This window comes from Podarcis raffonei, chromosome 2 (genome assembly GCF_027172205.1).
Source record: "Podarcis raffonei isolate rPodRaf1 chromosome 2, rPodRaf1.pri, whole genome shotgun sequence".
NCBI lineage: Eukaryota > Metazoa > Chordata > Lepidosauria > Squamata > Lacertidae > Podarcis > Podarcis raffonei.
Window position 1 is genome coordinate 19,033,565 of NC_070603.1, and position 245,899 is coordinate 19,279,463.

General features: G+C 44.8%; 3 protein-coding genes across 7 annotated transcripts; 2 read left to right on the plus strand and 1 right to left on the minus strand.

The window, feature by feature from the left end:
- The first annotated feature begins 7,333 nt into the window (after nucleotides 1-7,333).
- Nucleotides 7,334-64,674, plus strand: TOM1L1 (target of myb1 like 1 membrane trafficking protein). Of its 2 annotated transcripts, none has more exons than XM_053375142.1 (15): nucleotides 7,334-7,898; nucleotides 15,103-15,187; nucleotides 19,648-19,726; nucleotides 37,109-37,258; nucleotides 42,502-42,621; nucleotides 44,042-44,143; nucleotides 45,163-45,279; nucleotides 53,363-53,496; nucleotides 54,633-54,693; nucleotides 55,632-55,752; nucleotides 57,340-57,442; nucleotides 57,761-57,821; nucleotides 61,857-61,935; nucleotides 62,890-62,971; nucleotides 64,345-64,674. In XM_053375142.1, exons 1-15 carry the CDS (start codon nucleotides 7,841-7,843, stop codon nucleotides 64,409-64,411), a joined length of 1,419 nt encoding a protein of 472 aa, XP_053231117.1. In that variant the 5' UTR covers nucleotides 7,334-7,840; the 3' UTR covers nucleotides 64,412-64,674. The 2 variants fall into 2 exon arrangements, with proteins under 2 accessions (XP_053231117.1, XP_053231118.1); XM_053375143.1 differs by lacking the exon at nucleotides 7,334-7,898 and adding an exon at nucleotides 7,959-8,255.
- On the minus strand, nucleotides 40,958-72,158 carry LOC128407138 (cytochrome c oxidase assembly protein COX11, mitochondrial). Of its 2 annotated transcripts, XM_053375147.1 has the most exons (5): nucleotides 71,798-72,144; nucleotides 70,091-70,246; nucleotides 68,063-68,188; nucleotides 67,165-67,348; nucleotides 40,958-40,967 (listed from the first exon to the last, which is right to left on the minus strand). In XM_053375147.1, exons 1-4 carry the CDS (start codon nucleotides 72,080-72,082, stop codon nucleotides 67,166-67,168), a joined length of 750 nt encoding a protein of 249 aa, XP_053231122.1. In that variant the 5' UTR covers nucleotides 72,083-72,144; the 3' UTR covers nucleotides 40,958-40,967; nucleotide 67,165. The 2 variants fall into 2 exon arrangements, with proteins under 2 accessions (XP_053231122.1, XP_053231123.1); XM_053375148.1 differs by lacking the exon at nucleotides 68,063-68,188 and having other exon boundaries at nucleotides 71,798-72,158.
- Nucleotides 72,159-72,194: 36 nt separating this feature from the next.
- STXBP4 (syntaxin binding protein 4) lies at nucleotides 72,195-220,944 on the plus strand. 3 transcript variants are annotated; one of them, XM_053375139.1, is made up of 18 exons: nucleotides 72,195-72,311; nucleotides 83,432-83,517; nucleotides 85,844-85,976; nucleotides 87,073-87,205; nucleotides 102,878-102,984; nucleotides 103,517-103,688; nucleotides 109,107-109,185; nucleotides 112,115-112,209; nucleotides 116,842-116,938; nucleotides 118,658-118,770; nucleotides 119,536-119,625; nucleotides 130,955-131,020; nucleotides 133,619-133,795; nucleotides 142,892-143,008; nucleotides 144,000-144,049; nucleotides 146,782-146,915; nucleotides 192,869-192,926; nucleotides 220,467-220,944. In XM_053375139.1, the coding sequence occupies exons 2-18, from the start codon at nucleotides 83,451-83,453 to the stop codon at nucleotides 220,585-220,587; spliced, it is 1,809 nt and encodes a 602-aa protein (XP_053231114.1). In that variant the 5' UTR covers nucleotides 72,195-72,311; nucleotides 83,432-83,450; the 3' UTR covers nucleotides 220,588-220,944. The 3 variants fall into 3 exon arrangements, with proteins under 3 accessions (XP_053231114.1, XP_053231115.1, XP_053231116.1); XM_053375140.1 differs by lacking the exon at nucleotides 146,782-146,915 and having other exon boundaries at nucleotides 72,216-72,311; XM_053375141.1 differs by lacking the exon at nucleotides 192,869-192,926 and having other exon boundaries at nucleotides 72,216-72,311; nucleotides 220,467-220,558.
- The last annotated feature ends 24,955 nt before the right edge of the window (nucleotides 220,945-245,899 follow it).

Here is a 245,899-nt window from a genome sequence, read left to right on the forward strand (position 1 = left end):
CCTGTTTTGATATATTCTTTATTTTTTCTGATAGACTGTCTAGTTCGGCATATTCTGTCAGCTTTTGGATCCAATCTTGTATAGAGGGGATTTCATTACTCTTCCACTTTGCCGCGATCAGAACTCTTGCGGCTGCCGTCGCATATAAAAAGATACCCTTCCTCTTTTGCGGAATATCCAGATCTGTTATTCCCAGGAGGTAGGCCTCTGGTTTTTTATTAAAAGAGATCTTTAGCATTTTTTGCAGTTCTGCATGAATACTCTCCCAGAATACCTACATATCCACCACATATGATAGAAAGTTCCTGAGTTATCTCTGCATCTCCAACAATTACTTGACACATTTTCAAAAGTTTCCATGGTGTTAGGTACCATCGGTGTTGCATTTTTTGAAAGTTCTCTTTAATCATATAACAATTTGTGAATTTCCAATTGATTTTCCATAAGTTTTCCCATTGGCCCATGGTTATTGAATGGCCAAAATCCTGTGACCACCTCACCATTGCCACTGTTACCACCTCCTCCTCCCTGACAGTCCAGTCAAGGAGGAGTCACTAAGTTTTGGAAAGAGTTTTTCTTTTAGAATTTACAAGATCAGATTCCCGCCCCCCACTCTCAATTTATGTATTGCCCAGCTGCTCCCTCCCTTCTGGTTGCTTAGCTACTATCTAATAGCTGGGTAGCTCCTCTCTCAAATGTGCAGCTTCTGTGTCTGCCTATCTCTCTGCTTCTGGAAACAGTGGAAGCAGGGGGGAGGCAAATATTCCCCTTCCTCTTCTGTTAGGAGCTGATCTCCCTGTGATTGCATTCCCCAATCTTCCAATCCAGACCAGCCTCTGACAGTCCCACACCATGGGGGTAGAGAAGCACCCACATCATGGGGAAACAGAAGCAGCCAGCAGCTTAAGATGCTTTCAACAGAGGTGGCTGGTGCCTATTGGAACTGGTATGGCAGAAAGCAAGGAAGCTAACAGCAGATGAAGCTGGAGTCAATGACCAATGAAGCCATCTACCATATTTTTCGCTCTATAAGACACACTTTTCCCCTCCTAAAAAGTAAGGGGAAATGTGTGTACATCTTACGGAGCAAATGCAGGCGGGAGGCTCTGCTCAGCGCTCCCTTTAAAGAGCCGCACACACACTCTGTGCGCTCTTTAAAGGGAGTGCGGCTCTTGGGGGAGCCTTAGCCATGCGCAGCCTCTCCGGGGCAGGGGATGAAGGCTCCCCTTGCCCGGGAGAGGCTGCGTGCGGCTAAACAAGAAGCCAGGACAGCGAGCGGGATCGATCCTGCTGGCTGCCTTGGCTTATGCCATAGCCGCACGCAGCCTCTCCCGGCTGGGGAGGCTGCGCGCGGCTAAACAAGAAGCCAGGACAGCCAGCATGATCACTGTGCTGCAATCCTGCTGGCTGTTCTAGCTTCTGGCTTAGCCGTGCGAAGCCTCCGCAGGGCAGCGGGGAGCCTTCATCCCACTGCCCTGCGGAGATATCGTGCGGCTATCCCTGGCTTTTGCAGGAGGTGGGGGAAGGGACAGAGCACGTGGCTCTGTCCCTTCCCCCACCTCCCAGAAAAGTCCCCAAGAGCCGCGCTCCCTTTAAAGAGTGCGTGGCTCTTGCGGGAGGAAAGCCAGTAGGCTTGCTTTCGCTGAAGCCAGGAGGGCAAGAGGGATTGGTGCGCACCGATCCCGCTTGCTCTCCTGGCTTCAGGGATAGCCCCGCAAAGCCTCCTGAGTGAAGATGGAGGAGCACTCCCTCTTAGCTCAGGATGCTTTGCATTGCCTTCTTATTTCTTGTTTTCTTCCCCTAAAAACTAGGTGCGTCCTATCGTCCGGTGCGTCTAATAGAGCAAAAAAATACGGGAATTCACGTTTTGACCCTATCCTTCTGCTAAATTCTACAGGGACAAAGCTGAGACCAAGCTGATAGCCATAGCTGCCCCCTGGACAGCAATGCAGGCAGGTGGAGGCGGCTGATGGCAAACTGGGGTTGCAGGGAGGAGGCAGTGTCCCATTTGCCCTAATGGAGCATCCTCCGTTGACTTTCAACGATCAGCAAGCTCTTGGCCCAACTCTGTGGTCTTCCTCTCTTCCTCAAAACTGCAGTCTTTTGCTCCCAACCCTGCACCTCAGATCAATGGTAGGGCAATGCAGTGCTGTCCACATGACAACTCTGAACATCTCTGACCATTGGCCCTGCTGGCTGGGGCAGAAGTTGTAGCCCACAACCCACTGGCTCCCCTGGCTTAGATCAGCCATCACCATTAGCTGGTACTGATGGATGTGGGGAGGGTGAGTCACCTTCCCAAAGGCCATGGCTTTCACATACCAAGCTTTCCGGAATGATTTTCTGCATCATCGGGGAATCATCTCTTAATAATTGGCCTCATAAAGAGAGGTTTCCTGAGCGTCCTGTGTCATTACTGTTGCACTGCCGCCCCCCAAAAGGATGTGGCTGGCACAGCTTGGTCAGCTTTCAGAACAATGGGGAGGTTTAAGTAGTACAAAAAATTCATATGCAAGGCTTGCTTCAGGTTCTGGAACTTCTTTTCCGCTCAGCTTCACCATATCTCAGGGCTGACCCAAGACATTTGGCTCCTGAGGTTAACCACGAAACACCTCCCTGCCATGCCAGGGAAGAAGAGAGAATATATTCATTAGAAACACATGCCCTCCAACATTTCTCATAATAATAATAATAATAATAATAATAATAATAATAATAATAATAATAATTATTATTATTATTATTATTATTATTATTATTTTATACCCCGTCCATCTGGCTGGGTTTCCCCAGCCACTCTGGGCAGCTTCCAACAAAATATTAAAAATACAAATAAACATCAGACATAAAAAAAACTTCCCTAAACAGGGCTGCCTTCAGATGTCTTCTAAAAGTTGTTTATTTCCTTGACATCTGATGGGAGGGCATTCCACAGGGCAGGTGCCACTGCCGAGAAGTTCCTCTGCCTAGTTCCCTGTAACTTCACTTCTCGCAGTGAGGGAACCACCAGAAGGACCTTGGAGCCAGACCTCAGTGTCTGGGCTGAACAATGGGGGGGGGGAGGCGCTCCTTCACGTATAATGGACCGTGGCCGTTCAGAGCTTTAAAGGTCAGCACCAACATTTTGAATTGTGCTTCTTGCAGTGAGGGAGCTGCCAGAAGGTGCTATTTATACCCCACCCATCTGTCTGGGTTGCCCTGCCACTCTGGGCGGCTTCCAACACATATAAAAACATAATAAGACATCAAACATTAAAAATTTCCCAAACAGGATTGCCTTCAGATGTCTTCTAAAGGCTGTATAGCTACTTATCTCCTTGGGCTGGGGGGTCACGTAACTCTATACTCTCCAACATTTCGCCAATGAAAATAGGGACATCCAAAAGAAAAGCGGGACATTCTGGGATCAAATCAGAAACCTGGACGGCTTCTGTAAATCCAGGACTGTCCCTGGAATATAGGGGCACTTGGAGGGTCTGGAAACAGGAGGTGGGAGAAGATCAGCAGCCTCTGTGGAGGCACATTGGGCAGGGGGTACTTCCAAGAAGGTAGCAGATCAGGTTTCCAAGGAATGTGCTGCAGCTGCTGTTCGCACTGTGGCAGAAATGGTGGGCAATACATTCTTTGTAGGCTGGATCTGCTGCCCCTGTGGATTATGCCGCCTGAGGCAGTCGCCTCAGCTTGCCTCATGGGTGGGCTGGCCCTGCCATACAGTATATATATATTGTGGGTGGTGGAGCGTTGAAGCAAACAAGCTTGCACTGCTTTCCTACACAGTAATTACAAAGCGTGGGAGGTTGTGATTTTTCATTTAGTAGTTACTCGTGTGCTGGTGTTATTGGGTTCAGACCCCAAAACTGATTTAAAATTTTCAGCATGTTGTACGCTGAAAGAAGATTGTATGAAGATGATGTATTGGTGGTATTTGACTCCTAGTAAGTTAGCAAAAATGTACCGTGGTACCTTGGGTTACAGACGCTTCAGGTTACAGACTCCACTAACCCAGAAAAAGTACCTCGGGTTAAGAACTTTGCTTCAGGATGAGAACAGAAATCTTGTGGGGGTGACAGAAGGCCCCATTAGCTAAAGTGGTACCTCAGGTTAAGAACAGTTTCAGGTTAAGAACGGATCTCCAGAATGAATTAAGTTCTTAACCCGAGGTACCACTGTATAAGACAAGTACAAGTATTTGTTGGAAATGTAAAGAAGAAGAAGGTACCTTCTATCACAGGGGTCAGCAAACTTTTTCAGCAGGTGGCCGGTCCACTGTCCCTCAGACCTTGTGGGGGGGCCAGACTATATATTGAAAAAAAATAATGAACAAATTCCTATGCCCCACAAATAACCCAGAGATGCATTTTAAATAAAAGCACACATTCTACTCATGTAAAAACACGCTGATTCCTGGAGAAAGGCTTTGCATGTACGCAATGACTGCCGTACGAATGCTACTAGCCCAGAGATGGAAAGAAGATAAAGTCCCTATCACAGAAGAATGGCAAATTAAACTGTTGGACTATGCTGAAATGGCAAAACTGACAGGAAAGCTCAGGAACCAAGAAGGCAAATAATTTAAGAAAGAATGGGAAAGATTTATCATTTATTTAGGAGACCACTGTAAACGAATGAAAACATGAGCAGGATTCTAATCACACTTGGAATGTAACAAACACTATATGGAGAGATTTAAAATATGGAAGATGAAATAATGTGCGGTTGAAAATGTTGACAATAGAGGGGATAGTGGGAAGTCTAGAGATTCAGAGAAATCTCTAAATAAGAGTATGTATTTGGTATTGTTATAAATGGACTTCCAGAACGGATTCCGTTTGACTTCTGAAGTACCACTGTAATAGTAGTAGTAGTAGTAGTAGTAATAATAATAATAATAATAATAATAATAATAATAATAATTATTTTATACCCCTGGGTTGCCCCAGCCACTCTGGGCAGCTTCCAACACATATAAAGGTAAAGGACCCCTGACCATTAGGTCCAGTCGTGGCCGACTCTGGGGTTGCGGTGCTCATCTCACTTTATTGGCCGAGGGAGCCGGCGTACAGCTTCCGGGTCATGTGGCCAGCATGACTAAGCTGCTTCTGGCGAACCAGAGCAGCGCACAGAAACGCCATTTACCTTCCTGCTGGAACTATAGTGTGTAAAGGGAGCTAGGAATTGCAGGTTTTTGAGAGTTCTCCTAACAACTGTCAGGAAGGTTAGCAAACTGCAGTTCCCAGAATTCTTTTGGGGGAAGCCATGGTTGTTCAAAGTAGTGCAAGAATGCTTTAAAGTAACACTGTGGTTGTGACCTAAGATGATATAGAACTGACATAGGTTTGTAACATAGATATAGGTTTGTAACATAGAGGTTTGTAACATAGACATGGGTGGTGCTGTGGTCTAACCACTGAGCTTCTTGGGCTTGCCGATCAGAAGGTCGGCAATTCGAATCCCCGCGACGGGGTGAGCTCCCATTGCTCTGTCCCAGCTCCTGCCAACCTAGCAGTTCAAAAGCACGCCAGTGCAAGTAGATAAATAGGTACCACTCTAGTGGGAAGGTAAACAACATTTCCATGCCCTCTGGTTTCCATCATGGCGCCCCGTTGCGCCAAAAGCGGTTTAGTCATGCTGGCCACATCACCCGGATAACTGTCTGTGGACAAACGCCGGCTCCCTTGGCCTGAAAGTGAGAGGAGCGCCGCAACCCCGTAGTCTCCTTTGACTGGACTGAACCGTCCAGGGGTCCTTTACCTTTACCTATTATGCCTTTTGTCATATCTTAGGCTGTTTTATCTGATTGTGTTGATGTGATTTGATCATCATAGGTCCAACGTTTGGGTTGCGTGTGCTTAAATCAATATTTTTATGGAGCTTTTAAAAATAAAACCACTATATTAAATCACAGAAGTCTCATATTTTCCATTGCCTTCCTCCCCCTGGTTCCCCAGCATTTGTGGTTCAGATGGAAGCATTCCTGTTGTGCAAACAGCCAAGAATGTGACTAGCAAAAACCGCAACCTCTTAACACACACACACACCACAGAGAAGGGAAGGGCAGAGGAAGTGTCAACAAAGGAGTGACAGTCAACAAGGAAGAACGAGATGTTTTCCTCATTCATCTCAAATGCATCTCTCTCCTAAAAACCTCACGCTTGGATGAGATCAAGATTCAATAGTCTGCAAGCCTGTGTTTTCTTGACAAGACAGGATGCTTCAACAGTGTGTCACAGTGACAGTGTGGTTGTAAGATCACCTTACTGGAGATATTGAAATATCCAGTTCACCCTTCGGCTGTTCGGACAGGGCTATTCATTCCCCCATCCCCTTGACCTTGACCTTGACACAATATTGTGTGTAACACTCCCCTACAGAGCCAGCAGAAAAACAGTTCTAAGCAACTCGCGTGAGCAGAGTTCTACAAGCTTCAAGGGAAGGCCAAGACACATGCTGTTGCCATCTGGAAAGTCTTCTAAAAGTGGATTTCATTAGGAGGAAGTGAATATGCGCAGCTTGCAGACTTAATATACAGAATAAGAGAACAAGAAGAACATACATTTAGAGAAGATTGGAAAATGTTTATTGAATAGATGGGGGAGGGAACTTGTGTACACTTGAAAACGTTGGCAGAATTAAGATAAATTCAACAGTGTAAATAAGTTGTGATGGATGTAATAATGGAATACTGAACGGTTTAGTTTATGTAAAATATGCAGGGATTTATGATATGCAAAATGAACCATGGAAAGAGAAGGGAAGTCATTGATATTCTAAGGATGTTTAAATGGGTATTTTAAATAGTAAAACAGAAAATTTAATTAAAAATTATATATTTTTTAAAAAGGTGAAACCCAGAGGAGGGAAGAAATCAGAGATTTTCCCCAAAGCTGAATTCACCCCATCCTAACCTGTGAATTATCACATTCCCAAGATGTGTTTTTGATGTTGGATGATTACCGAGATATAACATCATGAGCGTAGCCAGGAGTTATGTTGCCAGTAACCACGGTTTATTTTGGGGGGAGGGGGGCAGGACACGTCTAAAAGATTCGGAATGAAATGTCTCCACAACAGTTGTTTAAAATTACTTTCTTTTGACCCCAAGTGCTCGGAAAAATCTGTCAACACCCTTTCTACAATTTCTACTTTTAGTTACGTATTTTTATTTATTTACTTGATTTGGGGTGGGGGACAACTGCTCCCCCCCGCCCGCTACACCAATGTTAAACCATAACATACGTGATGCGCTTCCAACATGCAAGCTCAAGCCTGCCCCGTACGGCGCCGTGAGTTCAAATGCCAGGAATCCATCAAACCAGAGCTAACTTGGAAGCCGTCCGGGAAACTTTGGCCGCCGCTTGGAAAGCATGCAGCGGCACTCCTTTCCCGGAAAATTGCGTTAAAAGAGGGGTGGGAGCCGCAGGAAGTCCCACCCCTGCCCCTAGACGAATCCCCTCCGAAAAGCTTGGCGCATTTGCGCGGAGGTTTGCTCCGGATCCGAGGGCGCCTTCGGGAAAGGACTGGAGATGCGCGTCTGAAGGAGACTCCGCCCAAGAGGAGCGCAGGCTGGCGACCTTCCCCTTTGCGCCTTTGCGCGGCTGCACTTTCGCTTCCAAGGCTATTCCCTCCCCGCGCGGCGCGTCATCCCCGACGAGGAGCCCGTGGGACGGCGCGGGGCGAGCACCTGGAGGCTGCCGGGCCCCTCCTCCCCTGGCCGGGGAAGGGCGTCCCTCCGGCGTGCTGGCTGGCTGGAGCGCCACAAAGCGGGGAGCTCGCCAGCCGGCTGGTGGAGAGAGCGAGCGCGGATTCTTGCTTGGCGCGCCTGGAGACCCGGGACTCGAGCATGGCTTTTGGCAAGAGTCAGAAGGATCCCTTTGGCACAGCCGTGGGGCATCTGATCGGTAAGAAGCGGCATCTCTTGCCTCCCCTTCCTGCCAGCCTGTGGGTGGCTGCCCCTGAACTGAACGGAGCGCCAAACTTTCCCAAGGCACCGTCCCATTTTCAGACGGGGAGGGCGGGCAGCCGCGCGGTAGCGGAGGCAGCCTTTGCGCTCCGAAGGGCTCAGGTGGCGTCTCCAGGTCTGGAGCCGTTGGGGAGACGCTACCTGCCAGTGCCTGCAGTACTAAGCTAGCCTTGCCAGTGGTGTGGCTCGGGGCGAGACAGCGTTCCCATATGGATGTAGGCGGAGAGGGAAAGGATAGTTTCTGTTGCCCTTCCGAGTTCTGGAAACCTAACAGGCATCTGGGTCAGCGGGGCAGGTAAGGGGATATTCAGCTCTGTGTTTAATGTTTTTGCACCCCCTCCTAGTGGGCTTAACCAGGATTTATGTTGGGGGGCAGGCTTTATTTTAGAGGTTCCGGACCTCAGTTAAGTATTTTTATTGATGGGGGGGGGCAATTGCCCCCCTTGGCTACACCCATGCCCCCCTCCTGTAGATGGAATTGTGTATTACCTGCCTGGCTAGATGGCTTTTGGCGTTTCCTTCGGATTCTGCTTCAAATCTGATAGGCCAACTTTGTTTTATTTTTTTATTGGGTGGTGATGTCTTCTGCTCATTTTGCTGAGCTGGTCTCCTGGACTCCTGCCTCAAAGTCCTACTTTAATGGCACTGCTGTACTGGGTGATACACTCGGTTAAACTACAGTACTGTGGTTTTTCAGCTCCTCCAGGCCCATAGAAACCCAAGAGCTACACTAGCTACTCTTGCCCCTCTAGGGGGTTCCAATTCCAGGTCCCTAACCAATTTGTTTGCTGTTGCCGTGCTAACTAGTCTCCTCCCACCCACTGTGGGAGCTGTCCCATGAGCAAATATCAACCAGCTGCATTTTATTTATTGCTATTATTTTTCCGAAAATTTATATGCCGCTCAATTGTAAAGGAAAAACAAGAGTAACCCACCTTAAAGTGATTTACAGAAAAGAACAGAACCATGACATTGTCAGCAAAAACTGATATTTGAAACATTCAAACATAAAAAACGTAAAAAATACTGATTAAAATGCATGTGTTGTTATTGATGAACACTGTATCTTGATGCCAAGATAAGATTCGCCTGCTGAAATTTTGATCACGGAAGGCAGAAAAGCCTCACCAGGAAAGAAAGAGAAATCTTTGATAGCCTTATCTCTGTTTTGGAGGTCAGACATCACTAAGCTTTAGTCAGCCATAGAGGATCAGAAGGTCTCCTTGTTTGGCTCCAGTGAAACAAAACACCACCCAGGTTGCTGTTTGTTCAGAATATTTCTTAACAATCCATCATCAATAGAAGCCAAGCTGGTGTGTGCACTGCATTCACACAACCTATAAATGCTGTGTAAAGTTGACAGGCGAGCTTTACTGCATCAGAACACAATAAAGCGAAAAGCAGAATGGGACCCGATCCCAACAACCCCCTACAATCTGAAGTGCCGGGGCAAGTAGTAAAGTGTTTCAGCTTTTTTGATACCTGCGGACTGCAGTCCCAAGCCATGGGGCGCTTTTTACTCATGCTTTTCTTAGGCACTCTGTGTGACAAGTGTGGAGGCTGGAAAATGTGGCGGATTCCCTGCCATTGTTAGACATGTGTGCCTTTCCTTTGAACCAGTGTTCAAAATTAGCCGGGCACCAGGCGCATTTTGTGACTGGCGCGGGTCCATTTGCTACCATATTAAGTTGGTGACAGACATCCCTATCTGGCTGGCCCCTCCTCAGTTAACCTCTACAACAACCCTGTGAGGTAGGTGAATCGATTGTGACTGGCCCAAGGTCATCCAGTGAGCTTCGTGATGGAGTGTAGATTTGGACCCTGATCTCCCAGGTCTTAGTCCAACACTCAAACCACTGTAACCTGCCTTCCTTGAGTCTGTAACCTGCCTTCCTTGAGTTCTTCTGCTGTAGGGCAGCTATACAGTGGTACCTCAGGTTAAGTACTTAATTCGTTCCGGAGGTCCGTACTTAACCTGAAACTGTTCTTAACCTGAAGTACCACTTTAGCTAATGGGGTCTCCTGCTGCCGCCGCGCTGCCGGAGCACAATTTCTGTTCTCATCCTGAAGCAAAGTTCTTAACCTGAAGCACTATTTCTGGGTTAGCGGAGTCTGTAACCTGAATTGTATGTAACCTGAAGCGTATGTAACCTGAGGTACCACTGTATCAATTAAGTAGGCAGATAAATATGGGGAAAGCAAAATGTCACTTAGAGAAGGATCTGAAATATTTTCCTTGAAGCTTGAGTTTGTCTTATTCTGGATTACTTTATTTGATGTTTTGGTGTGTTGTGAACCGCTTTGAGATTTTTTTCTTTACTATATAAAGTGGTATACTGTAGAAATGAATGAACAACATCAATAATAACAATAATAGCTCTCATTAGGGAGGGGGGATGGCACCTAGACTGTTGTGGCGACCATAACCTAAGGTTTAAGGTGCCATTTGGCAATTAGCTTATACAGTGGTACCTCGAGTTACAAACACTTCGGGTTACAGACTCTGCTAACCCGGAAGTACCGTATTTTTCGCTCTATAGGACGCACTTTTTCCCCTTCAAAAATGAAGGGGAAATCTGTGTGCGTCCTATGGAGCGAAGACGCCATAGCCCTGCGACCCTCTCCCGGCTGGAGAGGTGACGCGCGGCTATGGCAGGAGCCTCTATAGCCGTGCGTCACCTCTCCAGCCAGGAGAGCGCTTGCGGGGCTAAAGAAGCCATAGCCCCGCGACCCTCTCCCAGCTGGAGAAGTGACGTGTGACTATGGCAGCAGCCTCTCTGCTGCGCCTTTCCACTGCTCCCTGACCTGCTCTTTGGGGCTGGTGGTGGGCTTCCCCCCACCAGCCCCAAAGAGCAGGTCGAAAGGAACCTTCCAAGGTAGCCGCCTGAAGGCACCTTAAACGGCACCTTGTTTTAGAGCGGGAAAACAAGAGGGGGAAAATTCTCCCACTCTCTGCGCAGCGCCTCCTGCCACTTCGCTGAAGGGGCGCTGGGCAGAGAGCGGAAGAATTTTTTCCCCTTGTTCTCCCCCCTCTCAAACAAGGTGCGTCCTATTGTCCGGTGCGTCCTACGGTGCGAAAAATACGGTAATACAGTGGTACCTCTGGTTGCGAATGGGATCCGTCCCGGAGGTCCGTTCGCAACATGATAAGCCCGCAACCTGAAGCGCCATATCTGTGCAGGTGCGCGGCATGATTTGACGCGTATGCACATGCATGAAGCGTGATTTAGTGCTTCTGCGCATGCGTGAGCTGCGAAACCCGGAAGTAACCCTTTCCAGTATTTCCAGGTCGCCACGGGACACAACCTGAAAAAAGTAACATGAAGCAAACGTAACATGAGGTATGACTGTTACTGTACCTTGGGTTAAGAACTTTACCTCAGGATTAGAACAGAAATCGTGCAGCGGCAGTGGGAGGCCCCATTAGCTAAAGTGGTACCTCAGGTTAAGAACAGTTTCAGGTTAAGAACGGACCTCTGGAACAGATTAAGTTCATAACCAGAGGTACCACTGTATATCTGAGTTCCTAACACTGCTTAGGAACCCCTCTCATTTTCTCTCCCTCAGGAACAAGGGAGGAATAAAAGTTCTACATCAGGAATGCCTCTCCAAGAGGCTGCTTGAGAGGCGGTGTTGCGGGGGCTGCCCCCAGGAGACATCAACTCCAGCCTCCAAGGAGCACACCGCTGCAGCAGCGGGTCAGCGGGTGATGCATTCTTTAGAGGCCAGATCTGGTGCCCCTGTGGATTCTGCCTCCCAAGGCAGCAACCCCACCTTGCCTTACGGGTGGGCCGGCTGTGCTTCCTTAACACTCTTGACTTCCAGTTAAGAGCTCGGAATCCATCTGTCAATTCCCCCTTTCCCAAGCCTGTGAGCCTCTCTTCCCTTCATTTGGAATGACTGCAGCCCACGTTCCCTTCTGCCGTGCTCAAAATAATGAATGCTTTGCATGTTGGAATTCCCCGCTTCACTCAGACACATGTGTCGAGTTGGGGGTGGAGGGAAATGCATTCCTTTAGCTGCTCTGGATTTTGAGGATGACGGGAGTGGTTGGAGACTCGCTAACGGAGTGACTCATCAAGGTTTAAGTGATGCTAGTCAGTTTCAGTCCATTCTCCCCAGAAAAAAAGAGTGAGTTTTCCCCTTGTACAGTGGTACCTCGGGTTACAGATGCTTCAGGTTATAGACACTTCAGGTTACAGACTCCGCTAACCTAGAAATAGTACCTCGGGTTAAGAACTTTGCTTCAGGATGAGAACAGAAATGATGCAGCGGCGGCGCAGCGGCAGCAGGAGGCAGCGGGAGGCCCCATTAGCTAAAGTGGTACCTCAGGTTAAGAACGGTTTCAGGTTAAGAACGGACCTCCAGAACGAATTAAGTTCTTAACCCGAGGTAAGGTAAAGGTAAAGGGACCCCTGACCATTAGGTCCAGTCGTGACCGACTCTGGGGTTGCGGTGCTCATCTCGCTTTATTGGCCGAGGGAGCCAGCGTACAGCTTCCGGGTCATGTGGCCAGCATGACTAATCCGCTTCTGGCGAACCAGAGCAGCGCACGGAAACGCCGTTTACCTTCCCGCTGGAGCGGTACCTATTTATCTACTTGCACTCTGATGTGCTTTCAAACTGCTAGGTTGGCAGGAGCAGGGACTGAGCAACGGGAGCTCACCCCGTCGCAGGGATTCGAACCGCTGACCTTCTGATCGGCAAGGTAACCCGAGGTACCACAGTATTATATAAGGGATGTGCAAGCTGGAGCGGTATTGGTGCTCGCTTAGCTGAGGAGTGAGAGGCCTTCCGTCTCCCAGCTGAGCAGTCTGAGCAGTTCAACGAAGCCCCAGTGCCCCTCCAGCCTACGGGCTTGCTTGTAGGGCTGGGCAATGTATCTCGGCTGCTTCTAAGGTGGGGAGGAAGAAGCTGGCGAGATATAGACATTGTGAAACATCAGCATGTTGTGGTACAGTTGTATCTTGGATCCTGAACACCTTGCAGCTCGAATGTTATGGCTCCTGAATGCTGCAAACCCGGAAGTGAGTGTTCCAGTTTGCAAATGTTCTTTAGAACCCGAAGGTCCGATGCAGCTTCCGTGGCTTCCGATTGGCTGCAGGAGCTACCTGCAGCCAATCGCAAGCTGCACCTTGGTTTCCGAACCTTTTGGAAGTCGAATGGACTTCTGGAACAGATTCCGTTTGACTTCCGAGGTACCACTGTATTTAGCTGTTGATATAAAAGGTAACTCCTGCCAACCTAGCAGTTCGAAAGCACGTCAAAGTGCAAGTAGATAAATAGGTACCGCTCCGGCGGGAAGGTAAACGGCATTACCGTGCGCTGCTCTGGTTCGCCAGAAGCGGCTTAGTCATGCTGGCCACATGACCCGGAAGCTGTATGCTGGCTCCCTCGGCCAATAAAGCGAGATGAGCACCACAACCCCAGAGTCGGCCACGACCCGACCTAATGGTCAGGGGTCTCTTTACCTTTACCTTTATAAAAGGTAAAGACTGATGTATCACAATCTCTGGCATACGAAGGGGGGCGGGGGAGCACAGCGCCCCAGGTACCATTTGGGGAAAGGGTGGCATCGCGGCCACCCCCTCGGGACGCGCAACCCCGGGACACTTGCCACACCCCCACAGGTGACGCGCCACACCCCTGGGATGCGCGTCAGCCACGCCCACGCCTGTTCTCCACTCCGGGGGCTGCAGCCTGTTCCTCCACCACTGATCAAATGCTGAAAAACAGATCTCGCCCAGCCCTAGTTAAGGCTGTTGAGTGTTGAAGTCCAGTGACTTTTAGAGGTCATCTGTGACTGGTTCCCCATCCCTGTATTAACAGAGGCAAAGGTGGACAGAGTTTCAGTGCCCTTAGGCAGAGGAGGAAGTTTCAGCGAGGGCAGCTAATGTCACCTTTGCAGGATAAACATCACTTGCTAACATTCCTACTTTGCCTAAGAGTTATTAATAAAGTTGCAGAAGTCTGGTCCTCCGTTGCAACAGGTCAGCTCAGCCTTCCACAAACTGATGCCTTCTACAGTAGTACGTCTGGTTAAGAACTTAATTTGTTCCGGAGGTCCGTTCTTAACCTGAAACTGTTCTTAACCTGAGGTACCACTTTAGCTAATGGGGCCTCCCACTGCCGCTGCGCGATTTCTGTTCTCATCCCAAGGCAAAGTTCTTAACCCGAGGAACTACTTCCAGGTTAGCAGAGTCTGTAACCTGAAGCGTTTGTAACCTGAAGTGTTTGTAACCCGAGGTACCACTGTAGATGTTTTTGACTACCACAACCCCTGTCAGCCGCAGCCAGTAAGCTGAGTGGTAGCCAAAATACCTGGAGGGCGCCAGGTTGAGGGAAGATTGTTCTACCCCTAAGTCTTTGCTTGCTGATATCTAGTAAGCCACTTTCAAAGCATTTCATAGACTCAGAATGCTGGGAGCTGGATATCCTAGGTGTTTCCTGACATTGGCTAACCGGTTTCTTTTTTCTTTTCTTTTTTTATAAAGGAAGGAGATTTAAGACTCGGGGTACTTCAGAGGGAATGACCATTTTAAATCAAAACTCTTTATGCCAGTCATTTGAAACAACCAAAGTTATATTTCCTGTTTGTTAGGTGTCTGTATACAGTGGTACCTCAGGTTAAGTACTTAATTCGTTCCAGAGGTCTGTACTTAACCTGAAACTGTTCTTAACCTGAAGCACCACTTTAGCTAATGGGGCCTCCTGCTGCTGCATTTTAAATCAAAACTCTTTATGCCAGTCATTTGAAACAACCAAAGTTATATTTCCTGTTTGTTAGGTGTCTGTATACAGTGGTACCTCAGGTTAAGTACTTAATTCGTTCCAGAGGTCTGTACTTAACCTGAAACTGTTCTTAACCTGAAGCACCACTTTAGCTAATGGGGCCTCCTGCTGCTGCTGCGCCGCCGGAGCACGATTTCTGTTCTCATCCTGAAGCAAAGTTCTTAACCCGAGGTACTATTTCTGGGTTAGCGGAGTCTACTGTAACCTGAAGCGTATGTAACCTGAAGTGTATGTAACCTGGGGTACCACTGTAGTGTCTGCATAGCTATTTTGGATGGGAAGAGGTATAAATAATAAAATTATTATTATTATTATTACTCTTTACTGGAAGTAAATCTTTGTCTTTGCAGAAAAGGCTACTTTTGGAGCACTGCAGACAGAAGAGTGGGGTCAGTTCATGCACATCTGTGATATTATCAACACAACTGAGGAAGGGTAAGCTGGTTCATGTTCTGCAGAATTCTCATGGAATTTGGTCTTGCTGATAAGACATATTGGCCTTCCGTGTTAAAAGTCTAATCCTGTTTGTATGATGATAAAGGCATTCCCTACCCTGGTATAAACCCTTTGTCCTCTGTTGTGCATGTGTAATTTTACAATTTGATCATCAATAAATCCACATGTGAAGGCAGTAGGGAATCTGATTTCAATACGTATTTGTTGATACTTTTACATCTCAAGTTCATGTTTACCGATGCATGTTTGTTTATTTAACGAAATTTATATGCTGTTTCAGTGTAGCGGTTTTTAGAGTTGCTGACTTTCAAACAGTCCCTATAGCTGTGCCTTTAACTGAAGCGTGAGCAACAGCAGTTACACAGGGGGCGTATTTATCGCCATGCTGTCAAAAGCTTTGCCTGTAAATTCCAGTTAAAGACATAGCTGCAGAGGCTGGTTTAAAAGTTGGCAACTGTACTGCATATGCATCTTTAAAACATGACCCATGAAGCGACCCCAGAATGTCTGGTTCATGACTGTGTGCAGTAGGTAATGTTAGGACCTTGGTTGAAAGCGAGATGAGCTCCACAACCCCATAGAGTTGCCTTTGACTGGACTTAACCGTCCAGGGGTCCTTTACATTTTACGTTTACCTTTGTTTCTCTCACCTGAATGGGTCTATCTGCCAGCAACTTCTAACGTCAAATTGGTAGGTGCTTTTGAAATTTAATGTAACGAAGTAGAGAAACTACAGAATTTAGAGGTGGGATCAAGACTGCAATAATTGGAGGCCCATTGGTTCTGCTAAAATCCATGGGATCCTTATTCTGAAAAGGAAGCATGTAAGTGCCTTTTTTAAAAAGAAAACAAAAGAAAGAATTCTAAAAGTTCAGTGTGTTTGCCTGGGGGTAGAGAGGAGGACTGTGTTTTTTTCTACTGTATTTTTTGCTCTATAAGACTCACTTTTTCCCTCCTAAAAAGTAAGGGGAAATGTGTGTGCGTCTTATGGAGCGAATGCAGGCTGTGCAGCTATCCCAGAAGCCAGAACAGCAAGAGGGATTGCTGCTTTCACTGCGCAGCGATCCCTCTTGCTGTTCTGGCTTCTGAGATTCAGTTTTTTTTTCTTGTTTTCCTCCTCCAAAAACTAGGTGCATCTTGTGGTCTGGTGCGTCTTATAGAGCGAAAAATACGGTAATTCCTATTCTCCCCCCCCCCAGCTTTCACATCTCTATGAGCAGCTGTGCTGCGTGATAAAGGAAGGAATCATCACAGTTGCAATATTCACATGGGGCAAGCCGGTGGAAGCAGAGAAAGGGTTAATCAGCCCTTTGCTTGTGACTCACATCATGAATGATCCAACACCTTGAGCCCTCCAGCTCTTCCCCAGTTCCAGATAGGACCTTATTCAAATTAGTCACTGACCGTATCTTCAGAAACAATATTCAGACATGGATAGGTGATCTCCACTTAAGCTTATTGGTTGCAAGCGAAGTGCTGTGCTGTTTTCTCGGAACAGCAGAAAGCATCTCGCTACTGGAATGAAGAAACGACGTAGCCAAAGGCTGGTCACTTACAGTGTAATGATGATGATGATTGTGTGCGTTCCTTGATCCTAACATTTAATTTGGATGAGCAACAAAGACATCCACTGTAAAGAGAAGAGTCATCGGTGACAGTCGGTTGTGCTCAGTTAGCATGAGCTAAAAGCAACAGGCTTTCTTCCTAGAGAAAACTCAGCCCTTGTAACATCTTAAGACAGGGATGGGGTGCCTGGAGCCATCAAGGTGTCGCTGGACTACAACTTTCATAATTTCTGAGCAGTGGCCACGTTGGCAGTGCACTCCTTTGACCCAATATTTGCTCCTGTGACGCAACATAGTGGAAAAAACTAAGAGCACTGCTAGTGTTAGAAATGCACGTATTGTGTTCATCTGTGTGGAAAATGTATCCCCTGTGTTTATTGTAAAATTCTCATGAGGGAGGAGCAAAGGTTTCTCCTTACTTTTCCTCCTTCGCCTCACTCCCATAGCATGGATTTATAAATAAGGTAAAGGTAAAGGACCCCTGGACGGTTAAGTCCAGTCAAAGGTGACTATGGGGTTGTGGCGCTCATCTTGCTTTTCAGGCCGAGGGAGCTGGCATTTGTCCGCAGACAGCTTTCCGGGTCATGTGGCCAGCATGATGAAACAGCTTCTGGTGCAACGGGACACTGTGACAAAAGCCAAGTGCATGGAAATGCCATTTACCTTCCCACTACAGTGGTACCTATTTATCTGCTTGCATTGGTGTGCTTTCGAACTGCTAGGTTGGCAGGAGCTGGGACCGAGCAACGGGAGCTCACTCTGTCACGGGGATTCAAACTGCTGACCTTCCGATCAACAAGCACAAAAGGCTCAGTGATTTAGACCACAGCGCCACTCGCTCCCATGGATTTATAAATATGGTGGAAAGCAATACCCCACCCCATCACTCAATAGTGCATCCACCTATGAGGTGGAGTGTACTTGTTTATCTGCTAGCATGTGAGGGAAAAAAATATCTAGATTGTTTTGAAGCCTCCTATAATTAGACTGGAAGAGAGCCAAGAAGCTGATGTGAACACCCTTAGTCTTGCACAATTTGCCACAGGATTTTTGATAGGGTAATCTAGTGCTATTAGTGTTTGGGCTCAGGTGAGACTATTTAGGCAGTGGCCTCATCTTCTCCGTTTAAGAAAAGGTTTGAGGATCTGACGTGAAAACAGAGGCGGCGGCAATAAAACAATCTCCTTTGAGTTTTTGGCTGCACTGTCCAATATTTAAATACTAAGCTGTTGCTGCTGCTGCTAAATTTTGCTTATAAATGGAGCACATTGAAGTGCTAGATGGGGAAGAAAGAGAGGAATGTTTGGGGGGAATTCAGTTCGGGGTCGGGGGAAGCTTCGCATTGGACGATACAAAGAGAATTCTTGTTTGAAAGTTTTGTAACCCGTTCTGAGATCTGTGGATGGCGGGCAGGCTAAAAATGCTTTTAAATAAATGAACAAATCTCTGCGGTTGGTTTATCAGCTGCAGAAATAGTATGGGCTGCTGCTTTGTGTGTTTGGGGCCGCATGAAAGGTGAGATTGTTGCTTTCAGGATTCAGTGACTGTAATTTGTTTTTACTGATTTTAATACCAAATTTAAACTTCTTGTAATTTGCCTTGGGACCTGCTGGTGAAGAGTGGACAATAAACTGAATAATAATAATAGTATCTCCCCAGGTTCCAGCATTCGGTCATACTCAAGCATGACCAAGAGATAGCATGACCATTGATTATGCAGTTGAAGCAGTCAGGGTATGAGGATAGGAGCAGAATCCATTGACCAAGACTGGGGGACACTGGAAGCCATGTGGAACAGAGGGAGTTCCCACTGAAATGTGTCTCCCATATAAGTGGGGGTTTACTTTCTCCCATATAAGTGGGATGAAGTTAATTAATTAATTACAGCGGAACCTCGGGTTGTGAATGTGATCCGTGCAGGAGGCACGTTAACAACCCGCAGCGCCGCATCTGCGCATGTGCGGGTTGCGATTTGGTGCTTCTGCGCATGTGCAAAGCATGATTTAGTGCTTATGCACATGCGCGAGTGCCGAAACCTGGAAGTAACCCGTTCTGGTACTTTTGGGTTCAGCGCGGTGCGCAACCAGAAAACACGTAACCTGAAGCGTCCGTAACCTGAGGTACCACTGTACTTGGTTTTATGTCTACCCTGCCCATAATCTAACCAGACCCCATGGTGGTTTTTCGTGTTTCTAGAAAAAAATAAAGCATTGCAATTGGGTACCCTCTAGGGACGCGGGTGGTGCTGTGGGTTAATCCACAGAACCTAGGACTTGCCGATCAGAAGGTCGGCGGTTTGAATCCCCGCGACGGGGTGAGCTCCCATTGCTCGGTCCCTGCTCCTGCCAACCTAGCAGTTCGAAAGCACGTCAAAGTGCAAGTAAATAGGTATCGCTCCAGTGAGAAGGTAAATGGCGTTTCTGTGCACTGCTCTGGTTCGCCAGAAGCAACTTAGTCATGCTGGCCACATGACCCAGAAACTGTATGCCGGCTCCCTCAGCCAACAAAGCGAGATGAGCGCCGCAACCCCAGAGTCGGCCACGACTAGACCTAATGGTCAGGGGTCCCTTTACCTTTACCTTTTTACCCTCTAGGAAATGTGAGAAAAACCTGCCTACCGCCCTAGATCCTGGGTGACCAAGGATTCTGAACATCCATCTGTTCACAGGGTTCGCAGGGTATCTCTGCACACAGCCCGCCTGTCACAAAGACAGTAATCTTGCCGCTGCTGAAATACAGTGCATTATTTCAGTTTTATCTGGATTTTCTTCCACGCAAACAGTGGCTGCAGTCTTTATCTCTCTGGTTGGTGTCGCAGGGCAAACGGCGTGTTAAGTCATTGCTTTTATCTGGTTTCCTTTCTTTTAATTGCAGACCCAAGAATGCGATCAGAGCACTAAGGAAAAAGCTTTCCAAAAACTGCAACCATGTTGAGATTCGTCTGACGCTCTCTGTAAGTATGATACTCTTGATCCTCATAAAAAAGAGTCTGATAAACACAGAAGGGGACACATTGGATTTCGCTGGATCACAGCCCAGGGAGGAACCTGTTTGAGCAGAACATTTTACTAAACAACAGCAACAATTTTCCTGACACACCAAACATGAACTTCGGGGGAAGGCGGTGCTCATTTTCTGGGTCATGTTTAGGTGAATGTCATCTGGATCCTTGTCTGGGGTTTCTGAGCACTATTCTTTATGGACAGAGGTCAATTGTTCTTCACCGTTGGAGATTGTCCAACAGATTAACCTCTGCTTTCCACCTTCAGGGCTTGCCGGGGGGGGGGGGGAAGGATTGAGCCAATATTATGAAGACAAGCAATGGCATCTGGACATAAGTTTTTGCTCATCTTCTGTGCCCCACTTGGGTTCTACCAGGGGCCGCCTCCTCCTCCTCCTTCTTCTTCCTTGGTGATCACTCATAGCCAAGTAAGTTTGTCTTCCATGAACATGGTCTTAACAGTGAGTCTGTAAGCGACTCTGGAGGCCAATTCTGGATCCACACGTCCTTCCACAGTGGGGACATAGGTTTCCGGGCAGGAGTTGATCACGGTCAGGGTTTGCCAAGTGTCCCTTCCTCTTGGCACATTTCTCCCTTGCGCCTGAGTTTGAGCATCTTCAAAGCCCATGACACCATTGGTAAAGGCTGTTCTCCAATTGGAGCGCTTGCAGGCCAGTGTTTCCCAGTGGTTGGTGTTTATGCTACATTTTTTTTAGATTTGCCTTGAGAGAGCCTTTAAACCTCTTTTGTTGACCACCAGCATTACACTTTCCTTTTAAGTTTGGAATAGAGTAGTTGTTTTGGAAGAGGATGATCAGGCATCTGCACAACATCACCAGTCCAACGAAGTTGATGTTGAAGAATCATTGCTTCGACGCTGGTGATCTTTGCTTCTTCCAGTACACTGGCATTAGTTTGCCTGTCTTCCCAAGTGATGTGTAAAAATTTTCGGAGATGTAGTTGATGGAATCTTTTGAAGAGTTGGAGATGGCGTTTATAAGTTTATAAACCAGGGACCACCACCATCCCTTCTAAGGTGTGAGCACTGCTTCATTGTAACCTGGGCAGGTGGTGTTGGGTCTAGAAACATGTTTGGGACCTGAATCTCCCACACCACATGGTTGCTGGACAGGGGAAGGCCTCTTGGCCATGGGCAGTCCTCATAACTGTCGCATCATCACCCACAAGCACCTCATAATACGGTATTTAGCATGTTACTCAGAAAATTGCTTCTTGGTTTTCCTTTTTGAATTACACACTCCGGTTAAAGACTGGTTAAGAAGGGAAAGAGTAGCATCTTGTTCAGTGTTGTGTTATTCCAACGGCATTTTCCACTTTTACAAAGTGGAATATGCGATTCAGTATTCATTAGTGCAAAATAAAGTCCGTTATGGCATGTGTTCTTAACCATACACAAACACTGATGGCTTCTAGCCAGAGGTAGGGGGAGAGATATTGAAATAACAGAAGAAAGGTCACTCGATCAGAGCAAGCAAGATACTGTCTTTTATTTTGATCGACAAACTTTGGAGTTGCATAGATCTCAGTTTGTGGTTTGCCACTCAAGAGAGGCTTTGGAAACAACAGCAAAGAGTCTTGTGGTGAAATAAAGGTTCACAAATGTATCATGGAATAAGCTTTTGGAGTGAGCGAGAGAGAGAGAGCATGTTTGAGCCAAGTCACGATGTGTACTTGCTTATCTGCCGTCTTGTGTTGAAGAAAAATGAGTTGTGACAGAGGCTTAATGAGAAGGGGATTAAAATGAAACAGCAGACATCGTAAATGCTATCACATGAACAATTGTGTGTCTTCCTGCTTGCCCCACCTCAAAAAGGAATGAAAGGGCAACTAAAAAAAATCAAGGATAGCATTTTTTCAGAAATAAAAGGATTAGGCAGAGAGAGGACTTGGTTAACTAATGTAAAAGAGAATGGAGACAGTTGGCATGGAAAGAATGAGTAGGAAACAGTATCTCCCTTTCAAAATACAACTCAGGATTATTTATTGAAGCAGTTAGAGCATTTTATGATGAGCTAAAGGATAAGCTTAGTTATACAATTGGTAGTTAACTTACACCATCGATTGCCCCCAGGGTGTTATAAGGAAATGGCATGGGATTTCAAAAGGATTAATGGAATGTTTTGGAGAAACAGGATTACAGTCATACCTCATGTTACGTTTGCTTCATGATACGTTTTTTCAGGTTGTGTCCCGTGGCGACCTGGAAGAACTGGAAAGTGTTACTTCCGGGTTTTGCCGCTTGCTCATGCGCAGACGTGTAAAATGACGTCACACGCATGTGCAGAAGCGGCGAATCGCAACCCGCGCGTGTGCAGACGCGCTGCTGTGGGTTGCGTTCTGTTCATGTTGTGAACAGTCCTCTGGAATGGATCCTGTTTGCAACCAGAGGTACCACTGTATTGAGAGGTGCAAACTAACACTGCAACCTGTGTGTTACCAGCCACGGGCAACAAATAACAGGAGATGGCTGTCCCTGTCAGATGTTGGTTATGACTTCTTGGATGGTCAGAAGCACTTCCAGTTTAGATGGATCATTGTTCTGACCCAGAATCACATTGCTTGTGGGTATGTTGACCTCCCATTTCTGCCCAGGATCTAATCTAGGTCAGTGATGTCAAATGGTGATATGGGTTAGACTGTTTGGTGCCATAGGAAGCAGTCCATTGGTTTAAACTTACATAACTTAATATTTCCAGGGCTTGTAATAAGCAGAAATGTGTGACTCCTTTTTGTTTTTGTTTTGTTTCCAAACGTCAGCCAGTGCAAAAGTGACTTGGCAGTTCTTGTACACAGAGTTACCTTGTTGGTCATGGTGTATTATGCTGCTGCTGTGGAATTTGTGGAATTCGTTTTGCAAAAACATTATTAACATAAGCTAGGAAGTCATTAGGGCAAACAGGTGATTCACAGTGCTCTGTTACGAGTTAAGCTGCATAAATATGAATCGCCCCAAAGTTTTGGTGTTCAGGTTCTTTATCCAGAAGTGGCAGAACGTCAGAGATGGGATGAATTGAGTATGGTTCTGAATGAATGCCTCTCCCCTTATTTTGCAGCCATGTTCCTATTTAACTTGAAAACATTCTGAAAGCATGTAAAGGTTTGCTGGAAAAGGTTCTGGGCTGGGTCTCATTCTAGTTCCACAGAGCTTTTTATCCTGTTTTCCCTCTGTGTTGATATTGTGGCTCTGAGTGATAGAGGGTGTATGTTTCAGCAGAGCTCAGTTGCTTAGAGCATGGTGCTAATAACATCAAGGTCGCAGGTTCAATACCTGTTTGGGGCAGCTGCATATTCCTGTGTAGCAGGGGGTTGGACTAAATGACCCTCAGGGTCCCTTTCAATGCTATGATTCTATGATTTAATTCAGTCTGTTGAAGTAAAAAGGTAAAGGACCCTGGATGGTTAAGCCCACTCAAAGGCGACTATAGGGTACGGCGCTCATCTTGCTTTCAGGCTGAGGGAGCCGGCATTTGTCCACAGACAGCTTTCCGGGTCATGTGGCCAGCATGACTAAACCGCTTCTGGTGCAGCGGGACACCGTGATGGAAACCAGAGCACACAGAAATGCCGTTTGCCTTCCTGCCACAGTGGTACCTATTTATCTACTTGCACTGGTGTGCTTTTGAACTGCTAGGCTGGCAGGAGCTGGGACAGAGCAACGGGAGCTCACCCCGTCGCAGGGATTCTAACTGCCGACCTTTCAATTGGCAAGCCCAAGAGGCTCAGGGGTTTAGACCACAGCGCCACCTGCGTCCCTCGTCTGTTGAAGTAGCCAGGATCTGTCCTTTGTGTTAAAGTCAACAGAGGTCTGTTAAGATGTTTTATCTGATGAGAAAATGTAGAGAAAACTGCATCGGCAATTTTTTTGACTCCATGGTAGCTGGCACCTTAAAATTAAGTGGAGACATTGGAGCCAACTCCCAGCAGCCTTGGGGGCTTCAGCCCCCACAATAAAATATTTGAGGGGTCGAGTCCAAACAAAGTTGGTGGGCATTTCCATTCAAATGGGGTGTGTGCACTGCATCATGTGATTGATTATGAGGGGCGGGGCTTACCTGGGCCCCCACAATGTTTTATTCAAGTTGCACCCCTGTGTGGAGATGTTACTACCCTGCTAAAACTCTCCCATCAGTGCAGTCCAGCATGGTCAATCATAAAATATGTGATGTCCTATCATCATCCCCAAATAATATTCTGCTATTGTAAAGACTAGTAGATTTATTGTATCCTAAGCTGTTGTGGAGTGGAGCCTTCAAGGCATGAAGAGTCCATATGAACTGGATCATGCTCATTCACTGTCTTGACAGCTCTGTGGAGTAAAAAATGGGTGCAGACTAGGGAATGGTCTGCAGGCACATGAGATCAACACCCTGCTGAAGCTAAGCAGGTCTGGATCTGGTCAGGACCTGGATGGGAGACTGCATGGAAACATGTAATAGCACCACTCGATTCTGCCTCGGTCTGACCACACTTGGAATACTGTGTCCAGTTCTGGGCACCACAATTTAAGAAGGATGTTAAGCTGGAACGTGTACAGAGGAGGGCGACCAAGATGTTCAGGGGTCTGGAAACCAAGCCTTATGAGGAACGCTTGAAGGAGATGGGTATATTTAGCCTGGAAAAGAGGAGATACTATAACCATCTCCAGATATCTAAAGGGCTATCACATGGAAGAGGGAACAAGCTTGTTTTCTCCTGCTCTGGAGGGTAGGTCTCGAACCAAGGCCTTCAAGTTACAAGAAAGGACATTCTGACTGAACATATATGGAAAAGCTTTTTGACAGCAAGAGCTGTTTGATGGTGGAACAGTCTCCCTCAGGAGGTTCTGGACTTTCCTTTCTTGGAGTTTTAAAGCAGAGGTTGGACGGCCATATGTCATGGATGCTTTTGCTGAGATTCCTGCATTGCAAGGGGTTGGACTAGATGACCCTTGGGTCCCTTCCAACTCTTACAATTCTATGTTGCCTTCGGTTCCATGATAAAAAAAGGGCAGGATTCTGCCTGGACACTGAGATCCAGTGCCAAGGGCCTTCTGGCGGTTCCCTCGCTGCAAGAAGCCAAGTTACAGGGAACCAGGCAGAGGGCCTTCTCGGTAGTGGCACCCACCCCGTGGAACGCCCTCCCACCAGATGTCAAAGAGAAAAACAACTACAGTAGTACCTCGGGTTAAGAACTTAATTTGTTCTGGAGGTCTGTTCTTAACCTGAAACTGTTCTTAAACTGAGGTACCACTTTAGCTAATGGGGCTTCCCGCTGCTGGCATGCTGCCGCCGCGCGATTTCTGTTCTCATCCTGAAGCAAAGTTCTTAACCTGAGGTACTATTTCTGCATTAGCGGAGTCTGTAACCTGAAGCGTCAGTAACCTGAAGTGTCTGTAACCCGAGGTACCACTGCACCAAACTTTTAGAATACATCTGAAGGCAGCCCTGTTTAGGGAAGCTTTTAATGTTTAATAGACTATTGCATTTTATTATTTTGTTGGAAGCCGCCCAGAGTGGCTGAGGAAACCCAGCCAGAAGGGCGGGGTATAAATAATAAATAATAACGTATTATTATTATTATTATTATTTTGTTTATATAAAATACAAAGAAAGAAGAAGAAACAAGTTCAGAAAGTCTGATGCTGTGCCCTAGCCCAGAATCCACATTATCACCTAAGCTTTCGGTTATGTGGAATATAAAAACCAATATAGGTGTAAACAGGATATGTCTGTTAGCCTTCCGGGAGAGTAGACAGTTCCCCTGTGTATTCTGTGCTTAAGCACCTTCTACAGCATAGGCGGATTGTCATGCATGCATGACTGCGATAGCTGTTTGCATATTCTGAGTTGCTTCCTGTATCTTGTTGCGCAAGGCCATTAGCAGCAGAGGTGAGCAGATAAATTAGGTTGATAGGTGACCGACTTTGGTCAGGCATCAGCTAGGTTGCCCCGGGGCTGACACCCTGTGTTGGGGATACATCTAAAGTTGCCGGAATACTTGTTTCCGGCATGCCCCCCCCCCGCCTGCTCCTTTGCAACCCTGAGTCACACAGTATTGCATACTTTGGTTCCTTGGTGTGCGTGTTTGCCTAGCAGAAACAGCTCGGGTTTCCACTTGGCATGCAGGTTTCGTGTCAGATTTCTCATTTCATTTCTGTTTACCATTCCTGGGAGCTGAGCATTCACTGTTCCAGTCAGTCGGAAAAGCTGTGATAACAGGACACTGGCCTTTGAGGTGTTTTATCTAATAATTCGTTCTGCAAACTTAAGGTTTCTCCGCCGTTCAAGGTTTTTTGTTGCTGTTGTGGGGAGAGGCGACGCCATGCATATGTTCCGGTTGTTACAGGAGTTGCAGATAACATCCCTGACCTACTGCAAATGGATTCTGTTTGCTTATGGTAAAGAATAGTGGCAGCTAACACAAAACAGCTAGAAGCATTTTCTTCTCCCGCTCTGCTCCAAGCTTTTTTATTTGTGGATCTGTCAAAGCCAGGAATCTGGAGGCCAGCTGAAAACAGAGGATGAAGTCTGAGGAGATACCGTATTTTTCCCTCTATAAGACGCACTTTTTCCCCTCCAAAAAAATGAAGGGGAAATGTGTGTGCGTCCTATGGAGCGAATGCAGGCTTTCGCTGAACCCTGGAGAGCGAGAGGGGTCAGTGTACACCGACCCCTCTCGCTCTCCAGGCTTCAGGCAGCTATCCGCAAGCCTTCGGAGCGCGGCAGGAGTTCCTGCCAGGCTCCGAAGGCTTGCGGATAGCAGCCTGTTCTGGGGGCTGGGGTCGGGGGAAGCTTGGGCTTCCCCCGCCCCCAGCCCCCAAGCTCCGGGAGCAGCGGCGAGGTTGCGCGCAATCTTGCCGCCGCTCCCGGACCTGTTCTGGGGGCTGGGGTGGGGGAAAGCTTGGGCTTCCCCAGCCCCGTGGCTAAAAACGAAGCCAAGACAGCGAGCGGGATCCTATTTTTTTTTCTTTATTCACCCCCCCCCTAAAAACTAGGTGCGCCCTATGGTCCAGTGCGCCCTATGGAGCGAAAAATACGGTAGTTCTGTGGTGGAGCAAAGCCCAGCAAAGGCAAACTGAGGAAGGAAAGTGCAGAGCGATTTGCCAACCAAATGTTTCAGTGCTCACCTGACCTGGAGGGGTTCCAGCCAGGTTGGGGGAAGGTTAGGCTGCAAGCCAGATGAGGGTGCCCTTGGGAGAGAAAACGTAAAATGCTCAGTATTTTACAGGCCTCCCAAGCTGTCTGACGGGTTGCAGCCTCTATGCCCAGAAGTATAGAATGGAAGTTTTATAGCCCTGTAGGGTCTGATCTGCCTTTAGGCAAGGCTGTTGGTGGTGAAACTTGATGTGAAACTGTAATCCACATCCCTTCCTACACTGCACGATGTGTGCAAGAAAAGCAGATCGGTGTCAGAATCCATGTGGAAATTCTGTTCCTGTATGAATATAAAATAATGATAATTAATAACAATAATAATAATCATATTTCATTTATACGCCGCCCATCTGGCTGGGTTTCCCAAGCCACTCTGGGCTGCTTCCAAGACATAAAATCATAATAAAACTTCAAACATTAATTGTAACAATCTGATCCAATGTAAAAGTCACAATAACTTTAAAATAAACCATTTATATCAAACAAAGCAACATTCAACAATCCATCAGAATCTAATAGTAAATGGTAAAATTAAACAGCAGATAATAATTAAACAGTTCAACCGAGTAACAGAAAATCACAATGCATAAAATAACACAAAAGATACAAAACCATGTAAAAGGATCAAACTGAGAAACAAAGAAGCACAACTTATAAAATATATACAGTGGAACCTTGGTTCTCAAACGCCTTGGTACTCAAACATTTCGGCTCCTGAATGCTGAAAACTCAGAAGTAAGTGTTCCTGTTTCCGAACATTTTTCGGAAGCTGAACATCTGATGCGGCTGTCGGCTGTTGCTTCCGGGGTGCCTGCGCCAATCGGAAGCCACACCTTGGTTTTCGAACGTTTTGAAAGTCGAGCGGACTTCCGGAACGGATTATGTTTGAGAACCAAGGTACCACTGCATATATATCCCTGAACTGCTCTATTCTCTGCTGCTGCTCTCAAAGTCATAGTCTGGGAAAGGCTAGTTGGGGCAAGGCAGGTGGAAAAGCCATTGCCTTATGAGGAACAGAAAGTCTTTCTCCACTGCCCAGTGGTTAAAACAATGAAAGGGTCTTCTCTGTGGTGGTTCCTGGCACCTACTGGAACCACCGTGGTCTTTTTCCTTGAAATAAAAGGCAGTGTAACTGTAACAAAAATGAATAAGTACAGTGGTACCTCTGGTTAAGAACTTAATTCATTCTGGAGGTCCGTTCTTAACCTGAAACTGTTCTTAACCTGAAGCACCACTTTAGCTTGTGCCGCCGCCGCACAATTTCTGTTCTCATCCTGAAGCAAAGTTCTTAACCTGAGGTAATATTTCTGGGTTAGCAGAGTCTGTAACCTGAAGCGTATGTAACCCGAGGTACCACTGTAGTAGTTTTAGGCTGTGTTAGAAACTCAGATATGTAAGTTAGGTGCCAAATGCCACCTTAAATCTGGGTTACGGTCGCCACAATGGAATATCTATTCACCAGGGGGTTGTTGTAGATGACCCTCAGGGTCCAGTCCAATGCCAGGGGCGGAGGAAGGGGAGTGCTGTGGGGGCGGGCTGCCACTGGTATATACCTTATTTATATACCTTGTATATAGCAAAGGGAAGTCTATAGCAATTAGGTATATTTTAATCTAGTCCATTATGTAATAGGTTTATGTTACAAAATGAATATGGATTTTGAATTTGATGTTTGTAATTCTTTTTCGGTTTTGGAATAAAGTTAAAAAAAAGGAAATGGTATTAACTATGCACAAAGGCAGAGGTTTTTAAACTGTGGGACCAACCTGACACCCAAAAATCTCCGTGTAGTTGGACCCGTGCCAGTAGCAAAATTAGCCGAGCACCTGGAGAACTTCAAACACTGGATGTATGTGAAGATAGCTTAATATGTATACATTTAGGAAACCGCTTCTTGGATGGGGTTTTACAGTTCCCAAGGTCCAGGATCTGTTTTATACAGTATAGATGCAAGAGCTACTCAGTCGAGAAATATCTCTTTTAGACAACGTAAGAAGGAATACAGCTTTTAGGCCACAAGGCAGCTGCTTAATAGTTAACCTCGTTTCATATTAATCAACTCTGGGTGTGTCAAACCTGTTTTTATGAGAAGCTCCTGGTTTCGTGTGTCGATAAAACAACCTGCCAGGTTTACAGGAGCCTTAATAGTTCCCTGGACTTTGGCCAGCGGGGTTTGTTTGACATCTGCATGGTGGAAATGCAAGAGCTAATTGAAGGGTCAGGGTACTGCTGGGCTTCATGAAGAAGATCTGCAGGAGTTCATCATCTGCCCACACAGATCTGATTTCAGAGATCCGGGTATCAGTACTGTTGCTACTTTCCCAAGAGAGGTTGTACAATCTCCATAATTACTGAGTAGTAGGCCCGGCAGAATTACCAGGGTTTTCTGTTGTAGGATATGGGTGGGATTGCAGGTTAAGTCACCTTGTAAATCCCACAAATGCATTCCACTCTGGGGAACAGCTGCATATAAAGTGGGGCCCATAACTGCAAGTCTAGGTGTGGGGAAAACACCTTCCAGTTAGCCACACACACTACCCTCTTTTTAATGAGCAGAAGTTTATAGACTCTAAGCCTGCTTCGTTTTCCCCAGATTGAAATGGATGGGGTTTAAGTTTTTAACCTTTAGAAGACATCTGAAGCTTTTGAAGGTTTCATATACAGTGGAACCTTGGTTTTTGATCGTTTCGGAAGTCAAACATTCCGGCTTTTGAATGCCAAAAACCCAGAAGTAACTGCTTCGGTTTTTGAACGATTTTCGGAAGCCAAATATGCCACTCGGCTGCCATTTTGAGTTTTTGGTTTTCTAACTTTTTGGAAGGGATTATTTTCAAAAACTGAGGTTCCACTGTATTAGTATGTTTCTATATATGTTGGAAGCCACCCAGAGTAGCTGGGTCAATGCAGTCAGATGAGCAGGGTACAAATAATAATAATAATAATAATAATAATAATAATAATAATAATAATAATAATTTTTGCTTGATTTGTTAAGCTTAGCCCTACTCTTAGTCCATTAGGCAGGAATGGGATAGGTCATATGACTGAAACCTTGTTCTCTCTCATCTTTATATGTGTTTATGTGTTCATTTAAAAACTCCCCGCACATCAGCTCTGTATATTGTCTTTTCCGTACGCTGGACCTCCTGTATTTTCTGTGAAATACTAATTAGAAAAGGGGATGGCACAGTACAGTTGGCCAATAGAAGAGCATATCCCTAGGAAGCTGTAGAATTGACTCCTTTGGTGAAACCTTTAAACAGACCTCAGGGTTCAGGGTCTACCAGAGTTGTGCAGATCCTTTTCGCTCCTGCCTTAGTGCAGATTGTTAGACCGCGGTAGCCCAGGAGGCTGCTTCTAGCGCCTGCAAATCTTGATGGTGCAACCTTAATTTCCTTTTGCAATTTGACCTGCGGGCAAAATGCTCTTTGCTGAATGTTTGCCGTGTTTCCCAAGGTTTCAGCAACTGGGTTGCACATTTAAAGACTCTGCTTCCTTCCCATAAGCTCCATCCCTCTAAAACCCTGCCTTGCCTGGGGCACAGAAACTGCACCATTTTATAAAAAAAGAACTGTGCAAGGTGTTGCTGAAAGAACCTTTATGGTGCTAAAGAAAATAGGGGTTTATTTATTTATTTATTTTAAAGACTGGTGGTTGCAACCCAGCAAACAAGTGCTGTAACTTTGGAATAAATGACTCAGTTTGCTATTCGGTCATCAGTGGCAGGAGTGGGGGGACGGACTAGTGGGCCTCTGCCGAATGTTCTTGGATTCGAACTCACAACACCACTGATCATCGGCCATGATGGCAGTTGAATCTCACTTTGACGCTGGTCTTCTGTTGCACCTGGCAACAGCAAACTAGCTTAGGGGAGTGCACAGCAGTCTGTGTGGCACACACAGCTCTGACTGCTCCCCTCCCCTCAGTATTTGCCACCCGAGGCGCCTGCCCCCTTGCTCAGGGGACTTTTTTTCCACAAAGCCATTCAGCGTGTAGGACAGTACAGTAACGTGAATGTGTAATTCACATTATACCTGATAGAGCGTCTCCACCCCCATCATTCCGCCTGGACACTGAAGTCCAGCTCCGAGGGCCTTCTGACGATTCCCTCACTGCGAGAAGTGAGGCTACAGAGAACCAGGCAGAGGGCCTTCTCGGTAGTGGCGCCCGCCTTGTGGAACGCCCTCCCATCAGATGTCAAGGAAATAAACAACTATCTGACTTTTAGAAGACATCTGAAGGCAGTCCTGTTTAGGGAAGTTTTTAATGTGTGATGTTTTGTTGTGTTTTTAATATTCTGCTGGGAGCCGCTCAGAGTGGCTGGGGAAACCCAGCCAGTTGGGTGAGGTATAATTAATTAATTAATTAATTAATTATTGCCATGCTTTCATCCTCACATCAAAATGATCTATCCGAAGACCAGGTTCATGGTGCTGGTGTGACCTCTGAAGCCCTTCTCTGAGGAACTAGCTCTTCATCCGTATCCCATGGCAGCCTCCATACACACTTGAAAATAGCTTCTTGTTTATTGTACATCTGGGGATGATGATTGCTGAGAGCCTTCTGATCCCTGTTCGAAATTAGCCAGGCACCAGGTGCATTGTGCAAGTAGATAAATAGGTACCTCTCCGGCGGGAAGGTAAACGGCGTTTCCATGCACTGCTCTGGTTCGCCAGAAACAGCTTAGTCATGCTGGCCACATGACCCAGCTCCCTCGGCCAATAAAGCTGTACGCCGGCTCCCTTGGCCAATAAAGCGAGATGAGCGCCGCAACCCCAGAGTCAGTCACAACTGGACCTAATGGTCAGGGGTCCCTTTACCTTTTTATCAGCCACTTGAGACCAAGTGGAGGTGCCTGAGTGTCAGGATGGTGCCTGACATCTCCACCATCTGGGGATCATTGAATCTTGACTGTTTTCACACACTAATACCACATCCTGTAGAATTCTGTTATATTTTATCTGCACAATCAAAATGAATTTCAGGAACCAAATTGCTTTTTTTCCCGTGCAGCCTGAGCAGGAGCAGTGAACAACGTTATAGTTAATTGTTGTCGCTTGTTTTCACTTCCCCCATCCAACTGCCCTGTTCACAGTTGTGAATAATATTCTCACATTATGAATGATCCATCTCACCATTAAGAAAAAGAGGTTGGAATAGGCCAATATATATGCGGACTGTCCCTGGATCAAGCGACTTTTCTTCTTTAAGTCCTCAAAGTTCTTAACCGAGCTCAAGCTTGTCATCTGAACTAGCCAGATGTTTAATAGAGAATCAGTCACAGTCAACCCATCATTTGAAAAATAAGACTTTAGAGCCGTCTTGCCCCAAAATGGCAACTAGACATTCTGTTTTGATGACTGTAATCTTGGAATGAGGAGTCATTTGGCAGCTAGCTTATATACCTGAGTTTCTAGAGGAGAGGTAAAGGTAAAGGGACCCCTGACGGTTAAGTCCAGTCGCAGACGACTCTGGGGTTGCGGCGCTCATCTAACTTTATTGGCCGAGGGAGCCAGTGTACAGCTTCCGGGTCATGTGGCCAGCATGACTAAGCCACTTCTGGCGAACCAGTGCAGCACACGGAAACGCCGTTTACCTTCCCGCCAGAGTGGTACCTATTTATCTACTTGCACTTTGACGTGCTTTTGAACTGCTAGGTTGGCAGGAGCTGGGACCGAGCAACGGGAGCTCACCCCGTTCCGGGGATTCCAATTGCCGACCTTCCGAGCGGCAAGCCCAAGGCTCAGTGGTTTAGACCACAGCGCCACCCGCGTCCCCCAGAGGAGGGGTAGCCAATATGAAGCTGTCTAGATGTTGTTGGACTATAGTGCTGTTATCCTTGTCATGCTGGTTGGGGCTGAGGAGACCTGTGGTCCAACAAGTGGAGGTCTTTACATAGAAATGAGCTGTCGGATAATTACGCTTGTGGGGTCCCCACATTTTGGATCCATCCTGCAGCTTTCTCTGCATGATGGGCATACCAATCTTGGCTTTAAAAATGCAAACGAGTGTAGTTAGCTTTCAGTAGGCTTCTTCCACAGCATGCTGCTGATCTGCTCACTCCTTATAAAAGAGCTTCTATTCCAGGAAGAAGGCCTCTGCCATTAGGCAGCCAGCCAGCTTCCGAAAACGTCGTTGAATGTGCCCGATGAACGTTTACATTTTCCGTGAATTTAACAGTGGCTCCAACTCGGTTGAAGACCTAATTGCAGTCCTGTTCTGTAATCAAAATAATTGTTCCTGTTGGAAGTAACTTTCACCAGTTAGTTCACAAATGGGACACACGGACACACACACACACACACACCTCCATTCAGATGCTTTGCCTAGTTGATATACCTCATTGAAATCAATGACAGGGTTGCACCGATCTAATTGAGTTCAAGATTTGGCCCATTAACTGCATTAGCTCTCCTCAAAATCATAGCTTAGCTGTTTAGCCCTCGCTTGTCTAGGGAAAAGGCACTAATCGGAGTTTTGTTCTTAATTCCTTCGCATAATTTAAATAAGACTGTCTTAAGTGCGCAAGATCTCTTTGAAGCGCTCTCTGCAGGCAATGGGGTGAGCTGATTAACATGTCTTTCATGCACTTTGGTTTTTAAAAGGCCCCATTCAAGCCAAGGCTTTTTGGCAGATGTGGGTTGCTTGGTTTCTCAAATGGCAGTATACCCCGCCCCCCATTCCCCCCCTCTTTTTTTTAAAAAAGTGGAAGTTTTATATCCTGTGAGTGGTGTTTTCTCCTGCCATCCTTGCACATTTCTTCTCCCAAGAGCCTGCGTACACTGAGGGGAAGCTGCTTTTTAAAACAGTTTTAAAAATGCTGTTTTCAGTTAAGCCTAGGTTAACTTAGTTAGCAGTTAACTTAGAAAAGAAGACTCCCTGGAAAAGACCCTGATGTTGGGAAAGATGGAGGGCCCAAGGAGAAGGGGACGGCAGAAGATGAGATAGTTGGACAGTGTTCTCGAAGCTACAAACATGAATTTGACCAAACTGTGGGAGGCAGTGGAAGACAGGAGTGCCTGGCGTGCTCTGGTCCATGGGGTCACAAAGAGTCGGACATGACTAAACGACTAAACAACAACAAAAATAGTTGTTTAAATTCTGTTTTCAGTTAAGCCTAAGTGGTTGGCATGTGCCCAATGTTCCTATAGCTCAAGCTTTTGCTATAGTGAATCCACTTTGAAATATTTATTGGCACTTCAGTGTAGATGTAGATCACTCTCTTTGTGTTTCTGTTTGTCCTAGCTTTGTGTTATTGTAATATTCGTAATACAGTGGTGCCTCGCAAGACAAAATTAATTTGTTCCGCAAGTTTTTTCTTCTTGCAAGTTTTTCGTCTTGCGAAGCACGGTTTCCCATAGGAATGCATTGAAAATCAATTAATGCGTTCCTATGGCGACCGCTTGCCAGGCTGGCGGTGCAGAGAAGGGCTTTTCTCCCCACCGCAAGCCTTCAGGACAGGTATGGGAACAGAGGGGAAGGCGCGCAGCGCTTCTCCTCTGTTCCCGGGGCTTGCGGTGGGAGGAGGGTTTTTCCTCCCCACCGCCAACATTCAGAACAGCATTCTGAATGTTGGCGGTGGGAAGGAAAACCCTCCTCCCACCGCAAGTCTTCAGGACAGCCATCCGAAGGCTGGCGCGGGGAGAAGATCTCTCCGCCCCACCGCCAGCCTTCGGAGGAGCCTTCCGAAGGCTGGCAGCGGGAGGAGGTCTCTCTGCCCCACCGCCAGCCTTCGGAGGAGCCTTCCGAAGCCTGGCGGCGGGAGGAGGTCTCTCCACCCCACTGCCAGCCTTCGGAGCAGCCTTCCGAAGGCTGCCGGTGGGGCGGAGAGACCTCTTCCCGCCGCCAGCCTTCGGAGCAGCCTTCTGAAGGCTGGCGGCGGGAGGAGGTCTCTCCGCCCCACTGCTAGCCTTCGGAGGAGGTCCGAGGACAGTGGGGAAGACGCGCTGCACTTCCCCGCTGTCCCGGATATTTCCCTATGGGCTTTCGTCTTGCGAAGGAAGCCCATAGGGAAATTCGTTTTGCGAAGCGTCTCCAAAACGGAAAACCCTTTCGTCTAGTGGGTTTTCCGTCTTGCGAGGCGTTCGTCTTGCGGGGCACCACTGTATTGGTACTAGTTTTGGGCAACTGCCATAAGTGAAGAATCGGAATAATCACTATTTAGCTAGGCTGCTAAATTTGACAGCTCTCAGGCCCCTTGCACCACACTGTATATTTAAAGCCACATCCAGCGACATTGAACAGTAATGGCTTCGCCCCGAGAATCCTGGGGGAAGAATCTTTGTTAAGGGTACTGAGGGGTGTTAGGAGACCCCCCTATTCCCCTCACACAGTGTTAGAAACTCAGGTGTATAAGTTAGGTGTCAAATGGCTCCTTAAACCAGGGTTACAGTCACCAAAATGGAATGCCTAGTTGCCATTTTGGGGCCAGGTGGCTCAAAAGTTTTATTTTTCAATACGGATTTTTGGTTCCTGAAATTCTTTCCCACCCTCTATATTTTATTAAATTTCAACATTTTTAACATACACAATAAAAACGTAATTACTTCTTTTTTCTTTTTGGGGTAGACTTCCCACCCCATTTTCCGTGGAGTTGTCGTTTCTCCCCTTTTGCTGCACCTTTTTAAGTTCCTGAAATTCATTCTGATTATGCAGATCAAATACAGTCCTTGGAAAAAGGAAGTGCAGCCTCTTTGAATTCACATATGTAAAACCTTCTGTGGTTTTGCATATGAGGACATAATAACAATAATTTGTCCCTTAGCAGGTCTTAAAATTATATAAATACAACCCTGGATGAACAGCAACACAAGACATATTACATCGTGTCATGATCTGTTTAACAGAAATAAAGCCAAAATGGAGAACAGGAGGTGTTGCTAGTTTGTGAAAACAGACAAAATTCAGGGATCCACAGGCGTGCATCTCCAGATGGTAGGGACATCAGGCGCCATGCTGGTGCCTAGGCATCTTCACTTGGTCACAAGTGGCTTATAACCAGGTGCAAAATGCGCCTGACACCTGGCAAATTGAGAATGCTGCCCTCACAGAACTACAATTCCCAGAATTCCCTGGGAAAGGGGATTGGCTGTTAAAGCACCCTGGGTACTGTAAGTCTGTGACAGGACTAGGGTGTCTGCTCTCTCAGCACCCTTAACGAAAGGACAGCTCCTATGAGTCTTCGGGTAGAGTCATTACCATTGAAAGTGGTGTGAAACAGCTTTAAATGTGTGGTACAGATGGGACCAGGATGAGAGTGCTTAGAGGCCTGATGTGTAATAATAATAATAATAATAATAATAATAATAATAATAATAATAATAATAATAATATATTATTTATACCTGCCCATCTGGATGGATTTCCCCAGCCACTCTGGATGGCTCCCAACAGAATATTAATAATAATACAGTGGTACCTCGGGATGCGAACGGGATCCGTTCCAGATCCCGTTTGCATCCTGAAGCGAACGCAACCCATGTCCACGCGAGTCGTGTTTCGCTGCTTCCGCGCATGCGCATGACATCATTTTTACTGTCTGCACATGCACATGCGCACGCGGCGAAACCCAGAAGTAACGCGCTCCGTTACCTCCGGGTCGCCGCAGAGCGCAACCCGAAAATATTTAATTTGAAGCACATTTATCCCTGGGTATGACTGTAATTTAAAAGCGATAAATCATCAAACATTAAAAACTTCCCTAAACAGGGCCTCCTTCAGATGTCTTCTAAAAGTCAGATAGTTGTTCATCTCCTTGACATCTGATGGGAGGGCGTTCCACAGGGCAGGCACCACTACTGAGAAGGCCCTCTGCCTGGTTCCCTGTAACCTCACTTCTCGCAGTAAGGGTACCGCCAGAAGGCCCTCAGAGCTGGACCTCAGCTTCCGGGCTGAATGATGTGGGGTGGAGATGCTCCTTCAGGTATACTGGGCCGAGGCTGTTTAGAGCTTTAAAGGTCAGCACCAACACTTCGAACTGTGCTCGGAAACATACTGGGAGCCAATGTATGTCTTTCAGGACTGGTGTTATGTGGTCTCGGCAGCCACTCGCTGACACCAGTCTAGCTGCCGTTTTCTGGATTAGTTGTAGTTTCCGGGTCACCTTCAAAGATAGCCTCACGTAGAGCACATTGCAGCAATGGTCCTGATGGGGAGAATCTCTCTCTCTTTCTCTTTGCAGCTCCTTGACATGTGCATGCAGAACTGTGGCCCGAGCTTCCAGGCTCTGGTTGTGAGAAGGGATTTCTGCAAAGACAGACTCGTGAAGCTGCTGAACCCAAGGTTCAACCTCCCTGTTGATATGCAGGAGAAAATCCTGACCTTTATCATGGTAAGTACTTCTTTTCTATCTTTCCCATTTTTCCAGTGTTGCCAGGGTAGTAAATGGTTCATGAGATCTGTACTGTGAAGCGAAGTCTCTGCTAGTTTGCCTTCCTTTTTATCTTAAGCCATGGTTGGAAAGCAGCAAAGCTATAGGGAGAGTAAGAGAAAGTTGGGCCAGAAGATAGCTGGCTATTGGCCTTGCTTTTAAGCCATTCCTTTGTTGTCCTGTCAAGTTCCTTGGCTCCTGCTATTGAGAAAAAGAAGGGCTTTTGCATAGTGTTAGCTCTGTTCTCAATGTCTCTATTAAAAATGCAAACAAAAGAATTGCCATTCTGCCAGTCAACCAACAAAAAGTTGAGTGTCTTTGCTTTGTGTGGGTGGGAAAGCGAGAGTTTGTTTACACCACCAGCTAGCTTGAAATCACAAACCGGTGAACTCGTTTCTGCCCTCGACTTGATCAGCTTCAAACCTGTTTGCATTGTGTAGCGGGGCAGCCAGCCTGACTTATCTCCCAGGAATTATTCCTTTTCCCAGGGATGTTTCCTTTTCCTTTTTTAAAATTAGTTTTATTCAATTTTGAAAACTTAAAACACTAACTACAAATTCAATTCAGTGATACCATGGTTCTCAAACTTAATCTGTTCCGGAAGTCTGTTCCAAAACCAAGGCACACTTTCCCATAGAAAATAATGGAAAACAAATTAATCCATTCCAGACTTTTAAAAGGAACCCCTAAAACAGCAATCCAACATGAATTTTACCATCTAACGAGATCGTTAATGCATAAAATCAAAGCAATAATCAATGTACTATAAAATAAATAAGACAGTATTGTAGATGATGAAAATTAGAATTAAAATTATTATTTTTTCTGACCCACACTGATGATAGTCATTGATTGAATGGGGGGAGGTCACTTTTATCCATTTCCGCAGTCACACAATCAATCAATCAGTCGTCGAACTGGGTTCCACACAGTCACAAAAACAGATTAACCAAAAAAGCCTCAAAAACAAAACCTCAAAAAGCACCAAACTTAATCCGTTCTGGAAGTCTGTTTGACTTCCGAATTGTTCGAAAATCAAGGCGCAGCTTCTGATTGGTGCAGGTGTCCCAGAAACAATAGCTGACAGCCACATCAGACATTCGGATTCCGAGAAACGTTCGAAAACCGGAACACTCACTTCCGGGTTTTCGGTATTTTGCAACCAAGGCGTTTGAGAACTCAAGGTACCACTATACGTTTCTCTTACAAAATGAACAAGGTGATTTTCCATCCTTACCTCTGTGGTGTTTTTATTTCCACCAATATTCTGCTGTATTACATGTCAAAGTACAGTCGTACCTCGGCTCCCAAACGCCTTGGGAGTCGAACATTCCGGCTCCCGAACGATTGGAAACTGGAAGTGAGTTTTCCGGTTTTCGAACATTCTTTTGGAAGCCAAATGTCTGATGGTGTTCCCGCAGCTTCCAGTTTGCTGCAGGAACTTCCTGCAGCCAATCTGAAGCTGCGCTTTGTTTTTTGAATGTTTTGGAAGTTGAACGGACTTCTGGAACAGATTCCTTTCGACTTCTGAGGTACAACTGTATATCTAATATAAAGGTAAATGTAAAGGGACCCCTTACCATTAGATCCAGTTGTGACTGACTCTGGGGTTGCGGCGCTCATCTCGCTTTATTGGCCGAGGGAGCTGGCGTACGGCTTCCGGTTCATGTGGCCAGCATGACTAAGCCGCTTCTAAACTACAGGCCAACGAAATTGCGGGCAGGATATGAATTATGATCAGTGGATTGAGAATGAAAATAAATGCAATAGAGGAAATCTATATTAGATATAAACCACAGAGCCTAGGACTTGCTGATCAGAAGGTCGGCGGTTCGAATAGCCGCGACGGGGTGAGCTCCCGTTGCTCGATCCCTGCTCCTGCCAACCTAGCAGTTCGAAAGCACGTCAAAGTGCAAGTAGATAAATAGGTACCGCTCTGGCGGGAAGGTAAACGGCGTTTCCGTGCGCTGCTCTGGTTTGCCAGAAGCGGCTTAGTCATGCTGGCCACATGACCCGGAAGCTGTACGCCAGCTCCCTCGGCCAATAAAGTGAGATGAGCGCTGCAACCCCAGAGTCGGCCATGACTGGACCTAATGGTCAGGGGTCCCTTTACCTTTCCAACCGCAACCTTACAAGTTGTGACAATTTGCTACGCAGTACAGTGGTACCTCGGGTTACATACGCTTCAGGTTACATACGCTTCAGGTTACAGACTCCGCTAAGCCAGAAATAGTGCTTCAGGTTAAGAACATTGCTTCAGGATGAGAACAGAAATCGTGCTCTGGCGGCGCAGCAGCAGCAGGAGGCCCCATTAGCTAAAGTGGTGCTTCGAATTAAGAACAGTTTCAGGTTAAGTACGGACCTCCGGAACGAATTAAGTACTTTACCTGAGGTACCACTGTAGGCAAAAAACCAAATGGCACCAGCCAATCAGCCAAATGGTAAAAATTCCTACCAGGTCCCTGCTCCAAAGCAGACAACCCCATGACAGGCCTAGCAAAGTCAGCACAAACAAACCCTAAATATAGGGAGGGTAGGTGGCATAATCCGATGTGAGCAGCGAAAAGAGGAAGCTCAACGCTGCGCACAGGGAATAAATAGCAACCCCACCAATCAAACAATTTTGCAACATCTCTCCAGCAACAATTGGAGGTGCCCTATCAAATTCGTGTCCATTCATACTAAACCTGCCCAGCAACAGGGGATGTCATGGTTGCCCCCACCGCAACACGTGCTCCCCATGAAGGAGAACCCTGCTTTGTTCAAACAAGACCTGAGAGGCACACACTCTTCAGTTTCAACCCTCCTCTAGCTGCTACGGTTTCTTGGCCTGCCATCCACCTACCCAAAGTCATACCCACCTGAGATCCTGTCAAACTAGACAGGCAAATGAGGAATGAGGAAGAGATATGAGAGTTGCAGAGTAGCAGAGTTGCGCTTTAATGCGTTGTGTCACCTTTTGAAAAACACCGAGAATGGGGTGAGTCGAGACAGCACCTGTGAATGGATGGGACCAGGTTGTGATATTGGGGGGGGGCGGAGAGCTGAAAGAAATGACATCATTTTCTTCTTTGTAGGGTCGCTGTGCAATGCATCTCTCACTGTGCATTCCTACCATTGCTATGCCAACTTTGAAACTATTTATTTCATCAGGTTTCAAACAGGGTGCATTTGATTTAAATCAATTTAAATCACTAGTCAGCAAGACTTGATTTAAATCTCTTTTTTTGACAGAAAGACTCATTCTTGCTGGTATAATCTTAATATTTACAACCAAATGAAGGTTTCATTTTTGGAATAATAAATTTTCAGAGTAGTTTTTACAGTTCTATCTAAAATTACTGATTTAGTTATACTGTTAGAAATACAGTGGTACCTCTGGTTATGTACTTAATTCGTTCCAGAGGTCCGTTCTTAACCTGAAACTATTGTTAACCTGAAGCACCACTTTAGCTAATGGGGCCTCCCGCTGCCGGCGCGCCGCTGGAGCACGATTTCTGTTCTCATCCTGAAGCAAAGTTCTTAACCCGAGGTACTATTTCTGGGTTAGCAGAGTCTGTAACCTGAAGCGTCTGTAACCCGAGGTACCACTGTACATAGACAGATAATTATGAAATGGCGAGGTTTAATAAGTTAACTGTTTATAGTTGGACAACCTTTCTGCTGTACTTTATTGGAAGGAGAAAAATAAACATGTCCTTAATAACATTTCAAACAATTTATTTAACTAAAACAATAAAATTATAGCATATGCATCCATGTTTGTTAACTGAAAAAACACAACTTAGACTGAGTTTTAGCACACATGAAAAACTTAAAACAAATCCTTATTTCCTGATGAAATATAGCCTTTGGATTATAATGTAATTTAAATAGAAAGCTACCTTTCAAAAGACTTTTCCTCCAAAAGCATTTTATTTTAAAAATCCAATTTAAATTTTAAAAAAAACCCTGATTTAAATTTTAAAGATCTGATTTTTAAAAAATCTGATTTTTTAAAAATCATTGATTTTTATCCACCCCGGTTTCAAATCACATTTTGTGCAGAATTGCCTCCCAGATTGCTTCACAGCCGTATGCAAAAATGCAACTATAAAACTATTTTTAAAAGGGGGAGGAAAACCCCGCTTAATTTTTTTTTTTTTTTGTCTTATACCCATTCTGTGAAAGAGAAACTGTCGAACCTTTGGCCAATCATATCTGTTTCACTGGATCTGTGACAGACCTTGGCGAATGGATCGCTGGACCACAATATGCTTTTGTAAATACAGTTGTACCTTGGAAGTCGAACGGAATCCATTCCGGAAGTCCAATTGACTTCCAACAGTTTTGCAAACCAAAGCGCGGCTTCTGATTGGCTGCAGGAAGGACCTGCAGCCAATTGGAAGCTGCGGAACCCAGGTCAGATGTTTGGGTTCCAAAGAACATTTGCAAACTGGGACACTCATTTCCGGGTTTGCAGCGTTCGGGAGCCAAAATGTCCAAGTACCAAGGCGTTGGGGATCCAAGGTATGACTGTACAGTGGTACCTCGGGTTACATATGCTTCAGGTTACATACGCTTCAGGTTACAGACTCCGCTAACCCAGAAATATTACCTTGGGTTAAGAACTTTGCTTTAGGGTGAGAACAGAAATTGTGCTCCGGCGGTGCGGCGGCAGCAGGAGGCCCCATTAGCTAAAGTGGTGCTTCGGGTTAAGAACAGTTTCAGGTTAATAACGGACCTCCGGAATGAATTAAGTACTTAGGGACGCGGGTGGCACTGTGGGTTAAACCACAGAGCCTCAGACTTGTCAATCAGAAGGTCGGTGGTTCGAATCCTCATGACGGGGTGAGCTCCCATTGCTCGGTCCCAGCTCCTGCCAACCTAGCAGTTCGAAAGCACATCAAAGTGCAAGTAGATAAATAGGTACCGCTCTGGCGGGAAGGTAAACGGCGTTTCCGTGCGCTGCTCTGGTTCGCCAGAAGCGGCTTGGTCATGCTGGCCACATGACCTGGAAGCTGTACGCCGGCTCCCTCGGCCAATAAAGCGAGATGAGCGTTGCAACCCCAGAGTCAGTCACGAATGGACCTAATGGTCAGGGGTCCCTTTACATTTACCTTTACCACTGTATTGGCAGTTGTGGGGGTATGTGTGTATGTGTGGAAACCTTAATTCTGTTTCAACAGCTTTTCTCTTTCCTTTTTTTTTTTACTTTTAAAAAGACTTGGGCCCGAGGATTTCAAGGAGTTGTGGATGTCAGTGATGTCAAGGAGGTGTACTTGGAGCTGCTTAAGAAAGGAGTTGAGTTTCCATCCTTGGGAAGCAACAATGGGACCAAGAAGGTAGGAATGCTCTTGTGGCACTTCCCCTGATTGGAAACAGGATATTATCCTTGCAAAATCTGCATGTGTGGCAGAATCGTGCCGGTTAATTAAGAAACAATAATGCACATTTGACAGAGTGATTTCCATGCTTAGGAAACCAGTCATACGTTTCTGCCTTGGAGCATTTAAAAATCCGAGAGTGGGAGGAATTGTTTTTTTGAAACAGGAAATGTCGAGGTTGAGGTGCTTTAAACTGCCCACGAGATCCAGAATCCCAGTTTCATCTCTGTGGGTTAATGCAAATGTAGGCATCCGGATTGCCTTCCGGGCTTTGTAAATTTCCGCCAAAATAAAAACAAATCTCGACACGTGCAGGCAAAGCACAAGGCATATTTGAAAGGTGAGGTAGGAAGGAGGGAGGAGTGTAAAATTGGATATAAAGCACATTATGGACTTAAAAAAAGAAAGTAAGGAGCCTTTTACTTTAAAATGAGGCTGCATTTTAATGTTTTAGTGTTGTAGCTCAATCTTGTTTTTTAAGTTGTATTTCAATCAACTTGTTTTTATTATTGGTTGTTAGCCGCCCTTGGGGGGACGCGGGTGGCGCTGTGGGTAAAACCTCAGCGCCTAGGGCTTGCCGATCTAATGGTCGGCGGTTCGAATCCCCGCAACTGGGTAAGCTCCCGTCGTTCGGTCCCAGCTCCTGCCCACCTAGCAGTTCGAAAGCACGTCAAAGTGCAAGTAGATAAATAGGTACCACTTTCTAGCGGGAAGGTAAACGGCGTTTCCGTGTGCTGCGCTGGCTCGCCAGATGCAGCTTCGTCATGCTGGCCACGTGACCCGGAAGTGTCTCCGGACAGCGCTGGCCCCCGGCCTCTTAAGTGAGATGGGCGCACAACCCTAGAGTCGGACACAACTGGCCCGTACACCTTTAGCTGCCCTGAGCCCGGTCTTGGCTGGGAAGGGCGGGGTATAAATAAATAATAATAATAATTATTATTATTATTATTATTATTATTATTTTCCAGGCTTCATGGTGAATGGGAAATAACCTCACACTTTCACCTGATTAATTTAGGCAAGAATAGAATGCAGAATAATATTTATTTGAGAAGTGTAGTACTAATTTCTCATTTTAAGTATTGTAGAGTGTGGAGTTATGTGAGCCCCTGAGCCAAGGCAGCCCTGTATAGGGAAGTTTTTTAAAAAAAATGTTTAATGTTTCATTATGTTTTTATATATGTTGGAAGCTGCTCAGGCAGCAGCCCAGCCAGATGGGTGGAGCATAAATAATAAAATAGGAGTAGTAGTAATAAGAATTATTGTTGTTGTTAAATAGGGCGTCCCTGTTTTCATTGGAGGGTATGAAACAATACAACGGGTTTATCGTTCCCCAAACAACAACACCCTAATATCTTATTGCATTGTATATCCACAGCCTTTGCCTCCGTTCTCCACAAAAGCATCATACGGTAGTCCCAGGAGGGGCATTTTAGGATCCCTCCCCCCATCTACAGTCATAACACTGATTCCTGAACAGGTAAAGCACCACTATTCTTTTTAATATTTTGCAACTCAAAGAGTTCATTGTCATAACCCTTGCTTGACACTGGAGCTTCTAAATCTTTTATTTACTTACAGTAGCTGCATGTTGTCCAATAACAGTGTTTGCCTGGAAAGCTTAGAACAATAACCCACCGAAAATGTGATGGCAATCAGCAGAACAATAAAAAAGCTACATAAATATATTAATGGCAGCAAGGAAAACAGTATAAAAAATACCTTTATCTGGCACCGAAAGGAGTATAGGGCAGGCACCAGGCGGTTCTATAAGAGAGCATTCTATAAGAGAGTAAAAAGGTAAAGGTAAAGGACCCCTGACAGTTAAGTCCAGTCACAGATGACTCTGGGGTTGTGGCGCTCATCTCGCTTTACAGGCCGAGGGAGCCGGCTTTGTCTGCAGACAGTTTTTCCGGGTCATGTGACCAGCATGACTAAGCCACTTCTGGCGAACCAGAGCAGTGCACGGAAATGCTGTTTACCTTCCCGCCAGAGCGGTACCTATTTATCTACTTGCACTGGTGTGCTTTCGAACTGCTGCCCAGAGTGGCTGGAGCAACCCAGTCAGATGGGTGGGGTATAAATAGTAAAATTATTACTATTATTATGTAATAGGAAGTCCCTATTTTCACCAGGGAAATGTTGGAGGGTATGCAATGTTTATGCATGCTCACAGAGAATCTGTGTGTCACTTAAACCCTGGTACGTGCATTTAGGATTGCAGCCTTAGTTCAGCATTGAATTTTCTAATAGGGGTAGCCAAAGGCCCCAAAGAAACTTACAGCCAGGTATAATAATAATAGTAATAATTTTATTATTTATTCCCCATGCATCTGGCTTGGTAGGCCAGCCCAGCAATAAATATGTCTCTGCTGCAAAGCTGGCTTGGTAAACCAGCCCTGCAATAAATATGTCTCTGCTGCAAAGCTGGCAGAGCCCAAACCACGACATGCAAAATAATTTTCCCCTTGTGTTTTGCTCCATTATGGTCCTGAGCAGATTGGAAAGCTGTACAGTGAGCTGGATATGGTAAAGATGAACGTGAGGGTCATGTCAGCCATCCTGAAGGAAAACGTACCTGGATCAGAAAATCCAGATGATATGGAGCTTCTCCAGGTACAGTAGGCCCTTTTGCTGGGATAGTTAATGAAAAGCAAAGGTGTGTGTGGGTGTATAACAAGATTGTTATTGTACTTCACCAGATCTTAACCTATTACAGTATTTGTACGAATGGATTCCAAATATCATTGAAAGTCTGTGTTTATATGCAAGTTGTTCATATGTTGCAAGTTTGTATAAGTCTTCAATACAGTCGTAGAAGGGAGCTGTGGTTTTATTTTTGCAATTCATCAGTATCAGTCTTTTTGCTGTGATAAGGGCATTGAGAATCCACTTGCGTTTTACTTTTGTAAGGTTCCATGTTCTGGGTATATAATTCAAGAGGATATTTTGCTCTGTAAATGTAAGGTTGTCCCACACGGTTCTGTTGATGGTTTCAGTTACCTTTTGCCAAAAATCTTTCAATATAGCACAATGGAAAAACACATGTTTTAGAGGAGCATTATACCATTGCATCTCTAACAGTTAGATACAGTGGTACCTCGGGTTAAGTACTTAATTCGTTCCGGAGGTCCGTTCTTAACCTGAAACTGTTCTTAACCTGAAGCACCACTTTAGCTAATGGGGCCTCCTGTTGCTGCCGCGCCACTGGAGCACGATTTCTGTTCTCATCCTGAAGCAAAGTTCTTAACCCGAGGTAATATTTCTGGGTTAGTGGAATCTGTAACCTGAAGCGTATGTAACCTGAAGCGTATGTAACCCGAGGTACCACTGTATCTTAAAGGGTAAAGGGACCCCTGACCATTAGGTCCAGTCGTGGCCGACTTTGGGGTTGCGGCGCTCATCTCGTTTTATTGGCCGAAGGAGCTGGCGTACAGCTTTCTGGGTCATGTGGCCAGCATGACTAAGCCGCTTCTGGCGAACCAGAGCACCACACAGAAACGCCGTTTACCTTCCCGCTGGAGCGGTACCTATTTATCTACTTGCACTTTGACATGCTTTCGAACTGCTAGGTTGGCAGGAGCAGGGACCGAGCAACTGGAGCTCACCCTGTTGCAGGGATTCGAACGCCAACCTTCTGATCGGCAAGTCCTAGGCTCTGTGGTTTAACCCACAGTGCCACCCGCGTCCTGTTAGATACCTTAGCTAGCCCTTTTTAAAAAACAAATGTAATAGCGTCCAATGTATTCTAAATATTATTTTTTGTTGTATGAGCCTCAGTTTAAGCTCCAGAGGCACCCTTGCTATAGCAGTTAAAACAGTAGTTAATGAAAAGCAAAGGTGATGGAATATGTGGAATCTCAAGGCATTAATTTGCACTCTGGATTATCAAGGAGTGGGACCCAGCACCAGTGTCTAGTGTCCCTGTCCATTTCCACCTGATGCCCTTCTTCCCCAACAAGTATACTGGGGTGGAACACTGGGTGCTGCCACCATGGGCAGCTGTGCAGACAGGCAGGGGCAGCCAGCCTAGGACTGTGAGAAAAACCCCCAGGCAAAGTAACTACAGCTACCATCTTGATTTCCCCAGAGTTCTATAATGGGGTCCAGAGATATTCTAGGGAAATTAAGATGTCAGTGTCTGTAGCCCCTTGGCCCATTACCGTTCCTCTTAATCTGTGCCAGCTCTAAAATGTAAAAAGAGAAGAAGAAAAGGTTTAAAACAGGGGCCAGATTTGATGAAGTGAACATGTGTGAAGACCAACCACAGTTGTTGACCTTTTTTTTTAGAATTGGAGTTATTGAGGTTTTTTGGGATTCCCCCCCCCAAATTGTTGAGGTTTTTTTAGGATTGAAGTTGTTGAACTGCCCCAAATCAACCAGCGGGCTGGACTTTGGACTTTGGGCATTCCTGGTTTAAAAGAACCGAAGAGATCCCAGCATCAGAGAATTATTTCTCTCAGAATCAAAATGGGTAATCGGGTTTAAAAACAAAGCACAAGCCCATTTTAAAACAAAACAAATCACAAACTCTTTTTTTTTTAAAGCAAATTACATGCCCATTTTAAAACCAACTTTTTGGTTAATAGTTGTATACCCAGACTCCTTTTGCACCCGTCTACCACAGATGGAATCCATAATGAAGAAAACCACGCTCCCTGAAGTGGCTTTAAATGTAAACAAATTACAGTATTTGGGAGATTTCCTGCAGAACTGATTTCTGTTTTGTAACACAACCTAATCCTTAATAAAAACTTTTTTTAAAAAAGTGAAATTCTGGGAGGTAGTCTTGCAAAAGGAAGGGGAAAAGGGAAATTTCCTTAATAATATGTTTCCTTGTCAAGAGAAAATCCCGTCCAAGTCTTTTTCTTTGAGTACTTCAGTAATGGGAAAATGTTTTTGCCAAACCCAGTGGCTCTAGATAGTATAATGTGGATTTCCATAAACAGACCAAGCCTTCATACTATTCTCTCCTAATGCCAAGTGCATGTAAAAAAAGTAATTGTTTTCTCAAGAACACTGCATATACGACTAGATTCCACCAATACTGTCTGACTTGGCTTCTTTTTAATAGCTGCCCTTCCTACTTGTTTTATTAAGCATTTACAACACGGCACCCCATAAAGATTTGGCCATGTATGGAAATCTAAGAAGCTGTTTTGGGCAATACAAAATATCCATTTCAGAGAAGAAAAACGGACACTTCTCTAAAACACCCCCTCAAGCAAAACACCTAAGACATATATTACCAAGTTGATGGACTATGCTGAAATGGCAAAATTAACTGGGAAGCTCAGAAACCAAGAGGACAAGAACTTTAAAAAAGAATGGGAGAAAATTATAATTTATTTAGGAGACCATTGTAAAGAGATGAAAACATTAGCAGGATTTTAACCGTGCTTGTAAAGTAACAAGAACTATGGACAATTTAGATGGGTAAAAAATTTGGATAACTGATTGATATGCAGTTGTAAATATTGTCACTAGGACACTCTTTATATGGTTTCTTAATTGACTTTGTTAGCTGTTTATATTCTTTAAAATTAAATTAAAAATATTAACAAAAAAGAGAAAACCTTAATACACACATGCAAACACACAGGGGTTGGGCTATTGACATTCACTGACAAAACCATGGTGAGGAATCCAGATTTACAGCATGAGTCCCTTTTCCCTCCAGCGCCTTTTGATACTTTTTAATGGGATGAATTTTCCACTTTTGTGTGGCTTTTGCTGTGCCCTCATGTGGCAAGATCTGGTACTTGTGGCATGAGGGCATGAGTTTCACTCTCGTAGTAAAATGCCGGATTTCTCTCACCACATGAAGGTGCATTTGGAGGAATTAAACCACCACACAAAATCATTGTGGTAAGCCAACTCATAACATAAACAGTAGTTGCTCCAGAAAGCCACGTGAGACATGAGACTGAAGAAATGATCTGTGGGAGAGCTGTGTGGCATAAATGCCGTCTCAAGAACCCAAAGATAACATCATTGGGTTGGATGCAGTCTTAGTCAGAGGGAACCCACTGGAATCAATAGGAGGAACCTGAATAGTATCCATTTCAATGGATGATCTCTAAGTCTGACAAAGGCTAAATCAAACTCATCGTTTCCTCTTTTTTTTTTTTTTTGTCTGCTATTTTCAGTTTCCTTTGTACTTATTTATTTAAAGAATTTGTTTATCGTCTCATCGATATCCAGGAGGCAAGTAGTTAATTTGAAGGTGCTCCTTTATACTGTAGACATGAACTGTGTACAACTGAGATGTCTAGAGATCTCACATCTTAGGGATTTAAAACTCTGAGAAGATACACTTCACTACTTTGTAAATCTGGGGGAGGTTCTGGGATTCTGGGATCATTCACATGGATAAGTTTAGAATCAGCCTTGTTTCTCAAAAGAGGTTGAGTTTTTTTTGCTCTTAGTCAGAGATGGGTGTGTACGTGGTGGTTTTTTTATATTATAATTTATTTTGTGAACTGCCCTGAGATTTGCAGGTATAGGGTGGTCTACAAATTTAATAAACAACAACATTACTTAGTGTGTTAGGTCAACAACAACGATAACATTAATTAGTGTGTTGGCTCCCAATATCTGGAAGGCCATCTCCATCCCTAGTGACCTTCTCTGGCATTAAGATGTGCAGAGGGGAATATTTTGGTAGCGCCATCACTCTCAGATGTGCGGAGAATGGTGTCCTGGGAAAGAATTTTCTTTGTCAGCCCCTGAATTGTGGAATTATCTCCCCACAGAGGTGCATCCCAAATCTTTATTGTACAGATTTCACCATGTGCCGAAGACGCAACCTCTGTATCCTGACCTGCAGCCTGAAAGGGCGGCATCCAATTAAGTCCTACTCACGAGTAGACCCACTGGAATTAACAAACCGAACTTGGTTGTGACCATTAACCTCAATAGGGCTCAGGTGTGCCAACTTCATGGGACTGAGGCCTCTACAGCCCCCCAAATGTCTGCTGGGACAGGGCAGCTAGACTGGGAATGCGGCAGCTAGAATGGTGACTGGGGGCGGCCGCTGAGACCACATAACACCAGTCTTGAAAGACCTACATTGGCTCCCAGTATGTTTCCGAGCACAATTCAAAGTGTTGGTGCTGACCTTTAAAGCCCTAAAGGGCCTCGGTCCAGTATACCTGAAGGAGCGTCTCCACCCCCATCATTCTGCCCGGACGCTGAGGTCCAGCGCCGAGGGCCTTCTGGCAGTTCCCTCATTGCGAGAAGCAAAGCTACAGGGAAGCAGGCAGAGGGCCTTCTCGGTAGTGGTGCCCACCCTGTGGAACGCCCTTCCAGCAGATGTCAAAGAGATAAACAACTACCTGACATTCAGAAGACATCTTAAGGCAGCCCTGTTCAGGGAAGTTTTTAGTGTGTGACATTTTAGTGTATTTTTGGTCTCTGTGGAAGCCGCCCAGAGTGGCTGGGGAGGCCCAGCCAGATGGGCAGGGTACAAATAATAAATTATTATTATTATTATTATTATTATTATTATTATTATTATTCCCCAATCTTTAGGGGACACAGGAGGCCGCACGACATTGGGAGACACTGAGCAAACCTAGTAAGCCTCTCCCAATGTGACAGTTGTCACGCATGCATGATGTCACACAATGCACGATGCACATGACGTCAGCCCCCCAATGTTGGGCGCAACTCAGTGCTTGTGGTAGGGCTACTCTTGAGTGGGATTAGCATTTGATATAGCCCAAGGTATTTTGCCAGATTCATACTGTTCTGTTCGATTTAGAATAGCTCTGCTTGTTTTATAATGGTCATGTTTTCATAACTGTATATTTTGTTGTTGTAACCTGGCCTTGTACCTTATGGTGAAGGGCAGGTTAGCAAACCTTATAAACCAATAAACAGGGAAGGTCTGCAATCTGGTGAATGGCGATGCTGCCATACGAGTTTTGCAAATGGCCAGAAATGCAAACTGCTCACTTTTTTTGGGACACACAGTGGTGACAGCTTAATTTCTCCTGCATTTTGGGGCGTTCCTGGTTTTGATCTGGGGCTATCGTTTCTTCCCCACCATGCAGTTTTAAAATGATATAGAGCAGTGCAATTAACAACATAATGGCGCACACAGCCACCTCGTAAAAACAACAGTAAAAAAGAGCAAGCCAATTATATGCACTGATTTATTGTAGTTTATCTGTAGAAACTCCGTTTCCTCCCACGCATGCATCTTTTATAGGTTGGCTTTTGTTTGTTTGTTCCTTCCGCCAAAGCTGAAGGATTCTTTCTCGGATATGAATTGCCTGCAGTTTTGTTTTGTTTTTATAAAAACAACCCATACAACCTTTTCTAAAGCATCTCCAAGCTTCTGGCCTTTAGTGATTTGGAGCTATTTTCTAACCTTGAGGCACACCTCAAGGCTGTCACAGCATCAGGTTGACACCAGGTGTTGTGATGTGATGTCATGTTGTGTTTTGTTTTTAACTATGAGACTCATTAATGGAGGACATGATGGCTAAACACGAGAACACCATTAATGGTTACCAGATGCTATGCCATAGCTGTCAACTTTTCCCTTTTCTTGCGAGGAATCCTATTCAGAATAAGGGAATTTCCCTTTAAAAAGGGAAAATGTTTATGCTATGCATAAGCAATAATCAGGGATGGGGGTACTGTGACCCTCTCAGATGTTAGGTAAAGGGTAAAGGGACCCCTGACCATTAGGTCCATTCGTGGCCGACTCTGGGGTTGCAGCGCTCATCTCGCTTTATTGGCCGAGGGAGCCGGCGTACAGCTTCCGGGTCATGTGGCCAGCATGACTATGCCGCTTCTGGCGAACCAGAGCAGCGCATGGAAAAGCCGTTTACCTTCCCGCCAGAGAAGGTATTTATCTACTTGCACTTTGACGTGCTTTCAAACTGCTAGGTTGGCAGGAGCAAGGACTGAGCAACGGGAACTCACCCCGTCGCGGGGATTCGAACTGCTGACCTTCTGATCGGCAAATCCTAGGCTCTGTGGTTTAACCCACAGCGCCACCCGCGTCCCTCTCAGATGTTACTGGGCTACAATTTCCACCGCCCTCCTGACCACTGGCCCTGTTTGTTGGGGCTGATGGGAGTTGGGACTCCAACATCATTTAGGGGGCCACAGGCTCCTTGCTCCTGTGATGAAGGATGGCTGTCCTCATCATGCTGTACTTGTTACTTTTCCAAGAAGATGATGATAGATGAGAGACAGACAGAGAGAGAGAGAGAAGAGAGAGAGAGAGAGAGAGAGAGAGAGAGAGATCTGCTGGACATAGAGTGGACATCTCCATGTTCAGAGACTGTATAAGTCGCAGTACTAAATCCTGTTTACTTCTTGTGCTGGGGCTCCTCAGAAGGATGTGGTTGGGCTCCGTAGGGAACAGGATGGTGGTGTAAATGGTCTGGCTGACAAGCTTCCTCTGTTTAGAATGGCCAACATATAATGTCTTACAGTGGTACCTTGGTTTACAGACGCTTCAGGTTACAGATGCTTCAGGTTACAGACTCCACTAACCGATTAATAGTACCTCAGGTTAAGAACTTTGCTTCAGGATGAGAACAGAAATCGTGCTGCAGCGGCAGCGGGAAGCCCCATTAGCTAAAGTGGTTTCTCGGGTTCAGAACTGTTTCAGGTTAAGAACGGACCTCCAGAACGAATTAAGTTCTTAACCAGAGGTACCACTGTATTGAGAAACAAAGTAGGCCTGTGGCAACTCAACTCCAGATAACCCAAGCAGTTGAGCCAATCTGCAGGACACAGTAGCAGAAAACAGATTTGACCAATTGGCCCCAGGCAACTGCTTCAGAAAAAGAAGACTCTGGGAAGACTCACTGAAATCAATGGATACGTTAGTCAGTTGCTGGTTTTACTTCTCTGAGTAGGAGAATCCCTTGCACACACAATGGCCTGATTCAGACAGCCCCGGTACAATGAAGAAACTCATCTAAAGGATTTGGACTCGATGGCCCTTGTGGTCTCTTCCAACTCTATGATTCTATGATTCTATGATTTCCAGGGCAGATTGTGGAGAGGGCAAACACTTCTTCCTTGTGTATTGTCCTTCTTTATGGTAGTCTCCGGTATCCAAAAAGAAACCCAAGGAAGAGGATATAGCAGATATAGCCTTCCTTTTTTATTGCATCTGCTTTCAGGGCAGATCAGTGCAGGACCAAGACATTTTGGTGCCCAGGCAAAGACTACACACTGGGAGCCAGTGTGGTGTAGTGGTTAAGAGCGGTAGTCTCGTAATCTGGGGAACCGGGTTCGCGTCTCCGCTCCTCCACATGCAGCTGCTGGGTGACCTTGGGCTAGTCACACTTCTTTGAAGTCTCTCAGCCCCACTCACCTCATAGAGTGTTTGTTGTGGGGGAGGAAGGGAAAGGAGATTGTTAGCGGCTTTGAGACTCCTTCGGGTAGTGATAAAGCAGGATATCAAATCCAAACTCCTCCTCCTCCTCCTCCTCCTCCTCCTCCTCCTCTTCTTCTTCTTCTGTATTTGCTTTCCCCTTCCTTTCTAAGTCCCAATGAAGGAACCTGCTTCACCTTGCTACATGGAAGGGCTAGCCCTGATGTGGTCACCAGAAGAGTGAAGAGCCTCTGATTGTGTGCCTTGGATACAAACAATGAGTATTTGACGCCTGTTGTTTTTGCCCTTCAAATGCTGATAGCGAATGTCTTTCCTTTCATCCCTTGGCAGAAGCTCTATAAGACGTGTCGGGTGATGCAAGAGAGAATTATGGAGCTGTTAGCGACTGTGCAGAATGAAGACGTGATCACAGAACTGATACAAGTGAATGAAAATCTGAATAATGTCCTACTGGGACATGAAAGGTAAAGCTGTTCTATATATGCTGGGGACTCGTTGCTGATATATACACAGGTTATGCCAGTTTCAGGGGTGGGGAAACTGGCCCTTCCAACCCCCATCAGCCCCAGCCAACATTGGCTCAACGGTCATGGATGATGGGAGTTGTAGTCCAAACAATATTTGAAGGGCTTACAGGTTGCCTGCTCCTGCAATAAAAAAGTTGTGATTGAGCTAACAAAGAGCTTTGTCCCCTTGCAGTGTTCCTTGGGAGTAGGCCTCATGTACACTTTCCCCTTCCCCTTTGGAGAGAAGTGAATGTCTGAACCAGTGGAACCTATGCTTGGCTGGTGAGCATAGGATCTCATCCTGACCATGCAATATTTGCCTCTCAGCGACTGCAGAGTCTGGCATTCCCATTGTTCAGTTCACTTCCCACCCCACAGCAAGGAGCAGGGGAGAAAGCCTCTGGCCTACTTCTGATCCCACCCTTGGGAGAGGTCCTTAAGGAGATAATCTCTGAATAGACTAAGTTACAAGTCTCTGTTGTGATGCTTACGTTATTTTCCGTGTCCGTTTAGGTTACTTTTGAGACACAATACTCTGGAGAGAAGCGAACATTGTTGCTTGCCTGTTAATCTGAGTGGCACAATGCAATTCTTTCCCTTGGCACATGTATGCTGTCCAAATGTAATGTTTTCGTTATAGAATAAATAAATAAGTAATCAAAAGATAAAATAAAAGATAAATAGAAATTGGTCCCATTACTCAAGCGCCCTAGAATAATGGGACCAATTTCTTTCTTACTGTTTTCTCTTCGGCTTGTTTATTTATTTTGAAACAAGCAAGCACCCATTCTTGAGTGATGGGGCTAATTTCTCTTCCCCCTGGGTGGGTTTTCTTGTAAGAAGAAACATTGGCAAAAGCTGGAAGCAGGCAAGCTTAAAAAAAGCCATAACCATCTTCCATCTGAGGTTATAAAAAGGAGGAAAAGATAATATCCCCTCAAGGTCTGCTCAGAGACTGTGATCTTTGCCTCCTTGGTGATTCTCAATTGACTGGCCATCTCTGGAATATGGTAAACATTGCATACACATCTTTCCATTGTTCATCATAACTGCATGGCTTGAAACGCAGGTACTGACCGTACCATTTCATATAGGTTCTCTCGAAACAGAGTACGCTTCTTGGAGAATCAAAGGATTCAGAACGAAAGTGCAGGGGTAAGTAATTAACAGCCCGTCCTCTAGCCTGGAAAGAGCCTTCTTTTGTTAGGACAAGAATTCTGGAACCTCTGATGCTGTTAGATTCTTGGGTCTCTTGAGTCATTTTGCAATGTTTATAGTTCATGCCTTCTAAGTCTAGGCATGTTGACTCAGAAGCAAGTCAGAAGCTAAGTTTGGTGGTGCTTACTCCTATGTAAGTGTGCGTAAGATTGCAGTGCGTAAGGTTCAGTGTTCCAAAGAGGACAATGCATAAATTGCTAGTTCACCCATTACAGAGCAAGTAGCCAAATATGTCTGGGTGGTGGATGGGGGAGGAATCATTTTCTATATATATATATATATATATATATATAGTCCACTGAAAAGCTGCTGCAAAAGGGAAGCGGGGAGGAGGAAACCACAATACCATCCCTAGTGCTTCTTCAAATGACAGCTGTTAAGCTTCAGTTACAGATAGGTAGCCGTGTTGGTCTGCCATAGTCAAAACAAAAAATTTTTTTTCCTTCCAGTAGCACCTTAAAGACCAACTAAGTTAGTTCTTGGTATGAGCTTTCGTGTGCATGCACACTTCTTCAGATACCAACTGTCATCTTACACAATTCTTGCAGAAAATAATTCTCTTAATGAATTTTGGCTGCACTTATCTTGAACTGTGAAGTGTTCTTTGGGATCAATGCAAAATTATATCCTGCTCATTCTATTACTAAATCTCAGATTACTAAAATCTGAGAACCTTCAGATTTTACAGATATAGCCGGTGAATCATAGATGGTCACACTGGTGACTTGAGGAGACCCTTACCCCCAGCCAAGATCTGCTTCCATAAGAGAGCAAAAAAGACCTTGTTAGCAATTGCTTGTCACACACTGAATGTTCAACCCACACCTAAGAGGGAACACTAGGTATAACCTCTGATCTCCTCCTTTCCTCTCAAGGTCAATGGCAACCAGCCATCTGCTCCTTCGTGTGATTTGCTTGACCTGGCTTCAAGCTTTTCCACTACTGTGCCAAAGCCTGGGGAAGTTGGCCCTGCACCTCCTCAGTTTTCAGAATTGAGTGAGTATGTATGTATGTTTTAATGGAATGCTATGAACCTTGTGGGAAAATATGGAAACCGACTTATCCTTGTACAGGTCCTATGGATTTGGACTGGAGAGCTGCAATATGGAAGATCTCCAAGGTGTCGCACAGGAGAGATTATTATATTATTATGGTTATTGTTATTATATTTGTACAGTGGTACCTCGGGTTACATATGCTTCAGGTTACATAACACTTCAGGTTACATACGCTTCAGGTTACAGACTCCGCTAACCCAGAAATAGTACCTCGGGTTAAGAACTTTGCTTCAGGATGAGAACAGAAATCGTCTGGCGGCGTGGCAGCAGCAGGAGGCCCCATTAGCTAAAGTGGTGCTTCAGGTTAAGAACAGTTTCAGGTTAAGGACAGACCTCCGGAACAAATTAAGTACTTAACCCGAGGTACCACTGTATACTGTCCTATACCTGTAGCTCTCAGGGTGATTCACAACATAAAATAGCATTATAAAAACCACAAAATATATGGTAAAAACAAATACAATAATCCCCATTCCACAACTTTTTTAAAAGGGCATTGGGTGTCAATCAGCCAAAGGCCTGGTTGAAGAGGAACGTCTTTGTCTGGTGTATAATGAAGGCGTCAGCCAAACCTCCCTGGGGAGAACATTCCACAAATGGGGAGCCACTGCAGAGAAGGCCCTTTCTCGTGTGGCCACCCTACGGACCTCTTGTGGAGGAGGCACATGAAGAAGGGCCTCAGAAGATCTCAGAGTCTGGGAAGGTTCATAGAGAGGCAGTCCTTGATGTCTTGTGGTCTTGAGCCGTTTAAGGCTTTATAGGTCAAAATCACCACTTCCCTCCTATTATTGTTAGGGAAGTGCTGTAGCTCAGTGTTAGAAAGCCTCTGCTTTGAAATCAAGCTCAATTTCCAGCAACTTCATGCAGGGCCAGGAATATCTCCTGTGTGAAACCTTGGAGGTCTGCCTCCAGTATAGATGGAGCTAGATGGACCAAGTGGTCTGACTCTACCTGTTTTCTTCTCAGATGCATTTCAGACACCATACTTAAGAGATGCAGACTGTGACCTAGAAGCCAGAGGCCATGGAGGGAAAGTACAGGCAGTTCCACCTTTGGGTGTTTTGGATCACTAGCATTGTTCCTTTACGCATCAGTAGCCAAAATTCTCCACTTTGCTTGGGGAACTCTGGCTTAATCGAAACCATAATCTTTGCGCCAGAGCTGGCATATGAAGGGAGGAAGCGAGGGAGGAGTGCTCAGTCCCAACACGCATTACCAGCTTGGTGAACCATGGCTTATAAAGCCAGGAATGATCATCTGAAGAAGGCTGTTGTGAACTGAACTTCACATGAACTCCCAAATGGTGACTGGATAATAGAAGACACACATCCCCACCTTGAGTTTATTTGAAATAATGTGTTGCTGAATTCTGCTTATTGATCTATATCCTGGGCCAATGTCTTGATCAGAGTTCACCACAGTGATATAATGCCTTAGAACATTACATTGCCTATATTTTATTTTTTGTGTTTTAAAGGTCTGCAGAAAAATCACAATCATGCCTGTTTTTCTTTCTTTTTTTTAGATTGCCAGCCACAAAGCGTTGCTGTTCCAAGTCCCTATCCCACTCAGCCACCACTTTACCCTCAATTGAATTCACTCGCAACTACAAATGCTGCACACACTCCGTAAGTAGCAGTTTTTGAAGCTACTTAAACCTTTTAAATGGGGTTTAAAGGATGACAGGCAAAGTTGAAAACCAGGACATGGTCACGCAAACGTCCCATCTCTGGAAGCTGGCAAAAATTAAAAAGACAGGCAAACATTTGTCAGATTCTGTCCTTCATTTTGTAAGGTAATTTGTGGAAGGTCAGTACGGACTTTTGTGAACCGAGACAAATTGAGAACGCAGGGATTTAACAATGCGGCCAGAAGCTTGGATGCTGGAGTTGGAAATTTCATGTATGGTTCCTTGATGGCTTCCCATTCATTCTTTCCTCTCCTAGGTTCACATCAGAAGCACAAAGTACATGCCAAAGCTTTCCAGGTAGCTCCACATACATCAATGTAAGTAGCAAATTGTTTCTCAGTCCTTCTTCAGTAGCAAGTATCACAGAGAGATAGCTTTGCACATGTTTTCTGTTTGTGTAAGTGATGTTGGACTCTGGATCCCATCAGCCTCAGCCAGCATGGCCAATGGCAATGGTCAAGGATGATGGGAGTTGTAGTCCCGCAACTGCTGGAGGGCCACAAGTTCCCCATCCCTGTTGGTCCAGCCGCACAGTCTTTGTGGTGTTAGTTATAGGGGTTATTCATCTTAACACTCTTACCAGTGCCAAACTTAGAACCTGAGTTCTTATGCAGATGAAGCAATGTCATCCATGAACAAGAGGGAAGGATCTTGCAGGCTCAGGAGAACAAACCAAAAAAGATATTTAGGAAATATTTAAAGAAGGGGGAGGTTCCCCAAAAGGCCCAGGGAGTACTGAGCAATGGGTGGCCATGGAATTAAATTGGCTGGAAGAGAATTCCACTGAAGAGGAAGGTGTGGCCAAAGAAGAAGAAGAAGAAGAAAAGAAGAGTTTGGATTTGATATCCCGCTTTATCACTCCCCTTCAGGAGTCTCAAAGCGGCTAACATTCTCCTTTCCCTTCCTCCCCCAAAACAAACACTCTGTGAGGTGAGTGAGGCTGAGAGACTTCAGAGAAGTGTGACTAGCCCAAGGTCACCCAGCAGCTGCATGTGGAGGAGCGGAGACGCGAACCCGGTTCCCCAAATTACAAGTCTACCGCTCTTAACCACACTGGCTCTCAGAGCCAGAACATGACACTTCAAAATGCCCACTGATCTGCCGGGAAGCAGGAGAGGTTAGCTAGGAGAGAAGGGAAGGAGCCACAGAGCAGGACTGAGGAGAGTGGGAGTTGAGGATTTGTAGCTCTGTCTCAAATTCTTTTCCTTCTCTGGAGGTTATGGGCTCTTCTACCTTGGAAGTTTTAAGGCAGAGGTTGGATAGCCATTTGTCATGGATGTTTTAGCTGAGATTCCTGCATTGCAGGGAATAGATGATCCTTGGGGTCCCTTCCAACTGTACAATTCAATTACAGTGGTACCTCGGGTTAAGTACTTAATTCGTTCCGGAGGTCTGTTCTTAACCTGAAACTGTTCTTAACCTGAAGCACCCCTTTAGCTAATGGGGCCTCCTGCTGCCACTGCGCCACCGGAGCACCATTTCTGTTCTCATCCTGAAGCAAAGTTCTCAACCTGAGGTACTATTTCTGGGTTAGCGGAGTGTGTAACCTGAAGCGTATGTAACCTGAAGCGTATGTAACCCGAGGTGCCACTGTATATTGCCCTTTGCTTCATTTCTCCTCTTCCTTCTATACTGCCCTGCATCTGCAGATCTCAGGACGACTCACAACATAAACATACAAAGTACAGAACGCATGATGAAAGCAAGAACAACAAACAACAAACCAATACCTCCCTCCCACAAACACATTTAAAAGGGGTATAGGACGTTAGTTCTCATCCCGGGTTACTCCAGCTGACTCCTCTTCTCTTTCCTCCTCTGAGAGGAAGGAACAAAAAAGGGGTCACTGGGGGAGCGGTGCAGGAAAAACAACTTACTCCTTAACTTAAAGAAAACAAAAGAGATTATTGTGGACTTCAGGAAATGTAAACTGACTATTCAGCCACTCATGATTGAGGGGAAATGCGTGGAACAGGTCTCGGTGTTTTGATTTCTGGGAATGGAGTTGAGAGATGACCTAACCTGGGGAGAAAACAGCAAAGACCTGATGAAAAGAGCACAGCAGAGGTTATATTTTCTGAGAATCCTCCGGAAAAAAATAATCTCTCAAAGGACCTGTTGCTGGCATTTTACCATTGTACTGTTGAGAGTGTATTAACTTATGGTCTGTGTGTGTGGTTTGGGAGCTGCACGGTCAGGGGGAAAACAAAGCTGTCCAGGGTTGTAAAGACTGCGGAGAGAATAATTGGGTGCACTCTTCCCACCTTGGATCAAATCTATGCTTCCAGGTGTCATAAGAAAGCTGCAGAGATAGTGCAGGATAGTGCACACCCCAGAAATGATCTCTTTCAGCTTCTGCCTTCTGGAAGAAGGTACAGAGTTATAAAGACTAGGACTAGCCGCCTGAGAAACAGTTTCTATCCAAATGCGATTTTGGTTTTAAACGCAATGTAAGGTAGTCTCTATGAGAGTATATTGTATTTAATTATGGGGTATCAGAGTTTTTAGGGGGCTAACCAGGCTGGGATAGCAGGCTTGTTGGTTTTTGAATGTCTGATGTAGATTTTTTTCAATTTCTTTGTTCTGTATGGGACAATGACAATAAAGATTACCGTATCGTATTGTATGTGAATATAAAAAGGATAAGGGGAACCACCTTGTTCCCTGGAGAGGTCATCTCCTGGTTCATGCCAATCAACCTGTTTTTAAATGTTCCAGAAGTGGGTTATGATGCAAGATTGACTATAGGAATTGAGTATGAGCTGCCCATAGAGATTTATGTAGCTGGTATTCGGCATCCATGTTTCCATCCCCACCCCTCAAAAAACCAAAATGTAAGAGCAAAGAGTAGAGTAGAGAGTAAAAGGTAAAGGTAAAGGTACCCCTGCCCGTACGGGCCAGTCTTGACAGACTCTGGGGTTGTGCGCCCATCTCACTTAAGAGGCCGGGGCCAGCGCTGTCCGGAGACACTTCCGGGTCACGTGGCCAGCGTGACAAAGCTGCATCTGGCGAGCCAGCGCCGCACGCGGAAACGCCATTTACCTTCCCGCCAGTAAGCGGTCCCTATTTATCTACTTGCACCTGGGGGTGCTTTCGAACTGCTAGGTTGGCAGGCGCTGGGACCGAGCAACGGGAGCACACCCCGCCGCGGGGATTCGAACCGCCGACCTTTCGATCGGCAAGCCCTAGGCGCTGAGGCTTTTACCCACAGCGCCACCCGCGTCCCAAGAGTAGAGAGTAGCTTACAACAAACCTCTAGCGTCATCAGTTGTTTTCATACACTGCATTGAAGGTTGAACTGAGTGTGGTTTACAACAACCTTGCAGTGTAGCTAAAACAGGCGAAGGGAGGCTGGGTAAACAGGATATCCGCATTCTACAGTAATCCTCAAAAATGTATTGTCTAGAGGCCAGTGAACCAACAGGTTTGCTCCACGAGTCCGAGAGGAAATGAGATTCCACACACACCCCTCTTTAAACAATACTCTCGTGGCTGTTGCAAGGGAGATTGGGAAGCAGCCTGTGTTACGACTTGTGATCCAGCAATTATTAAAAACTCTCCCCCCCCCCAAAGAAATAACCCAAAGGTTAGTGCATGTCTAAGTAGCTCTTTGGAGCCCAGCTGAACCACTACAGTGGTACCTTGGTTCTCAAACTTAATCCATTCCGGAAGTCCGTTCCAAAGCCAAAGCGTTCCAAAACCAAGGCGCGCTTTCCCATAGAAAGTATTGCAAAATGGATTAATCTGTTCCAGACCTTTTAAAAACAACCCTTAACACAGCAATTTAACATGAATTTTATTATCTAACGAGACCATTGATCCATAAAATGAAAGCAATAAACAATGTACTGCAGTCACAGAATCAATCAGTAGCTGAACTGCGTTCCACACAGCCACAAAAAAAGAAACAAAAAAGAGCCACAAAAATGCAAAATAAATAGCAAAAACAGACAGACCTCAGCGTAACACTCAAAACAGAAATGCGGCACTCAAATCGGAAGTGTGGCACTCAAATTGGAAGCATAACACTCAAAACAGAGCACGCTCGACTTCCAAAAAAAGTTCTCAAACTGGAACACTTACTTCCGGGTTTGCAGTGTTTGGGTTCCAAGTTGTTTGAGTACCAAGGCGTTTGAGAACCAAGGTACCCCTGTAAACGCTTTCTGAATCACAGAGAGAATTGTATTGCAAGCAGCAACAGGGTTAAAGGATTTCTGTCTCTGCTGATACTAACTTTAATCCTCACATTAAGACGTAAACAATGCAAGAATAAACCAGCATGTGAGGCTAAACCAGTTTTTTCACAAAGCTATCTTCCTACATACTTGATTTAATTCATTTCATTCCCTTAGGTGAACACCTATTTAAATCCAGTACCTGTGCATCCCGTAAGCCTTCAGAGTAATGGCTCGAGAGAGGTGCCCCCAGCAGGTAGGTCTAACCAACTACAGTTGACATTACCTAAGTTGCGACTGCTTTCTTATATGTCAGCAGGATTATGTCCAACTTGGACTATGACCTGTTTTGGATAGGCTTCAAGGCCAAGGTGTGAAAGTGAGACTGTGCTTTCCCAAGGGAACCAACTGCATAATGCAAGCCTGAACATGTTGGTTTTAGATAAATTATTCATTAATTTTATTTCTGGAGAGGCCGTTCATGCTGGCCCGGGCCTTCCCAGCCCTAAATGACTTGAATTGAGCCGGAAAGGGGGATTTTAAGTAAGCTCAGCTTAATGCGTTTTCCAGACTTCAGGGAAGAAATAAGTGAGTTCCCTTCCAGCCTTTCTCAACCTATGGGTCCCCAGATGTTGTTGAACTACAACTCCCATCACCCCTAGCTAGCAAGGCCAGAGCTCAGGGATGATGGGAGTTGTAGTCCAACAACATCTGGGGACCCACAGGTTGAGAACCGCTGCAAATTCAGACCATCCTGCACAATGTTGGGCGATGCGAAGGCCTGGGAAATTTAAGTGCAGCTACAGTTCTGTGTTCTAGTAATACATTTTACTAGGGAAGGACCATTGCTCAGTGGAACATGCAAAAGGCATTCAATCTTCAGGAAAAGCTGGGAGCATATTCCCTGTCTGAAATCCTGGAGAGTTAGCCTACCAGTTAATGCAGAGAATACCAAGTTATGGACCATTGGTCCAATAAGGCAACTTCCTATGTGGTTAAATATATTTGAGTCCATAAAACCTTTTCATGCTTGTATTGTGCTCTTTCCTATTGCTATGATCCACTTGTATAATTTTGCCTTACCCGAGAATTACAGAAGAAGGTGGTATTAAGGATAGCTGGGACTTTGGTTGGTTATAATTTTACATTAGCAAAGTAAACTGATGCTAACTATTTTTTTTTAACATCTCTGGGTTTCCTTCTTCCACAGACGTATCAAAAAGCAGTCCGCCTCCTCCCAATTATTACGAGCTAATGGAATTCGACCCCTTGGCTCCCAGTGACAAAACAGAGTAAGTAATTTTGAGAATGACGAATTTACTGCTTGTCGATACACCAGATTTATAATACAATTCAGGGTGTTGGCAACTGAAGGTAAATGAGTGATTTGATTAAATTTGGCCAAAAAACCATTCTTGGAGGCACATTTGTTGTTTAATCAGGACTATTTGAAAAATATATTGTCGTTAGTAAAAATACATATTTAAGTAAATCCCCAGGGTTGGATCCAGAGTATCATTTCTGCTTGGTGAAAGGGACAGAGATCCAGCAGATTTCTGCAGGACGAGGTGGCAATTTTTTCAGGAAGCTGCAGGGGAAAGAATTGGCAGATATTGCCTCCCCCTCTTGCCTCTGCTGGGAGTTTCTTGTGATGGAAGTCTTACTAATAGGAACTCTGGATCCGAGCCATGGAAAAGTAATTACAAAGCTGAGAGCATGGATTCAAATCTGGCTAAGCAGTGAGGGCCTCACAGATCTGAATTATGTGAAGTAAAACACTGAAAAAGCATTACATACAAAATCCAAAAGAGAAGATAAACACGATGAGCAAAATCCACCATTGGGTGAGCGACCCTCCTAATCAGATTTTGCATGTGTGCAGGGGAGCGGATGGTGCATTCCCACTGCACAAATGGAAGTCTGCTCCGCTCACACATTTTGAGCATGGGAAACAACCCAATTATCTCCCTCGCACATTGAAATTATTTGTGTTACTAGGGAACTTGTGGGCAGACTCATTGACCATTCATTTTTGCAGACTTTCATTGAAGCTACTGTATTTTTCGCCCTATAGGACGCACCTTTTTCCCCTCAAAAAATGAAGGGGAAATGTGTGTGCGTCCTATGGGGCGAATGCAGGCTTTCGCTGAAGCCTGGAGAGCGAGAGGGGTTGAGAGGGAGTTCCCGCCGGGCTCCCAAGGCTTGCGGACAGCAGCCTGCAGCACGAAACCCAAGGCTTGCGGAAAGCAAGGCTTGTGGATAGCTCCCAAGGCTTGCGGATAGCAGCCTGTTCTGGGGGCTGGGGTCGGGGGAAGCTTGGGCTTCCCCCGCCCCAGCCCTGCACCTGGGGGGGAAATAAATAAAAATTTCTTTATCCCCCCCCAAAAAAAACCCTAGGTGCACCCTATGGGCCGGTGCGCCCTATAGGGCGAAAAATACGGTAAGTCCATTGGGGTCAAAGAAAATTGTCTGAAAGGCTGGATGTGGGCTGCAGACCACGAGCTGGCCATTTTTGCTATGAGGAATTGGATACCATGGATAATGAAGCAAAATGAGTTTTCTGCTATGTGGGGCTCAGCCCCTAGCTCTCCTGTAATTGTTTTGTTGACTAATCCTTGTTATTCATGTCACAAAAGAGTGTTTTATCTTGTGCTTTTGATTTCAGACCTGTATATGAAGAAATTGATGCACACCTATTCAAAGCAAGTGTTAGAAACAACACCAGTTGTTAAAAGCAGAGGTCCAAGAGAACCAGTACTTTACCAGTACTAGAGACTATTTTGATCACTCAAAACCTGTCAGTTCTGTGACAAAGAATAGGAGGACAATTTTTGGAAGATGATTTGGATACGTCACACCGTTCATATGAAGAGATTCAAAACCTATCCTCCCTTAAGTGCATTACATTAAGTTCAGTTGATCGCTAAGAATGCAAGGTTCTACTTGTGCGTATACTTTGGACCAAAGTCTACAAATTCTATACAGCATGAACCCCCCCCTAAAAAAACCATTCTTTCTAGGGAGCAAAATACCCAAGACTGTAATTATAAAAGAAACTTTGCACTTAGAAAAATAAGGTACTTTTATTTCATGGTACATTCTGCTTAGTTATAAAAGCAAACAACTTTTTCCATAGGTAGAACTACATAATGGAACTTGATTTAAGTTGATGTGCATCATTCTGCTAGAGGTCCAGGACCTCTACATTTTGTGGGGGTGGACCTTACCCATCTATCCTCTCAGTATAATCTTCCTGTAAAACTGTTTGCTAACCAGGCACATAGTTTTGAAATCAGATGTTTCATAGCAAGTTTCTTGGTCTTCCGATGACTAGTCACTATAGCACTTTTCTCTAAATAGTTTATGTAATCCACTCATTGCATCAGACTTGCACAAGCTATTCCAAAGCAGAGGGGGACGTGAAAACAGTTTGACCTTGGTTTTTGAACAGCTTAGTTCTCTAACATTTTGGCTCCCGAATGCTGCAAATCCGGAAGTGAGTGTTCCAGTTTGCAAACTATTTTTGGAAGTCAAGTGTCTGACTGACAAGGCTTCCGTGGCTTCCAATTGGCTGCAGGGGCTTCTGCAGCCAATCAGAAGTTGCGCTTTGGTTTCCGAACATTTTGGAAGTCGAATAGATTTCTGGAACTGATTCCGTTTGACTTCTGAGGTACGACTGTAGTCTCATGAGGGTTTGCTGTAGTAGAAGTCTTGCTCCATTTCTGTCCTAACATTCTTTAAAGAGCTGCACGTGTGATGGGAAGCCACAAATGCTCTAGTTTTCATGGGCTTCATTGGGAGCAGCTAAACAAGGCACTAAGCAGATGGATGGGGGACAGCAAGGACATAAGCACACTCCTCTTTAAGGTATTTTGGAGCAACTCTGCCATTGTTTGTTACTGTAGCTGTTTTCCACATTAAGCAGGTACTATTAGCAACTAAAGTTATCTTTAAGCAGGTAAGGACAGTCACTTGGGTCATAGGATCATACAATGTAAAAGGGTGATGGGAGGAAGTGCCTTCTTTCTGATTTAAAGTAAAATATTTACTGCTGAGACTGTGACTGCCAAACCTATTTATAATGAATGTCATTACAATCAGCTGTTCAAATCAATGCTTGCTAACTGCAGATGGTACATTTTAAGTCTGATTGCTGTGTAGTATTTAATTATGTTTTACAATTCCTATGCTGTTTTTATACAATCCAAATAAAATGCGGTCAGAAACTAGCTAATGGGTGGTTTCAGTAGCTGCACAACTCTCCAGTTTAACACAGCTCTTTCCTATTTGGTTTTATAGCTTGCCTCCTGCATTTTATGTCAAATGTTTGCATGCCAGTGTTAAGTAAGGCATCACACCATTGCTGCTTTATCAGTTTATTTGCTCTGCAGCTATCTAGCTTTGAGCTGAAGTTTCTGTTGAGTCTTCAATACATTTTGGAATCATACATTTAACATCACTGCCACTTGTAGTGTAGATATTTTGAAACTAGCCGATGTTTCTGTTGTCCGCCATGACCAATACCTCTTGTCTTCTCCTCCCTGCCCCAAGGTACATCTATCTTTATTGGGAGTTCTATTCACATTGGCTAGGAATTTCACCCAACAAAATATACAGGGCACAGAAAATTCAGGTAAAACTGTTATCAACCCAAAGTGCCAGAATCCCTAGAAATATTCTGTCATTTGATCTTTATTTTTTAAAAGGTGTTTTCTTGTACTTCAAAGCATAGCTGAAATACATGCAGGAAAAGTCCCTCTGCACCCTGATATGTAAACTATATTCAGAATAAATGTCCAAAACAGTCATGGTTTTTTAAAAAAAGGCAGAATAAATTTATTTATTTTAACTTTGGTACTAACCTTAGAGCTGCATTGGTACCCAGATGGTGAAAAGCAAAGTTTAATATGCTAACCTTCAATGTCACTTTAACAGAAGGGAATAGTAGGAGGAAAGAGTTACAGCTAGGAGGAAGAAAAAAAATAGGTCTAAAAATAATAATCAGGGAACTTATAAGAGGTGAATTCCTTTGATTCTGGGTTGGTTACAGATTCTTTTGAGTTCAGTATATGAGAATAAGAACATAGATGGCAAAGAACAGCTGAGTTACAGCATAACATTTCATATGGCATCTGCACTTTGGTTACAAACCTTCACACAATTTATGGAAGAGTGCTACCTCTGATATATTGCAAACAGCTAAAGGAGCTTTAGCGGTGTCTAAAATTAAATTAGATTTGAAAATACCACCCGCCACATGCATTTTATAATTATTATTCATAATCATGGTTCCTGTGTGCAAAATTAAACGTCACATCTTCAAATCTATACGATTCAATATCTAAAACACAACTTTTACAGTTTTTAAGTATCTTCCTACTGAGTTAAGCAATGTGCTTTTGCAGTCTGTAGATCACAATTATTGAATAGCAGAGGAATCTCCACTGCAGTGTCCATCTGTTATAACCATCTGTTATAACTGTCCATTAGTTATAACCCGGGAGTGGCAGTTTCTGTCCTTCTTTTGCTTCAAAAAATGTGTAAGAAAGAGTGATCAAGTCAACATTGGCCATCCTTGGGTCTTCTGCAAATTCAGGATCAATGAAGAAGAATACTGGCATGTCCACTTCTTCGTGGGGATTAAGTCGTTGTTCTTCAAAACAAAAACACTGTAAATGTGGGGGAAAGAGGATTTAGAATTGTTTCTGAAGTTTATATTAAGCCAACAATATATCCACAATCTAGTTTAAGGGGGGGGGGACCTCTGTGCCTAGTTCAATTAAATGTGGCAAAATGCTATTTGTGATATATTCCACCAAAGGACATGAAAAATCCATATACTATTCACTTTGCCACTGTCTTGTGAAAACTGTAATACCCGCTTTAATGCAAAGGGTAATATCCAGGATTAGTCATACTCGTAGTACAGCAACTGAAATTAATGGACTAAACTCCCATGAATTTCAATGAGTCTATGCTGACTAGAAGTTAAATGGAGCTCACCCCAAGGATTTAACATGAAGCGCTAACACCATTGACAGCGAATTAAACCATATTATATCCAAACTTTGTTTGTGTGTGTGTTATATTTTGAACTATTCAAAATCACACAGGTTTACTTTGTCTTAGAAGATACGGCAGATATTAAAGAAAAAAACTTTTTCTTTAATAGCTTTTTCAGAGCAAAGGGTGGCGCTAGATTCTGAGTATGGAGGGTAAGTTTTCCTTGCACCAATGACAAGGAAAGTGGAGGGCATATACCTACATCTTGGATATTGCTGCTAACATGGATTAAAACAGAATCAGGCTTCAAAAGTAGGAGAGTTCCGTTAGCAGCAGCAGCAGCAGTCCACTCTTAGAGCATCATATAGTACTACACTTACTTGTATCTTGTTGAAATACTGCCCAGCTTCAAAAGGTACCACATTGTAGGTAGAGATTCCAATTATTGGTTTATCAGTGGGATTCTTTGCTTTATAAAATGCCAGTGCGGTCTCTCCTGGAACCACCTGTAAGAAGAAGTTGCTCTAGTGATCTTTCTTGCTTTCCCCTATGTCACTGCCAGCCAAATTGCATTATGGTGGGTAAGTTTATAAATGGCTAGTAGTCACAGTATTGCCTCTGAACCCAAGTTGCAGGTTGGGAGAATGCTGTTGCACTCAGGTTTTGCTTGCGGGCTTCCCATGGGCATTTGGGGGGGGGGGCGGACTATGATAACACAGTGCTGGACTAGACAGTCCCTTTGCTCGATCCAGCAGGGCTTTTCTTCAGTGTTTAGGTTTTTATATTGCTAAATTTGTACAGCTGATTCAAATTATGCTAATGCTGGGGTCGCCAACCTGATGCCTGCAAAGGGATTTACTGATGCCCCAGTTTTCTTCCTTTTTAAAAAGTAAGTATCCAGCCCTCCTATGCAAGTTAAGGGGAAAATGTGCAGGTCCCCTTTAAGCAATTTCTGTGAAATGAAAGTGTGGTGTAGCCACCTTGTAGATTTTTCCTGGGACTGGGGAATGCTCCCTGTTGCTACTAGACAGCAACAACATCAGTGTGCATGCTTGTACTTGTGTAAAGTCAATCTCCACAATCAGGCATGTTAAACATAAGGTTGTTGGGGATATCTCTCTAATTCTGTGTTATGCCACATCCCCCACAGCTATTTTGTGACTGGTGCCCCTAGTACACTCTCAAAATTCAAAACATGCCCAGTGGTCCTAAAAGGTTGTCAACCCTTGCGCTAACTCACCTGAAGTAGACAACACCGGTACATTCATCAGCATTCTGTGTTGGAATGCTAACAATGTTCCCGTCTAAAGTAGGTCTAAATCAAGAAACTGCCGAAAGCTCATAGGAAAGCGAGTTTATTTCTCATGCAGATGTGGCATGGAGGGCAGATTTACATAAAAGTAAGGTCTCCAGCAAAGAGGGCGTGTCTCTACAGCATGCTGCTGCGCTCTTCCAACCAGGAACTCAGAGAAGTGCACTATGGCTCACTCAACGCCTCTGACTGATTCAATATGGCATAGCAGTTAGGGTCAAACCGAGATTGGGGAGACCCAGATTCAAACTCCCACTTGGCAAAGAAGCTCACTGGGTGACTTTTGGGGCAGTGTTGTTGTTTGGGGGTGGGGTGGGGCAAGGACAGAACACACACAGTGCCTTTTGCTTGGTGGAGAAAGGCAAACTAAATGTAGTAACTAAATAATAACTTGAGTCCACAAGCTGATTCGGTAGCAGCAGCAGCAAGATGTTGCATTTCCCTACGCGTGGAAACACAAAAGGATAACTGTATCTGTGCTCAGAGCAAATAGGCAGCCTGGGGTTGTGAGCCTGTTTGCCAGGAGGTAATCTTTACCCATCACTGGCAACAGACTAATTGCATGCTTACCCTGTATAAGTGCCAATCAGAATTCAGCCTTTGATTTGTGCTGTTTAATATTATTGTTTAATTTTGTTTTAGACTGCGTTTATTTCCCGCCTGGGACCTTTGGGTGAGGATTATAAATATTTCCAACAAAATGAGTAAATCCAAAGCAGAGTATTTTCAAACATTAGCAATAACAGGGATATCACACCAACAGCAGCATTTGTGCAAACAGTATATCCTTTCCCCTTCTACTTTGCCCCATTTCAAATTAATTTTACTTTGGGATGCGGATAGGTTCAGAATGGTAGGTTCAGAATTCTATGCAGATGAAAAACCGCACCAACTTCTGACTCTTACAGGTGAACAACTGCTATACTGCAGTCTGTAGACCTTAATGCCCGACAGAGCAGATTATAAAACAAGCAGCCTCTCATTATTACTGTAATTTAGCATGGCTAGTTACAACCCTTGCCCATCTGTCTATCAATAAACCACGACACCCCCAGACAAATATGAAACCCATCTCTACAAATTTTTAATAACGTACATATACTTCAGTCTGCTGAGGTCTGAAATTCCACTGAAGGCTTGCATGTACATCTGCATTGAAGGTAACCTTAATGATGCGATCTTTAACAGGTACCATTGTCTCAATCTCTCCTGAACCATGGCCTGCCACCGCTGACCCTCCAAGTCCAGTAGCCTTAAAGGAAAAGAAGCTGTAATTAACAATAGCCTGATTAAAAACAAGAAATGGTATCTGAGGCAAGAATTAAACAGAAACAATCTCTTTCAAGAAAGCTTTCACAAGACAACCAACATAAAAGCTGCTACTTCTGTGTACAAAAGCTAGACGGGCAACAAACATGGCAAGAGTCCATTGCACCCAATTAAACTATCTGAAAAGACTTACTTCCTTGCCCTTCAAGTGATTTCTAGGCATGTGCCACATGGTACAGTTACTTGTCTAAATGCTTGCATGTTCAACTAAGATTTGCTTTAAGATCTGCTTCAACTAAGTGCTGTTTTCAAGTAATACCCTCAACAGTGCTGGATAGGTGTTATAACAAGATCCCATATGTAGGTGTACTCTGTAAATATGAGCAGTGTTTGAAACTCCCATTGTTCTAGGCACATTATATGACAGGGCATTTCATTAGTGCGAGCAATATATGAGCTCTGGGCGCAGTACTTTTACCTAAGATTTAAGATTAAACTGCAGGGTGGAAGGAAAGAAGAAGCTTTTTCTGCCTCCTCACTTCCAGCCACTCTCTGAAGACCAGAGAAGAGAACCTCTTAAGACTATTGGGGGGGCAGGGGAAGGACTAGACAATGTGAAAAACGAACATATGATTTTAGCTGCAGTTCATTTTCAGCTCTGTATTCTTGTTATTAAAAAGGACGCCTAGACATTCCATTGTTGCACACATCACCTAGTTTAAGGTGGCCATTTAGCTCCTAGCTTTCATATGTCAGTTTCTAACACTACGTGGGCAATGACTGGTAGAATGCATTCTTCTTTATTTGTTATATGCTGTCTCACAGGCCCCTCCCCCAGGCTTGGCTCCCCACAACAGAAATGGTGAAGTTTACCTGAAGAATAAGAAATCAAGATTACAAACTTTTTATAAAAGAAAGGAAATGGATTATTGAATATTTACAGACAAATTGTAAACAGATAAAAACATTAGCAGGATCATTGCCATAACCTGCAGTTTTATAATAGTATATACTTACAGTGGATAATTAAACGAGCAAGTTAAAACAAATTTGGATATGCAGAAGATATTGAAAAATAAATGTAAGGTACCCCAAAAAGAGGGGGGGAAGGAAATCCAATTTTGAAGTGTCAAATTGATTGTAAAACTAATGAAAATGTATGAATTCGAAAAGTATAAATAAAAAACTAAAATAAAATAGACAGGTGGCAGCCCCTGCTCATCCAACTTGGGGGAGAGATCCAGCACACACAATCTTCAAACAAAGGGACATCCAGGGACCCTACTCATGCAAACAGTTGGATTTTGCAGATTTGCGAGTCAGGTAGAAAGCAGCAGCAGGTTGCACGCAGCTTGGCAAAGGAAGCAGCCCCGTCGCTCCCCTGACTCTGCAGCAGTCGCTTCCTTCTTTCCCTGCATTTGGGAAACGCTGTCTCGCAGCCCCCCCGCCCCCTTTTCCCATGCTTGGCTTCCCACAACAACAACCCTGCGAGGCAGGCCCCCTCCGAGAAGCGAGCCCCGAGGCGACCTCTCACCTGGCAGTAGAGGCGGTAAAGGGGCACGGCCGCGTAGGACATGCCCGCCACGCCCACGACGCCGGCCGCCAGGTACGTCAGCACCGTCTTGTTGCGGTGCCTCCAGTCCTCCTGCTGCCGCCGCCGGGCCCCCGCGAAGGGGTCTCCGCCGCTGCCCTTGGCGCGCCGCCCGCAGCAGGCCGCCGCCTCGCCGTTGCCATGGAGACGGAGCCAGGCCCGCCAGGGCCCCCATCCTCGCGCCGCGGGAGCCGCGAGGCAAGCCCAGCCCCGCGCGCAGCCGCCCATGCCTTTCCTCTTTTACTGCCCCGCCCCGTCCTGTCACGTGGACGCGTTCGGCATTTCTCTCTTCGCCGATACCGCCGCCGCCTCTCTTCGCGCGCGCGAGGTCGTCAGGTTATCGCGAGAGCTCGGTCCCCAAGGTGGCGAACCCACAGCCGGGCGGCGCGCGCGCGACACTGTCGCTTGGAACGCCGCCTCCTCCGCTTGCGGGAATCGACTACGGCGGCCGCGGGGGGTAAGTCCGCGTTCTCGTTTACCTGCTCCCTCGGAGTCGCCCCGCCTCCTCGCAGGGCAGGGTCTAGCTCCGTTGATACGGCGTGAGGCTCTTGATCGCTGGGTCGTAGGTTCGAGACCCGCGTCGGGCAAAAGGTTCCTGCATTGCAAAGGGTTGGGCTAGATGACCCTGGTGCTCCCTTCCCACTCTACAATGCTGTGGATCCTGTGATTCTACGGACGGAGTAGTGAGAGAGCCTCAGGCTGTGGTTACGTGATACAAGCAAGCACACACATGTTATAAATATAATATACATACATATATATATATGTAAACAAGCACCTCTTAGTTTAGCTCAGTTGGTAGAGGGCGGGGCTGTTAGTACTTGCTGTAGAGATTCAGATAAGGTGTGCGAAAGGTTTTGAATTGCTATATGTAGACTTCTTAAGGAAAATCAGTCCTGAGTGCTCACTGGAAGGACAGATCCTGAAGCTGAGACTCCAATACTTTGGCCACCTCATGAGAAGAGAAGACTCCCTGGAAAAGACCCTGACGTTGGGAAAGATGGAGGGCACAAGGAGAAGGGGATGACAGAGGACGAGATGGTTGGATAGTGTTCTCGAAGCTACCAGCATGAGTGACCAAAGTGCGGGAGGCAGTGGAAGACAGGAGTGTCTGGCGTGCTCTGGTCTATGGGGTCACAAAGAGTCGGACACGACTAAACGACTAAACAACAACTAGACTTCTTAAGCAGGGTACTGTTACAGTGGTACCTCTGGATGTGAACGTAATCTGTTCCGGAGCCCTGTTAGCATCCTGAGCAGAACACAACCCGCATGTGCACGGGTCGCGATTCACCGCTTCTGTGTATGCGCGTGACGTCATTTTGAGTGTCTGTGCATGTATGAGCGGCGAAACCCAGAACGAACCCGTTTCGTTACTTCCGGGTTGCCGCGGAACGCAACCTGAAAACGCTCAACCTGAAGCATCTTTAACCTGAGGTATGACTGTATAAGAATTTGGAGGTCTCAAATATAGAATAAATATTCATAAATGCACACATATCTAAATATATGAACCATGTGTCTGAAATAGAATGGGAAAGCAATCCTGAAGCCATTTTGACTCTCCCAATGACCTCAGATATTCCCCTGCAGTAAGGGAGGCAAATGGGGAAAGTCTTCCCATTGTCGTTTCACTTACAAATCCTGTCTTAAGGGCGTCTTTGTGTATGAATAGGGTGAGCCTGTGACCTCCATTCAGGAACTAAAGTATTAACCATCACAAAAGAATGGCCAGGCTGCCCAGGTAATGCAATCAGTGACCATTATCGGGTATCCTGGCAGGCAGGATTTCTGCTGGAGACCACCTCCTTCTGTGGAGTATGTCTGATGTTTCAGGGGGGTGTCTTGGGCTACAGGGTGGGCAATTCCAAAAGCCTGTATAAGGGCTTGTGCACCATTGTTCAGGGTTCTCCTCCCTCCTGCATGTGGTGAGTGGGGACCCTGTTGCAACAGTTCCTTTAATAAAGATCAGGTTTACTAGCCGCTTTGCTTCTCAATATACTCTGGCTGGCCTCTGTTATTTTCTTCTGCCGATAGGGAACCTTCTTCAGGACTCTATACGGGCTCCGGAATACCCCATAAGGGAAAGGGAGCAGTTATAAGAAAAACAGTTCCAAATAAATTCTAAGCTCTTTGGGCCACAACTTATGAAACAATGATTCTGGAGGAGGCTGATAAAGGGTGTTTTATATGATAACTGAGCAGCAAATGCAGGTCTCCTACCACCTGGATATTCAGGGTGATATTCAGGCTATCCACTCCTGCAAAGCACTTCTCCTGCAGGCAAGATTTCCTCTTTGCTGCCTCCCAGTTGAAAACACATCATCTTTAAAAGGACTGAGATGCACTGTAGGACTAGACCTCAAGTGAGAATTTGGGAAAGGGTGCGGCAGTGGCAGACAGTGAAAGTTAACTGGGTAGATATAGCCACTTGACAGGGGAAGCATCACTTTGCCCCAGCCAAACATAGAGAGCAAATTTGTAAAAGGGAAACAAACAAATTACATCCAGTAACTATTTTTTTGTCAACGTTTGCAAAACGCTCAGAATGCATCCTTATTCTGTTTATCCTGTGGGTAACATAATATCTTCTAAAGTAGGTTGGATAATAATATTGAAAGTTTTGACATAAATCTATTTTTTAGAGGGGGAAAAACAAGCTAAGTTGCTGCATTGTGAATAGAGGTACAAAGCCCCTGTACAAATTGCATATTGCAACTGTTCGTAAATTTGCCATTGCTTTGCTCTCCCCCCCACTCCCCACTTCCAAAGGACTATTATGGGTCCTCATGAAATCAGTCGAACTATATACATCACATTGCATTTCCAGACTGCCCAAACAGATTAGGTAATTAGCTTATGTGTACAGTTTGCACTAACAAGCCAGGAGTGCTTCTTTTGGGCCCCTTCTGGGCTCTTGCAGTCTACTCCGAACCAGACGGGAGTTGAGATCTTCATAAAAAGTATTTAGCAATTACCTCGGTATATTTACTGGAACAGAGGAAATGGACCTGTTTATCTCTTGCTGCATTTGCTTGCTCAACAGGCACTGAACTTATCGGAGGCTATCGAAAGCAATCTGAAGAAGCCTATGGAATTTTCATAAAGAGGATATTACCTTGGGGTGGGGAGAATGGCTGCAGTAGATAGTAAATAACTGCTTTTCATGCTATTGTGGTTGCCAGTACGGCTGCTAAAAACAACTTTATGTATTTGTATCGTCCCCACCACTTTTCATTATAGTTCCATGAATGCACATTAGGCAGAGTAAAGGGAGATCAGGCACGAAGCACACTTGCCTTTTATCTGAATTGCAATCCCTATGGCTCATACGCAGTAATGTTTTGTGAAAGAGCTCAAATGACAAAGAGCTCTTTTCCTGGTCACACCGCTAGTTGAGCAAGTGGGAAAAGCTTATCAACTTTCTTCCTGAACAGCTGATCGTTGATGGCCATTTCACATAATAGTTGTAGTTACTGGTATATCCCAGCATGAACATTGTGGCAGAAGACAAAATGTCAGCTTGCATTACGATGTTCTCAGGGTGTCCTATTATAACATAAATGATGTGGCTGTATTCATTCAGAACTCAGCCATAAGGGAGCAAATCCGAAAGCTGCGATTTATATATTGCTGGAAGTCTCTCTGGAATCGTTGTTGTTGTTGTTGTTTAGTCGTGTCCAACTCTTCGTGGCCCCATGGACCAGAGCATGCCAGGCACTCCTGTCTTCCATTGCCTCCTGCAGTTTGATCAAACTCATGCTGGTAGCTTTGAGAACACTATCCAACCATCTCGTCCTCTGTCGTCCCCTTCTCCTTGTGCCCTCAATCTTTTCCAACATCAGGGTCTTTTCCAGGGAGTCTTCTCTTCTCATGAGGTGGCCAAAGTATTGGAGCCTCAGCTTCACAATCTTTCCTTCAGGGCTGATTTCCTTAAGAATGGATAGGTTTGATCTTCTTGCAGTCCATGGGACTCTCAAGAGTCTCCTCCAGCACCATAATTCAAAAGCATCAATTATTCAGTGATCAGCCTTCTTTATGGTCCAGCTCTCACTTCCATACATTACTACTGAGAAAACCATAGCTTTAACTATACGGACCTTTGTCGGCAAGGTGATGTCTCTACTTTTTAAGATGCTATCTAGGTTTGTCATTGCTTTTCTCCCAAGAAGCAGGCATCTTTAGTTTTGTGACTGCTGTCACCATCTGCAGTGATCATGGAACCCAAGAAAGTAAAAACTCTCACTGCCTCTATTTCTTCCCCTTCTATTTGCCAGGAGGTGATGGGACCAGTGGCCATGATCTTCGTTTTTTTGACGTTGAGCGTCAGACCATATTTTGCACTCTCCTCTTTCACCCTCATTAAAAGGTTCTTTAATTCCTCCTCACTTTCTGCCATCAAGCTTGTGTCTTCTGCATATCTGAAGTTGTTAATATTTCTTCCTGGCATTATTTTATGGTAAAACTGATAGCAAAATATTTTGCGTTTCATGTGCTTAGTGTTTGTTTCTACCTGCTAACTCATACAATCAAATTGCCATTCATTATTGACCTCTTTCTTTCTTAATGTTGATTGCTTATTGGAGACTTGATTTTAGAAGTCAGTGGCGAAGACTTGGTTGTTGTAGCTAATGAAAGTTTGGCTTTAGACATTTAACTTTAAGCATGGATCATAATGGCTGCAGGTTGAACCACATGAGAAATTTCCCCTCGCAATAACCCTGTGATGTGCACCTCTATGTTGTTCCCATTTTACAGACTCACACCCATGTTTAAACATCTACAGGATACATTGGCTCCCTAATGCTAGCATGTTATTGAAGTGCCATGCTAATTAATTAATTACATATTCCACTTTTTAAAGCTAAAACTTGACACCTTTAATCTGAAAATTACAGGATTTTCGGTTGGGCATTCTTCCAGCAAGGATTCTTAGAATTGTGGGCTTACTGTGAGAGTCATATTAAAGCTATTCATTGCTAGGCATGCATTGCCTTTCAGCTCATAGAGACAATTTCCTGTTGCATAATAGCAGAGTCCTTGCAGCAGCTTAATGGAGAAAATCTGTATATTTTAACCCCTACATTTTCTGTTTAGCCCCACAGAGCTGTTGACATAATTGCAAAAAGCATCAGCAACCAGCCGCGTGTCTTTACTCATTGCCAGAGCTGAAGAAGCAGAAAGTAAGAAAACATTTTAAAAAAAATTATTCAAGCCTATAAGGGAGCAAAATGGCCATAGACATTGGCATGATGCCACTGCAACTCTTCACCCCTCCATTTTCTCTCACCTTGCCTTGGCCTTTCCATCACCGTTTAGCTATCAGAGAATGGCTTACAGCAAAAGCCATTTGTTGTTGTTTTTTCAGAAGAACTTTTCTGAAACAGCTTATTGCCGGGAGGGGTGGGTGCTTAAAGAAAGCAAACTGAATTTGTTCCTGCTGAATTTGTTCCTGCTGTAATAATAAAATCTCTCCCCTCACCCATTGAAATCAAAAGAGAAGTAGAAGTGTGACAAGCTCATCAGTTTATTATCTTTTCCTGAAAAGTGGATAATTAGCTGCTGTCTTTCTCATTTGTGAATTGTAGTGTTGTATTGCATCAGATAGTAGGACACGAGTGGCGCTGTGGTCTAAACCACAGAGCCTAGGGCTTGCCTATCAGAAGGTCGGCGGTTTGAATCCCTGCAACAGGGTGAGCTCCTGTTGTTCGGTCGCTGCTCCTGCCAACCTAGGAGTTTGAAAGCATGTCAAAGTGCAAGTTGATAAATAGGTACCGCTCCGGCGGGAAGGTAAACGGCGTTTCCGTGCGCTGGTCTGGTTCGCCAGAAGAAGCTTAGTCATGCTGGTCACATGACCCGGAAGCTGTCTGCGGACAAACGCCAGCGCCCTTGGCAAGGGAGCGCCTCAACCCCAGAGTTGTCCACAACTGGACTTAACAGTCAGGGGTCCCTTTACCCTTTTTATTGCATCAGATACGGTGGTATCTCAGGTTTGATTTCCTCCCCTTCTTTTATCAGCATTACACTTATGCTAATGCAGACAAGTATCTCAGATCCTCTTGTCTCCAGATTCACACAAGGCACTAGGAATTGGTGGCAGCCATCTGTGTCCAAAGGAAGCTCTGTTAATTTCCCTCAATTTTTGACCTAGCATTGTCCATACAGTGGTACCTCGGGTTACAGACGCTTCAGGTTACAGACTCCGCTAACCCAGAAATAGTACCTTGGGTTAAGAACTTTGCTTCAGGATGAGAAAAGAAATCGTGCAGCAGCGGCGCGGCAGCAGCAGGAGGCCCTATTAGCTAAAGTGGTACTTCAGGTTAAGAACAGTTTCAGGTTAAGAACAGACCTCTGGAACGAATTACTGTGTTTTTTGCTCTATAAGACTCACTTTTCCCCTCCTAAAAAGTAAGGGGAAATGTGTGTGCGTCTTATGGAGCGAATGCAGGCTGTACAGCTATCCCAGAAGCCAGAACAGCAAGAGGGATTGCTGCTTTCACTGCGCAGCGATCCCTCTTGCTGTTCTGGCTTCTGAGATTCAGAATATTTTTTTTCTTGTTTTCCTCCTCCAAAAACTAGGTGTGTCTTGTGGTCTGGTGTGTCTTATAGAGCGAAAAATACGGTAAGTTCTTAACCCGAGGTACCACTGTACATCTTTTCACTGTGCAATTGCCAGCTGTATACATACGGCTTTCTCTGTCTCCTTGTCCTGTCTCTTCCTATTGTACAGATTTGAGGTGTTTTCTTAATCCCCTTTCAGCCAAGGAATGCTGACCTAGTTTTCTCTATCCTTCTTGAATAATTAAAATCCACAAGCAGTTTGATCATTCCGGTAGACAGAATTAAACTCCTTGTTGTACGCTTGCTGTCACTGTTGTATAAATAGCAGTGGGGAATTTTTTTTCTTCCTCTTGCAGTAGCGAGGCTGTTCTGTGATTTCCAGTACCTTTTCATCAAGGCCAGCCTAACACATTGTGCTGCCTTAGTTGAAGTGCAAGATTCCACCCCCCCTTCAATTCTATGTACAAAAGCTGTTCGGATTGGCAGTATAACCTTTTCTTCAGCTCTGGCGATGGGACATCCTCCGCAGCCTTTGAAATTAGCCAGGGGCCAGGCGCATTTTGCTCCTGGCTATCGGCCACTTGTGACCAAGTGAAGATGCCCGGGCACCAGTATGGCACCTGATGTATCCACCACCTGGAGGTGCATACCTGGGGAATCCTTGTGTTAAGTTGTGGGTGAATATATCAGACGACACAGTGATTCTTCAAACAGCTCTTCTTTATTCAGAGGCCAGAACAGAACTGAACTGAAAGGCTCAGTCAGCCTGCTTATATAGAGCTCCAGTACAACATTACTGTAGCAACTTTCTAAAACTATCCAATCACTGAACGTCACTTTCGATCCTTCATTTGCATACAAACTATCCAATCACTGAACGTCACTTTCGATCCTTCATTTGCATAACTATCTACAGTATCCCCCTGCTGGCCCAGGGTGAGAACTTCAGTACATGTTTTCACCCCCTAGCAACACATCCTGTAGAATTCTATCCTTAATATTTTATCTGCACAGTCAGAATGAATTTCAGGAACCAAGAAGTTGTATTGTCAAATGCGGCTTTCGAGCCGTCTAACCCCCAAATGGCAATTAGGCGTTTCATTTTGGTGACTCTTACCCTGGTTTAAGGAGCCATTTCGCACCTAGTTTATATATCTTGAGTTTATAACACTGGTCCTTCTCTATGTACTACACCTGAAGGCATCTAGCTAGCTCAGGGAGGTGCTGGGCAGGCTCTATAGCAGACATAGCTCTTTCCACCCATATCTTGCTGATGTTCTCCACTCCAGCCCCAGCCCCCTGAGCCATCCGCCTCAGTCCGTCTGATGGTAGGGCTGGCCCTGCCTTTAATCCACACCTGCAAAGCTTTATATGACCTAGGTACAGCATGTCTTGGAGGCCTCCACTCTCTTGCCCTCCCTGAGTTCTGCTCAGTTTCCTTTTATACCAGGGGTCAGCAAACTTTTTAAGGAGGGGGCCAGTTCACTGCCCCTCAGACCTTGTGGCGGGCCGGACTGCGCACATGCGTGCACACACACGTGGCGGAGAGGGGCTTCTCTCTCCCCCCCTCTCCCCCGCCCCCTCCCCTCCCCCTGGTTTCCTACATCCTCTGCCTGCGGTTGGGAGCTGGCGGTGGTGGCGGCGCCTCTCCTTTCCGGGCCAGCTTTCCTGGGCACCAGGCGCAGGGCCAGCAGGCAGGCCAAGCTCCACCCGTCATGATGCCCACAGTGCCGCCATGGACGGAGAGGCCAGTGGGCAGGTGGCGAGTCTGGGCCACGCCTCAGCATGCATGCGGCGAGGCTTTGGGTTGGCTGGCACCAATCAAAGCCGAGCTCCCTTCCTCCGTAGGGTGGGGAGAAGCCAGGAGGGAGGAGGCGCCACTGTGTGTGTGGGGGGGAATGGTGCCTGAATTTTTTTTGCAAAAAAAATGGTGCAGCCCGAACGATCAAGCCAGTTCAAGCAGCGATTCCAGGACCATCTGCAGGCCGGATCCAGAGGGCAATTGGACCTGATCCGGACTGCATACCTTAGTTTGCTGACCCATGTTTTATACTCATGAAAGTCAGGTGCAAGAACAGGGCAGAGACTTAATGGTAGTGGCTCCAGTATTATGGAAACGGCTTCCCAGTCAAGACTGCCAGTTCCCAAAGAAGTAGGCATTTAGGAAAGATTGTGTAAGACAGGTGTGAGGGACTGGATTTGACTTGTGGGCCATGTCCTGACATCCGCTCCCCCAGTCCACCCCAATGGGTGGAATTCAAGCCTGTTTGCAAAAGAAAAACGTTCCTGTTATACAGATGCGCTCCCAATTGGAACTAGGCCCAGCAGGTCACATTAAAAAGTCTTGGTGTTTTTCCCCCTTATGTACATCATTTTCACCTTATTGATGTCCCTATCTAAGTGCAGTGTTTTGTTTTAATTGCAAAACACTTACAATACACATCCTTTAAACTTCACGTAAGATGAGCTCCAGGCTATGCTCATGATTTTCGGATTTGAGGGGTATCTGACATTGCAGCTCTATCTGTAGATTATATTTTTTCTTCTTGTTTGAGTTCATACAAGGATGTGCAAACATTACTGATATCCTGGTCTTTCCAATGAGTGGCTCTTGTCCAGGTTTGTTTATTGTCTTACTTTAAATGTTGTGAGGATCCTATGCCCTTTTAAAATGTGTTTTGTGGGGGTGGGAGGGTTATGGGTTGTTTTTACTTTTATTATATATTTTATGGTTTTATATTTTGATTTTTATTCTATGAACCGCCCTGAGACCTCTGGGTATAGGGCAGTATATAAATTCTACTACTACTACTACTACTACTACTACTACTACTAATAAATGTGTTCAGTTGTACTTTTGCAAGTGGTGCATCTTAACCATATTTGAAATTGAACTCCAGCTTGAACTGGGGCCATTGATTCTTGTATCATTTGTTCTTGAATTTAAAGAATCGTAGAATTGTAGATGGGTAGCCGCGTTGGTCTGACGCAGTAGAAATAGATTAAATAAATAAATAAATAAATAAATTGTCCAGTAGCACCTTAGAGACCAACTAAGTTTGTTCTTGGTATGAGCTTTCGTTTTCATGTGTATCTGAAGAAGTGTGCATGCACACGAAAGCTCATACCAAGAACAAACTTAGTTGGTCTCTAAGGTGCTACTGGACAATTATTATTTTATTTTTAAAATATATTTCTAGTAGAATTGTAGAGTTGGAAGGGACCACGAGAGTCACTAATTCTGCCCCCCCGCAATGGAGGAAACCTTGGCCCAGCATGGGGCTCTGTGATTAAGAGTTTCATGCTCTGCTGTCTGAGCATTTTTCTTCCAGCATTCTCCTTTTGGAGTGGGACTAAGTCTTTTTTCTTTTTCTTTTTTTAAGATTTTTTATTGATTTTCCAACATAAATTATAACACATTACAACTGACAATACAAAAACAAACAAACATATAAACATGTATAATTTCATAACCTTTTTTTCCTTAAACCCAATTTCAACGACTTCCCCATGCCTCCCTTTTCTGCATCCCTGTTTTAGACTTTTTCAGCAACCCCTGATCTCAATTGCTTATAATTCACTTTCTTTAACCTTTTTCTCTTACCCAATCATTTATCGCTGCAAATCTGCTTTGCCTTACCCATGACATTTTAACACTCAATAATTTTACAACAGTTCTTAAGATAAAGTTTAAATTTCTTCCAATCTTCTTCCACCGTCTCTTTCCCTTGGTCACGGATTCTGCCCGTCATCTCAGCCAATCCCATATAGTCAATCACCTTCGTCTGCCACTCTTCCAGCGTGGGTAGTTCTTGTGTCTTCCAATACTTTGCTAAAAGAACTCTTGCTGCTGTTGTAGCGTACATTAAAAACGTCCTATCTTTCCTTGACACCAATTGGCCTACCATGCCCAGGAGAATGGAGTGGGACTAAGTCAAGCACTGCTGCAGGAATTCACTGCCATGTAAGAGGCTGAATGAAAGCAAAGTTTTCGTCCAGCATTTGGTAAGGGTTGTATGCAACCAAGGACTTCTGCCTGAACAATGGAAACTGATTTAGAGGGGGTGCGAGAAGTGGGAGAGGAAGTCCTGTTGCACAAGCCGTTGTCATGCTATACGTATTCTCCCTAGCAGAGAGCACGTGTCGCGGTGGGAGATACAAGCCACCCCAGTGTTGCTGGGCAGATTTGCGGAGTGACCCAGGCAGTGAATTGGTTGATTGGGTCGCTGGGGAGAATTGCTTGTTGCCAATTTTGAAGGAGGGGTCAGAGGTTTTAAATATTGGTCGCCCAACTTTGGGCGTCCTCTTGGCTGCTTGCACCAGATCACCCCCCCACCCTCCCTGTATTGGGGGGGGTTGTTCGCTTGACCTTGCTATGCCTGTCATGGGGTCGTCTGCTTTGAGGCAGGGGCCTGGTAGGAATTTTGTCCATTTGGCTCATTGTCTGGTGCCATTTGGTTTTTGCCTACTGCATAGCAAATCGTCACAACTTGTAAGGTTGGCGGTTAGGCATTGGTTCAAATTGGTTGGTGGAGGGGTAAGTGCCTACCCCTCCAATGTTGGTGCAGAAAGGGAATTCCGTTAAAGGAATCCAGGGGCTTCCATTCTTTTCATCCTTGTCCCTGGCATCGGACTTGGGCCACCAGGAGCATGAGGGTGAGAAGTGAGGGACTGAGGCTCAGCTTCATTTTCTCCCCAAAATTGTTTCCCTCACTGGCTTCCACTGGAATCCAGAAGTCAGTTCTGTCCCTGGGCAAAGACAGATAGTCGGAACCAATGCCTAAGCAACCACTCACTTGTGTGTATTTAAATAAAGTTGTGGCCAAAATTGTGCCAAAAACCCAAACCAAAATTGATGTGTGATGTGTGAATTATTGGGGGGTGGCTTGGGGACCTCGAAACGCAACAACTTTGTTGGATGCAATCCTCGGTGCCATTTCCTTGAAAAGCCTTGGAACGAGACGTTCAGAAGTGACATCGATATATAAAACATCTCTTCATCCTCTTTGTTCCCAGGGTAGAATTTCTGAACCTGATGGAGAAGTTCAGCTCGCATAGCAACACAGACTCTGTGAGGAATTCCCCGACACAACTCCTAGCTAGTGAGCTGCTGGTTATATATATTTTCTTTGTGCAGCGTAGAATATGTTTGGTGGCCTGGTGGCCTCCATTAATATTTCAGGTTGGTAGGAATGCTTGCATGAATTGGACGGTAGACCCTTAACCCAGATTTTACGTGTGGCTTGATGTTTGATGGACAGAAAAGACACCTCTGTTCAATTGATCCTTCCTTGAAAATCAGTTGAGCAAGAGAGAAGTGTGGCAATGCCCCCTAGGGGCTCATTTCACACATTACAAAGCAGTGTCTTGGTCCTCATTGGTTTGTAACAGCATAAAGTCCCTTGCTTGTACAGTGGTACCTCGGGTTAAGTACTTAATTCGTTCTGGAGGTCCGTTCTTAACCTGAAACTGTTCTTAACCTGAAGCACCACTTTAGCTAATGGGGCCTCCTGCTGCCGCCGGAGCACGATTTCTGTTCTCATCCTGATCAAAGTTCTTAACCTGAACCACTATTTCTGGGTTAGCGGAGTCTGTAACGTGAAGCGTATGTAACCTGAAGCGTATGTAACCTGAGGTACCACTGTAATTTGGGAACACTCTGAGCTACATAAGTAGTTACTATACAAGGCAATTGCCACTAAATACAAGGTGTGACTGAAATGTTCGGCGAATGGTCACAGAAATCTGACAGCGAGAAATATTCAGACATGCAATCAGCATCGGAAACCCACAAAATGCGCACTGTTGTGTACGGAGATGAAGCCGTAACTCGAAAGACAGCGTATGAGTGGTTTAAGCATTTCCGAGAAGAAGGGTGGCAAGCCATCGAAGATGATCCTCAGTCTGGCAGGCCGTCGATGAGCAGAATGGCGGCAAATGTCGACAGAGTTTTATGAGTTATTGATGCAGAATTGGTGTTTGTCCGTCAGAATGATGGCAGAAGAATTGCATGTTCCCCGTGAAATCGTTACTGAGGTTACTGAGTTGTCCCACCCTCCATATTCTCCCAATCTGGTCCCACCGGATTTCTTCTTTTTCCCCAAACTGAAATCTGCAAAGAAAGGGCACAGATTTTCCAACATTTCACATGTCCAAGCTGCTGTGACGAGGGAACTGAAAGCAGTACGAAAAGAGGATTTCTCCAGAGGTTTACAACAGTTCTATGAACGTTGTCAATGGTGCATTGTATCAGAGGAGGCCTACTTTGATGGCCTGTAAAGCATGTGTATTTGAATATTTCTCACTGTCCGATTTCTGTGACCATTCACCGAACTTTCCGGTCACACCTTATGAATAGCAAATGGAGGTAAACACCAGCAAGCCAACTGCTCAGTATTAGTCTGGCCCCAAGAAACCTGTTTGGCTCCTCTTTCATCAGTTTTGATCACCTGTGTTGCAAATTGCAGATTCAAGGTTTCCAGAAGGTAACTGAGGATATACAGTGGTACCTTGGTTCTGAAACTTAATCCGTTACGGAAATCTGCTCCAAAACCAAAGCGTTCCAAAACCAAGGCGCGCTATTCCATAGACAGTAATGCAAAACAGATTAATCTGCTCCATACTTTTAAAAGCAACCTCTAAAACAGCAATTTAACATGAATTTTACTATCTAATGAGACCATGGATCCATAGAATGAAAGCAATAATGATGTACTGCACTATAAAACATATACAGGCATACCTCTTGTTACATCAGTCTCCAGTTGCATTTTTTCAGGATACGAACACGGCAAACCTGGAAGTGTACACTTCTGGGTTTCATCCCGCGCGCATGCACAGAAGCACTCTGCATGTCTTGCGCATGCGCAGAAGTGTTCTGTGCATCTTGCGCGTGTGTAGAATTGCTCTTTCGCACCGTGCGCATGCGCAGAAGCGGCACTCTAGTAGAAGACTTTTTGGGGTGCGAAGAGCACCCCGGAATGGATCAAGTCTGTAACTAGAGTATTGTAAGAGAGTGTAAGAGAGTGTAAGAGAGTATTGTAGATGATAAAAATTTAATTTAATTTTTTTTCTTACCTTCACCGATGATGGTCATTGTTTGGATAGGGGGCTTTTATCCGTTTCCGCAGCCACACAATCAATCAGTCAGTAGCTGAACAGGGTTCCGCACAGTCACAAAAACAAATTAACCGAAAAAGCCTCAAAAACAAAAACGCAAAATAAAAAGTAAAAACAAAAGCGCCAAACTTAATCCGTTCCGGAAGTCCGTTTGACTTCCGAAATGTTCGAAAACCAAGGCGCAGCTTCTGATTGGTGCAGGCGCTCTGGAAACAAAAGCCAACAACCACATTTGAGCATTTGAGAACCAAGGCGTTTGAGAACCAAGGTACCACTGCATGTCCTTTTGCCTTTCTCTCTCCTTCTAAGGTAAACCTGCTGACAGCCTCTCTTTGGAATCGTCTTCGAGGTCACTAAGCCCACAGCTGCTGTATCCAAGCGACATCATTGCAAACCACCACGGAAAGCCCCTGACAGCAACTTCTCTTCAAGCCACCACAAAGTAATGTTTGAAATCATTTGCAGATTGTTTCTCCGTCCCCCTGCTCCCAGAATTTGTGGGAAATACCTATTGAAAGCGTGACAGTGTTAGCATTCCAGAAGCCATCTTACTCACCCTAAGCTGCCAAAAGCGAATGGAAGCAATCAAAGCAGAATTTGTATGAATTCTGACGCATTCATTTATTTCATGTTCTGTTTCTCCTTGGAAAGTGAGTTGGCTGTGGATTTCATCAGGCTTGGGCATCCGTTTCGCCCAGTCTGGTCTAGCAGTGATGGTTTTTTCTGTAAATGTGAATACCTGCAGCAACCTTCTGCCATGTTTGTGTACTCCAGGTTCTGTGGACTCCAATTCCCATCAGCCCTTGCTAGCTTATTGGAAGGAGAAAAATAATCATCTCCTTAATAACAATTTAAACAATTTATTTAACTGAAACAATAACATTATAGCATATGTATCCATATTTGTTCACTGATGTGGTTACACTTTTAAAAAAAACCCCAACAACTTAGGCTGAGTTTTAGCACACATGAAAAACTTAAAACAGATCCTTATTTCCTGATAGCCTTTGGGCTATAATGTAACTTAAAACTATCTTTAGAAAGATTGTTCCTCCAAAACCATTTTGTTTTAAAAATCTAATTTAAATTTTTTAAAAATCCAATTTAAATAAAATCTAATTAAATGAAAAAATATCAATTTTTAAAATTATTTTTTAAAAATCATTGATTTTTATCCACCCTGCCAAGGTATCTTCCTTTGACTGCTTTGTTATCAAAGGCAGATTGTATAGGGATTCCTTCTGGGCCCACTGAAGCAGATTTGTCTTTTATGAGAGCAGGATTACATAAAGCTCTGCTCTGAAGGTTCCCGTCCGCACAGCAGTGCTTGATTCAACCTCTGGTTACACAAACAGCCCCCCGTAGCTGCATCTTTTACACTGAAGGCAGCTCCCCCAATTAAGATGTAAGCATCTTGGAGCAACCTTGATGCCATAGCATCCTTAGGCGAAAACAAAAGGAGATGTCTGCTTCAGGCTGATCCTGGTGTTCCAGCCGCTGACCTTTGAAAGCTAACTTTGTTTTCTCTTCTTGTCTAGTGACAGCGTGTTTCAGATCATCACTGTTTCCAAGGGAACAGGCCTTGGCTTGAACATTGCAGGAGGCATCAACAGGAACGAAGGGCCCTTGGTGCATATTCTGGAAGTTATTCCTGGAGGTGATTGTCATAAGGTAGATGAAGGGAGGGACATCTCTTCGCTCCTTTTCCCTTTTTCGAGCTGGGGGTATTACCGTATTTTTCGCCCTATAGGACGCACTTTTCCCCCTCCAAAAATGAAGGGGAAATGTGTGTGCGTCCTATGGGGCGAATGCAGGCTTTCGCTGAAGCCTGGAGAGCGAGAGGGGTCGCTGCTTGCGGAGAATTGCCTGCCCGCTGAAGCCTGCGCGTGCTGAGCTCAGCACGTCCAGGCTTCGCGGACCTCTCTGCAAGCAGCGGGAGCCAGCGCTGGGCTCCCACGGCTTGCAGAGAGCTGCCTGTTTGGGGGCTGGGGTCGGGGGAAGCTCGGGCTTCCCCCGCCCCAGCCCCGCGCCTGGGGGAAAAATAATTTCCCCCCCTTTATTTCCCCCCCAAAAAACTAGGTGTGCCTTATGGGACGGTGCGTGCTATAGGGCGAAAAATACAGTACTTAGTATCTGCTCAGGTGTTGTAAGAGCATTTCAAAATCGGATCTTATTTATTGTATTGTGGCGCTTTTCAAAATCACCTCCAGACTTCTCTGCTGTTCCCTTCCTTATGTTTATTTGTCATTAAACCGGACTTGAGAAAGGCAATCCTTTAAATACAGTGGTAGCTTGGTTCTCAAACGCCTTGGTACTCAAACAACTTGGAACCCGAACGCTGCAAACCCGGAAATAAGTGTTCCAGTTTCCAAACTTTTTTCGGAAGCCGAATGTGCTCCGATTTGAGTGCCACACTTCAATTTTGAGTGTTGCACTGAGGTCTGCGTTTTTGTTTTTGCGGCTTTTTCGTTTTGTTTTTGTGACTGTGTGGAACCCAGTTCAGCTACTGATGGATTGATTGCATGACTGCAGTACATTGTTTATTGCTTTCATTTTATGGCTCAATGGTTTCGTTAGATGGTAAAATTCATGTTAAATTGCTGTTTTAGGGGTTGGATTAATCCATTTTGCGTTACTTTCTATGGGAAAGCACACTTTGATTTTGGAACACTTTGGTTTTGGAACAGACTTCCGGAACGGATTAAGTTTGAGAACCAAGGTACCACTGTAGAGGACTGCCCTTTGTAATGTAGGAGACATGGCCATCCTAGTGCCAAGGAAGGCAGTTCTGCACCATAAACATCCCTGATAGATCTACCTGTCCACATATATATATATATATGTGTGTGTGTGTGTGTGTGTGTGTTTTGTTGTTGTTGTTGTTGTTGTTTAGTCGTTTAGTCGTGCCCGACTCTTCGTGACCCCATGGACCAGAGCACGCCAGGCACTCCTGTCTTCCACTGCCTCCCGCAGTTTGGTCAAACTCATGTTGGTAGCTTCGAGAACACTGTCCAACCATCTCGTCCTCTGTCGTCCCCTTCTCCTTGTGCCCTCCATCTTTCCCAACATCAGGGTCTTTTCCAGGGAGTCTTCTCTTCTCATGAGGTGGCCAAAGTATTGGTCTGTCCTTCCAGTGAGCACTCAGGGCTGATTTCCTTCAGAATGGATAGGTTTGATCTTCTTGCAGTTCATGGGACTCTCAAGAGTCTCCTCCAGCAACATAATTCAAAAGCATCAATTCTTTGGCGATCAGCCTTCTTTATGGTCCAGCTCTCACTTCCATACATCACTACTGGGAAAACCAGAGCTTTTACTATACGGACCTTTGTTGGCAAGGTATATATATATATATATACACCAGGTTTGGCAAGGTTTATATATGTATAAAAACTTACTTTAGGGATGAAAATTAACTCATTACGGTACTTGGGCAGTCTGTTCCACTTCAGAACCTCTTTCACTCAAAATATTTCCTGATGTCTACAGCAGATGTCCTTGTCTGTCCTATAGGCAGTGGACAGAGTAAGCAATAGTGCCCACTCCTCAGTTGTATGATCTCATAAATACTTGTAAAATAGCCCCCTTTTTAAACCATCCTTTCCTTTGCTGAAATGCACCACTCTTCTTAGCTCATAAAAAACTGCCCTTTGTCATTTTCGTAGCTCCTCTCTAAACCTTTCCCAAGTTTCCATCATCCTTCCTGAATTTTTTATGCCCACAACGGAACAGGATGCTCCAATTAAGTCTTACCAGCACCAGATTAATTCCCTAAATCTTTGAAACTGCACTCCAGTTTCCAATCGCCTAAAATGGTGTTATTGCCTTATTTGTTACCCCCTGCTAAGAAAAGCACGTTCAGTCCTATTTAGTTACCGTGTGTTGTGTTTTCACTTAATTGCTACCGTTGAAACTAATGGGAGATATCTAAGAAGGAACTAAAGAAAAAAGAAAAAGCTATGGCTTTTCATAAATCTAATACAAGCATTGACAGAGAGAATTTACAGATGCTTTTTTGCGCTCCCTCAAGCCCTGGCTGGATCTAGAGACATCAGAGGAGCATTTCAGTTTAATGCGTTGTCAATTTAAACAGGGAAAACAGGTAGGGGGGAACAGGACTGCACATCGCCACCTGGTGGCACAATGTTATATCGTACATACAACGCATATAAATCGCTTTTTCTTTACCAGTCTAGCCGAGTCCCCCTTGTGTGTAAATAGAGAACATGCCCTGCCGGGCATATTGTTTTCATCCCTGTCCCCTGAAATATCATCTCTCTCTTTATCTTCATGCTGTTTTACAAGCAGTGAAGTGTGAACCCCAGCGCAGCTAGATTCATATACGCCTCGAGTAAAACAAAAAGGTCACATAGAGGTTCAAAGTTGACTTGCTTTTAATTTTAGCCCAGCCTGGAAACTGGGCCGTAAAACACAACAAGAAGAGCACAGCACTGGAAATAATGAAGGCTCTTAATGGCCTCCTGTTACAAGTCTCTCTCCCTTCTCCCCTTTCTCTTTATTGAACTTAGCAGCATGGAAAGCTTGTGTTGGGACCTCTGTTAGGCTTCTTTTTTGGTGAGATTGTATAGCAGAAAAAGCTCTGCGGCATTCGCGTAAAACCTTTTGACCTTCATTAGAAGGTGGTTGGTGCCTTTAATTACCTTAAATGCTTTGTTTGATGTGCATGAGCCTAGGGCTTGCCAATCAGAAGGTCGGTGGTTCGAATCCCCACGACGGAGTGACCTCCCGTTGCTCGGTCCCTGCTCCTGCCAACATAGCAGTTCGAAAGCACGTCGAAGTGCAAGTAGATAAATAGGTACTGCTCCAGCAGGAAGGTAAATGGTGTTTCCGTGCACTGCTTTGGTTCGCCTAGACCTGGAAAGCTGTCTGCGGACAAAACTGGCTCCCTCGGCCAGTAAAGCAGCATTGTGACATTTCTGTATGCAATACAAATGGTTGTGTGTGTGTGTGTGTATGTGTACATGCGTGCACATAAAACTAGAAACTAAGTTTACAGATTGTGGTCTGTAACCGTAATTTCCAGTTGCTTGGGAGGTGATCAGATTGCAAAATATGTCTGTGATCTCTCTGCTCCTTCGTTAGCCATGTTCATATGAATGGTGTTTGTGCAGGAATAACCCTTGAGCTAAAGGCTGCACACTTGCCCATTGTTTCTCACACTTTCTCCGTTGAGACTAAGTTTTGCATCATGTGCAAAACTGGAACTAATGCATCTCTTGATGGCAACATTAAGTGTCCCTAACCATGCCCTCAAGCAGTGAGCGGTTTAGGAGCAGGGCTTAGTTTCTACAATGTGCTTTTTGATTATAGCAGAGCTTTTTTTCTCTGAGGACTGTTCTTTCTCTTCATCTCTCTCTCTCTCTCTCTCTCTCTCTCTCTCTCTCTCTCTGTGTGTGTGTGTGTGTGGCTTCAGCGATAGCTGTGCAACTTGCTCTGGCTTTGGAGGGAGGTGGGAGAAGGGACGGAGGGCACCTCCCACCTCCCGGAAAAGCCAGCAAGAGCCACTCTATCTTTAAAGAGCGAGCATGTCTGCGGCTTTTGCTGGCTTTTTTTGTTTTCCTCCTCTAAAAACTAGGTGCATCTTATGATCGGGTGCGCCTTATAGAGCGAAAAATACGGTGATTATAGCACAGAGAGAGAATACGCACGGCTGTCAAATTTTTAACTCCTCCTTTTGAAAGCGTGCCAGTCTAAAGAAACCTATTTATGCTTGTTTACGCTTTTCTCAAATTTAAGACCCATGTCCCACCCCCTCCAAATCGATTCCACAATTTATAGGCAGTTCGGAGCTTTAGCTGTGAAGTAGCTTCAGATGCGGTTTGTGTGTGCTGTTTGGCACCAGTGCCACCAGAGGCCACTGTTGTCACTTGTGTTGCTTGCCACCGCCAGCTATGAAGTATTTTAGCCTAGTCGGAAAAAATAGTAAGCACCGAGGAACAAACGAGATGCTGTTGCTCAGTGGTATATCATCAGAAGTTATAAACTGGCATCTAAGAAAGCAAACCAGGATTAGCTTCTTGTGGAATAGGTTGTTGCATTCTTTTTCATATACAGTGGTACCTTGGGTTAAGTACTTAATTCGTTCCGGAGGTCCGTTCTTAACCTGAAACTGTTCTTAACCTGAAGCACCACTTTAGCTAATGGGGCCTCCTGCTGCCACCACGCTGCCACTGCACGATTTCTGTTCTCATCCTGAAGCAAAGTTCTTAACCCGAGGTACTATTTCTGGGTCAGCGGAGTCTGTAACCTGAAGCGTATGTAACCTGAGGTACCACTGTATAGTCTGCTGGAGTGTATATTAAAAAGCAATTAATGGTTTAATCCTGTGCATGATAAAATAAATGTGTGGCATCCCTTCCTTTCTCTTGCCATAGGTGAAGTGTCAAGTAATCACTCTTTTCCTTATCCATTGGCATATCTGGGCTCAGGGTGGGGAGGCGTCTTAGCCCACAAGCTCACACTCTGGCCTCTGCCTGATTTCCTGCTCTCTCTTTCTTTTTCTAGCCATCCTTTCCCCAGTGGTGACAGCGACCTTCATTTGATTAGTGTCGGTTTATTAACTCGTGATATTCCAACCGGGCATCCCTTTGGGATAGCCTCCAGGCACTGCGAAGCAGAGATTCTCGTGATTGATTTAGAGCAGGCATAGGCAGACTCGGCACTCCAGAGACTACAACTCCCATCATCCCTGACCACTGGTCCTCTTTGCTAGGGATCATGGGAGTTGTAGTCCCAAAACATCTGGAGGGCTGAGTTTGTCTATGCCTGATTTAGAGGATCTCTCAGTGGTTAGGGAGGAAGGAGGGGCATTTGCCTCCTTATTGACGCATTCTGCCCTGAAAGTTTCGGTTCAAATCCTGTACCTGCCTCAGTTCTGTGTCAGTAAAATGGGAATAATCAGCCTCTCTAGTTTTGTCAGCCTGGTACACTCATAGAATCGTAGAGTTGGAAGGGACTCTGTGGATCATCTAGTCCAACCCCTTGCAATGCATAAGGATGTGTGTGGCTGAACATCTTTATAGAGTACTTTCATGCCTTCAGAAGTGACCTATATGCTTAGAATTCCTGTTGTTTTCAGGCTGACAGCAATTGCATACCCTCCAATATTTCTCTGATAAAAATAGGGTGTCTTATTCCATAATAATAATAATACTAACAATAGTTTTATTATTTATATCTCCACCTATCTGAGTGTGTTGCCCCAGCTTCTCTGGGCAGCTTCCAACATATATAAAAACATAATCAAACATTAAACATTTTTTTTAAAAAAAACCTTCCCTATACAGGGCTGCCTTCAGATGTCTTCTAAAGGTTGTATAGTTACTTATCTCCTTGGCTTGGGGGGGATCACATAACTCCATACTCCCCAACATTTGTCCAATGAAAATAGGGTTGTCCTACCGTACCCTTCAACATTTCTCTCATGAAAATAGGGACATCCTAAGGAAAAGCAGGAGATTGCGGGTTCAAAGCAGAAACCGGGATGGCTTCTGGGCACCACAGTTCAAGAAGGACACTGACAAACTGGAACGTGTCCAGAGGAGGGCAACCAAAATGGTCAAAGGCCTGGAAACGATGCCTTATGAGGAACGGCTCAGGGAGCTGGGCATGTTTAGCCTGGAGAAGAGGAGGTTAAGGGGTGATATGATAGCCATGTTCAAATATATAAAAGGATGTCACATAGAGGAGGGAGAAAGGTTGTTTTCTGCTGCTCCAGAGAAGCGGACACGGAGCAATGGTTCCAAACTACAAGAAAGAAGATTCCACCTAAACATTAGGAAGAACTTCCTGACAGTAAGAGCTGTTTGACAGTGGAATTTGCTGCCAAGGAGTGTGGTGGAGTCTCCTTCTTTGGAGGTCTTTAAGCAGAGGCTTGACAACCATATGTCAGGAGTGCTCTGATGGTGTTTCCTGCTTGGCAGGGGGTTGGACTCGATGGCCCTTGTGGTCTCTTTCAACTCTATGATTCTATGATTCTGTAAGTCTGGGACTCTTTCTGGAAAATAGAGACACTTAGAGGGTCTGCAGTTTTCACAGACTGAATTGCTGCTTGCATTGAATTTTTTTAAAAGAGCCTCTTTTTTAATTTTAAGTGTAGAACTTGGCAAAAACAGAAATGTGATGTGCTGAAGGCTAAACGTTGGTTTGAGCTGAGTGCAAAAGCACTTTTTCTGGCCTCATTCTCCACCTCCCCAGCCACCCACCCACATTTTCCTGAACTGTGCGCTAAATTATTGTTGCCAAAGTCTTTGCGCTCTCCGCTGTTGCATCTGCTCGGTCCAAATGTTCGCCAAGGTTGTATGTATAGCTGTTTGAAACTGGATCCCTTACCCCCACCCCTCTGGTGCGAATTAATCCAGCTCAGAGCTGGATTAACTGGTACAGAAACTTCTCACAAACTGTCTGTGGCTTAATTCTAAAACAAAACGACCATCTGTGTCCAATTTTGTGCCCAGTGAAATTCCACTGATATCTCTCGCTGATCTGTTACTCTGTTCTGCAGCAGCAAAGTAGTTCAGCTCCTAATTCCAGCTTCTCCTTTCCAGGACATCTAGTACTGCCTGATTATCCCCTTCCCTGTCCCTTATCCTTTTTTAAAAATTTTCATCCCCTGGCATCCACGTGGCTGTCCAGTCCATCTATTGCTGATTTCGACAGCTCTAGCTATGAGGACTTGGTTCGCGTCATCACAGTCAGGATAAAATACATCATATTTTGCTTCCGGGTTAGCGCCAGCGCTTAATGGCGGATTTCTCCCGGAGCTCCGGGAGAGATCTGCTTCGTGGGTTCGGGTCCTGTCAGCTACGGCGGAGCGGGGACCCTAAAAAATCACAGGCACATAGCCTGTGAACTGGAGACTCGGCGGGCACCTTTGCGCCCCCCCGACGCTGTGAAATAGCCTTTTTAAAGGCTGCGGATCAGCGGAGGGAGTGTTGGAGCGGTGCTGAGAGTCGTCTTCACCCAGCCTGCGAAGCGAAGCCGCGTCGCCATCAGCGGAGAGCGCTGACTTCTTCCAGTGAATTTGGATTAAAAGGAACGTCTATCCGTGAGTAGGATTGACCGTTAAAATATAATTTGACACTAAAATTGAAGAAATTGGATACCGAGACGGACAAGCACCAAAAAGGAAGTCTGCTTTCCGTCCTGCAGAAAGATCAAAGCGAAAGACATTTCAGCCGTAACCGATTGAAAGGGGAGCTGCGAGAGCTAATAAATCCACCACCAAGTAAAGAACTCCCTCCCCGAAGGCAGGAGGGGGAGGGAAGAAGATTTTAAAGTGCTTTCCTGCCTTTTTAAAAGAATTCGAGTTATTTACCGCTGCTCCTGTACCTGGGATCGGACTGCCGGAGAAAAGGAACCGGCTTAGGACTGTTGATACAAGAAGGTAAAAAAAGTATCTTTAACTAACTGACTTTGGTTACTCTCAACTTGAAACATTTACTTTGTTGCATAGTAAAGCTATTCTGCAGGATTTTACTGACTTGGATTTTTCAGAAAGAGAAAGAACAATTGGAAAGAACTAGTAGGACTTTTGCTTGACTTATGGAGAGTGGGAGACTAATTTGAAAGTAAGGATTTGACTGTACGCCCTCTAGAGGACTTATAAATTGTTTCAGCAACAAGTGGAACTTTAAATCTGAGAACTTTTTGTCTGACAGCTCTAGAGTGTGGGAATGACCTTGAGTAAAAGACTTTGTTATGGCAGATGGTAAAGAGAAACTTCACAAGAAAGAGGATTTACAAGAAACAACCTTGAGATCTGGCAGACAATACAAAGTTGACTCTTCCATGCAAAGAAGGGCTTCTGTATCAGGAGCCTCGGGAATTACAGCTATACCAAAGGCAAAAGTGAAAATAATGTCTTCAGAAGAATCCTTTGCTAAGGTACTGGAGAAGATAAGTGACTCTTTAGAGGAATTAAAAAAGCAAGGTGCAGAAACTAAAGTACAAGTTGCTGAAACAAATAAAAAAATTGAAGAAATCTCTGGGAAAATTGACTCAAATACTAAAAGTATAACTGACCTTGGGAACAAAGTGAATTCAAACGCAGAAGCAATTGGGAAATTATTGGAAGAATCATCTACAACAAGAAAGATAGCTGAGGAAGCTAAAGAAATTGCGACTGCTGCGGAGGGAAAATTTCCACCAGTGTTTAAGAAACTCAATGAATATGAACTGGCACTCTCAATGCAAGATATGCAACGCAAGGAGAGGAACCTAAGGATCAGGCTTGTGCCGGAAAAGGAAGAAGACAACCTGGTGGACTATTTGACAAAAGAATTTTCTGACTTTTGGAAGCAGGAGCTGGATAAAGAACAATTTAAAATAGAAAGTGCATTCAGATTGGGAGCAAGGCAGAAGAAGAACAGACCCAGAGACTGTTTAATAACTCTGAGATCAAAGGAGGAACGGGACAAGATATTGAACCTGCATTACCAAACAACCCTTCGAATTGAAGATTCTCACATTGAGATTTTTAAGGATATCCCGAAAAATATTTTGGACGCAAGAGGACACTACAAGGACCTGGTGATTTTGCTGAGAAGGAACTACATACCATTCAGGTGGGAGTTCCCCCAAGGCTTGTCTTTTAAATATAAGGGGAAGAAAAGAAGAATAAAGACAGTGAGTGATAAAGACAAGTTCTTGGAAGAACATGAAGAAGACCTACAGAAAGAGACGCATCCAGGGCAAGGGCATCCTTCATTAGACACGGACACGGAACTACCGACGAACGAGGAACAAAAATTGGGAGCTGTAGGAGGAAAGAGTAAATAACCTCATCATGGCTCTGCAACTTCTAACCTGGAACTGTAATGGTCTAAACAACCCCCGAAAAAGGAAAAATATATTTCATGCTTTAAAGAAAGACCAATTGGACTTGATTTGTCTACAAGAGACTCATGTGACAAGAACACACAGAAAATTATTAATAAATAAGAGATTGGGACAAGAATTTATATCTTCAGACAGAGTAAAAAAAAGAGGAGTGGTGATCTATGTAAAGGAAAATCTGCAACCGAAACAAATCTTTAAGGATGACCAAGGAAGATATTTGGCAATTGAAATTCAATTCCAAGGAGAAAAATTTTTGATAGTGGGAATATATGCACCAAATGAAGGGAAAGCAGAATTTTTTAAGAAGCTGCATGAGACTTTAATGGACTATATGGATTATAAACTAATCATGATGGGAGATATGAATGGAGTAGTTTCAACAAATATGGATAAAGCACAAAGACAGGTAGTTACAAAAGATGGAAGACTACCAAAAACTTTCTTTGAAATGACTGACAATATGGACTTGATTGACATTTGGAGAACAAAACACCCATTAGAGAGAGAGGGAACCTTCTTTTCTGAAGCCAAAATGACATGGACTCGGATCGACCAAATCTGGGTGACTAGCAGTATGGCGTCAATTATAAAAAAAGTGGAAATCTGCCCAAAAACTCTCTCCGACCATAATGCAGTAAAGATGGTGATGAAGCAAACGACAACTGGCTCTTTCAGATGGAGAATGAATGACACTTTATTTAGAGACGAGGAGATCTGTAAAAAGGCCCAAAAAACCCTGAAAGATTATTTTGAAATTAATCTAAGGACTAAAGTAGAAAAAAGAATAGTATGGGACGCAAGCAAAGCCGTGATGAGAGGGTTTTTGATACAACAAAATACATTAAAGAGAAGAAAGCAAAATGAGAGGAAGGAGAAAATTCTGGATAAGATAAAAGAAGGGGAAAGGAAATTAAGATTGAAGCCAAAATCGCAAGAGATTCTAAGAGAAATTAAATTGTACCAAACACAATATATGGAACTGATGAATCAAGAAATAGAATGGAAAATTAAACAAATGAGACAGAAGTCTTTTGAATCTGCAGATAAATGTGGTAAGTTATTGGCTTGGCAAATAAAGAAGAGACAAAAACTCAACACGGTAACAAACTTAGAAGTGGAAGGAAAGAACATATGCAACCCAGCAGAAATTAGAAATTGCTTTCAGAACTACTTTAGACAATTGTATACACAAGGGCCGCAGAATGAAACAGATATACAACAATTCCTCGAGAAAAATGGGTTGAAAAAGATTTCGCAGGAAAGTAAGACAATTTTGAATCAGGAGATATCAATACAGGAAATAGAAGATGCCATTCAAAACATGACGTTGGGCAAATCACCTGGACCAGATGGACTGACTTCCAAATATTACAAAGTTTTGAAGGAAGGACTTACACAACCTTTGAAGGAAGTCTGTAATGAGATCATGAAGGGGAAAAGGGCACCTGATACGTGGAGAGAGGCCTATATTACACTTATACCAAAGACAGAGACTGAAAAGACCCAACTTAAGAACTACCGACCCATCTCCTTACTAAATGTGGATTACAAAATCTTTGCTGATGTTTTAGCAAAGAGACTGAAAAGAGTTTTGATGGAGGAGATTCATGGGGACCAGGCGGGCTTTCTCCCGAAAAGGCATTTGTCGGACAATGTAAGGAATATAATTGACATTTTGGAGAAGTTGGAAGTGAATATAAACACTAAGGCCGTTTTGATATTTGTGGATGCCGAGAAAGCCTTTGACAACATTTCTTGGAGTTTTATGCTGAAGAACCTCCGGGGGATGGGGGTAGGCCAAGGGTTTGAAAATGGTATAGGTGCAATATATTCTGAACAGAAAGCAAAATTAATTGTAAATAATGTTGTAACAGAAGAGTTTAAGATTGAAAAAGGGACACGACAGGGGTGCCCTATCTCCCCCTTACTTTTTATATCGGTCCTGGAGGTTTTGCTTAATATGATCAGGAGGGACCAGTTGGTTAAAGGGATTCAGGTCGGAGTTAAACAATACAAATTGAGAGCATTTGCAGATGACCTAGTACTTACACTGCAAGAGCCAGAAGCTAGCACGAAAAGAGTTTTGGAAATAATTCAAGAGTTTGGTCAACTGGCAGGATTTAAATTGAATAAGTTAAAGACTAAGGTATTGGAGAAAAATTTAACACAGTTTGAAAAAGAAAGGTTTCAGAATGAGACGGGGCTGGCTGTGGTTAAAAAAGTGAAATATCTGGGTGTGAACATGACAGCTAAGAATGTGAACTTATTTAAAGACAATTATGAAAAAACGTGGACAGAAGTGAAAAAAGATTTAGAGATTTGGTCAAACTTGAAGCTTTCCTTGTTAGGTCGAATTGCAGTGATAAAAATGAATGTATTGCCAAGAATGTTATTTTTGTTTCAAGCATTACAAATAATGGATAAAATGGACTGTTTCAAGAAGTGGCAGAAAGATATATCTAAATTTGTCTGGCAGGGCAAGAAGCCCAGAATAAAATTTAAGATATTAACGGACTCAAAGGAAAGAGGGGGGTTTGCCCTGCCAGACTTTAAATTGTACTATGAAGCGGCAGCTTTCTGCTGGCTAAAAGAATGGCTGCTTCTTGAAAACACAGACATTTTGGATCTGGAAGGATTTAACAATATTTTTGGGTGGCATGCATATTTGTGGTATGACAAGGTTAAAGCGCATAAAAGTTTTAAAAATCATATTGTCAGAAAAGCACTATTGAATGTCTGGGTTAGATACAAGGACTTGCTGGAAAATAAGACTCCAAGATGGTTATCACCAATGGAAGCTAAGGCAGTTAAAAAGCTAAATATGGAGTCGAAATGGCCAAGATATTGGGAAATCTTGGAAAAGGAAGGGGACAAACTGAGATTGCAGAGTTTCGAAAAATTAAAAGGGAAGGTGAGAGATTGGTTACATTATCACCAAATAAATGAAATGTTTAAACTAGACAGAAAAACAGGCTTCCAGGTGGAAAAATCAAAATTAGAGACTGAACTGTTAGAATCCAGTACTAAGAATTTGTCAAAAATGTATAATCTGCTGCTGAAATGGAACACACAAGATGAAATGGTTAAATCAACTATGATTAAATGGGCTCAGGACATTGGTCATAACATTATGTTTGCTGACTGGGAAAAGTTGTGGACCACCGGGCTGAAGTTTACGGCGTGTAACGCCTTAAGGGAAAATATAATGAAAATGATTTATAGGTGGTACATAACCCCAGTCAAGCTTGCAAAAATTTACCATTTGCCTGATAATAAATGTTGGAAATGTAAAGAAAAGGAAGGTACTTTTTTTCACCTCTGGTGGATGTGCCCGAAGATTAAGGCATTCTGGGAAATGATTTACAATGAACTGAAAAAGGTATTTAAATATACTTTCACCAAGAAACCAGAGGCCTTTCTCTTGGGTATTGTCAGCCAGGGGGTGTTAAAGACAGATACAACCTTTTTTATGTATGCTACAACAGCAGCTAGAATACTCATTGCAAAGTACTGGAAGACACAGGATCTACCCACACTGGAAGAATGGCAGATGAAGGTGATGGACTATATGAATTTGGCGGAGATGACGAGCAGAATCCGAGACCAGGGAAGAGAAGCGGCGGAAGAAGAATGGAAAAAGTTTAAGGAGTATTTAAAGAAACATTATAAAATTGGTGACAGTTAGAATGATGTTGGATTAAAATAAATGGTTACTATCAGTAAGGGTTATGATAAAGAGAATAAGGGTGAATATTATAAATTTATAATAAAATAAGGCAAGATTTCGCTGAATAACTGTAAGAATTTGGAATACAGAAACGGGAAGTAAGGGGAGGTCGAGGAAGTAAGGTTTACAAATTGGGTTATGAAATGGTACTTGTTTTTATGTTTTATTATTGTCTGATGTTTGTTTATGTATGTTTTGTTTTTGTTATATTAAAAATTGTTCAATAAAAATATTATTAAAAAAAAAAAAAATACATCATATTTTATCCCCATCAGGATAAAATACAGTGGTACCTCGGGTTACATACGCTTCAGGTTACAGACTCCGCTAACCCAGAAATAGTACCTCGGGTTAAGAACTTTGCTTCAGGATGAGAACAGAAATCGTGCTCCAGCGGTGCAGCGGCAGCAGGAGGCCCCATTATCTAAAGTGGTGCTTCAGGTTAAGAACAGTTTCAGGTTAAGAACGGACCTCCGGAAGGAATTAAGTACTTAACCCGAGGTACCACTGTAGTGGGAATAAAATACAAGCTTCACCTATAAGGACCCCTTCTGTTCCACAACTTGCATTTTAACACACTTTTGAGTTTATTTTGCTCCCTGTCCTAAATCAAAAGCAGAGTTATCGGACTGAAGTGCGGGTGGCGCTGTGGTCTAAACCACCGAGCCTTTTGGGCTTGCCAATCAGAAGATCGGCAGTTTGAATCCCCGCGATGGAGTGAGCTCCCGTTGCTCTGTCCCAGCTTCTGCCAACCTAGCAGTTCGAAAGCATACCAGTGCAAGTAGATAAATAGGTACCACTGCACCAGGAAAGTAAATGGCATTTCTGTGCGCTCTGGTTTCCGTCACAGTGTCCCGTTGTGCCAGAAGCGGTTTAGTCCTGCTTGCCACATGACTTGGAAAGCTGTCTGTAGACAAACGCCGGCTCTCTCGGCCTGAAAGCGAGATGAGCACCGCAACCCCATAGTCGCCTTTGACTAGAATAAACCGACAAGGGGTCCTTTACCTTTATTTTACCTCTACAGACAGACACATATAGTGCAGTACTGCTGTGACCCTAGTAGTTCAGTATGCATGTAAGGGTACCAACATTTTTAATAGGCTCCCATTTCTAAAACCTCTTCCAGGGTGTCCTGTCTGCTGAGTAACTGTAGGAATGACGTTGTGGAGAATTTGGCGAAATTTTTGAGTGACGCCATGAAATAACGTCACCATATATCTTTAGAGCCACCTTTGTTTCTCACGATGTCTGGATAGTTTTACCTAAAAGTGCCTCCTACTTGTGGTGTGTTCTGATCCATGTATACAACACACTCATTCTATGCCAATAAAGGAGATTGAATTGATAAACCCTGCCTGCACGTAGAAAACCTGTGCATCTGGGACAAGGCTCTGCTCGAATTCCTTCTTCTAATATGCAAGCTGAGAGTTGAGGTTTTTTCTTCTTCCTTTGTATTCCATAGAAGGTTTTGCACTGTTTGCTGCTGGTGGTGGTTAGATTCGTTAGTCACTTGTCACACACTTGACCTACCACATACTTAAAAAACAGAAACACAAATACAGAATAGTATTTATTTATCCTGGAGAAGAGAAGACTGAGAGGAAATATGATAGCCTTCTTTAAATATCTGGAGAGCTGTCACATGGAAGATCGAGCAAGCTTGTTTTCTGCTGTGGGACCCAAACCAGTGAATTCAGTTAGAAGAAAGAGAGTCCAACATAACCATGGGTAGGCAAACTAAGGCTCAGGGGCCGGATCCAGCCCAGTCGCCTTCTAAATCCAGCCCGCGGATGGTCCGGGAATCAGCATGTTTTTACATGAGTAGAATGTGTCCTTTTATTTAAAATGCATCTCTGGTTTATTTGTGGGGCCTGCCTGGTGTTTTTACATGAGTATAATGTGGGCTTTTATTTAAAATGCATCTCTGGGTTATTTGTGGGGCATAGGAATTCATTCAGTTTTCCCCTCCAAAACATAGTTCAGCCCCCCACAAGGTCTGAAGGACAGTGGTGTAGTGGTTAAGAGCAGTGGACTCGTAATCTGGTGAACCGGGTTCGCGTCTCCGCTCCTCCACATGCAGCTGCTGGGTGACCTTGGGCCAGTCACACTTCTCTGAAGTCTCTCAGCCCCACTCACCTCACAGAGTGTTTGTTGTGGGGGAGGAAGGGAAAGGAGAATGTTAGCCGCTTTGAGACTCCTTCGGGTAGTGATAAAGCGGGATATCACATCCAAACTCTTCTCTTCTTCTGCTGCTGAAAAAGTTTGCTGACCCCTGAACTAAACATTAGGAAGAACATTCTGATGGTAAGATCTGTTAAGCCGTGGAACAGGCTACCTCAGAAGGTGGCAGACTCTCCTTCATTGGAGGTTTTTGAGCAGAGTCTGAATAGCCTCCTGTCATGGATGCTTTACCTGTGATTCCTGCATTGCGGGGGGTTTACTAAATGACCATTTCAGCTCTACACTTCTACACAGTCATACCAAAAACCACATACAGTTCATAAACTGAGCAGAGCAAGGGGCAGAGAGCAGCCTGCTTCAGTCGGGCAGTTATTTGTACCAGGCACTCTGATTTGTTATTTATTTGTACCAAGAGTCTGGCACTCTTATCAGATCAAATGTGGCCCTCCCCTTCTCTAAAAGGCAATTTGACAGACTGAACAACCTTGGGAGTGTACAAATTTGGAGAGTTTGCCTTGACCTCTTAAGACAACTTGATTGCAAAAACAAGTGCCAACGACTTTCCTTGTTCTTGCTAGGACGGTCGGCTGAGAGCAGGGGACCAGCTTGTTTCTATTAACAAGGAGTCATTGATTGGAATCACCTATGAAGAAGCAAGAAGCCTAATCAACCGAACAAAGCTGAGGTAACAAATGCCCTACAAAACAAGTCCTCTGAACGCTGCATTTTACATCCGTCTGTCTTTCCTAGTATAGATTTGGTCGATTTATGTCTCTAGCCCTCATGATGAGAGAGAGGATTTTGGATATGTGTTGTTGGAAGTGCTAAAATATAGAGCTGTTAAAAAGAACTCCCTGTCTTGCGGGCATAAATCCTGATACTTTGGGGCGCTGTGATTCTCCAGCGGTTTGACCCCAGCCCCATAGACGCACTCCATTGTTTCCCAAGACAGATGCCACCTAAGCCCAAACATTCTGGGCTGGTAACAGCACATTAGAAACGTAAGACCCTCGCTAATTTGGCCCTCCTAGCCATCAAGAACAAGGGCAATAATTTTAAAAAAGTTGGTGCAACAGATTTCTGTCCCACTGAATTTTATTGACCCGCTAAACATCACTTGCTGCCTGACATATTTTGATAATTACAGGGAGATCTTCATTATTTCAGGAAGAATGCAACGTACAATACCTGTGTCCAACCTGTGACTTCATTTTTAGATCTAACTCCTCGTGGGAAATTGCTTTCATTCGGCGTGAACCTCTTTCCAGTCAAGCGGAAACCCTGCCGCCCCCCTCCAGCCTGTTAACTTCGGATGGATACAAACTGCAGCTTCCTCCATCTCTGTCTCCGAATGAGAGCATTGACTCAAAGATGTCTATTCTGAATGTGGCAAGTATTCTCTGAAAACCAATTTAAACCAATCTGTTGACAAAGGGGCAGCGATCAGCAAGCAAACTGCTAAACTAGATAGATTATCCAAGTCCTGCTTTTCACAAATTTCACAGGCAGCCAGTTGTTTTAGCAGAGATCAATTCCTTGACCTCCTCGCTTACACATCAGTCTATACGTTCTTTCAGAAGGCACAAGTGACTGGCAGTGCAGTCCTATATATGTCTAGCTTGGAAGTGAGCCCCGCTGGCAGGGCCAGATTTAGGTTTGATGCAGCCCTAAGCTACTGAAGGTAATGGGGCCCTTTATATGTCCAGCTGTCCTTTGTCAACAACAAATTGTCACTTTTTTTGTGTTGAATATATGCTATATGGTAATTTATGGACCTAATAGGTATCTAAAGCCATTTGCACATACAGAATGTTGGCACCCTATACAGTGGTACCTGGGGTTACAGATGCTTCAGGTTACAGACACTTCAGGTTACAGACTCCATTAACCCAGAAATAGTACCTTGGGTTAAGAACTTTGCTTCAGGATGAGAACAGAAATCGTGCTCCGGCGGCGCGGCGGCAGCAGCAGGAGACCCCATTAGCTAAAGTGGTGCTTCAGGTTAAGAACAGTTTCAGGTTAAGAACGGACCTCCAAAACGAATTAAGTACTTAACCCGAGGTACCACTGTATATAGAAATGAGCAAACCAGTGATATTTTAGGGAGCAGGCTAGCAGGCGGGGCCCATTACTTACATCATAGGAGCCTACACAACACAAAACACTGTTGCTGTATGTAGGTTTTATTTTATTTGTTTTTTATCTTTTGGAAATGTACATCCAGTTTTTCCCCCTTTGTTTTTTTTTTGGGGGGGGGCAAGAAAGTGGGACCCTAAGCTATAGCTTGTTTAGCTAGTTTGTAACCTGAGGTGTATGTTGTTGTTGTTGTTGTTTAGTCGTTTAGTCGTGTCCGACTCTTCGTGACCCCATGGACCAGAGCACGCCAGGCACCTCTGTCTTTCACTGCCTCCCGCAGTTTGGACAGACTCATGTTTGTAGCTTCGAGAACACTGTCCAACCATCTCGTCCTCTGTCGCCCCCTTCTCCTTGTGCCCTCCATCTTTCCCAGCATCAGTGTCTTCTCCAGGGAGTCTTCTCTTCTCATGAGGTGGCCAAAGTACTGGAGCCTCAGCTTCACGATCTGTCCTTCCAGTGAGCACTCAGGGCTGATTTCCTTAAGAATGGATGCGTTTGATCTTCTTGCAGTCCATGGGACTCTCAAGAGTCTTCTCCAGCACCATTATTCAAAAGCATCAATTCTTCGGCGATCAGCCTTCTTTATGGTCCAGCTCTCACTTCCATACATCACTACTGGGAAAACCATGGCTTTAACTATACGGACCTTTGTTGGCAAGGTGACATCTCTACTTCTCAAGATGCTGTCTAGGAGGTGTATGTAACCCGAGGTAAAGGTAAAGGGACCCCTGACCATTAGGTCCAGTCTTGACCGTCACTGGGGTTGCAGCGCTCATCTCGCTTTATTGGCCGAGGGAGCCTGCGTACAGCTTCTGGGTCATGTGGCCAGCATGACTAAGCTGCTTCTGGCAAACCAGAGCAGCACACAGAAACGCCGTTTACCTTCCCCCAGGAGCGGTACCTATTTATCTACTTGCCCTTTGAAGTGCTTTTGAACTGCTAGGTTGGCAGGAGCAGGGACCAAGCAACGGGAGCTCACCCCATCACGGGGATTCGAACCGCCGACCTTCTGATCAGCAAGCCCTAGGCTCTGTGGTTTAACCCACAGCGCCACCCGCGTCCACCACTGTACATAAATCCAGCACTGCCTGCTGGGTTCAGTGGGACTTGCACCCACCCACACACACATAGCAGTGATGGGCGGCTAGCAGTCCTATGGCGAGATGTAGCTCTCTGTGTAATTTTATGCAGCTGACAAAGAAGGGAGGAAGAGAGTTGTGTTAGAGAAAGGAGGAAAGAGAAGGAAAGGGTGGCCCCACCTGCTTTTAGCTCCAACCTTGCCCAGTTTTGACTTCAACCAAGCACCAGTGTGCATTTCATAAATGATTGGCCCTTGACAGAAAAAAAGGTTGCCCATCCCTGTTACATAGGACAGCAGGGGACCCCAGTGGTCATCTAGACCAACCCCCTGCAATGCAGGAATCTTTTGTCCTATGTGGTGCTCGAACCCACAGCTCTGAAATTAAGAGTCTCATGCTCTGCTAACTGAGCTATCCAAAGGTTGCCCCGCCCCCCCAGTCGAAAGCTCACTTTCATTTATACCATGTGCGCCCCAACACACATATGTTCCTTATTTTGGTACATTTAAAAAAAAATCTTCAAATCTTCTTTTCCTTAAGAAAAAACTTACCTCTATTTATACTGAAGTTTTCTTATCTGTGTTGGTCCGATGGAACATAAGTGGCAACCAGGGTTTCTTCTTTTGTATGTAGGCAAATTCATTTGTAACTTATAAAGTAGCACTATATGTGTTGGCAGCTAAGAAGATCAGGAGAAAAGAACTAGATAAAATAGCAGTCAGTTGCAAAAGTGATTCGGACATTTAAGCTGGCACATTCTACCTGAGAACCCCTTGCTATTCTATCCTATGCAACAAATAATTTTTAGGAGACGTGATTGTGGTTTATTGTATGTGCAGTGCCTGATGTTTTTATGGTTTTTTATGGATGCAGGTGGCATTGTGGTCTAAACCACTGAGCCTAGGGCTTGCTGATTGGAAGGTCGGTGGTTTGAGTCCCCGCGATGGGGTGAGCTCTCGTTGTTCAGTCCCAACTCCTGCCCACCTAGCAGTTCAAAAGCACATCAAAGTGCAAGTAGATAAATAGGTACCTCTCCGACGGGAAGGCAAACGGCGTTTCCGTGCGCTGCTCTGATTCATCAGAAGCGGCTTAGTCATGCTGGCCACATGACCCGGAAGCTGTCTGTGGACAAACGCCAGCTCCCTCAGCCTATAGAGCGAGATGAGCGCGCAACCCCAGAGTCGTCCGCGACTGGACCTAACGGTCAGCTTTACCTTTACCTTTATGGTTATTGTTGCTTTTCTCTTTGTTCCCTTTGTGAATGATGCCATGGCCTTTGGCTAGTGCAATAAAGTTGATGATGATGATATGTTAAGCTCTTCCTCAGTTCAAACAGTCGAGAGGAAAATACATTTTTTAAATTAAAAAGGAAAGAAAGAATAAGGAGAATTTCTCTGCCAAGCGTGCTGTGTGGCTTCTTCCCACAGCCAGCATCCTGTCATCATTCTTAGTATGGAGGAAGTAAGGAAGTTTGAACAGACACATGATTCCTCCTTCTCCCCACCTCCCTCCCCCCTCCCAATAAAACCCCAAAGCTCTGCATGAAAAACATGCTCTTCTTTGAAATATAATGCTAATACAGCTGGAGAAATTTCAATGAACTGAATAACATTTTTATACCATTCTGTTGGATGCCCTCTTTTAAGCATTATTTCGATGAACTGGGAGTCTATTTGGATCCTAAGCATGCTTTCTTTGGAGTACAGTATTTTTCGCCTTATAGGGCGCACTGGCCCATAGGGCGTACCTAGGTCTTTTGGGGGGGGAATAAAGGGGGGGAAATTATTTCCCCCCCAGGCGCGGGGCTGGGGCGGGGGAAGCCCGAGCTTCCCCCGACCCCAGCCCCCAGAACAGGCTGCTATCCGCAAGAGAGCTGCCCGAAGCCCGGGGTGCGCCCCGCTGCCCCCCGGGTTTCGGGCTGCAGTCCGCAAGCCTTGGGAGCCCGGTGGGAACTCCCGCCGGGCTCCCAAGGCTCGCGGATATCTTCCTGAAGCCTGGTGAGGAAGAGGGGTCAGTGCGCACCGACCCCTTTCGCTCTCCAGGCTTCAGCGAAAGCCTGCATTTGCCCCATAGGATGCACACACATTTCCCCTTCATTTTTGGAGGGGAAAAAGTGCGTCCTATAGGGCGAAAAATACGGTAAACTCCATCAGACACAAGAGGAGCATAGATATGCATAAGACTGTACTCTTTCTCTTTCTGTTGGGTATAAACAGCTCCCTCGGAAAATGACAAACAGACGGAGGAAAGCAAAACACGATAGGTCATACATTACATTGTCCATCCCCTTGCATTAGATTTGCAACCTGAATTTTTCAGGAGTCTGGCATGTCGCTGAGATGTGCCTGCACTGTAATGTATAAAGCAGAGTCCTTTAAAAGCCATGAACACATGGGAGCCAGTGTGGTGTAGTGGTTAGAGTGTCAGACTAGGAACCTGGGAGACCAGGGTTCGAATCCCCACTGAGCAATGAAAGCTCACTGGGTGACCTTGGCCAGTCACTCACTCTCAGCCTAACCTACCTCGCAAGGTTGTTGGGTGGGTAAGATGGGGAGGAGGAGAACCATACACACCACTTTCAGCTCCTTGTAAGAAAGGGTGATATACAAATGAAATCAATCAATCAGAGCTTCCCTGGGACATGTGATCAAATGTTCCCTTGCTCCTTTTTTTTTTAGCCGTTAACACTTTCTAGAATTCTGTGACACAGTATGAAACAGTGGAAATTCTCAATGCTACTGGTTTTTTTGTCAGAAAAGGACAGGGATCTGTCTGGCAAGAGCTATACGTTCCCTGATGGAAAACCTCTACGTGCCTTTTGCGTAATAAATGGCACCCAGTTCCTGCTTTGGATCTCCTCGTTCTTGGGACCACCACTGTAGCCACTGTCTGTGTAGAGCTACTAAGACAAATTGGACATTTTAAAAGAAGCCGTGTCAGGGAGGTAGGAGTGTATTGAAGCCTTTTTCCAGCCTTGGATCCAGCGTGGAATTCCTTAGCTAGGGGCCCTCCGTCGGGAGTGTGCTTTTACCAGTTGCGCAGTACTTAAGGTTGCCCACATATCTGATGGAATGCACCCTCCCGTTCTTTGTGGCTGGCGGTTTGGCGTGGTGTCCACGGATTGGTCCGGCCTGCCAAATTAAGTTCCTTTTGGCTTCTATAGCTTCTCTCGCTCTCTGCAGCTAACAGTGTCCCTTCTAGCGTGGTTGCATCACTGCATGAGTTGATAGGGTGGGGATGAATTTCTTTGCAGTGGCAGGCGGAGAAAAACTAAATAACCATGGTTTATTCCAGCTGTTCTGGGGCTGCTTGAAGAACAGTCAATAGAGACCACTCTTCCAAAGCTGCTTAACATAATTCTATGGGCGCATGTTGCAAAGGGAACCAGTTTCTTTTAAAGCTTTTGCTATGTATTGTATATTCATCTGAAGTTTAGATAAAGCATTAGCCAGGGCTTCTTTTCTGTAATCAGCCTGTGTGTGTGTGTGTTTGTGTGCTTGTGTGTGTTTGGTTTTTAATGACATTTGTTTGTTTGGTCCTTAACCTACTTTACCCGAAGGCACCTCCTTATTTTGTGTTTTTTCTTTCATAGACGAAAGCCGGATTCAAGAAGAGAGAGCAATCTCCCGCATTTTCTGCAAACAACAGTACCGCTGATGCACCTGCTGGGGGTAAACGCTCACTTCCTTGCTTTCTCATCACATAGTTGCCATTACCTTTCTCACAGGAGTAGCATTTAATGTGTTTACTTTTCCTTTAGAAAAAGCCTCTATTATGCACCAATTGTTCCCCTAACACGAATGAATGGATTGTCTAGCAGTCCCTTTCCAATATAATGGCCATTGACTATTTTGTGGGATGGCTGAACAAGGATGGATTGTCCTTGCTTGTAACCAGCAAGGACAATGGTCCCTTTCCTTGCTCATTTGTCTTCTACAGCTATAGGATTGACACCTGGGGTTTGGGGATGTGGGTGCCAGGGCCTGGTCCAAAGCTCATGATGTAGCGACCTTTCTGAAGCTAAACATATCTGGGTCTGGCTAGTGAAAGGATGGGATACCATCAGGGAGGCCCATGTAAGTCACCTTGAGTGCCATAAGGGAAAAGATGTGAGATATAAAGGGTGGCGCTGTGGTCGAAACCACTGAGCCTCTTGGGCTTGCCGATCGGAAGGTTGGCGGTTCGAATCCCCGCGACGATGGTGAGCTCCCTTTGCTCTGTCCCAGCTTCTGCCAACCTAGCAGTTCGAAAGCACGCCAGCGCAAGTAGATAAATAGGTACCACTGCAGCGGGAAGGTAAACGGCATTTCCGTGCGCTCTGGCACTCATCACGGTGTCCTGTTGCGCCAGAAGCGGTTTAGTCATGCTGGCCACGTGACCCGGAAAGCTGTATGTGGACAAACGCTTGCTCCCTCGGCCTGAAAAGCGAGATGAGCGCCGCAACCCCATAGTCGCCTTTGACTGGACTTAACCGTCCAGGGGTCCTTTACCTATAAAGGGAGTAATAAATGGTTTTCAAAGTCTGTTTCAGGGAATACCAAGGTTGCAGGTTCGATCCCCATTTGGGGTAGCTGCGTATTCCTGCATTGCAGGGGGTTGGTCTAAATGATCCTTAGGGTCCATTCCAGCTCTACAATTCTATGAATATGGGGTTGTCCATAAGCTTCCTCCCTGAGAATATCTGTAACGCTGGACAAGCTTGCCCTCCATGACAGCTCCTCCCTAGAACACCCTCCTCTCAGATGTCAAGGAAATAAACAACTACCTGACTTTGAGAAGACATCTGGAGGCAGCCCTATATAGGGGAAGTTTTTAATGTTTGGGGTTTTACTGTGTTTGATGTTTTCATTTGTTGGAAGCCACCCCGAGGGGCTGAGGCACTCCAGTCAGATGGGCGGCATACAATTAAATTGTTGCTGTTGTTTCTGTGTATTCTAGGATAAGCCCTGGTTTCTGCAGCAGTAGTTCCATTCAGTAGGCCTGGCTGGAGCCCTGCATGAACTAACACTCCCAGAATGCTTTGCAATGCCACACCGGGCACCTGCGGCAAACAAATAGACATGGACAGGCTTCCCTGGAAGTAGGCAGATTGAAAAACTGTCAAGCTTATATAATTAGTAATCAATAGGCTCACTTTGGCACAGCATGGTGAATAACACCGGCGTATCTGAAGATCCAGTTGCCATAGAAACTTAAGTATTTTCCAGTGCTTATAGGACTCTGCACTTAACATATGTTTGGCACATGTATATTAAGGATATAAAATGAGTGAGTGTAAAAGCACCTTGCATTTTGTTTTCACATTTGCCGAAGGTTGGGTAGGAAGCAAGGGCTCAGGCATAGGCAAAATCCTTGTTTTGCCTCAAAGCCGCTTCTCCTGTATGTATTAAACAGGCAGTAGGCAGTTCATGTATGTACGTATAGCTATAGATGCAAAAATATGTTGGGGTATTCTAAAAGCACGTGCACCTTGTGTGATAGAATACTGTATGGGTTGTCTAGTGTTGGTACAGCCATGCTTGCTCAACCATGCATATAACACACTGGTCCTGAAAGACCTACATTGGCTCCCAGTACATTTCCGAGCACAATTCAAAGTGTTGACGCTGACCTTCAAAGCCCTAAACAGCCTCAGCCCAGTATACCTGAAGGAGCGTCTCCACCCACATTGTTCAGGTCACTGAGGTCCAGCACCGACGACCTTCTGGCAGTTCCCTCAATGCGAGAAGTGAGGTTACAGGGAACCAGGCAGAGGGTCTTCTCGGTAGTGGCGCCCGCCCTGTGGAATGCCCTCCCATCAGATGTCAAGGAAATAAACAACTGTCTGACTTTTAGAAGACACCTGAAGGCAGCCCTGTTTAGGGAAGTTTTTAATGTTTGATGTTTTATCGCGTTTTTAATATCCTGTTGGGAGCCACCCAGAATGGCTGGGGGAACCCAACCAGATGGGCAGGGTATAAGTAATAAATTGTTATTGTTATTGCTGTGCAAATATGTAGGCTTTGGGGGATGTTTTAGAAAGCAGTTTTGGTGACTTGGCAGGAGTCCAAAGAAATGCCCCCTCACCACAAAAAAAATAAATTATGTGCATCTGTGCCACAGCCTGTATCAACTTATTTCTCTTTCTCTCTCTCTCTCTCTCTCTCTCTCTCTCTCTCTCTCTCTCTCTCCAACTCCTGTTTCCTTTTGATTGTTTTTTAAAAGAGGTGTCACAGGTGCAAGCCATGTGCCTCTCTCATGATATGACCGTTCATGTTTCAATAATGTCTGTTTGATCCACAGCCCATCATTCCCCAATTATCCTCCAGGTTTTTGTGTGATGTTCCCACCCACACAGACCCTCATATCTTGGCGGGTTCGTACAGGAAGGTCCAACTAGTATTTCAGCAGCATCCATCAGTTTCCATTTGAGATCTGTAATAAACATTTAAATTGCATCTTGCTTACCGTTTAAAGGGGGGGGGGATAACAAACACGAGTTGATTCTGGTATTCAGGTGATTAGCTCCAGTTGTTTGAACAGCAGGAGTTCGGAACACATCCTTCAGGAGAAAAAGTTCCAATTAGATTTCCAATTAATGTGCAACCTGTTGTCTCTTAGCTGTTGGCCCCACGTGGAGCGATGATTATGGACCACAAAGAAGGAAGATTTCCCTAAACCCCACTGTTCGTCTCCAAGCAGATAAACTAGAGATGGTAAATATCTTCTGTCTTATTTTTTACCTTTATTCCTGTGGCAATTTGGTGACAGAAATTACTATTCCACACGGGTAAATAACACTCGTGAGACCAACGGTTTGCTGTGCTGAATCGACATTTGTTGCCTGGTGAAATTATTTAGCAAATATTGAAGTGGTCTGGCTGGATGAAAATGTTTTTAAGCTTTTGATGCTACTCTTTCTGCTGCGATTTCCTCTCCTAGCAGCAGAACTGCCTTTTGCAAATGTTGCAGGAACCTTTAGCCCAAATCTAGGGAAAGTCGTGCTTGAGTTCCCATTGACTTTATATCCCATTAATTTCAGCAATTTACTTTGGCTCGGGACCCTTGTTGTCTTTCCTTTTAAAATATTTTTATAGTCACACTAGCTTATTTCTAGCGATCTTTAAAATTTGCAATATATTACTGTAGGTCTCCAGCCAAAGTAACTGGAAGATTCCCATTTTGGCCAGGAGTTATGAGCACTTTGTGGCTATGACATGAACTTGTAGAGCTTTTGTTCTTCTTGCCAAGTAAATAAATTTCAGCAAGGACTCTTTGGACTCACAAAGAGAGTGGCAGGGACTGAGGGCTTGTGTGTATTCAGATCCAAATAGAGGAGTTTACACGTTAACGCAGATGAAGAAAAGGATTAGAGTGGGGTCAGCAAACTTTTTCGGCAGGGGACCGGTCCACTGTCCCTCAGACCTTGCGGGGGGGCCGGAATGTATTTTGGGGGGAAATAAAAATGAATGAATTCCTATGCCCCACAAATATTTTTTTTAAAAAGATATTTATTGAGATTTTACAAACAAAGAAAATTACAATATAAGAAAAGAAAAATAAAAAAGACAAAGAAAAAAGATACAAAATACAGAAAAAAGGTACAAAATATGTAAAAAATAAAAAAAACAATTAAAAGCAAATCAAACTTTTCAAATCTTATATTTCAATTACTCGTTTCCTGACCTCCTCACACCTCCCTTTTTTGTATTCCAGTTCACATAGTTAATTCAGCAAATCCTTTCCCTCTTTATTTTTATCCTAATTATAAATCTTAACATGTTAAACATCATATTTTCATCTAATTATCAACCCTTTTTTGCATATTCTTTTAGTTTTGTTACTAAAACCATCTCATTTCAATCCTGCATCATTTTAACATTCATTAATTTTACAGTGTTTCTGCAGCTAGTCTTTAAATTTCTTCCAATTTTCTTCCACCAACTCTTCTCCCTGGTCGCGGATTCTGCCAGTCATTTCCGCCAATTCCATATAGTCTATCACTTTCATCTGCCATTCTTCCAAGGTGGGTAGATCTTGTGTCTTCCAATACTTCGCGATGAGTATTCTTGCTGCTGTTGTAGCATACATAAAAAAAGTTCTGTCCTTCTTTGGCACCCATTGGCCGACCATGCCCAAGAGAAAGGCCTCTGGTTTCTTCAGAAAGGTATATTTAAATAGCTTTTTCATTTCATTATATATCATTTCCCAGAAAGCTTTAATCTTTGGGCACGTCCACCAAAGGTGAAAGAATGTACCTTCATTTTCCTTACATTTCCAACACTTATTATCGGGCAAGTGATATATTTTTGCAAGCTTGACTGGTGTCATGTACCACCTGTATATCATTTTCATAATATTCTCTCTTAGGGCATTACATGCCGTAAATTTCATACCTATGCCCCACAAATAACCCAGAGATGGCATTTTAAATAAAAGCCTACATTCTACTCATGTAAAAACGCCAGGCAGGCCCTACAAATAACCCAGAGATGCATTTTAAATAAAAGCCCACATCCTACTCACATAAAAACACCAGACAGGCCTCACAAATAACCCAGAGATGCATTTTAAATAAAAGGACACATTCTACTCATGTAAAAACACGCTGATTCCCGGACCGTCCGCGGGCCGGATCGAGAAGGTGATTGGGCTGGATCCGGCCCCTGGGCCTTAGTTTGCCTACCCATGGATTAGACAGTTTTGGAGCCACATTTTCTGTTTGAAATGGTTGCAAGAATGTTCACAGTGGAGGTGCCATCCTGCAAGTCCTTCTCCTTCCTCATTCCACCCTGTGTGCAATGAAAGCGAGTCGCAGGTTGACTTCCTGAAAGGAATTGAGCAGAGCTCCTCCTGGGTGCATTGCTGCTGAATATGTTGCAACAGGCTCTAGGCCTTGGAGGAGCAGGTGGGTGGGAGACGTTGTGTTAGAGTAAGGTTTCCCAATCTTGGGTCTCCAGCTGTTGTCAGACTACAACTCCCATCATACCCCAGTGGTCGGGGATGGTGGGAATTGTAGTCCAAAAACAGTGGGAGACCGAAGTTTGGGAAACCCTCTGTTTTAGCATGGATGGGCCTCTGATTGGAATAAATAGCTTGGCTTCGTTGAGCATCCTTGCCATGAATGTGGCTTCCCTGAATGGTGGCTACATGGAAGGGCCAGATCCTACTTAACTCTTATTAAGTGCTACTCCACAATGTGTTCACTCCCTCCATGCAGGGATGCCATCCAAAGATTATTTCCCGGAAGAACAATATGGAAGCCTGTGATTCATTGTGAGTTTGGAGCAAGGAAGTATATTCAAACAGGGCAGCCTTGCTTGTACACACATTTATTTGTTTTTTAAACAGCTCCCTATGGCTGTTTCTCATTTTTTCCCCCAATCCTAAGTTACGTTTGCCGCATCTCCCTATCAGTTTGCTATGCCCATAATCATATAAAAACCTAATGAAAATTCATCAGTATTTTTGGGTGCCTTTTTCCTCATATGCATGTTTCGGGGGAGTTACTTTGCCCAATTTGCACATTTTCCTGCAAGCAGCCTTTCATAATGCGGTGCATGCATACGTAAATGTTTGTGCATGTTTTTTTTGGGGGGGGGGAACAGCTTTGCAAAATTCAAGTGTGAATTTCAGAAAATAGCTGCATTTCAGCTTGTGTTTTCTCTTGCGAAGTGTGAGCTCTTCCCTGTTAGTGAAGATCAAGCCGAGGGTAACGGACACCCCTTGCTCCTTCGTCCTACTTCTGAGTTGGAAAGTTGTGCTAGCAAACTATGGCAGGAATTTGCTGGAGATTTCATGCTTAGGGGCGTTTATAACCCAGCAGATAATAGAGAAGTTGAAGTCTCCCATTAGTAAAATTTCTTCTTTCCCTGAAACACCTACAGTTTGAGAGGAAAATGTTTTGGGTATCAGTGATACATTTTTTCCCCCTTTTCAAGTGCTTTCATCAAGGTGCTTTTATCAAAGTTCTGCCGCCGCCTTCTTCCCCAGCTTATTTCCCAAAGTTATTTTGCTAAAAAGATCTCATTTCTCTTTTTTGTGATACCTTCTTCTCTCAATCCATCAATACCGAGAGCAGGAAAATAAGGGGGGAAAGAGCTGCGAGGGGTAGACCACTTAAATATTTATATCGTTTTTGTGTAAGTGCTTGAAGATTGGGCTTCCGAATTTGCTCTTTCTTTCCTTTTTTTCTCGTTGTCAATTGTTTGTTTTAGGAGACTAAGTGCTGATGCAACCCACACCGAGTTGCGTTTCAAGCTGCATATGCCTCTTTTCAAATCTCCTCTCTTTAAAATCTTTGTTTGGGTGCCAGAAAATGGCACTGTGAATCAGCCAGGCTGCTTTATCCCCCTGCTTATCTTACTTTAATAGGTAACCCACCCACCCAATACCTAGAAGAAGCACCATCTACTCCCCGCAGCCACTGCACACCTCCCTAACCTTTTCAGTAAGAGCCTGTTGGAATGAATGGAGATTTCAGAGTGGGCCGCATTGGATTGTCTCTAAAAAGCGCCCGGGACTCTTGCATGTGGTGCACACGCCCTGATACATCGTGTGCTTACTTGGCAGCCACTAGCAGACCCATTAAAACATTACAAAGAGGATGGGTTAGGCAGCAGAGAAAGGATAAACCGGTGCTTATGTCGTTCTGAGATAATGTGCACAAAGCACTTTGAACGCTCCAGAGTGCCACGTAAATGCTTTTTTTTTTTCTTTCGCGAAGGCATTTTGCAGAATCAGGGTTTCAGTTCCGCCACAGCACACTTACGAGTGTATGTAAAACTTTTCTCTCTGTGGATGTATAGGAACAGATCAAGGGAGCCCAACCCAAGGGTGCCAAATATTGGGGGGGGGGTCAGCGTTGCCACACATAATTGATAACGAAACACAGCAGCTGCACACCATTTGAATAGTAATGCCCCCTCAAATATTTTATTGGGGGAGACCTTTGTGAAGAGACCTCAGCCGTGAGGAGTTGGCGTTTATGGAACAGATGCACCCCATAATCCAGTGTTGGAGAGAGGAAATAGGAAGTGTGTTAGTGCATTACTACTACTACTACTACTATTTATTTACATCCCACCTTCTTCCCAGACTGGAAAGGTGACTTAAGCAAGCTAAAACAAGACTAATAATAATAATAATAATAACAATAATTTATTTATTTATACCCCGCCCATCTGGCTGGGTTTCTGGGCGGCTTCCAACAGAATATTAAAATACAATAATCTATTGAACATTAAAAGCTTCCCTAAACAGATAAAAGGAGGTGCAATGTTCCATCGTTCTCAGATAGAGAATTCAAACCCCTGTGCTTTCTCTCTCTCACCAAATCCCACTTCTAGGCTCTGAATTATCTCGGGATTCAACCCACAAAAGAGCAGCAAGAAATCCTAAGGCAGCAGCTCCCAAAGGATCCTAAAGGAACAGTGTCTTTTGGAGGTAATGAAGTGAGTTCTAGGCAAATGGTAACAGGGAACGCTGCATAAAAAAAGCCTTCCTCGCTGTGTTTGGGTGATACTTGGCTTTCAACATTGTGATAGATCAGCAGCTAAACATGGCGACGTACTGATATATCACGATGTCTGAAAGAAGGATGGAGCTATGGAGAAGCATTGGCTGGCTTCAACGGTTTTTCCGCATCACGATTTTTGCATGGCACATGATTTGCGATATACAGTTTTACCTCGGGTTAAGTACTTAATTCCTTCCGGAGGTCCGTTCTTAACCTGAAACTGTTCTTAACCTGAAGCACCACTTTAGATAATGGGGCCTCCTGCTGCCTCCACGCCGCTGGATCATGATTTCTGTTCTCATCCTGAAGCAAAGTTCTTAACCTGAAGCACTATTTCTGGGTTAGCGGAGTGTGTAACCTGAAGCGTATGTAACCTGAAGCGTCTATAATCCGAGGTACCACTGTATTTGTAGGTCAAAAATTAGGAAACTGCTATCATGATACAGTCATATCTCATGTTACGTCCGCTTCATGTTACGTTCTTTCAGGTTACGTCCTGCGGCGACCCAGAAGTACCGGAAAGGGTTGCTTCCGGGTTTCGCCGTTTGCGCATGCGCAGAAGTGCAAAATGACATCATGCGCATGCGCAGAAGTGGCAAATTGCAACCCGTGCGTGCGCAGACACGCCGCTGCAGGTTGCACTCTTTTCATGTTGCAAACCGGCCTCCAGAATGGATCCCGTTCGCAACCAGAGGTACCACTGTATGGGCTTCCTACTGGGTTTGGATGATACATCAATATATCACCCAGCCGTATTCATTACAGTAATAAATCTGTGTTTAGGTTTGACCACACAAGGCTCTGCATTGAGCAGCTCTATGTAATATTGTGGGCTTCTCTCACAGTTTGCTTGCTTAGGGTGATGTCGCATGGAGCCAGGGGGCGAAGTCGAACGCAGTGACAACACGGCCTCAGCGGCAAGGGAAAGACAGGGGAAGCCCTCCCCCCACCAGTTGTGGCAGCAGCAGGAGGAGCTGTCAGCACTGAGCTGCCTCGTACCGGCTCCATGTTCACCCTCAGAACAATGGGGGGCAGGTCGGCCCCCTAAAAAAACCCCAAAACATTTTGGGGGGCCAAAGTGCCTCCGTCCCTAATATGTGGAGAAGCGCAACCCATAGTTTACCAACTATTTAATGAAGGCATAGGCAAACTTGGCCCTTCAGGTGTTTTGGGACTACAGTTCCCATCATCCCTAGCTAACAGGGCCAGTGGTCAGGGATGATGGGAGTTGTAGTCCCAAAGCATCTGGAGGGCCGAGTTTGCCTATGCCTCATTTAATGGGAAACCATGGATTGTGCTGCAGAGGAAGTGAGCTCAGTGCCTGCAAGTGAGAGGAGAATGTGTGAATCTGCAGGTCTCTCATCGAATTCAAGCCTTTTTAGGGTTGCCAAAAGTTAACATAAGACTGATGGCAATTAACCTAGCTGACTTGTTAAAAACCCGGCTGTCATTTTGTATGCTTACAGATTTCCCTACGTGCAATTCATAGCTGGTGTTTTATAGGAAATGGGTGATGGGGAAAACATGGAGGACATCGAGAAAACATAGCAGTTGTTCAACAGGCAGCTAAAAGTTGGGTGCAATCTTGAAATTGCTTCTTTTGCCATCGATCAGGCATGTTCATGCTCACTTAGCCTCTGTTTCAGATTTTGTCCAGGTGGCAAGAAACCTATTCTGTTTGCAGCTAGATGGGGCAGTTGGTGCCCAAGGACAGGCAGCACTTAATGCTCACGAAATTGCCCAATTACTAGATTCACAGGTAAGTAATGTGTCTGTTATGGAGCTCAGTACATTGATCTAGACTTTGTTTATTTATTTATTTAATCATTCATTCATTCATTCATTCATTGAATCCATCCATCCATTCATTCATTGAATAAATGAATAGATAATAACAATAATAATTTGTTACTTTTAATTTCATACAGCTGTCCTGTATTGTCCTTCTCCTGCTAGTATATTGTTGGGTTTTCTTCCCTTTAGTTTTGTGTCTTTCTAATGGTTGAATTTATGAATTTAATATTGCAAACCCCTGTTCAACCTTGCATTTTAAAATGAAATTGTCTTGTTAGCTTCTTCTAAAAACCACCGGCTATTAAGCAATAACTTAGGGCTTTGATAAACACACACACACAAATATGTTTGAAGGCCAGCTTGTTGGATTCTCTTCTAATTATTCTGCTTCAATTTGTACTTGATGATTTTGCAAGTTAAGTTAATTCATTGGAGTAGCAGGCAAATCTCTTAAAAAGACTGGATTAAGTTGGTTTATATTTTTATATTTTTATATTATTATTATTATTATTATTATTATTATTATTATTATTATTATTACAGTCTCCGCAAATCAATAACAATTAAAACAGCATCATTTTACATAATCTTAAAGCATTAATGGTTAATGCAGGTGTTATACAATGTAGGTGTTTAAGTATCATCATGGATAAAACTGACCTAATTATTCCAAAATTTCTTTGTTAACAATCTCTGCTCCCCCCTCCCCCTAATATTTCAATGCATCCAGTTTGTCTCCTGTGATCCTTTGCAAAGAGAGGAATTGGAAGAACTTAAGAAAGAGAGGAGTGAAGCTTTACAAGAAATATGCAAATTGAAGGTAATAGTTTGCTTTGCTCATCTGAAACAAAATATACTCATCCCTCCAAGTATAGGGTTGCCATACGTCTGGAATTTACTGGACATAGCCAGTTAACTGTAAAACAAAATAAGAAACAACAAAAACTCAATAACCTTTCCAAAAAAGGCTCAACAACTCAATTTTCACTTTTTGAAATATGGCACCCCTATAATGCAAGTAATTTTTGGTTTTTAAAAAGTAGATTTTTAAATGGAATGCATTAAAATAAATTTGAAGGAGCGTAGCAACTGGAGTTTGTGTATTCTTTATACCATGTTGACCCCACTGAGTTAAAATTATTTGGCTTGATTTTGAGAAATTGATGGGATAACTGTTTCTGCTTCTCCAAGGAAGGTCCAATTTAACCATTGTTTGTGTGTGTGTGTGTGTGCGCGCGCATATGTATATGAGCCTGCCCCACTTGTGGGCTTCGAGTGGCCTACAGCAGTTTTATGTTAGTACAGTGGTACCTCGGGTTACATACGCTTCAGGTTACATACGCTTCAGGTTACAGACTCTGCTAACCCAGAAATAGTACCTTGTGTTAAGAACTTTGCTTCAGGATGACAACAGAAATCGTGCTCCGGCGGCGCGGCGGCAGCAGGAGGCCCCATTAGCTAAAGTGGTGCTTCAGGTTAAGAACAGACCTCCAGAACAAATTAAGTACTTAACCTGAGGTACCACTGTAAGTCTTTTCCCTTAGGAGCTCTCAGTCTAAGACATTCAAATGGTTTCAGGGGTAAAGGTAAAGGACCCCCTGATTCAGTTCAGTCAAAGGCGACTATGGGGTTGCGGCCCTCATCTCGCTTTCAGGCCGAGTTAGCTGGTGTTTGTCCACAGACAGCTTTCCAGGTCATGTGGCCAGTATGACTAAACCGCTTCTGGTGCAACGGAACACCGTGATGGAAACCAGAGCACACGGAAACGCTGTTTATCTTCTCGCCACAGTGGCACCTATTTATCTACTTGCATTTTGACGTGCTTTCGAACTGCTAGGTTGGCAGGAGCTGGGACAGAGCAACGGGAGCTCACCTCGTTGCGTGGATTCGAACCGCCGACCTTCCGATCGGCAAGCCCAGGAGGCTCAGTGGTTTAGACCACAGCACCACCTGCATGCCTTCAGGGGTAAAAGAGACCATCCAGACCTACAGTGGTACCTCAGGTTAAGAACTTAATTCGTTCGGGAGGTCTGTTCTTAACCTGAAACTGTTCTTAACCTGAGGTACCACTTTAGGTAATGGGGCCTCCCACTGCCGCCGCGCCACTGCTGCGTGATTTCTGTTCTTATCCTGAAGCAAAGTTCTTAACCCGAGGTACTATTTCTGGGTTAGCGGAGTCTGTAACCTGAAGCGTCTGTAACCCGAGGTACCACAGTACTAAGCTTTAGCAAGCTGGTAGCCTAATATGATTGCAGACCATAACTCCACATTGGAGAATTGCTAGGTTACAGTGTGGGACTTGTATCAAGGACTAGCTGGCTAACCGCCAACTTAGTGGCTAACCTTGGACCAGATAGTATCTCTTAGCCTAATGTATCTGGCATTACTGTTGTGAGAATAAAGGGATGTATGCATATCTGCTTTTTGGGCAAAAGACAGGAAACAAATGTTGGGAAATGCTTTTAAATATCCTCCCAGTTCATCAGGGACACTTTTTTAAATGGCTCCAAACATCTTTCTAATCCAGAGTTTCCCAAACTTGGGTCTCCGTTTGTTTTTGAACTACAACTCCATCATCCCTAGCATGACTCAGTGGTCAGGAATGATGGGACATGTAGTCCAAAAAAAGCTGGAAATCCAAGTTTGGGGAACCCAAACGAAACATTGCAGACCTGCTTTCATCCTGTTGTTTTTATTTTCTCATTGTCTTTTAAGGACTCCTAGCTTTCTAAATGATATCTCTTCCTCCTCCATTTATATGTGTGTGGTTTTTTTTTAAAAAAAATATTAACAATTTAAACATAGCAAATTATCAAAACAAATCATCTTCCTTGTTTCTCCCCCATTTTCCCCCTCCCTCCTCCCTCCCCCCCTATGACTTTCCTCATCTCCTCTCTCTGATTTCTCATCCAATGTTAACTTCTGCATTTTATAAAACTGTATACCGTATTTTTCGCCCTATAGGACGCACTTTTCCCCCTCCAAAAATGAAGGGGAAATGTGTGTGCATCCTATGGGGCGAATGCAGGCTTTCGCTGAAGCCTGGAGAGCGAGAGGGGTCGGTGCGCACCGACCCCTCTTGCTCTCCAGGCTTCAGGAAGCTCTGCGCAACCCTTGGGAGACCGGGGCGAAGCTGCGCCGGTCTCCCAAGGGTTGCGCAGAGCTGCCTGCATTCCCAGGCCTCGGCGTAACCCTGCGGTGCACCCTATGGCGCGAAAAATACGGTACATCCTTATATTATTTATTTTCTATGTTGTCCCTCAATAAATGTGTGTATGTTTATTCAAAAACTGCCAGGAAGTCCAATTCATTTTGTTGTTTTTTTTAGATAATTTGTAAAAGGTTCCCATTCTTCTTTGAAGTCACAGTTGTCCTTTTCTTGTAGTTTGCATGTCAGTTTTGCCCTCCCTTTATATGTTTTTAATCCAAATCTCACCAATCGGTGGTAAGTTCATCTTTGGTAGCTTGGGAAGTGTGTTTGTTCATTTAATTGTCCATTCCATAAAACTCATTTTCTTTTACGTCGCATGGAGATAAGGTTCCAAGCAATAAGTAAGGTATATATTTCCATTCTTACACGAGTGCTTTTGGAAAGAGAGATGGGGGGGACACACCGCTCTTTAAACTGTTACTTATTATAGGCATTCTTTAATTTTCTACTGGCAGAAGGTTTCCTACTCTGTAATTTAGATTTCAGTAGTGCTCTGCCAGCTTCATGGAATAATCACTGTTCCTGTGCGACTGACTGTAGTAGGACTTAATTTGTTCAGTAATAAAAGAACATTTCTGATTATGTCCCTTGGACTCGCCCCCAGGATAGAAGTCTCCGTAGACTTGCACAATAAGTCCTCAGTGCCAGCAACCGCTGTTATTGCCATTGCTACCTCTGCTACAGCTGAAATGTTTTTAATTTGCTACTACATTGCTTTCCTTTTGATCATTTAGTAGTAGGTCTTCTTGGATTTTGGGGTGTAAGACTTTGATTAGACAGAATTCACAAAGTCAGCTGTAAAGTCAGGAAGTACAGTCTCTCAGGGATTCCTTTCCACTATTTCTGTTGGCGGGGAGAAGAAGAAATGAAATCTCAAAAGGTGCACAGGGGGGGAAAGTTTATTGGCTCAGCGCATTTTGTGACATAGTTCCTCAGGGGTGGTGTCAGGGGACTGGCATCGGAACAGGGGAGGGAGGCAGGGGGGGCCGTTGGGATACAGAGAGCCTCCAAAACTCCTGAGGAGCAGTTACTCTTCCAGCCATGGGAAAAGCCACACCTCCAGTGGAGAAGAGAGGGAAGGGGCCAGCCAAGCGAGGAAAGGGCTTGAGGATGCTGCTGAGAGCCCCAGCACCTCACCTCGCTGAGCTGGCCAGGAGAGACGCACGCCACGTCCGTCACCCAGCTTGCGGGGTGAAATGCGAGGACGGGAGGCGGAGGTTTGGGGTGCCGAAGTTCTTATGTTAGAGGAGAAGCCGGAAGGGGTCACTCCCGGATGCTGCAAGTGACTAAGACGGACATGAACTTTGTAGATCTGCACTGTAAATAGTTTGCACAATAAAACCTGTAAAAGACAGGTCAGAGTCCTGCCTGGTTACTCACGAGCAACCAGCAGCAGCATCTGACAGGTGCTTAGATTATAGGTAAAGGTAAAGGGACCCCAGACCATTAGGTTCAGTTGTGGACAACTGTGGGGTTGCAGCGCTCATCTTGCTTTATTGGCCAAGGGAGCCAGCGTACAGCTTCCGGGTCATGTGGACAGCATGCCTAAGCCGCTTCTGGCAAACCAGAGCAGCGCACGGAAACACCGTTTAGCTTCCCGCTGGAGCAGTACCTATTTATCTACTTGCACTTTGAGGTGCTTTTGAACTGCTAGGTTGGCAGGAGCAGGGACCGAGCAACGGGAGCTCACCCCGTTGTGGGGATTCGAACCGCCGACCTTCTGATCGGCAAGTCCTAGGCTCTGTGGTTTAACCCACAGCGCCACCCGCTTAGATTATATATTTGTCTAAAAGAATTTTTGCTCCGCTTTTCAGCTGAAAACAGTCTCACAGAGAGGCTTGCAGTGATCAGAAATACAGTCCCTGACTTTAGGCTTGCAATCCGAAGGACACGACGCAAAAGGAAAAAGGGATGGGGGGAGAGGAGCAAAAATGAAAACTTGGGCCCTAGTTCTTTCTTTCAAAGTTCACCAAGCCATTCAGGCCTGACTTCGTCTCCCTTTCATGGCAGTTGTTAGCGAGAGGAAGACGACATGGACTGATGACACAGCGTTTATGCATCAAAGGCTCCGTGATTAAAAACGTGTTTCACGATGATGTCAAGGGGCCAGTTTTACTGCTTTGAGATGCCATTAAGAGAGGAAAGGGCAATAATTCCCTACTCCCCCCTTTTGTAACAGAACTGGCACCTGTTTATATTTAAGCGACCTGTGCTCGCTGTTTATTCGTGTGACAGCCACATCCATAAATAAAAAAGAGAGAACGTCTAAGCCATGTTTGCAGAAAGAAGGGGAATGGAAGAGCAGGAAATACTGGCTGCTCCTCTGTGTGGCTGAGAGGAGCACACTAGTTTAATGATTTTTCCTCCCTCCTATTGAAAGCATACAGGTCATCGTCTTCCAACCAATTTAGGTCACCCCTTGGCTTGATTATTTCAGGTGGACCTGTGAAGTAAATAATTGCTATTGATCAGAGGTCTGGACTGACGATCTAAGAGCCTGCAACCCTGACAGTGCTCACAAAGCAACTTAATATCCTGGAGCCAGAGAACTCCTGCTTCTGCAAACACATGCACAACACATAGATATTAATGGGAACGAGTGAAGTCTGTGGTGTTGGCAGCACTGGATTAGTGACCCGGGAAAGCTGGGGTTTGATTTAAATCTGTGCTGAATGTCCTGGGAAACGTGACCCACTCTGGGGTTGCAGCGCTCATCTCGCTTTATTGGTCAAGGGAGCCAGCGTACAGCTTCCGGGTCATGTGGCCAGCATGACTAAGCCGCTTCTGGCGAACCAGAGCAGCGCACGGAAACGCCCTTTACCTTCCCGCCGGAGGGGTACCTATTTATCTACTTGCACTAGCTAGCGTGCTTTCGAACTGCTAGGTTGGCAGGAGCAGGGACCGAGCAACGGGAGCTCACCCCATCGCAGGGATTCGAACCGCTGACCTTCTGATCGTCAAGTCCTAGGCTTTGGTTTAACCCACAGCGCCACCCGTCTCCCTTTCTGCTCTCTTAGAACTGCACAATCACAACTGTTGCCACCCCAAGCATGTGAGATGGAAGGAAGAGCTGCTAGATTAGAGGGTTAACTTTCAGGACTGAGTTGCCCACACTCTTTGTCATTGTAAGAAAGAGGAAAAACCTGCCCTGAGCTGCTTTGTGGGGGTTTGCATAGGACACCCTGATTTCAAAGCAGCAACACAGGTACCCTAACTCAAGCCCGTAAGCAAGAGTTGCTGGCAGCGAGTTGCATCCTCTGTTGCAGGACTGGGCGATGCCTGGTTTTCAACATCGCCATATATATTGCCAGCTAAACATTGCGATCTACTGATAAATCACAATGTCTGAAATAAGGATGGAGCTATGCAGAGGCGTCGGCTGACTTCATGGTTTCCCCCACATTGTGATTTTTGCTTAGCACAGACAGACACATCATGATTCGCAATACAGTGGTACCTCGGGTTAAGAACTTAATTCGTTCTGGAGGTCTGTTCTTAACCTGAAACTATTCTTAACCTGAAGCACCACTTTAGCTAATGGGGCCTCCTGCTGCCGCTGCGCCACCAGAGCACAATTTCTGTTCCCATCCTGAAGCAAAGCTCTTAACCCGAGGTACTTTTTCTGGGTTAGTGGAGTCTGTAACCTGAAGCGTCTGTAACCCGAGGTACCACTGTATATTGCCAGGTCAAAAACTATGAAACCGAGATCACGCCATGGACTTCAAACAAGTTTTGGACGATATATTGCCCAGCCCTACCCTGTTGTAGCACCTGGAATTGGTGGTGTTGCAGTCAACACTCAGAATGAAGTCACAATCTGGGGTGGGTGGATGGTGCAGCTAGGAGTGTTCAGGACCAAGGTCTCCCACCCACTCTGTCTGTCTGCCTGTCTTTCTTTCTCTCTCTGTGCATAATTACCGTATTTTTCGCTCTATTGGACGCACCGGACCATAGGACGCACCGGACCATAGGAGGGGGAGAATGGGGGGGGGGATTTTTTTTTCTTGTTCTCCCCCTCAGAAACAAGGTGTGTTCAAGGTGCGTTCAAGAGCAGGCCTTGCCGCTGCCCCCCCGCTTGTGAGGCTGGCGGTGGGGGGAAGCACTGCTTTCCCCCACCGCCAGCTTCAAAGATCCCTGAAGCCTTTGGAGCGCAGCTGCACTCCAAAGGCTTGAGGCTTCGGGGGGCATCCTTTGTAGCCTCCGCAGGGCGGCGGGGTGTTTTGGCTTCGGGGACAGCAGGCTGCTATCCGCAAGCCTTGGGAGCCCGGCGGAGAGCTGCCCGAAGCTCAGGGTATACAGCGCCACCCTCCCCCGGCTTCGGGCTGCAGGCAGCTATCCGCAAGCCTGCAGAGCCCAGCAGGAGTTCCTGCCGGGCTCCGCAGGCTTGTGGATAGCTTTCTGAAGCCTGCATTCGCTCCATAGGACGCACACACTTTCCCCCTTCATTTTTGGAGGGGAAAAAGTGTGTCTTATAGAGCGAAAAATACGGTACTTCCTTCTGATGATGACTGCCTATAAAATTAGGGTAGTGGGTCACTCTCTCTTGTTGAAGATTCCATAACATGCTGTAGTATTGTTACATGCCCATTGAAATGTGGGAGGGTAGGGGTGAATGAAGCTGTTGCTGTGTTTCCTTTGGTCTACAGACAAGCCGTCAGATGATAATAGCTTGCTGCAATTAACTGACACATTGATTTGTCTCTTTGGGATTTAAAATGTTAGCCTTTGTGGTAGAATGTGAGCTCCTGCTATTGCTCTCCAAAACCATTTTTTCTTGTTGTCATCTCAGCTTTTATATGCCTGCCATTGCTATTTTTTTCCCTAGAAAAAGAGGTTGCTGGAGCTCACCTTGAACGCTTCCCTTTTTCTCTTATAATGGCAATGGCACCCATCTGATTGGTGCCGGAACTGAATGAATGAATGAATTTTATTATTTCGGTTACAGACCAGTTCCAGCCCACATACAATATCAAGGAAGTCATAAAACATGATAGGACACATTTGAATCTACAATTAGGTATAACAGGGACAATACAGATATAGCAACAGTTAAAAAATATATAAATTAAAACTTAGTCACTAACATATAACCTAAAATTATCATTTAAAACCTTAATCATTATGATAGCACAGCTTGTTCCCTAAGTTTTATGGTAATCGCACAGAATTTGGCTACCCGTAACGTGATCTCAGGATCCTTGTCCTCTACCAGGGATTTTAGACATTGAAGTTCAATAGGTTGATTGTCAGTTCTCCATTTGTGTCTCATTCTTTTTTTAAGAGTGCCGGAACTGAGTTCCAGGGAGTTCTGCCTGGGGCAAGGGAAAGCCCTGCCTGCTACCACCCCCTGTGGTTCTCCAGTTGTCGTTGGACTCCAACTCCCATGATCCCTGACCATTGGCCATGCTGGCTGGGGCTGATGGGAATTGGAGTCCACAGTGTATGGAAGGCGCCGCTGCACCAGGTTTTGGAACGAACCTCAGGACAGATAATAGGAATTGCTTCTTCACGCAGAGTATAGTTAAAGGAGGAGAAGATAGTGATAGCCACAAACATGGATTTAACAAAGAACTGGACAAATTCATGGAGGATAAGGCTATCAGTGCCTGATGGCTGTGCTGGCTTTCCTCTACCTCCATGGTCAGAAGTAGTAATGTTTCTGAATACCAGTTGCTGGAAGCCACAGGAGGGGAGAGTGCTGTTGTGCACAGGTTCCCTACTTGCTGTTTTTCCACAGGCCAGCACCCTGTTCTTTTTTTAAAAAAAATTAAATATTTTCTGTTTTGCAATTTAAAATACTCATTTTACACCCTTAAGATATCAGTGACTTCCCTTCTTCTCTTTCCGTGGTTCATTTTACATATCATAAATCCCTGCACATTTTACAAAAGCTATACCATTCAGTATTCCATTATTGCATCCATCAAAACTTATTCACACTGTCGAATTTATCTTAACCCTGCCAGCGTTTTCAGCTGTACACAATTCTTTCCCATATATTCAATAAAACATTTTCCAATCTTCTTTAAATGTATGTTGTTCTTGTTCTCTTATTCTATATGTTAAGTCTGCAAGTTGTGCATATTCTGTCAACTTCAGTTGTCATTCTTCTTTGGTTGGGACCTTGCTCGTTTTCCATTTTTGGGCTAACAAAATATGGGCCGCAGTAGTAGCATACATAAATCACCTTTTATGACAACTGGGGATTTCAGTCTGAATTATCCCTGACAGAAAGGACTCTGTTTTTTGTTGTTGTTGTTGTTGTTGTTGTTGTTGTTGTTGTTGTTGTTGTTGTTGTTTTGGGGGGAGTACTTTTAAACATTTATTTCAATTCATTATCGATCATTTCCCAATACTCTTTTACCCTTTTACAAGTCCACCACATATGAAAGAATGTTCCCTCAGGCTGGAGGATCCTGTTCACACATATATATATATATATGCCAGTTTCCTACAGGCCAGCATCCTGTTCTCACAGTGGTCCACTAGATGCCTGTGGCCTGATCCAACAGGCTCTTACGGTCTTCCATTGAGGAAGCTGTGGCGATCACACACAGGGCCCCCAGACGTTTGACGGTCTATTGACCCTGTGCCGCCACTGCGATTGCTTTTTCCACTGCCACCACCCCGTATCTGACGGGGACACACGGAGTCCAGTCAGTTGTTAACATAAACAAATAATCAAGTTTATTTTTAAATGCAGCAACAAGCTTATGGTTACAGTTAATTTTTCTTGACAGTTTCTTAATCTTAGTTCCTAACAACTTCAAACTGATTATTCCCAACTATCTATCTGACTCCACCTAACAATTCCTCTCACTCTCTCACAATACAACTCGACCAACCCACACCTAAACCTCCCTCTTCCTTCTTCAACTCCCAGACCTCAACCCTCAACTCCCAAACCTCAACTCTCAACTCCCAAACCTCAACTGACTTTCAAAACCTCCCACTCTAACTTTTATTTTCCCCCCCCTTGCATTCTCACTGGCCAATCACATCACACCTATTTTAACCCTTTCCTTATAACCCATCCTAGGAGGCAAACACCACGTTAGCGAATAAGACTTCATACTGTACATGAGATACGATAGCCACCTTCAGATATCTCAAGGGCTGTCACTCACATGGAAGAGGGAACAACCTTGCTTTCTCCTGCTCCTGTGGGTAGGACTCGAACCAATGGCTTTAAGTTACAAGAAAGGAGATTCTGACTAAACATACAGGAAAAACCTTCTGACAGTAAGAGCCGTTGGGCAGTGGAATGGTCTCCCTCAGGAGGTTGCGGACTCTTCTTCCTTGGAGGTTTTTAAGCAGAGATTGGATGGCCATCTGTCATGGATGCTTTAGCTGAGGTTCCTGTATCTCAGGGGGTTGGACTATAGATGACCCTTAGGGTCCTTTCCAGTGCTACAATTCTTTGATTCTATTATTCTAGATCATAGCTGGCCAATGCCTTCATTCTGAAAGGCCACTCTCTTATTATTAGTATTTTATTTATTAGTTTTATATACCACCTTTCATCAAAAGATCTCAGGGCAGTTCACATAATTAAATACAGGGTAATAACAAGTAAGAGAGCCAGTGTGGTGTAGTGGTTAAGAGAGGTAGACTCGTAATCTGGTGAACCGGGTTCGCGTCTCTGCTCCTCCACATGCAGCTGCTGGGTGACCTTGGGCTAGTCACGCTTCTCTGAAGTCTCTCAGCCCCACTCACCTCACAGAGTGTTTTGTAGGGACGTGGGTGGTGCTGTGGGTTAAACCACAGAGCCCAGGACTTGCCGATCAGAAGGTAGGTGGTTCGAATCCCCGCGACGGGGTGAGCTCCCTTTGCTCGGTCCCAGCTCCTGCCCACCTAGCAGTTCGAAAGCACGTCAAAGTGCAAGTAGATAAATAGGTACCACTCTGGTGGGAAGGTAAACGGCGTTTCTGTGTGCTGCTCTGGTTCGTCAGAAGCAGCTTAGTCATGCTGGCCGCATGACCCGGAAGCTGTACGCTGGCTCCCTCGGCCAATAAAGCGAGATGAGCGCCACAACCCCAGAGTTGGTCACGACTAGACCTAATGGTCAGGGGTCCTTTACCTTTAATAACAAGTAAATAATCAAAACAGCAAAATGATAACCCCCACTCTGTTATCTTGGAAGCAGTGGTAGAGATTGCCTTGCCCTCCCTCCTGGGTGTTCTGACTCTGCAATAAAACTGGCAAAAACTCAGTAAGAACTTCAGAGATTTGGCTCAAATATGCTCTAGTAGTATGAGGTCAGCAGTCTGGGACAACAATGGAGCAAATCTGTTTTCTAAAAGGTCCTCATTGGTCCCCTTAAGAGACAGACCAGTAGAAGTTCTTTATTTCTGATACTTCAAATGAGATAGAAATATAGAGAGAAATGCTGTTTTTCCTTAAAAGTAAAACACTTGAGCAGTTTTGGGTTAAAACGTAAGAGGGTTAAATAGAGAGCTGTTTTAGGGAGGGGCGGCTGCAGAATCTGCCAGTATACGATGTCTTTTTTGGGGAGTGTTTTGTACGTTCTTCGAATATCAACCAAATCGCACAGCCAGAAATAATGGCAAAAAAAGGTGTTCAGGGTGGCTAAGATAAGGAAATGTTTCAAAGAGAGATTGCCAAGGAACTCTGTGAGATCCTACAAGATCACTTACCTATAAACCGATGGAGAGAGAGAAAAGGGCATCCAGTTTATTGAGAAAGAAGAGGCGACACAGAGGATATGCTTGTATAAAATGAGCCTGCACACCATATTGAACTCTGTGAATGAATTCTATAAGGGAATGCCTGTCCAACTCAAATCGTTGGCTGGCAGCTGCTTGTGGAGTTCACTGTAGCAACAAGTGACGCTCATGATGACATTCGGATTTCCTTCATTCAAAGAGCTTTGGAATTCTTACTGCTTAACTAACGCTTCTCTCTTTTGCATTGACAGGAAGAGTTGGCCGAGTCCGAACATAGGAGAAAACAGCTGGCCGAAGAGCTGCAAACTGCCAAACAAGTAAGTGAAACCCTCCGTCAAGTCAGGGTTGTTGCAGAATATTCCTTTTTCTTCCCGGGGGGGGGGCACCAGCGATGTGACAGTGGCAACTGTGATTTAGCACTTTTCATCCTTGCGGTTCTCAGTTCAGTGCTTCCCCAGCTGCTACAGAGAGCTGTGGCTCCTTTGCTTCAGGATGAGAACAGAAATCGTGCTCCAGCGGCACAGCAGCAGCGGGAGGCCCCATTAGCTAAAGTGGTGCTTCAGGTTAAGAACAGTTTCAGGTTAAGAATGGACCTCCGGAACGAATTAAGTACTTAACCCAAGGTGCCACTGTATTTTGATTTCAATTTGCAAGTTTTTCACCATGCATCAACATCTTTCCACTTGCTTTTCTTTGGGATATCGAAATGCAGGGGAGGGGATAGTCCCTATACTTTTCAATAGCAGCATGTGACCCTCCCATTCATCCTACTATGAGAGGTCTAAGCTTTGTCTTCCTTTTCTGAATCTGGAAACCCTGTTACCCCCCACCCACCGTCCATGTCTTCTTAACTCTGAGCTGTCGTGCTGCTTACCTCCTATTATGCTATGGTATCTACACTGCCGGGACACGGGTAAACCACAGAGCCTAGGGCTTGCTGATCAGAAGGTCGGCGGTTCGAATCCCCATGACGGGGTGAGCTCCCATTGCTCGGTCCCTGCTCCTGCCAATCTAGCAGTTCGAAAGCACATCAAAGTGCAAGTAGATAAATAGGTACCGCTCTGGCGGGAAGGTAAACGGCGTTTCCGTGCTCTGCCTCTGGTTCACCAGAAGCGGCTTAGTCATGCTGGCCACGTGACCCGGAAGCTGTACGCTGGCTCCCTCGGCCAATAAAGCAAGATGAGCGCCACAACCCCAGAGTCGGCCACAACTGGACCTAATGGTCAGGGGTCCCTTTAACTTTAACTTTACCTATACTGCCATGCTAAACCAGCAATCCTCTGTTGGTTTATTCTCTTTATGAGATCTTCAAAAAAAATAATTTTTTTTAAATTGCCCTTGAAACAAGATCCTGAAAAATCCTCAGTTGCAAATTCACATGTTGCTGCTCCTCCTGATTATATCTATATAATTTTTAATTAATTTTTTCTGTTTTACAATTTAATGTACTCCTTTATACATCCTTAAGATATCAGTGACTTCCCTTCTTCTCTTTCCATGGTTCATTTCCCTTACCATAAATCCCTGCATATTTTACAAAAACTAAACCATTTAGTATTCCATTATTACAACCATCAAAACTTATTTACATTGTTGACGTTATCTTAATGCTGCCAGCGTTTTCAGCTGTGCAGTTATTTCCCATATATTCAATAAACGTTTTCCAATCTTCTTTAAACATATGTGCTTCTTGTTCTCTTATTCTATGTTAAGTCTGCAAGCTGTGCATATTCCATCAGCTTATATTGGGACCTCGCTCATTTTCCATTTGGGGGCTAACGAAACACGGGCCGCAGTAGTGGCATACATAAATAACGTTTTTTGACACCTGGGAATATCCTTCTGAATTATCCCCAACAGAAAGGACTCAAGGTTTTTTGGAAAGGTACTTTAAAACATTTTTTCCCATTCATTATGGATCATTTCCCAATACTCTTTTACCCTTTTACAAGTCCAATTCTGTTTATGAGATCTTTAAAAAAACCCCAACTTTAGGTTTTTCCTTGAAACAAGATCCTGAAAAATCCTCAGTTCCGAATTCACATGTTGCTGTTACTCCTGATTTTCAATAAATACCACAAGTGGGGCTTGCGTGTGATATTTTTGGGTCAAGCCTGTAGGTTCTTGCTGAGAATTCCTGGAGCGTTGTGCAGTCATGCCAGGTGTAAACAGGAATGTTTCTGAAACTCTCAGGCAGGCCTTCCCCCCCTTTTTTTTCACCAGGCAAGTGGCCGGGGAGCAAGGTTGGAGCCAAAGGGCGTAACAAAAGCATGGCTAGATGTGCCAGCATCTAGCTGATTCATGTTTCTGCCCACGCATGTTTTCAAAGGGTGAGCCCATGGCACGCTTTCCGCCAATGCAGTTTTCAGCATTGCAATATGTCGTGCGTAAGGGACTTGCCAGCTGCTTTTCAAGGCTGATTAGATCATGGGTGGCCAACACTGCTGAACTACAGCTCCCTGTATCCCTGGCCACGCAGACTGGGGCTGATGGGAGCCGGAGTCTAACAACAGGAGATGTTGGCTAAAAAAATCCCAAACCCTTCTATTTATTAAAGAAGAAGAAGAGTTTGGATTTGATATCCCGCTTTATCACTACCCGAAGGAGTCTCAAAGCGGCTAACATTCTCCTTTCCCTTCCTCCCCCACAACAAACACTCTGTGAGGTGAGTGAGGCTGAGAGACTTCAGAGAAGTGTGACTAGCCCAAGGTCACCCAGCAGCTGCATGTGGAGAAGCGGAGACGCGAACCCGGTTCACCAGATTATGAGTCCACCGCTCTTAACCACTACACCACACTGGCTCTCTGTAGAGATTCGTTTTTAATTGCATCTTCAGAAACAGTTTTGCTTCATTGCCCCCACCCCATAAAGTTGGTGTGTGTTTTTTTTAATATTTGGGGGTTTTCCCCCTACAGGAAGCCAAGGCATCAGTGGAGGAGGCGAGAGGCCTGCGTAGCAGAATCCATCTTGCAGAAGCTGCGCAAAAGCAAGCTAGCGGCATGGAATTGGACTACGAGGAAGTAATCCACCTGCTTGAGGTCGAAATTGCTGATCTGAGGGCTCAGCTCAGCGATCATTGTGGTCAAAATAAAGTAAGCACCTCGGGAGCAGCTCGGAGAGTTGCCATGGTTTTTTCTCGCTGTTGTCATGTATCCCGTCTTTCATTTTCCTTCCTTTTGTTCTCCTAAAGTAGGTCACTGTTTGTCTTGTATTATTCAATAGATTGTGTTGTGGAGGCAGCAGAGGGAGGGCGAAACAAAAGCTATGAACTCGCTTTTCTTCGGAGAACTCTTTTTAGTCGGGGAAAACTTGAGCCACAACCTTGCTTGGGTGGTCGCTGGCCAATGTGACGCAGCTCAAGGTTAATTATTGTGGAGCCCACAACTTGCTGGGATTTCACATTTGTTTCCCTATTAACTAATATGTTCCATAAAAGCATTATAGTTTAAGAGTTAAGTTATTCTATCAGTGTTTATTGGTTTTATAATTGGTTCTTAGCCGTTTTTATCTGTAAGACACCTTGAGTGTCTGTCAGGGGAAAAGGTGGGGTATAAATAAATACAGAATAATAAATATAGAACAATATTTCAGTTTAAGAGCGTGTTCCAAGACATGGAAAACCAAGGCTGCAATCCCATAGCCACTTAATGGAGTGAGCCTGAACAGTGGTGTAGCGTGGGTTGCCAGGGCTGTGCAGAAGGGATGGGCGGGAGGGAAACAGAGTACGCACGCGTGTTAAATTGCCAAACAGTGTCTGTGTCACCCAGGAGATCCTGGCTGCAGAAATAAGAAAAGAATAGTCATTTCGTTGTTTGGAGAGGTCACTTCTTGGTTCTCATGGAGAAACTGTTTTCAACAGAGCCCAGCAAGGGAAGCGCAAGTTAATACAAGGCAGCACCACTGAGCCTGAATGAACTCAGTAAGACATATACAAGAATTGTGCTCTAAAGTTTCTAGGCACCTTCAACTATGGAACCAGCATTCTTTTCCGCCTTTTCATTTAGGTTAGTGTAGATGCAGGTTCGTAATAATAGATTTGCTGTATCCAGTGGTCTTTCCTTATCCTGAAAGACCTGCTCATAGCTGGAAGACACATAACTATCAATTCCCATTTGTATAACTCTGAAAGATACGGATACCTTGTATGTCCTATATTTTGAACCCAGTAGCCTTTAGCTGCCAGCTTTCAAAGCGTGAGCAGGTACCACAAATATGCCCGCTTTCCCTTGCAGTAAATCATTCTGAATAAAGAACCAGGGTCACGGGCCCTCTGCTATGGCCAGAACAGGCTCCGCAAGGAAATGCCACAATTGAGATGATGCAGAAGTTCTGGCGTGTTCACACATGTAAATGCCCACTAGATGAGGAATCTGTGGTTCTCCCGGTGTTGCTGGACTAGGATGCCCTGACCAGGGTTGCTGGAACTGATGGGAGTCCAGCAATATCTGGAAGGACACATGTCCTCATGTTGTTGTTGTTTAGTCGTTTAGTCATGTCCGACTCTTCGTGACCCCATGGACCAGAGCACGCCAGGCACTCTTGTCTTCCACTGCCTCCTGCAGTTTGGTCAAACTCATGCTGGTAGCTTCGAGAACACTGTCCAACCATCTCGTCCTCTGTCGTCCCCTTCTCCTTGTGCCCTCCATCTTTCCCAACATCAGGGTCTTTTCCAGGGAGTCTTCTCTTCTCATGAGGTGGCCAAAGTATTGGAGCCTCAGCTTCACGATCTGTCCTTGCAGTGAGCACTCAGGGCTGATTTCCTTAAGAATGGAGAGGTTTGATCTTGCAGTCCATGGGACTCTCAAGAGTCTCCTCCAGCACCATAATTCAAAAGCATCAATTCTTCGGCAATCAGCCTTCTTTATGGTCCAGCTCTCACTTCCATACATCACTACTGGCCCCTTCATGGATCACTGCCTTGCTGTGGTGAAGGGGCTTGAATAACTCAGAGAAGCTATGAACAATGCCAAGCAGGGCACCCAAGACGAACAGGTCATAGTGGAGAGTTTTGACCAAACGTAATCCACCTGGAGTAGGAGCCGGCAAGCCACTCCAGTATCCCTGCCAAGAAAACTCCATGGACAAAGAGAACAGGCATGTCCTCATACTTTTCACTAAATGCTATAGCCATCACGGGATAACTATGCACGTACCAATGCACGAAATGCAGTCTTCTCGGAGACAAGGCAGAACCAGTCATGACTTTTGCAGGCTGACCCGAAATACACCTTACACATTGTGTGGCATGTCGAAAGCTGCATTTCCATGCACACGAGCAAGTTCTTAAGCACGGCTTGTTACATGGATGCATATGACTTAGCAGAGCACGTTGATCTGTGTCTTCTTTATGGTAAGCAGTCCAGGAATCAAGCCTTTTGCTCTGCAAAATTTTCAAGTTTTTTTTTAATGCCCATTTTAAACTGTGACTGTATGGAGCTGAAGTGCCAGTTTTGTTTCCCAGCACTCAGCTGAAATTTGCAAGGTTTGTGGTTCTATGCAATATTCAGCTTACGGTGGAGGCAAATGAATTATTCCCAACATTCACCACAATCCTGTGCAGGAGAAAAAGACAACAGCAGAATTCAATGTCCATGAGATGTATAAAGGCATCTCATTACATAAAACTCTGGTTTGACAACTATATCTCAGCTGGAAGATACTTTTCTCTAGATCATTTACCAAAGCTCGATCTGAGCATTTCCCAGAAATGATATAATACCCATTTTACTTTTTTTAAAGACGCCCATCAAATTGACTTTTTTTTGCTATCCAGACTGATACAACCCACAGCTGGGCCAGATTATTTAGTGAACCCCATCCTCTTCGCAAACTGCCCATGCAACATGATTACCTTGACTTCCTCTTTGACTCATGGACTTATTTGTTTTCGGCATGCAGAGTACTGAAGGGAACCACTTTCTGAAAAATTGGCCACAGAAAAAGGAATCTAATTTCTGCTCAGTTACAAGGCCAGCTCAGTGCATGTTTGGGCTCTTTGAGACTCAGGTCTTCCTGCCTAGTAAATGTGCTTATTTAGAAAAGTTGCTTTTTGCTCTAAGCAACAAAAAAACACACAAAGTCAGATCTGAGTGAACAGTTAGCCCAAATCTTGTTTCAAAGAGAAAATCTGAATTGCTCTTGTGTTTTGCAAATCTGCTCCTTTTAAGTACATGGGTGGTCATCTCCAAGGGGCAGAGGAATGGGGGTGCTGTGGGTGTGGTCCACCCTGGGTGTCACCCCTGAGGGGGGTGACAAAATGCCAGGTGGCACTCACTGCGGGGCCTGCAGCGCACCCGAGCCATGCGCCTCTCTTGGGAGAGACGCGGTGGTAGGGGTGCGCACAGGCTCCATGCTGCCAAAACGGTCTGCCCACTGCCTTCCCCCCCCCCCAGCTGTAGGGTGGCTGAGTGGGAAGAGGCGGACAGACTCTGGAGGCCCCACAGCACGCGCCGTCCCAGGCGCCTGAGCGGTTTCCTCCGCCGCTGGCCATCTCTTAGCCCAGAGTTTGAATTCACACCAAGGCAGTTTTAAACCTCTCTCTGGGTAGCTGTGTCAATTTTTAATCAAGGTCTAATGAAAGGTTTAGGGACGCGGGTGGCGCCGTGGGTTAAACCACAGAGTCCAGGACTTGCAGATCAGAAGGTCAGCGGTTTGAATCCCCGCGCCGGGGTGAGCTCCCGTTGCTTGGTCCCTGCTCCTGCCAACCTAGCAGTTTGAAAGCATGTCAGAGTGCAAGTAGATAAATAGGTACTGCTCCGGCGGGAAGGTAAACGGCGTTTCCGTGCGCTGCTGTGGTTCGCCAGAAGCGGCTTAGTCATGCTGGCCACATGACCCGGAAGCTGTACGCTGGCTCCCTTGGCCAATAAAGCAAGATGAGCGCCGCAACCCCAGAGTCGGCCACGACTGGACCTAATGGTCAGGGGTCCCTTTCCCTTTACCTTAATGAAAGGTTTGCCATAATTTCACCGGTAAGGAAAGGGGAAATTGTTTTTCTAGTAGGAGAATCTTCCACACTTAAGATTCCACACCTCCGTAGAAAGTAAGAGTTGCATCCTGCAATCCACTCACTTTTGCATCTGGCCCCGCCAGATGATGTAGAAGGATGCCAGCTGGTATAAGCTCAAGCCATTGTTATAAAGGCCTTGCATTTGGATTTTCTAACGTCTTAACCCAACCAGTTCCTGAAAAGCATTGGTGCCAGTGACCACAGCAGTACAAGGTACAGAAGACGCCTCTATGTGTTGTCTCCATAAAAGTATAACTTTCAAACTGACCCTCCGTTTAATTGAAGCAACCGTGAGTTTGCATTAAATTAATACCACTTTTTCTCTCTCCTTAAGGTAATGGGTACGTTAAGACAAAGGGCAGAGAGAAATAACCTATGTTAAGAAAAGCAGCAGTAGATGATTGCCTGTTTTATAAACACACCACTAATTCAGCTTAGAATTTCCCTTTCGAAGAAAGGAAGCTTTCTAATCAAACAGACTTCATGATGTTGAGAACAGCCATAGATCTGCCAAAGAAAACTATGGGTTGTATGTGCATTCATGTTTCCTGGTTTTCAGTGAAGAAGTAATTTATATTGAACAATGGGGCTTTTTAAAGTGTCTCTTAGTCTACCTCTGTTTAAGTGATGTGCTTCCACTGGATTTTTTATTTTTCATTTGCAGTGCAGGAGAGGACCATACCATAGGAGATACAGTAGTTGCCATGGTTGATAATGCATTCCATCTTGACACACATGCATTTATTATTTCAAACGCTTACATTCTGACTTGCATTCACTGTGGAGCTCAAGGCAGAAGTCTTGGGGTGTCTGAGTGGTCTTGATGAGTCCCTGACCAGCTTGGCAACGTGGCTGCATTGCACGCCCTCAGAGCATGCTAATCCATCGATCACACTTTTCTATATCTGCATCTTGCCCCCAGGTATCACAGAATAACCCCACCACTTGGCCTTCCATCATACATGTCATCTCTTTCATCAGTACCACACCGACTTGCATTTATTCGTGCAAGGTTCAATGTCCTTCCATCGAACCTGCTGAGCCACAGATTTTCCAAGGGTTTGGGGTCTCCGCTATGCGTGTGTGACGGGGAAACTGTTGAATCTCTTTCACATATAATGTTCAACTGTCCCCTACATAGCATAGCCAGGACTAAATTCCTGGGTCCTGCTTTACTGCGCTTGGTTGGCAGGCCTGTTGAGTCACACGCCGCACTGCTTTTGCAGGATACAGATCCTTCTGTAACTCTGCAGGTGGTGAGATTCCTGAATGCGGTTATCTCACACTCAAAAACCACCAAAAAACAACAACATCAAAACTAATCGGACTGTTATGATGAGAGTGCATGTCGGATTTCGTCTTCAGTTTTCCTTTTTCTGTGATCAGTCCCTTGGAGCTCTCCTGGCCCCAAGCTGTCATTTGGCTCTGCTCAATGACCCACCCTTGCATCGTGGTGTTCACCTTCTGTTGTCAGATATATCGGTTTTTATGTCTCTGTGTTTTTATGTTTGTACATATTTTATGGGCTAATAGCCGTAAATAAATAAATAATAATATCTGCATCTTGATGACAGGAGTGGAGGGTTGCATCCTGTCTTCTCCAGTCCCTCAGTTTTGAAACTCACAGTTCCTCAAAATAAGCACCCTTTGCCTCATTGAAACAGTTTGAAAACCTTTGCAATTGACTTCAGGGATTGCATCGTGTTAGTATAGTCATACGTTGGAAGTCAAATGGAATCCGTTTCAGAAGTCCATTCGACTTCCTAAATGTTCGGAAACCATAGCACAGCTTCTTCTTAAAGCTCCTGCAGCCAATCAGAAGCCACAGAAGCCCCGTCGGATGTTCAGCTTCCAAAAGTAGTTCACAAACCAGAACAGTCACTTCCGGATTTGCAGCTTTCAGGAGCCAAAACAGCTCAAGAACTAAGCTGTTCAAAAACCAAGGTACGACTTTAATTTCCATTTGTCCCATTATTAAAGGTAAAGGTACCCCTGACCATTAGGTCCAGTCACGGACAACTCTGGGGTTGTGGCGCTCATCTCGCTCTATAGGCCGAGGGAGCCAGCATTAGTCCGCAGACAGCTTCCGGGTCATGTGGCCAGCATGACTAAGCCGCTTCTGGCAAACCAGAGCAGCGCACGGAAACGCCATTTACCTTCCCGCCGGAGCGGTACCTATTTATCTACTTGCACTTGACGTGCTTTTGAACTGCTGGGTTGGCAGGAGCAGGGACTAAGCAACGGGAGCTCACCCTGTCGCGGGGATTCGAACCGCCGACCTTCTGATTGGCAAGCCCAAGAAGCTCAGTGGTTTACACCACAGCGCCACCCGTGTCCCCTGTCCCATCATTAAGACTGCCTTATTAACTTCCCCCTCAGAAATCTGTGGGAGCTGTTTTACTATGGGACAAAGTAAAACAGCTGTAAATCAATGCCAGTGGGTGGGAACAGCATCTTGGGACAGTTTATATCTCTACTCAGGCCCTGTCTGTAGAAGTTAGTGAATGTAATGGACCATTCCGAGGAAAAGCAAACTTTGTCCATTACAGTGGCAAAGCAGTTCACATGTTTGTAATTCTGAGGAGCCCTATTTGAATGAACAAAAACAACTACAACCTTATTATTTATATGCTGCCCATCTGACTGGGTTGCCCCAGCCACTCTAGGCAGCTCCCAAGAAAATATTTAAAACATAATAAAACATCAACCATTAAAAACTTCCCTGAATAAGACTGCCTTCAGATGCCTTCTAAAAGGTGTGTAGTTCTTTATCTCCTTGACATCTCATGGGAAGGTGTTCCACAGGGTGGGTGCCACTACTGAGAAGGCCCCCTGCCAGGTTCCCTGTAGAAGGCCCTTGGAGCTGGAGCTCAGTGTCCAGGCTGGACAATGAAAGTGGAGACTCTCCTTCAGGTATACTGAGCTGAGGCCATTTAGGGCTTTAAAGGTCAACAGCAACACTTTGAATTGTGCTAGGAAACGTACTGGTCTTTCAGAACCGGTCTTATGTGTTCTCGGCGGCCACTCCCAGTCACCAGTCTAGCTGCTGCATTCTGGATTAGTTGTAGTTTCTGGGTGACCTTCAAAGGTAGCCCCACGTTGAGCGCATTGCAGTAGTCCAAGCGGGAGATAACCAGAGCATGCACCACTCTGGCGAGACAGTCTGCGGGCAGATAGGGTCTCAGCCTGCATACCAGATGGAGCTGGTAGACATCTGCCCTGGACACAGAATTGACCTGCGCCTCCATGGACAGCTGGGAGTCCAAAATGACTCCCAGGCTGCGTACCTGGTCCTTCAGGGTTTTCCAGGACCGGTGTTATATGGTCCCAGTGGCTGCTACCAGTCACCGTTCTAGCTGCCGCATTCTGGATGGGTTGGAAGTTTCCAAGTCACCTTCAAAGGTGGGGCTGAAGGGTGGGAAGAGAGGGAAAGGGCTCCTAGATGCTGTGTTCACACAAACTAGCGCTGCCATATGTGCCCAAGGATGGCCTTACTTTCTCCTGAGAAGGTTTCACAGGGGGTATGTGATTTGTGAACTAGCTTGTCTTGCTGTATAGTGTATGCACCTCTGATACACTGGGTGCAGAAGGCAAGATGGAGGTGATCAATATTAATTCAAAAATATTCACTCCACATCTGCAAAGAGTCTCTGTGGCTAAAATAGCGCAGGTTTGGGGAGAATGAGTCACCTTTAATCACCTCTGCATTGTGCTGACTTTCTCTGAAGTCACAGTAATTTCCCTGTGTGTGGCTTCATTGATAAAAGATTTGACATAATGCGTGGAATAAAGGTAAAATTTATTTGTAAAAAACATATATCTTTCTGCTTCTGTTCAGAGGAGCAGAAAACTGCACCTCCATTATTACATCCATCAAACCATGATTTCTTACATCCCTTTGTTGTGTGCCCTGTGGCTTTTTTTTTAAGAGGAAGAAGTGGAAATTATATAAAGTGGAAATGCAGCTGCTGTATTGTCATGTAATACATAATTTCAGGGAGAAACGACACACGTTACTGCTGCATGCCACCGAAAGCAGTACCGTGATATCCATTTCTTCACATCCTTAATGTGCCATTATCTGCCTTTTCCTTTTCCCCACCAGCTGCAGCCAAAGGTGTGGAAATTTATAACGTTTGCAATATGGACTACATCGGGGTGACTAACTGGTTCATAGGTTGTTGCACTCCAACTCCCAAAATCCCTGACTATTGACCATGCTGGCTGGGGTTGATGGGAGCTGTAGTTCTGCGATGCCTGCTAGGCTGTGTTTCCCATTCATTCCCCCACCCCACCCCTGGAGGATAAACAATGTTTAAAAAGATTATTTTTAAATAAACGTGTATTTGGTTTAATGCCTAACCCTAATCCTCCCGCCTGTCTTAGGCATTTTGTTAGTTGTGAGATAATAAGCGTTGTTAATTGGGTCTCATTAAGGGCACGTGATTTACTCTCTTTTTTCCACTTCAGATTTTTATTTATTTATTGTGTATAATTTTCATTAGATTTTCTGTTTTACAATTCAAAATATTGATTTAAACAACATTAAAATATCCATGGCTTCCTTTCTTCTCTTTCCATGGTCCATTTTTCAAATCATAAATCCCTGTGTATTTTACATAAACTAAATCATTCGGTATTCCGTTATTTCATCCATCAAAACTTGTTCACACTGTTGAATTTATCTTAATGCTGCCAGGGTTTTCAAGTGTACACAATTCCCCCCCCCCTTATAGTCAATAAACATTTTCCAATCTTCTTTAAACATATGTTCTTCTTGTTCTTTTATTCTATATGCTAGGTCCGCAACCCAAACCATTCAGCATTCCTTTAATACATTATGATTTACTCTTTTGATGTCCTCTTCCAGCGGCCTGAAAGACTTCAAGCCCATTTGTCCCCTCACAAATCTAAAAACACACACACCCTTTGTACAGTACCCACGATTTGGACCAGATCTTGATACAAGAAGTCCCCCATCTACTCCTTCTTGTAGAGTAGACTTTGCCAAACTGGTTCCCTCCAGATGTTTAGAACTATAACATGCTTCGAACTATACTAGCTGGGAATTATACTCCAAAACATCTCTTGGGCACCGACTTAGTGTTTTCCTGGGCTTTCCTCGACACCTCACTTCCTGTGCGTCTGGTTTGGTGGCCTACCTGAATTTCTTGTTCCTCAGGACAGCATCCAAGATTTAAGGAAGAGGATTACAGTGCTCGATTGCCAGCTGAGAAAATCCGAAACTGCCAAGAAGATGTTTGAGGTGGCAACTGAAAAGCTGCTGCAGTTTGTTGAGGTAAAGGCGCTTTTTGGCAACTTCCCTCTCCCGAAAGGAGCTAGGCGTGCTGATTTATATTCATTTTTTGTTGGGTGTGTGGTTTTGTTGTTTTTTTATATACCTCAGAGCTGACAGTTGGAGCCAAACACAATAAAAGTCTAGAACGAATTCATCATCTGTGGTTTGTGAAGTCCAGATTTAAAACAAACTGCTGCGGCAGGGCCTCTTTAGAAGTAGTAAATCTGTAGCCAGAAATTTTGTGGTGAGCAAAGGAGGGCGTTATTGAAGGACAGCCAGATCATAAACATAGGTAGTGTGGTGTGTTTAAAAGTTACTTAATTACATTAAAGATTTCAAAGCAAAATCTACTGGTAGATCTCCGGGTCGCTTTCAGTGGCTCCATCTCCCAGCTATTTAACAAAAGGAACCAAATGACTTTTCCCCACCCGAATTTGGCTGTTGAAACAAATAAATACAATGAGTGGACTCTTGTGTGAGGGGCTCTGATACTGAAAGCCAGCTGAAGGATGTGCTCCGAGGAGCAAAATTATTGAATTATATGCCTTTTTCACCTGCCTCTGACATGAAGCCCTTGGGTTTCTAGCAATAAAGAAAAGAAAAGTAGATCCAACAAGCCAGAAATCTGCTTGCCACTGGTTTAGATTCAAGCCACAAGTATAATGTGATGTGGGCAGAGACCATAGAATATCAGCTAGAAGCTGAATGCTGCCTAGCTTGTGTTGATGCAGCAGCAACTCTTCCAGGCCCTTGTAGGATCAGGCTACCCATCTCCAAGAAGGCAACTTGAAAATCCAGCAACCATTAGGATGAACAACAACTTTGCTACCAATTCAAGTCAGATGTGAATTTCAGCCAATAGGGCAAAGGTCATCTTAAGTGCAAGGTACACAAGTCTCGATGTTTCACGTTTAGCAACCTATTAAGCAGAGAAAAAGATGATGCTATAGCAAGCTTTCTGAAACCGTATTTCTTGACTATCTGCCAACAGGTTTTGCCGGAAGTGCTGTTGGATACCTCTACTTCATTGACCAATTTAAGGTGAGAAAACCTAAGACTGGTATGTGCCACTGCAGCTTGTTTGGTGAAATTATCCTAAGTACGTAATAAATCATCATCATCATTTTTAATTTGTATACCGTCTTTCTATCTTACAATACTCAAGGTGGTTTACAAGCTGAAGAAACCAAAAATGTACATCTTATAGCCATCTAATGCAATACAAAAATGGGATAATAACACATAACTTTAAAATAGGCAACCTACATCAAAAAAGTAACATTCAACAATCATTAGAATAGTATAAAATAATAATATCAACATATAAAAGCTAAACAGAAATCCACTCAACAGTTACAAAAAATAATATCTAAACTATAATCAATAAAACAATGGCAAGCCACAGTACATAAAACAATACAGTACACATTGAGAAGCAGAGACGAGAGGGTAGAGGAAGGCAGGTGGAAGGAAGCTTTGCCTGATGGAGTCTCTCCCCTCACAGTTCTTCCTCCAGGGACATCTCCCTTATGAGGACTCCTAGGGTCGGAGGGTGGGGCAAGGCAGGTGGAAAGAGGCCTTGCCTGATGGAGTCTCTCCCCTCAATTATTATTTATATTTATATATTTATATTTATATATAAATATAAATACATACTGAAACACTTTCTGAATCTTATAATTACTATTTCTGCTAGTCACCTCTTGTAGCGCTTTCAGTTTGCAGGACTTTTATCATCTTTATTGTGTTAATACTAAGAATGCTGTGTGGTAGGACAATTAGTCATGCATTTTTTTAACCCACAGTAAAATGAGGCTGGGAAACAGTGACTTGCCCACAGCCACACAACTGAGTCTGTAGTAGAGACTTGACCCCAATTCTCAATTTTGAGTCCAACTAACACCTGTTCCTTTTCAGGAACGTTGGAATTGCAAATAAAGCTACCAATTTGGGATAAAAAAACCCCATTAATGACCACTTACCATGTATTAATAGAAATCTAAGAGTTGGAGGAATGCTTGCAGGCAATCTAGTCCAATTCTTTGTTCCATTCCAGGCAGTTCTCCAGCTGGTGGACAAGGTTCTAGCCCAAATGGGATGGGGAGCTGCTAGGCATAGATGACAGGAACCCCAAGTCACTAGCCCCAGTTTTGCAGCCGGTAAGTCAAGCCTAGCAGAATTGAGACCATAGCAAAGGAAAGTGAGACAAAGCAGAAGTCCATGCCCAAAAGTTCAGCAGGGCAAGTAGCACCTTGGAGAGCTCCCAAAGCTGCTTTGGCTAGTTGCTTGACTGTCCCTCAAAAAACCAATCAAACCAGCCCGAGGCTTAAGCAGGACTGCAGCTTCCTCTTAGCAGCTAGGCCCACTCTTGTTGAGTGCATCCTCTACTCTTAAAGGAGCCCAGATAGTTTTAGGAGCGGTGGTATGGTGGCAGTCAGGTTTTTGCTATGAGCTCTGAGCTGGAGTCCGAAGGAAGGCAATATGACCTCTTCAGGCTGGAGGGGAACTGGCATCATGGGATCTTCCCATGTTAGGACTTCAAGGAAATGAGGGATGTCCAAAGATGGTTGTGAGGGCAAGTCTTCCTTCCAGGGAAGATGAAGGACATCCTGCACCACTAGCATCTCTCACAACTTCCAAACCCATGTGTGTCTTTGTAAAGTCATATTGCAAGATGCCCCCTCCTCCCCCCCTTTCTCACGCCTTAAATTGATGTGAGCCGCTTTTGGAGCAAACGTCTGCACCGCAGAATAACATAAATGAATAAATTTTCAATGAATGGACCTGTGGCCCTTGGGGTGCAAACCATGTGCATGCCACTGGGCTGTGGCCCTTTTTCTCCCCCCCAAAAAAAACACCAACCAGAAGGTTCTAAATAGCCAGGATTCATCGGATTTAGCTGCCTTTCCTGTTTGCCCTGGTTCCTGCCGAATGGCCGTAGAAACTCATTACAACTCCAAATGCCAGTTGGAAGGGATTCAGCCAAGAGTGAGTGCTTCTAGGGGCCCATTCCAAAGGACCAGAATGTATTCGTGTAGTCCGACGGAAGGAATCAATGTCTCTTTGCTTTCTTTATTATTGCTATTGTTATTATATCCCAATGATCTGCCTGGGTTCTATCACATTCTGTGTGGCTTCCATCACATATAGAAACATAATAAAATGTCAAACATTACAAACTTTCCAATACAGGGCTGCCTTCAGATATCTTCTAAAAGTTGTGTCATTCTTTATCTCCTTGACGTCTGATGGGAGGGCGTTCCACAGGGAGGGCGCCACTACCGAGAAGGCCCTCTGCCTGGTTCCCTGTAACCTCATTTCTCACAGTGAGGGAACCGCCAGAAGGCCCTTGGAGGTGGACCTCAGTGTCTGGGCTGAACCACTGGGGTAGAGACTCTCCTTCAGGTATTCTGGGCCAACACTTTGAATTGTGCTCAGAAGCGTACTCGGAGCATACTTCCATATAATTGCTGCCATTCACTGATACATGGAAAATAGTAAAGCACTGTGCTTGATGACAGTGATGTAAAGCCTGCCCTTCAGTACTCATACTGGGTGGTTTGGCCTTCACACACACACACACCATTAGCACTTTCTTAGTTAAAAATAAAAAGCTATGTTGGAGGCTCAGAACAGTGTGTTCTTCTAACTCACTCTCTTGACTTCCGTTGCAGCATAGTTATAGCTGAAAATGAGCATGCATTCAATGCCATGTGCAAGAATGCTGCAGCGTTGCAACTATAACAAGGCCATTTTGTGTGTGTCTCTTTCAGTGACAGCAAAGCCACATTCTCCTCTAAAACACTCATTGCACGCCTGGGACGGAATGGACGCACTCTGCCAGCATCTCTTGCAGCAGAAGCTAAGGAACTTACTAAATCTGTCCGTGCCATTCTAGAAGCAGACTGTAAGTCTTAAATGTTTTTTCCCCATCTCTCTCTCTCTCTCTCTCTCTAAAGAAAAATGTTTGGCTAATTGTGGGTTGTGCCATGCATCCAGTGTGCGGTTTGTCAAAAGGAAAAGAAAATAGCAATCAGTAAGATGTTCAAAGGGTGAAAATAAATATAGCAATTCAGGTAGTTCTAGTATTTATGCTTCAGAATTAAGAATTCGGTTATTGAAATAGAAAACTGCTGATATGGAATGCAAACACCCCTGTTCCGTAATTGTGTCTATTCTAGGGAGCAGTATTGTTCAACGCGTGCAAAGCAAGTGAAAGGCAAAAGGTTGAGAAGAGCAGTTTGTGATGAAAATGTTATATTATATAGTGCTTTCTGAATTGGTCAGATGATGGTGGCTTCATAATTAGCAGTGACTAAAGCTACATGGAACATCTCTGCAGTTGTCCTTGTCCTTGGAACTTGAAGTGTGGATGGTATGGTTATTAGGCCATTGTCAAACTTCCTGTCTTCTGTTTCCTTGAAGCAGAGGTGTGATCTTGAGAGAACGTAAACAGCAAATTGAGGCAAAAGAAATGTGTTTTTGAGATACGCAGTGCAGTCTGAAATTGATCACCTGGTAAAAGGTAAAGGGACCCCTGACCATTAGGTCCAGTCATGGCCGACTCTGGGGTTGCAGCACTCATCTCGCTTTACTGGCCGAGAGAGCTGGCGTACATCTTCCGGGTCATGTGGCCAGCATGACTAAGCCGCTTCTGGTGAACCAGAGCAGCGCACTGAAACGCTGTTTACCTTCCCGCCGGAGCGGTACCTATTTATCTACTTGCACTTTGACGTGCTTTCAAACTGCTAGGTTGGCAGGAGCAGGGACTGAGCAACGGGAGCTCACCCCGTCGCAGGGATTTGAACCGCCAACCTTCTGATCGGCAAGTCCTAGGCTCTGTGGCTCTGTGGTTTAACCCATAGCTTTTGTAGACTAGTGCCCATTTTCCATAATCTTCTGTCTACCCTCTCTTGTATGGACTAAGACATTTGAAAAGTTGATGCTTGTGTATAAAGTCTCTATAGCCACATTTTCCCCCCTCCCAGGAAACAAAATCCAGCGTCTTCCCTTGGGTGTGGGAAGCAGCTTATTTGTAGGCTTCTCACTGCTAGGTGCGTGAGCTTCGGTTTAAGCTACGTTGCCATAGCTTCCGTAGCTTTGTTTAACAAGCTAGACCAAATTAAGAGGTAAGGGAGAGAATGGGAATGTCTAACGGATAAGTAGTGCTCTTACCACAAGAGGCAGTAAGAATAGCAGGAGCCACGGCAGTATTCTGGAAGCGGTTATCATTGCTCATAACTCTGTGATATTCAGAAACACTGTTGTTCAAAAACAGGGGTGGGCAACCTTTCATGAGTCCCACAACTCCGTCAGGGTTGGGCTTGGATTGATGGGGTCAGATGGAGGAGGAATAGGAAGAAATGAGGGCAGGGGGCTGGAGGGTAGGAACCAGGGTTAGAGGAAAGGTGGTCTGCCCTCTCCAGTGTGAGAGCCAGCGTGGTGTAGTGGTTAAGAGCAGTGGACTCGTAATCTGGTGAACCGGGTTTGCGTCCCTGCTCCTCCACATGCAGCTGCTGGGTGACCTTGGGCTAGTCACACTTCTCTGAAGTCTCTCAGCCTCACTCACCTCACAGAGTGTTTGTCGTGGGGGAGGAAGGGAAAGGAGATGGTTAGCCGCTTTGAGACTCCTTAGGGTAGTGATAAAGCGGGATATCAAATCCAAACTCTTCTTCTTCTTCTCCACCCTGACTTCCCTGCTTTGGAGAGGGAAGCAGAGATACCAGCTCTCGCCTCCAGTCCTTCTGCAGATCAGATAACAGCTCCTGACCACAATACCTCAAGGACCGCCTCTTTCCATATGAACCTACCTGGACCCTGAGATCATTTTCTGAGGCCCTCCTCCTCCTTGAGAGGTCAGGAGGGTGGCAACACAAGAATGGGGCCTTCTATGCAGTGGCTCCCCATTTGTGGAATGCTCTCCCCAAGGAAGTTCGCCTGGCACCTTCATTATACACCTTTGTACACCTGGTTCCTTTTTAACCAGGCCTTTGGTTGACCTGATCAACATCCTATACCCTTTTAAAATGTGGCTCTTTTTGGGGGGGTGTTTTATAGTGGACGCTTGGGTTGCGACTGTGATCCTTGCAGGATGCACGTTCACAACCTGTAGTGTTCGCAACCTGCAGCGGGGCATCTGCACACGCACGGGTTGCGATTCGGCACTTCTGCACATGCTCAAAGCGCGATTTAGCGCTTCTGCGCATACGTGACAGCCAAAACCTGGAAGTAACCCGTTCCGGTACTTCCAGGTTTCGGCGGTCCGTAACCCAAAAAAACACAACCTGAAGCATCAGTAACCCAAGGTATGACTCTATTGGGTTATTGTTTTGATTTTGATTTTATATATTGTGATTTTTTCTGTGAACTGCCCTGAGACCTCCAGGTGTAGGGTGGTATATAAATTCAATCAATCAATCACCTCAGTGAGAACTGGGAGAGGGTCTTGATCAGTTGAGGGGGAGAGACTGAACATCTGGCAGCAATGACTGTACTAGAGGGCATGGTCATGTCTCCCAGAACCAGGCATCTCATTTGCAGATGGGGACAGCCCCCACCCTGATGGAGCTCACACTTGTAAGTCCAACATTCCCGCAAGGGGAGAGAGTCTCACAAGTGAGCCACCCCATGTCATTGTTAAAAGTTTGGCAGGGGCGTGGAGAAACTTGTTGGGACACTTTGGTTACTTCTGCCCAGTTCTGAACTACCGTATTTTTCGCTCTATAAGACGCACCAGGCACCTAATTTTTGGAGGAGAAAAACAAGAAAAAAAATATTCTGAATCCCAGAAGCCAGAACAGCAAGAGGGATCGCTGCGCAGCAATCCCTCTTGCTGTTCTGGCTTCGGGGAAAAGCCCCCAAGAGCCGCGGTCCCTTTAAAGAGTGCACGGAGCGTATGTGCAGCTCTTGGGGGCTTTTCCCCGAGGAGGGAGAAGGGACTGATGGGCTGCCCTTCTCCCTCCTCGGGGAAAAGCCCCCAAGAGCCTCACACACACTCCACACGGCTCTTTAAAGGGAGCACTGAGCAGAGCCTCCCGCTTTCATTCGCCCCATAAGACGCACACACATTTCCCCTTACTTTTTAGGAGGGGAAAATGCGTCTTATGGAGCGAAAAATACTGTACTTGCCCTGCTCCTGAATTTCTGAATCGTGAGTGTGTCTATTGCCGAGCCTGTGCCATTACTTTCCTTAACAAAGGTCTCTTATGTGACAGGCAAGAGGCTGTCTGTGTGTTTTGGGTGGGAACCAGGACACAACCTGGTTGTGGTCTGTCCAGATATTTTTGGACTTCAGCTCCCAACATTGGCTGTGCTGATGGGAGCTGGGAATCTAACAACATCTCGACGGCCACAGGTTGCTAACCCCTGTTCTAAAGAGGGAGGGGAAAGTGAAACATGACGAATTAATATTTCTCTGAAAAACAAAGCAACGCCGCACACAATTTTAATGAAGTGTACACTTAACAATAAACATTTTACTTAAGCAGGTGCATAAAAATAGAATATCCTTTGCTGTCCAGCTCTTCTGCTAGCTGATGCTATTTTTCACTGGCAGTTAGGAAGGCAGCAGGCATAGATTGCAATGGTTTAAAAATAATATTTTTTAAAGCCTGCTTCAAAAAAATAAAAATAAAACCAGCCTTCCACCCTCCCGAAATCTGAGTTTTCCAACCAAAATTGGGGAACACTGGCAAATGTTGGTTGAAGGTATTTCTATGGAATGAAATCAATTATTGTTACCTTTAATGTCTCTTTAATGTTTCCCCTACAATTTAGCTGTTACAGATGTTGTTCTGAGAATTGTGGCCCATTCTTGGTTCTAGCTGTTCACGAGTCGCTCAGCGTTTGAGGCAGCTGTAGTGGCAGCATTTCTGGAGAGAGAAGTGTATAATTTGCCTTTTCAATTAGCTCCTCCCCCCCAACCAATCTGTACTAAAGTCATAATAGTAATTATCCGTTCGCTTTAAGTTGGGAGAGAATAGTTAATTGCACTCATATTCTAGAGTCAACTGAGAGAAATAATAGTTGACCTCGATTATGCAAGCAGGATGAGTTTCCCAACTTGCTGAAGGACATATGCGATAGCAAAAGGTTTACAGGAGACTGATAATTCTGCCAAGAAAGGTAAATTCTATATAATACAATCCCTTTAAAAACTTGGTTAAAGCAAGATGCAGGCCAACTGGTACTTCCATAAGAAAAAATAACTGAATATTTCTTAATACTGTGGTACCTTGGTTCTCAAACGCCTTGGTACTCAAACAACTTGGAACCCAAACACTGCAAACCCAGAAGTAAGTGTTCCAATTTGCAAACCTTTTTCGGAAGCCAAACATGCTCCATTTTGAGTGTTACACTTCCGATTTGAGTGTTACACTGAGGTTTGTCTGTTCTTGCTAATTATTTTGTGTTTTTGTTTTTGTGGCTCTTTTTGTTGTTTTTATGACTGTGTGGAACACAGTTCAGCTACTGATTGATTGATTGATTGATTGTGTGACTGTAGTACATTATTGCTTTCATTTTATGGATCAGTGGTCTCGTTAGATAGTAAAATTCATGTTAAATTGCTGTTTTAGGGGTTGTTTTTAAAAGTCTGGAACGGATTAATCCATTTTGCATTACTTTCTATGGGAAAGCGTGCCTTGGTTTTGGAATGCTTTGGTTTTGGAACGGACTTCCGGAACGGATTAAGTTTGAGAACCAAGGTACCACTGTATACTAGTCACTTTAGGCCAGATTCTTATGTCCCTTTTCAACATGGCAAAGTCGTGATTGCTAGGTGATAGTTACTTAGTCCTGCTGTGATGTACCAAGATCTAGACACCAGTTTTCATAGTTCTACCACCACAGATAATTTTTTAATTAGTCCAGAAGCTCCCAGAAAGAGCCCAAGTCCGTTGAATCTGCTTTGAAGAACACCCTGATTCTCTCTACAGTGGTTCACTTCACTTTAGGATTAATCCGAACCAAATACACACCACCGCAGTAAAATGCACTCAAGTTAAATCTGGAATGTGATACCTGCAGAAACCTTTGTAGCTGTGGTGGTGGAAAAGGAGATGGACTCTACAACGTTCTGAGTCCTTGCAGATTTAGCTGTGCATGCAGATTCAATGCACTCCAAAGCATCAATAGCTAATATGATGGATCATAAGGGAAAATACATTCCCTCAAGACTGCGTAAAGCTTCAGTTATCAGAGATTCTGGAAGAATATGATGTTTACGCAATATTCAGTGCACCTTTTGTTTTCGTTGTGACCTTGCTGAAATTTTCAACGTCACTAGCAGCTGGGTGGAAGAAAGCTGCAAATCCTTTTACAATACAACAGCAAGGCCAGGAAATTTGCTTTGAAGCATCCACTGGCAAAATTGTTGAAAGGCTGATGTCTTAAACTCAAGAATAGGAATTGAATAGCATGGCTGCTAACTTTCAATGCCAGAGTGGCTAACGGGAAATAATACACCTTCTTCCCTGGATAAAATCCAACCCTCACTCATTAAGATCCTTACTCAGAATAATACATCATGAAATTAAGACAGCCATGATTCAATAGATGTATTTTCATATGAGACTGATGGGAAGATAGAGTGGTACCTCTAGTTGCAGACTTAATCCATTTCGGGGTGCTGTTTGCACCCTGAAAAGTCCGCAACTAGAGCACCTCTTCTGCACATGTGCGTGGCGCGATCAAGCGCTTCTGCGCGTGGTGAACCCAGAAGTAAAAAGTTCTGGGTTTGCAGCGTTAGTAAGCTGAAAGTCCGTAATGAGAGCGTAACGCAACTAGAGGTACCACTGTACCAGTATTGGCCCCCTACACTCATAAGTAGCATCCCTGCATATAAAAAGTAGAGGATAATTTGCCCAGCCTACTCCGAAATCCTGATCCCTGAAAGGTGATTCTGCACTGAAACCATAAGTCATAAGGCTTTGAGGTGAGCTCTTGGTACTCTTCCTGAAGGAGCGTCTCCACCCCCATCGTTCTGCCCGGACACTGAGGTCCAGCGCCGAGGGCCTTCTGGCAGTTCCCTCATTGCGGTTCTCTCATTGCGAGAAGCAAAGCTACAGGGAACCAGGCAGAGGGCCTTCTCGGTGGTGGCACCCGCCCTGTGGAACACCCTTCCACAAGATGTCAAAGCGATAAACAACTACCTGACATTCAGAAGACATCTTAAGGCAGCCCTGTTCAGGGAAGTTTTTAATGTGTGATATTTTAGTGTATTTTTGGTTTCTGTGGAAGCTGCCCAGAGTGGCTGGGGAAACCCAGCCAGATGGGCGGGGTTCAAATAATAAATTATTATTATTATTATTATTATTATTATTATTATTATTATTATTATTCCATGGCTCCAAATCTGCAGATCTATCCTAAGGCACCAAGCGCTCTTCTATATTTGTGGATTTGGCTCTTCCCTCTATATAGCTTGCTCCCTGTGTAAGTTGTGACAGAAGGGAAAACTAAAGGTGTGTTCACACAATCACAGTTTTCATGCAAGTTGTTTCCTTGCAGTCTCTTCCCAGTGGTCATATGCCCCATAATTTATTTAAAATAATAATCCTGCACTGCCATGACTAGGCAACCGAACGGAACTCATTGATAAAACCAGGCTCCGTGTGAATTTTCATTGTGGGGTGTCCGAAGAAAGACACCTTAAATTGGAAAATAACAATGTATAAATTCACCCTAGACACTTTCTTGTTAGGATGGCCATCTGAACAGCTTGCTAAACATGTTCTGTGTTCAGAACTGATTGTCAGGCGCTGACTCGATTCGTTTTCTAGGCAGGAAGCAGAATATAATGGGAGTTATAATACCTTTCAGTAACAGCACTTTCTGGACATATTCCTGTAATTTTCTTATCCTTCAGAATTACTATAATTTAATCTTAGGTTTACGTTCAGTGTAGATTATCATGCGGTACTAAAACAAGTATGTGAACTTTGAAGGTGCTGAATACACCAGGTAGCTCATTTGGTTAGAGCAGGGTGCTGATATTGCCACGGTTGCAGGTTTGATCCCCTTACAGGACAGCTGCATATTCCTGCATTGTGGGGGGTTGGACTAGATGATCCTCAAGGTCCCTTCCAACTCTGTGATTCTATGTGACTGCCTCCTTGAGGGGTAGGGCAGTCCCTGCTGTCCTAAAGGCAGCAGTGGTCAAACCTCTATTGAAGAAGGCAAATGCATGGTTCCTTTAGTGTGAAAAAATTACTGCCCTGTCTCTGTTGTGGGGCAGGACGGTGGAGCGAGTGGTGGCTGGACAACTCCAGGCAGTGTTGGGTGATGCGCAATTTTTTCAATAGACAATGGATGGGAAGAACACTGCTCTACCAGATTCCCTAGACCTCTTAGTAACATTCAGTATTTTTATTTATTGAATTTCTATACAGTGGTACCTCGGGTTAAGACCTTAATTCATTCTGGAGCTCTGTTCTAAACCTGAAACTGTTCTTAACCTGAGGTACCACTTTAGCTAATGGGGCCTTCTGCTGCCGCCGCGCGATTTCTGTTCTCATCCTGAAGCAAAGTTTTTAATCCGAGGTACTATTTCTGGGTTAGCGGAGTCTGTAACCTGAAGCGTATGTAACCTGAAGTGTCTGTAACCCGAGGTACCACTGTACCATCCTACACCCAGAGGTCTCAGGGTGGTTCACAGAAAAGATCACAATATATAAAATCAAAATAAAAACAATAACCCAATAGCTAAAGGTAAAGGGACCCCTGACCGTTAGGTCTAGTCGCGGACGACTCTGGGGTTGTGGCGCTCATCTTGCTTTATTGGTCGAGGGAGCCGGTGTACAGCTTCTGGGTCATGTGGTCAGCATGACTAAGCCGCTTCTGGCAAACCTGAGCAGCACACAGAAACGCTGTTTACCTTCCCGCCAGAGCAGTACCTTTTTATCTACTTGAACTTTGACGTGCTTTCGAACTGCTAGGTTGGCAGGAGCTGGGACCGAGCAATGGGAGCTCACCCGTTGCGGGGATTCGAACCACCGATCTTCTGATCGGCAAGTCCTAGGCTCTGTGGTTTAGACCACAGCGTCACCCACGTCCCAGAATAACCCAATAACACCCCCCAAAAAGAGACACATTTTTAAAGTATATAGGACGTTGATCAGGTCAACCAAAGGCCTGGTTAAAAAGGAACGTTTTTGCCTGGTGCCTAAAGGTGTATAATAAAGGTGCCAGGCAAACTTCCCTGGGGAGAGCATTCCACAGATAGGGAGCCACTGCAGAGAAGGCCCGTTCTCGTGTTGCCACCCTCTGGGCCTCTCAAGGAGGAGGCACACGAAGGAGGGCCTCAGAAGATGATCCCAGGGTCCAGGTAGCTTGATATGGAAAGAGGCGGTTCTTGAGGTATTGCAGTCCTGAGCCGTTTCATGCTTTATAGGTCAAAACCAGCACTTTGAATTGGACCCAGAAACTAATTGGTAAGCCATTGCAGTTGGACCAGGATCGGTGTAATATGCTCAAACCACCTTGCTCCGATGAAGGACCTGGCTGCTCAGTTCTGCACTGGCGTCAGTGGTGGTATCTTCTGGATCGGCTATCTGTGTTAGCTTTAGGAGACATGTTGCTATGGTTTCTCCAGTTCAGACGGGGGAATGTTTCAAAAGGTGGTGCTAGGGGGCTTCTGTTCCATCTCATTGCCAGGGTGGAAGAATCTGGTGTGCATCCACTCAGCTGTGTTAGATCTCCTGATGTCTAATCCGCGAACATGACCTTTCTTGTCCCTTCAGGGTTCTGATGCATGTCTCATCCACTCAAGCTATATGGCAAAGTCCATGCTGATCCTATGGTAGTCTGTACGTCAGACCTGTGCTGCGTGAGATATTATGGAGTTAGCACAAGTGCCATAGCTAATAATAGAAACCTGATCTCTTTTCCGTGCATTGCTTTCTGCATTTTTGCAAGAAACTCACAGGTAGATTTGTCCTTATGTGCTGCTGGTTCCAAAAAAGGTAAAGGTAAAGGACCCCTGGATGGTTAAGTGCTGTAAAAGGCAAATATGGGGTTGCAGCACTCATCTCGCTTTCAGGCCGAGGGAGCCGTTGTTAGACCACAGCGCCACCTTCTCACCTAAAAGCAGAGTTATCAGACTGAAGTGCGGGTGGCGCTGTGGTCTAAACCACTGAACCACTTGGGCTTGCTGATCAGAAGGTTGGTGGTTCAAATTCCTGCAACAGGGTGAGCTCCCATTGCTCTGTCCCAGCTGCTGTCAACCTCACAGTTCGAAAGCATGCCAGCGCAAGTAGATAAATAGGTACCGCTGCAGCAGGAAGGTAAACAGCGTTTCTGTGCGCTCTGGCTTCCATCACGGTGTCCCGTTGCACCAGAAGCGGTTTAGTCATTCTGGCCACATGACCCGGAAAGCTTTCTGTGGACAAATGCTGGCTCCCTCGGCCTGAAGCGAGACGTTCACCACAACCCCATAGTCGCCTTTGACTAGATTTAACCGTCCAGGGGTCCTTTACCTTACCTGCAGGTTACAGCATTGGGTCTCAGCAGATGGTCTGCAATTCATAATACGATTTCAAGGCAAGAAGGTGATTTTCAGGGGTTGTGCCAATGTAAATCCAACTTGGATTGGTACGTTTTCTCAGAGATAAAAAGCAGCTCCTCAGGATAGAATTCTGAATGATTAATTGAAGGAGGCTTCCATCTTCTAAAGCAGTCCCAATGAAAAATGGCTAAGTGTCAATTGAGCGCCTTCTCTTATCAGATATGGGACTTGTTTCCTTATTCTGTGTACACAGAAATATATAAAGAATGTGTTCAAATGTTGCCAGGTTTTCACAACATGTCAGCAAAGCTTGGATCACAGGAGCAGAGATACATTATGACAGGCTAATTTGATTTGATATCACAGCTTCTGATTGCACACACACACACACACACACACACACACATATGCAACATGTTGCATCACTGGAAAGCAATAGAGAATTCTATCAGCAGCTCACACTTTTCCATAGTCAATAAAGGTAAAGGGACCCCTGACCATTAGGTCCAGTCGCTTTATTGGCCGAGGGAGCCACAGCTTCTGGGTCATGTGGCCAGCATGACTAAGCCGCTTCTGGCGAACCAGAGCAGCGCATGGAAACGCCGTTTACCTTCCCGCCGGAGCGGTACCTATTTATCTACTTGCACTTTGACGTGCTTTCGAACTGCTAGGTTGGCAGGAGCTGGGACCGAGCAACGGGAGCTCACCCCGTCGCAGGGATTCGAACCGCCGACCTTCTGATTGGCAAGTCCTAGGCTCTGTGGTTTAACCCACAGTGGCAATAGCTCTTGACTATTTAGGAACAAAGATTCTGTTTGAGATGAGGAGGGCGATGGAGGGAATGCAGATGGAAGTGTTCTGCCACGTTCAATTACTTCCAGCAGGCTGCGCGAGAAGTCATGCAAAAGCAACCTTTAGTCCTAAATGCAGCTGAAGACTAACATCTGGTTGTGTCAACTGTAATAGGTAGGAATTGGTTAGAAAGCTCTCGGGCCAGAGGGTGGATCCATTTTCTGAACCTGGATGTTAAAAATAGCTGCGCAGAGAAGGATTTAAAGATTGAGCATCATCCCTCTGGGTTCATTCTGACTTGGGAAACATTCCAAATATATGTACAAGCTCAGCTGAGCCTGAATCTGAGATTAAAGAATTAAAGCATCCCAAGCTTTTTGCAGAGTGATGGGGGAATCACCATGAAGCAGAGTTCGTAGTAAAACATCTCGGCCTCTAACAGTGAATGTCTGTACACATCAGTGTGGAAGTTAGCTCTGTTGAGTTCAATGGGGTATACTTATAAATAAATAATTTTTATTATATGCAGTATATGCCTCCGATCTGCCTGGGTTGCCCCAGCTACTCTGGGCGGCTTCCAGCAAAATAATAAAACACAATAAAACATCAAACATTACAGTGGTGCCCCGCAAGATGAATGCCCCGCAAGACGAATGCCTCGCAAGACGAAAAACTCGCTAGACGAAAGAGTTTTCCGTTTTTTGAGTCGTTCCGCAAGACGAATTTCCCTATGGGCTTGCTTCGCAAGACGAAACGTCTTGCGAGTTTGTTTCCTTTTTCTTAAAGCCGCTAAGCTGCTAATAGCCGCTAAGCCGCTAATAGCTGTGCTTCGCAAGACGAAAAAACCGCAAGACAAAGAGACTCGCGGAACGGATTAATTTCGTCTTGCAAGGCACCACTGTAAAAACTTCCCTATACAGGGCTGCCTTCAGATGTCTTCTAAAAATCACATCATTGTTTATTTCCTTGACATCGAATGGGAGGGCATTCCACAGGGCGGGCGCCACTACCGAGAAGGCCCTCTGCCTGGTTCCCTGTAACTTCACTTCTCACAGTGAGGGAACTGCCAGAAGGCCCTCAGAGCTGGACCTCGGATATAAATCCTATTTATATCCCACCTTTTCCCCAGGTGGGATTCAAGGTGGCTTACATGAATTAAAACACAACAGATAAAATACAAAAAGCTAAAAACATATGAAAGGTAAGCGTCGAACAGTAATTAAACTCTACAGAATTAAAACAATATTAAAGAAACCAAATAGATGAAATTACAGATAATAAAAAGACAGCAAAGCACTATTAAAGCACTTTCTCTGTATTTTAACTGTCATTTCCCAGAGACCTGTCAGAATAAGAGCCTTCACTTAATGATACCTAAAAAGTATACAGTCATAAAAACCTCGGATTGAAGTTGCTTCAGGTTGAGCGCTTTCGGGTTGCACTCCGTGGCGACCCAGAAGTAACAGAACGTGTTACTTCTGGGTTTTGCTGCTCGTGCATGCGCAGACGGTCAAAATGACGTCACACGCATGCGCGGAAGCGGTGAATTGCGACCTGCGCAGACGCGGGTTGCGTTCGCTTCAGGATGCGAACGGGGCTCTGGAATCTTGTTCATATCTAGAGGTACCACTGTATATTTTTAGGATCCATAAGCGTGTGTAGGATTGCCTGGACAAATTAATCTAGTGTAGAACAGTATACAGGATACTAAGCCCTATATCTTTTGAAAGGACAAGCCAGGATCAAGGTGCTACCACAGAGAATCACTCAGTGTTTTTGGGTAGGTTTTCTCGTTAGATTCTCCCTCATTCCAGTAGTTGCTGATCCACCTTTCCAAGTGAGAGCTCAGCTCAGGTTGAGACATCCCCAGTACCTGCTAATGAATTTGATTATTCATCAGCAGAATCTTCTAATACCCTTTGTTTTTGTTGGTCACAACTATCCCAAATACTGACATGGTAAAGCCATTTCCCCTTCCTGTGGAGATGACATTGCTGGCTGGGAGCAAGTCCTCCCCACACACACTGGGTGGGATAGCCCCTGCGCCATTGGTTGGTCCTCGGCCACCTCATCCTTAGGCCGTCCAATCCAGACGGTCCGGGGGCGTGGCACGGGCTATTTAAACTACCTGCCGCCAAGGACTCGCCCCTGTTTTCTCCCTTCTCTTTTTTTTAAAAGATATTTATTGAAATTTTCAACTTTAATACATTAAAAAAGAATCAAAAAGGAAAAACAAAAAGGTTTAAAAACACATAAAGTTCACAATCCTTATTTTTCTATAACATATTTCCCTGACTTCCCCACACCTCCCCTTCTTATATTCCAATTCAAAATGTTAGTTCAGCAAGTTCTTATCCCTAATTTTAACCTTTTTCTATTTAGTTCATTTTAAAAAACCAATTTTGCCTTATCCAAACTTAAACACAATACTTATGCATCAATACTCGTTCTTAAAACATTTTTCTAACGTTGACCCAATTTCCCTTCCACGAATTCCCCAATTTTCATACAAATAACAAAATAAAATAAAAATAAAACAGATTGTAATTATACACCCTTTGGATTCCCAAACTCCACCACCCCCTCTTTCCCGGTTTCAATCCCCAACAAATGCCCATCAGTCTTAGTCTACTATCAGCCTGGAGATCTCACGTCCGACTGAGACTGTTTTCTCCCTTCTCGGTCAGTTGTCCCGCCCTCCCTCCCTTAGGTAAGGGTCTTTATTTCTTTTTTTATATTCAAAAAATTTATTAATTTTCCAGAATTTTTTTTAAAGCAAACCAACAAATAAACAGACGAGCAAACATACATCTCCACTGTAATTGAATCGAACTTCATAACATTGTTAGGCGACTTCCTCGTATCCCCCTGGTTGAATTTCGGTGTATATCATTTTAACGGTTTTCCAAAACCTAGATTCTTAAAAAATTAAACTTAGTCACTTAACATCTTTCTTTCTTAACAATTCAGCTTTAAACGTATTTATTCATCACATTATATATATTTTTTTATTTTTTATTTTTTTTTATAAAAAACAATGTTTATTATATCTGTCTCATGACCTAAAGCCAGCATACTATATGCCCCAAACTAACATTTTCACTCTCTAGGCAAACAAAAAAGCACATACATATTCCAACATCACTCCAAGCAGGGTCAGTCAAAAATGACTTTGTGAACAAGAAATGGCTAATTTTCTTCACTTTGAAGCCTGCCACCATCGCTGCTGGCAATTGTTGACCACACAGCAACCATCTTCTTTTGAAGTGCAACATGTATGGATGTCTAAGCTTCTGCTGCAGGCAGCCAAAATAGGACCCTAAGCATTGTACAAGTATAAGAACTTATAACCCCCAACATTAACATATAAAACATTCATAATTAAAATATGCAAAAACCACACAATTCCATTAAAACAAAGCAATTAAAACAGGAGCCTTGGGTTGTGAGATGAAGGGAACAGTTGTGTGTAAAAAGGTGCATCTTCAGAAACCAGTGGCATGCCAATGCAGATGGGGCCTTGCGCCTGTGAAACTGCCCACATAATATATTTTAGTCTTAAGCCTATCTGGTATTTGCAAGCTTTCCAACTAATTGGTAAGCTCGTTATTTCTTGACCTTGCTATGGACCTCGGTTGGTTGACTTGGTTGTCCAAGGGGCCTGGTAGGAATTTTTCCACTTGGCAAATAGGCACCAGCCATTTGGTTTTCGCCTGCCTCGTAGCAAATCGTCACAACTTTGTAAGGTTTGGCAGTTAGGCATTGGAGTATTAGGTTGAAGGTGAGGGGAGCTAGTGGCTATCACCTACCCCTCCTAATTCAAGGGTATTCCGTTAAAGGAATCTGGGGTGTGTGGTCTCTGGCTGAAGCCCCACACAGGGGGCAAGGCCCATGGCACGACCCCTAGCAGTGACCCTGGGGGAGTTCCTAGTTGATGTGCATCAGCAGGGCTCTCCCTACTGGTATTTAACCCTTCCAAGACTCCTGCAGACAGGCAGGAGTCAGATATAGTTGTGTGGTTTCCAATGCCTAAGCCAATACCACTCACATTCTGTAACCAATAAAGTTGTGGCCTTTTTTCGCCCATTAACCTAAAATACTGTTTCATGTGTCTTTATTCCACTTCCTAGGTGGGTTTGGGACCTTGCCATGCAAATAGATTTCTTTTGCCCTGATTTAAAATTATGCTTATAAAATTGTACATGGTTCAAGAGCATGTACGTGACTGCCCTGGAGTGGCAAATCGACGGGGGAGCTTTCTGCATTTTTGAGAAAAGCTGTTTTCCATCGCAACCGTGGACAGGTCTGTTAGTCCAGATTGTATTTCCCTAAGGGAAGTATAGACCAATTTTCCAAAGTCAATCCATATTTCTTTATTGCATAGCCAAACATCAAAAGGACTACAGTGTGTCTCAGAAATATTTTTTCAAAGGCAAAATTATACACATAAATAGATATAAGGAGAATGAATCTACATAGATGAGAATAATTTTGTTGTTTTTCTTGTGGGTGGGTCAAGTGATGCTAGGGGTACATTGTCAGCAATTGTGGAGGCCAATTCTGGATCCACACATCCTTCCACAGTGGGGACCTAGGTTTCCGGTTGGGAATTGATCACGGAGAGGGTTTGCCAAGTGTGCCTTCCTCTTGGCACTTTTCTCCCTTTCGTCCTGAGTTCGAGTGTCTTCGAAGCCCATGACACCTTTGGTCAAGGCTGTTCTCCAATTGGAGCACTCACAGGCCAGTGTTTCCCGGTTGTCAGTGTTTATACTACATTTTTTTAGATTTGCCTTGAGAGAGTCTTTAAACCTCTTTCGTTGACCACCAGCATTACGCTTTCCATTTTTAAGTTTGGAATAGAGTAGTTGCTTTGAAGGCATCCGCACAAAATGACCAGTCCAGCGAAGTTGATGCTGAAGAATCATTGCTTCGACACTGGTGATCTTTCCCTGTGTCTGAAAGCTACTCCGCTACGCTCAGGGTGGGCAGATGCAAAAGGAGGACAGAGCTTGTGTGCCTTTAATAGGGCTTACCCACTTGTTCCATGCCTAGAAAGCAAGGGTCCCATTAGTTTTGCCTTTGGTTTGCCGCTTCCACCTGCTCTTTAGTGCTAAATCAGAACAGACATGCCTTGGCTCAGATTGTGAACCTTATAAAGCTGCTCAGTAGTTTGTGTGTGTTTAAGAAAACACCCTAATCTTAATAGATTTACCGTACTTTTCTGCCTATAAGACGCCCCCATGTATAAGACACCCTCTGTTTTGGGTGATTCAATTTTAAGAAAAGGGGGGGGAGATGGCTCAGAGTTGTTGATCTTTTTTGGGGGGCGTGCCCAGAATTGTTTGCCTTTTTTGAGGGGGGATTGCCCGGAGTTGTACAGATTGCCCAGAGGTTTTTTTTGGGGGGGGGAATTGCCAAAAATCGCTCACATTCAGCACCGACGCTGACAATCGCAGGCGGACAACAATAGAACGCCCACTTGCCACAGCGACAGCCAATCGCCACCATACCCTTGCCCAGCAGAAAACCACTAAGCCGCCTGAGAAAAGCTGTCCACTGAAAATCGCGTGCGTCCCAGAACAGCAGGCGCCACTTGCCACAGCGACAGCCAATCCACAGCAGTCCTTGCTGGAGAAACCAATCACCAACCCAATTACAGCAGCAGCAGCAGCCAATCCAAAGCAGCCCTTCTAGCAAGCAACAGTCACCCACCAAATCGTCGCTGGCAAGCTCCTTGTGGCTGCAGCCAATCACCCGTTGTCGTCCCCATTCACTATCCGTGTATAAGACGAGGCACGTTTTTGAACATTAGTAAAGGTAAAGGTAAAGGGACCCCTGACCGTTAGGTCCAGTCGTGGCCGACTCTTGGGTTGCGGCGCTCATCTCGCTTTATTGGCTGAGGCAGCCGGCGTACAGCTTCCAGGTCATGTGGCCAGCATGACTAAGCCGCTTCTGGCGAACCAGAGCAGCTCACGGAAACGCCGTTTACCTTCCCGCCGGAGCGGTACCTATTTATCTACTTGTACTTTGACGTGCTTTTGAACTGCTAGGTTGGCAGGAGCAGGGACCGAGCAACAGGAGCTCACTCCGTCACGGGGATTCGAACCGCCGACCTTCTGGTCAGCAAGTCCTAGGCTCTGTGGTTTAACCCACAGCGCCACCCGCGTCCCCTTTTGAACATTATTTTAGAGTAAAAAAACAACAACCTCGCCTTATACATGGAAAAGTACAGTAAATGTCATTGCCCTTGAGGTCTTTATTCTTTTTGAGCCCCTTTAGAATGTGCAGTTGAGGGCTTTGTTTTGCTTTGCTTTGGGAGAAATGCGTTTCCTAAGAAACAGAAAAGCCCGAGGAGATCTGTGAGCTTGCCTGCGTCAGGATCTGTAGTCATCACAGCGTGCTGCTTGAAAGACACAGTAAATTGTTCCTTAAATATTTACGGTCTGCGCAAAAGTTTAAAGAGTGAAGTGAACCAGTGCTTTGCATACCCAGGCAGTATAATGCTTTTTAATCCGAAACCACTTAATGCCCACTGCAGTCTTTTCACCTGGCATTCTGCAATCTGAATTCCTTAGGCTGAGCCGCGGTTGATTTTTCTTCATTGGCACGGCTCCCATCAGATTGCTTAAACCAGTTTACAGGCTACATAAAGCGGAACAGATACTGTACAGTGGTACCTCGGGTTAAGTACTTAATTCGTTCCGGAGGTCCATTCTTAACCTGAAACTGTTCTTAACCTGAAGCACCACTTTAGCTAATGGGGCCTCCTGCTGCTGCTGCTGCGCCGCCGAAGAACAATTTCTGTTCTCATCCTGAAGCAAAGTTCTTAACCTGAAGCACTATTTCTGGGTTAGCAGAGTCTGTAACCTGAAGCGTATGTAACCTGAGGTACCTCTGTACTCGCTTTAAGAAAGAAACGCAAGATGCCATACCATACTATCAGACTTCGGCATAGAGAGAGGAAGAAGAACTTTGCTATAGTGTCTGCTGTATAGATAGATGTCTCTGTTTAAAGCCAGATGCTTAAGCCTAAGTGGTCTTTTAGCTGGTTCTTCTGTGTGAATCAAAGGATCTGCCTCCTGTGGCAGCTGCAAAAGGGTCTCAGCAAAAAAAAATCCCCCACAACGCTTGGAAGACTGTTCTTCCTACTCAGCTCCTGCTTGCACTGGCTTGACCTCTCCTGCACAGACGAGAGATGCAAAGAGCTTTTCTCATGAGTGAGTGTGGCAGCAGGTGATGGAGGTGCTTGTGCCCTCCACTGTTTTGTGGTCCTGTCTCTCTTTATGCTGTTTTAGATATAGCAGCCATTTTTTTTGCTACATCACACACCCCTTAGCAGGGGTCTTGCATTATGCTGTGTCTCCCACAGCAGCTGTTTTGTGACTGGAGGCCATGGCACTTTCTCGAAATTCGAAATGTGCCCTCTGTCAAAAAAAAAGATTGGCAACCTCTGCTGTAGAATAACCTTTCCATGGTAGACTAGGTGCCCCACCATCTCTTAAAACCCAGTTTTGCTTAGGTGTAAATGGTGCATGCGCGCACACACACACACACACACACATATTTTATATTAAAAAAATTAAGTAGCACCTTAGAGACCAACTAAGTTTGTTTTTCGTATAAGCTTTCATGTGTATGCACACTTCTTCACACACATTTTGTTTCTCCTTTTCTGTATTTTTGAATCTTAAGGTAAAGATAAAGGGACCCCTGACCATTAGGTCCAGTCGTGGCCGACTCTGGGGTTGCGGCGCTCATCTCGCTTTATTGGCCGAGGGAGCCGGCGTACAGCTTCCGGGTCATGTGGCCAGCATGACTAAGCCGCTTCTGGCGAACCAGAGCAGCGCACGGAAACACTGTTTATCTTCCTGCCAGAGCGGTACCTATTTATCTACTTGCACTGGTATGCTTTTGAACTGCAAGGTTGGCAGGAGCAGGGACCGAGCAACGGGAGCTCACCCCATCGCAGGGATTCGAACCGCCGACCTTCTGATCGGCAAGTCCTAGGCTCTGTGGTTTAACCCACAGCACCATTTTGAATCTTAGCCACTTGTAAAAACCATGCCTTCTTTCTTTCGCTGCCTGCCTTTGAGGACATTTAGAGTTCTCCGTGAATGCTCGGAGTGTGAGAATTTGAAAGAGAATTGGACAGGCACACCAGGCTAGCTTCTTACTGCCAGTGCTTAAAATTGCTATTTCAGTGGCGCACACTTGCAAGAGGCTTCCGCTATTTTCATCTGTCTTCATGTATTGTAGACTCTCCATGTGAACCAGATGTTTGTTTGAATCAAGTCAATCTCCTGTTTGCTACACTGAATGTTTACAGCAGTCATTATTTGCCGTTTGATAGGCCTTTGAAAAGGGGCCTAACTTTTGCTTATGAAACATCACTTTCCCTTCTCTGTAATTTTCACCCCTCCACGTTCCCCACAAGCTACCTTTGGTTTAGTTGGCTGAGCGATTTGAAAAGGTAAGATGTTCAAATACGCAGTCCATCACTGAGGATGCAGCATGGTGTGTGTCGTCTTCACAAAAGCAACATTGTGACATTTCTGTATGCAATACAAATGCTTGTTTGTGTGTACATGTGTGTGCATATGTACACGAGTGCACATAAAACTAGAAACTAAGTTTACAGATTCTGGTCGGTACCGTAATTTCCACTTGCTTGGGGGGTGGTCAGATTGCAAAATATGTCTGTGATCTCTCTGCTCCGTGTTCATATGAATGGTGTTTGTGCAGGAATAACCCTTGAACTAAAGGCTGCACACTTACCCATTGTTTCTCACACTTTCTCCGTTGAGACAAAGTTTTGCATCATGTGCAAAACTGGAACTAATGCATCTCTTGATGGCAACATTAAGTGTCCCTAACCATGTCCTCAAGCAGTGAGCGGTTTAGGAGCAGGGCTTAGTTTCTACAATGTGCTTTTTGATTATAGCAGAGCTTTTTTTCTCTGAGGACTGTTCTTTCTCTTCATCTCCATCTCCATCTCTCTCTCTCTCTCTCTCTCTCTGTGTGTGTGTGTTTGGTTACAAGACAGCCCCTCACTGTCTTGCCAAGTACAAAGTGATTCTTTTAGAATGAGATTCAGAAGGTGTTTTTTAAAAAATTTGTTTAATCATTTTTTCGATACAAACATCAACCGCAAAAGACACATACAACAAAAACCATAATAACAACACAATTTGACAATTCAGATTTGAATACACTGATATACCTCTGACTACACCTTTTTAAACAATATTTTCCCACCTTTCTCTCCTCCCCCTACTTCCCACCACAATCCGCCTTTTAGCTTAAATATTCGTTCCAGATTTCTTCATATTTATCCATTGTTATTTTGCGTTGACATGCAATTCATTCGTATGTATCTAATTTGTCCATATTATCAATCCATGTGCTCAATGGAATTTTTTTGCGGCTCTTCCAATTCATCAAAACAAGTTTTTTGGTTTCTAATATAGCACTGTACATCCATATATATTTTTTGACACCTTGAAATCTCCCACGTTTCCGGAATATAATTTAGAATTAAATTCAGTTCCCCTAAATAACAATTTCTTTTTATTACTCTTGCTATAAATATCCTCACCTCGCACCAAAATGATCTTATCATTGGGCAGTTAATCAACTTATTTACTAAGCCCGCATTTTTACTCCCACATCTCCAGCAGTTGTCTGCACTTGTTATTTTCTTCTGGTATAGTTTTGTTGGAGTCCAGTGGACTCTGACTATTATTTTCTGTTGAATAAATCTTAGTCTTAGATCCATAGAGGCTATTTCTGTTGATTTTATACTTGACTCCCATATATCATTTGTTATCTGTACCCCAACTCTTCACTCCATTTTTGTCTATCATATTCTAAATCATATTTCTTCCTGTTGAGTAGGGTTTTATAGAGTGGAAGTGCAGTTTTTGTTGCAGAGATTAAATCTTGTAGCAGCATGGGTGTTTCCGATGCTGCTATAGCGTCAGGGCCAAACTGCCTTTCCAACATATGTTTCAATTGGATGTATTGCCATTGTGTTTCACTGGTTAATCCATACTTTACTTGCAAAGTCTTACATTCCACAAATTTATAATTTTCATCAGGTAATTGATTCAATGTCAAAATACATTTTTTTCCATCCAATTTTGCCAAATTCTTACTTGATTTCCAATTTTTAATTTTGGGTTGGCCCATATTGTTAATTTCTCATGCTGATAGGGGTCATCCTTGTTATTTTTATTTATACTCATCCAAATGAATAGGTGCTTTAATAGTCTCCAGGATAATAGGATATTTCATAAAATTGGAGCCGAGTTTAGTCCACCCTACAAGAGGTTCAAAGAAACTATATTCGAGAGTAGCCCAGTTGGGATTCCTGCTAGCTCTCCAATAATTAGTCTTACTCAGCAGGTAAGTGAGAAGATTAAAGATTTTATTCTAAACAGCAAGCAATACCGTCCGATTTATAGACAGCTAGATAGCTAGCCAGGCCATGTGGCTTGCCTGACTGTCTACATGCAATCATACATTACTGGCTAGATTTAATGTTTCCCTTGATGATAGTAAGAGGAAAATGTTTAGCTCCCCCAGAATCAGAGCGTCTCTGCGAATGTAGTAAACAGGAACCTGATACTTTGGAGCATATTTTCTTTTCTTGTGATTTTGGCATTTATGCCAGAAGACAATTATTAGAGGCCTTACGACTCAACAGACTCAATTCTATGCTACCAATGGTTCAGGACCTGCTCTCGGACAGGAATGATCAAATTACTTTAATAGTGGCTGAATTTTTGAGTGCTGTCCATGTAGAAAGACTGGGCCATTATAAAGAGATTTAGTGGTTCTTAATTGATCAGTGATGTGGTAGTGTTGTATTGTATTATTTATGCAAATTGATTTTCTGTGGAGTTAAAAATCTGACTGAGACAAACCTTGTTATGTTGAGCTCGTATTTTGCACCATTTGTATACGGTGTCTGTTTGATAATGTGTGGTTTGCTATGCCTAATAAAGGATATTCGAATACATTACTAGCTAGTGCAGATTATTCATTAGCCACCATCTTCCAGTGCTTCACTTTCTCCAAACAATGTCCAACATCAAATAAAGTACTCATCACGATCTCTTCCTTCCAACAGATTACGACATTAAAAGTTGTTCTCAGCTATCAAAGAGCTTAACGAAAGTTAGGGAAAAGGAAGGAACAGGGGGTAGGAAGGAGTTAGATCACTAACTCCTCGAAATGCAAATATCTTCCGCATAGATTGCCCATATACTTACTTTCTCTTGGACAGGTTGTATCTGTTTCTTTTTTTTTTAATGATATTTATTAAGAATTTAAAATTTACAGAAAAACAGAAAAAGAAGAGAGAGGAAAAAAGAAATTAAACAATACAAGTCAACAAAAAGTTAAAAGAATACAAAACACACAATACATCAAAACCAAAAACAAAAGCAAAAAAAGAATTAAAAACAAATCCAATATTCCCATATCTTTATCTTTCATTAACTTGTTTCATCGACCTCCTCACACCTTCCTTTTTTGTATTCTAATTATTAATTATCTCAGCAAATCCTTTCCAGCTTTCACCATATTCTGTCATTTAATTGTCTTAATTTATTTTAACTTTTTCTTACCATAAAAAGCCCTTAGACTTAAAACTTATTTGTACATAACTCCTTATAGCATTTCTACTAAAGCCAAATAGTTTCATTCCAACATTTTTCTAACAGTCATTAATTTTACATTCTTTCTCTAAATGAGTTTTTAAACTTTCTTCCAATCTTCATCCACCGTCTCATCTTCCTGGTCTCGGGTTCTGTCAGTCCTTTCTATCAATTCCATCTAGTCCATCAACCTGGTGGGTTGTATCTGTTTCTTATTCAAAGCTAGCCCTACTGGCTCAGCCTACCAAATCACCCAGGCTGAGTGATGGCTTCTTACCCATTCTGTCCTTGAAGACCATTTCCCTTACTGAAGCTCATCCGACTCCCTTCAAGCATGCAATGAATTTCCCCGCTGCTGCCTTTTGAAAGGTCTTCCAAACATCTAGGACTTCTTCTGCCAGCTTTCAACATTCGCTGGCTCAGCTCTGGGTTGTTGTCCTTTATGCTGCCAGTTGCAAACTCCAATCTGCCTCTTAACCCATCTGCCATGAGACATCCTGTTGGCTGGCTCTCCAGCTCCAGTGATGTCAACGTGTTACACTGCAAGCTCCTTGCATTGTGCTGGAGAGCTGTTTGCTCTGCCCGCTTCTTAGCTGCAGGATCAGGACCCCAGCCATCTGTCTCCCAGGCAGCATTTAGAGAGCGCTCTTTAACACCAGCCGGCCAGTGACGCCTGCCCCCACCGTCACTGGTGCTCTGCAGCTTGCTTGTGGGCTGGTTGTTGAATTCCAATGCCACCCAACACCTGCCAGGCTTCTTAAATGAATCCTGTTGATGCCAGCTTTGCGCAGGGTGAAATGACTTTCAGTCATAGCAGTTATCAGCAAGAGGGCAGGGAATAGGAGGGTATCAAACACTTCTGTGCCCACGAAGGCTCTGAGGAACAAGCCACCAATACTCCCACCCCCACGATGAGCAGTAGAAGCATATGAACAGCTGATGTAGCCAAGTGTTATAAATAAGAAACAGATACAACCTGTCCAAGAGAAATGTGAAATGCTAAGTGAGGAGTTCTTGTAACAAAACAACAACAGCAGCAGCTATGGATTCCAGACTGGCTATTTTCTGGGCCCCGTTTTCTTAACACCTTCTGTTCCTCTTCAACCACTTTTTCAAGCTTCTGATCCACTCCTCATGGTAGTTGGTGGCGTCAAACTCCCAGCTGTCCTGTTTAATTTTTTAAAATAATAATATGTTTTTTCCCCCCAGTTGCATTTGTTCCGCAACAGTTATCTTCCAGTTCAACAAGACTAGCAGCTTCCTGCTCACCCAACTTTGATGTTTATAACCCAGTCGCATAAAATTGCGTTTTAAGGTTCCGTCTTATCTAATTTCATCCTCTTTAACACGTTTCTTAATATATTCTGCTATTTTCTTGCACTTCAAACCCCACTGTGGTCTTCACATATGGGAAATAGCTTTTTAAATACTCTAGAAAGGACTTCCAGCCTTTTTTAAAGGATTCTAAATTTGTGTCTCTTAGTGCCATCAGTTTTGCCATCTCTGCTTCTTCCAAGATTTTCATCAACCATTCTTCCTTTGAGGGCAGTCTCTCCTTCCATTTCTGTGAATAGAGGATCCTTGCTTGCTGTAGTCACATGCACAATTCTCTGTCGTATTTCCTAATGGGTACATCAGGGTCACCTTGCCAACAAAGGTCCATATAGTTAAAGCTATGGTTTTCCCAGTAGTGATGTATGGAAGTGAGAGCTGGACCATAAAGAAGGCTGATCGCCGAAGAATTGATGCTTTTGAATTATGGTGCTGGAGGAGACTCTTGAGAGTCCCATAGAATGCAAGAAGATCAAACCTATCCATTTTTAAGGAAATCAGCCCTGAGTGCTTACTGGAAGGACAGATTCTGAAGCTGAGACTCCAATACTTTGGCCACCTCATGAGAAGAGAAGACTCCCTGGAAAAGACCCTGATGTTGGGAAAGATGGAGGGCACAAGGAGAAGGGGACGACAGAGGACGAGATGGTTGGACAGTGTTCTCGAAGCTACCAGCATGAGTTTGACCAAACTGCGGGAGGCAGTGGAAGACAGGAGTGCCTGGCGTGCTCTGGTCCATGGGGTCACGAAGAGTCAGATACAACAGCTGGAACTGGGGCACCAGCATCTACCACAAGCAATGTCCTGATGGCTCTTGGAGTAGCAAGTCATGCCATAAGAACATCACTTGAGACTTGCTGGATTGGCCAAAGGCCAGTCTGGTCCAGCCTCCTTTTCTCATGATGGCCAACCCGATGCTTCTGGGAAGCCTGCGATCAGGACCGAGTGCAACAGCATCCCCCTTCTTGATATTTTTAGCAACTGCCATTCAGAAGCACACAGTGAAGGGTAGAACATCATCATCATGGCTAAGTTATCACTGGTGGCCTTATACTTCATGGATTTGTCTTTTTAAAGTAGACTGGCATGTACAGCCTTTTGAGCAGTATTGTCCTAAGCCTTTTCGAAGCAATACTGCTTTGAAGGTGATTGATTCCCTCACCACTCACTCAGTATTAGGGTTGACTCAAACTGGTAGAGTAGCATCAGCCTCTCTTGTATGTTTGGACCTTGGGTCCCGTCCCCGTCCCCCTACAAAGTTATTATAGCGACTTTGGGAAGCGGTTCTGGCGGTTCCCTCACTGTGAGAAATGAAGCTACAGGGAACCAGGCAGAGGGCCTTCTCGGTGGTGGCGCCCGCCCTGTGGAACGCCCTCCCATCAGATGTCAAGGAAATAAACAACTACCTGACTTTTAGTAGACATCTGAAGGCAGCCCTGTATAGCGAAGCTTAATATTTTATTACGTTTTCATATGTGTTGGAAGCCACCCAGAGTGGCTGGGGCTACCCAGTCAGATGGCCGGGGTAGCTGTGGCAATTTAGACATGATACAAAACAAGTTAAGCACACTTTTACAATTAGATTAAATAAAAGTGACAGTGTATTCTTTATTTGCTATGAAGTATTTATTATACTTCGTTACTATAAGATTTACTTAGATTTGCTGTAATAAGAGTATATCTTTAAATGACAGTTAGAGGTTTGCATTAGGCTGGTTGATGAAATTTAGTTCCTAAACCTATTTAACTTAATAGCCAGTTACCCTTAGCCTCTCTTTCCCAGTCAATCTCACCAACAGATACAGAGGATTTCAGCTGGTTTCCTTTGGGCCAGACTTGCAGGCAGTTCTCACTCTGGTCAGTCCCCCGGAGATCCTTGCTGAATTCTCACTGGTGCAAGACTCAGATGTGTGTGCAGTTTTACAGTCCTTGAAAGCTAGATATTTGTATCAACAATGGTTGATACTGTGTTTGATACTGCTTCTGTGCTGTGCTGATGCAGTATCCGTCTTTAGATTTAAGTTCTGTAGCAAGGAAAAAAATTAATCGTAAGTGAAAACTCACACTTTGCTCATTTATATGCAAAGCACACAGAAATACGTCACCATGTAGCAGCAAGTAAAGCGGACGGGTTTCAGATGGGAATCAGGACCCTCGAGCTCAGGAAATGTGGGTGGCGTTGAATTTCTGCCTTGAATTGAAAGGGATAATGTTATTTATAAATCCGCCTTCGCCACCCACGGCCATGCTCTGTGCAGCATAATAGCAAACAAAGTACAGGCAGCACAAACAAAATGCAGTGCACAAGTAACCCATCGAGGAGAACGAGAAAGAAGAGGCCATTTTTGCTCAGCTGCCGTACGGAACGCAGTGGCAGGACAATGTAGAGATAGAAATGGTAGCCCTTTCCCCACCCCTCCTCTCTCCTTGGTTCTTGAGATCTTACGTTTTTTATATATTGTGTATATTATTATGTCACGGGTTGCCGTCTCAGGGCAACCTTGCTGGCACATGGGAGAACGGGATCAGGCTCTCCCTGTGCCCATAGCCTTTGGAGACTTTGCAAATGGAAAGCAAGGCTTGGAAGCATTCAAGGTTGGGGATCCCAGTGCTGTCAACTAACGGAGGGGTGTGCAGGCCACAGTTTCCAGCGTCTTCTTCATCAGCCCCCAAGGCCACACACCAGTAACAGGATGAGGCTTCTTGAGGATGTGCATGCGCGATCGGCGCTCTAGAAATTGCAACAATGATCAGCTTGCCCTGCTCACATCTCACAGCGGTGGCGCTGTGGGTTAAACCACAGAGCCTAGAACTTGCCAATCAGAAGGTTGGCAGTTCGAATCTCCGCAACGGGGTGAGCTCCTGTTGCTCAGTCCCAGCTCCTGCCAACCTAGCAGTTCGAAAGCACGTCAAAGTGCAAGTAGATAAATAGGTACCACTCTGGCAGTAAGATAAACGGCGTTTCCGTGCGCTGCTCTGGTTCGCCAGAAGCGGCTTAGTCATACTGGCCACATGACTCGGAAGCTGTACGCAGGCTCCCTCGGCCAATAAAGCGAGATGAGCGCCGCAACCCCAGAGTCGGTCACGACTGGACCTAATGGTCAGGGGTCCCTTTGCCTTTACCTTTTACCACGGATTCCTACATCTTCATTCATTTTAGGTCTGTGAGCAGTATAAGCATGAAGGCAACAGGACACCTGGATCTCCAGATGTAGGGAAGGGTTCTTTCCTTGTTTTGCTAGGTTAGGATTGTTTCTGGCACAGCTTTTGATATTGCACAGTAGGGCTGCATGAATCCAGTGATATGCATGTGGAGCTTCTGGGACCTGCTTATGGAAGACTTCTTGTCTTGTCCCCAGCGATTTTCACAGGTATAACAACAACAACAACAACAACAACAACAACAACTTATTTATACCCCACTCATCTGGCTGGGTTTCCCCAGCCACTCTGGGCGGCTCCCAACACAATATTAAAAACACAATAAAATATCAAACATTAAAAACTTCCCCATATAGGGCTGCCTTCAGATGTCTTCTAAAACTCACATTGTTGTTTATTTCCTTGGCATTTGATGGGAGGGTGTTCCACAGGGCGGGTGCCACTACCAAGAAGGCCTTCTGCCTGGTTCCCTGTAACCTCACTTCTCACAGTGAGGGAACCACCAGAAGGCCCTCAGAGCTGGACCTCAGTGTCCAGGCTGAACGATGGGGGTGGAGATGCTCCTTCAGGTATACCAGGGCCAAGCCATTTAGGGCTTTAAAGGTCAGCACCAACACTTTGAATTGTGCTCGGAAAAGTACCTCTGTATAGCTTTGGTGTTCCTAGGCAGTGAGAAAACTCAGGCTTTTACAAATGGGAACAGGCAAGGGGGTGCTAGTCCCACAACTATCTGACACTTAGAAGACATCAGAAAGAAGCCCTGTATAGGGAAGTTTTAAATGTTTGATGTTTTATTATGTTTTTATATGTGTTGGAAGCCACCCAGAGTAGCTAGGGCAACCCAGCCAGATGGGCGGGGTATGTTGTTGTTGTTAATCTTCTTCATTAACTTAAACTAGTTTCTACAGCCTTTAGAAATATAGGCAGAACTGCACAAAATACTAAATTGATCCTGTTTGTTTGTTTGTTTTGGGGGGAGCTTCAGCTGATGGCATGAAACTAATTTACACTGGCCTTTGATAAATTTGTTAACATGTGCATGGGTTGCATTGTCAAGCAAGGAAGTTGTATGTGATTTTCCCCCTGTTAGTTTTCGGCATGCAGTCTTTGGAAAAGGGCATCTACTAAATAAGTAAAGCTTGCTGGTTTAAACATTAATGTTCTGGTAATCTCCTGCCCTTTAAATTGTGCTCAGACCAAATAGGAATCTCTCAAAATAACTCTTAGCGGTTATCTCCCAGCTTTTCTGAGCAAGAATTACTGGTGGGGAAGAAATTCAGTTCCATTTGCCTCCAAAGGCTAACCTACCTGATTCACACTTTGCAAAACTGTATTTGAACCAAAACATAGTCATCCATTGAAATTTGCACTTTCCTACATTTTGTAATGCAGTGCTCCAGTCTGCTACAAAACTGCATATACTAGGGTAAAGTATACATTGAAATGAATATATTAGCTTCGATAGCATACAAAAGAGCACTTTTAGGGGGAATTCCTTTGTAAGAATGTGCCTATTGGGAGAAATTCATACTAGAATGCTGATGAATTTTCATGAGGATTTATTACAAACTGGTGTGGAAATGTGGAGAACGGATAGAAGATTGGGAAAATGTGAAGCTGAAATTACCAGATTTGCCCAATTCCTGGGAAGAATTCCCTGAGCATGTCCTGGCAGCCTTTCTTCTAGAAGATAGTCTACATTTTAAAGTCTACATTTGTAAGTGGACAGCCTTCACTAAAAGGCATAATGGAAGCGTATGTACCAGAAAAGGCTTCAGAGATCTAAAACTGATGCATAAATGTCTAGTGCAGCTCTCCTAGTGTCATTGGAGTCCAAATAATAATAATAATAATAATAATAATAATAATAATAATAATAATAATAATAATAATATATTATTTATACCCCACCCATCTGGCTGAGTTTCCCCAGCCACTCTAGGCAGCTCCCAATCGAGCATTAAAAAGAATACAGCATTAAATATTAAAAGCTTCCCTAAACAGGGCTGCCTTCAGGTGTCTTTTAAAAATAGGCTATTTGTTCATTTCCTTGACATCTGATGGGAGGGTGTTCCACAGGGCGGGCGCCACTACCGAGAAGGCCCTCTGCCTGGTTCCCTGTAACCTCACTTCTCGCAATGAGGGAACCACCAGAAGGCCCTCGGCGCTAGATCTCAGTGTCCGGGCTGAACTCCCTAGTCTGGAGAATTCTCCAAAGACCATCAGTGCTAGGAAGAGTACTTGGCTTCAGGGGCAAGAAGAACGTCTCTGTGTATTTACTCCTTCATTGGTTACTGGAGCATGAAATGTTGTCGTTTAGTCGTGTTCGACTCTTCGTGACCCCATGGACCAGAGCACGCCAGGCACTCCTGTCTTCCACTGCCTCCCGCAGTTTGATCAAACTCATGCTGGTAGCTTCAAGAACACTGTCCAACCATCTTGTCCTCTGTCGTCCCCTTCTCCTTGTGCCCTCAATCTTTCCCAACATCAGGGTCTTTTCCAGTCTTCTCTTCTCATGAGGTGGCCAAAGTATTGGAGCCTCAGCTTCACGATCTGTCCTTCCAGTGAGCACTCAGGGCTGATTTCCTTCAGAATGGATAGATTTGATCTTCTTGCAGTCCATGGGACTCTCAAGAGTCTCCTCCAGCACCATAATTCAAAAGCATCAATTCTTCGGCAATCAGCCTTCTTTATGGTCCAGCTCTCACTTCCATACATCACTACTGGGAAAACCATAGCTTTAACTATATGGACCTTTGTCGGCAAGGTGATGTCTCTGCTGTCTATTACTCGTGAGTGATTTTTACTGGGCCAGCTACCTCTGAGCTGGCTACCTCTTGGACGTAGCTGAAAGGGTTGGTAGAAAAGGAAGGGAAGGGATGGTCTTGGTAGAAGCCAGTTAACAGACTCAATCAACTGGGATGGATGGATCTGATCCTGGATGGACCATCACTCAATAGCAGAACATATTGTGCAGTACATGTGGAAGGTCTCAGGTTCAGTCCCTGGCATATCCATTTTTTAAGACTCAGGGAGCAGATGATGTGGGGAAAAACCTCTGCCTGCCCAGACTATGGTGAGCAGCTGCCAACCAGAGTAGACAACAGTGGATTAATGCCAGATTGTATTGTATTGATCTTTATTACGGCCATTGGCCCATCACACGACAGTTTCCCATACCAACATAATGTACTTAAACCTGCAAATTTAAAACCGCCAAGACTTACAAAAACAGACAAGAACCAAAGCAAAACAAAACAAAAACAAAAGACCAACATCATACATTACAATAAATTTGTAACATAAACATTGCCCTCTACTCATAAATTAGTAGAAGACATCAATGGTGAAATCACCTAATTACATCCTAAAACATAGATCATAGTTTAAAAAGATTATCCGAGCCGCACAGGAGTCCGTTTCTCTTCTTTAGGGATAGGACGCTGATCAAGAATCTGGCAACCATGAGTGATCTTAGGGGGTCATCATCATTTAATAGATATCTCAGTTTGGCTTCATTCGTATCATCGGCAATTCCCTTTAGATATTGAGCAAGAAACTTGCTCCTGGCCGATGAGTGAAAAGCACAATCAAAAATTATGTGATGCAACGATTCCGGTGCCCCACAATTACAATCACATAAGAGCGATATCTGTCCATTGGAGAATCTATTTCTCAGCACGTTCGATGGGAAGGTGTTGAATCTTGCCTTTACAAAGGCATATCTATGAGCCAAAGAAGTTAAGGAATTCAAATAGTTTGGGAGCCTTAAGAGGGGTAATAAACCAAGGTTTAGAGGTGAGCAGGTACCATTGCCCAAGGCCATTTTCTGCTGCAAGTCCATCTCCTCTAGTTTACAGGTTACTGTTCTTTTAGCTGGAACTATATCCTGCTCTAGTAATTTGGATGGGGAGATTCCCATTGCCGTAATTGTCAGTTGTAAATTTTTTACCCATGGGCTCTGGAAATCATCTCTCCACATACATTGATTAATGCCAAATGATCTGACCTGATTTGAGGCAGACACCAATGCCTGCAAAGCATGAGAACGATTGTTGTCAAGATATTCATTCATTTATTCATTCATTTATTGAATTTATATACCGCCCTATACCTGGAGATATTTTTGTCTGTGGTTCAGCCTTGTAACTGCTGCTGCAAAATATAGCCAGTATACGCCTCATTCTAAATTTAGATGACACTATTGGATTTGTTAACAATAAATGCATATATATATATATATATATATATATATATATATGAACTTGTATTTTAAAATCACATGCGTCAGTGAGCAATAGAAAACGACAATGGCAGAGGTGGGCGGATGGTATAATAAGTTACAAAGGAAAGTTACTCCACTAAGCAAAAAAAGCAGATGAATTCCAAAGTGAAATGTGCCAATCAAAATTTTGATGTGTTCCTCTTTTTCGTTTTTTAAAGAGAAAGAGAGAGAGAGTGCGCACCTGAGAATGTAGGGAGAAATTCAGTGTCGCGCAAATGATATCTACAGTGGAACCTCGGTTTTTCGAGCATCTCAGAACCTGAACTTTTCAGAACCCGAACGCTGAAAACCTAGAAGTAATTGCTTCCGTTTTTGAATGCACCTCGGAAGTCAAATGGCTTCCGATTAGTCCCCCCCCCCCCAGGTTTTCCTCATTGCAATTGCAGACCGCCCTTTGTTCCTCAGTTTCGAATGTTTCGGAAGCTGAACAGTCTTCCGGAATGGATTACGTTTGAAAACTAAGGTACTACTGTATCTGCATATGCATTTCTGCTTGCCTGATAGAACGATCTGCCCACTCCCCCATAGAGCTGTTTTGGGGGGGTCTCCTGACACCCACCCACTCAACCTGTCTGAGGGGCACACTTCATTCTTTCTTTATTAGAGAAAAAACCTAGTCTTATACATGGATATATATATATATATATATATATATATATATATATACACACACACACATACACACACACACACACACACACATATACACACACAGTGGTACCTCAGGTTAAGTACTTAATTCGTTCCAGAGGTCCGTTCTTAACCTGAAACTGTTCTTAACCTGAAGCACCACTTTAGCTAATGGGGCCTCCTGCTGTTGCCGCACCGCCAGAGCATGATTTCTGTTCTCATCCCGAAGCAAAGTTCTTAACCTGAAGCACTATTTCTGGGTTAGCGGAGTCTGTAACCTGAAGCGTATGTAACCCAAGGTACCACTGTATATGTATAAAATGCATATTTGAATCCCAGAAATTGTCAAGAAGCATGGCTTCCCCCCAGGAAGGCTTGCCTAAATAAAAAAGTTTTCAACAGGCACTAACATACCAGTTTGGTTGGCCAATGTCTAATTTGAACAGGAAGGGAAATACAGAGAACAGATGCTGCATCATTAATGTTTCGTGATACAGTGGTACCTCGGGTTACATATGCTTCAGGTTACATACGCTTCAGGTTACAGACTCCGCTATCCCAGAAATACTACCTCGGGTTAAGAACTTTGCTTCGGGATGAGAACAGAAATCATGCTCCGGCGGCACAGCAGCAGTGGGAGGCCCCATTAGCTAAAGTGTTGCTTCAGGTTAAGAACAGTTTCAGGTTAAGAACAGACCTCCAGAACGAATTAAGTACTTAACTTGAGGTACCACTGTATACTAGTTTTAAAATACAAGTAAATTATGTTCTTTCCCCTTGACTGCGCTACATTAATCTTAGTCTGGGATCTGGGTTACAAAGTAAACTCAAAGACCTATTGATCCTTATTTTTTTGCCACCCCTTTCTATGACTGAAAGAGAAGGAGGTAGCATATAGCTGCAGTGGTATATCTCTGTGTCTCTCGGCAAACATGTAGTTTTGTTTAGCAGCACTGCCCAGTATACAGCTGCTAGAAAAGAAAAACGCTTCTGCAATGGTGCTCAGTCACTTCAAGGCCAATTGGTCAGAGTAGAGGGGGGCACAGTAAGGTCAGCTGGTGAAGGGTCTCATCCCAAGTTCCTTTCACTGGGTTCACTAGGCCACAAAGAAGGGGTATGACAGGAGGACTTCAGTATATTTCTGAGGGACCGACTAGGAAGGGTACCTCAGAAGGGGATGGAAGATACTGAGTGAAGCTCAGAGTTGTCCCTAGTGGCTGATAGCTAAAATGAGAGGTACTGAGCTGCAGTCCTGTTGAGATGCAGCATCCTCTGTCTTGTGAACTGTGGTTTGTGTGTGGGCTGGTTCTGACTACTCGCATAACCCAGAGAGGACACTGTGAATGTGCTCCAAGAGGCTCAACTTATCCCACATCAGAGCTCTGGCATTAAAAATAAGTTTGGTGGGTCTAAGCCCCTGTGTGTCAGGTTGCCAGGAACGGATAAGACAAGGAAAGTTCTCGCCAATAGCTTTTTATTCAGTAGTCACAGAGAGGCTTGGAAGTGCAGCCTCTTGGAATAATGGCATTGCCCCGAGTCTCCACCCCTTCCCTCTCTCCCTTCATGCATCATCACTATGGGTGCTGAGAAGTGCCTTCTGCCTCTGAGCTCTCTGCTCTCCTATTTTCAATGAAGAAGAGAAGAAGAGTTTGGATTTGATATCCCGCCTTTCACTCCCTTTAAGGAGTCTCAAAGCGGCTAACATTCTCCTTTCCCTTCCTCCCCCACAACAAACACTCTGTGAGGTGAGTGGGGCTGAGAGACTTCAAAGAAGTGTGACTGGCCCAAGGTCACCCAGCAGCTGCATGTGGAGGAGCGGAGACGCGAACACGGTTCCCCAGATTACGAGACTACCGCTCTTAACCACTACACCACACTGGCTCTCAGTTCTGGGTTCTGGGAGAGAGGGGGTCTGGAATGCTTTCTAAAGACACTTTGTCCATCAGCTGTCCCCCTTCTGGTTCTTTCGTCTTCCTCCTCTCCCATTATTTCCCAGCTTTCCCCCTCATCTGCCTCTGAGCTGTGATCTCCCTCAAACCCCTGTTGTCATTCTGAATTGTCTTCCTCTTCTCTGGAAGGGTCAGGCTGGGGAGGTGGTCTCCACCATTCCTCTTCTGCCGAGTCCCTGACACTGTGAGTTCTGATTCGTTGAACTATGGATGTTCTCTCTCTCTCTCTCTCTCTCTCTCTCTCTCTCTCTCTCTGATTTTTCTTCCATCCAAGAAAATAGGAGGTAGAACTGACTTTCCCAGCCTGGTTCCCTCCAGATGTTTTACACTACAACTCCCAAGGTCACCCAGTGAGCTTCATGTCTAAGCGAGGATCTACCAGGTCCTAAGGGACATGGGTGGTGCTGTGGGTTAAACTACAAAGCCTAAGGCTTGCCGATCAGAAGGTCGGCGGTTCGAATCCCCACGACGGGGTGAGCTCCCGTTGCTCAGTCCCTGCTCCTGACAACCTAGCAGTTCGAAAGCACATCAAAGTGCAAGTAGATAAATAGGTACTGCTCCGGCGGGAAGGTAAACGGCGTTTCCGTGCATTGCTCTGGTTCGCCAGAAGCGGCTTAGTCATGCTGGCCACATGACCCGGAAGCTGTACGCCGGCTCCCTCGGCCAATAAAGCGAGATGAGCGCCACAACCCCAGAGTCGGCCATGGCTGGACCTAATGGTCAGGGGTCCCTTTACCTTCACCTACCAGGTCCTAGTCCAGAACTCTAACCACAGCACCACACTGGTTCTCTGCTTGTAGTCTACAATATCTGGACACTGTCAGGTTGGGGAAGGCTGGTGTTGAGAGTTCAACAACCAACCTCTGATGCCAATTGTGTTGACTAGCACTGTGTTATGAAGGTTTGGCTTTTCTGCATAATATTAACTACAAGCAAAGGCAGCTAGAGGGTTTTCAACAGAGTGCCCTGTGGCTTACTGGCCCAGCCCCCTGTGTAACTATAGAGAATAAGAGTCAAGCGGGCAAAGAGCTGGGAATAAGGGAAAATGGTCTTTAATTTAAATTGCGTTCTCTTCATGTAAATGTGTACTCAGGAGTGCTTTTTGACATACTTAGCTTTAAGTACATGCTACAAACGTCGTTGGTTTCAGCTTGTTGAATGCAACAGTTGAGTACAATCAGTTGTTTGTGAGTGCCGTCCGTAGAGCAAGAAAAAACGATTTATTTCTCGGTTCAGGGTGTGCTCATTTCTTTCAATTTTAAACTCCTGCCTAGATTAAAAAATTGTCACAGCTGGGTTTTTCCTCCACTTTTGATTTTAATAACTGTCCAGATCTATGATGAATGCTCTGGTTTTAAATTGTGAAAGGCTACTGTTTGACTGGGACACTCTGCCTTTCTATTCAGCATTTTATTTTATCTTGTTTATGGTGCCGGTGATTTTCTTGGAAGACAAACGCCTCCCTGTTAATATTCAGGACAGTAAGTTAAAGGGACAATATTTATACACATTTTTAAAGCACATTTATGCTCCTCTCAGTCACAGTTCCTCATTAGCAATACTTCTGTACATTGCAAGGCTAAGGGCAAATGAGTCTGAGAACTTTCAAGGGGGAAACTGTTAACTAATGTGCATTCATGTTCTTTCTCCTTGAGCTGATATGGCTTTGAGATGCATGTTAGCCACAAAACGTGGTTGAGCATAAGGCTTTTCCTGTCCCTCAGTGCTGTCTTGAAACGTAAAGCCTGTGGAGATGTGGGTGTTTGGGGCGACAACATCAAACACTCAGACCTGGTGTCCTTGATGTCTCCATTTGTGACGCGCCATCTCCTCCAAACCAGCAGCAACAACAAAGAAGTCAATCCGCTGCTTAAAATGGAATTTGCAATGCAGACAAAAGAGAATGGAATGTCCCTTTAGCAGAGCCTTATTAAGATGAGAATACATATTTGTTTAGGCGGAGAGAGAGCTAGAAGCATCTTTTAAAAAACAGAGAGGCACGCAAACTTGCAGGCACACATTTTGTTTCTCAAACTTGGATCTTGAATCTTTTCCCCATATCTTGTAATGGTGAATTGCTCTTGGTGTGAAGTACCTGGGGTTTTGTATGACTTGCAGCTGGGGAAAATTGGTTCAGCTTGCTTTTATAGGCAAACCTGCCTAACTCACCATTTGCAAAACCATATGCAAATCAAAACACGACCATCCTTTGAAATTGACGCTTCTCTGAATTTTGTAGTCCAGCTGTCCAAGCAAATAATGTGTGCAAAAATTCATTTACTAGGGTAAAGTGTAGATTGAAATGCATGTGTTAGTGGAAATTACACAAAAGGTTGTTACATTAGGGGGAAATTGCCCGATTAAACATGTTAGGCCAGATGGCATCCAAATATATGAGATTAGGAAAAATTCACACCAGCACGTGGCTGAACTTTCATGAGGTGTTTAAAAAAAAATATAGATTGCAAACTGATGTGGGATTGTGGAGAAATGAACTTAAGAGTGGAAAAAAATATCCGTTCAAAACTCAGTCTCCTTGCTGTAAAACCAGTGTAGGCTATGCAGTCTGTCCAGCATAAACGGCTCTATAAAATCACAAAAGGTTTTCCCACATTTCCCTATCAGTGTAGAGCAGCCATCTGTGGATACACTAATAGCCATCCCCCCAAAACCAGGGTTGGGTGGGATACCTGTTTTCTGAAGTCAACAAGGTCACTTGCAGTTCTTGCTCAGGAAGACACCAAGAGTCTCTAGATACATCAGAAAAGGGCTCTGTTCCTTGTGCCAACAAGATCCTTTCTCCAGCCAAATTTGAGGACCAGTGCAGACATATTTTGGTTTTCAAACAGCTTAGTACTCGAGCGTTTTGGCTCCTGAACGCTGCAAACCCAGAAGTCACTGTTCCGGTTTACAAACTATTTTTGGAAGCTGAACATCCGATGGGGCTTCCGCGGCTTCTGATTGGCTGCAGGAGCTTCCTGCAGCCAATCAGAAGCCATGCTTTGGTTTCTGAACATTTTGGAAGTCGAACACACTTCCAGAACAGATTCCGTTCAACTTCCAAGGTACAACTGTAGATTCAAAAATGCTTCCTTGGATTTATTCAAGCAGCAGTTGTGTGAATTTTTCTGTGAGGAAACAAAAAGCAATGTTAATGAGTGTCTGCAAAAACAAATCAATGCCTTAGGTAAGGCTGTTATTTGGTGAGAATTGCACAAAAGGAACAGGTCAGAATGTCTTCTGTGAGATACATAATGGCTGCCCACTTTTGCGGAAAGTGTGGAACAGGATTCTTGATATCCCAGCACCCATGGTGATTTTCAAACCGGGTTACTGAAACCTTGTAAAACCTTGCTTTAATTGCTACCAAAAACAGTTGCCTGAAGTTAAAATCACCACGGGATTTCTTGGTGCAAACAAAGAACTTTAAGTTTGGTTTCCCAAACTTAGGTTTCTGACTGTTTTGTGGGGGACTACAATTCCCATTATCCCGAGTGGCACTGTGGTCTAAACCACTGAGCCTCTTGGGCTTGCCGATCATAAGGTCAGCGGTTCGAATCCCCATGACGGAGTGAGCTCCCGTTGCTCGGTCTCAGCTCCTGCCAACCTAGCAGTTCAAAAGCACACCAGTGCAAGTAGATAAATAGGTACCGCTCCGGCGGAAAGGTACTGCTCTGGTTTCTTCAGAAGCAGCTCAGTCATGCTGGCCACATAATCTGGAAAAACTGCGGACAAACGGCAGCTCCCATGGACTGTAAAATGAGATGAGCGCCGCAACCCAAGTCGTCTGCGACTGGACTTAACTGTCAGGGGTCCTTTACCTTTACCTGGTCTAGCTAACTAGGGATGATGGGAGTTGTAGTCCAGCAACAGCTGGAAACTCAAGTTGGAGAAACCCTAGATTAAACAAACTGAAAGCCAGATGTCATAGTAATCCAAAACTGAGCACGTGGGTGTCATACATAATGCCTGGTGTGGTGATCTGCTGCTAGTGATCCGTGTTTTCTTTCAGCATTCTTCAGTGATGTGCAATAGAGTGCAGCATCTGATCTGATACCATCGCGCTATGTGTTCCTTTACCTCAGGCATCCCCAACCTTCAGCCCTCCAGATGTTTTGGACTACAATTCCCATTATCCTGACCACTGGCCCTGCTAGCTAGGAATCATGGGGGTTGTAGGCCAAAACATCTGGAGGGCTGCAGGTTGGGGATGCCTGCTTTATCCCCTTAGTCCAGAGGCCATTTGTATCCCCTGTTACCCCTAAATTGGAGATTGACCCCATTCTGTGTGCAAATCAAATGCTCTGTCCCTGAATGATAGCTCCCTTTGGGATTGGAAGAGCAATTAATCCAAATAAATACTGTTCACAAAGGAATTGGCAGTTACTGTTTTAATTAAGCACCCCCCTTTTCCTTTTGTGAAATATTCGTAACTGTAGCTGCAATCCTGTGCCCACTCACCTGGGAGTAAGCTGGGGAGGAACTCACTTTAGAGTCGGCATCTATAGGATAGTGCAATTTATCTCATACAACCCCCTGTCTCATAAATGCAAGCTCTAAGAAATCTATATTGCTCCATAATGGACAGACGTTTGCGTGACATGTGGTCTATATGCTGTTGGGGTGGGGGTGGGGGTTGAAGAGTCTCTCACCAGGCCCAGAAAACACACTTTCTCAGTGCCAAGCTCTGACCCACTTTATTAAAGGGAGGAATGCAGCCGAGAAAGTCAACAGGCAGCCAAGAGCAATGGAATCAATAGTGACAAGCCAGGGAGGAACAAAAGGGACGGCTTTCCAGCAGACAGCATCTCCTCCTAGAAATGATCCGCAATGAGCAGGCGTAGAGGCAAGTGGGGAAATGGAAGGAAAGCGTACGCCTCCAAGTCACAGGTCTTCCATGTGGGTGTCAAAGAGGAGTCGTATCCCAGAATAACACAGCTGGGGCGGGAGAATGGAACACCAGCTCTGCTTCCTGGAGTGGAAAGTTGGCATGTGGCGCATGCACACACTTGAGTGGAAGACAAGTACTAGTAGGGGAGGGAGGGAGGGAGCCCTGGAGTTTCGTATTTCTAGGGCTCTTCTCCCTTCGCAGATTGTGGATATTAGCACCGCTCGGCGGGAAATGAAGCTGAAGACCTGCTGGCTTTCACGTTTCCATGGAGGGAGAGCAAGAAGAGAGATCAGCCCAACCCTCCTTTGTACCAACTGCTTCCATGCTGCGCGGAGCTGTTGTCAGTTTCCATCAAGTCGAGCTCTTAAGCATGAAAGGAGGCCAGGATTCTTCCTATGTCGGTTGCTTGCGTTCCTCCATTTCCTGCTGTACAAGAAGGCGAGGGGGGGCGTTAGTTGTGCTGAAATGAGGACCTTCCATGTCACTGCAGCAGCAACGGGAACTGGAGAATCTGTGCATACATCCTTGCTGTATTCACCGAGACCTAATGGATGCACTTACTTCTGGGGACATGTCAAATCTTGCCCCTGAGTCTGTGGTCCTCAAGCTTTCTGCCTCCAGGAAGCACTTCCCGTAACTAAGCATCTGCCTGAGCCATCCGCCATGTGCCGTGAAGTTGATTCTAGGGCATGTTACAGGGACGCACTCCGCTTTCTTGGCCTCCTTAGTCCTCTGCTTGAAAAGAGAATCCATCTTAAAATCTTCATCTTCTTCCTTCAGTTTAGCTGCCACGTTCTGGATTAGTTGTAGTTTCCAAGTCACCTCCAAAGGGAGCCCCACATAGAGCACATTGCAGTCATCCAAGCGGGAGATAACCAGAGCAGGCTGGGCTTCAGCCAGTGTACCAGATGAAGCTGGCAGACAGCTGCCCTGGACACAGAATTGACCTGAACCTCCATGGACAGCTGCAAGTCCCAAATGACCCCCAGGTTGTGCACCTGGTCCTTCAGGACCATAGTTACTCCATTCAGGAACAGGGAGTCCCCCACACCTTCCCATCCCCCAGAAACAGTACTTCTGTCTTGTCGAGATTCAACCTCAATCTGTTCACTGCCATCCACCACCAACCACCTCCAGATACCCACATGGGACATTCACTGCTTTCACTGAAGGGTCCATTGGAGTGGAAAGCTGCCCAAAGCGTTCTTAACACAAGGCGCACATTCCCTACATAGGCCTCCCGCGGCCCCAGAAGTGGATTACATTCGTATCCCAGGGCAAAGTTCACAACCCGGAGCACCTACCTCTGGATTTGCAGAGTTTGTAACACAAAGTATTCATAACCCAAAGCGTTCGTAACCCGAGGTACCACTGTAGTAGGAAATGGTGCTGAATTTGGTCATCAAGTTGCCAATTCAGAGTGGAACAGTGCGGAAAAAGCAGGAAGAGTCTGGGTAGGCTGACGTGTGCTTCTGTATCGTTCCATCTGTCATCACTTACTTACTTGGCAGGTCCAAGCTAAATGTCTGAATCGCCTCTGTCGAAGAGCACTGCGTTTGCAGGGAAATGAAAACACCATCTTCAGCGCTTGGCATGCCACATAATTCAGGCACGCAAGTCACTGCTTCATGTTGCAGTCCTAAGCGAGGGGTGTGCATTTATGAACAGGGTGAAGGAAGGGCAGGCAGGAGTACCAAAGCAGCATTGTGTAAGCAGAGTAGGACGCTTACGTTCGAGGAGTGTAAAATGGGCACAGGATGTATGGATTGTTATTGAAATAGTATGGAATGATGTCATGTGGGGTGTGTTTTCCAAGTCAGTATAGTATTAGGGGCTTTTCATCTTTATTTCCTGCCGGAGAAATACAACTCTAAACACCAGAGGGGCAGTAGGCCAAGCAGAGTGGTATAACTTGTGGAACTTCTCATAAAATCATAGAATTGTAGAGTTGGAAGGGACCCAGTAGTCATCTAGTCCAACCCCCTGCAATGTATTGCTGCAGCCTAACACAGCGGTCCATTCAGCCACTGTGTGCTGCTGGCAAGGGAGGAGGAATCTTGCCATGTCCGCAGCACTTCACAAACGTTCATAACTCTCCCCAGCTTGAAGAAGAAGAAGAGTTTGGACTTGATATCCTGCCTTTCACTCCCCTTAAGGAGTCTCAAAGCGGCTAACAATCTCCTTTCCCTTCCTCACCCACAACAAACATCTGTAAGGTGAGTGCGGCTGAGAGACTTCAGAGAAGTATGACTAGCCCAAGGTCACCCAGCAGCTGCATGTGGAGGAGCGGGGAAGCGAACCCAGTTCACCAGATTACGAGTCCACCGCTCTTAACCACTACACCACACTGGCTCCCACACAAAGTGCAGTGCTAAGTCTCGTCGAGGTGGCGTGGAAACGAGAAAGCAGTGCTAGAAACTCAAAATATATAAGCTAAGCACCAAATGGCCCCTTAAACCCTTCTTAACAGTTGCCAAAATGGAATTTCCTAGCTGCCATATTTGGGCCAGCTCGAAAGTCATGTTTTCGGTTCCTGAAATTCATTCTGATTGTGCAGATAAAATATCACGGATAGAATTCTACAGGGTGTGTTGCTTGTGTGTGAAAACAGTCAAGATCCAATCGTCCCCAGGCATGCGCCTCCAAACGGTGGAGAAATCAGATGTCACCTTGGCGCCAAGGCATCTTCGCTCGCTTGCAAGCAGCCGATAGCCAGGTGCAAAACACTCCTGCCAAATTTCGAACATTGTGAGAAGGTGGCCCTTGACACTGAAGTGGACTGGTTGCCACACTTTCTTATTTTAAAGAGAGAGAGCCTGATGGATCTGTGGCTTGTCTTGCTTCTGCTTGGCTATTATTCTCTGACGGGGAGGTAGAGATCTCTGTTGGGTCTGTTGTGTCATGACAACGGGCACGTCACTTGCACAAAAAAGTGAAAATACATTAGCTTGGTCACTCCCGTGTTTCATCCTAAGCAACTATTTGCTTTCTCACTTAGCTAACTTTCCCTGAAAACGCTTGCATTGCTTGGTTATTTATAGCCTGCATCAATTGCCCAGTTGAAACCAAGCTCCTTTCTCCAGACAGAAATTCAATCAAGGCTGGAATATTATCACGGAGGAATTTCTTTTCAAATTGGCACTTGGGGCACAAACCTACAAATTAAGCTGTGCACTTGTAACTGTGTGGCTTTGTGCGCTTTGGAAACAGTCTGTGGCACACAAAAAGCCTGCAGAAGCTTTCAGGGCCCCTTTCCGAGAGTCGGCTGAAAGCAAAGTGGAGGGGGAAAGAGGGTTGTTTTCCATCAACAGGCATTGTATAAGTTGCCAGCATTCCAGTCTGTAAATGCAGCCCTTTGTCGAATGAATAGCAAGCTCGTAAGGAGTCAAGGTCTGGGTTTGTGTACACCAGCTGAAATCTGTATGCTCATGAACTGCACGATGAAACATTTCCCTCACTTCATGAGGAAATTCGCGCTCGGTGCAGGAGAAAATTAGATGCTGTCTGTAGAGCAAGCCTGCAATTTGCGTTTCCAACTCTTTCTCCTTGGGAGCAGGATTAGCACTCGAAGCTGGCGTCAGATACCTGCTGGGGCCCACACCCCAGAAAGGGGGCCAAAACAAGCCCCCCCAGGCCTTCTCCTCTCCCTCCTTGCTCCCCGTTTGCCTGCCATCTTCTTTTTTATATAAATTTATTTATTTGGTTTTTCAGATTAAAGTTTTACAATCACATACCCAAACATATAGAACATAAAAACAAGATTCCAAAGAATCTCTTGGACTTCCCTCCTTCCGTTTGTAGGTCGTATTTTTAATCATTTCCTCCTTCATCTTTTCTGATAATCCAAATCTTTTTCCATCTCCACTGTGTCCAAAATTCACCATTAAACGACGAGTGTTATTCCAATCCTATTAACGGTTTTAACTGTTTGCAATGGTTTTTAAGATAAATTATACATTTTCCCCATTCCTTATTAAAATTTTGGTCTTCCTGATCTCTGATTCTTCCAGTAGTATTGGAATAACACTTGTAGTTTAATGGTGAATTTATTTATTTATTTATTTTAAAGCCCTTCTCTGCTGAGCAATGTCAGTTTTGTATTGTCTACCAGACCTGAGAATTTTTTCCTGTGTCGGCTCTATCTTCCCTTTCTCATCTGCCATAGCACTTCCATACACAGTCCAAGGTCAGTCTCACACCTAGTAACTTTGTTTTGAAGAGGAATTTTCCAGGCTAAGTTGCTTGGTGGCTTAATACTTGCTACAACATAATCTCCTCTAGGGGGACACACTAGGGGGACACACTTCCAACTTCAGTTGCAACTTTTAGAACAAATATAATCCTTATAAAGGTAAAGGTAAAGGTACCCCTGCCCGTACGGGCCAGTCTTGCCAGACTCTAGGGTTGTGCGCTCATCTCACTCTATAGGCCGGGAGCCAGCGCTGTCCGCAGACACTTCCGGGTCACGTGGCCAGCGTGACAAGCTGCATCTGGCGAGCCAGCGCAGCACACGGAACGCCGTTTACCTTCCCGCTGGTAAGCGGTCCCTATTTATCTACTTGCACCCAGAGGTGCTTTCGAACTGCTAGGTTGGCAGGCGCTGGGACCGAACGACGGGAGCGCACCCCGCCGCAGGGATTCGAACCGCCGACCATGCGATCGGCAAGTCCTAGGCGCTGAGGTTTTACCCACAGTGCCACCTGCGTCCCTCATAATCCTTATAGGTCCCCTTTATCCCTTAAAAAGCCACAGTTTCAGTTAAAAGTTACTTTTTGGTCCAAATCCGTTCAGAAAGCAATTGTATCCTTTCACAGAGTATCAGTATTCTTTACCCTTAACGCGTTGACAGCTGTCAAAAGCAGTCCGTTCCCAGGTTTTAGAGGCAGCAGATATAGCTTTACTTCTCTCTATCCTTGCAGGTAAATAATGCTCAAAATTCTCCCCTCCACCCCTGCAAACAGGAGGGGGATGCTTTTTTTTTTTTTTTTGGTGATGGATTTGGAATCTTTAAAAGACGTCTTTCAAAGTTACAGCTTTACTATGTCTTTGCTTTGCTCTATTTACAAGTCGGGAAAGGCAGACTTCCTGTTTATACCTTTCCCGTTTCGGTACCTAATTAGCTCAAATTTTCTTCAATTTTAATTTCTTGCTCCTACTCACGGGTAGTTGCTTTAAGTCCCAATTGTCCAGAAAGGAATCAGCGCTCTCCGACTATGGCTTGCGGCTTCACTCCGCGAAGAGGGTAGACGACTCTCAGCTCCGCGCCGCTCACCCCCGTTCCGTTCGGAAGCCTTTAAAAAGGCTCCTTCACAGTCGGGGGGGCACAAATGGAGCCTGCCAAGTCTCCGTGCTCACAGGCTTCACCGCCTGTGATTTCTTCGGGTCTCCGCTTCGCCGCAGCGGCCAGACCCAGACCTCGCAGAGCCGGTTCCCTCCGGAGCTCAGAGGGAACCCGCCATTCGTCGCTGGCACTGACCGGAAGTCTCGTTTAATGGTGAATTTTGGACACAATGGAGAGGTAAAAGATTTTGGATTATCACAAAAGATGCAGGAGGAAATGATTAACAATAGGACCTCCAATTGGAGAGCAGCCTTTACCAAATGTGCCATGGGCTTTGAAGACACTCAAACTCAGGACGCAAGAAAGAAACGTGCTAAGAGGAAGGCACGCTTGACAAACCCTCACCGTGATCAACTCCTGCCTGGAAACCAATGTCCCCACTGTGGAAGGATGTGTGAATCCAGAATTGGCCTCCACAGTCACTTACGAACTCGTTTTTAAAACTGTGTTTATGGAAGACAATCTTACATGTTTATGAGTGATCGCCAAAGAAGAAGAAAGGAGGGAAGTCCAAGAGATTCCTTGGATTCTTGTCTTTATGTTGTAAGTTGGATATGTGACTGTAAATTTTTAATTAAAAAAATCAAATAAACTTAAAAAGGAATCCAACAACATCTGGAAGGCCCACGGTTTCCCCAGCACTGCTCCTAAACTTACCTGTTTCTGAGACCTTTGGAAAATGTAATCTTTGATTCTTCAAGAGAAGTCCACGATAATATTGTCATGGCTGGAGAGGCAGCTACCAAAGAAGCAAGTGTCTGATTTGTAATTATTGGGGGGGGGGTGACAGTTTGCCACTCATTTTAGATGACACCGTTATATATGGTAACACCTGGCCGTTTAATAATCAGACAGTTCTCAGAATTCACGCTTCTGGCTGTGTATTGACAGTTTCTGGGATCGAATCAAGTACTTCATTGACAGTACAGTGCTTATGGCTGCTGAATGCAATTACCTTGAAGGACACTTTACTAAAGCATAAAAAAACAGGTTTACAATCATGGCTTCTTCTTTTTTTGAGCCAGAACTTTCTGGAACCTAGTTCTGGCACCTCTCAGGGGGGCGCCATTGCCATTTTAAGAGAATGAGGGAGGAGTTTGTGGTGAGTTCCAGCACCTCTTTTTCTAGAAAAATAGCACTGTTTGCAATTATTAAACGAATTGTGGTGTGTGTGTATACACACATGCGTGAGAGTGCTATTTAATTTATTACTTATACCCCGCCCATCTGGCTGGGTTTCCCCAGCTACTCTGGGGAACTTCCAACAAAAAAAATTAAAATGCATTAAAACATCAGTCATTAAAAACTTCCCTAAACAGGGCTGCCTTTAAATGTCTTCTAAAAGTTTGGTAGTTATCTTTGTCTTTGACATCTGGTGGGAGGGCGTTCCACAGCGCGGGTGCCACTACCGAGAAGGCCCTCTGCCTGGTTCCCTGTAACTTGGCTTCTCACAGTGAGGGAACCACCAGAAGGCCCTCAGAGGTGGACCTCAGGGTCAGGGCTGGACGATGGGGGTGGAGACGCTCCTTCAGGTATACTGGGCTGAGGCCGTTTAGGGCTTTAAAGGTCAGCACCAACACTTTGAATTGTGCTCAGAAATGTACTGGGAGCCAACGTAGGTCTTTCAAGACTGGTGTTATATGGTCTCGGCAGCCGCTCCAGCAAGATTCAGCTGAAAAAAGACACACCCACACACACCCACACACACACACAAACATATGGAAAATCATTCAAATATACATATAGATTCTCTCTCTCTCTGTCTCTCTCTCACACACATATTTCTTGGGGCTTGGTCAGCTGACAGACCTCCTGTCCCTGCAGAGACTTGTAGGATCACTGAGATTATCTGGGGAAATTTTACTTCAGGCACTACACCTTACAGACTATCAGGGTAGGGACCTGAAAACAGGAGCTTTCTCCTGCTGTCCCTGTACTGCAGAATGCCATTCTCTCTGCCATTTGTGAAGCAGCAAACATCAGTTGCTTCAGTTGTCTTGCAGAGACTTATCTTTTTGCCCATCCATTCTCTGTATCAATTCCCCCCCCCTTTTATATATGCCTTTATACTTTTGCATTAGTTTTAAGTTGTGTTTTTTAAAATGCATATCGCCTCTATATTGTACCTAATGTATATGAATATTGTCATAAATAATAACTTATTATTTATTGATTTATACCTAACTTTTCATTATCGGAATGCATATTTATAATAGGCGTCCCTTCAGAAATGCAGATCCATGTTATGCTTGAAAATGCTGACTGAGATTTGTGATGGGTTTGTTTTGTTTTGTTTTCCCTGACATCCATCTAGGTCTGCCTTATGGATGGGAAGAGGCCTATACAGCAGATGGAATCAAATACTTCATCAAGTGAGTAGCACTACCAAATGTCTGAATGCAATTAATAGCATTATCTGGAAAACAGTGGACAAAAATGTTTATGTTAGTAGGGAGTGGGGTGGTTAAAAGGCTTCTGGCAATATAAAAATGCGATCTACATGTGAGGTGCATGTTTTAATAAATGTGGTTGCTGGGCTGGGCGATATATCATCCCAAACCTGTCTGAAGTCCATATCGTGATATCAGTTTCATAATTTTTGACCTGGCAATATACCATATTTTTCGCTCTATAAGACGCACCAGACCACAAGACGCACCTAGTTTTTGGAGGAGGAAAACAAGAAAAAAAAATATTCTGAATCTCAGAAGCCAGAACAGCAAGAGGGATCGCTGCGCAGTGAAAGCAGCAATCCCTCTTGCTGTTCTGGCTTCTGTGATAGCTGCGCAGCCTGCATTCGCTCCATAAGATGCACACACATTTCCCCTTACTTTTTTGTCTGTGTGTGTGTATGCCAATTGTTTTTTCGATTCCTGCAGCCCCTGTGACCTCTGCCAGCAATGTTCTCCCCTGCCTCATGCAAGGGGTAGCGGATCGCAGGAGGAGGTGCCACAAAAAATTCACTGTGTGGGAAAAACCGTGTAGCCAGCCATAGCTCCATCCTTAGTTCAGACATCGTGATACTGTGAACTTTAGCTGGTGATATATCATGATGTTGAAAACCAGATATCGCCCAGCCCTAGTGACCAATGTGTTATCTTTCATGCAGGTAGCAAAATCAGCCTCCAGCTGAACAGCTCTCTGAAATATAACAGCTATGCATATCTGTAAAATTAAGGTGCTGAGCTGAAATGTAACTTCTTAAGTTTAAGTCGTGACAGTTCAGTCAGCGGGACTTTGGTTACCAAACTGTTGGAGCACGTTCCTTTGAAACACCAAACTGTTGGAAACACAGCTCTAGTCTGTTCCTTTGAAGCACCAAGATAAAAACTAATTGAATAATATCTTGCTGGGTTCTATGATTGTGGTGGTGTTTTTTTGTAATATACCGATAGTATAGTCAAAGCAATTTTCTCATGGGGAGACACGAAATCGGAGGGCTAAACACTCCAGTCACATCAATAACAGCTGTGCTAGAATAAAATTGGAATTATGACGTATCGTGAGTCTCACTGCCAGATGCGAGGTGATTTTAAGATCCTTGGCATAACCTGATATCCTAGTTGACCCAACCTCTCTGTTGGCTTGTCACACCTTACCCCTCCTCTAGGTGGGTCAGTATTGAGAGGGCAGCTGTGCCTCATCATACCCTCCAATACTGGTTGTAGGCAAGGGGTTTTGGAACCCAAATAGTGCAGGCATTGCTATAGGAGTCCAGATTTGTCCTTTCCTTAAAAATAGTGCCAGTCTAAAACATTATGTTGCCTGAAGTGAAGCCCAAATGGTGGACACAGAGAGCACACACCACGTTGCTTCATCTGGAATTATTATCATCATTATTATAATAATAATATAATAATTTATTATTTATACCCCGCCCATCTGGCTGAGTTTCCCCAGCTACTCTGGGCGGCTTCCAATCAAGTGTTAAAAACAATACAGCATTAAATATTAAAAACTTCCCTAAACAGGGCTACCTTCAGATGTCTTTTAAAAAGGAAGATAGCTGCTTATTTCCTTCACATCTGAAGGGAGGGCATTCCACAGGGCGGGTGCCACTACCGAGAAGGCCCTCTGCCTGGTTCCCTGTAACTTCACTTCTCACGGGGAGGGAACCGCCAGAAGGCCCTCGGTGCTGGATCTCAGTGTCTGGGGTGAACGATCACATTTTATTTGTAAAAGCCTTACTGCATCACTCAGACACCAATTCCTACCTTCATCTAACACACACCCTCCCATGTTGCCAACTGAAACAGCTCACTTCACCAGATGGGCGGGGTATAAATCATAAATTATTATTAAATTATTATTATCCTGCATTGTAAACAAACGTGGATACTATTCAATCGATCATTGCTATACCCAAAACTCATGTAAAATATATCTATGCCAGGCATGGCCAAACTTGGCCATCCAGCTGTTTTGGGACTACAATTCCCATCATCCCTGACCACTGGTCCTGTTAGCGAGGGATGATGGGAGTATATAGAATTGTAGAATAATAGAATTGTAGAGTTGGGAGGGATCCCAAGGATCATCTAGTCCAACCTCTTGTAATACAGGAATCTGTTTGCCCAATGTGGGGCTCGAACCCACGACCCGGTAGAAGAATTTCTTCCTAGGAGGCAGGGCTGGGGTGAGAAAAACTGAGGTCTCTGCCTGTTTGCTTGCTTGCATGTTGTGTATGTGTGCCTCCCTGCCTGTCTTTCCTTTGTCTTAGTCAATAACAAGGCGTCACTTCAAAATGTCCAATATGATCAGTGTTCTAATAGAAAACTCGCATCATCAAAGCAAAAAAAGGGGAAAAAAGATTAAGGGGGAAATATGCATATGTGGGGAAAGTGAGACAATCTGTGCAAACGAATTACTTTTAAAGATCCCTCGTGAGATGCAAGCCAGAGCTGACATTGAGAAGATTTTGCGGTAACACACCATCTGAAACGCAATGTCAGATTTCACAAAAACTTGAAAAGGGACTATCCTTTGGGGAGAGTTGTTTTTTTTAAAAAAAGAAACCTGCAAAGAATTAAGATTCCAGTCCTATTTCTCCATTTGTTCTTTCGTCCTCCCCCAAATTAAAGGGTTTCCTTAATCATTTTCTTTTGGGGCGGGCTGATCCTCAATGAATTTCATAGATGCAGGGCCTCTTGAGATGAATCAAATGGACTTGAAAGAGAACTGGCAGCTGTAGGAGGATCTTTAAAGAATTTCAAGTGCCGTCTTTGAAAAGACTTTGTGTCTCATCAGGGCATGGTAGTAACTTGAAACGAGTGGCATATCTCTGGAGGGTTCTCCACATACCCAGGACTCTCAGTGTGAGAGAAAATTTTATGCAGGCAGCCCCACTGAAGACAATATGTACCTGCTTACCTTTGTGTGCATGTCAGGCTCTTGTGCGCATGGGGAAGCCAGGGGATCAGAGTGATGTGGCACCTCCACTATCCTGGTTATTTTCAGCTGTTACTGCCTTGCATTGTCTTCTTCTTCTTAGAATGTAATTTCTAGCATCCTTCTTGCCTTCCTGAGTCTGGTACCTAGGCTTCCTTTAGCAAAGAAAGAGAGCACACATTTGGTCAGCTTAAAAATGGTTTCCTGACAAACTCTGCAAAGGTCAGATTCATGTGCTTTTCCATGCAGCAGCAGCAGCAGCAGGAAGAAACAGGCAGTATGACTTTGGTTCCCAAATGGCAAATGTTTCAAAATTATTTGTATAGAAGCACCAATGTTGCTTGCTTAAGCCACGCAGTCTAAACTTGGTGCATCCGGCTTAGACTGCCTTGCTAGTAGCATGTGGAATGTGTGAGAGAACAAAGCGTTTGGTAACCTTTCCTCCCAAGGTGAAATGAAGTGACCTAGCTAAGCCGGGCAGGACAGCCTACTCTGTAGTCTTAACCCCTTCATGGGTTCATGGGTATCCCACACACCTACCCACAGGCTCCCTCCATTGGCTGGAATGTGACCTGCATCCTGAATGCGTGATCTGTGCCTTGTAATAACCGTGGCTACAGATTGCGTGTTCAGCATCTATGCATAGTGGGGGGGGGGTGCACATATAGGGCTCTGTGCACAGTTGGTGACTGAAAGCCAGGGAGTAGGGTCAGCAAGTTCATTTCCGCCCTGACCCATTGAAGCAAGGCAGGCATCCCACAACCCTAGTGAATTGTGACCCAGATTTCCGCAAGAAAGCCTCTGTCCGGTGACAAAGGTATCCTTTCTCCGGAGGAGAACATACTTGGAAATGCTTCTGATCAGATGATCCCATTCAATGGGCTTTGATATAACTGTTGTGTATTTAAATAGGGATTAGTGGAATGGTTGGTACTTAACCGCACTCCTGCTAATACTATAACCCTCTTGTACTGCTTGGCTGTGAATTTTCAATCCATTCTTTCGCTCTCTGGTATTTGGAAGAGCGGCAGTCATGAGGAGTTTAGAACTATTTTACCACTGGTTTCTTTCCAGAGCACAAAATTAGATACAGGAACGTGTCTTGGTTGTCATGACAATCATAATTCCCCCAAATCTCTCAATTCCTGATCTGCACTGCATCTGAATCCTCTAAACCTTATTTGGTTCTGTGCTTTGCTCCATATTGCATAGGAACTGGTGGTGGCTGTGGATTCATTATAAGTTCACACTATGCCCAAAAAAGGGGGGGTATTTAGTTCACTGTGGGGTAATGGGGTCCTTTAAATGTTTGGTTCAGTACCAAGTACGTAGCCAGTAGCTTGAATCTATTAATTTGGGTAGCCGTTAATTGAATGCAATAAATGCTCCAGGAGTATGGCAGCTGAATATCCCATAAGCCTGGAAGAGCATGCTGCTTAAGTTTCTATAAATATCTCTGAAGCAGAGTGGTGTAGCAGGATGAAGCGCTGCATGAGAAATCAGAGCTTAGAAGGAGCTCAACCAGCTGGTTTGTGTTGCATGCGACAGTGGAGCACATTCAATGTGGATAACAGACAGGAATGAAACATTTATACAAAGACATGCTGATGATGGGGAAAACATTTCTGATCCCTGTGAGCTGGAACTGATAAAAACAATAAAACATTGAAGCATTAAAAAAAACAAAACCCAGCCCATCCAGCATAATTCATAAGGTCCCTCGTGAAGTCAGATTCTATCTCTACTTGATCATCCAGTTTATGGAACATTATTTTCACCGATTCACATGACAAGAGCCTCACAAAAACGTCCGAAGGTAACAGTCGCACAGCTCAATCTGGCATTATGATTTCCCCGGTTCCAAGCAGTTTTGGAGGTCAGTAATGTGAGGGACGTGTATGGCTCCGTGGGTTAAACCACAGAGCCTAGGACTTGCCGATCAGAAGGTCGGCGGTTCGAATCCCCGCGACAGGGTGAGCTCCCGTTGTTCAGTCCCTGCTCCTGCCAACCTCACAGTTCGAAAGCACGTCAAAGTGAAAGTAGATAAATAGGTACCGCTCCAGCGGGAAGGTAAACGGCGTTTCCATGTGCTGCTTTGGTTTCGCCAGAAGCAGCTATGTCATGCTGGCCACATGACCTGGAAGCTGTACACCGGCTCCCTCGGCCAGTAAAGCGAGATGAGTGCCGCAACCCCAGAGTCGGTCACGACTGGACCTAATGGTCAGGGGTCCCTTTATGTGAGGCAGAGGTGGGGAACTGAACCCAGCCAGCAGGCCAGATTCTTGTCTTCCCTCAACCTCTGTGAGCCCAGTTTGACAAAACTGCATAGTTCAGTAAGAATGGGCTTAGAAGTGTGTCATCAGCTCCTCGTGACCTTTCTGAACCCTTTCTGAGCAGGACCATACAGCCGTCATAGGATAGGTCTTCAGTGTCTTAGAGAAACCTGTGCTTTTCCTTATGTCTAGTAGAATATATTATGCAAAATAGGGATACGGGTGGCACTGTGGTCTAAACCACGGAGCCTCTTGGGCTTGCCGAGTGGAAGGTTGGTGGTTCGAATTCCTGCGACGGAGTGAGCTCCTGTTGCTCTCTCCCAACTCCTGCCAACCTAGCAGTTCAAAAGCACGCCAGTGCAAGTAGATAAATAGGTACTGCTGTGGCGGAAAGGTAAACGTGGTTTCTGTGCGCTCTGGCTTCTGGTGTTGTGCCAGAAGCGGTTTAGTCATGCTCGCCACATGACCCGAAAAGCTGTCTGTGGACAAACGCCGGCTCCCTTGGCCTGAAAGCGAGATGAGCACCGCAACCCCATAGTCACCTTTGACTGGACTTAACCTTCCAGGGGTCCTTTACCTTTATGGTGCCTATTATGCAAAATAAGTAAAGGATGCAAATTATGTGCAGATCATGGAAACGGGCTTTTCACGCTGTGGTTTTGGATTGTCTTAGTGGAGATTAAGGTTTCAGACATGTTGTTGTATCAGTTCTGCTCATGTATTCCCCCCCCCCCCACAATGGCATCCCCTATTTCTCTCTCTAAGATTTATTCTGATTTGCCCTTTCTGTAGAAAATGCAGTACGTTAAAAAAAGGAAAAAAGAAGAAGTGCTGGCAACAGTCCATTTGCAAGATCTGAATAACCTGCTGACTATATTAATCTCCCACCTGGACCCACTCTAAAGAGCATGTGGGAGGGAGACAATTGCAAAGCGCACATAGCTTTGAATGGGCTATATTGCAGGCACAGCAGCAAAGAACATAGTAGCCACACCTGCACGTTTCGAAGCAAGCCACCGCAGGCAGTCTCTTCTATCCTCCTACCGTATTCAGCTTTGCCATATTGTAGCTCAGCATCATGAGACTAACTCACCAATGTAGGCAAGGTCTTGCTATCCTCCCACGCTCGCCCACCGCTTGCATATGTGTAAAATTTCAAAGGATTTTTGCCCCTATCAAAATTTGCTTTACTATCTGCCTTAACGAAACAAAAAAAGCAAGCTCCAGCTCTTTCAAATACACTGTCTACTGTCAGAGGTAGCAATGTTTTAGATGAGTATTCCTCGAAGCCACTGTTCAGAGTAACGCTTCCTGTGACCTGGAAACTGCTTTTAAAGTGAGGTCCTTTGCCAAAGAAAATGTGAGTTGAACCCCTAATATCTTAAGGGGTTTTTTTCCTGCACAAACATGAGAGAGAGAGAGCCCTTCATTTGCAAAAAACGTTTGCAAGCCCTACCAGACTTTGAAAAGAAATATCAGTGCCACTTTTCTTTTGCAAGATGCTGGTCAAAGTAGCTGAAGAAGAAGTAACAACAACAACAACAACAACAACAATTTATTATTTATACCCTTCCATCTGGCTGGGTCCCCCCAGCCACTTTGGGCGGCTTCCAACAAAACACTAATATACAATAACCTATTAAACATTAAAAGCTTCCCTAAACAGGGCTGCCTTTAAATGTCTTCTAATAGTTTGGTAGTTATTTTTCTCTTTGACATCTGGTGGGAGGGCGTTCCACAGGGCGGGCGCCACTACCGAGAAGGCCCTTTGCCTGGTTCCCTGTAACTTGGCTTCTCGCAGTGAGGGAACCGCCAGAAGGCCCTTGGCGCTGGACCTCAGTGTCCGGGCAGAACAATGGGGGTGGAGACGCTCCTTCAGGTATACTGTACCAAGGCCGTTTAGGGCTTTAAAGGTCAGCACCAACACTTTGAATTGTGCTCGGAAACATACTGGGAGCCAGTGTAGGTCTTTCAAGACCGGTGTTATATGGTCTCGGTGGCCGCTCCCAGTCACCAGCCTAGCTGCCGCATTCTGGATTAGTTGTAGTTTCCGGGTCACCTTCAAAGGTAGTCAAAGCTTCAATCCCATGCACAATTTCCCGCGAGTAACTCCCACTGAATGCGGTGAGGCTTACTCATGAGTAAATATGCCTAAGACTGGGCTGTAAAATAACCAACCCGACAGCATGCGAAACTAGGGATCCAAAGCAGACTTAACTGACCCACAGCAAATGGATCCCGGTGCTGATTGGAATATGGCTCCCCTTTGGAATCTGCAGCCCAAGATGGCCCAAGGCTTTTATTTCCATTTATTACCTTCCCTTCACCCTAAAGCTCCCACCTCCTTTTCACTCTGCCATAGCCCCCTTAGTGATTCTGAACATTTTATCATTTATGAACCATCTCAAAGTGATTTCACAATTTCAGTAAAACCATATACAGTGGTACCTTGGTTCTCAAACGCCCTGGTACTCAAACAACTTGGAACCCAAACACTGCAAACCCGGAAGTAAGTGTTCCAGATTGTGAAATTTTCAGCAGCCAAACATGCTCCGTTTTGAGTGTTACGCTTCCGATTTGAGTGCCACATTTGCGTTTTGAGTGTTATGTTGAGGTCTGTCTGTTTTTGCTGTTTATTTTGAGTTTTTGTTTTGCGGCTCTTTTTTTGTGACTGTGTGGAACCCAGTTTAGCTACTGGTTGGTTGGTTGATTATGTGACTGCAGTACATTGTTTATTGCTTTCATTTTATGGATCAATGGTCTCGTTAGATAGCAGAATTCATGTTGAATTCCTGTTTTAGGGGTTGTTTTTAAAAGTCTGGGACGGATTAATCCATTTTGCATTACTTTCTATGGGAAAGCGCACCTTGGTTTTGGAATGCTTTGGTTTTGGAACAGACTTCTGGAATGGATTAAGTTTGAGAACCAAGGTACCACTGTATAGAACAAAAGAATGGATAAAAACATTGTAAAATGGTTACATATATAAAAGTTTCAAATCCAATGCAGGTTCCGACCTGGAAAAATATCTGTTGAAAAAAGAAAATCTTAATAGATACTGGGAAGACAGTAGAGGTTGTGTCTGTCGGATATATTATGGGAGGGAGATTGAAATGGTAGCTGCCACCACACCAAAAGCCCAATTCTGACATCAGGCAGAATGGACAATCCTGATAAGATGCTGTCTTCAGCTGTCCTCTCCCACAGAGCAGAGTGATCGGTTGCGTGTACATATTGCATATACTTAAGCAATGTATACCAAGGCCTGTAAATGAGCATGTATCCCCTTTCATGGGACATTCTGGCTGCAATAACTTGAAAGACCTGGAGTAACCTTATGTATCTTGAGATGCCGTTTACAATAGGTAAACAGGCTCTGCAGCGTTAGGCAAAAGAAGAGTGGAGGTTCTGTTGGTCTTCTCTGAAATCATCAGATACACAGGGTTGTCTCCTGTGCTAGTCTTACCCAGAGTAGACCCACTGAAATTAAAAGTCATGACCAACTCAAGTCCATTCATTGCATTGGGTTTACTCTGAGTGGGACCAGCACTGAACACTGAACATAGCATCTCAGTCATTCTGAACACTTCAGATGGAATCAGTGAGCCTCCTCAGCCATTTAGTCTGGTCATAATCAGGACTCCCTTTGCCCCTCATCCCTACCAATGCTTCACCTAACTAAGGGGTGGAGAAACTATGACTCCAACTCCCATCAGCCCCAGCCAGCATGACTAATGATCGGGGATGATGGGTGTTATGGTCCAGCCAGCAACATCTGGAGGGCCAAATGTTGGCCTTCCTTAACATAGCTGCTCCAGACACCCTCTCTTCTGTTTATCACAAGAATTGGTGGTCATTGGTGCCACCACCATCCTTTTTTCTTTTCTTTAAGTCACTGCTTCCTTGCCTAGCATCTGGTTCTTGAGGATTCCTGGTCCATTTCCCATTCTTTCCCATAGCATTCTGTCCTTCCTTTGTTCCCTTGTCCCAGGACAGCCCAGGTACCTGCACCAAGGTGGAATGGCTAATGGTCAGGTGAGCCTTCTCATCCTCAATGGGTGTCTCCCCCCTTTTTTTTAAATCCAGAATTCTCCTGTGACCCCAGGCCAACTGGCTACCAAATAAACAGAAGTTATTAAAAGACATGTTGATGTTTAAGGTCAAGCCATCTGGTTTTGATTGTAGACATAAGTAACTTCCCAAGCTGTCGGCGTGTTCTGGGTCCCTTCAAATTGTCTCTGCCAGCTGCTCCTGAGAGAGATTTACTGTACTTGCTTCGCTTTTTGTTCTTTTGCTTTCTTTGGACCTTACATCCCCCTGAAAATCTGGAAAGCAGAAACATTGCGATGAAGACGAAAGTGATTTAATCCTGCGAAGGGTAGCAAAACCGGCCCATCTCTTGCTTTTTCATAAGGCAATACCATGTTTGTTTATCACTTTTGGATCTCACCCTTTCTCCCAGGAGCTTAGAGCTCTTCCATAAAACGCTCCATAGCACTAAGAGCCAAACTACCCAGTTGTTGTGCAACTCTTGCTGAATAATATTTCTGTAGTCTGCAGGAGATGCACTACATGTTTCAATGATGTCTCCCATCAAGCTCCTTTTGTACGGAAACTTCCCATGTAACACGTAACACATACTGTATTTTTCGCTCTATAGGATGCACTTTTTCCCTTCCAAAAATGAAGGGGAAATGTGTGTGCGTCCTATGGAGCGAATGCAGGCTTTCGCTGAATGCAGGCTTTTGCTGTTTTGGGGGCTGGGGTCGGGAGAAGCTCAGGCTTCCCCCACCCCAGCCCCGCGGCTAAAAACGAAGCCAAGACAGCGAGCGGGATCCATCCCGCTCGCTGTCTTGGCTTCTGCCAAAGCCGCGTGCAGCCTCTCCTGGCTGGAGAGGTTGTGCGTGGCTAAAGAGGAAGCCAAGACAGCCAGCGGGGTGGATTTTTTTCCCTTTATTTCCCCCCAAAAAACTAGGTGCGCCCTATGGTCCGGTGCGCCCTATGGAGCGAAAAATACAGTAAGTTCTCTTGTAGCCTTCCTGACATTCAGTGTGCTCCTCAGACTGGACCCACTGAAGTTAATGGACATGACTAACTTGCAGTCATTGATTTTCATGGGTGGGATTCATCTATGTTGTTGTGTGCATGGAACAAGGTCTGCTCACACAACAGGACTTCTTCTTCCCCTGCAACTCATAAATCTGCTCTGGCATATTGGGGGGAAACCCCAGAACAGGTCTAGGAACTGCACAGGGAGGAAGGCTTGTTGAGGAGGCAGACCTTGTTCCCCACATGCGTGCCACACTTGAATTGCACCCTGTGGGTCTGCTCTGAGTAGGACTTTGTTGACTACAACCCTTAGTTTTCTTTTTTTTGAAATAATTTTTATTTGGTTTTGCAAACATGAAATTATAACAATACAAAATACATCTCCATACTTAGAGATTCCTGCAAATCTCTGAACCTCTCACCTTCCCCTCCATGGGTCCTATTGTCAACCTTTTCAACTGCGTATTATTCAATAATCCATATTTTAAGTCACTCCATTTTGTCCATAATATTTGCCACATTACAAATGTTATTGCAATCCTGCTAATGTTTTCATCTGCTTACAGTGGTCTCCCAGATAAGTTACAAATTTCCCCCATTCTTTCTTGAAGTTTTTGTCTTCTTGGTTCCTGAGCTTTCTGGTCAGTTTTGCCATTTTGGCATATTCCAGCAGCTTAATTTGCCATTCTTCTCTGGTAGGGACCTTGTCTTATTTCCATCTCGGGACTAATAACATCCGTGCAGCTGTCGTCACCTACATTAAAAGTCTTTTCTGCTCCTTTGGAATATCGGTACCAATAATTCCTAATAGAAAAGTTTCTGGGTTTTTTAATGAAAAATATTTCAAACATTTCTTTCAATTCATTATATATCATTTCCCAGAATGCTTTTATTACCGTACACGTCCACCACATATGATAAAAGTGCCTTCTTTTTCTTTACATTTCCAGCAGGTATTTGTACTTGTCTTATACATTTATGCTAACTTACTAGGAGTCAGGTGCATCATTTTCATATAATTTTCTTTCAGCATACAATATGCCAAGACAACCCTTAGTTTTCTAGAAGGAAGGAGGTTTTCATATTGCTTTACATTTGCCCATAGATAGGTGCACAGAGAGCATTTAAATATGCAGTGCAAATCTATATAGTCTGACTAGCTCTATGCCACATGATCCCATTGATTTTGCAGCTCAGTCCTAGGCTTGGGGGCGATGTGGTGCCCCAGCCTTGGTTTTCTGCTTGAGAGCAGGCATCATTCTCTACCAAGCTCCAATAGCATGTGCCGTGATGCTCACCAAGGCGCAAATCGGGTTGGCGTTTTGTGAAGCATCAATACACTGTAGCAGTGCAGCAAGTTAAGTGTTACTAGCAAACCCAGCGTTCGGCTTACAGAAAATTAACAGTGTAGCAAAGGACAGTTGCTAGCTAAAGAGTGGGTTTCGGGATGTGTGCTTCGGGAGAAATAGAACAGTTCAATTTCTAGCTATTCAGCTTTAGCAGAAACCTTGGTCGATCTCGACTTACTCCTTTGGTCCCTACACGAAAGCCAAACATGTTTGCATAAATGATCAGTTAGACTTTGTTCAGTCTTCAGGATTTTCTTCCTCCTGATTCTCTGGTTCGCTTTTGCTAATGTAAAATCACCGTGCTGTGCTTTTTCTGCATGTTGAACTTTCCTTCTGAATTTCCCATGTGTTGGAGAATTTTAGCTTTTTAGAGGCACAGCTTTGCCACATTTGAGCCTCCACTAAGTCCCTTTTTTCTTTTTCTTTTTTTGTCTTTCCTTTTTCCTCTCTTGGCATACTTCAGGCATGGCCAAACTTGGCCCTCCAGCTGCTTTGGGACTACAACTCCCATCATCCCTAGCTAACAGAACCAGTGGTCAGGGATGATGGGAATTGTAGTCCCAAAATAGCTGGAGGGCCAAGTTTGGCCATGGCTGGCATACTTGATAGATGGTCTCACGATAGATGTGACTTCGATGCAAATACATTTGGGATTAATACAATAATAATTTTATTGTTTATACCCCGCCCGTCTGGCTGGGTTTCCCCAGCCATTCTGGGCAGCTTATAGCACATATCAAAACATATATGGCAAATGGAAACGTAGGATAAGCGTTGCATTGCAGTGTGGCTTGTCACATAAAAAATGTTTATGAGAGCCAGCTCTTGGAGTCAGTAGCTGGAGGGTTTGCCATCTTGTTTTTTTCTGTTATAGTCTGGACTCTTTGGCGCAAGCTTATTTCATTTTCTGAAATACAAACATTTGCCTCTGGGCTTCATCCCTCGTTGCTTTTTACTGTTCAGTGTTGGCAAATACTTGACAATATACAGAACCATAAGATGCACATCTGCTTCGGTGCCCAGATGCCTATGCAGAAGTGATAGCCCATAATAGTCCCATGCAGGACTCGACCATCAATTCCCTTGTTTCACTTTTCAGAAGCCGTATTGTCGTGCATTTGCCTGCAGCAGAAAACCTGTTGCTTTCTCTGATCTTTCCAAATTTTTTTTCTTCTAACTTCACTGTAGCAGAGGATTTGATGAACTTATTTGTAAATTTTGACAGCAAAGCAGACCTTATGATTAAATTAACCTCTGAAAAACAAGGCCTTTGAAAATCCACCCGGTGCTTCAAATAGGTCTGTTGATTGTTCCGGTTATTGCCTCTGCTCAGACTGATATTTTCCCAAAGCATGTTGTTAAATGGAAAACATTTTTATTTGTTTTTGCTTGGGGAGGGGAGGGTATTTACATGTCGGAATTTCTATTTGTCTCTGTCCAAAGCTCTCTGGATTTCCCATTCTGTTCCCTGATATCTCCAGTCACAAAGACCTCAGGTAACAAAATGATTTGGAAAGGCACTTCCTGGGAGTCAGGAATTTATTTGATGGAATTGTTAAATGTGTCTTTGCCTCTTAATAAGCAGGGGTTTTTTAAAAAAAAATATGCAAAATGCCTCTGCTGTGGGGACTAATAAATAGGAGTTTAACCCTTTTCTCTCCTACTGCAGCCCTAAGAAATATCACTCATCAGATGTTAGTATTTCGTTGAGTGGAACTCCAGCTGCTGAAGAGGAGCACAAGGGAGAAAAGGGTTAAATTCTCCCCTGCACATCGGCTTGGATTCTATTAAATTATCAGTGCCCCCCCCCCCGATGCAATTTGCATTTTAAATGTGTGGACATGCATTTAACCATCCGCAACCTTTGGAGAGACTCTCAGTTAAAGTAGAAAACAGTGGGCTAGCTGGACCCGTGACAGATTTGCACATTTCTAAAACACGTCCTCCCACTAAATGCAACCTTAGAGGGAAAATTTGAACCCTCCCTCCTCACACCCATGCATGCACACATCTTCACCACCCCAGACTAGCCCTCTTCACTGATGTTCCCCACATGCATGTCCCGGAGGACGTATTTCCAATATCACAATGTTCCCCCCAAAACAGTAAATCTGGGATTATCTCATTGGACTGATTATGTCAAAGCTCTTTAGCCACAGCACTCTCAGAGGGCTATAAATAAGTGGCAAGGCAGGCGGTAATCATTTCTGTGCGTAAGCCGTCTCTGCTATATTGTGTGGCTGGGTCCGTGATGTTGGGTGGACTTAGGGTTGACCTGTAAGCATTTGCTTCCCAGTGAAGAGGCAGGATCAGGGTGGAAGAGACAAAAGGCCCCGAGCCAAAGTACTGCAGAGGACACACACCTGTAGCTCCATGTGCACAAAGGTTTCATCCAAGCTAATGGCAAAAGTTCTTCAAACGCGCTAAAATTCAGCAAGCTTATGTACACATTGGTGTGTGTCCCCCGTTAGGAGTTTCTGACCAGTCAAATGCACCGGCTGCCTGAGACAAGCGATTCACCTTTATTTCAAATGACAGCCATAGCAGCTGTGGTGGGCAGTTTGTTTTTTAAAGTATTTTTTATTAGCAATTTCAGCATGACAAAATTTCAAAACGTATCATATTCATTATTCTCACCCTTTTTTCCCACCCCCCATCAAACCCTCCTTCCCCCCTGAGACTTCCCTCAGCTCTGCTCTCTGATTTCTCAACACATGCTATTCTCTACATGTTATAAAATTGTACATATCCTTACATTATCTATCTATCATGTTATCAACCAATAAATTTGTGTGTGTTTATTCAAACCCTGCCAAGGAGTCTAGTTCATTTTGTTGCCTTTTTAGGTAATTTGTAAAAAGTTCCCATTCTTCCTTAAAGTCACAGTTGTCCTTGTCCCGCCGTTTGTATGTCAATTTAGCCAGTTCTGCATAACTCATCAATTTTTCTTGCCACTGTTCTTTCGTTGGAATTTCCTCGTTCTTTCATCCTTGTGCTATCAAGACTCTTGCCGCTGTTGTAGCATACATAAATAAGTTTTTTATTTTTCTTGGCAGGTCTTGTCCTAGAATCCCTAACAGAAATGCTTCTGGTTTTTTTTACAAATGTCATTTTAAACATTTTTTTCAGTTCATTGTATATCATTTCCCAAAATTTTTTCATTTCTCTACATTTCCAGCTGTAGTGGGCAGTTTGATGTGTAATAATGGCACCATCTTCTTTTCCCTCTCCCTCTCTCTTTCTCTGAGAGTGGCAGATGAGGCAACGATGGCAAGCCAGTCAGTCCCTGAGGCAGAGGTGCTGTCTCTCCCCCTCCATTATATTTCATTAAGTTTCAATATTTTTAACACACACAATCAAAACACAATTCCATCTTATTTTTGTCGATTTCCCGCCCTGCTTTTCATTTTTGTTTTCCCCCTTCTGCTACACCCTATCTTCTGCCTATCGAATCATAACCACAATATTACACTCTAATTATTTCTGCTGCTCATATCTCAAATCCTGCTTGCGAGTTCATCATACTATAATATTTCTTTAAGTTGTCCAAAAAGGGCATCCACTCTTCCATAAAACGTTCATCATTAGATTCTCTTAATTTTGCTGTTAATTTTAGCAGTTCTGCATAGCCCATTATCTTACTTATCCATTCTTCTTGGGTGGAAACTACTTCCTTCCATTTTTTGCACATAAAAAATCCTAGCTGCTATTGTTGCATACATAAACAACGTTAGCATGGTGGGGGAGATTTCTGCCCCTATAATCCCTAACAGAAACGCTTCGGGCTTTTTAAATATGCTCATTTTTAACATCTTTTTTATTTCATCTTGTAACATTTCCCAAAATACCCTCACATTCTTGCAAGTCCACCACCTATAAAAAAAGATTCATCTAGCTGTTTACATTTCCAGTGATGGATATGTAATTTGTTAGATAATTAGATAATTTGTTAGGTGTTAAGTAGCATCTATACAGTGGTACCTCTGGTTACATACTTAATTCATTCCGGAGGTCCATTATTAACCTGAAACTGTTCTTAACCTGAAGCAGCACTTTAGCTAATGGGGCCTCCCACTGCCGCTGTGCCACCGCCACGCAATTTCTGTTCTCATCCTGAAGCAAAGTTTTTTACCCGAGATACTATTTCTGGGTTAGCGGAGTCTGTAACCTGAAGCGTATGTAACCTGAAGCGTATGTAACCCGAGGTACCACTGTACATCATTTTCATATAATTTTCCTTTAAAGCATAAAGGTAAAGGAACCCCTGACTATTAGGTCCAGTCGTGACCGACTCTGGGGTTGCGGCGCTCATCTCGCTTTATTGGCCGAGGGAGCCGGCGTACAGCTTCCGGGTCATGTGGCCAGCATGACTAAGCCGCTTCTGGCGAACCAGAGCAGCGCACGGAAATACCATTTACCTTCCCGCTGGAGCAGTACCTATTTATCTGCTTGCACTTTGACGTGCTTTCGAACTGCTAGGTTGGCAGGAGCAGGGACCGAGCAGCAGGCACTCACCTCATTGCAGGGATTCGAACCGCCGACCTTCTGATCAGCAAATCCTAGGCTCTGTGGTTTAACCCACAGCGCCACAAGCAGTAAATTCCATATGTGCTTTCCACAGCTTTTTCCATGCACTCAGAGGCAGAGGTGCTGTCTTGCACCCAGAATTGGGGAGGGAGGCAATCAGGGGTGGAGGAAAGGGGGCAGTGGGGGCGGGCCACCCCCGGGTGTCACCACTGAGGGGGGTGACCAAATGCCGGGTGGCACTCACCACAGGGCCTGCAGCATGCCCGAGCCAAGCATCTCTCCTGCGAGTGATGCGGTGGGCTTGGGCACCCACAGGCTCCGCACTGCCCCAAACGGTCTGCCCACTGCCTCACCCCCAGCTGTAGGTCATCTGAGTGGGAGGAGGCAGGCAGACTGCTCGGAGGCCCCACGGAGCGTCCTGTCCCAGCTGGCCCAGCCCCGGGGCGCAGAGCATACGCGCTGCCCCATGCGCCCAATCCGCTTGTTCCTCCTCTGGAGGCGATTCATGCACAACATCTCACCCTCAGGAAAAGGCCGAGCGGGGAGCCCGGCACAGTGCGGCCTCCTCTCACACCGAGGAGGAGCCAACCATTGAACCGCATTGTGCTTGGCCTCCCCCATCCCCTCAACAGGCCTGGCCCCCTGCCAGCAAATATTGAGGGGGTCAAAGACCCCTCCACCCCTAAGAGTTGGCACGCCTGGCCTAAGGTCCCTTTTCCACCTAATGACTGCTCTGAGCACTGATGGGGCCCCTCTTCATCAGTCCAAACAAGGGAGGATCCTTTATAGATCTTTAAGGGAAGACGTCCGAACTAAGCCTCGGATTTAGTTCTGTAGCACTGCTATGATACAGAACACAGACAGCACAGATCCATAGCTTTTGAAATATTATGGCTGGTATTTAAGCCCACTGCATGCCAAGCCCTGATCCTCATAGTGATATGATTTGATATTTGCGGCTTACAGTAATGCCCTGAAGCTACGAGATGAATGATTTTTGCCTTTGGCTATTACAGCGTTTTAAGTTCTCAGTTGTGCTTCTGTTAATTGTTACCCTATTCAAATGAAGACAGTTGATGTAACAGGGTTTTTTCCTGATTTGTTTATTTGTCAGCAGCTTTTGAGTATTTATTGGATGCGAAGGTGAGATTAAAACGTTCTAAAATGAATAAAAATAGAGAAATGTAAACAAACGAAAATATGTGGTGAAGACAGACATAACGTTCAAAGACAGAAATAACGTTTGAAGACAGACATAATGTTCTAAGTGTGATTTGAAATGAAGGAGTGCTTCATATTGAATATTACATACACACACACTTTTGCAGGGTCATTTGCCTCTGAAAAGAAGTTTGGGGGAAGGGATATTCATCGACTTTCAGAAGGGGGATGAATTTAACTGAAATTTCAGTTTTATCTTAAATACGAGGTTGCCATCACTCCCAGGGGCCCACGCAGCTGCTTCAGGCAGTGGAAAGGTTTTTTGGATTCCAGAAAGCAAAGTCCTCGGCTACCTCATATCTGAGATTCCTGCATTGAAGGGGATTGGACTAGATGTCCCTCGGGGTCCCTTTCAACACTACAATTTTATGATCAAAATTACCATTAAACTCATCTGTCTTCTTAAGATCACTCCAGTTTTCAGGAGTGGTGTCACTGCTTCCACTGCTACATCCACCACCTGCACCTGAAAATTATGAAATTCACCTGAGCCAAATACTTTGGAACAGCACTAGGTAAAGGGACCCCTGACCATTCGGTCCAGTCGTGACCAACTCCGGGGTTCATCTTGCTTTATTGGCCGAGGGAGCCGGCGTACAGCTTCCGGAGGTCATGTGGCCAGCATGACTAAGTCGCTTCTGGCGAACCAGAGCAGCACACGGAAACGCCGTTTACCTTCCTGCCAGAGCGATACCTATTTATCTACTTGCACTTTGACATGCTTTCGAACTGCTAGGTTGGCAGGAGCAGGGACCGAGCAATGGGAGCTCACCCCGTCACGGGGATTTGAACCACCAACCTTCTGATCAGCAAATCCTAGGCTCTGTGGTTTAACCCACAGCGCCACCCGCATCCCCTTGGAACAGCACTAGTTTGGAGCAAATATTTGCTCTGTTCTCAGATGTTCTGATTGTGACAGTTTTGCAGGTTCGATCCCTGTATGGGAGAGCTGCAAAAGATTCCTGCATTGCAGGGGAAGGTCCTCAGGGTCACTTCCAATTCTATGATTTCTCTGTCCTCCCCTCCCTCCCTGAGGGGTTGCCAGCATGCCCCCCATGGATACACAGGTGCCCACAGAGACCATCCCTGGTGCCCATATGTTTCTCTCCCACAGCTGAAGTGAGCCTTGAAAGGAGCATCCTATTGTAGCCAATAGATTAGGTGGTGTGGTGGTGCCCACAACATGTGCCCTGGCTTGCAAATGTGCCCATAGGCCCGAAAATATTGGCAACCCATGACACATTGTCTTATCTTTGATAAGTCCCTCCCCTTGGGGCAGGAACTTCCTTATGTCCTTCTATAACTATCATGTAAATCAATGGTGATGTTCCTTTTAGTTGCTAAAATTTGTTGTTTTACTCAGAGTAGCCCTTTTGAAATTAATGGACCTAATTAATTACATTCAGTGAACCCTTGGTTTTGTTGGGGTTTTTTTTAAAAAAAGACCCGTGGACAGTTACGTCCAGTTAAAGGCTACTATGGGGTTGCGACGCTCATCTTGCTTTCAGGCCAAGGGAGCTGGCGTTTGTCCGCAGACAGCTTTCCGGGTCATGTGGTCAGCATGACTAAACTGCTTCTGGCACAACGGGACACCGTGACGGAAACCAGAGCGCACAGAAATGCTGTTTACCTTCCCTCCGCAGCGGTACCTATTTATCTACTTGCACTGGTGTGCTTTCGAACTGCTAGGTTGGCAGGAGCTGGGACAGAGCAACGGGAGGTCACCCCATCACAGGGATTCGAACTGCCGACCTTCCAGTCTGTAAGCCCAAGAGGCTCAGTGATTTAGACCACAGCGCCACCCGCGTCCTAAACCCTTAGTTGGATACCATGTTTTTATTATTGATTATAACCAACCGAAGTAGGTTCCTAATAAATATATTTTCTCCTTGACGGCACCTCTCCCTTCACCGAAGTAGCTTCCAAACCTACAGAAATTTGTTCTCTACTGCCTGGCAACACGTAAGTTATTTAAGGGCTTTCAAAACGCTCTGGAAACAAAAAAAGAAAATGCCTTTCCAATTTACCGAGGTTTCCCTGCCCAGTTGCCTTAATGCAAGTGTTACTTTCCATAACTGTCCCAAGATTTACAAAGCTGGGCCCAGCTGAGGTCAATGTCATCTGCTTTCAGGAAGCAAGCAAAAACTTGCATTTGTGCAAACCACTTTGAGTGTTGTTGTTTGTTGGTTTGTTACACTCAAGCGACGTAAGAATTTTATGAAATTAATAAATAATACATGTTCAGCCTTCTCATGTTTCTAGTCCTTAGTGAGGGGGCAATTTCCCACAAAGGAAAAATGCTTGCGCATTTCTTTGGAAGGAAACATCAGGGGTTAATTGGTTTCCTTTTTTTTTCCCAATTCCAGTTTCCAGCTATTGACGTTTTTGTTATTATTTAAATATGCTTGGAAAGGTAGCATAGCTGTTGGCGTTTTAATGGTCATATTGAGTCCGTCTTTACAAAAGGCAGTGCGCTTTGGGCTCTCAGCTGGAGGGAGAAATGGAATACATATTGAAATTAGTCGTAGCAGTAGTAAATTTTAGCAACTAAATAAAGGTATAATTAGCAGTCATAATTACCTTTACTGTGTGTCTATCTGCGGCTTAACATTCATCCTGAGCTCTCCTCTTGAACCTGCTGGCATTAAAGGCTACGGAAAAGTGGAAGGAAGCACCTCAGCCAGCCAAATCCTGATGTTCTTATCCAGTCTACATTTGAGAAGCAATTCTGGCAGCAACAACCAAAAACCTTCAGCCTTGATTGTAGTAGTAAAGATATATGTGTCCTGTCTGCTCGAAAGATGGGTTAATCTAATTAACACACCTCAAGTTTAAAATGGGAAAGAGTTCCCTCGGTCTGGATTTATATAGTGTTCACGGTCATAATAATAAGACAACCTCCTTCGTCCCTGCTTTTGCCTGTCATGCTCAATTTAACATTAGCTTGGCACAGCCGGGAGAAAGGCAGGAATAGAGGGGTGATGCCGTCATTCATTCGCCCATCATCCTCAGAACAGAAGGATCTCTCCACCGGTAAGTCAGGGCTATAGCCCTGTGACGCAAAGGCTAGCCTTCAGCTGTTGAATGGGGGAAACGTGACCGAGCGATTGCTGCGGCGAAGAAGGAATAGCCTTCCCACCGCTCTCAAGGGGCCTCGGGCTGGCTCTGCACACACAGGGGGTGCAATGTGCTTTGCCTCGTGTTTCCCCGCCGTCAGTGTCCCCTCGCGTTGCTCCCCCCCCCCATGCAAACACCGTGCCTTCATGCCGTCTCGCCATGCAAACTGTTTTCCGGACACAATGGGACTTTTTTTTGCAAAGGAGGCTTGCAGGCTCCTGCTGTGCTCATTTAGCACACATCTCGCCAAGCTTCCTTCGTGGAGCAAACAATGGTACTCCAAGACTGTAGTCAGGGGGTTTTGTATTGTGTCAAGATTCGACCACGTTGTACTGAGCATGCCAGATAGTCTCCCCACCCACCCTGAATCCTGCATTACAGCTGCACTGATAATAAGATGTCAAGTAGATAAAGACCTCCACAACTTTTAAAAGGCATCTGAAAGCAGCCCTGTATCAGGAAGTTTTTTATGCTTTGTTACAGTTTTCTATGCATTGTCAGCCAGAAAAAGACCTTGACACCTCCACCTGCGTAACCTACTCTGGTGCTGCAGGTACAAAAAACTTGCATGAAGAACCGCAGGAGAAAGATTTAATCCTGTTGAGGAAACAGGATTCCTCTGCATAGACCAGTTTGTATGACACTGAGCACAATGTTTTTGTGTCACAGACCCTCCAAGTATCCCTATTTTCCAGGAACAGTCTTTGATTTACAGAAGCCGTCCCAGTTTCTGATTTGATTCCAGAATGTCCCACTTTTCCTTAGGACATCCCTATTTTCATCGGAAAAACATTGGAGGGTATGGAGTTATGCGAACCCCAAGCCAAGAAGATAAGTACAACCTTTAGGAGGCTTCTGAAGGCAGCCTTATATCAGGAAGTTTTTAATGCTTTACAGTGGAATCTCGGTTGTTGAATGCTTCAGAAGCCGAACGTTTCGGCTTTCAAACGCCTACAACCCGGAAGTGAATGCTTCCGTTTTCAAACACACCTCAGAAGTTGATGGCTTCCAGGGCACGTTTCTTCATTTTTTCAATGGATTTTGCCAACCGCCCATTGCACCTTGGTTGTTGAACATTTCAGAAGTCGAACGTCTTTCAGAATGGATTACGTTTGACAACTGAGTTTCCACTGTATTACATTTTTCTATGTGTTGGAAGCTGCCCTGAGTGGCTGGGGCGACCCAGCTAAATGGGCCAGGTATAAATGATTAAATGATGATATTGATGTTGTGGGCCTCCAGTCCTGTCTTTCTGGCCCTCAGGGCTATTCATGGGTCATGCCTCTTCCCGTATCCTGCTTCCTGACCACCTAGGGTGCTTTCATTGAATATACTAAGTCCCCAAAGTGTGATGATACCTCTTGCCAGGTGTGTGTGTGTGTTTATGTGTAAGCCTTTGATTTATTTTCTGTAAAGGTAAGAGTCACATCCATTTTTTTGCCTCTGTCCCTAGTTACTACTGGTATGAGCCCCCAACTCCCTGAAAATTCCCCATTTGGAGATAGCATTTAACACCCACCAGATTGGCAAAAATGTCTTTAAAAAGGAAAAGGTATACAGTCGTACCTTGGAAGCCGAATGCCTTGGCTCCCAAACAAACCAGCTCCCGGACGATCGAAACCCAGGAATGTTCTGGTTTTGGGACAATTTTCAGAAGCCAATTTTTGAACGGTTGCAGGAGTCCAACAGACTCCTGGAACGCATTCTGCTTAAGAACCAAGGTATGACTGTATGTTGGAAATGTAATGAAATTGAGGGATGAAATTGTAGAGGTCCTCTAAAATAATTAAGGAATATTGGGAAACTGTATATAATGAATTTAAAAAGATACTTTTAAAAAACTTCCCCTGAGATTTTTCTCTTGGGGTTGGTAACAACAGAGGTCCCCAAAAAAACCCACAACAACACCAAAAGAGTTTATTACTATACATCGCCACCACAGCTAGAACCTTATTGGCACAGAGGTGGAGAACAAGTATAGTACCTGCTAAGGAAGAATGGCAGTGTAAATTGTTCGAATATCCTGAACTGGCTGGTCTGATGAACAGGATAAGAGAAAACAAAGATAAGGAATATAAGGAGGAATGGATAACGTCTATTGAATATTTTAAGAACCAGTATAGACAAATACATAGCTCAGCAGGTCTCGAGTCAATCCGGCAGAGTTGAAATAGATAGAGTATTTAATAGATAACAAATTGGATGATTGAAAATGTGGATTATGCAGAGTAGCAGAAAAGCAAAAGGAACCAGGAAAAGGGTGGAAGGGAAGTCATGTGGTATATGTATACATGCTGTATTTGGTACAAAGTTGTAAGTGGGACAAGGGGAGGGAAGGGGGTATGTCCCACAGAGGACCTTACAGTCTTCAAATAAAAACACCTCGGAGATCCCGGGCCACAGGGAGGTTAGTCTGGCCTCAACCAGAGCCAGGGCTTTTTCAGCCATGGCCCCGATCTGGTGGAACACTCTGTCACAAGAGACTAGGGCCCTGCGGGACTTGACATCTTTCCGCAGAGCCTGCAAGACAAAGCTGTTCTGCCAGGCCTTTGGCCGAGGCACAGCCTGACCTCCTCCTCTGGTAATCCTCATAGAATGCTAGCCCAATGGTTGCCATTAATTTGACTCTGAATTGATTTTAGAATGTATTTCAATTAATTGATTGTGATTTTATGTAAACTGTGTTATTTATACTGTTGTTAGCCGCTCTAAGCCCCGCTTTGGCTGTGGAGGGCGGGATATAAATAACTTCTTATTATTATTATTATTATTATTATTATTATTATTATTATTATTATTTTATTATTAAATATCCTCTCTGTTCCTGAAAATTCCACATTCGGCAATTGAGCTTTCAGGCCAAAAAGTGTGTGCTAGAGTTACCTTTCACTTTCTGATGCCTCCCAGATGCAGTGGACTTCCAGCATCCATCCAGCCTAGCCAGCATGACCAATGGTTAAGGATGATAGTAGTCTAGAGGCAATTTACAACCATCACCCCCCTCCCCTTCCACCACCACTAATGGACAGAGGCATTTCTTAAAAGTTCTGGCACATTGGCTGCTGGGCTGGGGGTTTCCAGAAAAGGACGTTTCTTCCAATGAAGGAGGCATGGCTTTAAAAAGTAATGGACCATGCGGAAATGTCAAAGCTGGCAGCAATATTAAGATGTCAGAAAGATGAACTTTTTATAGAAGTATGGAGGCCTTTTCTGGACTATTTGGGAAAGCACTACAGGCAAACGAGATTGCGGGCAGGATTCGAGAAAGGGGCAGTGGAAGAAAAATGATCAAGTACCGTATTTTTCGCTCTATAAGACGCACCAGACCACAAGACGCACCTAGTTTTTGGAGGAGGAAAACAAGAAAAAAAATATTCTGAATCTCAGAAGCCAGAACAGCAAGAGGGATCGCTGCGCAGTGAAAGCATCTGTGATAGCTGCACAGCTTGCATTCGCTCCATAAGATGCACACACACATTTCTCCTTACTTTTTAGGAGGGAAAAAGTGAGTCTTATAGAGCAAAAAATACGGTAACTGTTTTAGAGGGATTTCTGCAATAGACAAGAGTTGGATATATAATGCAGGAGAAAAGGGTATGAACGAAACACAGAGGGGGTGGGGAGTCAATACATGAAAAATGTAACCATTTAATTTGAATATTTTTTTTGGAAATTCAATAAAAAAATTATATTGAGGGGGGAAGAAAAGGATATTTCTGAGTAAAACATGTGCTGCGATTTATTACTTCCCTTGTTATTCATTGAAACGGTTTGAATTTGTTGACTTGGCTGTTTATGGGTGTTCCAACAGGTTTATTAAGTGTATTTCTCCTGGCCTGCCTTATGCAGTAGGTGGAAACGTTGCTGAGAGGCTATTGTGGCATTTTGATTGTTAAATCGTCTTTCCTATTGGTTTGTTGGTTGTTTCCTTCGCTGTTATTGCCTTCGTTGAGGTATGTTATTGTTAACTGACTTTGGACTTCCTGTTGGAAAGAAAACAGGTGACTGGCATTAAGCTGAAATAAAATGGAAATGAATGTTTCGGGCAAGCACCCTGAGGAAAATAGGCAGCTTTTCAGAGGACGCCTAAGGTGGTTACAGGTGGAAGAACACCTACTTTTTACTCAACCTCTTGGCTGGAGCGCGTTCCCCAACCTTCTCCATTTTATTTAGGGTAATAAAAGGGAATGGCAATGAGACCCCTCTGTGGAGTTGCTGGCTCCCAACCCTATTTACGAAGCGATGGAGGCAGACTTATGGGAACTCTAGCAGTGGGGCAGAGCCAGGAAAGGCAAAAGGGAGGGATAGCAAGCTGACCAAACGTCCAGAGGTAGCATTATTATCGATTTACGACCGGGTGGAAGGTTATCAGACTTTGAAAGACTTGCTCACAAATTTATTGACAGCTGCAGGAATTATCATAGCTAGGAAGTGGAAGGGGCAAGCAGAATATAAAATGGAAGAGTGGTATAAAGAGGTGTGGGATATAGCTATTAACGATAAATGTGCCATTAAGGTAAGACAGGGAATATGCAGGAGAAATGATTTTGAGGAGATATGGAGGGTATTTGTAGAATTTGTACTGTTAAAACGGAAAAGGGTCAAACCATCGTGAGAGGTGTTGAAATTTTGGGAGATTGGATAGTTACAATGGAATTGTCTCAGGGGTGGGGTGCACATTTTTATTCTTATTTATTTGTGATTATTATTACTTTGTCAAGCAAACAAACAAAACAAAAAGAAAATAAGAAAGGGGAGGGAGGGCATAATTCAGCTTCAGAGCCAGTTTGTAAATATGTGAGCATCATTTCGGACAACATCTTTCCAATGTCCTTATTTCATCAGATTTTAAGTAAAACTTCTTTTAAAAATCCAAATGAAGGTGTTGACAAGGCCAGTAGCATGCTGTTAACTTGGGCTATCACCTTAATAGGACTTCTGGGTTTCCTTTGGTGCAATCCAACCGCCTTATCCTTTTCCTTCCGCATCAGCATCATTTTGTTCATTTGTTTATTGATGAGCTATTCTGGATACTAGGAGGGAAATAAATTACAATTTTACATTTTAAAACAACAACAGGAGAACAGCAAATGAAGCCACTAGGATATGTGATGGTTAGGGTAGCCGTATGTCCTACTTTCCAGGGACACAGGTGGCGTTGTGGTCTAAACCACTGAGCCTCTTGGGCTTGCTGATTGGAAGGTTGGTGGTTCGAATCCCCATGACGGAGTGAGTTCCCATTGCTCTGTCCCAGCTCCTGCAAACCAGCAGTTCAAAAGCACACCAGTGCAAGTAGATAAACAGGTACCGCTGCGGCGGAAAGGTAAATGGTGTTTCCGTGCACTCTGGTTTCTGTCAACGGTGTCCCATTGCACCAGAACCAGTTTAGTCATGCTGGCCGCATGAACCGGAAAGCTGTCTGCGGACAAATGTCGGCTCCCTCGACCTGAAAGTGAGATGAGCACCGCACCCAACAGTCGCCTTTGCCTGGACTTAACCATGCAGGGGTCCTTTACCTTTACCTTACCTTTTCCAGAGGACAGCGCGTTATTGGAGGTGTCCTCTTCCTGAAGGTTGTCCCCGCCCAAGGTCAAGAACCATAAGAAGGAAGAGCCCCCGGAAATTTCCATCAACAGTTAGCACCTGGGCAACAGATCAGAGAGATGAATTATATCTGTTGAAATTATAGCCTCCCCACCCCCTGCATTCACCTCTGTTTGCAGTTTTTGCATTCCTCTTTTGCTGATGCATATAAGCAGGGCCAGAGACGCGGGTGGCGCTGTGGGTTAAACCACAGAGCCTAGGGCTTGCCGATCAGAAGGTTATCGGTTCGAATCCCCACGACAGGGTGAGCTCCCGTTGCCCAGTCCCTGCTCCTGCCAACCTAGCAGTTCGCAAGCACGTCAAAGTGCAAGTAGATAAATAGGTACCACTCCGACGGGAAGGTAAACGGCGTTTCCGTGTGCTGCTCTGGTTTGCCAGAAGCGGCGTGGTCATGCTGGCCACATGACCCGGAAGCTGTACGCCGGTTCCCTTGGCCAATAAAGCGAGATGAGTGCCGCATCCCCAGAGTCAGTCACGACTGGACCTAATGGTCAGGGCTCCCTTTACCTTTACCTATAAGCAGGGCCACCCTACTGATTGCTCCCTTGAGTCTTTGTAACTTCCAGGACACCCTTTACAAGTGGCTCTCCCTTCTCCTTTGAGGGGGGCTGGTGGAAGAAGCCACCATTTATAGGGAAGCATGATTTGCTTTATTGTCAGGAAAGGTCTTCAGTTGGTAAGCTTTTAAGTTTCCAAGTACTTGGTAAGCAGTACATTTCTGAGCACAAGTGTCGGTTCTGACTCTAAAAAATCCTAAACGGCCTGGGCCCTGGTATACCTAAAGGAGCATCTCCACCCCCATCATTCAGCTCGGACACCGAGGTCCTCCTCTGAGGGTCTTCTGGCGGTTCCTTCGCTGCGAGAAGTGAGGTTACAGGGAGCCAGGTAGAGGGCATTATCAGCAGTAGCACCGCCTTGTGGGATAAACTCTTATCAGATGTCAAGGAAATAAAGAACTACACAACTTTTAGAAGGCATCTGAAGGCAACCCTGTATTGGGAAGTTTTTAATGCTTAGCATTATGTTTTTATATGTGCCGGAAGCCTCTGGGGAAACCCAGCCAGATGGGCGGGATACAAATACAGTGGTACCTCGGGTTACATACGCTTCAGGTTACAGACTCCGCTAACCCAGAAATAGTGCTTCAGGTTAAGAACTTTGCTTCAGGATGAGAACAGAAATCGTGCTCCGGTGGCGCGGTGGCAGCAGGAGGCCCCATTAGCTAAAGTGGTGCTTCAGGTTAAGAACAGTTTCAGGTTAAGTACGGACCTCTGGAATGAATTAAGTACTTAACCCGAGGTACCACTGTACTGTTGTTGTTGTTGTTGTTTGTTCACTCTTTCTTTCTTTTTATTTTATTTTATTTTATTTTGCTCCCCTCCAGCCACGTGACTCAGACAACGTCCTGGATCCATCCTGTCACCCACGTACTGGCCTTGCCACGGTCCGAAGAGAACGAGGAGGAGGAAGAGAGCTTCAGAGAGCTTCCGGATCCCAAAGGCTGAAAACATCAGCTGGCAAAAAACAGCTGCAAATGGTGGTATCATCCAAATTGTGAAGAGATGACCCACTTCCAATAGTCTAGCTCCCATGAACTAGTTCCGTCTGAAACAATTTATCAACGTTCCTCTCGCTTGTGTGGTTTGCCGGCTAAATAAGGCGCTGCCTGCGTCAACGGACTTTCTCTGGCGTATAGATAAACCCAGCCACACAGATCAAGCACCTGTGATGATTTGCAGCAAGTATTGCAAGCACATCTGGGTTTTAAAGAAAACAACGGCAATTCACACCTGCTTCTCCATATAATGCTATTGGTCCTTTGTATATCTGTAGCCTGTACATATAAAAGGCAATCCCCAACATTCCACCAGTAGTTTTTTTGCTCATATATGTGTAGATGGTTGCCATTAACGGAGAAAAATAAAGCAATACAATCACGGGCAAAGTTGTGGCTTGCGCGAAATCTGCCCTCCGCCCCTGATGGTGTAACCCAGCCCTCAGCGACAGTGGTTTTTGGCAGATTTTGGGAATTCTGCCAGAGCGGATGATGCTCGTCCACTTTTTGTTCCAGCTGGATCAGCAGAGGAAGGCTTTAAGATGACAGAATCTGCTGGAGTTATCAAGAGACGATGGAAACACAGGGGTGTTCAAGCTTGTTTCAACAGATCAAGAGAGTATTGGCTTAATGATTCAGCAGCATACTTCTTGAATGATTTGGACAAAATAGCCCAGACTAGACATTTCTCTTTGGCAAATTAAACAATCTATGGCCTATTAAACTGTGGGGAGGGAGGGGTTATTGTTATTGTTTGTTGTTATGCTACCTATTTTTCTGTTCTTATATTGTACATCGCCCTGCGATCTTCGGATGGAGATTTTCATCATCATTAGCCGTTTTGCTAGGGGATGATCCAGAGTCTCAGTGGGTAGCAGGGCTGCACAATATGGTGGTACCTTGGTTCTCGAACTTAATCCGTTCCAGGAGTCCATTCGCCTCGCGAAACCATTCGAAAACTAGGGCGCGGCTTCCGATTGGCACTCAAGCAGAAGCCGTGGAAGCTGCATCGGACGTTCAGCTTCCGAAAAACATTTGCAAACACACTTACTTCTGAGTTTGTGGCGTTCAGGAGCTGATTTCCTTGGCAGCTAAGCCATTTGGGAACCAAGGTACCACTGTACTCCGAATTACTGCCTGAAACCAATATGGTGCTCACATCTCAATAAAGGTTTCAGACTTTTTGAGCTCCCCAGCAGCTGTGATGTATCAGCGGCTCAAATTGCCTTCGCCCGAGTGGCTGGGCAGTGTATTTCCACTTGGGGAAGTCAGTTGCTCCAGAAGGAAAGACTCAGCCTGCCCGCTCGGGCAAAGGCAGGCAGACGTACGGAGCCCGAGAACGTGAGCCTATGACAGATGTGTGTGAGACAGAGCCAGAGATAGACACACATAAGCCAGAGAGGCATTGGAGCATGCTCAGTAGGCCTGGGCTATGTCTTGACTGCTTCTTCCTCCCCTCCTAAGATGGGGAGTGTATCGCGGTATTTAGCTACTGATATATCACGTTGTTGAAAACCAGATTTCGCCCAGCCCTAGTGGGTAAGACTCAGTGGGCTCCAAGTGGCTAGTGGGTTGCCTTTGGGGAGAACATGGAGCTAAGGGCATCCTAGTTGCTGGGAATCACAAGTGGAGAGAGGCATCTGGTTGGACTCGATGGGCCTTTGGTCTGACCCAGCAGGGTTCTAAGTCAACACCTATAATCCTAAATCACTTCCCCTGCCATGGTTTCCACACACTGAGGGACCCTAGAGAACCGTCACTCCTTAAGGTAGCAGGGATCTCGGTATGATCCTGCAGCAAAGGTTCCCAGGGTCCTTGAGAAATGCCGTGGCAACTAAACTAGCTCAAATCTGTAGCCCAATTCAGACAGCGTTGCTTCAGGGCAACCCAGCACAGTGGTCATGGCTCTAATCTGAAATGGTCTTCTGTTAAAGGAAGCAGAAGCAATTCTTGCTTCTAGCAAAGAATGGATGCATTTTCCTCCCAGACCCAAATCTTCAGTTTCATTGCCTTTCCAACCAAGGCATAAACCGAGTCTAATTAGGTCAAGGTTTTTACCCCGCTAATGGCCATAGCTACAATCTTCATCTCCACCTGATCATGTTTCAGCAATCTGGAGATGTTTTTGTATCTTTGCTTTCTAGTTAATGGCTTTTCTGAAGTGGATTGCTATTCCCGCTTCGCCGCTTCTTAATGCTAGCTGGTCACATAAGCTACCATCGGATCACAATTTTTACTACCACGAATCGATACCTGGAGTGTATATTAAAGCAGATTATGTTTACAAGCATACGACATTGCAATCCTGCCTTGCTTGCTTTCTGTGTTAAGTCACAAGGTAAATTTGATTACGCAGAGAACTGTAAGTAGAGGTGACAGATTGAAGATACAAATCCTCAGCAGTTTGTAACAGACGTCAAACAAGAATGTCCTTTTAGAAGTTTGTAATAAAGTGGATTGTGCTAACTTTTGGTTTTTATTCTTTGCCTTTCCCGTGCCTTGGTCTTCTGGATGGCTTCTTTTCCCAAACCATTCAGGGCTTGTGGCTTGTGCAACATACCCACTCTTCCTCTCTGCTTAAGGCATATCATTGGCTGGGGGGCAGGGAAATAGGATACTGTCCTTGCATTTAGTCATAGTCTCTGGATAAATGCCCCCCTTCTAAAAAGTTACCTGTTGAATCTCTGGCCAGCCTCACTAAGATTTGCTCTTACTGAGCTGCGTTTTCATGCTATGCCCTCCACTGTCCTAGATGGACGATATAACAGGGTACCATACGAAGACAGGCTCTGTATCTTCTTCTTTGTCGATCACTCGTAGCTGAGTAAGATTGTCTTCCATGAACATGGTTTTGACAGTGAGTCTGTAAGTGACTGTGGAGGCCAATTCTGGATTCACACGTCCTTCCACAGTGGGGTCATAGGTTTCTGGGCAGGAGTTGGTGAGGGTTTGCCAAGTATGCCTTCCTCTTAGCACGTTTCTCCCTTTTGTCCTGAGTTCAAGCGTCTTCAAAGCCCATGACACCTTTGGTCAAGGCTGTTCTCCAGTTGGAGCACTCGCAGGCCAGTGTTTCCCAGTTGTCAGTGTTTATACTACATTTTTTAAGATTTGCCTTGAGAGAGTCTCTGAACCTCTTTTGTTGACCACCAGTGTTACGCTTCATAATTTTAAGTTCAGTATAGAGTAGTTGCTTTGGAAGACGAAAATCAAACATCTGCACAACGTGTCTAGTCCAACAAAGTTGATGTTGAAGAATCTCTGCTTTGACACTGGTGATCTTTGCTTCTTCCAGTACACTGGCATTAGTTCGCCAGTCTTCCCAAGTGATGTGTAAAAAAAATTAGGAGACACCATTGATGGAATCTTTCGAGGACAGTCTCTGCATATGTGGGTAATCACAGCCAGAAGACATATTACACTATTTACTACATTGGCCACTATACATTGGACCCAGAAGGCGATTTCTGACCTTACCGTCTGTAAAAGAAAGATGTGTCTCCCCAGCAGAGAATGTCCAATGGCTTCTTAGTAATGTAAACACTTCAGTGACTCATAAAGTCACCCTTTTTGCTTTAGCGGCCAGAAAGAAGACCCTGGGCAATATAGCAGAGAACTGTAAGGGAGACGCAGAGATCTAAATAGAGACTATTATTTGTGACATGACACCCCTATTGCTTGTGTTAATTTTTGATTCAGATTTGTCATGGCCAGTGGCTAGCACAATAAAATTATTTGGATTGGATTGGATAAATGAAGTTTTCGAAATTTGGGGCAAAGCTGTCATTAGCAATCATGAGGACTAGCCTCATTCAATTGTGTCTGAAAAACAGCTGCAGACAATCCCCTAAAGATCCTCTGTGCCTTTTTTGTGCACTTCAGGGGGAGTAGAGGTTGTTAGCTCAACACACCCCTTTGCACTTGCAATTAGCACCATTGAAGTTAGCAGGGAATCCACTGGAGAAAGGAGACTTCTGTGTCCACAGAATCTGCAAATCACCATATCGCCAGTTCTACATATATCTGTGCTGCCTAACAAACAAGTTTGAGCCAACAGAAAGCTGTAAAAGGAAAGGAAGTTATTTTTCCCCCAAACGCACTTGCCATAGGTAAAGGTAAAGGGACCCCTGACCATTAGGTCCAGTCGTGACCGACTCTGGGGTTGCGGCACTCATCTCGCTTTATTGGCCGAGGGAGCCAGCGTACAGCTTCTGGGTCATGTGGCCAGCATGACTAAGCCGTTTCTGGCGAACCAGAGCAGCGCACGGAAACGCCGTTTACCTTCCTGCCGAAGCGGTACCTATTTATCTATTTGCACTTTGATGTGCTTTCGAACTGCTAGGTTGGCAGGAGCAGGGACCGAGCAATGGGAGCTCACCCCGTCATGAGGATTCGAACCACCGACCTTCTGATCGACAAGTCCTAGGCTCTGTGGTTCAACCCACAGCGCCACCCGCGTCCCGCGCTTGCCATATCTTCTTTATATTAATCAGATCTTTGCTTCAGAATATAATTAGATCGCGGGAGTGGTGGATTTCCAAGCACATTGTTTCTGCCAGAAAAAAGAGGCAGCAAAATTTGGAATAACGATAACCCACTAGAATGCTTTTCAGCTGCAATCCTGTACACTGACATGGGAGTAGGTTCCATTGGACCCATCAGGACTTACTTCGAAGTAGATCTGTTAGCTGATAATACAGGATGGATCTTTGCAGTGTGGTCCTCTGCCTGTCTGTCCTTCTGTCTGTCTCTCTCTCTCTCCCCTCTCTTGTTCACTCTCTCTGCTTTTTCCACTTAATAGTGAGGCAAGTGGCCAGCAATTTCCAGAAGGCCCATTCAGCCGACTCTCACCACTGCTCCACATGAAGTCAGCTCCAGAAAAGTCATTCTTTCCATGCAATCCACTCCATGGTTCACAAATTTGTGGTTTGTTATTTTACATCAGCTTCAGGCATGCAGACGGGAAGTGTGTCACAGTGGGAGAGAGGTGTTCTTGGAGGGGGGAGAGTGAATCAAGTAAATGAAGATTATTTTTAAAAGGGAAAAGAAAGAAAAACTTTCCCAAGGTGAACAGTCCCAACTGGCTAACTTTAAGAAGTGGAGGAGCATGGCTGCAATCTCTCCTCTGGAGAAATCGTAGTTTGGCTTCCCGCGTTCTGTCTCAGATTACAGCCCAGCTGCTTTGCTCTATAGAACCCAATAGCAGCCACTGATAACAGAGCTATCTTCCATAGAATTGTACAGTTGGATGGCATGTCTCCTCCAGCTCAATGCAGGATGCAATTGCACAGCCAGCCTCTGCTTGAAAGAAGACCCCCAACACACCCAAGAGCATTTGTTCTGTTGTAAAGCATCTCTTAACTTCTCCTAATGTTTAACCAGAATCTGCTACCTTGCCATTGCCATCCATTGATTCACCTAGTCCCATTCTGCACCCGTATTGGAATTGCTTTTAAGACTTTTGTTGTTGCTTTTGTTTCACTGCTTGTTGTTTGCTGTCCTGGGCCTCTTTGGGTAGGGTAAGGTATAAATGTAAATTCTAAAATTATATATATAATTTATACTTCTCAGATATATATACATTTCACTCATTTTACATTCATGTTGACATTTGAAAACTTGACTTCCTTCCCCCTCTTACTGCGGTTCCTTGAATTTATTTTTACTATCTTCTGCATATCCAAATTAACTTAACTTCCTCATTTATCTCTCTCTCTCTCACACACACACACACATACACACACTTATATAGCTGCAGGTTATTACAATAATCCTGCCAGTGTTTTTATCTGTTTACAATTTATCTGTAGATATTCAATAAACCATTTCCATTCTTTTATTTAAAAAGTTTGTTATCTTGATTCCTTATTCTTCCAGTGAGTTTTGATATTTCTGCATATTCCATAAGTTTTTGTATCCATTCTTCCTTTGCTGGGACTTCTTCTTCTTTCCATTTTTGGGCAAGTAACATTCTTGCCGCTATTTCTATACAATTTAGGTAGTTCTGTCCCTATAATCCCCAGAAGAAAGGCTTCTGGGGTTTTTACAAACGTTATTTTAAACATCCTTTTCATTTCATTATATATCATTTCCCAGTAATAAATTTAAACAAACAAACAAACAAACTGGTTCTGCTTCTGCCCTCTGGAGCATCTAAGCTGTCTTTTGCTGTTTCTGCCCTTAGCTCTGTTCTTTTGCTATGAGTGCAGTGCTAAGAATGAGAGGGAATGTTACGTATACAAAATGCATCACATCTCAAGGGTCCAGGAAGCAGAACTCTGTTCTATTGACAGTTCTTGGAAGTTGTTGCCCTGTGAGCTTTTACATGACACTCTAGTAATCATAGCGATGCAGATTTTCTAATGAGGAGGAAGATGAAATATCTGATATGTAAATGATTAATATGAAATTCTGGGATGCTCCTAAAACCCAGCATGTTTTTGCCTAGTAATGTGCAGCCGTTCTACCCTCCATAATTTTTCTGAAGAGTTTTAAAGAGGAAACGATCCAGCGTTGAATTTAAGCCCTTTGAAGTCTTTCATATTAAATCCCTTGCTCATTTTTTCCTGCTTAGTATTCACAGTGGTTTGGGGGCTGTTTTCAGGAGACCAGTGGCAGATTTTAAATCCATTAATCACTTCTGGGCAGACTGAGAAGAAGGCTAAGGAGAGATGATGGCAAAGATTACTTGCTCATCAACAAGATGGTTTGGGTCCCTGGAGGTGAATTAGAAGCATTGCATAGCTCCAAAATCTGTTTCACTGCTGGGGCTCACTCCCAGAAACTGTAAAGTAGGATTAGGGGGTATGTTGATGGGTATCAGCAGAATGAATGAAGGAGCATTTCCACAGCAGTCGTGAGAGAGAGTCTGGTGCACTGCAGCATCTCCACTTCCATCATTCAGTCCAGACACAGAGATCCATCTCCAAGGGCCTTCTGGCAGTTCTCTCACTGAGAAGTGAAGTTAGAGGGAATCAGGCAGAGGGCCTTCTCGGTAGTGCCGCCCTCCCAGCAGATATCAAGAAGATAAGTAACAATACAACCTTTGGAAGACATCTGAAGGCAACCCTGTATAGAGATTTTTTTTAATGTTTTATTATGTTTCTGTACATAAACTGACTGGCTGAGGGAACCCAGCCAGATGGGTGGGCTACAACTTCTTCTTCTTCTTCTTCTTCTTCTTCTTATTATTATTATTATTATTATTATTACATGGTGTGCATACTAAGTGCACTGCCATCTGGTCACATTCCCCAGATCTCGCAGAATCAACTTCAGCAGATTGGGACAAAAGGAAAATGAATGTGTGCATAGCATGGAAAGGATGATTGTCCACTTTTAAGTCCTTCTAGCAACAGTCCTCTGTATTTCACTGCTATGCTGTGGCTAGTTTGATTAAAGACTATGTAAACCAGTGAGACAACCGTCAGATGATGGGAATGCATATGAAAATGTGGCCATGAGAACAGACTATAACTGAGCGAGTGCCGGCCTAAACTTCCCTTCTCGTGGCATTTCTGAACAACCCGTTCCTTGAGCAGCCATTCCGATTTGTTTGCGGGAAGGTTAGATGATGGGTAAAAGCCAGTGCTGACACACACTTCATGGAACATTTCCCCATCACTTTCCTTACTGCCCAAATAAAAAGTGGTATTTTGGGGAAGTGGCCTTGATGCTGTACAAGACTTTCCAATAAACGGTCACTTCCCACCCTGAATTTTCAGTATGTGATTGAAAATAATGTCGGTCTGGATTCACCCTTGGTTGACATTGACCTGCTCTTCTTTCCCTCCCTCCCTCCCTCCCTCCCTCCCTCCCTCCCTCCCTTCCTGTTTTGTTTTTTCCTGTTTGCATTTATTTATAGTTCCAAACAGTTGCACTGGCTATTGCTCAGCACTGTGTCCCCATCTGTTCTGGAGTCTTTGCTTCAAGGACTGAAAGAGGAAGGTAAGCTTCACCTATTTCCTTACAGCGAGTTGTGTTGGTTGCTAGACATGGAAATAGACATGAGATCAAGCTAGTGATTGGTGGCTTCTGATGCAACAGTGTTACTAACAGTGTTAGTAACGCTGTTGCATCAGAAGCCACCAACGCTGTTAGTAGGGACATACTAGGGATGCGAGTGGCGCTGTGGTCTAAATCACTGAGTCTCTTGGGCCTTCTGATTGTAAGGTCAGCAGTTCGAATCCATGCAATGGAGTGAACTCCTTCTGCTTTTACATTCAGGTAGGTAGCCGGGTTGGTCTGACAAAGTCGAAATAAATTTTAAAATTTTAAAAAATTAAAAAATTGTCCAGTAGCACCTTAGAGACCAACTGAGTTTGTTCTGGGTGTAAGCTTTTGTGTGCATGCACACTCCTTCAGATATACTGAAACGGAAGTCACCAGACCCTTATATATAGTGGGAGGGTGGGGTGAGGTTTTTCTCAGAAGGGTAGTGGGAGGTGAGTGATTGACTCAATGGGTATGGTAAACCTGTTGACAACTGTTAATGAGTGCAATTAGTTCTACAGGGAAAAGCATGGGATATTATGCAGATGACCAAAAATAGCTTTAGCATGTGTAATGAGACAAGAATCCAATATCTCTATTCAGACCTGTCTGTAGAGTTGGAACAGATGTGGCTGTAATGTAGGGCCTGGCTATATACAATTGATTGCTGCTTTGTCCCAGCTCCTGCCAACCTAGCAGTTCAAAAACATACCAGCACAAGTAGATAAATAGGTACTACTGTGGCGGGAAGGTAAACCATTTTCATGAACTCTGGTACTCGTCACGGTGTTCCATATGCCAGAAACAGTTTATTCATGCTGGCCACATGACCTGGAAATGTCTGTGGACAATCGCCGGCTCCCTTGGCCTGAAAGCCTCCCATAGTCAAATTAAACTTGGAGTCTTGGTTGACCACAAACTTGACATGAGCCAACAGTGTGACGCAGCAGCTAAAAAAGCCAATGCAATTCTGGGCTGCATCAATAGGAGTATAGCATCTAGATCAAGGGAAGTAATAGTGCCACTGTATTCTGCTCTGGTCAGACCTCACCTGGAGTACTGTGTCCAGTTCTGGCCACCACAGTTCAAGAAGGACACTGACAAACTGGAACGTGTCCAGAGGAGGGCAACCAAAATGGTCAAAGGCCTGGAAACGATGCCTTATGAGGAACGGCTAAGGGAGCTGGGCATGTTTAGCCTGGAGAAGAGGAGGTTAAGGGGTGATATGATACCCATGTTCAAATATATAAAAGGATGTCACGTAGAGGAGGGAGAAAGGTTGTTTTCTGCTGCTCCAGAGAAGCGGACACGGAGCAATGGATCCAAACTACAAGAAAGAAGATTCCACCTAAACATTAGGAAGAACAGTAAGAGCTGTTCGACAGTGGAATTTGCTGCCAAGGAGTGTGGTAGAGTCTCCTTCTTTGGAGGTCTTTAAGCAGAGGCTTGACAACCATATGTCAGGAGTGCTCTGATGGTGTTTCCTGCTTGGCAGGGGGTTGGACTCGATGGCCCTTGTGGTCTCTTCCAACTCTATGATTCTATGATTCTATGATTCTAAACTGGGCTTAACCAGTTGACCTTACTTACGTATCCTTTCAGCAAAGAGAAAACTCTTTCCCTATGAGGTTCTCATATGGAAGAGGGTTGTGGATGTGTGTATAGTCTTTCCTATTCAAACCATTTTCCCTCCAAAACACAGTGTATTATCTTCCCTTGCTTCTCAGTTTTCAGTCAGTTATTTTCTTGCCCGAGCCATCGGTAGTTCTACAACAGAAGGATGAAATATGGGCACTTCCAGAGATGTGCAATACTGTTACATAAGATGCTCCCTTCTTTTCATTGGGTGTTGTTTCCTTTTCCAGCTCAATGCCGATATTTAAAATCTGAGCAGTTCCTCTTCCTGTAACTGAGCTTTCTTCCCTTGCACCCAGCGCCAGGGTTGAATGGCACCCAATGGTAAGAGGAAGAGGACTTACAGAACTTGTTGGACAAGTTCAACAGGGAAACCAGCAGGTGAGAGGTCAACAGCACAACTATGTCCCAAGACCATAATTACTGGGATTGTTGGGAATAGCCACATATGAGGACGTGAGTCAGGTGAGCCATTCAAACTCATGCGTCACTTCCCATGAGTCCAGCTAAGCTTGAGTTGATATTGGTTTTCCTTGTTCAACTTCTGCATCCAGTCACCCGAGACAGCCACCAACCATGCAACACAGTCTTAACGTCAAGGTAAGGTAAAGTAACGTCAACGGAAGGTAAGGCACATTCAGCAGACTTCCTGGCATGGGACAGGCAATAAAAAGGGGGCACCATGTGTGCCTATTGAATCTCCATCAGATTCTCAGGATCCAATGCACAACAAACAATGTCATGATGCCGAAGAAAAGAGCCACACTCATCACCTTGGGTCATGCTGCTGCCAGCGACTCACAGCTGGTTGCCCAGGAATGTACAAAGACAAGGAAATGTTTCTTGCCTTCCGTTTTTTATTCAGTATTTACAGAGAGAGGCTATAGAACCCAGCCTCTTGGATAATGGTGTTGTCCTATCCACCCTTCCCCCATCTCTCCCACTTCCTCATTCCTCATTCTCGTTGTCTCTCCTATGGGTGATGCTAAGTGCCCTCTGCCTTTGAGCTCTTTGCTCTCCTACTTTCAAGGCTCGCCAGGTTCTGGGTGAGAGGGGGTCTGGAATGCTTTCTAAAGACACTGTGTCCATCAGCCGTCACCCGCCTAGTGCTTCCTCCTCCTCCTCCTCCTCCTCTCCAAAAACAGCTGGAGACCCAAGTTTGGGAAACCCTGGTTTATTGTTTATAACCCTGGTTTATTGTTTAGGTCCATTTATCCTTTGGCGTAGAGTTTGGCCTGTTTGTGCAATATGGATAAATGGGCATAAATCTGATATCAGGAATCACAAGACGCAGAAACCAGTAGGAGAACACTTCAGTCTCCCAGGACATTCTGTACAAGATCTCAAAGTACCTGTCTTATTACCCCTCCCCTCTCACTATATATAAGGGTCTGGTGACTTCTGTTTGAGTGTATCTGAAGAAGTGTGCATGCACACAAAAGCTCATACCAATAACAAACTTAGTTGGTCTCTAAGGGGCTCGGTCCCTGCTCCTGTCAACCTAGCAGTTCGAAAGCATGTCAAAGTGCAAGTAGATAAATAGGTACTGCTCCGGCGGGAAGGTAAACGGCGTTTCCGTGCGCTGCTCTGGTTTTCCAGAAGTGGCTTAGTCATGCTGGCCACATGAGCCGGAAGCTGTACACCAGCTCCCTCGGCCAATAAAGCGAGATGAGCGCCGCAACTCCAGAGTCGGCCACGACTGGACCTAATGGTCAGGGGTCCTTTACCTTTAAGGTGCTACTGGAAGGATTTTTTTTATTTTGTTTCGACTACGGCAGACCAACACGGCTACCTACCTGTGACCACTGTGTGTAAGCGTGCTTAGGCTTGTAGCCTTGTTCTCTCCCGGTTTGATGTATATAGAATTCTTTCCTTTCTGATCTTCCTTTCTCGCTGATTCAGGTCTCTTTCGTCTAGACTCAGTTCTGCCACCTGTTCAGTTCTGCCCACAATTCTCCTCCCCTGTTACACGCCCAACACTGCCTCTTGCATTTCCATATCTCATGATCTCGCATGCCAGCTCCCCTGCCATTTCATCCCATCAATGGCTTCAGTCTTCTTTCCCTCGTTTGCTCCCGCAAGGTTATCATTCAACCCTGTGAAAGTGACTTTTTCCCCTTAAAGAAAGTTAGAAGAAATCCATTAGATTGCCTCGTCTAGAATACACCCAAAGGGCTCTTGAACTATTCTGGGCAGCGTAATGCAGTCTTTGGAGAGGTTCCAAAATGTCATAAGACTTCAGCAAAACCAAGGAATAAAGTGGCCGCATTCAGTTATGACCCGGGGAAAATCAAGTATCTTTTCATGTGATGGTTCTCGGACTTGCAGGAGCATCAAGAGTTGTAACTCTGCAACGGCTGGTGCTAAGTGCCCTAAAAAAGATATCACTGATTCGCTGTCATGACTGATTCGCTGGAATGATCAGCATCGGTCAGGATCAGGCCTCTAACACCTGCTTAGAACACAAACAAGGGTAATCATTGCTAACACACAGCTGCTTCCATGTATCTCAAAAGGCTAACATCAATGCCATTTCCATTGCACAGTGATCTTTAAAGCACTCTGCTGACCAGAAAAGGTCATGGAAGTAGATGGGGCTTGAACCAGGAGAACAGCACTGAGATCTGAAGCTGAAGGTGACCAGCCTCTTTGTTGTTGTTGTTGTTTAGTCATTTAGTCATGTCCGACTCTTCGTGACCCCATGGACCAGAGCACGCCAGGCACTCCTGTCTTCCACTGCCTCCTGCAGTTTGGTTCAACTCATGTTGGCAGCTTCAAGAACACTATCCAACCGTCTCATCCTCTGTCGTCCCCTTCTCCTTGTGCCCTCCATCTTTCCCAACATCAGGGTCTTTTCCAGGGAGTCTTCTCTTCTCATGAGGTGGCCAAAGTCTTGGAGCCTCAGCTTCAAGATCTGTCCTTCCAGTGAGCACTCAGGGCTGATTTCCTTCAGAATGGAGAGGTTTGAGCTTCTTGCAGCCCATGGGACTCTCAAGAGTCTCCTCCAGAACCATAATTCAAAAGCATCAATTCTTTGGCGATCAGCCTTCTTTATGGTCCAGCTCTCACTTTCATACATCACTACTGGGAAAAGCATAGCTTTAACTGTACGGACCTTTCTCGGCAAGGTGATGTCTCTGCTTTTTAAGATGCTGTCTAGGTTTGTCATCGCTTTTCTCCTAGCAACTAATTATATAAAGAGGATTGACCTCCTACAGAGCTGTTTACAAATGCATCCTTGGCGGCCTCCGCACACAACCCTAGTGGTGTGTTATCAGTACAACAGGAGTGCTTTGCATCAAGATATATATATACATATCTTTCAGATAAGGCACATTAGTGAAGATCAATTAATTATGCTACTCCACATTCAATCTGCAGCTCTGATAGGCTTATATACAGACACACTCTGGTTTGCTTTCCCTTCCCCCAGGCAGCTTTCGTAGAAATACAAGAAATATCGCTGACTCAGAGGAAAAAAACCCTGCCAAATACTAACTTTCAGAATTGGGCTGATCGCAGGTCAGGAGAGTCCTTTCTGTTGGGAATAATTCAGACAGAAATTCCCAGGTGTCCAAAAAGGTTATTTATGTATGCTACTACTGTGGCCCGTGTTTCGTTAGCCCCCAAATGGAAAATGAGCAAGGTCCCAACCAAAAAAGAATGTCAACTGAAGTTGACAGAATATGCACAACTCGCAGACTTAACAGATAGAATAAGAGAACAAGAATGACAAACGTTTAAAGAAGATTGGAAAACGTTTATTGAATATATGGGAAATAATTGTGTACAGCTGAAAATGCTGGCAGGGTTTAAGATAAATTCAGCAGTGTAAATAAGTTTTGACGGATGCAATAATGGAATACGGAATGGTATTGTTTTTGTAAAATATGCAGGGCTTTATGATATGTAAAATGAGTCACGGAAAGAAAAGAAGGGAAGTCATTGATATCTTAAGGATGTAAAATGAGTATTTTCAATTGTAAGACAGAATGTTTAATAAAAATTATATATGAAAGGAAACAGGAACAGGAAAGGGGAATATTTGCATGTTGAACTAGCAACTGCTTTCCTGGGCAGGTGTAAAGATTTTTCATTAGGCCAGTTGAAGAGCTTGGGCCTTTGCACTTAAGATGGAAAATACCATTCAGCTCCCCGTGGAACTTGAAACCCAGTAGGCGTTTGCCACAGCAAATGGTTCCCTTGGACTAAACCAGTGTTTCCCTAACTTAGCTAGCAAGACCAGTGGTCAGAGAAGATGGGAACTGTAGTCCAAAAACAGCTGGGGACTCAAGTTTGGAAAATCCTGCTGCAGAGCAACTTTTAAGCTGAATGCCGCCCACATACAGCACTCTGCAAGAGAAAAGCAGCCGCCAGATGTGTCGATCAGCTGTTACTTACATTCACTTAACAAGGAACGGTTGAAGGGTATCCAAGCAGTGAGGAGCTCACCAGACCAGGATAAACACAGAGGACAAAGCTAGTCAGTTCGAAAATGGAAAGGAGAGTGAGTCATATTTGCCTGGACGTGCAAATCCTCTTAACAGCCCTATCTCTTGAGTAGAGACTCTGGACCAAGCCAGATGTTGGAGTGGAGCTGGCAGCCAACACTTCAAAACACGAGGGACGTCTCTTGTAAAAGCCAGTTGAAGTAGCGAGTGGGTTTTTTTGAGAAGCTCACAAAACAGTATTTTCCTAGCAGCATCAAAAGACAGTTGATGTTTGTTTGCAGTGCGGGCTGCCGAGAGTCACAAAACACTGTGCAACGTTCAGTGGACTTTGTTGTTGTTGTTTAGTCGCTTAGTCGTGTCCGACTCTTCGTGACCCCATGGACCAGAGCACGCCAGGCACTCCTGTCTTCCACTGCCTCCCGCTGTTTGGTCAAACTCATGCTGGTAGCTTCGAGAACACTGTCCAACCATCCCATCCTCTGTCGTTCCCTTCTCCTTGTGCCCTCCATCTTTCCCAACATCAGGGTCTTTTCCAGGGAGTCTTCTCTTCTCATGAGGTGGCCAAAGTATTGGAGCCTCAGCTTCAGGTGATGTCTCTGCTTTTTAAGATGCTGCCTAGCAGAGTTAATTGCATTAAGCAGGGACATTTGTGATGTCATGGCTATCAATAATGTTCTTCAGCTGGGGGATATAGGTTGGCATTTCCCACCACAGTAATGCAGTGCTTTACCAGTCAGCATAGCATGACACTCTTCGAGGACCGATTCCCATTTTTCGTATTGTAACTTGCAACCAACTATGCTGTCCAATTAGGGTGTTTTTTCTGTGTGCCACAGTGTAGCTTTACAATATGGATAGAATTGTTTGTTTGCTTATTTCTTTATTAATTGCATCAACATCCCACCTTTTTTTCTCTTAAGGAGCTCAAAGTAGCAGGCACGGTTCTCCCCCTCCTCATTTAACCCTCACAACAACCCTGTGAGGTTTACCTTGAAGGTAAAGGTAAAGGTAAAGGTAAAGGTAAAGGACCCTGTGAGGTAGGTTAGGCTGAGAGCGACTGGCCCAAGGTCACTCAGAGAGCTTTATGGCCAAGCGGGAATTTGAACTCTGGTCTCCCAGGTCTGAGTCCAATGCTCTAACCACTACCCCACACTGTCTCTCATGCTCTGTGTTTCCCCTTTAAACTATTGCCTTGGGGTAATAGTACACATTATGCAGGTGAGCATTTTAAACACACATCTTCTGGTTCATATGAATGCAGGGACAGAAGTGACAGTTGCAGTGAGACGTGCTAAATTCTCTCCATGCCTTCATATTCTCCCCTACAAATGCTTTGGGGTTTTGTTTTTTGCTGTAGCTGTTTGTTTGCTACTTCTCCCAGAGCTTTGCTGTGACAAATAATAATAATAATTTTTTAATTTTTTTGCAAAGCTGGAGAGTCTTTCCTTGGGAGAATTGGCAGGTGGGAACAGTGTTTAGCACAGGGCTAGGTGCATCTGTCAAGGCTGTTTTCTCTCCATTTCTCCTTTTCCCAATCTTAAGTTTTTAAAAGAAGTCCTTGTGAAAACGTCTCAGCATTTTAGTATGACTTTCTCCTAATATACCCCTAAAAGGTAAAGGTAAAGGACCCCTGACAGTTAAGTCCAGTCGCGAACGACTCTGGGGTTGCGGCGCTCATCTCGCTTTACAGGCCGGGAGCCATTGTTTGTCCACTCCACAGACAGTTTTTCCAGGTCATGTGGCCAGCATGACTAAGCCGCTTCTGGCAAAACCAGAGCAGCGCACAGAAACACCGTTTACCTTCCCGCCGGAGCAGTACCTATTTATCTACTTGCACTTTGACATGCTTTTGAACTGCTAGGTTGACAGGAGCTGGGACCGAGCAATGGGAGCTCACCTCATCGCGGGGATTCAAACTGCCAACCTTCCGATCGGCAAGCCCAAGGCTCAGTGGTTTACACCACAGCGCCACCCGCGTCCCTATCTATACCCCTATATGTATGCAATTCTGTCATATACATTTCCCCCAAATATAATATATATTGGAATCTACTTTACACCCATTTGCATGCCATTTTCACTATATTTTGAGCACACTTTAAAGCAGCATACACATTTTTTTTGTACACCTTAGTTGGCTGGAGAAGCACATTGCAAAATTCAGTAAGGTTTGAAGTTTGGCTGAATGGCTTTGCTTCCATTCATTTTGTTTTGGAGAGCATGAATTAGAAAGGTCTGCCTTAAAGTGTGGACTGCATTTCTCCCCAGTCCCTTCTTGCTCGTGCAATTGAGAACCCTCCCTTTGCCCCCATAACATCTAGTTCCACCTTTAAGTAATAAAACACAGCTGCGAATCATTCATTTCAGAGCGCCTAGACCAGAAACATCATGTAATTATTTATCAGAAGGTAGTTTGACAGAGCTAATGTTGTTGCCCCCTGGTCCTCAGTCATTCACAAAATGCAGACCCTCCAAGTTCCCCTATTTTTCAGGGACAGTCCCAGATTTGCAGAAGCTGTCCCGTTTTCTGATTTGATCCCAGAATGTCTCGCTTTTCCTTAGGACATCCCTATTTTCACTGGATAAAGATTGACGGGTATGGTTGGACGTCCCTATTTTCATCGGAGAAATGTTGGAGGGTATGCAAATATTGTGTGCAACCTTTGTATATTCTGTGCACACGAGACCTGCTCGGTATTCTACCACGGAGAATAGCCACCTGACTGCAAGCCAAATACCAAATTGCTCATCTGGCCAACAATGACAAGACATGTCATGACAGCCACATGGAAGAGGGAGCATGGTTGTTTTCTCCTGCTCTAGAGGGTAGAACTCGAACCAATGACATCAAATTACAAGAAAGGAGACTGAATGGAAGACTACATCAAAGAATCACAGCTATGTCAGTATGTTGAAACGGAACGGAAAGGGGGGGGGGACTTTTCTCTTCTTCAATATGATTTACCTAACAACCCCTCCCCTAGAAGAACCACCACATGATTGATAGCAAGTGAGACTGGAAAATAAACTGTGTGGAAATAAAAATATTAACTAAAGGCTTTGTTTTGCGGAAGATCTGGAAAGGAAACGAAAGGCTTTTGGGTGATGCAGTTCTAATCGGGATCCGCCATTATGAGACAGACTTTGTTGCGAGATTTACAGTCAAAGCGGGAGGCGAGCCACTGTTCTGTTATCATGTTTGGATTCTACGTCTGATTTGGCAAAAACTCCCCTGGAAAGGCTGATTTATGGAGCAACAGGTCTGGGAAAATTAATGAGCAGACGCTTAGACTGTATTTCATCGGAACTGCCGAAATGGCACCTGCCGCCCGCATAGGACATTTGGATCAGCGTGAAAATCCACACAGGAATATAATAATGTTTGCTTCAACTCGCTTGTGGAAACAACTCAGAGGAAATTAAGAAGAAAAACGATAACAACAAGAAGATTGGAAGACGGGATTTGTAAAGGATAACAACAAAGAGATGGAAAGATGGGACTTGTGAACATCAAAGCAGCAGAAATATGAGATGATTGGACCCTTTCTGAACTCAAAGCATGGGTACCCCCAACAAAAAAAAATTAAAAATCGGCAAAATATTTGGATGTTATGTTATGTATTGGTATAATTCAGATTAATTAATGTGACATGATTGGATTGTTAAATGGAAAACTTAATAAAAATTATTTATATTTATATTTATATTTGTGTGTGTGTGTGTGTGTGTGTATACAAGAAAGGAGATTCCGACTGAACATCAGGAAAAACTTCCTGACAGTAAGAGCTGTTTGACAGTGGAACGGTCTCCCTTGGAAGGTGGTAGACTCTTTCCTTGGAGGTTTTTAAGCAAAGGTTGGAAGGCCAGCTGTCATGGATGCTTTAGCTGGGATTCCTGCGTTTTAGGTGGTTGGACTAGATTATCATTCGGTCCCTTCCAATTCTATGATCTGGTGGGTCACAGCTTAGCCACTCCTGCCATAATCCCAGGCAAGCTGACATTCAAGCACATGAACATCTGGAAAGAGTTATCAAAATTCCATTCTCGTCCTCTGACTTGGAGAAAGAAATAAAATAAAGATCAACTATTTCTAATACAAATGAGCTAAAGCCCTGTCCAGAAAGTACACAAAATTATCCTGTCTGGCCCTGTCCTGTGGCTCTCTCTTATTTTTACAAGCATGGCAAACACAGTATTTACACAGCTGAAGAAATGTACACACTGCCATATGGAAATTGAAATGCAGGCCTGTCATCAGCACCCGGTTCTGTTAGGCAGCTGCCAGGGCTGTGATGAGCCCTATTGGCACAAATACATCCCAAGCTGCTGGGGGTGGGAAACCAGCATTTGAAATTCCCACAATGCCCCGAAGGGATGCTATGTCAGGCACTCCAGGGCATTGTGGGAAATTCAAAATGGCAGCTTCCCAGACCCAGCCACCAGGTAAGCCTGTAGCATGAGGGCCAACTAAAATAAGGGGCCCCACCAGATAGCATGTTGTTGGTGACGTCAAGCCAGGACTGTTTAAGAGCAAATACGTCTCCATTCGATCAAATGCTGTGACTGTTTGATGAAATAATTCTCTGGATGCATCTGGCGCTAACAGAAGATACAGCTGCCCAAATTTCTCCCTTGCAGTGGTGTAACATGGGTTGCTGGCACCCTGGGCCACATGGAGGGGGGGAATTGACACAGTATGCATATGCATTCAACTGCCTAACAGTGTCTGCACCACCCAGGAGGTTGCAGTCACAAAGAAAACATAAGAAGAGTTGTTCCGTTGTCTGGAGAGGTCACTTCCTGGTTCACATGGAAAAACCCTTTTCAACAGACCCCAGCGCTGGAAGCATGCAGCTGTACTGAAGCAGCACCAGGTGTTGAAATTTTGCACCCCTAAGAATTCTGTGCCTGGGGCAACTGCTATGCCACTGCTTCCATGTATGCTAGAAGGAACAGGACACAACGCAGCTGTGGTCCCAGTCAGTGTAAACCAAGACTGGGGAACCTGTGACTGTCCTGTTGTTCTTGGATTCCAACTCCCATCAGATTCAACCAGCATGGCCAATGGTCAATGATAGGAGTCAGAGTGTGGCCACATCCAGAGGACCATGGGTTCCCCAGCTCTGGTGTAAACAATACTGAGAGAGCTGGACAAATAGTCTGACTTAGGTGGAGAGCCAGTGTGGTGTAGTGGTTAAGAGCGGTAGCCTCGTAATCTGGTGAACTGGGTTCACTTCCCCGCTCCTCCACATGCAGATGCTGGGTGTCCTGGGGCTAGTCACACTTCTCTGAAGCCTCTAAGCCTCACTCACCTCACAGAGTGTTTGTTGTGGGGGAGGAAGGGAAAGGAGAATGTTAGCCGCTTTGAGACACCTTCGGGTAGTGATAAAGCAGGATATCAAATCCAAACTCTTCTTCTTCTTCTTCTTCCTACATTCCCCTTAAAGCCTGAACATGTTTCTAATCATATGTATTTCTTTGTCGTGCTTTTCGTCTCTAAAGACTGTGAATAGCTGCCAGTTTTCCCCACCCCCAAATGTACGCACAGACTTTTGGCTGCTCAAAAATATCCGTACAATAACAGCAAGCTTACTCGTTGACATTGTGTACCCACCTTTCCGATGCTGTTCCCCAACAGGTGGTTTGTTTTTGTTTGCGAGGCGGAAGAGAGAAAGCGAGCACAATAAAGTTAGCTTTGAAAAAGAAAACCCGACAAAACTTTCCCCACCAACACATAGCGCTAACAAAATATCACCTCTGCCTACTCTGTGTCTTTCCTTGTGTGGATCCAACACAACATCAACACCTTGGTTCATCTTGCAAGAACGTGAGAAAAAGAGAGGAGGGGCATCTTTCCCACACACAGAACGATACCAATAATTTAGGAGCTTTCACCACTGAACTAAGTTTTCCTGCCTGTGCAACTTTTTCTGAATGCTGTATGAGAAAGCACATGCATCGGACCTTTGGAGGTTTTGTAAGTAAACCAAACGTGTGGTCTTTTTCTATGCTAAGGGAAGAGGGGAGTTTTGGTACTCAAGTGGGCATATTTTAAAGATCTAACAGCCTAGATTTCCATGCTTTGCTTTGTTGCATGTTTTGTGATTTTAAATCTCTGCCAGGAGATTTTAAATATCAACAAAGGGTGTGTGCCCCAAACCTGGATCTAGGTCTCCAGAGAATTCTCCTTTTAGACCTATTTTTTTCCTTGCATCGACAGGGATGGGGAACCTGAAGCCCTTCAGATGTTGCTGTGCACCAACTCCCATCAAACCCAGTCAGCATAGCCAACAGTCAAGGGCAACATAATCAAACAACATTTGGAGGGCCACAGTCTCCCCATCCCTGTTCTTGGCTTGGTGCACCTACACCTTAGGTTTTAACTGGATCACTGAAACACTGTTTTGATGCAGGGCTTGAGCCCAAATTACCTACTCTGCATAAATTTCTGCTCTGGGCTCCCCTCCTTCCAAATCAGGGGTCACACATTCAGAACACCAACTCATTTAGAAAATACAAGAAGCTGAGCACCTCTTAGAGCAGCTACCGTATTTTTCACTTTATAGGACGCACATTTTCCCCTCCAAAAATTAAGGGGAAATGTGTGTGCGTTCTATGGAGCGAATGCAGGCTCCTTGACTTCAGTGATAGCAATCCAAAGCCTCCGAAGCGCAGAGGGAGCGCTTCCTCCGCACTCCGGAGGCTTCGTGTTGCTTTCGCTGAAGCCTGGAGAGCGAGAGGCGTCGGTCCACACCAACCCCTCACACTCTCCAGGCTTCAGGGATAGCCCCCTGAAGCCTTCGGAGTGCAGTGCGAGTTCCCGCTGCGTTCTGGAGGCTTCAGGTTCCTTTCGCTGAAGCCAGGAGAGTCTTGCTGTCCCGGCTTCAGCAAAAGGAACCCGAAGCCTGAGGAGAGCAGCGGGAACTTGCGCTCAGAAGGCTTTAGGGATAGCCGCACGCAGCCCTTCCGACAGGGAGAGGTTGCGCGCAGCCTGTATGCTGCTCTTTGGGGTTGGGGGGGAAATAAGATTTTTTTTCTTGATTCCCCCCTCTAAAAACTAGGTGCGCCCTATGGTCCGGTGCGCCCTATGGAGCAAAAAATACAGTAATTCTTATGTTCCCACTGGAAACATTTTCAGGCTTAAGAGCGAAGCATGCCTCCAATTTTATTGCAGGGAGCAGGGAAATGCGTACATCTGGTATCAGAGGTTTGTAGGGGTGACACTGAAATATGGTATGTGTGACCACTTTACAAATATAATCAAAACAACAACAATGTAGATCCACATTGCTAAAGGCAACGTTCTTTGGAGCAGATCAAGCAAGATGTCTGAGTACAGTAAATTAAAAGTGAGCACATCAAGCTTCTAGCTGACATTTCCTCTAGGAAACAGATACACATGCAAATTCTATATAATTAGCAGAAAATATAATCACTTCTCTTCGTGGCATAGAATGTTTGCTTTGTACACGGTTAATTGGACTTAAATTAGGCCTCATTTTTTAATTTAAAAAACTCTAATTAAAAACCTGATTAGTAATGTTGGCAAGCAGCCACGTAAAAAGTCTTCTATTTCTGCCTTTGATAAGGTTTAGGAACAGCCTTCATAAATGGAGAAGGAGGGAGAATACAGCTTGATTTCCTATGCCTACCAAAACAACATGTTCTTTAGCACATTTCTCTGTTGCACATTTTTGTGTCGTGCTCAGTGCTGATATCTCTGGTCTGAGTGCGAATCTTGATTGGAAGGAGGTGAACCCAGAAAAGCGTCTCACCCAGAGAAGCAAACAAGGCCAGCTCCTCTCTAAAAGAATATTATGCCCCATCCTTGTATCAAAATAGCATAGGAGGAGCTCAGATATGTTGCAGAGGGCTTATGTCCAAGTCGCTAGACTCAGCAGAGTCCAAAGCTGGGGTGTGTTAGCATTGCCGCAAACAGAATCCCTGATTTGGACCTTGTGCTCATCTTGCTGAATCTGGCGAAGGCGGCAGAGCAGCTCAGGTCCACGGACAGAGGGAGGCAGGCAAGGTGCAGCACAGCCATTCTTGGCTCCGGAGGAGAGGGGTGCTCTGGCAGCATCAGTGGTTTGCCCACCCCAGACTCTGGCAACCCATGCCATGCTGCTGCACAATACACATCCGATGTATCCGTTGTAGCTAGCAGATGCCAAATGAGAATTGTTGCCACATTGAAGCACATGGCTTTCCCCAAAGGATGCTGGGAACTGTAGTTTTCTCAGAGAGCTGGGGAATGTAGCTCTTTGAGGGGTAAACTACAGTTCCTGGGAAAGGGACGCGGGTGGCGCTGTGGTCTAAACCACTGAGCCTCTTGGGCTTGCCGATCGGAAGGTCGGCAGTTTGAATCCCCGTGACGGGGTGAGCTACCATTGCTCTGTCTCAGCTCCGTTCAACCTAGCAGTTCGAAAGCACACCAGTGCAAGATAAATAGGTACCGCTACAGCGGGAAGGTAAACAGCATTTCTGTGTGCTCTGGCTTCCGTCATGGTAACCGTTGCACAAGAAGCAGTTTAGTCATTCTGGCCACATGACCTGGAAAGCTGTCTTGTGGACAAACGCCGACTCCCTTAGTCTGAGCGTGAGATGAGCGCCACAACCCCATAGTTGCCTTTGACTGGGCTTAACTGTCCTTTACCTTTTTTTGGGGAAGCCATGCACTTTAAACATAGGTTGTGGATGCTATCCTCCCACTGTATTGCACTCCCCACGGTCCTTTGCTCTTGACAGCTCCATCATTGGATATGAAAGCAGTGGCTCTGCATTTCAGGTGTCCTCCTGTGGAATTAATGCTTTCATAATGCTTCCATAGTGAGGACTCTGAGGACTAGCGTATTTTTCGCTCTATAAGATGCACTTTCCCCCTCCTAAAAAGTAAGGGGAAATGTGTGTGCGTCTTATGGAGCGAATGCAGGTGGGAGGCTCTGCTCAGTGCTCCCTTTAAAGATAGATAGATAGATAAACTTTATTCGCCTTAGCCAATGGCCATAGCAACATAAAACAAGCAATATATACAATTAAAAAGACAACAATGGGTAAAAAGGACTGCCCTTCTCCCTCCTCGGGGAAAAGCCCCCAAGAGCCGCACACACATTCCGCGCACTCTTTAAGGGAGCGCTACTCTTGGGGGAGCCTTAGCCGCACGAAGCCTCTCCCAGGCAGGGGATGAAGGCTCCCCTTGCCCAGGAGAGGCTGCGCGCGGCCAAGCAAGAAGCCAGGACAGTGAGCAGGATCACTGCGCTTCCTGGCTTCCTGCTTAGCCATGTGCAGCCTCCCCAGGCCTGGAGAGGCTGCACGCGGCTATCCCATAAGCCAGGACAGCCAGCAGGATCGCTGCACTGCGATCCCGCTGGCTGTCCTGGCTTCTGGGATTCAGAATATTTTTTTCTCTTGTTTTCCTCTTCCAAAAACACAGTGCGTCTTATGGTCTGGTGCATCTTATAGAGCGAAAAATACGGTAATCCATGTCCTTACTCCACTTTTGCTCCTCTCGCAGGGTAGCTGTTGGGCGCCCTGCCCACCTCCGAAGTGCTCCTCTGAAAAGGGAGTTACTCTCTGGATCATGATTCTTGCACAGTTCAAACAAGGTCAGTCGCCCATGAAAGTACATGCACTCATGTTGCTGTTGCCTCAAGCCCGACCGTAAACTTTGGCAAGGCAGGGAGAGTATGGGGGTGGGGACACCCTATTAATCTTTCAGTCCACGGGCACTTAAGTGATGACTAACAACACCTATTTTTCTGAGAACAGGAATGCAGCTTGGAACCACGCCAGGAGCCACTCTTGCCATTGGCCCGGGAACAGCTCCAAACTTGCCTCTCTCACATTCAATTGCTCCTCTAAGCGCAGGCGGAGCAGGGGTAAAGGAGGGAGGGAGGGAGAGAGGAGGAGACAGTTCATTCAACAGTTATTTTGCTCTCTGCTCATGAGGGTTCATGTGTGTTTCCTTTGCCACTAGCCAAGCAGAGGAAGCAAAGCAACAATTAAAAATTCTGGAGCAGCTCAGCGGTAGGGCTTGCAGAAGGTGAGCGGTTCTGTCTTCAGCATCTCCAGGTAGTCTGGGAGAGACTCCTTCCTGAAACCTTGCAGAGGCACTGCCAGCTGCAGTAAACAAGCCTGACCTAGATGGTCCTATGCGCTGACTCAGTAGAAGGTAGCTTAGCGTGTTGAAAGCAATTCAAGGCCACCAGTGACAAAGTCAGGCTGTGACTAATAACACCGGGATTTCTGCCTGTAATAGGGGAAGACTGCTGTGTGTTTCTATCAGCTCAACATGGTCAAACTCTCTGCTCAACTTCCACTGTTGATGGGGCGTAATGATGAACAACTGGACTGTGATTTTATAGAATAATAATTATTATTATTTATTTATTTATTTATTTATTTATTTATTTATACCCCGCCCGTCTGGCTGGATTTCCCCAGCCGCTCTGGGCAGCTCCCAACAGAATATTAAAAACACAAACTTCAAACATTAACAACTTCCCTGTACAGGGCTGCCTTCAGATGTCTTCTAAAAGTCAGATAGTTGTTTATTTCCTTGACATCTGATGGGAGGGTGTTCCACAGGGCGGGCGCCACTACTGAGAAGGCCCTCTGCCTGTTTCCCTGTAACCTCACTTCTTGCAGTGAGAGAACCACCAGAAGGCCCTTGGAGCTGGACCTCAGTGTCCGTGCAGAACGATGGAGGTGGAGACGCTCCTTCAGGTATAGTGGGCTGAGGCCATTTAGGATTTCAACCTAGAATTCTAACCCTGGAGCTTCTTCAAAAATGGGTACCTGGCCTTACGGTTTGACTTTGAATCTTTCTCGTTGCATTAGACCTGAACATGTATTTGACCACTGGACTCCTCTCGAGCATTGCCCATGGGACTGTGTACACTATTGGGACTTACCTCGGGGTATGCCTGGACTCAGGACACTGTATCACAGTCCATCTGTAAATTAGACTCACTGGCCCAAGTCCATAGTTTGCTATTTTTACAATGTACATGCTAAACAAAATCACGATATATTGTGTACAATATTATTCGTCCTTGAAAATATTGTGCTTTGTTACTTTCAAGCGTAGGTGACCTTTCTGCCTAATGGCACTTGAAGTAGCATTCAATAAAAGCAACAGGCCAACAGAAAACAGCATAAAAACCTTAATGGATACATACAGTTGTAATA

Excerpts from the sequence above, each read along its gene's own strand:
- TOM1L1 (XM_053375142.1), top strand. The coding sequence starts at position 7,841 with ATGGCTTTTGGCAAGAGTCAGAAGGATCCCTTTGGCACAGCCGTGGGG. Across the intron at positions 44,144-45,162 it reads TAACACTGATTCCTGAACAG|ATTGGAAAGCTGTACAGTGA; the intron begins GTAAAGCACCAC and ends GGTCCTGAGCAG. Across the intron at positions 57,443-57,760 it reads ACAAATGCTGCACACACTCC|GTTCACATCAGAAGCACAAA; the intron begins GTAAGTAGCAGT and ends TTCCTCTCCTAG.
- LOC128407138 (XM_053375147.1), bottom strand. The coding sequence starts at position 72,082 with ATGGGCGGCTGCGCGCGGGGCTGGGCTTGCCTCGCGGCTCCCGCGGCG. Across the intron at positions 70,247-71,797 it reads TTTACCGCCTCTACTGCCAG|GCTACTGGACTTGGAGGGTC; the intron begins GTGAGAGGTCGC and ends TTTTCCTTTAAG. Across the intron at positions 67,349-68,062 it reads AGTATTTCAACAAGATACAA|TGTTTTTGTTTTGAAGAACA; the intron begins GTAAGTGTAGTA and ends CCACATTTACAG.
- STXBP4 (XM_053375139.1), top strand. The coding sequence starts at position 83,451 with ATGGAGAAGTTCAGCTCGCATAGCAACACAGACTCTGTGAGGAATTCC. Across the intron at positions 83,518-85,843 it reads CCCGACACAACTCCTAGCTA|GTAAACCTGCTGACAGCCTC; the intron begins GTGAGCTGCTGG and ends TCTCCTTCTAAG. Across the intron at positions 131,021-133,618 it reads AGCTGCAAACTGCCAAACAA|GAAGCCAAGGCATCAGTGGA; the intron begins GTAAGTGAAACC and ends TTCCCCCTACAG.